This window comes from Scleropages formosus, chromosome 22, assembly GCF_900964775.1.
Source record: "Scleropages formosus chromosome 22, fSclFor1.1, whole genome shotgun sequence".
In the NCBI taxonomy this organism is placed as follows: domain Eukaryota; kingdom Metazoa; phylum Chordata; class Actinopteri; order Osteoglossiformes; family Osteoglossidae; genus Scleropages; species Scleropages formosus.
Genome location: NC_041827.1, coordinates 10,372,080 through 10,632,544, shown reverse-complemented (window position 1 = coordinate 10,632,544; position 260,465 = coordinate 10,372,080). Strand labels below are relative to the sequence as shown.

Genomic DNA, 260,465 nt, shown 5'->3' with positions numbered 1-260,465 from the left:
ACATGAAAAATTCAAGATGTAACTTTTTCATAATACTATCAAACTGTTTTTTTCAGTTGTATTTTACACATCTTTTATAAAGATTGTGTAAGTAAAAAAACAGTAATGATGGCGATTATACCAGGAGTGTCCTGTTTTCATATAATTTAAGTTCAAAATTGCTTTGAATTTTACTGTCATCCACATACCAGTACAACTGCTGCATGTTGAAAAGCCATTAATAAAATATGGGCCATTTCTATTTACAAAGATATCACCGTAAAATTCTGTCTGATTTTTTTTTCCTGTAGCAACAGCTGCAGTGAATTTTGCAATAGCTAATAAGAAATATGCTAATCTTTCATGAAAGACGGACGGAAAGGATGGGGACTTTCTTTCGTAATTAACCCCTCCCCCTTCTGATCTCTCTGCTTTTCATCTGTAGCCAACTGTTGCATAGCAACCTTGAGTTGTCCTATACAGTGCACATTCTGTAGTCTTATCACAATTCTTATTAAAGCTGCCCAGAGCTGTCACATGTGGCACGTGCACCAAGCGGCCTTATCAACCATCTGAACAAAACCTCCCGCTCAGTTAGTCCTTCCAGCTCGTCTGTGGAATGTAAAAATCACAGGCAATGAGCTCCCAAAATAAACTACACCATATGTTTATGATATTGTTTCAAATGGTTCCCTTATTTGTACAGGAATGTGCTCAGCATGTAGGATGGTGCTATGTGTTTACATCGAAAAGAAGTAATGTTACATACAGTGAGCTGTGGATTCCAACAGGGAGAGTATCAAGGCAGTTTGGTGCCGTTGACCACAGATGTACGTTTCTATGTCCTATGTTAGTCTTTACTCGGCACAGTCTGACTGTGGCCTCTGGGTGGCTGGCCAGCCTACTGGTTGCCTTGATATCTGCTTGAAGAGTGCCGTGCAGGACAACATGAGCTGTACCAAATGGCATTGCAGTTTGAACCTTCTGGGCAATGTACTGGGGGTTTGAACTTCCAATGGTCAAGTCGATGCTCAAGCCTACCAGGTGTCATGGTCCATATCTAGGATACTGGGTAGAAGATGAGATCCCTGTTTGTAGAGTGATCATGTTGGCCTTGGGAAAGCAAGAGTTTAAATACCCTAGTCACTGTGGTCCTCAACATTCTACCCGTGATCTTCTTGTGCAAACATGTCCCACAGATGTGTGCAGTACTGCAAATTCCCTAAAAGAATGGGAGGAATGGACCTTGAGGCAATGGACTGCAGCATCCATGTGTGACTGCCTCATGTTCTCCAGGTCTCCAGGGTGGATTTAAGCCATCAGTGTCAAACTTCAGGCTTTCTTCAACCAGTCATATAACAGTGCTTTTTGAGACCACCTGACATACTAAGAGTGCTTTGGGTGGCATTTAGAAAGCAAGGCTTATATGCTGTCAATGTGTATTGTCTGTTGGCTCACATACTGAAAAGACATGTGTAGTTAAAAGCTTATTTTTCAAGATCAAATCTGAGGGTAAAGGATTGTAATAATGAGGTATTACTAATCACAGAACTGAAACAGAGGTTTTTAGTTGCTTACTCAGCCTCCCTGGAGCTGACTTTCTGTAAAGGCACTTACACAAATTGTAGAGGAGGATATAGACAAGGCAATAAGATTTATCTGGATGTGTAGAGAAAGCAGCCAAACAAGAGTGAGAGTTAAGGGTGAGTCTGGATAAAGTCCCACTTCCTCAAGGTCCAGCAGATATTCTCCTGGAGCCAACAGGCTGCCTGGCACACTCTCTGTTGAGGTGTTTCATCTTGCACAGGAATGAAGAAAAAAAATACCCTAAAGCGAGAGAGCAGAAGAAAGCCCTTCTTTCTGACATGCAGTGTAATTCTGACTAATTTCCAATTACTGCTCATCAGTTCAGCCTAATTATTCTCCAGCTCTCACCATTCAACACTTAATTCATATTGGCTGATGCTATGACTAATTAACTGTTGATTCATTCCAACAGAAGTGTCAATTTATCAAACCCAGCAAACCATGTTTGTAGGAGGAATGTCGGTCGTTGGAGATAAGATTTTACCAGAAATGACCTTGAGCTGACCTCGCTGAGAGCATGATGTTGCCTGAATTATGTTGTACGTGCCATCGAGAACTTTTTTCAGCCCTTTTTGGAGTACACTTATGTGGTGTCTTGACAAAGAAAAGTTTACTCTTCAACCACTTTCCCTTCTCAGAGCCATTGAATTTGCAGCTGCGTGTATGAAAGGGAGTAATGTTGTTATTATTAATTAATTTAGCTGGCACTTTCTCTGATGCATCTTACAATGTTAAGCTGCTTACAATGATTCACCCATTTATACAGCTGGGTAATTTTTACTGGCGCATTTCTGGCTAAGCACCTTGCTCAAGGGTACTTCTGCAGGAAGGGGATTCAAACCCCTGTGTGTTTAGTGCACGATGGCAACTCTAAGCACTACACTAGTTGTGTACCTCTGCCACCTGCTGCCCCTGTTTTCCAGGATACCCCACAGGACATGTAACCATATGCACTTATAACCGAGTGAGTGCTCTGTACTTGTACCGCCTCTCTACTTGTTTGTGCTCTACAAAATTTACCGCAGATTGCCATCATTCTGCAAGTCATTTTTTTCTTCTCTGCCTGATCCAAAAGCCAGTCAGGAGTGCTGCAGTCAGTCTTGTTTTTTTCACCCTTTACATAAAACATTGGTTATTCATTATAACAGTAGATCCACAGACAAGAGCCCATCAGGAGTGGAGCAGTCACACCCAAGACTGGAACCCAGCTTACCATGTACCCTGGTTTCAAAAAAAGCACTGAGCACTAGATGCACCTCTCAGTAGCATAAAACCTGCTCAGTTAAACATAAAATCAGTTCTTTGAAAGGGAAGCAGTCTTGGTTTCTCGTACGTTACTGCAGGTTGTGCGGCTGAGAAGAGTGACACACACGGCTCATAAAGGGGGAACTGTGAATACACATGGTACGAGGGCTTTACCAGACCTTGGGTGAAAGGTTGTTACCGGGGTAGTTACAGGTAAGGTAAACAGTGAAACATGGTGTGACGTGTGTGCTTGTCTTAGGTGTCTGTAAATATTGGAGGCTGGACTCCTTAGCAGCTTGGGAAAAAACATTTTTATTGCACTTAACTGACACATCTAGTACCACCTTAAGTAAAAAGTACACGAGGTTAGAACTTTGATCATCTCGATGATTCACTGCTGCGTGTAGGTCTGTCTGATCAGTGATGAAAATTGTACGGTTACAGATCAGCCCACTGAGACGAGCGGTTTTTCTTTGGCAACACATCAGTGCAGAAATGAAGCTGTGTAGAAACCAAAGAAATGCTCAGATTGTCAGATGGAAATTTCTGTAATTTTCAAGGGTCATGAGAGCACTACAATTCTATGGTATAAAAAAGAGACCGTTGACATTATAGAGAGAGTGCAGACGAAGGAGTTTGTTGGCAATGTACGATGTTCTCGGTGTTCTTGGTGTGTGCGCTTGGCTTCTGTGTGAGAAGAGCCCTCAGAGCTCCACCAGCGACCGGATTCCTGCTGAACCTCCACGGCCGCAGGGACACGGGGAATTGTATTTCATTACATCAGCATCCAAGGGCCATCCTCATGGTGAAGAACCTTTATATTCTAAGAGCTGTTACAAATAATCGATATTAAACTCATTTCCTCGTATAAATCTTCATTCCAAAAAAGGGGGTTGAGATTAAAAATCGATGGGATTCTACAGCGAGGGTTTCGGCGTGGACAGCAGCAGTGCTGCGTGCGACCAACAGATGGCAGTGTCGTACCCATATTCCGCCTGTGCCAAAGCGCTGCTTTCCCATGCGCTCTCGGTCCGTAACCTGCTCGTCCTTCTCTGCATTCTTAAAGCTCTTCTGCTCGTCCCATAATTTGATTACGTAATTAATGTATTTAATTTTGAATATCCAAAATGTATCAGTTTTACGCCCGTCATCCACATTGTGAAAATATAACAATAATTTTGTCTAAGTGCAATATTGGATTATTCATGCGCACTTGTAAGAGGAAAATATACATATTTATAGAATTTTTGATTAGATAGTCAACCTCCTGCTCTACAAGCTTTGCTTTGCAAGACTTTTGCTTAACATTTAATTACAAATTCCGTATTATTAAACATATCTTTCTCTTTAATTACACAGCTCCTGGTGTTGTTCTCTGTTCTGTGGTTATCGAACTTCCGTGAAATTTCAGTGCAGCTTTGATTTTCAGGAGTCTGGAATTTTCTCACCTGCGTTTCACCATATGAATTACAGCATCTACTTGTCCATGTTGTTAAATCCATGTTATTTCATGTCTGCCCTGATTTTCAGCACAGCACAAGGATGCAGTTCTGTGACAGTTTAATAGACGGGTGACAGAGGCAACAAGCTCTATGACATCCTTCTTTTTACAGCTGATCAATGTATAAGATGCCTGCAAGAGAGCAATTCTTTGCTCGCGAGGTGAAGAGAGCAAGTAAGATAATTACATTTACATTTATTCCTTTAGCAGACACTTTCCTCTAAAATGATGTACAACTCAGAGTAAAGTGCATTTTATCAACAGACAAAGAGATAGCAGGTGCAGACATGTAAGTTTTGAAGCAGGTCAATTTGTCCAATTCCATCTTTTCTTCTGGTACACAAGTCCATGCAAAGGTATCTGTGACAGACAATATAGTGCAAGTTTATGAACCAGATAAGAGAACAAAAGTAAATGGGTCTGAAAGGTACCTTTATTGAATGTAGAGGGATTCAGCAGTTCTGAGGGAGAGAAGGAGATCATTCCACCATGTCAGCGACAAAACCAAGAACTTTCAGGCCTTTAATTCTGGATATGTTGTGTGTGACCATAAGCCACCAGCGGTGGTGGAGAGTAGCAGTCTGGGCAGAGGTTTAGCCACATAATTCCACATAAAGCAAGCTAGACCAACAGCACGCTCCTAAATTCCTAGAACCACTTTAACACCGCCTTTGGGACTGAGGGCTCATTTTTCAGGGTGGTTTGCCACAACTGGTTGCCTTTCTTCACCAGTTTCAGACGTTCAGCATCCTTACATTTGGTCTCAAAACAAAGCAATTCCCGAGATATCGGTGCAATTATGGATTTAATTTCCACCGCACAAACTGCCATAGTCAAATGGGTCTTGCTTTCCACTGGAGCTGATGTTTTTAGGGGCAGCAATAATAGTCTTTGCCATACCTTGACACACCTCTCTGAGCATGTGGAGACCGCGCACGCTTCACTGACTTGCGGCCGGCAACACTTGTTAGCCAGACTTGTTAGTGACACTTGTTGGATTGCTACTAAAGCTAAGCCACAACAAAGCAAGATCCTTTTTTCCTCACTCAATATGTGTCAGGGGCCAGACAGAGTAATGTGACTTCAAGTGGCTTAATCTATCAGACTGTCAGAAGGTTTCTCTGCAGATGTGGACTCCAAGCTTGATTTTTCTAAGCCCCGAATTGAAAACGGCCGTTAGAAAAGATCTTCACGCTCCGGTTCTTTACAGTTGGCTTATCCCACTGATTCATTCTCTGGAATTCCTTTGTTAATAAGCTTATGGGGCAGCGAGCGTGATGCCCCGACCAATTTATGTCTACGGAAGCCAACAGCCATGGCTACTTCCTAGCAGTAATCCTTTTAAACAGAAACCCTATCAGGACAATGGCTTTATTACAGCTTCGGAGCTTGCGCAAACACCAAGAATACACACACACACAGACGTGCTCATAAATATTTATATTAATATGAATTAATATGTGATAGGCGACCCTATTAACCGGCCCTATTAATGGCTTTCAGTTTGCTGTGTAACTGATGGGCGCGCATGCATAATGAATGCGTTAAACACACAATGAATGTAGCTTGGCAGCCTCGGCAAGTTGTGCATCGTTCCTTCCGTGTCCATTCCACTTGGGGGGATGCGCAGATACTGTGCGGCGTGGGGAAGGACCTTTTTGGCCCAACAGGTCGCGGGGTCGGCTACGCTCACACATTCACTGGAATGCTTTACATGGAGGTTTGGAGTGGATGGGCAGCCTCATCTCGTACTGGCACCCTTTGGCCATGCAGCCCTTTCTAGCCAGAGAGCATAGGGGGCAGCAGACTCTGGGGGCCCGTGACATATTTAGACAATTTGTTGCTGCAGTGTTTGGCGCTATTGCCTTGCAAGCTGAAGAGTCCTGGTTCAAGTCCCTCCTTTTCAAAATACTTGCTCCGATTCAGTAAAAAATACTCTGATACCTTGCTGAATAAATGAGTTTTCTGTTGTAATTAACTTGTTGCTATACAAGCCTAACATTGTAAGTGGCCTTGAACAAAGGACACTGCTAATAACTCAAACATAAGCAGAGATTTGGAGAGATAGCCACTGTGGTCCATGTTCTTCTGCTTCACAGAGCCACCTCACCCTTGTGACAGCTGCAGGTAACAGCACCAGGACCACATGGTTTGGACCCAGTTCCCCTTGTGGTTCAGTAAGATGTGCTGCTCTCTGACTAGGCTGCCCTTTGCTTACTATCTGGCCTGTCAAGGGCTGAGGTGGCCAGCTGCTATTAATAGTGCACCCCCCATTTGGTTAAAAGGCACGGCTCTGCGGTGGTTTGCGACAGGACCGATTTGTGATATTCAGCCCTCACTGCGGTCTCTCCATTAGAGACCACTGCCATCTCCATCACTCCATCATCGTCATGGAAATGACCTGCATAGGACATCCAGGGTCTGGCTGCCCCGTTTTCAGCTCTCAGCCAAATTTTGCTTAGAGTTTGGAAGACCTCCATGGGGTGGTGCTCCATGTTTGGCAACAGTGCGGCTGTTCTCCTGCCAGAGACCTACCTTGCTGCAGCTGTGGAGCAGTGTCCTTCTGGAACAGTGTCTCGTCAGAGCTTGAGCATCTTCCGCTTACATCTCAAAGGCACAGGATGGTCAGTACCGGCGGAGACCGCGCGGACAGGGCCGCACTCTGCAGAGAGGATGCACAGGAGAGGTCCTGCTCTATTCTGGGAGTCTGTGAATCCACAGTGGCTCAAAACTCACTGCCGTCTCTTTTTTGGGAGTCATCAGTATGCGTGTTATGCAGCTGAAAAACCTGACACTTAATGAATGATCGTGTAGCATGTCAATGTCTGTCTTATTCAGTCATAATCCGTGTATGGTCTATATTAAGTTAAAGTGGTTTGCTTTAATTGTAGGCTTTGAGATGGTTTCTTTGTGATGTAATAATGCTGAGCACTCAAATCATTAATTGAAGACACATAATTGAAGACATTTAGCTGTAGGGTATGTAAAAGAAAATTCCACCGCACCTCGTTACAGTACCTTCTTGTCAGATCCTTTTGATCAACAGTTCATAAATAAATTTGCTATTTTTCGTGCCGAGGTACCAAGGGAGGGCCTGGGGACAGTCTGAGAACGCACGCTCTCCACACCTGAAGGCTGTGTCCGCTGCCATCACGTCACACCGTGTCTTCTGTGGAGACCGTGCCGGCAGGCTGGGCCTGCCACCCGTCGCTCTGCGTCAGTGTCCGTGTTCCTCCATCGCGTCGGCGTGACGTGGCGGCGCAGCTACAGCGGGGAGCAGTTCGGCATCCTGGGAGCTCACGGGGGAAAATACGTCCTCTTTAGTGGGAACGGTCCTCTGCAGCGGAACCAGGGCCTCCCATTCCGCGGCTAAGCTCCTCTCCGGTCACGGAGCGTGGGCAGCGGGCAGCCCTCGTTTGCCATGGCTGAGTGGCGTCATTGTCTCTCCTGGCATTGTGATTCTTCTCACTCCTTTTCCCTAAGTAAACTGTAGAGACCCCCTCCCCCAGTGCAGCCACGACCGCGGGGAGCGCGGTTCTCGTACCGTGAAGCGCCCCCTCTTCCGCTCTTCGCTGGGCTTTGTCTTCTTTTGTGCAACAAGCGACTTTGTGTGTACCTATGCACTTCACTATACTAGTTCAAACGCTGTGGAGTGTGCTGAATGTCATGTGCGAGCACGATGTTGCACGTGAGGTGTGCGAATGGTTGCGTTCCTCTCGGCATCTGTGCGAACGCGTGTACGTATGCGGTGGCTCACTGTGGCGACTCGGACCACCCTCCTGCCCCAGCGTCTGCCCCAGTGCCTCGGCGCACTCCTGGACCCCCTACCTGACCCGCTGTCAGCTATAAATAGTCTGAGTGAAAAGGCAGAGTTGCATGAAGGCAGTGACACCGAGATAAATAATTCATCCCTTTGGTTTCATACACATGTCATGACAGACTTGCTCTGCAGGTGATTCATGCAAGTTCAGCGATGTAGGGATTTGGACTGCAGGACAGCAGATGTCTGTGTGTCCATGCTGTTGGTTGTGAGCCAGAATGGGGCAGGGTAGTGACGCTTCCCAGTCCTCTGGATGCCTCGCCGCTACCCCTGAGATGAGTGATGGGTCCTCCTGTTCACCCTGGGGATGTTTCTGTCCTTTCTGTACCAAACTGGCCATGTGACTTGAAGCAGATCTAAAGATGCCTCTGGTCTCACAAGGTCACCAAGATTATATGGAGTTTGTATAATAATGTTCTTTGGGACAATGGGCCGCTGGCAAGATGGTGGATGAGTTGCGCGAGGGCGTGCTAGTCATGTGCTAATCAGTATCATTCAGACAGCAGTCAATGTCCACTGTTCCCTGTCATGCATGTCAGATGACTGTGTTTGAAACGGAGGGAGGCTGCCGTGTATGTCCTTAAGTAAGCCGCAAGCATGCTGTCTGTGTAATGTAAATGCGGTCGGGACCACGGTTTAGGGATGGTACGGCACCTTTCTTGAATCACCTGAGCGCCGTGTGATTTTCTCCTTGTTTCCGGGAGACGGGTGGCTGCCGCTCCCCGCACCACCGGCCAGGCCCCCGGGTGCTTCGCATCCACTCATGCTGAAAGAAGGCTCTGGCAGTTTCCTGGAAACTCGAGCTGAAAACACAGACCTTTGTCTGCTGCCCGCGGCTTGGCGGGGGGACGACTTCTGCTGTGCCGCACGAGGAGCAGCGCTGGGTCTCGGAACAGAGTCTCCGCGCCCCTCGGCGCACCGTCCGTTTCCGAGCCTGCGCTCTCTCCGTCCACAGGCTCGTATGGAGCACCGTTCGTCGGAACAAAAATATTAGTAAGGAAACCATAATTGGCCCAATTATGTGGAAGTCAGCACATTATGAATCACGACTGCAGCGGTTCTGATTAAACTTGTTTGTGTGAATTCAGGATGCAAGCGCTACGCAACAATTATGTCATAAAAGGACATGTCATGAGACCGAAATTTGGCGTGGTGCTGTTTCGAGGGCGCATGCACACTCATGTAGGTAATTTATGAATCTCCATGCTCTCAGCCAGTTGGCTAAGCAGTGCAAAAGTTTGCTGTGGGGCTCAAGGAGAAGAGGCCTGGAGTGGCCACTCAGGAGAGCTGGACCCCCCGTGCTGCCTTTGGCTGCCTACACGAGACAGACAGGCCACAGAAGGAATCGCAGCGTTCTTTCCTTCTCGCTCGGTGGGTGTTTTCCAGATCCGATTCCCCTTCAAGTACCTGACAGTCTTCCTTAATCCTACAGGCTCTCAGACAAATGGCAAGTTCACAGTAAAAACGCACTGTTTCGCATTAGGGTTGCAGTGCGGCCGAATCAGATTATGTAAGACCCCCGCGGAACGTTATTACAAAGCTTTGCGCTGCCATGCCACCCTCCTCGCCACCCGCTGCTTCAGTAGCGACAGGACCAAAGCGTGAATCATCATTTGTGATTTACCCCCATGTGACCTGCCGCGCTGTGGAGCGCTGGCTCGGCTCTCTGTGAGTCAGCGGACGGCTGGAAAGCTTCAGACAACAGAGATGTTGGGTATGAGGCTTTGGCAGGAGTCTTGGGTGCGAACGCCGTCGTGCTGCAATCCCATCTGCCCATCCGCAGCCTGGCTCTGGGACACACTGCTGATGTCTCTCTGTCTCTCTCTCTCTCTCTCTCTCTATCTCTATCCCTCTGTCTTCTTCCCTCCCTCTGACCCTCTCTCCTCTGGCTGTCCAGCTTGGCGCTGTCCTGGATGATGGGTTTACACACAGGTGGAACTGTGAGTTAATTAAACATCAGCTGCCCTAATGGGTCTGATCTGTTATTCCAGGTAAGCCTTGGCTGTGTCAGATGTTTAAAGGTTTAACATATTGTGACATATTTCGATCACTCCCGCCATCCCCACTATCTCAGGTCCCCGTGATGTAAAACTTCATTCTTTTCACGAGTTCTCGATGGGGGAGAGGTGTCTTTAGAGCTCCTCCCTCGCCGAGCCCCAAAGACGAGCTCATTTTCCCTGAGAACTAGAGGTGTCACCTGTTAGCTCTGCCGCAGATGGTGCTGCTCCAGCCAGGTGGGCTGGGACCTCTGCGCATTGCCCACTCGAGCAGCCAGTGATGACAGAGCTGCTCTCGATCTAATCGCACAGCCTCCCAAGCATTGTAAACTATCATAGCATTAGCCAGGTTTCTCTCTCAGCCGCTGCGTCCCGAGTTTTGCAAATCAATTAGAGCCCTGGCAAAAGTTCAATCAGGTGCCACGCTTTCTCTACTTTCCTAACGAATTCTCTCTTACAAGTGAGAATAAGACATGAGAGCAGTAGACTTCGCTAAAGTCCGGTGCTGGCTAACAGATGCGTTGCTTAAGCAGGACCCTTATTAGCCATCCGAGTGAGAAAGAGCTCCTCTCCAGAGCTCTGCTCCACTTTATCTTGGGATTGCATTTCCATTCTGGCACCGTCTAACTAAAATTCCTCCTTCTCAGGTCTGCCTTTTTGGCCATTTGCTGCTTCTCCCAGCCTTTTCTGAGCAGCAGTGCTGGGTCCTGTTTAATCATGTACATTTTTACTTGCGCCCGCCTTCTGCGGGACTCTGAGCCAAAGGGCAAGACGACAAGCTGCTTATCGATATTCCGTGAGGTAAGTAAAAGTTATTGTGTTACATGAGCGTATTGTTACTGAGATCCCTGCTTCACGGTGGAGGCTTAGTGAGAATGATGAATGTGGCCCATAACAAGGCTGCAAATGTCTTTAAAACATTTCCACGACTGCCTGACATTAGGGCGAGTGCGATTCATCTCGCGGTGACTAGTCATGACTGTATTATCGCCCATTTTCCCCTCGTTCCACAGCCGACAGGACACGTGAATCAATCATATCTTTGCTTTACAGCACGGCCAAGCGACTGCGGTATTCTTTATCTGCGCACAGTGGTGGCCTTCTGCAGCCCAAGGGCAAAGTCCTTTGCCCTAGGCCTATGCACGCAAGAGTTAGGGTTTTGCAATAAGGGTCCGGAGGCCGTAAAATCCCTCTACTTGGCACTTCTAGGATTCTGCTGCCTTTGTTGCTTGTCTCGGTTGAGGATACGATTACAGCCCCGAGGCCTGATCTGAATCTCGCCAGACACCATTCTTCTCCCAATCGGGACACCTGATGTAATGACCATCTCGGGGAAGTAATTATGGGAATAATTCATTCCTGCCACACGGGCTCCTTGGCTGAGTACAGGAGGAGGAGTTAGTGTGATCATGATCCCTTGAGGTCTCTCCATCTTGTTAAATCACAATAAAACTGTCCTCTTCAGAAGAAGGCTTCCTAAAACAGCCTGTTGGGATTCTGATTTGCTCTTCCTCGCATTATATGGAGGAGATCCATAAAAAAAAACTTCAAAGATATTGCTGAAGATGAATAGATTAATAAACCAGTCAAATCAAATTTCAGCTTATGCCTCAACCTCTGTCAAGAAACTGAAAATACATTTTGATCGCTGTGTAAAAAGCATGTCAAAGACTGACGGCATAAGGGTAATCCGAAAACTAATTTAAATTTAATTTTAATTTGACCTTTGACAACTTAACCTTAGCAGGAAGGGCCCGTGGGACAAATCTGCAGCACGGAACCATCCGTTTCTGGCTGAATCCCTCCTAAAGCTGAAATATGTGTCACAATGACACATGATTATGCCCTTTTTTGGCTATTTTTGCTGGTGATGGTAGTCCCTGTGTCCAATTTTGCATTTAAACTTTTTGTGTGGAAGGACGCGTGCGTGAAGTTTATCGGCTCAGTTGACACCGTTGGTATTTTCGGACTGGGTCCGAGGCCAGCAGAAAGAGGTGAGTTGCAATCAGAAGGTGTAGGTAGTCCTCTCCTAAATTCAGTGTTATACCATGACAGTTGTACATTCAGGTACCCTTTCCAAGAAAGGTAAAATAGCAACTGGAAAATACAGCAAATGACTGTAGAAAAATTCATACATATACATATTTCAGCAACCCTCGGTTCATGCAATCTCAGTCGTCTTATTTCGACTCAGCATTCTGTCCGTCACTCCTGTCAAACTTGTGTTTTTCATCCTCTGCTCCTTTCATGCTCTCCCTAAATCTCTGACAGGCAGCGGAGGTGAGTTCAATAAGCAACCTTTTGCAAGGTGCTTATGGGAGATGAAGCCCAGGGCTGTTTTGGAAGCCATCCGCTATCTCTGCCTCTGGACTTCCCATCAGCACTGTTGCGGAAAATCTCAGACGAACAAGCGGTGGCTGCTAGTTTTTGCCTGAATCTATTGCATTCGCTCTCAGCGGCGTCTGTCGAAAGATCCATTCTGGTGATACAGTGAGAGGATTCGTACGAGTGTGTGGCTTATTTGTGACATGACTAGCGAGCGATGTGGTCAGCAAGGCTTGCTTGCTTAACCAGCCAGCAAGGAAAGCCATGGTCTGCCAGCATGGTGCGGAGAGCGTCCGCAAGTCCTTTCGGTGGCTTCTCCCATCTCCATTTCTCCGTTAACCTCCATTTCTGATCCTCATTCTCTTTATTCTGCTTCCACTCTCTCCTTGAAGCCACGTTCAAACATTTTTTTTATTCACAGAAAAAGAAAAGTTTTGCTGCGAAGGCTGGAGAAAAAATATTACACGCAAGGAATAGTCTTGACACTTTAAAAAGCACCAAAAAACAAAGAGAAAAACTGGATCAGTAAGAGGAGGAAACATCTCTACGTACTTTTAGCATACAGCACTCACTTATGTTTCTGTGCTGCTTTTAAATATCAAACATGGACTCCTGCCGTCTCTCTGCCTCTACATCAGCTGCTCTTCCTCTTTCCTGCTCCCTCCGCACCCATCTTCCCCCCTCTATCCTCTCTGTCTTTTTCACTCTTTCCCCGCTCTGTATTCCTCCATCCTCTCTACGTTCTCCCTCCTTTCCGTATTGCTTTCCTTCACTCACCCCTCACTCTCTACTCCTCTCCCTCTGTCCTTTATTTATGCTCTCTTCTCCTTCAGTTTGTCTGCTCTCTCACAATTTCTCTCCCTCTCCACATTCTCTCCTCTCCTTGCTCTCCCTCACTCTCGCTTCTCTGTATGTCTCTCCTTCACTGTCTCCTCTCTCTGTATTCTTCTTCTCTCTGTGTTCCACTCCATTCCTCTCTCTCTCCGCTCCCCCCCTGTCCTGGCTGCCTGCAGCAGCAGCAGCGGCAGAGACTCACCCCGCAGAGAGCCCCAGTCTGACATGCTCTGGCCTTGACAGGGCCCCACATCAACAACGGCAGAGAATGAATAATAAATACACAAGTGGAGCTTTTTGGGAGTCTGTCACGGCTTGTTTAACGCTCCTCTCCATTTGGAAAGGGCAGTCTTGTCAGAAGAGTTTAAAGCTGTTCTTTTCTGAACAGTACACGATCTTTAGCTGGGGGTGCGACGGGATGGCTTAATTATGGCTATTTTTTGCTGTACGAATACCTTTGTATCGAGGCGTCACGTTGTTTTCCGTAAACTTTTGAGACGGAAACATGGGCTTCTCGACTTTTAAGTATAAACTGTTGTTTTCTTCTTTGAAGTTGTTCAGAGATGATGCAGAGAAGAGGCATACGCTGTATTTAAATCACCGCAACCCTGATTTTGGACTGAGAATTTCTCATTACGGATGTGGCCACAAATAAGCCTTCGGTGGAGGTGCCTTGAAATCCTTAAATAAGTTATTTTGGAATGAAAACACATCTTGAACTGCAAGGCATGTCACTATATGAAGGAATTCCTGCGCGATACATTATAATTTATAATAGATCCCCCTTTAAGTAGACATTTAAGTGGCAGCCCTATTCAGAGGCGGTAGACAACCGCCTGTCTTCCTATGAGTGAGTCGATGCCCCGCAGTTCGGGAAACCCTCCACAGAAGCCATCCCTTCACCCCCCAGTCCGGAGCAGGTTAGGTCTGCGCTGTGCGATAGTGGGCTTTAATAATAACACTGTTTCAGGATTGGAATTGAATTTCATACTTGGGTGACTCAACACTACATGCTCTTTCTGAATTAAAGAGCTGAAGCAGCCACCTGAAGACTTCTACCTCTGTCGGGGTGTGTCCTGTCGCACCACCACTCCTGACATCTTGCCAGAATACACAGCCAACAGCTCTGATGAGTTAATCCCAATATGACCTTCTTCCTTCCATTTTCCTTGGCCCGGGTGTAGAAGAAGGAAAGCAAGAATTGCATGCCTCTCTTGCGCTGTAGCAGCATGCTTCTTTCTTCAGCTTCGCTTCATCTCTTTGGTGGTTTCTCTTGGGAGATGAAAAGTTACACTGGATTTTTTAAAAGTCCTCAGAGGGAAAGAGGAGAGGGCAGCCGCTGAGGTTTGGGGTGGCAGCATGTTTGACATGGAGGAGTAAACCAAGCCCTCCCAAACAATCAAGCTGTAGACAAAACATCAAGTTGGGATGGTGGTCACACAGCTGCCTTCTGACCCCTTTAGATGCCTTTTTCCTGCAACTTCCCCGAGCACAGCTGCGCTGACATATACGAGTTTACAAACTTTTCTTTCTTGGCATGAGCGCCAACTTACGATAAGTTCCCTCGGAAAGGTCGTGAACACTCATATAAAGGCATGTTCCCCTGGAAATATGGTAAACACTAATATAGAGGTACGTTCCTCTGGGAATGTGGTAAACACTAAAATAAAGGGATGGGTTTGTCCATGGCGCAGAGCAATCTCTGTCTTCAGGATCAGCACTGTTTGAATAACTCTTTGGCTCTCCAGAGAGGGAGGGGTAGTTTTTGTCACTTTGCAGTACTGCGCATCGTGAATTCCGTAAATCTTGACTTTAAACATGTAATATTGCTCAAGTTGCAAAAGCGATAGAGGTTGGGTGGGATTATTTAACAGCAAAGGAGAGGGAAAAGTTCAGCCAGCGTGTGTAAGGAACTCTTTGTATTTTCGAATATTTCCGTAACATAGCTGAGGCTGAAATATACAGGAAAAAATATTTGGTTCTACTCTTCTCTTATTACAAAATGAAAAAAACCTTGCAGACACTGGTTTGGTGCCAGAATTTTAAGAAAACCTAGGTTCTTTGGAATAGTGGTTCAGGGGCGTTCTGTCCAGTAAACTCAGATTTGTCCATGCAACAGAAGGCCCAGCTGGACGGCCGAAGGACACACGCTGGCGATAACATCTCACCTCCCCAGGACGTGTGCCGGAGACACTCTGCCCCCGCGGCCTGGCGGACCGCGCCGCACTTCCAGCAGCAGGGTTCAGGCTCGCTCCCCGGCTGCCGGCGGGCCGGTCAGCTCCCGCTGCCGCCCCACGCCGCGCGTATTCTCATCGGCGCGGCTCCCGTGTCGGCACAAATCTGTCACAACGCTCGCATTTAAAAGCGTTCGAATGACCGAAATGATGCCACGCTCCCTTTTCCGTTGTTAATTAGCGCACGCTAAGGGGAAGAAAGATGCTCGCTGTTGTCTTTTTAAGAATATCACAAACACGGTTAGTTATAAGTGCACTTAGCAATTTTAAAGGCGTGAAAAATGAAATAGGAGACAAAATATTTAGTTTTCAGTAAAATATTTTAATATTCTTAGTTCAGAAATGGTGTGCGGACAGTTTTTGCCTCGCTTGCTTCTTTTCTCAGCTTTCCAAAATTGTAACCGCGTTACCAGGCGTTTGTGGTTTTGTTCTAACGCGAACGGAATTATAACTCACCTCGCAACGGTTTAGCCGAAATGGAGCATTTCTGAATTCGCGGTTCTCAGCCGAGGACCGTAAAGGATGAGCACGTGACTGATGAAACGGCGCAGATGTACGGTCTCTCCGCACTCGGGTTTTGCAACCTGTGGGTGGTTGCGTTAAACAAGAACGCCGTGAGATGTGCCATCCTAGCGGAAGCTTTGTTGACGCGGCCTCGGCCTCGTGCGTCGCCTCTTTTTTTATAGACTCTGCGTGAAGAAATACTAAGAGAGGAGGAACAAGGAAGCACGCGGAGGACAGGTGAGCTGCGGAAATCAATACGGAACCAAAGGATGAATTAGGAGACACGCAGGCCTGAGTCAGTGGGCGCAGGTGCGAGAGGGGGAGAGGGGGAGAGGCAAAGGCAGTAGGAAAGGAATGTGAATCATACAGAAGGTGGTGTATCTGGCAGGTCGCTGGGGAAACTCTGCATCGGGGAGCAATGGAAAGAAAGCTGGTGACGGCAGGTAGCGTCGCGGTTAGGGCCGTCGCCCTGCAGTCGGAAGGGATCTGTTCAATATCTTTCTCTGATACAGTTAGAATACCCTGCTGGAATAAATGGGTAATCACTGCAAATCCTGGTAAATTTACTACTTCTACTACTACTACTAATAATAATAATAATAATAAGGCTGGTGAAGCTGAGCTGCGGGGAAAGGTAAAGATGCGGGGGGTTTCGGGCTCAGAGGAGAGCAAATGCCATGCTGAGTTGTGAAGACGGTTAGTGCTGCGCCAAAGCACAGGGACACTAGGACAGCCAACAGTCTGCTCAAGCACAGAGAGCTGTGGGAATGCTGCCCCAAGGCACTTGGACCATATGCATATCTCGGTGTTGGACCAGCTTTGGCTTACGCTTGGAATTCCAAACAATGTTATATCTACAGCAGCAGAAGGACGGGAGGCAGCGCCGCGGTTAAAGCAAACGCGGTCCGAACGTTGCCGGTTCGGATCCCGAAAGGAGGGTAACCGCTGCCGTACCCTTAGGCAGCGCGCGTCGTCCGGATCGCTCCGGTAAAGCGCCTCATCGATGGGAGCGCTGGAGAAGCAACAAAATAATAATGTGGCTTTTTCATCTGAGTGGCTTTTTAAGACATTTTAACATTCTAATGACTGACCTGTATTTCAGTTGAAAAACTACGTAGTGCGTATTCGTATACGTTTAAGGGAGTTTTTACATAAGTTTATATGACTCTATGTATAAATTTCAGATTAAGAGCAGACTCGCCCATAGCATAGTGGTTACAGCTGCTGTCTTTCAGTCCGAAGGTTATAGGTTCCAATTTCGCCCCCTGCTGTAGTATCCTTAAGCGAAGTACCCCCCCTAAATTGCTATGGTAAAATTACCCAGCTGGGTAAATAACTGTAAGTATCTTAATATTATAATTCGCTTTGGAGAGGAGTGTCAGCTGAATGGATAAATGTAAAATAAATGTATGCGGAGAGGATGGCGTTAACGTGACACGTTACCCTGTAATACCGTTGCCGGCTCTCGATCCTCGGAAACCCGATACCTCAACGAAACACATAAACATCATCCAATTAAGGTAAGTGTCAGGGAGATGTTCTCCAGGGTGGGTCCTCAGCTAGGCCCAGCTCGATTGCGGATTCAGAACAGTTCTTCCGCTGAGATTAAACAATACGATTTGACGGAGGGGGAAATCGATGCCCTAAATGTGATTTCTTAAGCCGAAACATAGTCGGACATGTTTGCCTATTAAGGAGTCAAAAGGAGACATCTTTGCTCGACAAGAAACCTCGCGACCCCTTAACTAATAGCGTGGCCGATCTATAGCAATAACCCACCCCTGCGCGTTTATTGAGGCTTCATTTACGGGAAGGGTAAAGCGCCGCCAGATTGAGATACCTGTGACATTGTCTCGTTCCCGAGCCCTCGGCTGGGATTTCAGTGCCGGAGACGTTTTTTTTTCCTCCTCTGCTAATTTGGAATGGGAAACAAATGCTGACAGCATAAGCTTCTTAAAGTGACCACCCGGAATGAAATGTTACCGTCAGACACATCTCGCGGACGCCGTGCGGATGCCGGCAATGAAAATGTAAATGGACAGAACGTGCGGTTTGCACGCACAGTATCTGTTTTAATACAAGCTACTGTTCCGTGACACTGTCTAGCAGGCTGCTTCGGTGGCAGCAGGTCGAAATGTCGAAATGTCGAAATGTTATTCTCATCACCTCGTCCTCCTCGTCTCCGTCGCACCGCACAACGGGGATCTGATGGAGGAGGAGCGGCGGTATCTCCGCTCCGACAAGTGCTTACCCACATATTTGTCTCCCTTCGTCGGTCCCGCTCGACCTCACGTCTGTAATTTCGAGGAGGGGCGGATCTTGGCGGGCCCGGCGAGCGTTCGTTCGGGCCGTCCCCGGCGCCATTACCGCATCGCTTTGCATTTAGATAACTGCCGTTGCTCGCGGTAAATTGGCCCGCGTGGCGAACCGCAGGGATTGCCACACCTGACTGCTCCCCGTGTGAGCGCTGCAGCCATAGATTATAAATAACTAGATTGCTTGCATCACTCTGCCTGATGTTAGTTAACGTAGATATCGATGCCCGATATTTAGGTAAACGCGCACACAGGAAATACATAGACTCACATACATGGAGAGAATAGCGATGCTTCTCGGAACAGCAGCGTCTTCCGTAAAAGATGGACAGGCCAGGCCTGTAGAGAATTCGTAGTACGGCGAAACCCCAAGATACGCTCGTTGGAATCGTAAGATTTGGACTTTATGGCGAGTTTCCCTTAATAGCCCTGCATCAGCTTACGACGCGTGTCTTTGCGTTCACGAGAAACGAAATTGAATTTCAACGCGCCTCTCTGCAGCTGACGTTTATTTGTTTAGACGCTTTCCTCAAAAGTCACGTAGAATTATTATCGTGTACGGTATTTAGCTACAGCCTTTTGTCCAAGGTGACATACTGTGCTTGATACATGACAGTAAACTGCCTACGGTCTTTCACCCGTACGGGAAGAAACCCACACAAACGTGGGGGGAACAGGAGCACTCCACACAGACTGAGCAGGGATCAAATCCGTCGATCGTACAACCCAGGCGCTGTGAGACACCTGTGCTACCTGTTGCGCCATTATGTGGCCAGACCTGAGAGCAGCGTCACCATCCCATCTCATTTAGGGTGAAATTGTGGGCACGGTGGCACGGCAAGTAGTGCTTTGTCTCACAACACATGGGTGGTGCGAGAGGACGTGGGTTCGATCCCCGCTCAGTCTGTGCGAAGTTTACGTGTTCTCCCTGTGTCTGTGTGGGTTTCTTCTGGGTGCTCTGGTTTCCTCCCACAGTCCAAAGACATACTATTCAGGTTCACCCATAGTGTGTGAGTGTCACAGAGAGAGTGTGTGTTCCACTGATGTATGGATGAGTGACGCAGTGTAAGTCACTGTGGTGAATAAGGTGTGTGGGCTGGTAACACTATACGGTATCTATGGGAAGCTGCTTTGGAGAAAAGCGTCCGCTAAATGAAGTAACATAAATGTAAATTTAGGCTCGTACTGCTTTATGTTCTCAGCCTCCGTTACTCCTTGTTTGCTTATTTCACCTGTTCTAATCCCAGCCACCATGGCCCCCATAGAACTACCCTTACCATGTCAGCTTGTTGGGTGGGTGTAAATTCATTTGTATTGTTTTCATTCATTTCTTTTGTCTTTACTGCTCTGCTTGCATTACAGGATGAATTAACACATAAACATTGCGTGTCATACTGCATGTGTTTATGTTTTGATTGTGAGTGTTTCTTGGTAGGTAAAATCTATGAAAATGATGAATGAGCACATGTAGACAGCCAGACTATTACAGAGTAATTAAGGAAGGGAATCAGTCTTGTTATGTTCTCTTATGGTAACTAATGTTAACTATTGAAGTACTTGTGCCCGTTTTACTCCGATGAGCTGATACCGTATGTTCCATCCTAAATGGATGTCAGTTCTGGAGCTTGGGAGGACACAAAAAAGTTTTACAATCGAAACTAATAGTAACACACACACAGAGTCTGAAACCGCTTTTCCCGAGCAGGGTCACGGTGAGCCGGAGCCTAACCCGGCAACGCAGGGCGCAAGACCGGAGGGGGAGGGGACGCACCCAGGACGGGACGCCAGTCCGTCGCAAGGCACCCCAAGCGGGACTCGAACCCCAGTCCTGCCAGAGAGCGGGACTCGACCGCTAGAGGAAGACCGTCTTGCTAAAACTGTAATTAATCCCGAACCACTTGCATCCCCTTTCGCACACAGTTACGCGACGGCGTCATTGGGACTGATCAGGTACAGTACGTGTACAAGAGAACGGACGCAGAGCGACACTGCGTGAGGAGAGTGCTATCTTACCTTAACTATGGCCACTGTAATGAGGCGGGAAGAAAAGCTGAGTTAAAGTGGGGGGGGGGACACAACTCCATATGAAATTCTCATCCACGCAGCTATGTAAATACTGTGTTTTCCCGGCTCTCCGTTCACCAAAATGACGTGAGGTTTGTTACTTTACGGAGACCTCTTGGCTTTGTCATATGTGGTTGTGCCCAGACTGCGATACCCACTGGGAATAGTGGGAGGAGGAAGAAAATGTTGACTGCCTTTCCTGGCGATGTGTCTTTTTCGCTGCTGCCCTTGGCAGACTCTCTCCTCCTCAATACGTGTTGCATATTCAAGAACGAACCATTCCAAAAAAGGTACGTGTTCGGAGGCATTTTAGCTAGTTAGTGGCGCATTTCTACGGAAGTGGATTATTTTAACAAAATAATGGGAACCTATTTAATTCATTTCACACCAGGAATACCGTATTATTTGACGGAGACCTCAATTGTTTAATCCTATAGTATAGTTTACCGATGCATTTTCGCGCGTTCCGTCTATAATAACAGCAACATTCTCCGGTTTCTTTAGAAGCTCAGAGCTGTTACTTGAAGGGAGTCTCTCACTGGTGCTGAGATGCGTGTCAATCATCAATGCTAACGTTTTGTACTCTCAATAATCAGCGGCACTTACTGAGGATCGGACGAGTATTTCCGAGTTACATGTTTTTCCATTTTTCCAAATTCATATACAGCATGTCGCTTTGGAGATAAACGTCTGCCGTGTGAATGAATGTAAATGTAAACCGGAAAACAAAGATCCGGTTTTCAACACGGCTAAGTTAACAAAGCTTTTGTCACACCTGCTGCTCACGTTGCCTTTCTTTAAGCCACTCAAGTACACTGCTGTGTTCTGAAGCTAAAGTAAATTTGTGCTGCATTATTAGCTGCACAGTCAAGGGTTTTTATTAGCATCAGATTATTGCCCGTAGGTCATCGGCTCATTTTGCGATCCACCCTTGCTTGAGCCGAAGGTTCCCCCGTCTTGTCGTCCCGTTTATTGTTAGATCGCACGTAAAAGCCGCCGCAGAACGGCATCGTTCGCTTCCGTTAAGTTCGGCCGTGGTTCTTGAAAGAGGGTGCGATGTCGATGCCCGCTGCCATAGTTATGGGGACAGACAATGCGTTGAAGTCACGCGGAAGCTCGGAAACAGGCGCTGCGTGGCGCGTGTGCTCCGTTACCTACGAAGGTGCATCTGTAGCCATGGTGATGGGTTCGCGAGCCACAAACGGCAGCGTCGAGCTACCGCTGAAAGGGCATTATGCAGTGCTTCTGCAGCAGAAACGCCGGCTACATCAAGGCCCCGGTCACACTAAAAATGGCCTTACGTTCATTCGTACCGCTGCACGAAGAACGGAAGTGATTTATTGTCCTTTAGCGTGCGTCTGCGCTGGAAAATGCATTTCACCTTCGTTTTAGGAAACGAAACCCTGCGGAAGGCAGAGATTTCTTTGGAAAGATTATCGGTCCACCCCGTTGGGTCTTTATTCAGACCCTCTCGCCCACATTATTATTGTCCGATAACAACCTGTTGGTTGAGAGCGGGACTTTTGGAATTGAAGGAAAGTCGAAAGTTAGGGTTTTGATATTTCACAGCTGATGACCACAACCACGGTCTCATTGTTCACATAAAACAACCTTCACTGTAAATTCCTCCACTGCCCGACGTCGACAGCCCAAGAAAAAATGGCATCCATATTAGCTTCTCTTCCCACCATCTGGTGTTTCCCACATGTACTTTAAATATGATATAATTGGAGTTATTTGTGTATCCGGCTATGATAATCGTATGAGTAACAATCTTTAACCCCTTGCTGTAATTTGCTAAGGCCTGCTCCGGGGCAGCTATGCAGGACAGGTCAGTGAATACATTAAAAAATATAATAATAATAAAAGGAAGATGATGATGATGATGATGATGAAGAAGAAGAAGAAATAAACTGCTCAGACTGAGTTCATTGTTGGACCCAACCGGGAGACACCATACACGCAAGCGCTACCGCAACAAGGGTAACGCGACCCGCTGCGTGAGGCGGGAGGGCCCAGAACTTACCGGAAGGGGAGTGAACGCATGAGCACTTTGTGACACGTACCTGTCAGGATTAACCCTGAGACGCCGCTCATTATGCAAAGCGGCTCAGCGTTATTGTCGGCTAAGTGATATCATTATTGCGATACATAATTCTCATTTGGCAGCCTTCAGAAAGTTGCCTTCATTTCAGATTTCGTACTTTGAACCTTTTTTCCCTAATCCTGTCTTTGTTCTTCTCTTCAGAGGGACATAGATGAAAACAAAACAAAAAAAAAACACTTTGCAGGAAGATGACAACAACAAAATCTCTTCTTAACACCTGCGCCACAGAGCAAACTTCTCCGTTTCTCCTTCTGTCTCCCTCATTGAGCGACGCGCCGAACGAACGCGGAAGGCTCGACGCATTTTAAGAAGCAAATCTCTGATGTTGATCACGACGACGGGCGCCGAAGTAAACACGGAGTAGCGGGTTCCGGCCTCAGGTAGACGAGCACCTCCAGGCTGGAACTTGAGAGAGTTTGGGAAGGCCGCGCGCTTCTTCGCAGTCGCGCCGGAGAACCGCGACTAGACCTTTCTGTCACTAATTAGTTTCTCTGCGCCTCCCTCAGATTTTAATTATGATTTGATGCTTAAGTGCGGATGAAGCCGTTTCCCTCATCGGCGCGATCTAAGCGTTACCGCAAACCGACGTGCCTTCGGTTTCCTCGGGATCCCGGCGTGCGGAATTAAACCGATTGCGCCACAGAACGGGGGGACCGAGCGCAGGTACGAGGTTACGTAATACTTCTCGTGCGATACCCTGTGACGTGATATGATGCGTCAGGCCAACGTGAACGTTCGCCGATTCCTTCTGGCTTGTTTTCATAATTTGAGTCGTGTCAATCAAACGTTTTTTGCTCTCGATTTCTTTTCGGTTACTTCTTCGCCGTACGTAACGCCGTGCATCACGCTTTATGACAAAAAACGAGGCGTGGCAAGTAGCACGTCGCTCGGGTAAGATGCGGTTACCGTGGATCTGCCGGCGAGACGTTCCGTTTTGTAGCGCCTTGGACGCTTCATCCGTAGCCGAAGACATCGTTTCTGATACGGGGTTTGTGTGTGCGTAGCTGTGTGACTGGTGAAGAAAACTGCAGCAGATGGACGTGTTGGTGGGGGGCACGGTTAACATATCTGTACATAAACATTGCAAAGTAGGGGAATAAATGCATAGAAAGGAAGGCGTTGCGATGGGCTGTAGATCTGTGAAGATTTAAGAATATTTAATCTTGTAGGTAATTATGCTGTCTGAGTAACTCATCAAGTAATGAATTAATCAGCATATTCATTCATCACTGCATGACATAATTATTTATCTATTTAGCTGTAGCAGTTCTAGCAGTGAAAAGTTCAGTCATCGCTTCTGTGATTCAGCGGCGCCGTAGACCCGCTGTCCTCCGCAAACTAACGCACTAACGCCTTTCCGTCCTATTTACAGCATATACCCTGGTATCCTAATGTCCTTCTTCTTTTGCTTACTTCCGCTCATCCCTCTCAGGCAGCGACAGCCAAAATGCCCGATTGTCTGACGCACGTTTCAACAGCGGTACCACGGTAGCAGGGGCACAAGCAGTAAATCTGGAGGTCTCTCATTCAAGGCTTATGAGAGGCCCTTGTGCAGTACTCTGGAGCACGGTACTTCACCTAAACGGCTTCGGGAAATGTACTACATTACTTTTGATAAAAACAGAAAAGTAACTTTTCTTCTTATACATAATACTTTGTGATTATTTCAAACCCAGCCAGTGAACTCCTCCTTTTCTTTAACATTTTACTCTCTCTCTCTCTCTGTCTCTCCCTAGCGCACATTCTGTGTGTGTGTGTGTGTGTGTGTGTCTTCCTCTCCTCAAAGCAGTAACACTAGTCAATAAAACAAGCACACACACACACACTGGCTGAGACCACTTGTCCCAAGCGGGGTCGCGGGGAGCCGGAGCCTAACCCGGCAACACAGGGCATAAGGCCGGAGAGGGAGGGGACACACCCAGGACGGGACGGCAGTCTATCGCAAGGCACCCCAAGTGGGACTCGAACCCCAGACCCGCCGGAGAGCAGGACCCGACCAAACAGCAGCACATCTCCAATGGAGATGGATGAGGATCTCGATGAGGAACACGACCTGCACGACCTGCGTCTCCAACATTCCTGTATATGGGAGCTGCTCTGGTCACCGACTGTCCGCTTGTGGCTCGAATGTGTTGGTTATGTGTGTGCTGCTTTTGCTAAAAAGATACAGTGGAGTAACTTGCACTGTATCGAGTGCCACGTTACCATTTTATTACTTGTACAAGTACCTATAACATCTGCATTTATTCACTGAGCAGATGCTTTTCCCCAAAGTGACGTACATCTCATAGAAAACGAGAATGAGTGCATTACATCTACAGAAGGGGAGATTTGGATGCAGACATGTGATTCTAGAGTACAGTCAGTTTCTCACATTCCACCATATGAACCAGTGTCCATCGCACAAGTAGCTGCATAAAGGTTTCCCCACTATTCGACAAATTGTTTAAAAAATTCTTGAACGTAACAGACACACGTTTATGGAGCGCTTACAAGACCAGAGGAGGTGTGAGTCTGAAAGAGGTGAGTTTTGTGAGCAAATAAATGTTAAACATTTTAGAGCTGGACCAGAAGGCTTAAAATTGTTCGCATCTATATGAGCCACGTGAGCCTTGTCGTAACGGAAGCGGTTCTGGAACATTCTCATCAGCTGAGAAGGTATGAATGTACGTCAGTCCGTGTACCGCAGCCCTGCCAACTGTGTGGCTGCCCCAGAATGGTGTAAGAGGGCGACGCCGTTAGGAATAAACATGCTGTAGATGCAATCCACTATTTTATTAATTAATATTTAAATTTGTAACAACCAATTACCTCAGGCAGCAAGTAGTGTCATGTTTAGAGCCTGTCTCTTGCGGTAAAAGGACATGGGTTTGAACGCTTGCTTCCGCTGCAGTACTGTTGAGCGAGGCAGTTACCTTCATTTGCTTCGGTAAAAATGACCCAGCTGTATAAATGGGTAATCAAGGAAATGTTCAGGCGGCATGGTGGCACAGCGAGTAGCGCTGCTGTCTCACAGCGCCTGGGTGGTGCGAGAGAACGTGGGTTTGATCCCCGCACAGTCTGTGTGGAGTTTGCATCTTCTCCCTGTGTCTGTGTGGGTTTCCTCGGGGTGCTCTGGTTTCCTCCCAAAGATGTGCTGTTCAGGTTCCCCCATAGTGTGTGAGTGTCACGGAGAGAGTGTGTTCTGCTGATGTATGGATGAATGACCCATTGTAAGTAGTGTATCCAGCAGTGTAAGTCACCACGGTGAATAAGGTGTGCGGCCTGGTAACACTACATAGAGTTCATTGGAAGTTGCTTTGGAGAAAAGCATCTGCTAAGTGAATAAATGTAACAGTGTACAAACCTAACAGTGTAAGTTGTTTTGATGAAAATAATCTGGAAAATGAATCAGTTATAATAAATGGCACGTCACATTTTCCACGGAAGTCGGAGCGACCGACCCTTCCGTTACGATCGAGTTCTTCATCAAAGACCCCCGACCCTGGTTCTCCGGGAGACGCGGGGGCTGCCCCCTATGGTCTCATCTTGCCCTCTTCAAGACGCCGGCGGCCCACTGCCTGCTGACACCAGGCTGAACCGGTGCCGCTCAGGATGATCCGCAGCGGAGGCTCAGCTACGAGATGAGGGCTCTGCTGGGGTTCGGATAAAGACAGCAGAGAAGCGTCGTACTGTTTCTACACACTTTGCTGGAGTTCACATTGAGCGTTTTTCTTAACCAACCCCGTGTGCGCAAGTGGTGAACCGAGCTGCCTTGTACCAGAACGTCTCCGTATTGTACTGCTCTGTCTGCGTCGTCTCTGACTCTATTACTGTACCGGCGCACAGCTACACATTGTCCCTGCGTACTGTTGTCCCGTTAGTGTTCTGCCGGTGCTCTTTTAATAACGACTTAAACGATTTGAACCCTTTGCGTATGTTCTTAGTTAAGGCACGGGTGTATTCTCTCGCAACTACTTGTCTAAGACTAAGAGGGAACGACTGCCGAACACGCGCACGGTTCAGCTGGGTGTCGAAAAAGTGCAGAACTTTTAAAACTGCAAAAAGGAGTTGAAATTTAAGTTATCCCTTTGAAACAGTTTGTCCTGCGGTGACCTGCAGGGAGCTTCTCTCAGATCACGGTAACACCACGGCAGCACAGGCACTACTGGTGCGAGTGGACCGGTGTACGTGGCATTAACAGACCAGCAGGGGGCATCTTTGCTCAGGTGGGCGAAGGGGGATTCTAGTTACAGGTGCTACTACTCACTGTTATACTGCGCACACAGGTAGCTGTGTGTATTTAACACATTTGCTCACATACTTCTGTTGTCCCTTTGTGTCATTCATTTTGTAGCAGAAAAAAATAAGAATAAAGTCAGAAATATAAAATAACATTGTAAGATGTATTCAGTGAGTGGGGGGCACGGTGGCACAGTGGGTTGGACTGGGTCCTGCTCTCTGGTGGGTCTGGGGTTCGAGTCTTGCTTGGGGTGCCTTGCGACGGACTGGCGTCCCGTCCTGGGTGCGTCCCCTCCCCCTTCGGCCTTATGCCCTGTGTTGCCGGGTAGGCTCCGCGACCCCGTACGGGACAAGCGGTTCAGCAAATGTGTGTGTGATGTATTCAGTTATGGAATAACACACACACACACACACACACACACATTTTCAGAACCGCTTGTCCCTTACGGGGTCACGGGGAACCGGAGCCTACCCGGCAACACAGGGCGTAAGGCCGGAGGGGGAGGGGACACACCCAGGACGGGACGCCAGTCCGTCGCAAGGCACCCCAAGTGGGACTCGAACCCCAGACCCACCGGACAGCAGGACTGCGGTCCAACCCACTGCGCCACCGCACCCCCACTCTTATGGAATAACATTCCTGATTAAACTGTTATGTTCTATTGGGATTTTTTTTAAAAAATAATAAGCACTGTGTTACCTGTTAGCTTGTAACTGAGCAATCTCTGAGTTTAAGACTGAGGTACACGTGTGTTCATTCGCAACTGGAAAGCGCAGATTTCATTTAGTGGCTAAACAGGAGGACATGTTACCAGAGGAGGTGTTAAGATTGTGGCGCTGAGAGACGAAGCCCACCGAAGCACTCGGCTCAATACAGCCGAGCTCAGATGCACCTCACGTCACTGCAGTCTGTACCGGGGCCATTATTCTGAAACATGCAAAATGATCTCCGCGGTTAAGGTGCGTCGGCGAGTCCCCGCACCGGGGCACAGAGCACACGGGGCCACCGTGGGCCCCGAGACCCGGCGTGCGCGCAGCTGCTGCCCCGTCGGCTCATTTTCCCGAACTTCTTCTTTTCCGCGTGTCGCTGGTCCGAAGCCCAAGTGCATCCGCTGTGATTCAGCAGAAAACCATTTTGTTTAAATATTTACTACGCTCGCTGTCACTGGGACCGAGCCCCCCGTCTGCATATGCAGCAGAAGCAGGCAGCAGTCGGTGCACATGAGCGAACTGCCCCGGGTTTAAAGCTCCCCAGTCCCCCCCCCCCCCCCGCCCCCAGCCTGCTGCGTTCGCTGCAGAAAGGCGCTTCAGTCATGCTCACTCCAGCATGGCCGCAGAAGAAATTCGTTCAGCTGTAGATCACACAGGTTCGCTTCAGTAGGTGACTTCTTTTAATCTCGCTTTCTTTGTCACAAGGCTAACGTCTCGGCACGATCATGAATATGCATGACAGCAAATGTCTTCCTTATTATCCATTAGTGATTTTCTCAGATTCACTTATCAAGAGTGACATTGCAGAGCAGGATGCAATTTCCCGGGAGAGTATAAAACGTGACAGAGAACACACACACACACAGACACACACACACACGTGTGCATTTTGGCCCCTCGCTCGGGGCTGTGTGTGCAGCGTGGGAGCAGCGTGAGGGCAGCGTGAGGGCGCCGGCCTGCAGCTGCGCTCGGCCCTGGCCCTGCGCTGCGGAATGTGCCGGAACCAACGTGCTCCTTTCATCGCTCACCCTGAAGGCCTGGACACGCCACTCCGCACTTATTCAGCAAGGTGACCTCACTAGTAAAAATAACTCGGACACTTCCAACGGTTCTTAATGAACAGGACACGGACCCGTGTCGTGGAATTTTTTTTAAAAACAGATTTTAAATAATGTCGGCTCTTTCATCCTAACCTCACCACTTTGTCTCCGACGCCACTTTCAGCCCCAGTTCGCACATCGGAGTCCTCATTCTTTCTAAATGGCCTTTGGTGCGAGTCGTACGTGTCTGACCGTACATGGCGTTTATTCAGTTTATTCAGATACAGTTTTTCAAGATTGCAGCTGTGACAGCCAACATGCGAAGAGCCCTGGGGCAGAAGGTGTACCATGGTGACTTTTTTAAGTGAAATGTGACTGTAGAGTCACCTCAACTGGGGCATTTTGCTCCAGCTCTGTAAAGTTCTTTTACTCTTCCGCATTCACTTCATGTTCTAAGCAACACAAAGAACTTCCTTAGCCAACAAATCATTTTACGCTCATGTTTTTTAATACGAAAATCATTATCAGTCAGAAGAAAGAAAATTATTTTAATTGTTATCAGCAGAAACACTACGAGTGACTCGACGACTCGGTATCGCTGAAAGTTTCAGTGAAACTGTTAACACACGTCCTGAGTGAGGTTGTCTGAAAATTAAGATAAGACGTTTGGATAAAGTAAGTAGAATATCAAGTTAAAATTTCGCCCCTATATATGCTGTGTACTAATACATTCAGACGGGACTGATAATAAATAAATAAAAAAAAAAGAAAGAAAGAAAGAAAAACCCACGCATAATGCGCGCGCAACACTTCTTCTCCCGCGCGTGTCGGACCACGCGGCGTTGCCCTTTTAAGAAGAAGAAAAAAAAGCGCGTGCTCTGCGCCGAGGGCGATTTTGAGCGGCGCCGCCTACCGGCCGTGTTGGCGCACTGCAGCGGCGCTGCGCAGTCCCACGCCGCTCACAACGAGGCTCGCGCTCGCAGCCAGGGACACATTCCTCCCCAGTCCTTCCCACCGCACTCCATTCACGCCGGAGAGCGGAGGAGAGCGGTGTAGCTGCGCGCGCGAGGGAGCCCACGGCGGCGTGGAAATGTCCGTAAGTTTGGGAATTTAACCGTGGCGAGGATGTCGGACATACGGATCACCTGAATCTGTAAGTAAGTGTCCCGATTTCTGACCCCTTCTTCTTCTTGTCAGTTATTTGTTGAAAGACTGTGGGGGGGGCGGGGGAAACTGCCGACCGGCGCAAGCGAGGGTTTCTCCTTTGCTCTCGCGCCCTTCCTCGCGCGGCGCTGGGGACCGATCAACGTTTCTGGATTTTTGAACGAGCTCTCGGGAAACTCTGCGTTCCAGGCGGACCGACCGCACAGCTGCCTTGCAACGCTGTGTTTCGCTGTGGCTCTCTCGAGTCTTTCTCTCTCTCTCTCACACACACAGCAGAGGCAGAGCCACGCTGTCCCGATCATACACAGTGTTACGTATAAGGCGTGGGTTCGCTGGACACCCCCGCGTGCCTTCCGACCTCCGCGAGACGAGACAGGCACTTAGTTGCGGAGATTCGGAGGCTGCGGGAGCAGAAGAGCCCCGCAGGATCTGCCGATCTTCCAGCAGCTGTTCTTTCACACACAGTGACTGTCCTGCCCTAAAACCCACTGCGATCGTGTGTGTTGTAGATGACCTGAAGGGTGTGTGTGTGAGTGTGTTCGCGCGCGCGCTGTCGTGTCGGGCTGGACTCCGCCGGGCAGGAGGCAAGTTTTGAACATGTTGCTGTGAGGAGGAGATGCGGGGATGACTGTACATGTCATGTGTCGCTTTCTGCCCGTCGGTGGCTTCTCTGTGGTTGGATTTTAAGCATTTCAGGAGAAACACTATGGTGTGTGTGTGTGTGTGTGTGTGAGAGAGAGAGGAGACGACAAGACCCCCGCAAGACGGTCCTCCGCCTTAGTGCATCGAAATAGCCTCCAACATAGATAGATAGATAGAGCACGATTCGGCTTGAAATGAAACATTTCTCCCGTGTGTGTGTGTGAGTGTGTCCGATCGCACGGGTGGGTGTGGGACATGCCCACGACCCACTGTGTTTAAATGGCCTGTGGGACTGTAGGTCTAGTAGGTGGGTTCGGGGACCTGTCGGTTCCGTCCTGCGTTTTAGGGATCGGTGCGGTTCTGGTGTCAACATGATGCTGCGGGGTACCGCTCTGTGTGTGTGTGTGTGTGTGTGTGTGTGTGAGTGAGAGAGAGCTCGCCGTCAGTCGCTCGTTCCGCCGCTGAATGACCCGTGGATCGGATCGGACCCCACATCCTCTCCGTTAGGTGCGACCGACGAGGACCGATCATCCCCCCCATCCCCCCCCCCGACACACACACTAACGTGACAGGTACCGTTGTTACTTACCACACTGATGTTCGGCCCGTTTCTCCGACTTCCCCCCAAATAGGTTTCAAGAGGCGCAGAGCGGGTCGCGTCCGCCCTTCTTTCTCCAGGTGTGAATGTGATCCATTTCCCCGCGCTGTCTCACGTGTTCTGGCGCTCGTGCGGAGGAGCCCTACAAGTTCATGTGCTACAGCTTACCTGGAGACCGAGGGCGGATGATGATGATCATCATGATATTGATACAGTGATATATCACGATATTTCTGGGGAAACGAAACAGGCAGAGTGTGAGGTGGAAACAGTGTGATTTACCCCTTTGCCAGCAGCCTGACACTTCCGCAGTCAGTGTTTGTGTCCTGCTTATTTATGATGGTTATGAATGATGTTCTGTATGATTGTGACACATGGTGATGATGCGGTGCCGAGTGCAGCTCCTCTCCTGCCCTCCGTGGGACACATCGGACCTCGTGGACCAGTATGTTATAGTGGGCGCTGAACGAAGGAGCTCTTCTCCATCCGGCTGCCCCCGGAGGACAGAACGGACCCAACGTCGACGTCCCCCGGGACTGCTTTCGGATGTCCGACCTGAGAGATGGCACCACGCTCGTGAAGTTATCCTGAAAGACGCTTTTAACCTCTTCGCTCCTGTGATTCCACCTATCAGGTTGTGGCATTTAGGGCAAAGGGGGATCTTATCGTTTTCTAGGAGTTGTCGTCTTATAATGAACCTTCCTTCGGCTGACATCTTGTTCCAATGTAGCTTATAATGTTAGATCATCAACTTCTTCAGCGATTTACCGCTTATATAGCTGGGTCTTCCTGCTGCATCTGTGTAAGGTTGCTATTATGATCAAGGATACTGCGGCGGGAGTGGGATTCGAACCGAGATCCTTCGGATGCAAAGTGACAGCTTGAAGCGATACGCTGGCGGTTGAGCGGTCGAACTGGATGCCTGGACTTTGTTTTCGTGGTTCTGTGCACCTTTACCTGTGAACGGAAGTGAAGTATCTCTACGAAACGCTCGGTGTACCGCTTTCGAGCTGCGCAGAAAAGTACGTTCGGTTTGCGAGCTGTTGCCTTATCCCAGATGAACACCGACATCCGTCATCTCAAAATTGAAAAGGCAATATGTTTTACCGTGTAATAAGTTCCATGTGTGCGGGTTTCGCTCAGCTATGCCGACAGGTGTGCGTGTGTGTGCATGTGTGTGTTTTTTGGGGGGGCAGCTGGTACTGTAGTGGTTAGAGCTGCTGCCTTTGGATCCAACGGTCACAGGTTTGAATCCCACCTCCGGCTCCAGTACCCTTAAGCGAGGTACTTACCCTAAAGTTGCTCTGTTAAAGCTGTGTAAATGGGTAAATACTTCTAACCTTAACTTTGTAAGTCGCTTTGGAGAGAAGTGTCAGCTGAGTTGATGTGGCGTTGCATGTCTGCAGCCACAGCGCTGCTCATAGAGGAAGTGTCGCCGTTGCCTACGTGACAGCCAGGTGAGGTAATGAAACGAAACAAAGCTGTCACCAGCCGTTACCGTAACGGCGGTCCTGTCGCCACCCCTGGGATGCCCCCGGCCCACGGAGGGGGAGAGCGCTGCCGTGATGCACGCGTGGAGCTGCGCGATGAAAGCTGACGGGGGCTCTCCGCACACCCCCCCGAGCCAGGCCGGGTTTCCCGCCTCCTCTCGGAAGCGCCGCCGCGGCCGAGGTCCGGTTCGGTGGGCGCGGAACCGGCCGGAACGAGTCGTTTAACGCTGCATTTTTGGGTGGCCCCGGTATGTTGGGTTGGACTTTGGCGCGGTTCTCTCACTCTGGCCCAGAACCGTTGAGAGGGGGACCAAAAGTTCCCGTACTTCCGCTTCTTTGCGGGAGTCGCCGCGAAGCCCTTCCCGAGCGCCAGGGCGACTCTCCTTCCCTACGGCGTTTACTGATCCGCCCGCCATCGGCCTCAGCTGTGCTTCGCTTGCTTCCGCAAAAAGACCAAGTGGCGTTTCCCGCAACGTCGCCGAGCTGGACATCGTGTACCTTGTGTGAGCGAAGGATGTCAAGTGTGTTTCGGTGCCGTCGGGAATGCCCGGTCGGGCCGATGCGTTTGCCGTCCTCGTTGGTAGGCTCCGTAAAGTGCTCCGATGCCTCTGTCCCTTGGCGTTTCGCGATTCCTCTCCGAGTCTTCCCACCCCCCCCCCCTTCGATGCTCGCGTCAGCGGGAAGCTTTTAATTGCTACATTTGAGGATATGTTTTTGGTGCTGTGGTCGGGCTCCTTTATAATTGTGGTTTTTCCCTCATTAGGGGCAGGTCCTTGGTATGTGGGGGTGGTTCCGGCTCTTATTACGTAACGCCCCCCCAGGCCAAGCGCCACTGCACGAGTGGACGGTGGCGGAAATGAGCACCGCCAGCGTTGCATTTGCCGCGCTTCCCCACCCACTTCACGCTTCCACTTTCACACCTTTAATTGTCCACTTTCTCTAGGAGGGGTTGCCCCACATCCCCCCCCCCCCCACCAACCCCACCATATCAGGAGCTGTAGAGTACTGGGGATTCTGAAACATTTATTTATTCTTTTACATTTATATTTATTCACTCAGCAGATGCTTTTCTCCAAAACGACTTCAAATGAACTCTATTAAGTGTTATCAGCCCACACACCTTATTATTCACCAAGGTGACTTTCACTGCTTGTTACACTACTTGCAATGGATCACTCATCCATACAGCAGTGGAACACACACACACACACACACTCTCTCTCGCTCTCTCTCTCACTCACACACTATAGGGGAACCTGAACAGCATATCTTTGGACTGTGAGAGGAAACCAGAGCACCCGGTTAACTGACACTTTTCTCCAAAACTACTTAGTTAGTTACCCCCTTAACTTACATAGCTGGGTAATTTTTCTTGGAGCAATTCAGGATAACTTCCTCCACTCAAGAGTACTAGGAGATGGGATTGGAAGGCAGCATCTGTAAATACTACGGTACCTGCTGCCCCACGCTAACGCTGCCTTCTGCAGCTTCGCCATGTTCCTACGCCTTATTTTGACCCGAAGCTGGCACGTTGACCAGTGCCGAGGGTTCGAGACGCGTGAGGTCGAGGGGAACGTCTCCGACTGTTCCGACGGCGCTTGTTCTCCGGCTTGGCCCGGGGGACGCGTGTGGTTTTACAGCGATCCGCAGGCCCTGACCTCGCTCCTTCCTCCAGGCGCGGTAATGAAGGGCGCAGCGTTGAGCCTCGGTGAGGTTTCAGGACGACTCCCAACTTTTCCAGCGATGGTAGGAACACGTTACGAAAGCCCTGGCAATTATAGTTAGTCTTCAGAAAAGGTTTTATTACAATAGACACGGTGGTTGTTTTGAAAAAGACGTTATTTCAGGACCGGGGCTCTGGAAACGTGGCTGAAGTTGTTTTAAGAGAGCTCTCTGTAATGTGTAATTCATTTTTAATTCCTGTTTTTTTTTTTTTTTTTTCTGTAGTTATTTTTATCGCCCTTCCTCAAAGTTTCCGCTGCTGTCTACGGGAGTGACGACCGCTTTCAAGCCTGCGACGTTTCGAAGGAGGCATCCAGATCCGTAAATTAGCCCTCCAAAAAAAAAAAAAAACCGTGCGAATTCAACAGAAAATTGAGCATCTAGACAATAACTGCGCTTTTTCCCGACAGGTTTTCCTCCGAGCAGCCGTTTTATCGCAGGCACATTATGGTTTTGTTGCTTATTTGTATTTACTTCGTTTTCAGCACACTCTTTTATGTATGAAAACCTTGTTGTCTTTTTCGAGCAAAAGAATGTAATTAATTTTCATTCAAGCTGTTGTGCACTAATAAATTGGACAAAGACACCGATGTAATTCTAGATCCTTTAGAGAGGAATAAGTGCGACTGGTTACTTCTGGCTGGTGCTACTGCAGTTTTTTTTTTTTTTTTTTAAAAAAAAAAAAAAAAAAAAACCTGATATTGCCCCCCACCGTTGCGGTGTGCCGATCAGCCCCCAGTTGTGATGTTCACACAGTCAGTGGCCCTTCCTTTTGTCTTGGGGGAGGGGCAGGAATGCGGCCCCTTCTCTAGAGCCGAACCCTTTCGAGAGCTGGCGTGGTGTCCGTTCCCCGTGGCGGCCTCGCGGAGCCCCCCCATCACCACCACCGGTGCCACGGCGGCCAGGCCGGCACGTATCTTACCGCGGTACCGTTTGTTCTGCTCCGCAGGGCCGCTCCGGTACCTCCACCTCGCCGTCTCTCCCTCCTTCTCGCGCACGCCGCTACCCAGTGTGTATTTTTAGCTCTGCGTCTGGGCCCTTTCCAGACTCCTCTGCCTGCACTGTTCCCCACGGAGTGTTGGGAGACAAAAGTGTCCCCTGTGCGCCTCTTTCTCTTGGCTGTGGAGCGCTAGGAGTTTGCTGATGCGATGACCTGTTACTTGCGGGGGACCGGGTCTCCACGGCGAGTCTCGGCGAGCGCCGCGATCCCGTTTCCGCCGCCGGCGCTACGAGGGACTCTTGCGTGTCTTCGCGATGTCGTGTTCCGCCGCCTTCGAGGAAATGTCATTACGCGCCAAGGGCGAAGGCACACTTGTTGCGGCACTCGCGCGCAACCTTCTCTTTGCCGGGAGAAGAACATCCGGAGGTGAGCGCGGGAGGACGCGTCACGCTCCGACCCCGAGCCGCAGCAGGTGACATTTCGACTCGTCAACGTCAAGTGTGTCTGACGACGGTGAGATCTGGGGACGTATCGACTCCTCTCCGCCGCAACTCACCTGCTTCTACGAGCTAAGGATCTTCAGGCCGCAGCTCGATATTCATCTAGCCGCGACCCCTGGGCGCGCTTCCTCGAGCTCTGATCCCGTCCTCTATCGAGCCGCGTCGCACGACAGATTGCAGGCAAATGTTGTTTTTCTCCAAACTCATTTGTAAGATTTTTGTTTGTTTACGGCTCTCGGCGGAGGCTGGCGGAGGCTGAGCCCCAGGCAGGCCGGCTTTGGTAATGAGCGCAACCGACGCGCCGCCGCTGCCGCCGCACAGCAGTGCTTTGAGACACGCGCCTTTGTACGTGGGACTCGCGCCTCGCACGCGCGTCGGCCCGGACGGGGGTTCGTTTATTCCGGGTCCTAAGCCTGCTGGAGCGCGGCGGGACGTGTGCGTTGTAATCGTCCCTCCTGTATGCGTTACTGCCATTTTTCTCCTCGTGGCCTTTACAGTTTTACTATTTTTCTCATTTTACCGAGGGGAATTTAAATAATGCAGGAGGCCGAGTCCCTGCTTGTAAATAAGAGTAATGGGGAGCGGGCCACGCTCGTTTAACAGGACCGCTTGCTTGGGGAAAGGGGTGTTTGTGAGGGGACCGGGGACCGGGAGCCCGTGCGCGACCGCAGACGAGTGGCGCTGTTGGCGGGAGGTTGGCCGTGTCCCGTTTCCCATGTTGTCCTGCGTTGTCCTGCGTTTCCTCCCGGGTAGGGCCGCGTTACCGTTCCGATCTGGTCCCCCTGGCTCCGGGGGTCTCTTCGGCGCTGGGAATGTGCGAGGGTTCCGGAATCGCCCTGTAGGGCACCGCTCGCTGTCGGCATTCCGCACTCATCGCTTCACCTTCACTTTATTACCGATGCTCTTATTGGCGCTTGATTGTTATTAGACTTTATTTTTCGGGACGGGTACGTTTCGGCGGGAAGGCCTTCTTCAGCTGCGCCCGAGCCCTTCGTTCCTTATTTTACTACTTTTACTACTTACGTAGCACCTTTTCTTCCAGTTTTTGACCCATTTATACAGCAGTTTACTTTTACTGGCTCGGTTGTTTAAGTACCCTATTCAAGGGTCCTGAGACACTACGCAAGAGCGGGGAGCAAACTGACTGCTTTCTGTGTTCATAAAGGAGTTCTGTGGGGCTGGAGGCCTGGCAGGTCCCGGGTACGAGGGCTCCCGGCTTCCCAGCTATCGCCTCCGTTTCTTCTCTGCGCTCTTGTTTCGTCTGAGAGAGCAAATGAGGAGTAAAGGGCTCATATGCACTCGAATAGTCACCTGTTTAAATGAATGAGTGCGCTGGTTGCTCATTGGGGGTGGGGGTGATGGCGATGGCTGTAGAGAATATAGGGCCCTGCCTCGTTGGAGAGACCTCATTTCTTTGCTTTGCTTCCCCTGTTCGGAGGTGACTTAAACACGTGTAAGACAGTCTCTCTGTGTACTCCACACACACTCCCTCATCTCTGCAGGTGCTGTGTGCGCGAGGCGCGTCGAGAGGCTCCGAACCCCAGGCTCCGCTCCGAAGGTCGGCGCCCTTTCGGCGCGACTCGTCCGTCGGGATTGTCGCGGAAGGCGGACCGTTGGCCCGCGCTGACCTCGTCGGCGGCGGAGCCTCGGCGACGGCCCCCGTCGTGTGGCCGAAAGGGTTAAAAAGCCACGAGCGATAGCTCCGCGAGCGTGCCTCTCGGTGGTGTGCGCGCTGGTACGTGGTGTGTCGCGCCACGTCGGTCATTCTTATGCGTAGCGGTTTCTTTTTCCGAGCAAGCGGGCCGTGTGAAGAGAGCGTAAACTGTCGGGGAGTTGCGCTGCGATGAAGATGGCGAAGCTCGTTTATGGATATCGATCACGTGCAGAATCCAGGGAGCGGAGCAGAGCAGGGGTTAGGGGTGCGCTGCCTCCTTACCCGACTTGTGTTCCCCATGAGCCGCAGAAGAGCCATGCGGCCCTCTTCTGTTGCTCTTCGACCAGCAGGGACTCCTGGACCAGGCTTTCAAGTGCCCCCCCAACCGCCCCCTTTTTTCCACCCGTCTCGGGGGGTTTAGCAGCAGTCCTGGGAATAATTCCTCTGCCAGACAATGCAGGGCAGTGGGGGGAGGGTGGGAGGCGGCAGGGGTCCTGAAGGTCATAGGGCGCTCTCTTCAAGCCCTGCCTTCGTGGATTGTGTCGGTGTGGTGCGGTGCGGTGTGGTGGGGTGGGGTAGGTGGGGGGCAGCTGCTGAGCCCTGCTTTAGTTGCTCTTCGCATCACTTCACTGCCTTCATAGCCTCCTTGCCGCTCCATGACCTCTGACCCCTTTTCTGCATTCCCAGTGGCGTCCCGGTCTGAGGTGGCAGACACGGGTGACGTGCTGCAAGTTATTTAGTGGAGCTGGGAAAGGGGGGGAGGGGTCGTGCCGCTACTGCTGCCGTATGCATAACCGGATTGGCGATGGTATTAGGAAGCTCACCTAAGCCAAGCAGAGTCGAAGGCCTGGCCCTTTGCTTGTTAATGTCGGGGTGCAGTCGAAGAAGCGCTTGTATTGTTTGGCCCCTATGTACACGCAGGAATGCTGCTCGGCTTGCTCTCGGTGGGGTGTGCAGCGGGAGCTGCTAGTTCCGTCATAGTTTCACCCTCGCTTCAACTTGAGCCCTCTTTCATGCCACCGTGGGCGGCACCGTGGCACAGTAAGCGGTGCTGCTGTCTCATAGCGCCTGGGTGGTGCGGGAGGATGTGGGTTCGATTCCTGTTGAGTCTGAGTGGAGTTTGCGTCTTCTCCCCGTGTCTGAGTGGGTTTTCTCTGAGTGCTCTGGTTTCCTCCCACAGTCCAAAGACATGCTGTTCAGGTTCCCCCGTAGTGTGTGAGTGACAGAGAAAGTGTGTGTGTTCCACTGATGTATCTAGCAGTGTAAGTCACTGCGGTGAATAAGGTGTGTGGGTTGATGACACTACATAGAGTTCATTGAAAGTTGCTTTGGAGAAAAACATCTGCTAAGTAAATAAATGTAAATGTCATACCAGCTCTGTGACTCCTGTGGTGATCAGCACCGTGTGGAATGCTGTCACTCCGCTCTACAGCTGGAACTCTCCCTTTGTGTGTCAGTGTGTGTGAGAGAGAATGCGACTGTCTGGAAATGTCTGTTGCTCCGTTCGTAGCGACAGACTTCTGTTCGCAAAACACGACTGCATTGCCTCCCCGAGTAGGGTAGTTGGGTTGAGTAGGTTAGGTGATGGGTGACCTCCTCTCACACCTCGTTTTCACCGTATTGGCAACCATGGTGTCCTAACTGAAACACGGTTGGGGTGACGGTAAAGACACGTGATGGACCGAAAGGGAGCATCCCCTTTTCCCCTCCCGAAAACGTGTCAGCCACGGTACAGGCAAACAGCAGCTTGCGTTCGACTTCCTCGCGGTGCGGGTTAAATCCTCTGTGAGTGGGACCCAACGCGGCGCAGCCGCCGACCGGCCCTCCGGCCTCCTACGGACCGGCACGTTTTGGGCGCCCCGTGAAGGTCGCGCCCCGGGATAAATCTGAGCTCCCGCTGCCTTGAAAGGAGTGTCAGGTGTTACGCACATCCAGGTAAACGGAAAGGGTGACAAATCGGCGTGGCGTGTGGGTTTCAACCGCATAACATAAGAGAAGACGAAGCCGAGAGCGAGTGTGATTGATGTCCTGCGCAGGTGGGGTAGTGGATAGAGCCGTCGTCACCTTGCAATACAAAGGAAAAATTAAAAACGCTGCTGGAATCCCACTCCTGGTCCACTACACTTCATGAAGGTACTTACTGGGTCAATTGAGGGTAAGTATTACCCAAATTTACATTTATCCATTTAGCTGACGCTTTTCTCCAAAGCAACTTACAATGCTAAGGTCACAGTTATTACATGCTTACAATCATTTACAAGATGGGGAATTTTATTGGAGCAATTTTAGGGTAAGTACCTTGCTCAAGGGCGCTATAGCCAGAGCGGGAGGTCGAACCTGCGACCTTTGGGTCCAAAGGCAGCAGCTCTAACCACTACGCTACCAGCTGGCCCATTATAGAATTATTAAATTATAGAAAGCAGCTTCATGTACAGGCCTAACATTACAAAACGCCTTGGACTGGGCATCCGCTAAATCAGTTTGAGTGGGAATTGTAGTGTAACAGGAATAGTCGTTCTCCGCAGCATTTCGTTGTTAGTTTTCTGCAGTTTTTCTATTCATAACCTCATGTAATGATTATGTAAGAATGGACAAGTTTGGTGTAAACCTAAAACAAAAAACAAAATCAGTTGATATTTGATGGCTTCACACCTTCAAATTCAGTGTCCTCTACAGTGTCCCACGCTCTGGAAACTTTATTAACATCCAAGCAGTGTTCTTGCGGCGTGGCCTTTATACGCACAATCGGGACGTTGTCTTGACCGGACCTTCACAGGAGCGACACGGCCGGGGCGGCGGTCCGCGCAACGTGCCGTGGGCTTCGTAACCGGGACGTCGAGACTCGTCCGTTTCCGCTGCCCGATGCAGCACATTTTTCCCCGCGTTAAATATCCAGAGCAGCGCGCAGTGGTGACCTGCGTTTGGGAAGCAGATTGCGTGTTGTGTTTTTTGCCACATTTTCCGTGTGCGTAAGCCAAGGAACAGGGAGGCTTGGCAGCAGCGTTGCTGCGTCGTCCTCTTCGCCGAGCGACCGCGGCGTCGGTGTCCAAGCAGAGCTCGTCCAGTACGTGACGGGAGCGGCTGGCGATGACCAAAACAAAGCGGGTTCCAAGTTTAATTAAACCCCCGTTGCTCCCGGCAGATGTTTGCCCGGGGAAGCTTGCCGCTGTTGCTTTCTCGGCTTTTGGTAGCTGGACAGATGCTTTTTTTTTTTCCGGCCCTTCGTTTCGATGCGCGGAAGTGTGAGTGGAAAACCCAAGATGATCCGGAGGAATTAAGGGTGTTTCGGTGGCGACCGCCTGCTCTGGAATGCCGAGAGGTTTATGGGGTACGCCCAGCTGGTCTAAAAAGAAACGTGTCGCTCCAGGGATTTTTGAAAGTGCTTTAAGCATTTTCAGAAGTCTTATCGAGCATGTGCCCTGCGTGGCTTCCCCCGGCGCAGGCGGTTGGACTCGTTCGGAGATGTGAGCGGAGCCCCTCGCGCAGGCGTCTCTCCTACAGGCTCAGTGGAATCAGAGTCACTCAAATCACTGAGATCACCCTGTGTGTTTTCCACACACAGCGGAAGACATGTGGGCGGCACAGTGGTGCAGCGGGAAGCCCCGGTTCATCGCAGCTCCCGCCCGGGTTATGGTTTTCAATCCAAGTTCGACTCCTGCTCAGCCTCTGTGGAATTTGCATGTTCTCCTTGTGTCTGAATAGGTTGCCTGCCATGGTCCATTGAGGTGTGTGAAAGAAGGCAGCAGTATAGCACTTCCATACCCTCCCCCAGCTACAAAACACACAAGTAGTTGCCGAGAGTTGAGTTGGACCCTGTGGCACTATCTGTTACCGTGCCCCTGGAGGAGATCGCCACTCCGTTCGGGTTTCTTACCTTACTTGGCACCTGAAGGGCGACGGTTCTGGGGATGGTGTGTGTGTGTGTGTGTGTGTGTGTGTGTGTGTGTGTGTGTGTGTGTGTGTGTGTGTGTGTGTGTGAGAGAGAGAGAAAAACTGCATAGAGACATGTACTGAGAGCTCCCTCACAACTACAGCGGGTTTTCTCGCTGTATGCTCTCGGCTCACAAAGCAAAAACAGAAATGTGGGTAATAAATACACAGATGTTAGTCGCTGAAAGCTTTATTTCCAGAACATAGCAGTTCTTAGGATGTGTGTGTCTGGATCACGCAGTTATTGGTTGACCACTGCTCTGTGTCCATCTGTCTCCTGTCAGGCTTCTGTGCTGTGTGTGTGTGTGTGTGTGTGTGTGTGTGTGTGTGTGTGTGTGTGTGTGTATATATATATATATATATTTTTTGCTGTTTGATCTTCTGCAAATGGCCTCCTGTGGCCCCATGGAACTGCGGAGCACTTGTAGACCCCCCCCCCCCCCCTCCATTGACTTGAAAATGTTTGACTGGAGCTGAGATTCGTCTAGAATCTTAAAAGTAGGAAGTGTTTAAGTGACATGTCCAGGAACACGACCCTGCCTTGATATTCCACAATGCCCTAATTTAGTGGGGTCTATGCTGCAGGGGGCGTTTGGGGCTCTGCCCCGGGGCACCGCTGTCGGGGACCCGAGCATCCTTCCTCCAGCGGAATTGTGCCGAACCTGGGAGAGGGATGGGGACGTGCGGATTGCTAACCTCTGACATGCTCTTCTTTGCTGCGTTGGAGAATCAGCAGTTCAACAGGAACTCCCTGCTCCTTGCTGTGTGGTGAACAGAGACCACACTATCGCCCTGGGGCTCTGCCTGGGCTCCAGCCAGACCCACCCCCCCAACGTTCACCCAGCGACCCTCGCGCCGCCCAGCAGCCCGGCCTCTGTCCCAGGGAAACTGCGCTCCCTGCGGCCTCGACCAGGCGCTCCCACGCTCCCCTGACCCCTGAACCCCTGTACGTGCCGGCGGCTCCCGGAGCTGGAAGAGGAGCCCATCGAGCTAATAGGCACTGCTGCCCCAGGAATGGGGAAGGAAGGCGGATTGCCTCCGTGGACGGCGGACCGCTCGGAAGCACAGCTGCAGGACTGAGGTCCGATTCCTTAGTTTTGCCGAACGTTTGTTTGTATGGGGTCCGAACGTGCGGATGAGCTCTCGCTGTAAGGACTTGCTGTACTTGGAAGGTGCTTTGGGCAGAGGTGTCTACCCAGTAATTAATTGCGAAGTGTCGACGTGATAATTTCTCGAAGAGGCACGGTGTTTCTGAGCAGAGCGGGTGTGAGTCAGCAGCAGCAGCAGCAGCAGCAGCAGCAGCGAGTGCTGAGCGAGATGGCGGAGATTGTCGCAATGCTCTGATTAGGCAGCGCCCCGGAGCCAGCGGGAGCCCATAGCCCCTGGTAACTGGCGGTTATCGCGCCGTCTGCCCACCAGCAGCACCTCCGCGTGCAGTGGGCCGGCTGGTGGAACAGGAAAGGCGGGTCCTGGCAAACAGGCTCAGCGATGACGGCCTCCCTCATTTAGACAATGGTGCGCGGCCTGTGCCCCGAGGGCGCGGTGTAGGCAGCGGTGCGGTGCAGTGCAGTGCCACGTCTCGCTCGCTCTCTCTCACTCCCTCACTTTCTCCCTTCCCCACAGACACCGCTGCTTTTCTTTGACTCTTCTCACTGTGTTGAAGTCATGGGTGGCTGCCATTCTCAGGGTTAGTCTTTAGAGATTACATGCACATTCATTCCTTCAGCTGACACTTTTCTCCAAAGCGACTTACAACTATTTACCTGTTTATACATCTGGCTAATTTTACTGGCGCAGTTTAGGGTAAGTTCGTTGCTCAAGGGTGCTACAGCTGGGGGCTGGAATCAGAACTGTGGCCTTTGGGTCCAAAGGCAGCGGCTCTAACCACTACGCTACCAGCTGTCCCCGGATAAGACGGCAACATAAATTCAACAGTTTATACAAGTTTAATAGACTCTAGTGCTGTTTGAAGAGCTTCTTTTCTTGATGTATAAAAAGGTACATGTAGTCTTGGGCAGGTTTCCCTCCACCATCCTGCACCTGGCGAGGACCCGGCGACCTCAGGAAGAAGGAAAGGTGCCTGCTGGCGATCTCATGCCCTTCAACATGGAAGGTCTGCTGCCCCGCAAGCCTTTTTCAAGCAGGCAGGAAAGTCTCGTCGCCGTCGGCGGGTTCCGCTTTCATTTCATTTCGTTCACCGGGAGGCCACGCTGACTTAATTCCCCCGTGGCTCTGAAAAAACATAGCTGGAATATCTGGCCTCTGCCCGGCTAATCAGGACCACATCGACAGCTGGCTCCGGTTTCGACGCAGCGCCTGCCGCCAGCGCGCACGCCCACGCGGCCCATGCTGCGCTACCCCCGCTTCCCCTGCTGCCGCCTTCCAGGAGGCACGCAGCAGCCAGGCCTCTGAGGATACGCTGCACAGCACCGCTCTCCCCACACGTGTCGGTCTCCATCGCCAACAACTGTCATGTGACATGTTTTGGCCAATCGGAGCAGAGCGCCATTTAATGAGGTACGATACTTTTTGCTAACCGCGGTAAGCTGGTATGCACTACTGCGAAGCTGCGGAAAGCTCCGGACGTCGGCTCCTTTTCCTTTTCGGAATTTGTGGGCCGTAGTTCAAATCAAAGGTGAACTGCACCCACTTGTTCCGTGCAGCTGTGGGCTCGCGTACACGCCTGCATGTTAATTAAGAATTTAATTTATATCAGACATGCAAATGTACCCTTTAAGGAATGTAAATGCTAAACGCAAGCGAATATTATGTTGGTCGGCTGTAATTGTGTTAGCGGCAGTGCAAACAGAAAGACTGAAATCTCCAGCTTTAAAGGTCACTGCAGCGCTGCTGGCATCCAGGAGTGCCGTACGCCCCCTAAAAGTTGTGTGCCCCTGGCGGGTTTACGCAAAAGCACCGTGATGCTTTTCGAAATTAGATGTGATTTTGATGAGCTTGGCTTGGCAGAAGCCAGTTCTTGGACCTCCTTCACGATGGCGCTCTGAAGGAGATCCAGGCCACACCGAGTGTCTGACCAGCGTGGGGCTGAGCTGATCCTCTCCTCCATCCAGGTTTAAGAGACTTTACTGCCGCAACCAGGTCCGAGTAGCGCTGCCAACGCGCCGCGTGGCGACCGGTGGGATGTAGACGTAAGAGGGGGAGGACTTCTGAGCGACGGCCCTAGGTTCGTCCCGCCCGTGGAGACCACAGTAAGGGAATGGTGCTGGGGGCGGGGGTCCTGGTGTGTGGTGGCCGCACACCTCCGGGATCGTTCCGCCTGTGATCCAGACGCTGTAATTACAGCCCACTTCAGGACCGAGTGCAGGAGGGATTTCTGATGGGAACCGGCATCTGGTAACGGGATTAAAGTGCAGACATAAAGGGGTCTGCTGCTTCCTCTCGCAGCTGTAAACCAGCTGCTGTTTTCTAGCCATAGGTGTTTCGGCGTTGGCCGTCTGTGACCGGCGCCTTCTATTCCAGGCCACTTAATTTGCTTGCCTGATATGTTTGATGGAACTGCCATCCTGCACTCTGCATGGGCAGAGGCTGCACAGAATAAGGCCTGGCTCTGATGTCCCCTGGCCAGGTCTTTGTCCTCCAGGCTGTGGGCCCCTGGGGGGGGTCTTTCCCTCCTTACTTCCAGCCTTCCCTAGTTCTTTCTTCCTCGTCTTTCACTTCTTTTTAACTGGCTTATTTCCCCTCCAAGTTTGCCTTTTATAAGCGGCTGTTTATTATTATCATTTTATATAATTCCAAGCTCGTCTTAATGGATTTAAGCTGTGCAGAGCAACTGACGTCTCATAGTTATTCTCTTTGGTGTGAAAGGTGCATTCCTATCAAAAACATGTGTTCTCCCAACAAGTTCTTAGTCCTCCTTCTGCACTCTGCTGGGTATGCGGACCCCTCGCTTCATCTAGATTCTGTCCTATAGTGGCCCTTTATCGTGTTATTGGTGTCAATCAAGAGCTCATTTAGAGGAAGGGCGTTTACTCTGCTTTTTTAATAGTATATACTTCAAGCACCTTTTGTGTTGATGAGCTCTGGAAGATTAATTGTTGAATGGGTCCATATTACGTTTCGGTTCCTTGGGAGCAGACTCATAGTGTAGAAGGGGTTGTAAATGTGTAGATGCTTAATTAGAATCTTCAGAATTTTGCGTTCACCCCCACTTGGATCCATCCATCCATCCATCCATCACTGGACGCGGTCAGCTTTCATGCTGTAGAAGTGGCTTACACATTTTGCGATGAATGGACCAACATGCATAGAGAGGTACCTTGTCATGACGTGACCACTGTGGCGTATTCGTAGACACCGTCTTGGGCTGCGTGCTTTCGGAATGCTTTTGGACTCAGGGAAAGAGCGTTGGTGCAGGAGGACAATAGACAGCGCGCTTAGCCGGAGAACGCTTTTCATGAGAAAATTTGGAGTTGTTCACCAGGGTTACTTTGTGTAGCGTAATGTCTCCGTTAGCTTGATAACTTAATCAGCCAATTCAGTTGGAATGTTCCTTCACTGCTCTCTTGTTGGACAGTCCAGGGTTTTGGCTTATCTTCAGTTATCAGTTTTCTGGCTTAAGAAAACCTGGCTTCGTGAAATAGCCCCAGCTGTGTATTATTTTGTTACGGCCTGCTCTGCAGCGCACGTGCACCACTTTATGAATAAACCAGCGGTTTTGCATTAGCCTTTTCGTCACCGGGAAACGTTTCAACAGTTCAATAGTGGAAAACAACATTTAGCTGTAGAACATTGTTTACAGTTGTTCTGAGAAGGTGTTGTCGGCAGCGTTTTCGGGCACAGGTTCTTCTCCCCGCTCTCCTTCGCCGGGGAGCTCCGAGTGGGAGGAGGCGCTCAGGCCTCAAAGGCTTCAGCCGACTCGGGTTCGGCCTTGACGGCGTGACAGCACATAGCGGCGGTCTGGGATCTGGCGTTTAACTGCAGGGCTGTGGCTTCGCATCCTGGGTGGGATACCACTAGGCAACCGGGGGAATGTTATTTGGGCATGTTACTGGGTTTGGGTATTGAGCTGCATCTGCGTGTGATGTGCACAAGTGTGATTTATGTACAGGGACATGAATGCGGGTGCTGGTGCGCACACAGAAAGGGAGAGCGCTCTCAAATTGTGTGTCAGTGCTGGAAGGGCTGCAGTCGTACTCTGTATGCATTAGCATTTCATTAGGCACCGGAACTCATTACATCATGTAAAGGAGAAAGTAATGAGAGGACAGCTGGTGGCGTACGGTTTGGAGCTGCTGCCTGCGGGCGCAAAGGTTGCAGGTTCGATTCCCACCTTCAGCTGTAATACCCCTGAGGAAGGTGTCACTCCAGTAAAACCACCCAGCTGTATAAATGGGTGTATAAGTACGTAGTTTAACATTGTAATTCATGTTGGAGAAAGTGTCAGCTAAATGAAGAGAAAAAAGTAGGGATGGGCAGTGTTTGCTTTCTGTCACGCAGCGTGTTATGTTTTTGTGTCGGTGTTACTCATTGCCCTCCGGCAAGTTTGGTGTGCTGCGTAGCTTATTAGAATTTCTTTGTCTTGCTAGGGGTTTAAGGAGCTGAAGTTTTCTGTTTTGGGGTGGTTGGCGACCGCTGCCTCTCCATCGCTGCCCAAGGTTCAGGGCCTCGGAAATGGCGCCCGCTTCGCTGCTGCCTCGTCAGGAGCGCGGCCGAGGGAGCTCAATTTCCCCCACAATGCACCTGTAACTAGTGATCGGCTCGTGCGCGTTGAACGGACGCACAGCCCCTCCCTGCCGTGGATAGTCAGAACTTTGCGCGCGCGCGTTTTTCCCCAACCGCTCAGCTCTGGTGAAGAGTGTCTCCCGTGTGTCAGAAATTTATATGGAGATGAATCCGCATTCTCTGAGAGCCATAAGAGGTGCTCTCCGTGTACAGCTGCAGCTCTGTAATTTCCATGCATATTAGCCAGTTCTCTCTCTCTATTTTATTTTATTTTATTTTTTTTAAGCGCCTGTCGTCGTGTCGCTGTCCTTGGATCTGATCTGTATCCATCAACTCGGGTTCGTCCAGCTCCGCTCGCGTCTCGGGAGCGATGTGACGATCCTCTGGCTAATCACGGGCTCCACCCAGCCCGCTTTTTAATCATTTTCAGGCTTCCCGTTTGCACACGTTCAACCCCCAACGCATTTTCTTGGTAAACAGGCTGCCAGCCAGGTAGGGTCTCAAGTTTGTGGGGAGGGACCGCAGTGTGTGTCCGCCAAACGTTCAGTGACTCCCGTGTTTTCTGCTTCTTCTTCTTTCTTCTGTTAGTTACACCGCTGCAGCTCACGACGTGGCTCTCGATGTACTTAACAGATATTTATGATGCCAGACAGTCTTCATTAAAACGTGTCATGTTATTTCCCGTCTTATTAACTGCGGGAGCCATAAAGAAAGTAGACTGTAAGGTCATACGGTTATTGATTCGCCACTGCCCCCCCCAGCCCCCACCGCGCGACCTTTTATTAATTGCCCACAGCGGGCACCGTGGTGCGTGTTTTGATCCCGAGGAGCAGGAGCTTGAGGGAAACAGAACTCATAGCGCAAACAAACCCAACGGTTGTTTAATCCCTCGACTCTTCTGTTGCGTTTTGTTTAAAAAGCAGATGTTTTTTTTAATGTCTAGAATAAGCAGTGAGTAACATTTATGGCTGCATAAAATGTGTTACTGAGTCTTTTTAACGGTGTTGCCCTTCAAGTGTCTATTCTTATATGAGGATTTATTGCGGCACCGTTGTCTTATTGAAGCTCCCACATTGGCGAGTTTTAGAACTCGCACGGTCGGTGGCTCGTCTGTGTATGAGGACGTGTGCGTGTGGGTGCGCGCGCCCGCCCCCAACACGTCCAGTCGGGACGCCTTCCTTATCTCCCGCTTTAATTGAATTATAGTACTTATAGAGTTATTCCAGAGAACAAAAGAGCTAATTATATTAATGATGTTAATAATGCAGAGGTTAAATCAGTGGTTATATTTACACATATTTGACACATTGTTATGCATGTGTGGACGTGCTGCAAAATGCAGATAGAAAAAATCCCTCCCGCTGCCGCCGAGTCGCCGGTTGTTGCGGCCGCCGCTAATTCCTCCTTTGTCGTTCGTCGGTCCCGCGCCGCAGCGCTTGCGCTCGTCCGTCTGGCGGTCCGGGCGGCTCTGCGTCGTGCCCGTCGTCGGCGGGCTCCTTTGTCGGGACGTAACCTAACCTGACAGTCACCTTGACGCGTCCTGTAAACGAATCCAGCCTATCAGGGGAGCGCAGGGATATTTTTGTCAACTTTTGTTGTTCGGCTGGAAGCGCGAGAGCGGGAGGGGGGAGGGAAGAGGGGGAGTTTGAGGGCCGTTGAGTTTTCTCGGCGGGGCACACGTGTTTCGCAAATGACAGTTTTTACACCCGTCACTTTTTTTTTTTTTTTTTTTTTTCTCTTTTTTTTTTTTTTAATAAACCGGTCACGGCAGCTCCCGAGGAACAGGAAGAGTGAGGGAAACAATGATCCCACAATTCATGCAGTGTGCTTTCTGGGAGGTGTTATGTATTTCTGCATCAGCCTTATGCATTTATCCATTTGGCAAAAGCTTTTTTTTCCCTAAAGACGCGTACAATTCACAGTACATAAAGGTGTGTTTAGCAGCAGACAAAGGGCTTTAGATATACATGTGCGCACACACAACTGTTGTCACAGTTGCACAGCGTTCCACATTACCAGTACACATTGCTAATGTTGCTGCTTGTAGAATCAGTGCAAATGTAGCAAACATGTAGGTAAAAGTCTAACTGATAAAGCCTTTATGAAGAGTGTATTTAGAAGCTATCACAGCTGTCCCAGCTGCAGCTATTTAACACAGGTTGTTGACAGTCAAGGACCATTCACACATGACCGTAGCTGCTCCTCATTTAAGGATCTGACCAGTAATATCACTTTCATCACAGTTAATATCAAAAGTGTACACTGCAAACCAGACTTTGAGTGTCCCATGTGTTACTGTTTGTGATGGATTGGTTCCATGTCCAGCGTGTACCCTGTAGTTCCTGGGTATGCTCCGGACCTCCGTGAGCCTGCACTGGACAAGTAGTTATTGATAGTTGATGGATGGATGGATAGAGGGAGAGGGTGTGGTAGTACAGCGGGCTTGGCCGATGCCTGCTGTGTGGTGGGTCCAGGGTTCGAGCCCTGTTTGGGGTGCCTTACGGTGGACTGGCATCCTGTCCTGGGTGTGTCACCGCCCCCTTCAGCCTTATGTCCTGTGTTTCCCGTATGGGCTCTGGCACGCTGTGACCCATGCTCTGGACGAGTGGCTGTTGAGATTGATTGGTTGGATGGGTGGCTGGATCTTTTGTGGTTTATTTTTATCTATAATTTCCCTCTCCCTTACATGGTCCAGTACTGTGTTCTGACACGTAAAGTTTGCATATGCAGTAACAAGACAGTGAGCAACGGGTGAGGGACATGACAATGTTTACTTGTTTTAGAGATTTCCGCTGGTTGGTGTTGATCTGGCTGGAAGGAATGGAAGGTACTGGATGTCCGCTGCTCTGGTCTTTGTGTTGCTGCTGATGGTGGGATGGTGCGCTTGGGAGCAATTCCTTCTGGCCAACTGCGCTTCATATTCGAAGCATTCAGGTTCAGATCTCACATCGTACTGTGTGTGTTCTGTGTGTGCTCATCACGCTGTTCGGAATTGCGCCATGAACCCGTGGCTAGAAGACTTCTAGCAGGAACGTTCCGGAAAGGTGCTGTTGACCACTGTGGTTCAGTCCGGTCACGAGATCATGCTGCTGAGACTCCGCTCTGCCTTTGTTTATATTATCCATTCCAGAACTTCTTCCTCTTTTGAATTTCACATCACACATTTCTTTTACTTTCTGTGCCACCACCATTACTTTCCACAATTTTAGCAGAAAGAGCCTTTTGTTAGTGTGGCCAATAAATCATACAAATCCTCTTGAAATCATGGTGTTTGTGTTTGTCATGTGTTAATGCACTCCTCTCACTCTCTATATTATACTGACAGAAATGATGTCATCCTGATTATTATTATTAATAGAGTTTTAATTTATTGCAACCGGCCTTGTCAGGACTGCATACTTCCTGCTGGCCTTTATTTTATTTCATTTATTTTTTTTAAACACTGTTTTGATGTTGCAGGCAGACAGGATGCAGTTCTGAGACTGACTGTAAAGGACAGTTAAAGGAGAATTCTGCTCCCACCATGCCGATCACACTTGCAAATGTCTCTTCTGGACCCTGAACACCTTGGACAACTAGACGTTGCTCCCAGCTGTCCGGCTCCAGCCCCCGGCGCACGCTTGTGTGTGTGTGTGTGTGTGTGTGTGTGTGTGGATGTGTGCATTCAGTGTGTTTTCCTCAGAGCCATTGCCAGGAGAGCGTGGCGCAGGCCATATGTGACCTACATGTTAAAAATGCGGAGTGTAGAAATCTGTGTGAGTGCCAGTGGCCTTTTTGCGGGGAGTGCCGTAATTGATATGCCACAAGCAATAAATCACGGTGGCACTGTGGTACTCTGGCTATTATCTGAGAAGACAGGTTTAGAGGCACCGTCGAGAAGCTGTGACTTTGCACTCCGTGTGCATTTAGATTTATTTATTTTCCCGTTTGGCTGGAGCGGACTGGCCTGGACAGACCAGCACTGCGAGTGCGGCAGCATTCCTGAATGCTTCTGTAGGCTCATCTTAGCTCATCGGCCTCCTCCTGTCTCTGTCTCCACCACTTCTGTTTGTCCGTTCTCTTAACTAATGATTGAGTGACACTTAGTCCTGATCTATGTATCTCCTTCAAGGCTTTTCTGGTAACAGCAGGTACTCTAGTGGTTCAGGCACAGAACCTGTGCACAGCAGACTTCCTGTCTCAGTGTAACAGGAGGGAAATGTTTAAAACAAAAAAAACGTTTATCTTAGTTTTCGCTAGAGTGACTTAGTGTCAGGTTTGTACACTAAGTTACTTACAGCGATTTACCCATTTATACCGCTGGGTCATTTTTACTTTGTCAGTTCAGGGTGAGAGCCATGCTCAAGGGTGCTACAGCAAGAGTGGGATTTGAACCCGTCTCTGATTGCAAGGTAACAGCTATAACCTACAGAAACCCATCTGTCACAGTTCTTCTTTTCGAAGCAGAAATATGACCCTGTTGTGTGAAAGGAAATATATGTCATCTGCAGTACCCATTTTTTTTGGTTGCCTGTTTATGAATAGAAAAAAGTAAAATACACAGATTTCTATAATTGCATACTAGCACTGTATGCACTATTGTAATTAGGAAAGCGTTATTACGACTATCTTTTCTAGCTTGGCAATAACCATTCTTCAGACCTCAGCAGGCGCAGGTCATGAACCGTGGTGTCACTTCCTTCCAAATTCCTGCTGTGTTGCAATCTTCAGCTTCTCCACAAGAACGAGATGCCCCGTTGCAGCAGTGACTGATGTTTATTCAAGGCGGATTTTCCATTTCCGTTAAACAGCTAGAATCTGCCAAAATTGATGCAAATCTCAATCAGATCCTGTTAGGCCTGTGAGACCGGTCGTGTTTAAAAACAGTTGTTTTTCTAAGCTGTTACTGGTCCAATGATGCACTGGATCCTTCAGCAAAATGAGCTCATTCTGACAGCCCACTCTTCAGTATGAGGACTGACAGCTTGGCTCCCCTAAAAAGGGAACAGCATTTCTCGCTCCTTATTTTCCACCAAAACTTCCTTCCTGTATAAATGTTTTTTCTTCTTCTTCCCCTCCCATTTTTGTTTTCACTTTAATTTCCCCCAAAGATTCCGTTTTCATTCGAGGAGAAATTGAATTGGGCTTGTGAGAACCGCTGTAAAATCTTGCTAGATCAGCATTAACTCCAACACGCGTTTGGGGGAGATCTGAAGCTTGACCCCAATGATGTAATTTTTTTTCAGAGGGGTGGAGTCTTTTACCGCGTTGTCTCGTGTTGGTCGAACCGTTTCGCTTAGTTTACCCCCTCTCAGATGAGAGCCCCATCAGAACTTTGCTTTCCTGTGCCGAAATGGGTTTCTCCATGACTAGCCAGCACAGGAGGTCTAAGGTGTAATGCATCGGGGCCCAGACGTATCGGTCCTCCCCCTTTTGGAGCTGTTTGCGGAACTCAAGAGCCTAGACAATTTACATTTTGTTCTGTTTGGATGGATAACAGAATTCGTATACCAGGTAATTAGCAATTTAGAGGTGGGGAGGGGAGCTTTGGCTGGAGTTGCGGTGCTTCACATTGAGAGGGAAAAACCAACTGCTGCAAATCCTTTGGCTTTGTGATTTTTTTTTTTTTTGGACTGCGAGGGCAATAAATCTTTCATTGTCTTGTTCTTGCAAGCGAAATGGGATTTCTGTATTTTCGCACCCAGGAACCGTACCTGTGCCGCATAAAATGACTGCAACGGAGGATGTTTTAAAAATATTTACCGTGTTTCTGAGCTTTTGTACCCACGTCAGCGTGCACTGTGGTGCCAGAAAGTCTCCCAGCTCCGAGAGGCAGCACTCCTTGCTCTGTCCACGTGCTTCTAATTAGAAGGAAGAAACGGTGGGTTTATTAATACAGGATCCACCAGCGCGGGTTCTTCTGCGAGGGAGCTTGCGGACCTGCCAGGGTGCGCGTGTTGCCCCCCTACCCCGCCCCCTGCTGCCTTCTCCGCCAGCTACTCTCCAGTACCTCAGCTAATGGGGGAGATGTGAAATATTTAAGGCTCCTCGCTGCCTGCGTAATGTTCTGTTATGAGTTTGTGTAAGTTTAATCTGCCAGCGTGGCTCGCTATCTATCCTGATAATTAAATGTTGTCAAGGATTCTCCCCTCAGGCCCTTTTGTCATTTTTATTATTTATTTAAGTTTTTTCCTTTGCCCCCTTCCCCCCGCCCTCCACAATTCTAAATTTGGCAAGGCTTCCTGGGCTTTTAAACCCCGGAGATGCATAATCGATAGGAAATGTTCCGTCGCAGCTCATAATGTGTTTTTTGCCTTGCAGGGCTCTCGGCTGCACCACTGCTGCTGATGTTATAGATGACAGCTCTGCTCGGAGAGGAAAGGACGTTGGATCAATAGGAGCTTTCTCTGGCTCCCCCCCACTCCTAACAAAAACAAATTCCAAGGTAGCGAGAAACGAGCAAGTAAGACGAGCAGAGCACCAGTCCACCCAGCCTTGACCTTCTGAAGCACCGCAAATATGCGAGTATGCCGGAGGTTGCCGGTCCCCGCCTTAATCCTGGGGCGACTGGTGATCCTGGCGGTGCTGGCAAGAACGGTGCAGAGCCGCGCCACTCCGGTGCCCTTCAAAACTTTCTCCCCACCCGAGCTAGGCCTGACGCACATGGCAATCCACAACAAGACGGGCGAGGTGTATGTGGGTGCGGTCAACTGGATCTTCAAGCTGTCCAGCAACCTGACCAAGCTGCGCAGCCACATGACGGGGCCCGTGGTGGACAACGAGAAGTGCTACCCACCACCCAGCGTGCAGTCTTGTCCTCACGAGCTGGCGCAGACCAACAACGTCAACAAGCTGCTGCTGGTGGACTACGCGCAGAACCGGCTCATTGCCTGTGGAAGCACCTCGCAGGGTATCTGCCAGTTCCTGCGCCTGGATGACCTCTTCAAGCTAGGCGAGCCGCATCACCGCAAGGAACACTACCTGTCCAGTGTCAGCGAGTCTGGCACCATGTCAGGCGTCATCATTGAAAGCGCCGGTGGCTTCAACAACAAGCTGTTCATCGGCACGCCGATCGATGGCAAGTCCGAGTATTTCCCCACGCTCTCGAGCCGCAAGCTGATGGCCAATGAGGAAAACGCTGACATGTTCAGCTTTGTCTACCAGGATGAATTTGTCTCCTCGCAGTTGAAGATCCCCTCTGACACACTGTCCAAGTTCCCAGCTTTCGACATCTACTACATCTATGGCTTCAGCAGTGAACAGTTTGTCTATTACCTGACCCTGCAGCTGGACACCCAGCTCACCTCACCTGATGCCAGCGGCGAGCAGTTCTTCACCTCCAAGATCGTGCGGTTGTGTGTGGATGACCCCAAGTTCTACTCCTATGTGGAGTTCCCCATCGGCTGCACCAAGGACGGCGTTGAGTACCGTCTCATCCAGGACGCGTATCTTGCCCGACCGGGCCGGCAGCTGGCCGCCTCCCTGGGCATCTCAGCAGAAGAGGAAGTCCTCTTCACCATCTTCTCCCAGGGCCAAAAGAACCGGGCCAAGCCGCCCAAAGAGTCGGCGCTCTGCCTCTTCACGCTACGCCGCATCAAACAGAAGATCAAAGAACGCATCCAGTCTTGTTACAAGGGTGATGGCAAGCTGTCCCTCCCGTGGCTGCTCAACAAGGAACTGGCGTGCATCAATTCGGTAAGTCTGTGTATGCCGTACTAAACAACCTGCTGATTGCACGCGCACACACACTCTTGTGCAGTTGTTGCTGTCCAATGTGTTATTAGCCTCGTCCTCCCGCTTGTCATGCACTCAATATGCAAACCATCCCTGGCACCTGGTGGTCAGGAGCTTCATGTGACCTGCTGCGTGGAGTCTGGGGAGCCAGGCCACAACTGCCGGGTCGTTGTTTTCTCTGCCAGCTCAGCACAGCTCTTCTCTTCTCTTCTCTTCTCTGTCCTGGATTAAAATGCTTTCACATCTACTCAGGGGGCTACATCATTAGCGAAGTCCCCGGGATTTGTAGAGTGTCACTCACTTTAGACCCATCTTCCCGCTGAATGCTAATTCGTTTATGTAGTCTTAGTGCTGTTGTGTTTCCGAGGCCCTCGGGGTTTGTGCTGGCCTCACTGCTCTTGCTGCAGTGCATTGAGATGCATGTGTTATTTAGGGCCAGACTGTGGCCATTAACACCAGTCTTCGTTCCTCTCCTAAATTTTACCTCGTTTTCTGATCAGTCGCAAGTGTTTAGTAGTTGTTCTGCATGGCAGCGAGGGCTGCAGGTAGCATAGTGTTTATAGGGCATATTGAAGGTTGGCAGACCAAGATGTTCTCTTCTTCTTTACCCTCCTTTTGTAGCCTTGTGCAAGGTACATAACCAGAATGCCCTCTATAGAAGACCTTGCTGTGTAAATGGGTGTAAAATGTTGTTTTGGATAAAAGCATCAGTTAAACTGCCAAATTGCAAGAAAGTGGTCTTGAACTTTGAGGTCACAAATCCTGGAGGTGTTTCAATATGAGCTGCTTCAGTAGATGTCCAACTGCGGAAATTGACAAAGTAAAATTGACCGCAATTATTTGTAGCATCGGTTAAGCAAGTTAAGAGCGATGAGAAGAGTTTCTGTGAAAATAGACCCTTCTCTGTCTTCTTGTCAGTCTGTCAAAGGCGCTGCCTTACAGTGCAATTTCTGATCCATCATTTTCACATCCCTGCTCTCAACGCCACATCTTATGCTCAAATCCCCACTGGGCTCTAGCATACTCGCTTTGAAGGTTAAACCCACTTCTCACGACACACTGTTATTAACAGAATGGTGTTTAACTCGTCCCAGAGAGCGGGCCGCGGCGGCCGGGAGTACCTGCGAGTGCTTCATTAGCACCGACGCAGGGGTGTGAGGAAACTGAAGGTCCCCATCAGGCTGCTCGGCTCCAGAGTTCAGATTGCCTTTGAGGCTGTCCACTGATGCCCCTCTTTTTGTCTGTCGCGCCTTTGTTTTCTGCATTTGCTGCTTTTAACCTGTTGGTAATCATCTCTGAATGCAAGCTGTCAAGGGCCCTCAAATGGATTTAACCACCAGGTTGAACAACACAATGGTTTCCAACTTTTTTGGGGTCTACCATTGTCTTTATATTGGGTCAGTGATTAGCTGACCAGGCTCAGCGTCAGTGGTGGTCTGATGTCCGGGGCATATACTTTCCTTTCGTTAAATTAAATTATATTGTAAACGGTCAGACAGGTAGAATTTTCTCTGATACCTGTCTCTTGGACACATGCACAGTAAATTAAGGTAAAATATTAAGAATCATCTGTAGTTTTTGTTTCAGAATAGTTTTTTTTTTTTCTCTAGAAAGCAGCCAAATTTGTTAAAAATGAGCAAAGTAGCCCCCTGTATCATGCTACACTGGGCAGTTTATTCTCAGCAAATGCTGCCAGTAGTACTGTATGATTGGTGGTATAATGCTTCATTTGAAATTCATATTCAGTGATTTTAAATTTGTTCTCACTGACCTACATGTCTTCATGTCTTTCTCAACCTACCCGTCATTCCCACAAACAGTTATTGCACAAAACCTCACTTTTTTTGCACTACCAGTTTAGAATCTGTTTACATTCCTGTTTATTGAGCCGACCACACCACTGCACTTTATCCCATAGTGTTTTTAGTTTGGTAGCTGGTTATTGTAAATTGTTGTATTACTAACAGTAAATGTTGTCCTCTGTGTCACAGTGTGGTCCAGGAGAAACGCTATTTCACTCCTGTGTAAGTTCTAAACATATTGTGGGAATGACAAACTTGACTTTGACTTTAAAATTTGTTTTTGGATTCGTGTTGTATTGCAGGTAAAAATGTAATCGGCAAACAAAAACAATACATTTTTTTTCACTTCCTGCCCATTAAAGAGTACTTTAACCCTCTTTTTCTCTTTCCAATGTATGTCGAACTTGGACATGTGCACCATTTGATATGACTGCTACGATGTAAAATGTACCAGTCCTGTGCACTACCAAACATAAAATGTTTAGCTTGTGATCACAAACATCACTCCAGGTGGATGTTTTTAATAGTAAATGAGGATCCATGCTTTTTGGGAAGGTATATGATGAAACGCTGTACCAATACCCAGGGTGTGCGCCGTCAGCTTTTCCCCCGAAGCAGCCTGCCTGTGTTGCCGGTTCTCTTGCATCCCGGTAAATGGGATCACAGCACTAAGAGCAGGATGACAATGTCGCTTTGCACACAGAATTATTTGCAAGGTTTTTTTAAAACCATACTTTGCCTGCATTTAAAAACTTCTTGTGCACCTTTATCCTAGAACTGTATCATTTGTAGCCTGTTTTATTGTCTTTTTTTTTTTTTTTCCTGAAATGGCATCGTATTGCGTACCAGGATTCATTGTATATGATACAGTATAATGGTTATTAAAGCTTCACATCCATAACCTTAGAATTGCTTCTCCAAGTCCCAGTAGAACCTTTTCTGTACTCATGAATATCGGACCAGTGTCTAAATGACTAAAGTAATGACTAAAATATCCAGCTGCGTAGACGGATAAAACTATAGCTTGCTTTGGTTCAAAGTGCCCCACTAATCATGGAAATAATTGGCTATATATGGTAAAGTACCCTGAAAATTACTTTTCACATCGCTTGAAGAGAATAAAATGACAAGGAAGTTAAATCCTGAAAAATGGTATTACTGGTATGTCAGTAAATCGGTCATGTTAATGACGAGGATGTACACACAGCTGCTCCACTCTCGGAGAAGGGGCATAAGCTCCATGGTAGAACATTGTAATGGCTCCAGAATGTTCCCGTCTCCTGCCACAAAGTCATTTCTTTACTTCCAGACCATTTTATTATCTACACATATCATTCATTCAGCCGTATCCCCCTTTCACATTTCTGGTGTCTGACTTAAAGAAGGGAAAATGAGGGGATTTTCAGTGTGTGTCGGTATGGAGGAGTGCTCTTCATCAGCCTGCTAGTTGACAGCGGTTCACTATCAAGAGTGCTGTGTGATGGAGCACACTTCTGGAACAACACCTGAGCCACCCTGGATCACTTGGGCACACACACACATCTTCAGAGCCACTTGTCCCATATGGGGTCACGGGGAACCGGAGCCTACCCGGCAACACAGGGCGTAAGGCCGGAGGGGGAGGGGACACACCCAGGACGGGACGCCAGTCCGTCGCAAGGTACCCCAAGCGGGACTCGAACCCCAGACCCACCGGACAGCAGGACTGTGGTCCAACCCACTGCGCCACCGCACCCCCTTCACTTGGGCACATTAGGTGTCAATGTGCTTGTGTTGGGGAGCCAAGTGCTGAACCCCTGAGCGCTTTATACTCGCTGAATTTGTGTTTTTGTGTCACGAAAAATGTGTGTATTTTTTTTAATCTGTGTTTGGGGGGAGGAAACAGTAAAGTGAACTCAGTTTGCTAAATAAAATAAATAAAATGAGATGTAATTGTTTGACCCGTGACCTTCCTCTCCAGCTGCACATGCCGAAGCCTCTGCGTTCAGTCTGTTTTGGCTCTGGTGACGAGATTCGCCGAGAGGTGCGACTACAACGAAACGGCACCATTTTCACTGCCATTATCATACCCTGCGAGTCCTGCCGCTTAATGTTTTTTGGAGATGTGTGTGAAACGGCGCACTGGCCTGGGTTCCCACGAGGCTCGTGAGTGAGTGCGGGTGTGAAGTGGATGGAGGCCTGGGGTAATCTTATTGACGGAGAGGGACTTGGGTGGCGCAAGGCTGGGAGAACACACCCCTGTGTGTGTGTGTGTGTGTGTGTGTGTGTGTGTGTGTGTGTGTGTGTGTGTGTGTGTGTGTGTGTGTGTGTGAGAGAACCCTTATTGCTCAACACCACTCAGGGGAGCTTGAAACAGAAAGACTTCAGATTATCCAAAAGGCAGCTTTGCATTAATCTTACACACTGAGAAGAATTATTTCCATATGCTTTGGAAAGTTGGTGTGAGCGGCTCCAATCTTAACTGATACCCTTTTGCTTGATGCTCTAGAGACTTAAATTTTTGTTTTTGCATCAAACTCCTCATGCCCGAAACAAGTTCTGCCGAGGGTTATTATTAAGCGTCACTCTTGGCGCTTGGTGTTCCATTTTTTCTTTTTTAACCACTTCTTTGTTCTAGTTCTACAGATGTGAAAGGTCAGTTGAATTTAGGAATGTGTGTGGGTTCCCACTTTCTTCTATTGTTATCCTCCTGGAGAGATATTTCAGAGCTATCACCTTTGGCACTGATGCTGTGCTGTAAATTATGTGAAATAATTTTCACGTTGACATCATTGACGGATAGGTGGGCGTTTTCTGGCTTTCTGTTGCATTGCCTGAAATCCAGATTGAATGTTGCTGCTGGGGCTCTGCTAAGCCATGCCTGTGCGTGTTGCTCTGTGGCCATTGTCTAGAACCTGTGCTGTTTCCGTGGGCCGTGTCTGTGTGTCAGAGTCATAGTGGCTTTATTATCATTTCAACCGTATACAGCTGGTACAGGATACAGTGAAATGAAACAACGTTCCTCCAGGACCATGGTACTACATCAAAACAACTCAGAGCTACCTACACAATAAACAAATATAAACTATATATATATTTACATATAAACATAATAAATATAAACAAGTATACAATAAATGCTGTAAATGTAAACATAACTAGTTAGGTTTTAGCAGAAATTTAAGAAAGAAGAGTGCAAGAAATAGCCAAGGGAGTAGTATGGTGTTCAGTTGAGTGTGTGTGTGTGTGTGTGTGTGTGTGTGTGTGTGTGTGTGTGTGTGTGGGTTAGTGTCAGTCCAGTCCCTGAGTATTGAGGAGTCTGATGGCTTGGGGGAAGAAACTGTTACACAGTCTGGCCTTGAGGGCCCGATGCTTCAGTACCTTTTGTCAGAGGGCAGAAGGATGAAAAGTTTGTGTGAGGGGTCCGTGGTGTCATCCACAATGCTGATGTGTGTGTGTGTGTGTGTGTTAAAATTAAGCTTTGCTTTCTTCCAGGCAAATCAGCACCTACGTCAGAGGCGACCTCTTGCCTCCTCTCCACCAAGCATTTAGTCTGGAAATCCTTAACGAGGCAGTTATGATATTAATGATGCTAATTGCCCTTATAATTATTTATTGATTCTAGCGTTGGCAGTGTGGGTAATGATCAAACAGGGCTTTGGTACACTGTTTTTAACCCCCCAGTCAGAGCTGCAGCTGTGTTTACAGTTTCTCGTAGAGCACAGCGAAGCGATCAGAGATCGTTAAGGGGATTTAATCTCTTTTATTTCCACCTTCCCCGAATGGCTCCTCACCTCGTCCCTGCAGGCCAGGGCAGCTTGTCTGTAATGGGGTGGGTTGGCTGAAGGATGGATGGACGACCGTTCATGATTTCCTCTTCGAGACTGTCCCAGAAATTTGGAACAATTTGACAAATAGCAACGGGAATTGGAATCGGTGTTGAAGTGGGAGGTATTGTTATGGTACTGAGACCCACGAGGGCAAACATACGGCGCACCGCTTTGTGTTTTCCCCTACCTAGAACTGTTTGCAACAAATGACAATGTGGACTTGTCGTCGTCCTCCCACTTGTAAACTTCAGCTTCCCCATTTCACGGATTACCACAGGGAGTCGACCGGTGCCTCTCATGACAGCCAAAGCAGGCCGGTCCATGAATTGTTTCAGGAGCCTGAGCTGAAAGCAGTTTGCTTTGTTTTTCCTGAGTCACTGTTTGACAGCTGTCACACTTGAGTACTGATTTCTTGGCCTCTGAGTGGATGAAGTTCCTGTAGTCTGTAAGTGCGCTGATGCCCTACAGGTCTGACGTTAATAGTTGGAGTAAAGGTTCTTACATGACGCATTCAAGCAAAGCGATTTAGTGGTACCCATTGCTACAGCTGGGCATTTTTTCCTTGCAATTCCATGCAAGGACCATGTTGGGTCTTGGATTGGGTCTGACCCAGCAACATTCTGTTTAATCAAGTCCCATGTCCTCAACCACAACTCAGGTGTCAAGGACGCACACGTAAAGAGTATTTTTCTGTAAACTATTCTGCTGACCCTTCCATCTTTGTTAAGTGTCTGTTTAAAAGATTACTTGGCAGCTGTGTGGACATGAGAGAATGGGGCGAAATGTATCAACTTCCTGGACAGTGTTGCTGTTGGACTGCTCACATGGTATCCTTTCCCAGCACTTTGTACAATCCAGAATTAGGTTAGGGCCAAATGCTTTATGGACAAATGCTTTCAAACATAAAAAAGAACAATTGATCCAAATGAAATAAAGTTTTGAGCGCAATTGATTTGCCCTCACTCAGCCTGGTAGGATTGCATGCTTTCTCGTTTATTTTGCATTTTGCCCGTGTATGCTGAACAGCTTGTTTTTCTGTTTGTGCGAAAGCCCTTTTTAATAAGGGGTTAATCGATTCGCATTTGAAACGCCTGCCTTTTCCCCCTTCCCCATCAATCCGTGATCATCTGATTTCGATCAGTTGCATGTTGCCTCTGGAAGTCAACCAGCCGAGAATATCGCAGCAACTCCTCTAGTACATATCGGTGTCAGATCCGTCTTCATCACACGTGTAATTTTTTGGTGGGACCGCCCCTCTGTGTTCTGCCCTTCGCAATCCCTGGCCACTAAATCATCATGGACCAGTGCAATGTGTCCTGCGGGTTCGAGTGCAGCCTCTGTCTTTGACTGGATTTCAAGGACTGCCGGTGGTGAGGTGGATTCGCAAACCGCTTGCACACTTGCTCTCTTAGTGCTCTGTTGCTATGGCGGCCTGGCACCCTGGGAGTTGTTAATGCTTTCCACTACTAATAAACAACAAGTGCTAAACACGCTCTTTTCATAGCCAAGTGTGCTTGTAATTGGCCATATTCAATAAAGCATTAGCTAAGCAGTGCACTGGGTTGAAAATGGACATGGTTTACAGAAATGTTGCTTGGTCCCAGCCTGTGTCACCCAGGTCTCAGCTGTGAAGATTCTGATGTTGGAGGTACAATTTGTTTTTTGATTTCTGTGGTGCATTTTTCATTATGGAAATCGAGGTTTGATTGACTATTGCTGTCAGTTTCAGTGCAGGTGCAAATGAGGTTCACGTGTAATGCCTGCAGCTGATGGTTGGGGACTGTCATGTCTGCTTTCTAGGAACTCACCACTTCATCAAGGGGCTAAAAGCTTTGCAAAACGTTTATTTCTATTGCTACCGTATTACTATCTCAGAGAACTGCCGAAATAATTTTAGTATTCCAAAAGCGTCTCAACCCTTTGTACCCATTTTGCTCCTGATCTCCCAGCAGGCTACTGTTAGCTACATGGAGCAACTCGTTCTCCGATAATCATGCGACTCCCTGTCTGTATCACGTGCCCCTTCATCTGTTGTTGGATTTAAGTACTTTTACATATATTGGGTTGCGTGCTACCTTTTCCCAAACTAATGCGTTGGGCGCAATCATTCTGCTCTAGATCCAATTAATGATGACAGACACTGCAGTTCATTATTTGAGGAATGCTCTATATTTATAAAAATGGCTATAAAGCCATTTTCAGTTATTTATTGTAGAGTGGTGATAACTAGAATTTGGCCTTGCGCAGTCTTGTCAAAGAACGTGCTGACTTACAGGACATGCTGTGGTCTACCTGTGTCAAAGGGTAATGTGATGTGACAAGAACATGCCTGCTTTATATCCGTGAGGAACTGATGCTGTTGTACACATCGTGAGTGCTGGAATCGGGCTACGTTATATCTGCACTTCTCTCGACAAGCAAGACGTAAAAGTCCGACCCCCAGAGGTCAGTACTCACGGAACCAGAATGTGCTCATTCCAATGAGACCGATGTCCTTGCAGCCACTGTGGAGAATCACAGTCTGGAAAGTAGGTCTTCAGTGATTGAGAACGGGTACATATTTAGTTCCGTACCCTTGCGCTTGGTGAGAATGCCTGGAACTGTCTGTATAGGGTACAGTACGCAAACACTGTCCGGTGTAGCACTACTAACAGTGACCGCTAACATTATGGTGGTTGTTTCGATGAATGAAGTTGCTTTCATTCCAGGAGGAGCTAAAATAGATATTCTGTTTCTCAGAGGTGAAGGTCAGAATGCACACTCTACAAACTGCAGCGTCATCGAGATTTCTCATGTCAGACTAGAATGGAGTGCGTGTTTTCTGTAACGATTTTGCTCGGAGTACATTCCTCTTTTTTGGCCTGTATGGGACATGAGGTGGGGACATGTGGCCGGGGCTGTGTGCTGGTGATGATCTGCTTAAGCGCTCTCAATTGGGTTAGGATGTGAACATCTTGACACTGACACTGAAGGCAGCGGCACCCTGCTGTCATTGGTAACGCCTTTTGGGTACGCAGAAACCACTGCACACAAACACGAGCCAGAAAGGTTCTCCATCGATACAGCACATACAGCTGAGAACAGACCTTCAGGAGTTTTGAAATGAAAGCTCCCCTGTTGTGTGTTCAGCTAATAGATGGAAACGATGACAGGCTGTGAGGAACACGCTGCTCGGGCTGTTCACGGTGGCGGAGAGTGGCGTGGCGTGGCGTTCACATCTGAGACTGTAGAGCTGACTCATTCAGGGGAATGTTTGGCGAAGTAGGGAGCTCGGATTAGTGGAGGGTTTGGGTTTCGTTGGAAGCCCCTTGAGGTGCTGCGCGAGGGGCAACTATCCCCTCAGTCTACTCATTAGTTGCTTGTTAAAGGTCACATCTCTTGTTTGGTTATTTGGATAATTGCCTCTGGCAGTGTTGTTCTGAAAGTGGCATTAAACCATTTGGATTAGGGTGCAGATCCCTGTTACTACAGCCCTCCTGCACATTTTGTATTTTCATGAAAGCCAACAGTAATAAAAAGTGGGGCTGTAGTGGAGAGGGGTGGAAAAGGCAGTAAAAGTGGGAAGGATGGAGCAGATTGGGGTTACATCAGCAACTGGGGGGGAGGGGGCGACGTGAGCCAGTGTCGACTTAACAAGGTGGCAGGTAATGAAGAACGTGAGCAGAAGTCGATAAATCGTCTGACAGTTTGACAGGCGCTCCGCCAGGTGACTCGCCGGCTCCCGTCAAAACCTACGGCGTCAGCATCCTGGCAACGTGCGGCAGGGCCTAGACTTGTGCCCTTGCCGTCCGCCCGAACCCGGTGTCAAGTTTGACCAGGCAGCTCCAGATGCGCACTTCCTGACGAACAGGAAGGTGGGGAGCACGTTGGAGCTCCAAAGGTTTGCTTGGAATGGTTTTCTCCAAAGGAGCGCTCGGAATGCGGGACCTCCGTGCACGACGACTGTTCCTTTTCCAAGTCCAGCCCAGGGCTCCACCTCAGCGGGGTGCGTCTGCGTATGGAGCCTGCAACTACCGCCATTGTAGTAACCTCAAATTACCGCTGCTGAAATCCAGAGTGGAAGTATTTATACAGTCTGCCTTTTGTGCAAGCGCCTCGGCGTGCTGTGGTTTTGCGTACCGCGGCAGACTGTGGTGTAACGTTGCACACATCAAGGGGATTGTGAGTCAAACAGAACCCAGAACTTCACTCAGGTTGACTGACTAGCATAAACATCCATCGAGAACAACACGATCAGCTGCCGGGGTTAAGTAACAGCGTTATCGTATCCGGTGGCACAGATCGATGCAGAAACTATGGCCAAAACACGGCACTTGAAGCGATTTGTATTCCGGTCCGTAGACCAGACTCTTCTTGGCTACCTGTGGAGCATTCCATGCTTCAGTTCTCACAGCAAAATTTAAGCCTCTTTTTTTTTTTTTTTTTTTTGTATTCCCTTCTTGTCTCCAGCTAGTTGTGCAAGCTTCATGAACGTGTCCTGAGGCAGCGGCGCTCTGCGGTCGGGCAGCGCACTTTCCAGCACGTTGTACCCCTGTGTTCATAATGCCTCCTCCCCAGAGCTCAAACCAAAGGGGCGTTTAAGCGTTCCAACAGCCTGGAAGATGAATTAACCCTGTGAGGGTCCCCACTGCGCCTCCGACTTAGTGTTTGTCACGTGACCGTGGCATTTCACTGACTGCTAGTGGTATGTGACCTGAGGTCTACGGCAGATTGATGGGCTCTCTTAACCTCCCTTCCCCCAAATCGCCCGCTGCGTTGCCGCGGCTCTACTGAACCGTCGCCTCTTTTTCACACCCGGGTCCCTGCAGCCCTGCAGCGGAATGTCCAGGAATGCGGAGCGCTCCTGGTGCCTTTGGTCAGAAAGTGCTGCTCGTTTTCATCTCTACATGTTGACTCAAGCAGTTGGATCCTAATCTTGCTGACAAAGAGAATGACCCTTAGAGTCCCTTTCCTCCTGGTGCAGTAGTAATGGGCACACCTGAAAAATGTTATTCTGCTTAGCTGATGATTTTATCCAAAACATCTTACATTTTCTGACCTGTTTTTACAGCTGCGTATGTTTTTTTTGGTTCAGTGCGGGTGCCTTGCTTAAGGGTGGAAAGAAAGAGTAGCACTTGCAGAGACTGGGTCCTGGACCAGCAACCCTCATGTTAAAAGTACCTGTATTTAGGCTTCGTGTCACCTGCTCCTTCCCTTGTACCGTGGTACAGGTTCCCTACATCAAGGTGACAAACACGACTCCTAGCCTCAGGGGGCGAGGACTTTAAGAGAACCAATATCAAGCTGCTCTCTCTCTCTCCCCCTCCCTCCATTTGGGTTTCTTTCTTCATGCTGTGAAAGTGAGACTGTAGTTCGACAAGGAGAACAGGTGGGGGGCAGAGAGGCGGAGAGCACAAGGAAGGGAGCCGTATTAACGTCTGCCACGAGCGCAGGTGGCGTAAGGACCAGAGAGTGGAGGGGAGAAGGAGAGGAGATGGGGAGAAAAGGGGAGTCTGGGAGGGATGGAGAGTGGGGGGGTGTGCAAGGGGATATCGCTTCCCTTGCCAGGATCAATCAGATGGCGTTGCGATAAGACGGCGGATTACACCACTGCTTACAGCAGAAGTGGAGTACTGGGATGCAAAGCTGTATGTGGCGGTAGAGGAATGACACACTGACACCAATTCGCTTTCAGCTCTCTCCCAGTGTATGACCCTTGTGGCTTTGGTACCCTGCGACAAACCTCGTGTCTCCCAGGGGGACTAACATATCATCTAGTGTGCAGCCATGTGTATGTTTTTCTCATCTTCATGAACAGCTGTCCTGGTTATTCTGTGCACTTTGTGCCTTTTAATAACAATTCTTATTAGTTTCACACCACTGAGCCCAATATCGACAAAACTGTAATTCAGGCTCATGAGAAGTGTTACTGTCAGTTATTAAGCAGTTTTATGGCACTGACTGATGCAAGTTGCACGATTTGATTTTGTCACATTTCTTGTTTTTTTTAGGCTTGTAGCCAAGCAGCCAAATTATTATTTTATTTATTTATTTATTTATTTTTTTTTTGCTGCTTTCGGTTGAATTGTTAAGCATGTGTATGCCTTCTTGACGTTTCGTGTGTGAGCAAATGTTTTTCTGCTTTATATAAACATCTTTTCAGTGTTTCTGTGGGGCTTCAGTAACAATGCTTTTTTATCCGTCAGTGCAATGACGGAATGGACAAAGGAAGATGAACAACGGAATATTAGAGGAAGCGGTGTGCAGGAGGAGGCCTCCCATGCCATGTGCAATCCTCTGCAGCGCGGAGTTGCATGCTCTGTGTGGCCCCCACGCAGATACCAGCCGTCTTGATAAGCATCATGTTCCCTAGGCTTTATCTGTGTCACCTCTGGGGAAGGGGGGAGATGCTGCAGGAGGAAACTAGCTGGCAGTTTCAGCAGAGCTCAGGGTGCTGTGCACAGCTCCTCTTACTCTGTTTACTCAGCTTTGACTGCTGGACGTTCACTTTCACCGCAGGGCTGGTGGAGACTGGACATGTTAAACAATGTTTCGTTGGCAAGAGGACAAAAGTACACAATCACAGCTAACCAAGGGCCCCCAAACCTCTTAAGGTCTTCAGTTTGGACCCCAAAGCTTGTGGCTATGGGTTTCTTTCCTGATGGTTAAGGTTCATAATGGGCAACGCTCCCTTTGAGTAATGTGACTGATGGGCAGCGCGTTTGGCAGGTATTGCTGACACTGCAGGTCTGCTCTGGTTGCTAGCTCCCCCCGCAATCTGGTATTTGTACCACTCCTGCACACGCTGTGCCTCAGATGCTGCTAAGGGAGGCAATGGGGGGTGTGGTGGCCACTGGCAGGGGGGGACACAGACTTCTGTGTTGAAAGAGATTGTATATTATATTGTTTCTTTTAAAAAGCTGTCCTGGTTCATGCAGGACTGTTCCTCCCAGTGTGGGACCCTAGGCAAGGCCTCAGCCTCTTGCTGGGTAAAGTATGAGGGGCACCGGCGGGCAGCGGGCAGAGGGCAGCGCACACGTGGGCCAGGGGGTTGCAGACGGCCTTGTCGCACTAATGAGGGCCGTCTGTCGGCCAGCATGCGCCAGGGCCCTGGGAGGAGGACACCTGGAAGTGCGGTCACCTTTCCTGGCAGGAGGAGAAGAAAGTGTCTTCCCAGCAGCTTTTTACTGCATTTGTATAAAGACCCTCTTCCCTGTGATCTGGAATAGTTAGGCACACTGATGGAGAACTTTCTGGAATCCATTTTCTGGTAGAGTTACTGCCTGGTTAATTTTCCTACTTTGGGACCAAAAACCCTTCCGGTATCCACTCTTGTCCTATAGGGTCTATCCGTGACTGGTACTGTTTTAGAGAAACAGTTGGGAAATGGGAGTGTGAAAAGTTGAAAATTGCACATTACATATTAAAAATAAGCACCAGAGATTGAAAGTTTGCAAAACTAATGAAAATCTAAAATATTTTAGAATAATGTATAATTTCTTATCATCCACGATGTCATCATGCAGATCGCACAGTAAACAACATTGTAATGTGTTTTTACTTCTTTAATTGCAAATAATGAATATTTATTCATAATTTATGATATGTCTGGAAGCAGTGCTCATTCACAAGCTGTGCCTCCTACTTAGAGGTGAATATTGTTGGTAGGTAAGATATGAGTTTTAAAGAAGACGTATTAATGAGCAAATTGAGTATTTGTGAACGTGCTCCAAAAAATAGGTGGTCAGAAAGGTGCATCGTCATCGACTCTGACATTTACCGTGCAGTGATTGTATTTAAACACTTCCATCTGAGTGTGTTTCTGTGTGTGAGATAGAATGTAACAGTATTCAGTGTTGTGCAAATGACCAGTGTTTTGCTGGGTTCATTAACACTTATCTCAGTGAAGCTCTAAATCATTTTTTACATATGTCTGTCTGTTTTAATCGATTGGTCAGAATGAACATTTTCTTTATTAATGAGTTAAGTCTTTTTCACCTTTAATTAGAGTTGTGTTTAAGGCTTGCTAAATGAGTGACAGTGGTAATGTCTCTGGGTTACGCACATCTCTGTATACGCAACACTCTCTACCTGGCATTTGCGCCCGCCCCAGATGCAGGGGTTCATGTCATTTTGTTGTGCCACCCAGTACTTTGCGTGTTTGTGTGTGTGTGAGTGAATGAGAGAGAGATCTACCAAACAGTTAAGCGTAAACCGTTTCTCTCCATCTGTTTCAGCCTTTGCAGATCAATGACAATTTCTGCGGGCAGGATTTTAACCAGCCGCTGGGCGGCACCAGCACCATCGAAGGGACGCCCCTGTTGGTGGACAAGGAGGATGGTATGACCTCAGTGGCCGCCTATGACTACAGGGGCAACACGGTGGTCTTCGCCGGCACCCGCAGCGGGAGGATGAGGAAGGTAGGAGACCCCCAGCCCACTTTGCCTCTGGTGAAGGTTGGCGCTTGTTTTACTGCCATCCCATCGTGGTTTGGGGGAGGGAAGAAGGGGAGGGTGAGCGAGATGGAAGGAAGGAGGGAGGGAGGGAGGGAGAGGTGGTGAGCTGACGAGCAGGCTATGGGTGCGTAATAACATTCACTCAGACACTGTGCTCGACAAGCTGACATCCATTGCACTGCTGTGGTAAATCACCCCTCAAAAGTAAGGCAGGCTTTTTGGACCTGAAAAGCTGCGTGCCGCTCATTCGAATCACAGTTGGTTAAGTGTAGACAAGACGAGCACCCTCTCTCTCACTTTCTTGCTCTCTCTCTCTCTCTCTCTCTCTCTCTTTCTCTCTTTCTCTCTCTCTTTCTCCCCATCTCCGGTTTGTGCTGAAGGAGCCTCCCCATGGGTGAAAGGCCCTTCGTTTAATAGCAAAGTATAGGAAGGAAATTAAATTCTGGAGAGGTGGTGAATAGACCCGTGTGAGGAAGAGAGTGCGGAAGTGAAGCAAGGTCTGCGGGAGAGCAAGGAGATGCATCCATTTAGGGCTCAGTGTGGGGAAGCTGAAATTTGGCTAAGGCTCGCCTTGCATGCGACGCACGCTGAAGTTCCAAAGGTTCCAATCGTTGAGCCCCTGGGTCGCCGGTCGCTTTGCACCGTGGTGCTGACTGCTGTTCTGTGGAGCGCTTTTTTAATCGTTGTCAGTGGCTATTGCTCTCTAGTGTGGCTTTTAGGAGCTTGGGGACCAGCATGTGATTAGATGTCCATTCCCTTCCGCAGTGTTATGTGGAGGTGGATGGAGGAGGTGCTGCGGACATGGTTCTTACACACAGCCAGATGTGCGCATGCGCACATACACACATTGTTGTTCAGCAGTTTGAACCAAGCTCTTTGTGAAATATGGTTTCTCACATGACTTTAAGGAAGCTGAGGTATGAAGGAGAAAAGTTGACGGGTGGGTGCCAAGTTTGTGTGAGAAGCTCAGTAAAAGGGCGTATCACCCTGTGAAAGTCTGTTTTTTCCAGGAAAACACACACACAAAGTCGTCCCCCCGTGACTTTGCTGGTGTGAAACCCAGTCCCTTAGTCCTTGAGGCTGAGCCTGGGGTGTTGTGGCGCTAAGCTTTGTGCCGACGCAGCAGGCGGGGAGGGTGTCTGCAGGGGGTGGAGGTGGCACAGAGGAGCCAGCAGCAGCAGCCCTGAAATGACATGCCGTGATTGGCATCGTGTTACTCCCAGCCTCCGTCGCTTCCTCTGCGGCAGCTCGCTGTCTCTGGCCGTGTTCCAGGGACCGAGGCCTGAGTCGTGGGGCCGAGCTCAGCTTCGTGCTCCATCCCTAGCAGCGCGCTGCTGTCATAGCTCCAGCACCGAGCATTCCCGTACACACCGTGCCGCAGCTTCAGTACCAATGCGAAGATACGCCTCTTATCCATTTCACCTGCTGTCACTGTCAGGGCTGGCACTATCAGGGTGTGTCTGTGTGTGTGTGTCAGTGCCACTGCTAGTGCTGGGGAGGCACAGGGCCACCAGGTAGCACCGCTAAGGACTGGTTCCAACCCCAGGAGAGCCTCCCGGTGTAGCAGACTTGAGATACTTGCTCAATAACCCGATTTAGTCTAGCAGAAAATATTATTATCAGAGCAGAGTGCAGACCAAGCGAGTAAAAGGGTATAAATCACTTGTCGTTTTGGATGTCAGCAAAGAAACAGAATAATAATAATGGTGATAAAGTCTCAACCTGGGAGGGGAGGGGCTTAAAGCTTGGATTTGCGAAGGAATGGGACTGTATTGAGTGCTATACTTCCTGCGTCACTCATCATGGTGTTTTTATTGCTGTTCCTTCAGTATTAAACTGCCTGCCACGTCTTAATGAAATGTTAAGCTCATGTCTATTGATGCGCGGCTTTCAGGGTAGATTGTGGCTGATTGTAATTCTCCGAGTCCTCTGCATGGCTGGAAGGCTGCTATCGATTCATTTTTATGAATATATGATGGCATGGTGTAAATCTGTCAGTGTGTGTCGGAGAGTGTGAATGCTTTGCCCGGTTCGAGTGGGGCGGAAATGACACGACCGAGCACACGCTGGGTCTTTCCTCCCGTTTCTCCTTTGTCCCCACTAACATGTGGCGTCATGCGGTTACAGGCTCGTACCCTGGGCTTTTCACAGATGTGTGTTCAGACCACCCACGTGATAAGCTCAGAGCCTAAATGAGATCAAAACTACAAACTGCTCCATAAAATCTTTAAACACAATTTCAAATGTTTCATAGATATATGGTCACGTTGGCGGTGGTAGAAACCTTAGGTGTCCCACTGTCTCCTGAATTCCATACTTATGTTTGTCTGTCCATAATGTGGGTTCTTCTTGGTCCCGCTGTGTGTGTGTGTGTGTGTGTGTGTGTGTGTGTGTGTGTGTGTGTGTGTGTGTGTGTGTTCTACCTGCCAGGGAACTAGTGGAACTAGCCAGGCTGTGTGTGGTGGGTCAGCCCCTTCCCCAGATATGGTCATGTGCAGGGGGGCCTCGCCTGGTGGCTGCCAGCTGGACAGGGAACTGCACCCCATGGAGCTCCTCAAGGTCACCCAGACCGCACACGGACAGCTTGTCTCCTTTCCACACCAATAAGAAAAACCCGCTGGATGGTGAATATCGTTCCAGTTCCTTTTGGAAATATGCAGGCTGGCCGTTGGTAGCGTAGTGGTTAGAGCTGCTGCCTTCGGACCGAGAGTCGAGGTTGCAGGTTCAAGTCCCACTTCCAGCTGTAGTACCCCTGAGCAAAATACTTACCCGAAGTTGCTCTAGGAAAAATTTCCCAGCTGCATAAATGGGTAAATAATTGTAGGTACCTTAACATTGTAAGTTGCTTTGGAGAAAAGCATTAGTAAATGTGAACTTGAGGACAAACAACTCCTACCCCGTGTCCCTGGATCGCCGAGGACATTAGAAGCTGGGAGGAAATGACTCTCCCAGTCCATGCAGAGCCCCCCCACCACTCATTCGATTATCAGTGATAAGGCATGGAACTCCTGTGGTTTTACACACATCTGCATGGATCTTCAGTTGCCAATCTGTGAACCTATGTCCCGCGCAGGTTGTAGTAGTGGGAAAATACGGTGACTTCCAATTAAAAGTAAATTGGTAACAAATCCAAGTGCAGGGTATCAGATCTGCAGTCATTTAACAGGCCAGATGGACTCCAGACTGAGAAGCTGCCAATTAAACCTGCCCGATAAGGCCAGCGGTAGAAATGCTACGTCAAGTGGAGGCCACAGATATCATCTCCAGTTGCCCGCTGTATCTCCAGCGGTCGTTCCTAATTAAGGTCTCCGTGATGCTAATCGCCGATGGTGAGCACGGTGTTGCCTCTTTCCCACTCCTGGCGCACACCGCAACTCCCCTCTTCCTTACTGTCACCTTAATTAAGATGCATGGTCGGATGTGAGGTAATTTGCTTTTTAAATCTTAATTAAAGATGCCATTTCTAAATTGTTTTGGCTAGGGGGTAGGGGGTTAGACCATTTATGAAAGTATTGTTATGATGGTATTGAGATTAGATGTGGAATGAAATATAGGTGGTCTAATTATACCTTTGGACATGTGATAGGAATGCCGGAGCAAAGGAGAAGCCGCTGAGAGAGGGATGCTGTGAGTGTTTGGATTACTACAGGCAGGGTTCAAGCCTTGGTGCTCTTCTCTCCCGGTTCAATATCTGCACTTTGGGTCACGGTGTAGGCCACTACATGCGTTTACTCACGTTTGCTTTGCTTTTAAGTGTCAGTCATTTTTACAAGATTCTATGGGCTGAGTGTGGAAAGGTGCAGCAGGTAGCGTTGGGGTTGGACTGGCTGCCTTGGGAATCAGTGTAGGTTCGACTCCCCCTGTGTTTGGGAAACGAACTTACCCCAGATTGCTCTAGCAAAAATTAGCCAGCTTTATAATTAGTTAAATATTTGTACATAACTTAATATTGCAAGTTGTTTTCAAGAAGAGCATCAGATAAATGAATGAATGTAATGTAATGAACAGAGTCAAAACTGAAGCTTTACAGCTTTGTTTGTTTATGGTTCTGCGATGATGGCTTCCTTTGTTCAGAAATGTTTATAGCAGTCATAATGTCGTCTGTGCCTTGCAGAACAGCACGCTTTCAGTGTTTGTCAGATCGTGAGACATGAAACAATACTTACCTTTATTACTGTACATGTACCTATTATCTCTTTTGCAGTCTTGCTTCAGTAGGTTTGAAGACTTATTATTAATAATAAAATAGCCGGCACCAAGTAGTGCACTGTTTAGAGCTATTGTCTAGCAATAGAAGGCCCCGTGTTTGAATTCCTCTCCTGCCATACGACCGTTAATCAAGGTACGTACCCTGAATTGATACGAATTCGTGTAAAATGTCTGCGCTCTGCAATGTTGTGCAGGACTCCTGGGGCTGGCTCTTTGTTTTCCCAGAAAATCACACCCCCGAGAGCAGATTGTTCACTTCTACAAGGGCTTCCTGAGAGGAGAAGGAAGAAGGTGGAATAAAAGGCAGCTGTTTTGTTTAATTTCTCTTATTTGTTTCTGTTCCGTTCTGTTCTCTCCTTGAACCCTTCTCTTTTGGGCGTCCAAAAGCATTGGTTGTCTTGGAGTCTCCCCAGCTCTAAGTACGGGCGTACACCCCACGCTTGTGCCAGGATGCGAATCGACCCATGTCTGCAACACGGGATCATTCATCCCTGGAGAAATTTGTTGTCGCCTACAGAGCTACATGAACCTCGCCCATAATTTTCATGGCTGCGTTTGAGCTCTAACAGGGTTAACTCAATGTTGTATCAGTTGCCCTGCAGTCATAGTTTAGTTAGGTGATGTAATTTTGTGCGCCCTGTAACATTTTCGTTCATTGTGTCAGGTCTGCTTTAACTTTGGAGTACACACATTTTCTTCTGGGGTGCTCCATTCTGGGTTTCACATGCAAAACCTGTCTCGTCTCTGGTTCTCTCACTATCTCAGCAACACCTTGAGTGCGTGTTGCCTCCCTTGGTCCTCTGGTCACGCAGAAACACGCAGACATGGCACAGTGGGAGCTGGCTCAGTGCCGACTTTATGAAGCCGTGCGGTGTAACTTGCGGTGCTTCGTTGCGTGTATGAGGTCAGCGTGTCGCTGTGTTTGGGCCATGTTTTTGCCTACGGGGAACAGCTGTTGATGGTATGCCAAGTGTCCTCCAGCAGAGATCACCGCCGACTTGACCCTCGCAGAACAAGTGCGACTATGAGCGTGTGAAAATAGAAGCTGGAGATAAGAGCTGTGCTATGGGATGGCTTGATGTCCCTCCCTGGAGTCGAGTGCAAGGTGTCAAAGAGGGGAGTCTTGTCGCCGCTCTGTCATTTCAGCACCCATATTATTTATAGAAAGATATTGTGCTGCAGTGTTGTGAAAATCTCATGGAATTTAAATTGTTCCATGATCTCTCGGGTCATTCTTTCTGCATGGCAGGTAAGCGTGCGTTCCCTTCCACTTTTGAGCGGTGCCTTAGCCGGGTTCGAGTCAGTGCGCATCTCCGGGAGATCCAGGCACAGGACTATTTCGGTGACATTTCTGGGGGTCCAAGGGTTCTTGTTTTTGAGGACCTCGTTCAACTTCAGCTGCCCTGACCGAACCCTTGTTTCTCAGCTCCTACTGGTGTAAGGACATCTGGAAGATCCTTAGGATTCCTGGGACCAAAAGTCTGTCCCAGTATATAGTGCACAACCCACAATGCTCTCATCACTGTTTGCAGCCTTGCAGTATCCACTACACTACACTACACGACACAGAATTATTCTCACAATTGTACACTACAGAAATAGATCACTCTTTCTCTCTCACACACACACACAGACACACACATGTGAAATTTAGAGTCGCAAGTCCCCCTGAAATATGTCTTTGGAATGTGGGAGGAAACTGAGGTACCCGGAAGAAACCAACACGGGGAGAACGTGGAAACTTGGACCAAGCTAGATTGGAACCTATGTCCATCTACGTGGACCAGGTGCTGTGAGGCACCGGCGCTACCCGCAGCACAGTCACAGCAGAGGTGTTGCAGCAGTCTGTCTGTATAGCCAGCCTGCGTTGCCCCAGATCCCATCAGCTGACTATCCATGTGACAGCCACTTCCTGTGCGCTGGGAAATGTTTGTTTTTATTTTATTTTATTTAAACTTCCTCTTTAGCCAACTTATTTGTTCTATCAGTGCCATCATTTTTTGTTTTGTCCACTTGATTTTTGCTCTCTGAGGGTTTCAGCAGACCCATGTGTAGGGGATGTTTTGCCAGTATGAAGCAGTGAGTGGCACGTCCTGTCAGAGAGAGAATGCTAACAATGTGACCAATTCATGGGAGCTGAGGCATTGTAAATGGGATTTTGGGTACTTTGGGGAAAACCACACAATTGTCTTTTCTTGGTGCTGTCTGACTACCTGCCACTTGCAAAACTTCCAGATATACCTGCATTTGGCGGTCAGTGCTGTTCGCTTCCCTTGGCGACCGCAGCCACCCACCGGTACAACAGCAGAGGCTGCGTGCCGGCTAGAATGACCCCGCGCCAGGGAACGGTGCGCATGCCGAGGAGTTCCGTGTTCATTCGCGTGGCGGAGGCGAACATGAGGAGCATGGGATTTCACTTAGCTGCCTTCCCACGTCGGCTGCTCCAGATATAGAAGGGCTCCGAGCACTCCGTGCGCCCTGAACAAATGGTTATCTGTTCCTTTATTTATTCATCTACTGCGAGCCACAGGCTTTTCTCTGCACTCTTCCTGGCACGGGTGTGTGAAATATAATGGCAGTGTACTGTTGCCATTGTTCTGCCGCCCTGCTCTCTTGCCACTACTAGTTGGTGATGTCTTCTGTGAGGGAAAGGCAGCTGGAGACATGCAGGGTACCTCCGCTGCCATCGTATCTGAACATCCTAGGTTCAAATCCCAGTCCTATGTTTTGGTATAAATGGAGAGAGCAGCTGGTGGAGGAGCAAGGTGGGTGGGAGGCAGAGGGATGTTGGGGCCGTAGACCCGGCGTTCTGCGCTGAGTGCCCTACAATCAGCCCCTGAGGGTCCTTGAGCTCAGGGCAAGTGGAAGTGATCGTGGTGAGCCTCCTCAGTGTGCCGTACCACAGCTCCGCTCACCCGGAGCCTCTCCGTCCCCGTGAGTCATGTTCCGCGGTCCCTAGGATGACACGGTCCTCCAGACACCTCCCTTCCACCAGCAGACTGTCAATGAGCTGTCGTCTTTCATCTCTCATGTTCACAATTACCGCCTTTGTGTCTTTTTGAAAGGCAAGTATAGGGTTGGTGTTTGAAGACGGAGCCTAGAGAAATTCAAAATGTATCATTAAAATGGTGCTACTTTGGCTCAAGCTTTTTTTAGGTTCCGTGAAAGAAAAATGCATTATGATGCTGGCCGAGTTAACGTTCTCTCCCGAGTGCTGAGGTGATATTGGAGGTGGTGTAATTTTCCCATCAGTCAGAGCGACGATGCCAGATCCCATTTTCCTTGGTTGTTCGTTGATCGTTGAACTCGATAACATCCCACCCAGCTCTATAGCAAAAAGCAAAAGCATGTTTTCCCCCAAGAATGGGCCGGAGTGCCAAATAATATCTGCACATAGTGTACAGTGCAATTATCATCCATTAAGACGCCACATCCAGGCTCCGCCTCTTGCCTCGGGTCCCACGAATCCTCTGGCCGGGTGGAAGTGGCGCCGGTGACCTGGAGATGGGAGACATGAGAGAGAGAGAGAGAAGACAGACAGAGAGACTGGGCATTAGTCAGGGCAGCTGCTTCCTCAGGCCTGCCGCCGGCACTGGGCACGTCCTGCTGTCCAACCCCCTGACAGATGGGCCCTCGATCCCAGTCCGGCTACCGTGGTGCACCCCCGTTCTCCCCGGCAAGCGGCAGACACAGATACCCCGGAAGGTGGCGGTTGCTCCAGACCCTCTTTTCATGGGCAGATCGGTTCTTCACAGATGTGCCTTTTTACATTAGATTCTTCATGACCTTTTTTTATTAATTTGTTCAGCAAATTAAATTCATATTACCTGAATTGTCATAATATTGCTAATATTGTTATAATAATAACGCCTAATAACTTGGCAATCAAAGGACCTGGGTTTGAATCACTACTCTTATCTTTGAGGTACTTGATGTGACTCAGTACAGTTAAAATGATTCTGTGGTAAAAATGGGTAAATCATTGTATGTGGATTATTGTACAAATGTCTCATCACAAGTTGCTTTTGGGTTGCAGTATGAGCCGAATGAATGACTAACAGATGGATGAAAACTTTTTATTAAAGATAAAATTTAAGGGACAGTGATTAGAGCTGCTGCTTTGGACCCAAAGGTCCTAGGTTCGATTCCCACCTCTGGCTGCAGTAACCCTGAGGTACTACCCTAAATTGCTGCAGTAAAAAGCTGTTTAAATGGGTAAACAGTTGTAAGTAGCTTCACACTGTAAGTTGATATGAATGAATGCAAAATTTGATTAATCCCAAAGGAAATTGCAGAAGGCTGCAGCAGAACACATACAACAGTGTAGTTACAGAATATTGCAGAATGCACTGTCGTAAGACGGGAAAGAATATAAATAACCGTAATAACATTACTGTGTCCTCTTCCGTTATCCTTTGAGGTGGTGTGAGTGTGTGTCTGTCTGTCTGTCTGTCTCTGCCAACGACATGTCTTCAAGTCCCAGAGAGGAAACAGAGCGGAAACGGACAAGGAGAAGTATGGAAACGTTGCACTTGCGTTGGGGGATTAGACATCGTTCTTTCTATTGTGGCGATTCGGTGTCGAGCACCCAAAACGGTAGGTTAACAAAGTGTTTGTGTGTCTGTGTGTGGGATTAGTTCACTGAAGCCTGTTGCCATTGTGCTGCCGTGTTTAAAGAAAGCGGATTGACGCTCCCCTGTCGACCATCTGAGCCCAGCACGGGTTGCATAGAGGGGCTATTGTGTGGACGGCCGATTTTGTGGCCGAGGTCAGGGGAGGGGCTGTCGGGGACATGTCCAGACACTTTGCAGAAAACATTTGTGTGCCTCGCTGCCCTCGGACGTCCTTCGGCAACCTTTACAACCTGTTATTTTCTATGCCTGCTTTGGATTTTAGTGCACGGGTGTGAAATGGAAGGGAAATGCAGGTGAAAGATTGCGTGCTTACCAAGCTTTCTCACAATTACACACCGGTCATACACACACACACACACACACACACACACACATTCCCACTTTCTCAGGCCATTGCCCTTTCGAAGTACTTTACTTTGTACACGCTAGTGGCATTTGCTGCAGATTTTCTTCCGTTTGTGTTTATTTTTTCTATTTCGATGACGCGCGGCGTACACACTGCAGCCGTTCCTATCCATCTTTGTTTGGAGTACAAATGAGTCTTTGCGTGAAATTTTTCTAAACAAATAGTCTCCCAACAGTTCCACATTGCCCCGCGTTCCCTCTGCAGCGCTCTGAAATAGTCCGGATTCCTTTCGAACACTCAAGCAGAGACCAGAATCGCTGAGGGTTAACCGCAGTGCATTCTGGGAGAATGTTTTGCAAGTCGGCGGTGAGGACTTTAGCCCCAGTGTCTGGATGTGAGTGAAAGCTGCTATTTTTGTGTGAGAGACAAGGAGAAACGTAATCATGAACAGCTGATTATACGGGCATAGCGGTGAGGTCAACCCTGCTATGGTTCGAATACCCGAGGACTGACGGTGAATGTAATGCCATGCGATATCTCAGTCTTGGTCCCGTGGAGTCGACTTTTTTTTAAAGTGCCTGTGGGCCCATGTGGTTTCAGTATGACCTCGGACTTCTAGGCTGTGGAGCAGGTTTGTGCCCTCAACTCAACCACCACCTTTCTTTGAAACCAAGTTGACAAGTTGGCCCCTGAGGCTGCACCGCGGTGGACCTTTGGTCCATGTGTCCATGGTCACACTCCGAGTGTGCAGGGCACCCACTGACACACACAGCTGCTGTACGCTGTCTAGGAGCTGCTACAGGTCTTAGCTCTGGTGAGGATCGGGAAGTGTGTCCTTCAGCTGTGGGTCAGAGTTCGTGGTTGTGGATACTAAAATAGCAGATAATCTCAAAATTCTGTGTTCTGAAGTGAGACCTTGTGTCGTTTGCTGAAACTACAAACCGAGATTTTTTTTTTTTTTTTAAGCTCAAGTACAAGTAAGGCATACGTCGCACTCTGTCTTGGCAGTTTGGATGAGAAGCCGTATTAAATGCCTTACTGTTGCAACACATCAGTCATCTGTGCTGCCGAAGCGTATCGTTTTAATGAGGAAGATCCAATCCCTGGAAATATGGCGTTTCCATATGTTAACGTGTCTATATTGTAATCCAAATGTGGCAGCACTGAGGATGTCAGTTCCCTGCACCCGAAAGGAGTGAACGCGACGCTGCGTGCACAAGGGCGCAGGCATGTCGATCCGGGGCTGCTTGGAATCCCAGACCGAAGACTCTCCCGCCGGGTGTGCTGGTGCTTCATCTGCACCTTTGTCCCTGGAGCTGGCTGAAATGTTTCTTCCGGACTTTGCGTCTTGCTCCTGCCATCGTTGCCGTTTTCCCCTTTTTTCTCTTCCCCAACCGCCTCCTATTTTTTGATCAGAGATTTCCCTTTTTGCAGCATTGCCGGTAATAGGCAGAGTAAAGAAGCAGGGGAAATCGTTGTCGATTCTCTTCCTTTTAATCATTTTGTCTCATTAAGGGAGGCCTGTTTGACACTGTGGCCCATTCGGGGGCGTGCTCCGAGGGGCCTCCAGCTCTAATGAAGGCACAGTTAACAGGATTTAGTGCGTAGCCAGGGCTGAGGGGTCCCGTGTAGACGGGCTGTTTGATTGGCTCGCGTGCTGCCTCACGGGGGCCGGGTCCGAGTCTGAGTCTGCGCTTGGGGTTGCTCATTACGCCAGCCTGGGCAAGGGCTGTGCAGCGACGTACGTGTGCTCTGCAGTCAGCGGGAATCTTCACCCCTGACCCCTTTGCCTCTCCTTTGTTGGAAAGAGCTGCCTCGGTTTGAAGGGACATCACTCAGATGGGTTTCTCCGGCACACTGAAGACTGCTGTGAGACCACAGAGCAATAAATAATGAATATGAATGCTGTTTTGCATCTTATGAAAGGGTGGTTGACTGTCTCCAAGGCCAGGATGGAATTGTGCATGACTTCCAAGAGCAATGTTGGCCACTTCTGGCCTTTTCCCACTCATACTTGTCTTTACTTCTGATACTTTCTAAATGAATGATAAAAGCAAGGAGAGTAACATAGGACACCCCCTCCCCTCTTCCCGATCATGGCATCAGTGATGATGTCTGAATTGTTACACCTGGCACTATCAGTGTTTGGTCTGCCGAGGCAGGGGGAGACCCTTCGGCCATCTGCCTTCCTGGGCATCACATCCTGAGAGGTGTTGTGGTGGGGAACCAGGCGGCTTGTGTGCATGCCAGGCTTCCTGCTCATACACACAGGCATACACTTTGGGTATCATTCATGAGAAAGGGCCTTTGGATGCTGGGAAGCGTCCCAGAGTTATAACATTGCCCCCATGGAGTAGATTGATTGTCTTTCCTTCCGCAAGAGCTTTGCCTGCACATACACACACGTCACCCACACAGATATACACACGCTGTGCTTGAAGACACACCCCTGCAGTTGAGCTCTAAACAGTTAGCCGGAGTTTGCCCAGCTGGCGGTCGGCCGGGTTCCCCTCTTATGATACCTGAACGATTTAACGATGACTCGAAATGAATGTGCACCAAAAATCATGTTCCGCACATTGTTATGCTCTATGTAGCTTTATTGCTTTGTGCTTTTGGGATTCACCTTTGCCCCTCACACTGGCAGTCCCTGTCCTAACTTTTTTACCGTAAAATAGCGCAGTACTTCGAGTCGCTGCCTTTGGACTCAAGGGACCTGGGTTCATATCTCACCTTCTGCTGTAGTACCCTTTAGCAAGGCACTTAACCTGAATTTATACAGTAAAAGCTACCGGCTATGCACATGGGTAAATCAATGTAAGTAGCTTAACCCTGAGTCGCTTTGGGGGGGAAGTGTCAGCTTGGTAATAGTACATGAATGTGAACGTAATGACTCAAAGATTGAGGTGTTATAAGGACAGACTTTGCTGAGAATTCACCATGAGGCAGACAGAGGGTACGGACAGAACGGGACAATGACAGTGCGTAGATCGTGATGTGTGTCGCACATACAGTATTTAGGGATGCTTTTCCATTGTATGGGTCTGTACAGAACTGGAGCGGACCAAACTCTGGAAGCCCTGTAACTGGAGATGCCATATTCCCATGATGCTTTAGCTTCCTGTGCTGTCAGTCCCTCCTTGTCTGCAGTGGCTTAGTCAGGCATTCACACCTCATCCCCTTCATCTCGATTACCTCCCTCCTAAGTCCTCTTGGCTTATGCTTTTGTCTTTCTGCCATGTAGACTAAACCCTGCTGATGACAACTTATTTTATTTGTTCCTCGGATCACGTGCATTGATCTGGTTATCTGGCATTTTGATCACACTCTGCCTTTTGTTAATGCAACTCCGTGTTAATGAATGTTAATACAGTGCTTTGATGGATGTGTATGAACACCCTGTGCTGCTCCTGCTAAACAGGTGAATCCTACTGCCTTGAGGGGGTCAAGAGGGGCAGGTGAGGGGTTAAGAGGAAATGGCCAAGGCTTGAGAACTCTCTACCCAGGATGCCCTGCGGTCCTGTTTTTGGGGGCCCGGGGCTGTTCTTATATGTGGGCCTGTTGAATGGAACTGGGACTGGAGTGTGACACTCTTGTTGAACCTTTGTAATGGGGGAGCCCAGCCCTGTGTTGAGGGGCCTCTCACTACCCCCCTCTCTTTACCCCCCTCTCGATTCCTCCCTCCCTCCCCTCTTCTCTCTCTCGGTCTCCAGCCCCCCTCCACCCCTCCCCAGATCACTACACTGACAGCTGCGCCTCTCGTCGTGGTTTGGTGTCGAATTAGCCCTGCTTCTTTAGATGCCAGTTTTTACAAATCTCTGCCTCGCCAGCCCCCAGTATTTTGTATTCTTTGCCTTATCCTCTCTTCTGCGAGCATCTGTGGCTTCACGCTCCCCCCACCACCTCCCCCATCCCCCAGCACCCCCCAGTCGTCCATACGGCCTGCTGTGTGGACAAACCATAACTGATCTGCAGTTGTCTGATGATGGATGGGCAGAGCAGAGCTAATAAAAGAGTAGCCTGTCCTAATTGGGCAAAAACAGCGTTGCGCGCCATTCCCTGTGTTGGCGACCGGTTCTTTGTATCACCATCGTCTTAGATGACAATAAAATTGAGAAGACTTTCCCTCTCTCCTGTTTATCCGTTTAAATGTTTATTCTATGTTTCTATTTGTTCTTGACCACCGTGTTCATTTTTGGTGCTCAATACCCCAATTTTGATTTTGTTTGGTTTTTGTATAAAATGGGGAGGCAGCAGTTCGCACAGTGAGCATTTGCCCCAGTTGATTAAGGTTTGAATTGTACTCCTCCAGCAGTACCCTTGACCATGGTACTTAACCTGAATTGGTATTGTACAAATTACTCAGCTGTGTAAATGAGTAAATAATTGTAAGCAACGTGGTGTTTAAACCTACCATCGTAATTTGTCAGCTAAGTGAATAAATAGTAGTGGTGGTGATGGTAATAATAAGAAGCCCTATGTGAGCATGGAAGAATGCGCTAGGATTATAACATTATAGATCCCTGATAACAGATCGGGCGTTATATCTTTTTTTGTTCTCTTTGTACAGATGATTAATGTTTATAGCGCTGCGGAATTACATTTCTCATTTGCCTAATAGAGTTGTGTAGACAGGAGAATTTGCAGTGTGTGGAAGCTGAGAGCTGCCCTCCTACATGGGTCTCCGTTCTCCTCTCCTGCTTTCCTTTCCCTCTCTGTGCAGTTCCTGCCCTGCAGGTGTGACGTGTTCTTGTCTTGCTCTGCTTTATTCCTGCATTTGTGCCATTGCAAAATTAGCTCGTTTCTCTGTTGAAAGAGCTGGATTGTGGGGAAGGCGCGGCACCAAGGTCCCATTGCGTGTGACACCTCCCGGGTGGCTCGGTTTTTACCGTTTCGTCAGAAACTCGCCATATTCTCATTATTGGACCTCAGATGTGCAGCTGTGGCACCCACTTCCTGTTGGCTGCACTCATCATTCACTGCATTCTAATCCATTTCCTGCATTCTCAACTTCTTGACACCTTTCCCTGAGTCACATCTGGAAATCCTCCTGGTCACCCACCCCTTAGCTCTGGAATTGGTCTTTTGGGCCCCCCCCCCCCCAACTTGCCGTAGTGTCTTTAACTAGGGTTGGCACCCGCCGCACCCACTCCATTCCATCCCTGTGGTCCCCCGTGTGACTTCCCCAGCTTTGTTCAGGAGTTATGCTTGTCAGGCTATAGCTGGAGTTAAATGCTTAATAACTCTCCAGTGGCACTGCTTAGCTACGGAGATTAGATCTTATCCAGGCCTGCAGCGTAGCCCAGTTCTGTGGGATAGGGAGAGTCCCCCTCCCCCCATCTCCTCTTGGGGGCCGTCATACTCGGGCGAATCCTTGGATGAAGAAGCCTTACACTGTCCCTGTGTGCGAGCGTCTGTCACATGGCGATCACACGTGGGTGTGGCGGATACGAAGGGTCGGACGCCCGTCTCACAAGGAGCCGTTCTTGTTCTGCCTTCCCCCTTAACGCCCCCAACCCCCTCCAAGCTGTGTCTGATGCCTTAGCCACGGGTTGGCCTGGTTGCTGTGTTTGTGAGGGAGTCGCACTATAGAGATCGTTAACAAAGTTTAACTCTGTTGTGGCGTGGGATGGGAGCTGTGTCAGGATCTGCTTTGTGGACATGATGAACTGTAAGAATTAGCAACGAGGAGTCACCCTCTGTTTTTGTAGTTTTATTTTTTAAATGTTGGGTAGCATGGTGGCACAGCGAGTAGGGGGAGGAGATGTAGGTTCGATTCCCGCTCATTCTGTGTGGAGTTTGCATGTTCTCCTCATGTCTGCCTGGGTTTCCTCCGAATGCTCTGGTTTCCTCACATAGTCCAAAGACATGCACAGAAATTGTGTTCCACTGATGTATGGATGAATGACCCATTGTAAGAGGTGTTTTCAGTACTAGCAGTGTCTTGTCACCGGTCACCTTGGCGAATAAGGTATGGACTGGTAAAACCACATAGTGTTCATTGGAAGTCACTCTAGAGAAAAGCGTCTAAGTGAAGTAATGTAGATGTAGTAACGTAAACATTATAGCCTTCACCTTTGTCTAATTCTTGTCCAATCCTCCTGCTGTAGCGCCCCTGGGCTGCGAGCGATCAGCTGGGCGCCTGCCAATGAGCCCAGGGCGTGCGGTGGGCTCCCTGGGGGGCCAGGCACACGGCGCACTGGAGTGAAACCGGTGCTGGTCTCCCAGTCTCCAGGGAATGCGTCCCTCGGGCTCTGATGAATTGGGCACCACATACAAGAGGCTGCGGTGTGTCTGCTGTACGTAGTTTTGTTTCTCGTGGCACTGTTGTGCTCGAATGCAGCTGTGAATCCATCGATTGTGGGGAGTGTTGAACGAGCGAGCAGATCTGTTCCCTGAACCCAGGAGCTGAACATCTGTGGGAGGCCCGAGATACCTAGCAGTACTTGTAGTCTGAGCGCCGAGCAGGGAAAGTTTTTTTTAAAAAAAACCTGTTTTTGGTGTTCTCCTCTCAGGAGGCTCCATGTCCCCTTCCCTCACCAAGAGGGGTAATGTTTACATGACCCGGTACACTGAGGACCCAGCTCCTGGGTACAGAAACCAACAGGGGCAGCTCCGTGTCACACTTCAGCCAATAAAACATAGCTCTCGGCTGAGTCGCTCTTTATCCATGGCAGTCCTCCCAACCTGAAGACACAGCGTGCGAACACACACACACACACACACACACACACACACACACACACACACACACACACACACACCCCCCTTCCTCTATCTTTGTCTTTGTGCCTCTCTCTCAAGAGGACAAGCACTGTGTGTTTATTTTATGACTCTCAATGTTTACCTTGTTTATAAAGCTGCTTACAATGATTTACCCATTTATACAACAGAGTGCTCTTACTGTATCAGTCCAAGTTACCTTGATCAAGGATCTTGCAGAGGGTGCTGGGATTTGAACCTGGTTCCTTTGAGCATGGTGCAGTGGTGCCAATGACCCTCTTACTGGCCTCTTTAGATGCATCTGTGTCGCTGCTGTTGCCCGTTACAGGTTCTCACTGGTTTTTACTGTTGGAAAGTGACTGTACCTCTGACATTTGAAAGGTTTCCTTGCCTTTTTCTTTTAGAGTATTTGTACCACAGACTCTTCTTCATTCTAACTGTGCAACCTTTTTTTTTTTAAAATGAATTAGTCAAGGGGGCTCAGTTGCGCAGCAGGCTTGGCTGTGTCTCGCTGTGTGGTGGGTCTGGGGTTCGAGTCCGGCTTGGGGTGCCTTGCGATGGACTGGCGTCCCGTCCTGGGTGTGTCCCCTCCAGCCTTCTGTCCCGTGTTGCCAGGTTAGGCTCTGGTTCGCCGCGACCCTTCTCGGGACAAGCGGTTTGAGTGTGTGTGTGTGTGTGTGTGTGTGTGTGTGTGTGTGTGAGAGATTAATTAGTCAAGTTGCTCTTTTTTCTGTGCTGGTCACGTTTCCACGTGTCACACCTTCTCACTCTTGTCACACTGCTTGTGTAGCACTACTCTAATTGCTTTCCTACTGTCAGTCACGTGTGCTAAACACATACAGTAATAGTGTCTCCCGTTGTGTAGGGTGTTCCTGTTTTACCAAAACTTTCCCTCTCTTCAGTCCTGCACGCAGATGTAACCTTCAGAGGTCCGACTCGAGTGTGGCGGAGGCACGCGGACCCTCGGTGCTGGCATCCTTTGGCTGGTGTTCTTATCGGTCCCTTCGGCAGCAGGGTTTGGTTTCCATAGAACCGGATGGGAGCAGAGCTGACAAAATGTCACGCCTATATGTCCTTTCGCAACGGAGCCAATGGCGAGACCCACCGTGGCGCCGAGACAGGAAGCCGGTTTGTTTTCCCAGCAGGCTGTTAGGTGTGGAGCGGAGCATTGGGCTAATTCGGGGCGCTGGGCAACAGAAGGTCTGCTGCTCTTATTCCCCGAGCCTCATCGGGGGTCCGGGCAGATTAAGCCAATTAGAGCCTGGCAAAGGGGCGCGACCAGACTGCGCCTACTGGAGGCACTGCGGGCACAGAGACATGCCCAGTGCCCTGCCAGACGAGCCCGGGTGCGAACGAACGAAGGAGCGAACAAACGAGCCGGCGTTGAGTTTCTGACGGCTGCTCTCTTGTTTGCTCACTGTTATCGTCTTATCTTGAGGACACTTTGTCTTGTATGATGCGCTATAAATCCCCAGGAGTCAGTGTCAGAGTTCATGGTTCATGTCGGTTGACTTTGGGAAGGATTAATGGGTGGGGAGCGGAGCACGTTTGTTTGCGTAGTTTGCTGCTTCCCTGTAGCGCCTGGCTCAGTGGTCAACCTCACCCCCCTTTGGTGGGGAGGGGAGGAAAGAGACTTATGCAGTGTGTCCCGGTGGGTGTGTTCCAACAGAAATGGAACTTATTAAAGTTTGTTGGGCAGCAGATTTTTATGACAACTTTGATAACAAAGCCTTATTTCTGTGATGCAACCGTTGCTTTCCCCTGCACTGTTGACACTGTTGCCAGCTATAATCCTTCAGCAATATCCCCCGCTTTTATGAGTTTGTGTGATTAGTTCCGAATTGCATTAACAATATGTCGCTTGGTCCCCGCTGGACTCGTAATATAAAGCACTCGTCTGCCAGTTTGTCATGATAAATTTATGATTGATGGTGGACTGATGGATACTTCTAGGTGTTGCCTTATCAAGCAAAGATAGGGGCAGTAACTGGGAAACGCAGAGGTTCTGCAGGACGCACAGGTTTGGGGGTTAGGGTTAAGGGTGAGAGGGCAGCGTACGGGGAGCTTTGTTTGAATCAGGGATGAGGCCCGGAGATGGACGCGTGCAAGGAGGCTTCCTCGCCGACGACTTGCTGCCCATGTTAATTGGCGAGGCAGGTCGGCAACTTCCCGCTTGTGTCCTTTCGCGTGCAGATGAGCTCGAGCTGCCCTCTCCGGGACCCCCCTTTGTGTGCTCCTCCACGGGGCTCAGCGCTGCTAATTCCCCCCATGTGTTGCACCCTTTCTGCCTCTCTGGGTCGCCCCCCTTTGTGCACTCCTCCACGGGGCTCAGCAGCACTAATTTCCCTCGTGTAGCGTCTTTTCTGGCCGTGTTTGCGTCTTTGTCTGCCTGCCTGCCTGGCTGGGGTGCTGCTCATGCGGTGATTTCCATGCTAATAACATTTCCCGAGAGGCGGCCCTCTATGGTGCTCTTGGCTGGGACAGTCAACACCGATGGAGGCCCGCAGTTTTATTCCGTCATTATGAAGTCTTGCTTTGGAATCAATAGAGGTGATGCCCTAGATAAACATCAAGACTTTGCAGTGTCTGCATTGCTAAGTGAATATTTCTGAGCAGTCGTTTCCAGGTGTTGCTGAAAGAGTGCCGGGGCGTTTCTCATATTTTGCCAGGGTGTAGGTGCTCACCGAGCTGAAACCCAAGAACAAAGAATGCTGTTTAGCCATATGAACTCTCGGCAGTTCTGCTAAACGAGACTTGGAAAGGTTTCACTGTGTGCTCACACGCTCACTTCCGCTGACATCAACCGGAATGTCCCACTCGGGGAAATATGCCTCCGATTCTACCCATAACGCAACCCCGGCATGTCCAGAGCAGGTTCGGCTTGGGAATGGCTGGGTCACCTGCCGGCGGCTGTGTACGTCGTGATAGGAACCATGATGGGAGCACCCTGATTTTGGGAGGGAACCCATCGCCTGTCAGGTAAGCACACGCGCACAGGTGGAGTAAAGCTTGAGCACCATCGATGGATAGGTTGCGAGCCCAGTAACGGAGAAAGGCTCAGATAAATGCGGGCAGTAATGGCATGGGGGAAAGTGCAATAGCAGCAAGCTTGTCTTTAGAGCGGAGCAGTTGTTTGCATCTGCTCTTTTGCTGCCGCTGGTGTTCATTGCGTGTGTCCCATGGGGCAGATAGAGAGCTGCAGTCAGGCTTGACTTTCCCCTACAAAGCGCTGATTACAATGACAGGCAATTTGTGTCCTAACCTCAGGGACTGCTGCGCTCCTGCAGGCTCGCTCTGCTAACTGCGCATACACACATGTACACACTGCACACACACTCGGCAGGCCTGCTCTTAAAGGCGCCTGCCCTAGCTTCACACAGTGTGTCGTATTCAAAGGTGTATATAGCGCGCTCACATAACAGAGTGTATGCAAGCAAAAGCAGAATGTAAAACAAGTGTCGCCTTTAGGATTTTCACTATTATATCTTTATCCAAGGTGACTACCATGAATGTCATGACTGGCACAATGCAGTTGTGCTTTTAAGTGTACGAGATGGCAATCGCATGATCACTATCTGTGATAAAGTACAATACTGCAGCTAACACAAGATGATAGATCTTTTTACCCAGGATGAGTCTATTAAATCAGCATAAAAGAGAAACCAAGAAACCTTAAGTGTGCTGGAATTTAGAGGGAAGACAAAAACAGTGGTGGAAAGAGTGTGTGTGCTCTCTGTTGTCAGCAGATGGAATAAGAGGTGCCAACTTACCAAAAAAAAAAAAAAAAACATAATGTTTGCATAATTAAACTCTTGTGGGAAGCTGTGTTCTTTCCAGTCGCTCTAGGGTCTCGTGTCACCTTTTGCAGGAAGTATCAACTCCCACTGGCTGGAAGTGAGGTCCAAGCGGACACGAAGTCCGCAGGGGGTTGGGAAAGCAAACAGCGAGGCAGCAGCGCTTTGGAAACGCTGCCGTCGAAGTGCGGAACCAGTGTGTGCTTGTCACAACAGTAGAGGAGAACAGAAGAGAACAGCAGTGTTTGAACAAAAGCTGCGAGAATACTTTCAGTAGATAGCAGCCTTTGCTCGAGGCTCTTAGCGTGTGTACACACACGCCGCTGTTTGTGTACGTACACTAAATGTATATGCATAGCATTGTCATTACTTGCTTCAAAGATGCGAGAAGAATGACGTTTATTGCTGCTGAGAACAATAATGGAATAAGACTAATCCCACTGACTGAACACTGTTTTTTGTTTTCACATGCAGGCTAATTATTCTGATTGGTATTGAGATTTTTATCTGGACCTAAAATGAGTAGGGAGGAAAATTGCCCTTTTCATTACAGTGCCTGCTTTGCAGTCTTTCAGGAATAATTGAAAGCCCTCATAGTTGGCTGGGAAAAAGAAATCAAATGTTATTTTAATCTAATTTGCTCCTGAACAATAGTCCTGGGACTGTGTTAAATTCATAAAAGTGGCTTAATGCAATGAACTTTAATGAGGTAATTTGTGATGTAGCGGATGGTAGATGTGTCCTGCTGTCATTTAACGTTTTTTTTTTTTTTTAAATTTTAAACTATGCAGCGCTGGCTCCTCATTGCAGTGAAAAAGACATTAAAGGAAAAGGAAGGTGCACAGAGAGAATCTCACATGTAGAGGTCAGAGGGCAATCCACATGTGTTTTACTGTAGATCAAAAAGAGAGAGATGTTGGAGCAATAAGCGTTGTGAAACTGGGTTCGTCTAGCAGCCTCCTTCATTTGTCTTGTATCCCTGTTGGTGACCGTCACGGCCAGCCCACCCATAAAGGCAGACGCGGTTCCCCAGGCTTGACCGAACGGGACACTCTAGTGGGCTTTCTGGCTGCGGTAAACTGAGTGGCCGCTGGCTCCGCGGTCAGTGCTCATCGTGAAGCCCTCACCTGCATTTACTGTTGCTGTTTCTCGCCCAGAAGAGATGGTCCCAACGATGGCCTTTCTGTGGAGATTTGCTATCGGGCTGACAATGACATCATCACATTTACAGCATCTGCGCCGGTGTCTCAGGATGGGGCGTTATGCACTTTGGTATTCTATTTGTAGCCTTACTTATGACTAATTAAAATCTTGGCTTTTGAATTGATTTACTGTGTGTTTAATTTCCCCTGCTTCTCCAGGACAGGCTGCATCCTTTTTTATATTCCCTATATTTCTCCCTGCTTCATCAGCCTCGGCCTGGAGACTGATCTAGGGATAGATTAACTGTATTGGGTTAGCGGGGAATGTTTCTGTCACTGACTGAATGCAAAATCCATAGTTTCATTAAAGGGCCAGTGATCACAGCTGCCACATAATAAAGATGGCCCCAGAATGCACTTCATCATGTGCCGGGAGCCAAATGCTGTGCCCAGGCTTAGATGATTGCTTTCAGACTTTGGCACTGACCAGGGTCGAAGGTCAAGGCCACGACAGCAGTAGAGTTGAGCGGGAAAGCTGGATGTAGAAATGGGAAGCAGGTGTGGGGGGGAGTGGCGGCGGACAGCGCGTTCCAGGAGTTTGGTGCCTTCAGTGGCCATGCCAACACTTCTTGGTCGTGAAGTAGTCCTGGTTCACTTTGTGAGTGAGCCCTGTGTTTCTCGTGACTGTCAGAATAGCTCGATATTTGGTCTCCGTAGAGCCCTAGTGCAACATGACTCCAGCAGACATCAGATGGAGGAGACGGGAGGGAGGGATGGGAGATGGGAAGCGGAAGAGTACTGGGATCACGGGGTGAAAGTGCCTGTCATTCTCCGCGGCGAGAGAACAGAGGTAAAGGTGACCGTGTTGCGTGGGCACCTGTGCTTGATCATTTATGCAGGAAACCAACTGATCTGAGAGGCTGGTAAATGCCACAGAATCACACTCACTAAGGACATTAATGAAGTTTGTTTACCACCGACAAAAATGAAACACTTGAGCTGCTGGTGTCTTGAGGTTGAAGAAGTGGGTAGACATTTTTCTTTTTCTTTTCTTTCGTTTTTTTTAAAGCAGACCTTAAGGTCATCTGTTTGTTTTGTGATTATTGGCTCAGTTTATAGCTATTTGCTTAAGAAATGTGTTTGAGGATAATCATAAATAGAAAATATGATGGGGGAGGGATAAGGTAAGTGAATGAGAGAGGAAACTCAACCTTTAATCCTGCTGATTGCTCCAGGTTTTTGCCCACCGTTGCATCATTCCCCTAATGTATTAGCTCTGTATCACGCCAAAGGGACTCGGGGGGGATTCCTGCTTTTCTGCTGATTGACAGGAGCTTCAGAGCCTTGATTTATTGCGCCAAAGGGCGTCTGGAGATCACTGGAGACCAGTCAGAGGGCCGTGGCGTGATTTTAAAGCTAATGAAAACGGTAAACTCTTCCACTGAGGCTCGTTGCTGTGTGGATTTGCACCACCGCTGGCATCCCCACATGCTACCCAAAAGACCAGGATCCTAATTAGAATTTTTTCCTAACTGCCTGGTAATGTCATGCTCTAAAAACCATCATCTGTTAATTAAGTGTGTGTGGTAATATTGTTTTTTTTCTTCTGCTTTTAATTGAACATTATATTTTGCACTGCGATGACTGACAGTTCCCAGTGTCACAGCTAGGTAGACGAAGGAAGCAGAAGAAAGTTACTTAATGTTTTTTCATTGTCATATGCTTCGCTACCTCTAAATTCATGACTAGAGATGTCCCCTGCATCCTTTCAGCCATCTCCCTGGTGTGCTCACGGTGGGAGATGATCACCTCCACCATGATGTGCTCCAAGACCTCCTCACTGAAGGAGAACCAGTCTCGGGGCATTCCTGTCTGGACATGATGCTGATGTCCACCAAGAGCTGGACAGTTTGCCTTCTGTCCCCAATTTTTGAAACAACTAAAAATTATTATTCAAGCATTGCTTAGCAAATGCTTTCCTAGAAACCAGCCCGTGTATCTCTCAGATCTTCAGTTTTTTTTTTTTTTTTTTTGAAAACAGCAGAAAGAACCTTGCTTGAGGGTGCAGTCTCCTGGGATACGCACCTCCAAGTGTCAGATCTAACTTGCTTTAGATGCCGTTTGAGTTTTTTTATTCCCTCCAAGTACTTTTCTGAAGCTGTATCCCTTTTATAATATTTAATTTCTTTACTTTTCATTTACGTGTTTTTAAATGCGGACATTGTTTTTCAGATTTGTTTTCAACATTTAGTATTTAGAATTTGAGTTTCTTCATCCAAAAACACAAAATTCACACTAAGAAATATGAACAAATGGAATGTGAGGCTTTTCTTGTAATTTCCAGCATTTTCCCACATTTGTTTCTTGAGGGGTTTCTAGAGAATCAGAAGAGAGTGAAACTGCATGACTGCCAAGTCTCCATCGATTACGCGTCACCGTGGGATAAAGGGCTGCAATCTGAGCAATTCAACTCCGAAATGTATTTAGTCTTCATTCCTTTTTCGTTTCTGGGGCAAATGGGCCGAGCCACTGGTGGCAATTACGAAGGCCGAAGGCTGAAGATGTGCTTCAGACGTTTGGCTCCACTGAGGCTGTCCGATGCTGAAGTGGTACCAGGTCTATATGTTCCCCCAGGCCATCTCGAATCTAACTTCCACGCTTCTGTCAGTGTGCATAGAATCAAAGGTCAGTGCACTGAAAAGGTTTTTTTTTTTTTTTTTTTTTTTTTTTTTTTTTATTATTTAAATTTAAATTTTATCTATTAAAAAAGAAAAAAAAAAGAAAGTAATCTTCACCAGCAGGGGTCTTGGAGGTTCAGTTAGTTAAGTAGCTGGATTTTTGCCACTGGGTTCAGCCATCATGGGGAATAATGAAACAGAGCTTCAGCACAAAAACATGGAAACTGAGCTGTTTTCTCAAGCACGTCATCGGGATTGTGTTGTAATTGTGAAATATTTCATTCTCAAAAAAGGGTATTCAAGACCCCTTGTCTCATAGCATTTCCTCTCTTTCATACATCATTTTTATGAGTGTTTCCTTAAGCATTCCTAACAAGCAGAGTCCTGCATTGTTGTAAATGTGGTTTAAACAGTTATGAGTCAGCACTCCTGTTAAGTTAACAAGCATGCGGAGCTCATATTGTCAAAAAAGAGAGAGGGAATATGACATGATGTCAAACTTCAGTTCCCCTACAGTTCACTTAAGCTATTAACTAGTCATGCCCGTACAATAACTTTCTCATTATTGATATGTCATGTCAGCCTCCTTTGAATTACTCCTATTTCCTCCCCATTTAGGGAATGGCCCTGGTTCCCCTTACTCGTTGAAAGCTGTCGAACCCCATCTCTTCCCTCTGTGCAGCTTTACTCTGCAGCTGCACGCGGTCACAGCGGACGGCGAGTGAACACATGGGGAAATGGAGGTTATTTGGTTTAGCGCAATTAACAGGGGTTACATGTCTGCCCTGAGCTTTTGTATGAGACAGTGGGCGGGAGTTCGGGGGTCCACGCTTGGCCATCTGCCCAAGGTTATTTTCCTCCTCCGTCATAGTATGTTTGGGCCATGTGGTTGTAGCTTCCCCATGGCTGACCCCTCGTGGACCCCATGCAGGTCAACAGCTTGTTCATCATGGTTCCCCCGTGTGAGGACAAGGGCAGCGTTCGCTTGCCCGGGGAGGATGGATGTGCTTCTTTTTGGACGGCGTGACCATCTTCTCTAGGGTTGAGAATGGTACCAGGTGACTTGCGGGAAATCTGAGAGACTGACAGCTTGTTTGAGGTGTTTGCCAGGCAACTGTCCTGCTGCTTTATATCTGCCATCACTCTGGAGGGTGCAGATTCAGGCAGCCAAGTTTGTTTTACTGGAGGGAGTGCCAGAATCCTCAGTCATTGCCTCTTCCATTTATTTATTGCTGTCAACAGAAACCCACAGTTTGCTTTAGGAGCGTGGAAGTGTATTATATGAGATATTCGAAAAATTTTTTACCTCCTGTGGTTTATCAGCAAAACCCAACTGGTGCTCCTCTTTTTTGGGGCAAAGATGTTTTGACATTTTTTTCCCATGAGATGTGGTCAATCCTGATTATTAGTTCTATTATCATTATTAGATGTGTATTTGTTTCAGCCCATTAATTTGTAAAACAATTCTTTTGAGAGCTGGAGAGGCACAAAGAGTTTACCTCAATGTGAGTTATTCCTAAGTTTAAGATGAGATTAACTTCGATGAGAGTTTATAATATCATGTATTAATGTATTTTTATTAACTTGATTTGGTTATTTTTATGTCTATTTCCATGCTATACTCTTTTGGAGAAAACAAGTCATCCAAGGCCATAACTGATTTTTTTTCTTTTGTTCTGTTTTTCTTTTGAGTAATTGTTTTTAATTTTTGATCGTATGCTAAATATGTGGACGTGAAATTCTGGAGACCAGTCGTCTTCCGGTCTGTTTTTGGCTGCTGACTTGGACTGCTCATCCTAATTGCTAGCTTTAATTAGCTAATTAAGACTTTTCTTTTTTGTGGCGAGTTTCTCCCCCCGGTTCTCAGCGGAGTTTTCTAAGCATTTTAGAAATCCCTGGGGACTTGTGTGTGTATGCGACAGTGTGGCAGATTTAAATGATGAAATTGTATGTTTTATGCCTCCTGCTGTGCAGCTGCAGAGTATATGTCCACCTCGTATTTTCTTAGTTTTTTTCCCACTGTTTCAATAAGACACGTGGAAAATGACCAAATTTTTGTCCTCCTTATTTATACTCGAGTAATTTTTTTGTCCAAAGCCTGAATTGTGTTGTTCACAGAATATTATAGATGGTATACCAAACATTGCTGATTCCCCTACTCTTGTATCAGTTAAATTAATAGATTAATAATGATTTTTGGTGACTGTCCTACTTGAGTTTTTTGGAAGGCTTTGCCCTAAACATTTCCAAAGTCATCTGCTGATTGTGGGTGAAATGTGGCACCGGTCTGAGATGTCTGACTTTTGCCGTTTTCCACACTGGCCGCATGGCCTTCTCAGCCCTCGTGGCTTGGTGTGTTTGCCCAGTCAGTTGCACACTGCTGCTTGGGACCACACACAGTGCTCCTTCCCCCAACACTCCCCACAACTCCGGATGTGGCTCTCTGTTTGGGTTCCGTTTCTCCTCGTTTTTTTTAGACAAGAGTAAAACAAACGATTGCGGCCGAGTCGCGGGTCTGGCATGCATTACAGTTGGATGGCCAGAGGGCAAGGTCAGCAGAGTCAAGTCTAGATCTCTGGGCTCTGAACGTCAGGGCTTTGGCAGCATTAATCCTGGAATGGACATTTACTTCCTAAGTGTACTCTTTAATCTGGAATCTGTAGTTAGTGTTTGGCTGTTTACACATTTTTCAGTGAGAAGTACAGTATAGGTCAAAAGTTTGAGTACACTTGCTGAAAACCAGTTTTTCTTCGGATGAAAGAAATTCGCTCAGGAAATGAGTCGACATGCCTTGCGCAGCTCTTCTGTAGCAGTTCCTGGAGCTGTAGGATGCTTTGCAACTTTGAAATCATAACTGTTGAATAAGTGATAAACTTTGATGCTGTAACTCATGTGATGTTTGCTGAAATAAAAAGTTGTGATTAGGAAATGTCAATTTCTTGGATAAACTTTTATACAGCTACTCGTGTGATGTACATTGGTGCATATGGTGGAAAGTAACAAACAAACTCTATTTCAGAGTCACGTGTCTGCATCCAGGTCTCTCTTTTTGTTGATGTAATGCACACATTTGTACTTTGTGAGATGTACGTTGCTTTGGAGAAAAGCCTCTGCTAAATGAATAAATGTAAATGTATGTAAATATGTGTTGCTTTGCTTTCATTTTTTTTTGTCTTTTTCACCCTATATAAATATTCTCCAGGTGGCCTAAGTGAACTCAAATCTTTCTCTAGTACTGCATGTCACTATTGTTGATCACCCTGTGAGATGGGAAAACAGTGCTCAGTGAGTCTTTTAAGGTAGGTGGTTGAGAGAGGTAGAGTTTTCCCTGTGTCATCTTCAGCTACATGTTGCATGACCTGTAGTTGAGGCTCCTCTGCATGGGCCTCTTGTTGGTGAACATACGGCCTATGGTTGGGCCCTGAATGCTTACAGTTGCTCTACTTTTGTTACTTGACTTCTGGCAGGTGAGACAGAATCTGTTGTGTAATATTCCTTTAAAAGAAGCTGTAGATATTTTGTAATTGAGCTTGACTTTCTTTATCATGGTCATGGCAGGCTTCCTCGGAGTTGTTTGTATGTAAACGGATGAAATGACCCAACTGATAGAACCAAAACAGTTTATACGCAGCTCCAAGGGACTGGCGCTGGAGGGGAAGACCGTTTAACTAATATTTTACATTTTATTTGGAGATTGTCAGAAATTAGAAATACAAATGGCTAACAGACCCAACCTTGTTGCTAGAGAGAGGAGACTACTTAGCTCAACTAGGCTGTGTAGCCACTGATATACTCCTAAATTTATTAAACCCCTTACAACTAGTTGTTGAGTTGTATCCTGTTGGTGAACCCTTACTTTACCTTCATTTATTTAGCTGATGCTTTTCTCCAAAGCCACTTGGTCTTGAGCTGCAATCAATGATCTACCCATTTATACAGTTGGATAATTTTTCCTGGAACAATTCAAGCTAAATACTGTACTCAAAGTAACAAAAGAATATGTATAAGGTGTATTACATTGGTGCTGACTGTACTTCATATATTTGCTCACAATTTTTTCTTTTAAATCACATAGTTTGTTTACATGTCAGTCTGTCATTTCTTTGTTTTTGGTTTTTCCTTTGTTTTATCTTATGCTTTCAGGACAGAGTGCTGTATAAGAATAAATTGTCCAATCACAACAACGCTGTACTGGTTATTGAGCAACAGCATTTCTGTTTCTCATTTCTATTCCTCTTACACCAAGTTTAGTGTGTCCTAAATGGGGCAGCGTTTTCCATTTTCAGCCCACTTTCCTGATTACTTGAATACAATAAGCTGTGAAGAATGTTAAACTAGCTTAATTAAGTTTACAATCAGCTACATATTGTCTCTTTTTTTTAATTTCCATAGCATCGTATCTGGGCACAACACAAGGACCGTTCCCTAGTGTACCTGCAGACCTGTTTCCTTCAAAATATTAATGTGAAATCTACAATATTACTCATGTTAAGTGGTGTGGTGTGTTTCCTTTTAGCCTGCCTTTCTTTCCATAAACTTATTTGGTTTGCTTTCAATTCATTCTCATAATTGATACTACATTTTGGGTATGCTAATAAATTATTTTTCACACCTCTATCTGAAGGACACCTAATGTGTTTTATATGATATTGGTATTAAGATTAAATCTGCTGTACCTGGTGTGTGTAATATGTGCACCATGCATTTGATTTCACATTAGCTGTGCACTGATTTCAGAAGTTGAGTTTGTGGATTACTATTTTGTGGGGGAACAGTAAACGGGCAAGAGGAGCTACAGAGATTGGAGCTGTCTAAGGGAATTCACATACCGCTTATGTTGGGAATGCTATCACCGTTGGGTATACCAGTGACCATACCCTCAGCATAGGGGATGCCGTTGACCACGCCATCACCATTGGGGATACCACTCACTCATTCACTACACCATCACTACTGATGATACCATCAGCAACAGCAGCTCCACTGAGGACACCATTGACTAAGCCATCACTGTTGAGGGTACCATTTTAGGAATGTGACAGGCATTGGTTCTATATGGAAATACTTGACAAGTACCCTACTGATCGCATATTCTACTCCAGGACAGTAATGTATCCTGTGATCACGGCCTGTTGGGGTATAGGATGAGGGTGGGGAGGGCACAGGCATGACTGGAGGAATGGCTCCATCTCCCCGTGTGTTTGTGTCTTTCAGGAAGACAGATGAATGCGCTGAGCGGAATGGCAGTGTCCTACACTCTCACACACTGATACCACTTCCAGTGCTCTTCACACACACTCATTTTGCTGCACATTACATGTGCTTTTGGACACACTCACATTCATCCACTTAATGCTTGCTCTGGAGCTTTGAGTGTTCCCATTTATACCATGCTGCTATTTTGGGGCTTTATTTCTTGACTGTAAAAATAAATGTAGGCCACTTCCTGCGAAATCTCTGCGTATGCCTCAGTTCCCTTCTCCAGTGTAATTTGAGAGCTGTTCTCTGCAACCGGTTTAATTGTGATGGACGAGAGTTTGTAATAGCGCTTACATGCACCATAATACAGTATATACGCTCTGAAGTAATAGTATGTTAGCTATCAGATGGAAAACTCGACCCTGAGGCCAGAGCAGTGACTCATCCCCCACTGCCCTCCCTCTGGTATTTGGGCTAGGTTAATGAAATGTCCGCTTCATGCTCCCCCCCCCCTTCCCTTTTTCCAAACATGCTTGTTTCCAGAGGTTTCAGCTTGTGCCTTCCTAACTGACCAGTGTTTCCAATTTTAAGACAGTTTTTTTTCTTTTTGCAATCTGAAATTTGAAGGGGGCCAAGCAATTGGTTACATTTAAAGCATTTCTTGGTTTTTGCCTGGTAAAAGGACAACAGTGCAGCAGTGTTCCTGCCCAGATGAATGGTGCATTATGGGTTTTTGTCTGATGATAGCATAAATCTTTCTTTGGTTTTCTTCTCCAACTTAAGTGAAAACAAGGTTGTTTCTCAATCAATCCCAGCAAGGTTGTTTCTCAGTTATGCTTTAGGGAGATGACACATCCAGTGTCTTGTGTGGATATGTCAACGTTGGCCTATGTATTTTAATCAGATCACTTAGTAAGAAAACAATGAAGACTTTTTACCTCTTTATGTAAATATGTAAGATTTTCATGTAATTGCTGTTCTTCATACTGGTGTCCATTTTTCATTTTTTTTGCTTAGCTGTATCTTTAGGAGTCACCTGTGTAGTTTTGTAGCTCTACTTTGTAGTGCTAGTGAAAAATACCAGTGAACATATTGTTTTTAACCTTTATTTAGCTGACACCTTTGTATAAGGTGCCTTACAATGTTAGTTGACCAACTTTACAATGATTTGCCAGTTATATAGTAGGGTAAGTACATTGAGCAAGAGTACAGTCAGGAGTTGTACACTCAACCCAAAGAGCACTTCCCATAGAGACTCTGGTCTCAAGCTTTGATAATTTCTGCTTCTTATTGGGTTATTAATGAATTAACGTATATGCTCGCCGCCTTGCAGCTCAATTATCGTGACATAGAGCTGTATGTAAGGACTGGTATGCTGTAGTGATGAGAATCGTGTAAAATTATTTTTATTGATAAATTCCAACATTTCACAATACCTTTTAGTATGTTTCAGTCGTTTTAAAAGGTGAGGACAGGTATCTCAGCAGGTGTGCGCCAGGTACTCTTTGTGACCGACAGCCAGAAAAGGGGGTGGGGGGTGTCCTGCGGTCTGGTAGCTGTGCTCCGTAGGGAGGAAATTCCCAGCATTCCTGGCATTTCCAAGCCTGTCACATGAGCCTGAAAGCGGCCAGGGAACACAGGCTGCTGTCAATGCTTACCGGGCCTCAGCAGTGGAGGGGTGAATGACAAATTTGCATGGACTTGCCAACCCCATCTAGACCTGCCCTCCTCCACAATGAGAAACACTTCCTTGCTTAAACGGTCAAATCGATGTATCATGTGATTTTAATTTGTACTTTCTTCACTGGTTTCGTATTACAGAAACCAACCATGGAATGTCTCCTAAATCAGTGTTTTGCAGTGCCATTTTACTTCCATTATCTTAGATATAGTTCAAATGAAATCCATTTATTATCATAATCAACTGGTATGAGTACACAGTACAGCTCTGGGTGTTTTTATTTGTCATGCTCATGTGCCCGTATCTTTAAAAGACATTTTTACCTCATCTGATTTCCATGTTAAGTCCTTGATTTAAGATTTTCACAGTCTGCTGGACCAGATACTAGTGATGATGTGAGTTGGTGTTGCAAGAATGTCACCACAGGTTTGGAGACAAAGCTTGTATATTTCTCACCAGACGCTCTCCAGGTGGAATTGAACCAGAATCTTTTGTGACTGAAGACCGTGTACTTACTGACCCTGGCTTTGATACAGTTCTGGGATGGGACACTGAAGGAGGTTTCAAGCAAACAAATAAAGCTTAGGGGGTAAACAAGCTGTGATCCAAAGTATGCCCTGCGTTGGCACCAGTTGCGAAAGCCACCGTAATCACAGGGATGGAAACACTCTCTGCGGCTCCCTGTCAGACTCTAACAGCTCCCAGAGAGCAATGGAAATGTAACCTTTCTATTATTTCACGTATTCAATAAGCTTTCAGGGGTCTTTTTCCAGTGAGGAAGAGTGATCTAAAAATAAAGTTTAGGCATATGTGTCGCAAGTGACCGTTTAGAAGGCCATTCTTCCTGGGTGTATTATCCTCAGGGGTGTAAAAACTTGTCAGGTGTTGAAGGGACCAGAAAAAGTTGGCGCTTGTGCTGAATGGAGCTACACACAAATACTGGAATGGGTTCTTCAGGCTTGTTTCAGTACTGGGGGGCACATGTCCCCCCGTCTATGGTCATTATGCCTGTGGTTAGCTTGTCGTGATAACTGGTTTGAGTGTCTCGTTCCCATGGGTATGTTCCGATGAGTACAAGGAGCAGCCAAAGTCGTCCCGCCTGACTTAATTAGGTTGTTTTCTGCATGTGTCGCTCAGTGAGAACTACAGAAATAAATGTCCTGTTTGCCCCACAAAGGCTCATTGTTCTTAAGCTGTGACAAATCAATGTGGCAAAAAAACGAAGGAATGGAGAAACTTGCATTCCACTTGCCTCCTGAACCACAAACTTGAAACGGTTATTGCCGGAGAAGCAGCTGGCTCTCGTTGGGCACGCTGACCCATAATTCCTGCTTTGTATACAAGAGGCTCGATTCATTCTGTCGTGACGTTCGCCAAGAAGTGACTGGGTCTAAGCCCTGTCTGGGCCCTGTAGGCCTGTGCTCCTAAGGGCAGCCCGGTCCATCCCCAGTAATTAGCCAAACCCTATTGTCTTCGTGGACAACTGGGTTCCGTCAGTCGTGGGGCTTCAGAGCCACTTGTGGTCACCCACTCCCAATATCTGCAAACTATTAATGTCAAAAACAATCATATTTGTTTGCAACGTGGAGGTTGTGGGCCAGGAAAAATCTGTTGAAAAAGGAAATTATCATGTCTGCATTTGCATAACATTTGATTTACATGACAATTATTAGAAATTTTGGAATGTCTGGAAACCCTTCTGGAAGTTACCAGGAAGTGCTTATGTGATCATACCTGTGATACATTATAATATTTGACCTTAAGTGCTTGCTCTGAATGTGGATATATCTGCAATTCTCTAAGTGCTCTCTTTGTTTGTTGCTATGACCCTTTGGTGTTCATTAGAAAAATCAAAATGTTAAAAATAAAATACAATGAATTATCCCACAGGGTTGCTGTTGACCACGATCACCCAGCATCAGGGGCCCCACTGTTGAGCCTGTGGTTTTGTGACTATTGTACCGCCAGCCTTGTGCATGACCGCGCTCCTCCTTTGACCCCCCTTTGTAAAGGCCTCATATTCTTCAAAAGCCTCCCGTCAAAATCTTCCCTTCTAAAATTTTCCATAGGTTAGTTCAAAAGCTGGAAGAGTGGAGGTTCTTTGTTGTCACTCGCTACGATAAATTATTGGTGTAATGTGGGTGTTGGTGGTTTTGCATGTGATTCTTTATGAAAAATGTTATTTCTGGGAGGTTTTTTAATTTGTTTTTTATAGATATTCTCACTGGTTTCCTTGCCAACTATTTTCCTGACTACTTTTTCCAGTTTTGTTTTCAGTAGTGGCAACGTTTGAAACATTGCAGCATTGGCTTGACTGCACAGCAATGGGGAAACCCTGCTGTCCATGCAGATATTTCCCTGGGTGGAGGTTTAAGGTGGATTTATACCCTGGGCACCTAAATTTCCTGGACATTGCTCTGTCGAGCCATAGCGGTCTGCTCTTTTTATTGCTTCTCGAGGTGCTTGCTCAAGGAAGCACGTCCTTGTGAGGAAATCTGCTGGCTTTTTCGCCAGATAGGAAGCTCCCAGACTGTTTACTAACACGCGTTTGCTTGGATTTTTATCGCAGATGTGTGTGAAAGACCCAGTGTGATCCTGGCCCCAGCCTTCTCCATCCACATGCCCTCTTTAAGCAGCCACATTTCGGTTTAGATGTGCTTTCCACAACCTCTCGCCTCAGATCAGGGGATTGGACCGTCTCCAAAGAGTTTGGCAAGGGCCTTTTGCGGAAACAATTGCTCGCTGACATCCAGGAGCCCATCCCATGGCCTCTCCAGATTGGTTCATTTGCACTTAGGCTCGGCGCCATTGGCTGGCAGACACTCATGAGGAGCGTGGGATGGGGTGCGCAGCTCCAGCTGGAAGAACAAGGCCTGTGGAACTGGTATCATTGTGTACCGAAGGGAGGTGGAATGTCGTGTTGGACAGATGTAGGACTGTGGGGATGGAAAGGAAGCGGACAGAGATCAACAGTGGAAGTGCATCTCAGTGGGTGCTGGACGAACAGATTTGTGAGCCGACTCGCTGGACGGCATCTTTTCGTGGTTATTGAGAATCTTGCGTTAATTGTTAACTTGTATATCTGACATGCAGCCACATTAACGTGTCACGAGTGTTTAAGCTGGTTATCCTGGGCTAGTGGGGAATTTAAATCGCCACCTACATAGTTGCACATTTTCCCCCACATTGGCAACTGTGCAAAACAAAACTGGACCCTGGCCTGTTTATGCAAGAATGAAAACAGGCTTCACCGGGAACGTTTATGCAGTTAAATCCTAAAAGCTGTGGGAGAGTCTGCAGTATCCCTGAGTGAGAGTCTTTGTGGTTTCCACAGGCTCTCCACTGTGGTCCCACAGCCTCACGCCTTCCCCGGGGAGCCGGCCAGCTTTCGTTCTCCAGTCTGGCCCGGCCTCTCTGCCAGAGTCCATTTGCATTTTTTAGCCCTGAGTGTTCTGGCCTGTTTGTTTCCTGGCTGAGGGCGCTCCCACCCCCGTCTCCTTTGGCCCACTGCAGCAAAAAGTTGACTTTTATTTGGTGGGCGGCTGCCACGGTCCGCGTTGGGGATTATCTGCGCGTGGGTGTCGACGAAGGACACTGATGTTTGTGTACAGGGTGGCCCGTGGAGAGCGCCTGGCTCTCCGTTGCTTTGGCACTGTTTCGGGAGCTGGCCTAAGTGGGCAGGATTTGGTGTCGCCCACCTCCCGAACCTTCCCTGATTGCTGTTCCAACTGTCTGTGGAGCTACAGCACGCATCACCCAAAGTCTAGAAGCAGGTCATTAGGAGATCACTGGTTGCAAGGCTGGATGATGGCCTCTGGCCACCTTACTGTACACTGCCTGCTCCTCCGTACCCAGGTGTGCCTCCATAATTTGCATATATGTCCGTCATCCATAATTATTTCACTGGTGCCTCTCAGCTCCTGGCCTCTGTTTTCAGATCTGGGTTTGAACTCAGTTAGCTCTGTCTTTTTCGCCATGTGTGTTTAGGTTTCTTCCCCTCAGTCCAAAAATGGGGAAATGAATGGCCTCCCCTACCTTGAAAACCAGTTTGACTGGATGCTCTCAACATTATTTCTTGGAGATCACATTCACACCTGTGACACTTTCTCGCCCTGAACTGTTGGTATAGCCTGAAATGTCTAAATCCAACCAGAAATCTTTGAGTAACGAAATGGATGCGTAAGGAAATAATGGCTGTTTTGAAGAGCAGCATGGTGGCGCAGCCGGTAGCACTGGTGCCTCACCTCTCCTGGGGTATACATTCACATGTGGGTTTGAATCTGGCTCAGTCTGCGTGGAGTTTGCGTGTTCTCCCTATGCTTGTGTGCGTTTCCTCCTACAGTCCAAAGACATGTTCCACCTGTAACGTGTGTGTGAATGCATCTGTGCCTAAGTGTAAGTATGATTGCCCTGCAGTGGTGTGGCATCCTAACCCAGGTGTACGCAGCCCCACGCCCTGCGGTTCTGAAATGGGCTCTGGACCACTTTGACGCTGCACTGGTCAAGCGACTCTTGACAATAAATGAATTGTTAATGCCGTTTCTAAATTCATTGTAAACAGCAAATGTGATCATTAACAAACATGGCTCTTTAATCACGAACCAAAATTTAATCTCTTTCGAGTCCGGTGTTGCCATTTCACAAATGGTAAGAAGAATTTGAGGTGAAATTGTTTATTAAAACTGCTGGTTTACATTAATCCGCCAAGTCCTTTTTGGTTGTTTTGTGCTATTAAAATGATTTTTTTTCAGTCACTGAGAAGGAAGGCTCATTATGGAATGCAGCAAATGGGCAGAGCGGAGGCAAAATGAAATTAAGTCGAAATAAACGCACCCAGTTCAAAACAACTTTCCCTCCTGCTATAGGCAGACGCTTGGCGAAGCGCTGAGAGGACAAATGAAATTTTCCTTCCTTGCCAGTCCATTCGAATGTGTTTAAGGTTATTCCCCAAAGTCATCTTGCCAAGATTAATGTTGGGCTCGCTTTCATTGCCGTGGACCGTTTCCCCTTGGGCTTTGTGCAGCAATTCATATCCATTTAGATCCTGGGGTGTCCAAGCCGTGCCTTGGACATGTCTTTCTGGGGGCTGCGATGCAACATTACCAGGTCAAAGACACACTTACTGTCTTTTCCTCTCTCTTTCACTCTTCTGTACACACACACACACTCTCTTGGATTACACAGATGAGTAACCCGAGCCCAGGAAGAGAGGAGCACATGGTTACTACCATGGTGGTGGGGTCACCTCCTGTAGTCCTAGGGTGCTTTTCTGTTTCTCTCTGTCTGTCTGTCTCTCTAATATAATCAGTTTGTGTGTGTGTGTCTGTGAGACAGCGCAGGAGTGAGGAAGGCCTGGCTGTCACCTGGGTTGGGCTGTTTGGAAGGAGGTGTTGACGGTAGAAAAATGGGACGACTGTGCCAGCAGGTGTAACCCACCGTTCATTACATAACTGCGATCTGGAAGCTGCAAATTGCTGGATTGGCTTTCACCAGCTCTTTAATTTTCATATCTGTTGCTAATTGAGCTGCATTTTTAAGCTTTCTTTATAATTACGAAGAAATGCAATAATAAATCGAAGTGGCTATAAATCAGGGAGCCATTTTATTAGCGCTCCTTTATGTTCGCCAAGCCCACAGAGGAGGAAAGGAGGAAGAGAACAGAAGACTCTGGTTACTTTTTCAATTACTGGCAGGGCCTGGATCATGTTACCACTAAGAGCAAATTGAAATTAATGCATGAGTGTGGGTTTTTTTTTTTTTTTTTTTTTTTTTGATTGATCAGATGTGTGTAACTGTATAGGGTGTACTTACTTTGTAAATGAATTGGCAGAGGAGTGGGGTTTGTCAGCAGGGGCTGGGTTATCGCCACGATGCCTGAGTGACAGCGCGGACCCCATGAGGCCAGGCTCATTATCAGAGGCCCCGGGGAGATGAGCTGTGTGTGGAAGGGAACGACTGGGACGTGAACTCTGTTCTTCCATCAGCCTCTTCGGAGCGTGTCTTCGGCCTGCTCTGACAAGGGTGTGTGTTCAGTGGACAGCAGCCCCCACTCAGGACTCATGTGCAGCACTGGTGTGTGTGGGATGTCTGGTGGTTTGTTTAGTTGTTTATATTAAATGGTTGTTCTCATTTTTCGTTTTCACTCCCATCACGGTCTCACCGCAGAGTGACTGACTTCTTTTTCTGGTGAACTCCTCCGTCCGCCCCCCAGCTCTCAGGGCTCTTCTCTCCACCGGATGTTTTTCCCTCTGCTTCTGCAGGCTGTTCTCTCCACCAGTTCTAGTTTTCCTTCTGGTTCTGTTTGCAGTTCTCTCCACTGACTCCCCTCCCTCTGCTTCTGCATGCTGTTCTCTCCACCAGCTCTAGTCTTCCCTGTGGTTCTGTCTGCTGTTCTCTTCACTGACTCTCCGCCCTCTGATGTATTTGCTGTTCTCTCCAATGACTGCCTTCCCGCTGGTTCTTTGCACTGTAGGCTGTTCTTTCCAGTGACTGCCATCCCTCTGGTTCTGTTTGCTATTCTCTGCACCAACTGTGCACTCCCTCTGCTTCCTTAGGCTGCAGGCTGTTGGCTCCACCGACCGCCCCCCTCTGGCTCTCTGTTTTCCTCGCTGACTCTGACCGTTCCTGCGGAGGAGCAGAGCCTTGGAAGATTTACGAATGCACAGAGAGGGCGACGGAGGTTGGGCCAAAAAAGGCCTCGATGAGGCCGTGACGGTCCGGTTTGGGGTTTGGAAGGGTGGGTGGGGGTAGCTGGCCTGTGAAAGATCTTAAAAACCCCGGTGAAAAACCAGCACATTCCTACAGCTTTCTCTAGCTTTCTCCGTGAGGAAAAACATCCGGTCGGACGCTATGAATTGCGAGCTTGTTTGTTATTGTCGCCATGGCTGTAAGACCAGTAATACTGTACATAATGATGCATGCACACTTTTGTGTGCGCACGCTGCTAGGGAGGGGCTCTGCTCACTGCACATTGGGAGGGAGGAAAAAGCAGCTAGAATCTGGCATTGTTTAATTATGTATGGCTTCCTTAAATAGCAATTTGAGGCATCAGTGGCTCTATAATCATCCTTGTGGTCCCAGTGGATGGGGTCTTATCATTTCCTTTGTAATTACAGAGCTGAATACTGTATGCAGACAGATGATTTAGTCTGATGCTTACAACAACCTCCACAATCCTGAGGCATGCTTTTAATTTTTTTTTTCTTAAAAAAAAATCTTCGGCTCAGATGTGAACACCACTGTATGTTGTGTGCAGCAAAGATGCATAATTATAGTTGTGTTCCAGTATGTCATATTTCTGCGAACACTGCAGCACCATTGTAATATTTATTTATATACACTGGACACTAAATATGACACTGGTGAATATGTCGTTTACTGGTAACGTTTCTAATCATACTTTTCACTTGGCTTTTATTGTAGGAACGCTTTCATTCGGATGGATTGAGCCGTGAGTGAAACGCACTGTGAATTTGGAGATGTATATCTCATCCATGAATAATGATGTACCAAGTCTCTAATGTTTAAGTAATGTTTACTTTCATTAACTCTCATTAACCAAGTCTTAAATTTTGATTTCAATTATGAGTTCATATTTTCAGAAGTTTACCATAGTGTCATGGGGCTCATTTAATAAATGAGTCTTTTGAGATTCATAGTCTTAACTCAGCGTGAGTTGGAATAGGAGGAATGTTGAGATGTGAGCGTTCAGTCCTGTCAGATGTGGGAGCCTCTGCTCCTGCGTGACGACTGCGTTCCTTCTCTGAGTCATCTAGGTTTTCTGCCAGTGTTCTTCTGGGAAATGCATTGGGGCGGGATGAGATCGAGCTCCTCCGGTCGCTTTGCATGTTGGTGTGGCTGTTTTCAACAGCTCTACGCTGTCTGGCCATTCCCCTCCACTCCACTCAATCCCCATGTCATGGTTAGAAATTAAGTCGCCCACTGGAGCACCCACCCCACCCCCAACAACTCGATCCATGGCCTGCTTGTAGGACATCTGAGATATCCAGAGTGTCTGTGGTGGTTTGCCTTGCTGTCCTAGTGGATGTTCACTTGCATTTTAAACCTCGTCACCGATTAAAGGTTAACAAAAGGTATATGTGTGTGTGGAGTCTGATGCTTTTCGCTGTCAGGATGTCTCTCTGTGTGAAAAGTTCTCCTTGTCTCTCGTTGCTCTTCGGCCACAGGAGGTCAGAGAGCTGTACATGGACGAACAGGTGACGTCATTGACGAAGAACTCTTCCATGTACAGTAGGGTACCACCATGACTGCTGTTTGTTGTTTGTTTAAAGCCTCGAAGGTGGAGGCCCGCACACTCCTCAGGTCTGTTACTGTGCTTGGCTCGCACCCTGTCAGAGGCCTCAGCCGACAGGGCCCGTGTCTTGACGGGTCAGCAGCTGCGGGGGGGCAAGGTGAGCCCCCGGCAGAGGTGTGGAGCTGTAGCTGGACAGCCAAAGCACAGGAGGTGGGTGGGCTCAGAGGGGGGCAGCAGGTGGCGCAGTCCTGGTGTAGGTGTTTACCCTGAATTGCTTCAATAAAACTTAGCCAGCTGTGTAAATTGGTAAATCACTCATCATAAATGTTCCCTTGGGATTTCCAGAGAGTAAATGATGTGTTGGTTTCGGTGTGAAGTTGTGCCCACATTGAGCCGCAGCTGCGAGCAGCATCTCCTCATTGGACAAAGATGATGTCCCTCCAATTGAATAAAAAACAATAATGTAACTGTAGCCACTAGGGTGAGTAAGATTTCTCTATCAAAAGTCTCACACACCAACACACACAAACTCACACCTTCTCTTTCCTTGTTTGTGGAAGCTCTGTGTTAATCAACCCAGCCCATGGGTCAGCGACTCTGGTCCACGAGGGTAGCAGAATGTGCTGTTTTTCTCAGACCTGCTCGGTCAGGCCACTCAGAACAAGGTCCTGCCACTCCTGACCCAGCCCCTGGGTAGTCCGTCACCACGGAGCCCTGCTGGAATGCCCTCGTCCTGCCCTCTTCCTGCCTTTTCTCTCTTAAAGAGCAAGGCGTAGGCACTGGTCCCGCAGCTCACATCATTGAGAGGGGCAGTAGGGCATATATCGTCCCCCTCCTCCGCCTTCCCGTGTTTGCATTTTCTTTCCCACATCTTGCCAAGAGAAACCTGATGGTGGATGAATTTTGTCAGCTACGATCTACCTGTAGCCCGTTGCTCTGTCCATATTCTCTGCGTTCCTTTTGCTCGGCCGCTATGGCGATACCATCTTGCTTTGTATCCTGCGATGTGATATGAGAGATGTGCACATCTTTTTTGCAGCTACCTTTTCATTACATACAGTGAAAAGTGAAAACATGTATCTATTACAAGTCCCAGCCAACAACACTTGCTTTTGTAGAAACCTTTTCTTGTGCCTCACAGTGTGGCTGCTTCCTGGCTGTCTTCCTCACCACGGTTAGCGCTGGAGTGGCTTTGGGCTGGAGAGCAGCCCTCATTTGCAGAGGAAGAGACTTCCACACGGTCGTGTCTCCACCGTCGCTGAGCCTTGCAGGGGTTAGGGCCGCAGGAGCGCCACAGTACCATTGCTGTCATTTGTGAAGGAAGTTGCCTTTAGCAGGCTGTCATCAGCCAGGGGCAGAGTTGGAGGATGGGGCTCAGTGCATTGAGCCTTTCCGAGGAGCTTCTCCAGGGGGGCCCTGTACACATTTCTTCTTTTTGCAGCCTTGGGAGTTGGGGTGTTGACTAGGTTGACTGACCCTGATGATGAAAGTAAGGCAGTACGGCCCCCGCTGGTCCAGCATCCCAGGACAGCTTCACAGGACTGGGGATTCTCTTCATGGTTGATGCCGCAGACAGGATATGTGGCGTACAGGAAATGGAAGCCAGAAGAAAGGCGGGAAACGCAGCTGCAGGACAGATCCAGCATTGCGGTGGTCCGTCTTCCACAAAGGAAGGGATGAGGGTGGGGGCTGGAACTCCGAGACTGAGAATTGCCTTCCAGAAACAAACCACGTGGATGACTTGTGTCTGCAGACATGCTTTCGTAAGAAAAAGCCATTGGTGTTGACAAAAGCGAAGCATGGTGCCCTGATTCGCATGTCTCTGCAATGCTGACCATAGTTACGATCGTGGAGCTTCAGCGAAGCAGAGAGCAGCTCTTCCACTGTGCCGTGCCGTTTGCGTACCTTGCGTAGAAGAGCACTTGGAGATGCTCTTCACACACAGAGTTACCAGAGTTGCTGTGCTCATTTGTGGTTGTGTGGGTTTGCGTGCACAGTCCACAGTAAATTAAGAATGACATGCTTCTCTTTATGCTGCTGTATCGAGGTATCGAGGAACTGACGTTCGCATCTCTCTGCCTATTTGAGTCTCTCCATGAGATGCAGAAGGACATCTAAATGGGCGGAAGGGCCATTTGCCAAGTGCCTATTAGGGAATTCTCACCCCCCGGCTCTGTGCTTTCTTATTTTAGGGCTTTTCATCTCTCACGCAGCTTTAATTAGCACTCTTCTCTCTTATGCGTCATCTTACCCAGCTTAGTCTTCATACACACTGTTATAACTATTGGCTGAAGAATACCTTCTGTGGTCTTCCCATGGAGCTTCTCGGAAATCCAGAAGGTAAATATGTATTTGCCTAGCCAGCTTTTAAGAAAAGTATTCATATTTATTATTTATTTATTATGTAATTTAGATTAAGTGTTTTCTGAAATGCCAGAGAGCACTCCATATCAACTAAATCAGTGTCAATTTAATGTACAAATTGGTCAACGCTTTCAATTTTGTGAGGCTAGAAAGGGGTGAAAACTGCTTAATGGAGAAGGGGAGGCAGTAGCAGACATAATAAAAAGGTGTTTGCAGTGAACATGTGCATTAAGAGCCATAATGTTGATGGATAGTTTTAATTTGTGTCTGGGAGGCGGTGTGGTGCGGTGCGGCGCGGTTCGACTCGGCTGGGTGCCGCGCTCTGCACTTTGCCTGGTTGCTCGTTTGCCCTCTACTGGACAGGCCGCTCACTGCAGCGCCCCTCCGATGTACAGTAATTGCCATCTCTGATTAATTGTTTCCGAAATGTTTTAGACAGACAATGATATTGTGGGCTACAAATTAATTTCGTGGAATAACTCTAATTTTTGCATAATTCTATTTTTTTTGGGCTGAATCCACAATGTAATATGGATTTATGTGATATCTTGACAGTTCTGAGTGAGATGTAATGAATATTTTGAATTAATGTCACATAATTCCGGTCCCTGACCTTTATGGCTCAAGATCCAGCATTTGGCGAATCACTGCATTAGTGCCCTTTTTGTCTACGTTGGAAAGGTCAGCGAGTACTTTAACGTTATTCCTGCACCGAAACTGGTCTATAAAACGTGTGCTGTGAGGACCGTGAGGACTGCCAGGATAGGTCCGCTGGGGAACTGTGTGACGCATGCATGACATCCTGGAAGTCTGCACACATGGGGCCAGAGAAGATGGCGCAGCTGCTTGGAACCTGTTATCTCTGACATACCTCTATGGATGAAAAAAGAAAAACAAGTAAGTATGGAGAAGGGGCCTTGGAGGGAAACAAACTACCAATAGGAAGAAGTGGAGCTTGCATTCCAGTCGGCTTGGGTGGTGTGTGAGACAGAAGGCAGCCAGCAGCTGACCCCCCTCCCCCACAAACCCAATTGCCCGCTGGTGTGGTGTGGAGCAGCTGTGCTCGACACATTCCAGTGCTGTGCAGATGCCACAGCTGCTCCAGCCCTGTCCCTCGAACCTCGAGGGAGCCTGTCGGGACCCTGTGCCCCTCCTGCTCTGCCACTGTGGCCTCCGCAGGAACCGTAGTGACTGTGCTGCACAGTCCCATGAAGTCACCATTGGCTGGCCTTACCTTTTTATGATTTTGACCTTTGTCTCAGCTGGGGGTCGGGGGGGTGGAGGTTAATAAAACTTTAATAGGTCTTAAGCTGCAGAGAGTAATGTGCTGCATTCTTTAGCATGGATGAGACTGACACACACACACACTGCACAGTCATTCCCTGGAGGGCAGATGGGGAGAATGCAGCAGACAGGAGCACACCTGATGTCTTTTGACCTGCCACGTCAGACGTTTTATTCCCGGGTTCAGATCCGAGTGGTAGGGAGTCGGAGCAGCGAGCGGGAGACCCCGTCCGAATCCTCTGCTCTCGGGGGCCGTGGGGTGTGATGTGGCCTCCCTCACATCGTTTCCAGCTGTAGCTGTACCTGCAGTAGGTAGCATTGCACACAGAGCACACCTAATGACATGGCTCTGGGTCCTCTCAATGGCATGGATAGCTGTGGCAGAACTTGTATTCCCTTATACCTCCATGGGTGATAAGAATGGTCAGTTGTTTGCGGGCACGCGGCACGTGTGCAACGAAATAGAGCGGTGGACCCGTATCGAGGTGCACAGTCACGTGTGAAAGACACAAAGCAGGAGTTGGGCCGTTCCGGTGTCTCCGGTATCCAAATGGTTAAGGGGGGGAACATGGGTCTAGCAGAGGGTGGGGACAGGATGGGGGGGACAAAGGGGTTAAGGTATGTAGGGGGAGACAGCCGGGTGTTTTTTGAAGATAAGTCTGCGGTCTTTGAAGTATCGCGGCTTCGCCGCAAACCTCGCTCTCAGCGCCTCCGCCAGACGCCCGGAATTAATCACCTCGCCGCGGAGATAAGGGTACAAAGTAACAACAGCCACGGCTCAGAAAGCCGGAGCCGGGTGGATAGTGAGCAGAATTTATTAGGTGCTAGCCGGACGACTCTTGTCCTGTCTCATTTGCGCCATCAGCTTGTGCTTTTAGACATGCGTCTCCTCCATTGTTTAGTCATTTATGTGTGACCCGCTGGGGCAAGACAGCATTTCTCTTACCCCTGGCATGCGTCAGTTTGGAGGCACGCTCCCAAGGTGGGCTCCCTGTCAGATGGCCCTGAGAGCCTTTCTTCCTCATCAGCTCTGCGAACGGTGACATTTGTGTGCATTGACGTATTCATTAAGCGATACACAAGTTGGCGTTGGGCATGTAGCACACTCCGCTTCCACGTTTAGCGCTAGGCCTCTTGGCAGCGTACTTTGTGTTGCAGCTTCCTTTTCGCCAAATGTTCTCCATCACTGGTGTCCGCTTGCTGCTCATCATTTCTAGTTGGGATTCTGCAGCGCAGGCTTTTTTTTTTTTTTTTTTTTTACCTCTTAAAAGACCCAGTGTAAGAGCGTAATGAGGAACAAATCTTCCTACTCTGCCAGAAGCTTTTGTCACAGATGCTGATTACTCTGAGACCTCCCTCTGTCTTCCAGTCATCCATTTCCCTTCTGTAGCAGCCTCACGGTGCCTGGCACGCTCCTGCCGAATACCAAATACGTACAAGTAGCGAGGTCGGGCCGGGCTGTGGTGTGGGGCCTGGTGTGGTTCGAATGGGCCCTCAGCCTGCTTGCCTCTTCATTATCAACTCAAGGAGGCTTCAAAGGGAGGCTTTGACTCTGCATGACCTAGTCCCTGCTGGCTTCTGCTTTACTTTTGCTGGCAGCATCTTTTTAAAAAAAAAAAAAAAAAAAAAAAAAAATTGTTCTACTCTTTTGTTGAAGTGGAAGCATCATTGGGGGTACATACCCCTACCCCCATCACCTGGACAGGCAGACACGCATTGAGATCTAGAGGATTAAAGTGGCCTCTAGGGCTGTTCCCTGTGATATGGGACATATTAGAGGTCCTTGACTCCAGCGTCGGCTCAGGGAAGCTGTTGAATGTTCTGATAAGATTTGATTTGTAGGCCCCAGGCATTGCTTTTTGTGTCTATTGCAGGGAGGACTTGATTCAGCGTTGCTGCTGCTGCCGCTGCCGTAACCACAGATTGCACCTCCTTGTTGGGACCCAGGTCATGTGATGAGTGGTATAACCTGTATGTCCTTTACATATCAGCCCAATTAGGCTCCTGCCCCGTTCCAGTTGCTAACACTGTTAGTAATGCTGGCATTTCCACCATCACTATTTACATCACAAGGACATCTTTACCTTAGCCACCTTGCACTGCATCTGAGCATCTTGCCTCTGCTTGCCTTAATCCCTGTGGCCCTGTCCACTTTATAGCCCAACTCATCCTCACTGTCTGTTAGTGACCAGCTTTGAGTTGTTTGGATTTGTATTTGCCCTCCCTGTCCAAGGGCTTAGCATACTTGGTCCCTGGGGTTGCTATGTTGTGGCAGCTCCAGCAAGGGCTCCACTTTGGGATTATTATGACAGCTCCGATTTCCTGGTGCCCCACATGGATTCTGGTCTCTTCAGGTTTGTCCCCAAGTGTGTCTGCATCTGTCAGCTACACCTCTCAGAGCTTCATGGCGGTAGTGATGGAGAATGGGAAACAAGCCCAGCTTCACCTCACTGCCATGTTCCTCCTCCACCACCTTTGACACTTGGTATTATGTCATTTATATCCAAGGCTCTTCTCCTCCCTCAGCATGTTCATGATGGCCTTAAACATACGTTTTTAAAACATCTTCATTTGTTGAATAACACTCTCTCATGTACCTATGGGAGTATTATTGTTATCCTTGACGGAGCTTTTTGTCATCCGAATGAGCAGGACACCCTTGTGTGGAATGTGAAAGAGGAAAGATGATGAGGTGGAACATAGCTGTAGAGGCTTCATAACCTGAAAAGGGCCAGAAAAGCTTGTTGGTCTCATGGGATGTTTGAACATCCTCTTTGTTTACTTGTCCACCCAGGCCTTGAGCCAGAACTGATATCTTTAGTCAGTTCCCAGAGTAGGAAAACTGGTTCTGCCTTCTTTTTTCCCCCTTGTAATACTGGTTCAGGACAGAAGAAGCATTCTGTTATGTGAGCCAGCTGACCTACATTTCCTGACCATGAGATCCCAGGGCTCCTAAGCGATAAGGAGGGTGGGCGGAGGCAATGGGGCCATTCATTGGTGGTATAGCATCTGCTGGTAGCCCATGTGTGCTTAGCGGTTTCAACTTGAACTCTGCATCAACACTGAACTCTGCATTCGATTTTGTTGATGTGATGTTGAGTCATAAATATAGAAAAAGTTAAACTTAGCAAACCCTAAAAACTGCTTTTAATTTTATGGGTGCATTTCTCACAGAGTGCAGGCTCCCTAGATGCCAAGCGCACGTGTACGGTGTGTTCCTTGCACATTCTGCCCCTGGGCTTCTCTAATTCCATTGGGCCCCCATACTGAGCCATGGTGGACACCCTGCTGGATGCCCAGAAGCTTGAAAACTCTCAGAACTGGATTCCCCCCCCCCCCCCAAAGAGCAGCAGTGATTGATACAATTCAGTGTAGCAGAAATACGGAAGTGACATTCTTGGTTGGCCTTAAATGTGGGCTGCATAAAGAAGTAACAGAAGGAGTTTTTTTCCTTCATTTTCCCCCCGTGATAGCTGTTGCTACTCAGACGAGGAAGAAGTCTCTGGGGCCTCTCAGCAACCGAGCTCTCCGAATCATGGATGAAGTCAGAGGCGAGAAATTAGCGTTATACCTGCCACACGCTCCCTCAGGTTCCTCCTGCTGAGAGAGAGAAATAAACAGACGGAGAGGATTTTGGGTATTAGCACATTTTGGACATCACTCAGACCCCTGCTGGCATGTTTCAGAGCCCTCTGGAAGTGTGGCTTGTGTGAAGGTCAGCGTGGTTATATAATGCTAGGAGGGGGGCATTACACATTTTGTGTTATCCCACAACATTAATGGAATGCTAATTGTGTCTTGTGTTTTTAGTTCAGCCTGGTCTTGCGATATGGCCTTTAAGGTCTGACTAACGGTATTCCCTTTGGCCTGTTTAAACATCTCCAGCGTTGTCTTGGCATTCAGCTGCACACCTAGTGAAGGGTTGGGCCAGTTTTTCTGTTTCGCCCACCCATTCTGCCTTTCACTGCAGTCTTTGTCAGTCCAATATGTTACATGATGGTGGGCAGAAGGCATCTGGGTGCAGTGGTGTGTAAGGCAGGGAACAGGAATGAGATAATGTGCTCATCCCCCGAGGACCTAGAGGTGCAGTTCTTGATCAGATGTGCCAGGGATATGAGGCACTGCGTGATTCCAAGCCTCATATAGTTGCTTTCATAACCCTGCTAATGTGACTGGGGTTGTAAAAACAAACCTGTTGCTCCCAGCAAGCCTTACACAGGTGTGCGAAGCCCCTCGCTGGGACTCTTAGTGCCATGATTAGGCCATATCGTGGTCCAGAGGGTAGCCCACAACTCCAGTGTGCCCCCAAACTGTACGTCCTCGTTTCTCTCTTCAGATGGACTATATGATCACCGAAGCGGTTTCTGCAACATGCTGGTTTTACTACACCAAACGGGCCATAGGCTTTAGGGTCTTAAGGGATGGTTTCTTTTTCATCCCTGTAGCCCTATTGTGTCATGTTTTTATGCCCTAAATCCACAGTTTTGCAGTCTGCAGAAGAAAGGAATCAATGGAGGGGAAGTGTTGTAGATTAAAGGAGCTTAAAAGCACATTTTGTCACGGGAGACACAAAATGAAGAGAGTGGAGGAAAACAAACACACAGCCGAGGAGGATGGCGTCAGGGTTTCCAGGATCTAAAGATCAACGAAATGGTTCTGGTCTGATGAGAGGGAGACTGCATCGGTGTGTCATATGGAGCGACTCTGGAGCATACCAGCACTGTGGCTGAACTTCACTCCTGAGCTTTGATGTCGAGGAGTCTTTGTCTTGTGCATGCCACATGTAAATGCATCGGTTTCATTTCAGCAGTCTGCTTGCCACGTGACTCTGCGACCGCATCGAATTAGGCTCATAGATATCAGTTTCCTTTGTTGTCAAATTAAGTGAAGCTTTCTCGCTTAAGTCTGTTTACGGCATGAGTCCTGGCACTGGGGATCTACTTGAAGAGGCAAAAATGAGGCAAACACTAATAAAGGCACTTGTTGCACCCTTCAGGGAATTTTAACCTAATTGTCGAGCTGTGATTATCCCAAGGCATCAGTTTAAAGGGGACTGATTTGTCTGCTTCTTTTTTTTTTATTATTTTTTATTTTCTTATTATTAAAAACCCTTTCCCTCATTGAACACATCCCCCCTTGTCTATTGTTCCGTTCCACGAATGTTTAGCGAAGGCCTCCTCACTACTTGCTAATTTGATCTCTTGTGATTTGTAGCATCAAACCCGGGTCTCGGACTTCTCGGCTGTACGTTCGCGGTGCAAGATGAAGGTCTGTGTAGGGGGTTCCTGTGCAGCGGGAGTGATCCGGCCCCTGCGGGAGAGCGGCGGCTGGTGGCTGCTGCGGACGGCCCCTCGGCTCTATTAATCATCAGCCCCCCGATTGTTCTAACACAGACGCCAATCTCCACTTCAATGGGCCGCACATCAAAGGCAGGAATCTGGCGTTTTCATTATGCATGGAGAGGCCTAGTTATGTCAAGTGCGTGAGAGTGCTGCGCTGTCGTACCAGCGGGCCAGGGGAGAAGGAGGTAGGTGGCGGCTGGGGCGATTCGGTTTTAAAAAATCCCTACCCATAAGGGCCCGGAAGATTAAAGGGTTCGAGCAGAGACGTCCCAGGCGGTCCCTGAAGTCGGGACTCGCTCTCACTCTGATGTGCCTACCGACTCACCGTGGGCGAACAGATGTAGCCGTGATCTCGTGGAACCCCATTAGACGTATGTTTATTCATATCTGTCACCTGTTTTAAAGCCAGCCTGTATCTGATTATCCTCGTAGTGGGAGATGTAGTGATGGTCGGCCTTGGGGTGCTGAGGACGCTGGATGCTGCTTCTTCTCGGTGCTTTAGGGAGGTCTTTGCTCTGTAGTCCAGCCAGCCGCAGTCATTTGTTCAGTTCATTGAAGGTCAATGAATGGCATTATTCAGTGTCCCTCAGGTTTTGCTAAACTGTGAAATGTATGAATGCACAAAGTCCCTAATCACTGTTACCTAGCATAGGTTGCATGTCTAATTATTATATGGCATCTGTCTGACTGTCCGTACATAAAGTCCATGTCGGAACCGAAGGCAAGGATTATTAGTTAGGACTCCTCGGGTTGGTAATACTGGGGAATGGAAGGATAATTAAGACTTTCAGAAACACGGGTTGGTTATGCATGAGAATGGAAGGTTAGTTAGCACTCATACAAGCCCGGGTTGTTGACATGTAAGACTGCACACTCAGTTAGACCTCCCATGACCATGAGTTGGTAATGCCTGGTGAAGGAAGGTTGGTCGGTTAGTGAGGATTCCCAGAAGCCGAGCTGGAAAATAAGTTGGACCGGGTGGTTAACTAGGGCTCGTACATGCACTAGTTGCTAACCTGTAGGATTGGGAGAGTTAAGACTTGCAGACGTGCGGGTTGGTAATGCATGTGATTGTAAGTTTAGTTAGGACTCCCAGAAGTGCAGATTGATGACGCATGGGAACGCCCCGCTGTGTCGTCCCCAGGCTTCTTCTTGTTCAGAGTTACAAGCCTCAGTGCCTGGAAAATGGTGTTCAGACAGCAGGCCCCAGAGTTTTGCCAGGCTTTCCTGCAGGGCTGTATGTATAATCTGGAGAGCGTTTCAGCGAATGAAATGAAGACGTTGGCATTTCCCTCTTGCTTCCCGTTTACTCCACTGTGCCGTACGCCAGAAGGATCGTTGCCTGAGACCATGTGTTCTCCAGTTGTTGAATTTTGAAGGAGAGGATCACTTTTGCCTTCCAAAAGCAATTTATATTTATTATAAATATATGTAGTATTTATATAAATTTATATGTATTATTTTTATTAAGCAATCTATATAATTAATAATGTCTCTGCAGTTCTTGGTGGCCATTTGTTTGTCATTTACATTTACTCTTATTTAGGTGATGTTCTTATCCAGAGTGAATTGATTTATGTTACAAATAGAGCAAATGTGTAAAGCATCCAGTGGAACACATACCGTGAAACACACATTCTTCTGTTTGAGTTTTTTTGACTCCTCATACATTTGTTTGTATGCATATTTACTGCTTTCTGCCAAACAGCAAGAAAGTACAATTTTGATGTCTGCACTGCACTTGAATGACTGAGGATGAAACCTCATAGAAATCGATCAAGGTTACATTGTCAGAGCAAAGCTCATTATTGCTTTTGTTTTCAGGCGACACATGAATAAATCAAATATGCCTATTCTGAAGTTAATAAATGATAATTGCCAGAAGAAAGGGGGGGTGGAAAAATATTGAGCATCCTGCAACTTCCCATGTTATTGATTTGGATCCCGCCTTTAGCTGTCATGTGTACGAAATGGACCGAAGTGCCACCATGTGTGAGTGTGCGCGTTCTTCCAAGCTGTGGCGGCCTAATTAAATTGGTTCATGTCTTGTCAGGAAAATACCCCGTTTGATTTAATTAGCCAAATGTTCCTATCCTCTCCCTCTCTGAATAAATTGATTTTCAAGCACCAGGATTTGATTGGATTGGACTTCATAGGCTCACCAGCACAAGGACACGGGTTCCCATAATAGAGAGGGTGCAGTGTTTTATTTATTTATTTATTTATTTGTCCATTTACGTATTTGTGCACTTTTCTATTTCCCTGATTTTTATTAATATCTTTTTTTTCCAATGTGCCGCAATCGGGTAGGAAACGAGGGGTCATCCCTCAAAGCCAGGACCTTATGGTGCAGTATAAGCAGCAGCTGTGGGAGGTATGCCTTTTGTTTCCTTTTCACTGTGTAATCCTCACTAAATGAAGGAAGCCCTTGTAATTGAAAGCAGCCATGGAGAAGCGCTCTTGGCCCGGTGTCCCCTCTGCTCCAGCTCTGATGCTCTCCCCAGAGCTGGCTGCTCCTGCTAGCTGGGCAACACAAACAAAAATTCAGTGAAATTAATTGATATCGCTACAATAAAGATGGCACCGTATACCCTTCTCTTCTATTTTGGTGTGCGGCTGAGGATGGATGTACTGCCAGCCGAAGAGATGGGATGGCTGGAAGCTCAGGTGTGGCCTCTCTGCACACATCAGCTTTGATAGCTTGTTTACCTCCATCGCTGTGCTCGTACTCCTTCAGATGTTACGAACATCTGCTGTGCGATGAGATCTAGCAGAGGAGCGTATGGTGATGTCACCCCTGAACGTGATGTTGCCCAGTATTCACTACAGGGAACATCGGCACTGCAGCCAGGCACGGCTCAGCGCCACGATACGCACAACTTGCCTGTTGGGAAATTGAATTTGTTTTTTGTTGCCTGGACTCACGGCTTCGGCTTTCTTGATCCGCTGTCCCCCAGGCCGTCGCTTTGGCCTGGAACGAAACTCTGCGGACCATGTGGGCCGGACGCCAAGAAGTGGATTGTGGATGATCTTTAAACAGATCTAATCCAGTACAGCTGAGGACCTCAGCAGGAGGAGTGTTTGGGATGTCTGCAGAAAAAAGATCTGACGGTGACATCTGAAAACAGACCTGGTGTTGAAGTATGTGTTTGTTTTTAGGCTTCTCTCTGCATAGTGCAGGACAAGGGGGCCTATTTCAGCACCAACCATTTCCTTTATAGGTCCATACGTTGCTTGTGCTATAGTGGTTAGAGCCACTTTCTTGCTCCAAAAGGAGATGGGTTTGAATCCCCCCTATTGCTGTTCTACCCTTGAGCAAGGTGCTTACCATGAATTGATACGGTAAGAATTACCCAGTGGGTAAATGATTGTAAGTAGCTTAGTATAGAAACCTATCATTGTGAATTGCTTAGGAGAAAAGGCTCTGCTAAATAAATGATCAGTAAACAGAATAAATAGGTCAGTATCTCTTCACTTATTGCTGGCTTGTTGGGCGAAAATGGTTAGTCTGAGCTGTACCTAATTCTGAGTAATGGAAGAAACACGCAGATTGATGGTGGAAAAGCAACGAGGATAAACACCTGCGTCTGTTTGTTGCAGTATTTTAGTGTAGTTTTTCTGCGAAGTGAGCGGCCCTGCTCCTTGCTGTAAACCATGCACAGTCCTCATTGACTCCTCTTCCAGCAGGTGATGCCGTGTCCTTGTTCGTATGTTCTGCTTGTGAAAGCTCAGCAATAAGCCATTTCCCTGGAGATATGGAAGACCTTGGCGAGCGTTGGCAGAACCCTTCTTCCCCATGCCTGCTTTCTCTCTGTTCATCGGTGTTCTGTGTGTTCTTGTCCCACTTGTGAAAGTGGGTCATCTCGGTGCCCCTTGGGGGTGTGCAGCTGAGCCACGGGGCTCCCGGAACGTGAGCCCCCCGTTTCCTCATTAGAGTAGGCAGTGTCAAGGGGGTCCAGGTGGAATCTCCTGTGGTTGAGTGTGTCCCAGGGCCCTGCGGTGAGAGAATCATCCATTAATCACCTTGCCCGCATGCATCGGTAGACCCTCTGAGGCAAGGGCAGCGTGGAGAGCTTCCATCCCTTGACCTTGCGTTGACGCCATTTCCACTGTCCGAAAGGCAACTGTTCTGGAGGGATGGCCATAACCGTCCTCTCCTCAGGTTAAGGGTATGACAGCAGCCGCATTAAGAGCCGCTTTTATTTCCTGACCCCCGGCTATGAGGCCGTGCTGACAGAGGAGTTTAGCTGGGGACAAACGACACTGTAGGCTGTACAGCGCTCCAGCGTGTTCAACGAGGAGATAAAAGCCGTTGAATAAGTTGTTTCCGTGATGCGTTGGGAGGCTGCGATAGTAAGCACTACACTTCACTGACTCTGCTCACAGAAGTTCTGCAGCTGTAATTTGACGATTAACACCCACTTCAAAGCAGATAGCACAGGATACTGGGTCTCCTTCCACCCGCCGAGTTAAACGTCGTAAATAATATCCCGAGGGTGCTGCCAGTACATGCTTTTTGTGTGTAATTTATGAATGTGTGTGTGTGTGTGTGTGTGTGTGTGTGTGTGCGTGCGAGTTATTGAATGTCACTCTTCTTGGTTGTCGCAATGAAAGATTAAGCAACATCAGCCTTTCTGTCCACTGCTCTGTGACACTCATCTGTTCACCTCTGATCAGCTCATCTTCAAGGGTGAATATTTTTTTTTTTAGGCGTGCATTATCTCAATGTGCAGGGATATTAAAGAACAAAGTTGGTCTCCCACCCCCAGCCCTCACACTGAAACCGATTGCACTGTTAGTTTTCAGCTCAGCCAACCGCTTTCGGAACCCCAGGCTTGTGGATCCGCAGTCCAGCCCCACCCACAATCTCACAATCTCACAAACCCAATCAGAGGCCGTCGGTTGATGAACAGACAGTACAGCAGAGCCGTAGCCTGCAGCCGTGAGATAGACATGGATGGACCGGTGCCCGGAAGCACGCGGGCGTATGAGCGCAGTCAGCTGCCCCGACTGCTCCGACAGCCCGCCTTGGCTGTGGGCTGCCCAAATAGAGAGAAAACAAACCAATCTGTCTGCCCCTCCTCGCTGCAGTTTGTCTTCATTCTCCAGTCGTGACGTCTACGTTTATCTTTGTGCACTATGGGATGTTTTTCTGTGGACAAATACAGATGGAAAGGAAAAGAAAGGATTATATTTGCCTTATTAGATGGCAAGTTTAATTTCTGAGGTTTTTGGGGCCTGCTGATGTGACGTGAGTATCTGTGTGTCACACAGATGCCAGAATGGCAGCAGTAACGTTAACACCCTTCTCTGTGTTTCAGATCCTGGTGAACTCCGTGACTCACCCAGCTCTCCTCTATGAGAACGTGCTGGTGAGCGAGGGTTTGCCCATCCTGAGGGACCTTCTTTTCAGCCCTGACCAGCAGTACATCTACACCCTCACTGACAAGCAGGTATGGGATGTGCTTGGACCACACCTTCAAAAACACCTAGTCTGTCATTTACTCCGTGCCCAGTTGTCTTTGGAAATACGATTTAAATCTATCGGTTCTGGAGTACCAGACAAAGTGGACTGTTAAGTTCGTAAAAGCTAGGGGTAGCTGGCAATGTAGTGGTTAGAGTTGTTGCCTTTGGATCCAAAGGTTGCAGTTTCGAATCCCCTCTCCAGCTGTAGTACCCTTGAGCAAGATACTTACCCTGAATTGCTCCAGCAAAATTACCCAACTGGATAAATGGGTAAATATTTGCTGTCACTTTGGAGAAAAGCATCTGCTAAATGAATAAATGTAACTGGTAACAAAGATGAAGTGCTCAGATAATTCTGGGCTTTAGGTTGCATAGTGGTTAAAGTTGCAGTCCAAGGGTGTATTTGGCCTAGGTTCGAATCTCTTGAGCAAGGTGCTTACCCTCAGTTGCTCCAGTGTAGATTATCCAGTTGTGTCAATAAGTAAAAACTTGTACATAGCTTAGTATGCAGTCTAACACTGTGGCCTTGGACAAAAGTGTCAGATTAATAATGTAATAACATAACCATTTTTTGTTTGTTTTTATTGATCCACTGCAGATGTGCTGCTGTGATTTCACAGTATTGGCTGTATGAGGCTGTATTTTTTTTCTATCTCTCTGTGACAAGAAGCCCACTCTGCTAAATAGGGTTCTTCCCTTCTCTGCTCAGTACTTTCTGGGATTGCAGCCTGCTGTAAACTACCTCACTAAAAGTGCAAACATAGATTGGTAACAACGATGGTTATATATATGGCCCAGGTGATGGCACGTCATTGCGTTTGTCTTGTTAGTGACTCTATAAATCCCTCACAGGTGTCAGAGAGGGGTTAATGGTACCTCATTACTGCACATCCACACACCTTCAATTATGTCTCTAACTTTCCCTCTATCCCTGGCCCTGCGGGCAGGTGCCCCCCAGCTCACAGTTGGACGCGGCAGTCATCGCACTCAAGAAAAGGTCAAACATAATTGATTTTCCATTCGAGCTGTTTGCAGCGCTACAACTGTACTAGCATATGTAAGCTTTGCTTCTGAGATTTGCTTCTAAAAAGAGCTTGGAGTTTGTGGGGGTGCAGGGGCCCAGTGCAGCATTGTGGATGGATTGACCGGTGTGAAAGCACATAACCTACCAGCTGCTGTTCAACACAGTCTCCTACAAACTGGAGGAAGGTGAGGTAAGGGCTGATGAAGGTGACTGTGATGATGGTGGTTGCTGTGAAGACTGAAGAGGACTGATCCTGGAGTCTGCTGTCATGCTGTGCTGACATCCATGCCTTAGAACCAAGTGTAGTGACTTCCGCTGTGTCATTTTAATTCCCCACCATATTTCTGTTTTCCTGTGGAAATGGCATAGAGTTGGTGAGCACAGAGCTGCTGGGCGAATTTCACAGCCAAGGCTCAGTTCTGGGTCTGACATGGGAGCGACAGGAGTGTTAACCCCCCTGCCCTTGAGGTGGACCCACACTGGAACATGTGGCCCCTCAGGGAACCAGAGACAGGCAGTTGAAGCACATTAAAGTGTCAGTGAGCATTTTCACTGACACATTACCGTGAACACTCCCTGTCCATTCATCTGAAAGCCAGCATCTCACCAGCAGCCATTCACAATCCTGGCCAAGAAGGGTAAATGGCACATATACTGTATGCCTCTGCTGATGGTTTTCCTTTTCCTTTGCATGGTCTGGCCAGCCATCGCCCTTATTGTGGCGCTTAATTACGAATCACAAAATGAGTGGTCTCTCGCTGTGTGACAGTAGGATGGAAAAAGACGGTGCCGCCTTAACGATCAGGCAGGATTTGCCGCGGATGCGTCACACAGCTCTAAATGCGACAAGTGATTGTAAAATATCAGGGGCTATTACCTCTTCAGTGATTCCAGCAGGGGAAAGCGGGTCAGTCAGGCATGACTCTCCTGGCCCTGGGAGGGACAATGGCAGGACGCATTTGTGACGTGAAGAAAACCTCGTCATTGCTCACTGTCGGTTGCCCCCGGTCCTCAGCGTGCTAATTGCTACCTTAAATATTTTATGGAATATGGATCACGGCACAATTTATTTTTCCGGATTTGTCTTTGGAGGAAAAAATTGAATTTGAATGAGTATGATTTTGTACAGCAATAACGCAGCAGGAAGCAGCGAGTAACGTGTCACTCATCCAACACACCCTTCTCGCTTTCCTCCTTCCCTGCAGTCTGTCATTTTTGCCCTTGTATTCATCTAAGGTCATGATCTCTGTGCAGTGGGGAGTGCCCTTCCTTGAAGCCTAGGCAGCTCAAACTCAGCATGAACACCCGTAAGTAAGCGTTGTTGCCAGTGTACAGTGTAAGTACGCGGACCAGATCGCTGCCTTATTGTTTACAGCTTCGAAGGCTCCTTGTTTGCAGACTCCTCTCCAGACCAGTTCCACAGACTGGCGGTTACTCTGCAGAGAGGCATCCTGTCTTGTCTCCTGCCAGACCGGTTCTGCAGCCTGGTGGTTATTGTTAAGAAGCTGCTACTGTGATTTCCCGACCGCGCTATGTTTTTGCGGCTCTGTGGCCTGACGAGGAGAGCGTTGAAAAGGTCCCCTTTCAGGCCAGCTGCCTGCTCATGCCGAACGCTTCCAGGGATCTGCTCAGTATTAACACACGTCTGCGGCCCTGTATTGGGCCAGGCACCAATTCCTGCGGTCAAGCTGGTGAATAAACGTCACGTCCCGTCATGACCATCAGATGTGAGTTTGGATCTCATGCACACCATAAAGTCCTTTTAAACAAACCAAACTGTGTTGCGCATTTGAATTCCTTTCATGTGAAGCCGGGAGGCTGGCTCAGTAATAAGATCCAACGTGCGCGATCCGTGTTTACCCAGTCCGTGTTCGCTCTTATCATAATTACTTCATCCTTTGATACTCCTAATCCGGGCATGCAGCACCAAGCTGACCGCACACGCAAAGTATCACCCTCTGCAGATTAGTCATAATCTCTCACAATCAATCAGAGGCTGTTAAAACTAAAGCCTCATTGATTTGAACTGATTGATTACAAATGCTGATAGGGCCGTTCTTGCTTCTCGTTCGCAGTTCCGATTTAATTAAACCCTAATTATTTTGCACGGTTGTTCTACGTACAGTTCTCATTACTCTGTGCAGCTAAGGCTAATTTAAGCTGTAAGTGAAGCAGTAATGGCATGATAGGTGGGTTTAGGGTCAGGTGCGATGCTCTTTGAAGGCAGTAAAATGCTGGTAGTTCCCAGTGACCCAGTGACTCTCCAGTGCTGTGTTTTGCTTCTCGAAGTTGGTTTTCTGAATCACTCCACATTGAGACAGGTTAACACCTTCAGACACACACAAACAATGGCCCGAGTCCTCAGTCAGGTCTTCTATTGTCATGTAAATTGTGCTGTGTTGTGGCTGGCAAAGCGAGAGGGGCGCAATAGCTCACACAGATGGTGGGGTGAGAGGACACCGGTGGAAGGCTTGGTGCTATCTGGCCCCTTTCAATTATATTTCCATTTATTTGCACTTAATTACGTTTTCAATATCCAATAAGCTAATTGCAATTGTTTTTGAATAAACTAAGAACCTTTCTAGATCTACTCTTTTGTATGCCTTTGCATAGCCTGGCTGGCTAACATCTCCTAAATTTGTGTGTGTCTATATGTGTTATTTTTCATATTTTGCTACATGTACCTGAGCATGTGTGTAGGGAGGGTGCCGGGGCAAACATTCTGCTTGGTGGATGAAGTGTGGTGCCGAAAAAGAGTTCTCTGGATGCTAGGACCGGACTGCGCAGGGCAACTGAGTTGTACCTCTCACACGTCAAGTGTTACCTGCGCTTCAGCTCCTGATCGGCTGGATAGGAAGGTTATTAATGCTACGGCCCTCCTTGGCCTCACCATCGTCCTTTTTTTTACCCTTTTTCTACCGGTGTTACTTCCCCCACAGCTGTTAAGTAGATACCAAAAGACACTGCACATGTCTTTGCGTGTGTATTTGCGTACTTACACACACTGAGTTGGGCTGAATGCTGATAATGCTGACAATACTGATGCTTTGCTGAAAAACCACAAATCTAAATTCTTTACGATATAAATCATCTTAAGTTAGAGGACAAAGGGTGATGATTTTGAATTATTTGAATAGATTTTTCTTGAAGAGCAAGCTGGTAGTGTAGTGGTTAGAGTTGCTGCCTTTGAACCCAGAGGGCACAGGTGCAAATCCCACCTCCAGCTGCAGTGTCCTTGAGCAAGGTACAATACTTATGCAGAAATTGCTCCTGTAAAAACTACCTAGCTGTATAAATGGGTAAATAATTGTAAGTAGCTTAACACCGTATGGAAAAAAAGTTTTAGCTAAATGAATAAATGTAAATGGGGAAAAAAAGAAATCCCTGTGTTGGTCATTTAAACTCGTTACCCAGTTTCCTCTACTGTGCTTTAGGCGAGGCGTCTCTCATGCCTAAGGACATGAGTTCCAGCAGCAGTAGTGAGGGAGATGCTGGGCTGCTGATCCTCTCATCCATGGATCAAACGTCCTCTCTGGCCCTGAGTGCTGGAAGTGTACGGTGTCAGGTCAGCCATTTCCATCACCCATGTTTGCCCCCGCCCTTGCCTCGGCCAGCCCCACCACTTCAGGCACTAGTAGGTAGCCCATGTCCTTGCATTTGTTTCCAGGATTTCGCCCCAGGAGCATGAAACCCATGTAGCTGTCACCGAAACACGATTTGGGCAAAGGCAGCGGAGATCCCGCATTTTTTTAAACTTAGCAGAGAGTTCAGCCTGGTTTTTATTACAATCTGCTCGGTCTGAAATGGAATGGAAATGAATTGCTTTGAAGTGATATGTTCCCTTCACCTCTTCTTTAAAACTCTTCTTCAGCACAGGAGTTAATGGGATATAATCCCCAGGTCATCCATTTTGAAATGGGAAGCTTTTTTTTTTTTTTTTTTTTTTTTACGTTGGAGAATGGAGCTGAGGTAGGAGGGAGTAAAAGATTGTAATCCCCTTTGAAAGTGACAGCTGCTGGAGGAGATACAGTCAGATGGGATAATTTGCCGGTGAGAATGGTTTCAACGTGCTGTCCTAATCTTCAAGATCGGCCAGCTATCTCTCTCCCTCCTGTCTCGGGCCTTACGCTTTTTTAGAGCGAAGGTTTTGTTGACGCCGATCCGTGAGGGGAAGCGTTGTTTTTTGCCGGGGAAAAAAACGAAAAAATCAATCAACATTTGATATTAACAGGTGATGTGTAAGGTGTGATGTGAAGATATATTTAATGCAGGTGAGACGCTCTGTTTTCCTCCGTTCGTTTTCTCCCTGTTCCTTCGGATAATGGAAATGCCGGCGTGGAGAGCCGTGTTTGTGCCCGAGACTTCAGAAACTCCATTTACAAAACTGACAGAGTAATTTACCATTCCCCATGTTCTCGACCATTTAATTAAAAGTTCCCGATAGCCCGCTGTACATCTCCCCGCCACGAACTGTAGGTCTTCGGAGGACATTAAAGCGAGTGTTTAACTGGGGAATAAAGATTTTGATTAGAGCCTGTCAGGTTTATGTAAAGCCAGGAAACGGCTCCTTCTGCTGTTGTTTTTATTATGAAAGATGTTGAAAGGAAAATGCACGCATCCAAAAAAAAAAAAAAAAAAATCCAAGAGCCATATAAACAAGTCAGGCAAAGCCACTCGGAGTTTGTAAACACTTAAATATATTTACCTGCACTGCAGAGTTGCCCTTGTCCAAGGTGAGTCGGTTGTACTTTCACATATATTCTACACATATTTCTTCATATTTATGCTGTTCTCGATATAATACCTAAAACTGTCATTCTCAAACATGCGTACGCAAATTCCACACTTAGTTTCCCCACTTCAGATCTGATGTTTAATTTTTATCTTCTATTCTCATGAGGAACATTTTCTTATGGCTAAATGTGTACCATCTCATGCTAGACAATGCAAGGTTGCCATATAGTAAAATCAGGGCAGCAGGTAGTGTAGTGTCCCAAGGGGCCCTGCCGTTGTAACCTTGAGCAGGTTATAGTCCATTAAAATGCCCAGCTCTGCAAAGGAGAAAAGTTGCTTGACATTTTCGGTAAAAGTATGGAGGACTGAAGGGTGAAATGGAGTCCCGTTGACTTATGGGTCAGGAGCAGTCTTTGGTGATTGTGATTCCCCAGGCTTCAGGTGCTGAATTAAAAGGAATGACATTTGTGTTGCGCCTCCTTCCAAAGCTTGTGGTAAAGTCTGCAGCGCGCTTAAGCCACAAGCCGCTCCCAAAAAAAGCACTAATAGTTCTTTCCGTCAGATACAGTAATTGAATATGCTGACGAACCAGAAGCACCTGGCTTTGTAGCGGCCAGAGCTGACAGCCCAGACGTCTGGATGATCCTTGCCATGCCGAGTTGGGTTATCATCAACCTTATTCACTTATACTGTATGTCGTATAGCTTCTCATTCTATTTATGTAACTCCACTGTATCGATTGGCCGCATTCTCTTAATTTAGGCATGGATTAAAGCCCTGATTGCAGGTGATAGGCATTTATTACAATCAGGGATGATTATGTGGTCATTGTTGCAGGATTAGATTTGATGAGAAGCTAATATCAACTTCCTGCTACGCTTGTTTGGTCTCTGATGCCGAATCGTTTGAACGGAATCTGTCTGCGGTCTTCAGGGAAAAAAAAAAAAAAACACTATTTCACCGGCTTTGACCGAAGGGTTCGTATTTCACAGAATTTCATTAGCAAACAATTTTGCCGTACAGGCGACTGTGTGCAGCTGCCTTCCGGAAGCCCTGCCGGTTGCACAGAGGAAGTCGCTTAACATGGGCTTTAATGGAGGGCCCGAAACTTTATAGCGGCAGATTTGTTTTCACACACGCTGCTCTTTTTTGACAGGTGGCTAACGGAACCGGGCTCAAAAAAGCGGCTTTGCTCTAGTTTACAAAAGAGGAGGTTTGGAAAGGCACCATGCGTGGTGCGGCCGCCTGCATACGCCACGTCGTCTCTTCACTCGGCCTCCTGCTTACACCGGTGCGTCTGCATCTGCGGAGCAAGGCGTTACGCGCCATGAAAGTGTCTTCCTCTGGGGAAAGAAGGAGTTTGGTGTGTTTTGAAGCACGTCCAATCCCATCTCATTTTGATACCCCCAAAATGAGTGTGAACGCGTCTCTTCCAAGCTGGGTGTAGCATATTTGGTTGAGGACTTCTGTGCCTCTCAAGGCCGTTTTCTACACTTCTCTGTGTGATGCATGGTGCGATGTTCCCCTCGTGGAGCCTGGAAAAATCCAGAACAGGAGATGAGGAGAAGACGTATCCTTCTCAAGGTGCTCTTGCTAAATTAAGCCTTGCTATGTTTTGAGGATACAGAGGAGCAGCCTATCTATCATGCTTTATATTGCGTTGCAGTGCACAGCTGGATCGTTTACGGAAAGCCGGTGGAAATCGATCTGGCTCACATTACCTGTTTATGAGACAAAATATTCAATTCCAGCATAACATTTGTCTGTCCTCCCCTTCCACCCCACCCCACCCCGACCTGCCCAAAGCCATGCTTTCTTACATACACACACTCTCCCATGACCCAAGTAAGACCCTTTGTAGCTGTTCTTACTTAAAATGATATATTTCCTCCAGTGCCTCTCCAAATGTAATAGTGCTTGTGAAAATTGTCTCAGGATTCTTAATAAGACCAAATAACTTTCCGTTATATCTCCTGTCATATCATGTTTTGCGTCGTTTTCCTCCTGCTCAGGGAAATGAGAAGTTGGTCCTTTGTTCTTACCCATGCTCTTTGTGTCAGGTTTTTTAAATTCTCATTTTTGTTCTTTTTAGTATTCCAGATGAGATTAAATATTATGATTGTATTCTGATTTTTTTCTCCCTCTCTAGAAAGACAAATGCCACCATTATCATGCGTATTGCTATTTTACCCACTTCTGATGCAGATTGTACGGCTAATGAGGATGATATCACCTACAGTAACTAGTTCCTGATAAAATGTTTTCACCTGAAGTGCTTGAGTACTTCACACCCTCACATACGTACATCCCAGCCAAATGATCACACATGCACATACACTGGCTTCCTATTGTGCTGTCACTCCATCTCCGTATCTTTTGTCTTTTCAGCCTTTCATTCCGTCCTTGTAAATCAAGGCGTTAGTCTATTTCCTTGGCGGGTTTCCAAGTGCCTTTTCCGACATCTCAGATGTTCTTCGAGGGGGTGACTGTGTGGCTGTGATGTAAAATACTTGGCTTTTTACTGTCTTACATAATTGCACACCTTGGAGGATGCAGCGTTCTTTGTACATCTCCATACGCTTAGCCATTAGTCAAAGAGACTGTTGTGCCTTGTAGATGTAGGACTGCTGCTTAAGTCTCCATGGACAGGAATTTCTGTACCAGTGGAGCTCCTGGGTACCAGCACAGGGTATCCCATCTTAGAGCACTTGACATAAAAGTATCGTCTTCATTTCTCCCATCAAGATGTCAAGCAGAGAAGCGGGACACTGTGTGCTCTCACATTCACTCTGTTCTGAAACAACCGAAAATCTAGTTAAGGAGTTTCCCCAGTGTGGCTCTTCTTTGTGTTCTGACTGCTGGGGTATTAAAATGGGTTACAGGCATGGAGAACCCTGTCTCAAGATACCGTTTGTCCGCAAGCCCGTAAAGATCTCTTAAATCACACATTGTGGTGAACGTGGTTTGTATGCGGTGGTCCAGTTGGATGGGAGCATCTCTGGTGACACGTATCCAGCGGGGATGCTGAAGCAGATCTGAGCCCCTCTAACCACTGTTCGCCTCTTACTCAGTGAGGAGAAGGATAAGAACAGGGAAACGTAGGAACCAGGCAAGTGAAAGTGAAATGGATGGAATCCAAACAGACCTCAGTCAAACAAGACCTGCCGGGTGATTTACATAAAGAACAGCAGCGTCAACATCGGGGTACCTCTGATGCTCGTTCTGTTGGTCATATGACTCGGCTGCACTTTCACTCATGTATTTATGTTCAAAATGACAATGTGCCGCTTGCTGCGCAGGTGAGCCGGGTGCCGGTGGAGAGCTGTGAACAGTACACCAGCTGCACGGAGTGCCTGGGCTCCAAGGACCCCCACTGTGGATGGTGTGTCCTGCACAACATGTGAGTAAACCCACTGTTGCTATTGTACACAGTGCTCAGCTCACCCAAGTGTCTGTGTGGCCTGGGAGTGGGGACTGGCAAGGTAATGTAAATTGTTGGGTGCAAGGCTGTCCTTGGCTCAGGACTGAAGTGACTGATCTGGCAGCCTCTGAGAGTGGGGAGATTTCCCAGAATGCCCTGCTAAAAAATGAAAAAGGTTTAATGCTGTTGGTGGGAGATGAGGGGGCGGGGCTTCTGCTAAATATCAGTATGGGGGGAAAATGCCATCGGTGGGCTGTTAATTAGCACTGCCAGAAAACATGTTACAGAATTACTCTGTTTTGGGAAGGAACATTTGCGTTCTTTTAATAGAGGGTTCGGAAAGGTACGAGCATAATCAAGATGAGGCAGTCTGGCTTCCTGTCACTCCAGTCTGACCTTTTCCGTCAGCAGTGTGTTCATTTTCAGCACAGTACGCTTCTGTTAAAAGCTGCTTTGAGGGTTGCACGTTTACACACGGTGATTACATTTTTGGCAGCACATAGTGTACAGGTTAGAGTTCCTTTCTGATTGAAGGACCTGGGTTTGAATCTCCTCTCCTGCTGTCATAAATTACATTACATTTATTTATTTAACTGATGGCTTTCTCAAAAATGAAATACAGTGTTAAGCAGCATACAATTACTTACTCATTTGTATATCTGGGTAATTTTTACTGGCGCAATTTAAGGTAAGCACCTCGCTCAACGGTACAACAGTTGCAGGTGGGATTCGAACCTGGATCCTTCTTGTGCAAGGTGGCAGCTCTAACCACTGTGCTACCTGCTTCTGCTCTTTGATCAAGGTACTTACTTTGAATTAATACACGATGAATTACTCAACTTTATAAATGGGTAAATAAGTGCAGGGAGCTAAGTAGGGGTTACTTATAATACCTGTGAACAGAGTAATTGAAACCAAAGCATTAGATTGCACATTTTGTCCTTGTATGGATGAAGCATATAACTGGTGTATTGCTTTGGAATTAGAAATCCTTTCTCCCTGCTCCAAAGCCCTGCCCCCAGGCCCCTGCCACCTGCATTTGACTAATGGCAATTGTCACCGCTTTTGCAGCAGCTCTCAAATTTACTGCTATAACAACAAATAAGAAAATAAAATCCCAGTTGAGTGGTTTGGAATGTGTTCTGCTGACTTGGGAAATTGGGAATGAGAAGCAGGAATGAGAAACAGCATTTTCCTTCCCCTGTTCTAAACCAGCAGTCCAAAAGTAGTGCACATTCAGCTGATTTTCATGACTCTGGAAGTATTTATTGTTGCTTTTTAGTAGGTGAAACGTCAGCTGTATGTGCCTCTTGTCATGTGTGGTTATACCGTTGGATTTTTGATGTGGTCTGCGTTGTGAATGTGCGCAGTCCGTGAGCTGGCATCAGAGCCCGTTGCCAGTTTGCCTTCTCTGTCTGGGCCCTTGCAGTTGTTCACGCAAAGACCGCTGCGAGCGAGCGAGCGAACCCCAGCGCTTTGCCTCCAGCCTGCTTCAGTGTGTGGAGCTCAGCGTCTGGCCCAGCAACATCTCTGTCACCATGTCCGAGGTCCAGGTGAGTCCCCGGCGTGTGCATCGTCTTATGCTGCTGCTGCCCCTGCACTGCCGCTAATGCTCCTACCTGCTCTGGCTCCTTCCAGCTGGTGCTGCATGCGCGCAATGTGCCCGACCTGTCCGCGGGGGTCGACTGCTCTTTGGAAGACTTCATTGAGAGTGAAGGCCGCATCGAAGGAGACCGCATCTACTGCCTTTCCCCCTCTGCCCGTGATGTCATCCCCATCACGCGTGGCCAAGGTCAGCCTGATGATCAGTCGCTGTCCAAACATACCCTACCATTAACACTCTGCAGATTCCACACTCCGTCTCTCTTTCGCGGTTGCCCACAATATCCTGTGGTCCACAAAGGTGATTAAGGCCAAGCTGTAAGATTTTGTATAGATCTCAATGACCTTGAGTGGCGTATTTGGGTAATATCATCAGAGGAAGCATTATTCATTAAAAGCCTTTCTCCTGTTCCACATATCCATTTATTGGATGGTTTGGCATAGCATGAATCCCCATTAGCCTCCCCCCTGCCCCCCATTTCCCTCAGGGGAGGGGGGGTGGGGCCGCTGTAGAACAGCATTGCTTATGGTTTGGAGATCCCGACTGGCTGAGGGCTGCTGTCCGCTGACTTGCTCCGACACAGGAGGACGAGGCTGGACAGCTGCAGGGCCGCCACTTGTCTCACTGCTGCGCTTAATTAGACCCCCGCAAAGCCCAGTGGGGGGCACCCATACCTGGCTGCTTATTTCCTTTAATCCCTGTGAAATCCCAAGCATATAATTCAGCAGGTTGGATGTATTTGAGGGCAGAGTACAGAGAGCTGCAGTGCCAAATCGGCATGGTGGCGCTCTTGTTTCAGAGTCTGTGATGTTACCCGGAAAGATGCAGTTGCCGGGGTTTGTGTTGTAATGATCTGCAGCAGTGGGCTTGGGTCCTAGCCCAGCCACTTCTGAATTTCAGCACCTCACCTGTTCAACTCAGCCCATCAATAAGCACAACCTTTGCTCTTTGTCTACAATGTATTCTCAGAGAATTGCCTAAGAGTGGCTGATATCCTTTACAATAATCAAAACTAAGAGCGATGATGATGAATTCCCTCTCCCTTCTGCAGGACACAAACGTGTGGTGAAGCTGTACCTCAAGTCCAAGGAGACAGGGAAGAAGTTTGCCAGTGTGGATTTTGTTTTCTACAACTGCAGTGTCCACCAGTCGTAAGTTGATGTGTTTCAGTGGGTAGCACTGGCGCCTTGGCTCCTGGGTCTCAGGTTTGCATGTGGGTTGGTGTGTGGCTCAGCTTGTGTGGCGCTTGCGTGTTCTCTTCATGTCTGTCTGTTCCTCTCAAAGTTACAGACATGTATTCCAGATATATTGGGAACTCTAAATTTCCTCTTTCTGCGTGTGTCTATGTGTGTGAACGAGTGTGTGCCTGATTGCTCTATTGCATGGATGGGCAAATAACTCGGTAACTTAGTTTAGTGTGTCAGTCATTGTCAGTTGCTTAGGAAAAATATGACTGCAAAATATGAGTTAATAACAATTGGTATTGCTGGCGGTGGGGAATGTTAGTGTGTGTGCTGTGTGTATGTACAGGTAAAGAAAGGTGGTGGATCATGTGTCAAGTGTCCTATAACTGGTCAGCAGATCCGCTGTGTTTCCTAGTAGTCCCCCTTCTGCCTCATGGGACAGTGTGGGGGGCAGTCATCCCAGCAGACACTCGATACTTGTCCCTAACCCCCACCACCTCCCTGTATCTCCTGCATGACTCATTCACCCCCCCCCCCCACTTCCTCCCTCAAAAATAACACCAATAATTGCGATGAGGGCGAAATGCGATGCAGGCTAACATTCGTATGACAGTGCTTCAAAAAGGCTTCCAGCTCAGCGGGTTTTTGTTCTGCCTGATGAGATCAACCTCTGAAAGTTGTTTTCCTAATGACCCCGCCCTCTCCACCCCCTGTGCGAGGAGCTTTGCCTTTCCCGGCCTTCCGGATGCGCAGTGTGCGTAGCTTGCCTTGCCAGGCGGGAGGAAGGCAGCCCGTCCATGAGAGCTCCTACGGGGCCAATCCGGCCAAATGTTCGACTCCCACCTCCTGCTGAACTCCCTCCCAGTTCCAGGGCTTCGCAGGCAGCAGCTGTAAATGCTCTTAAACTTGGGATCGCACTCCCTTTGCACCCTGTGCGAGATGAAGGCCGAGATGTGCTCAGAGCCCCTCTCTTCTCTTCCAGCACCACACATCCGGGCTCTTCTCACACACACACACACACACACACACACACACCCATATTTGTTCAACTTATTATGTCTTGCTCTGCGTTCCAAAGTGGCATAAATTTGCATAGCAGCATTAATCTAATTACAAATCAGAGTGTACCCTTTAAGGTGGGGGGGGAATGGGGAAATTGAAACAGAAAAATCACTCGGAGCTATGATTACTGCTTAATTAAATATTTCCATGCTCCCCCCCTCCTCGCATTTAATGATTTATCAGAATACACATCAGTTTTTGTGTGTGCGTCTGGATGGTCTCTAATGGACTGGTGTTTTATGTTTATATGTATTAGAAATTAGGCACTGTTTTGTTAGCATTGTAAATATAATTAAGAGCGGCTTTGTCTGATTCTGGCGTTGATAAGGGTGCAGGTTTCACATGTTTAGTTTGAGCAGTGACTGGATTAATAAGTGTGAAGGAAAACACATACATTTGTGATTAATAACAAACCTCCAACTGCCAGCACCTGTGCAGGGAGAATAACAAGAGAGCTGATTGAAAGGCAGGAAGAGGGACGATCGCAGGAGGAGTGCAGGTAGTTTCCAGGTTGGAAGGCAAAGCGGTGGAATGTGCGACAGGCCGTCATGAAATGCCTCGTGTGTGTGTGTGTGTGTGTGTGTGTGTGTGTGTGTGTGTGTGTGTGTGTGTGTGTGTGTGTGTGTGTGTGTGTGGGGGTATGTGTGTGTTTGCGATTGTGCAGCTGCGGCTTTTATAGATCACCTGAAAAAGTCAGCAGGTGACCTCCTTGCTGGGTGAACAAGGGCCTCCGTGCAAGTAACACATTGTCCAGGGGTGGCTGCTTCACCTCTGACTCTTTGAAACCCCCCCCATGACCCCAGTGTGGCCCACCCCCTGTGCTAAACATGTAGAAGATATATATATATATATATACACACACACACACACACACACACAAGTGGTCCCTTTTTTACGATGGTTCGACTTTACAATGGTGAGCTGGCGATAGACATTCAGTAGAAACCGTACTTCGAATGTTGAATTTTGATTTTTTTCCCTGTCAAGCGATAGGCGGTGCGATACTCTCTTGCAATGCTGGGCAGTGGCAGCGATCCGCATCTCCCAGTCTGTCACACAGAGGTGTGTATTAGGTGTATTGAATGCATTTTCGACTCACGATATTTTTGACTTCCGATGGGTTTAGTGGAACGTAACCCCATCGTAAATCAGGGACCACCTGTATGTTTGTTTTTGTAAATTTTAAAAAATTTTAATTTCATTTTTATTTTCCCTGTGATGCTTTCAAGTTTGAAATTCAGCTGCTCATTATTTCATGCATAATAGCCATGTGGGCTGTAAATGAAAAAGTCCCTGGGTGCTATTTCTCTAAGCTTGTTCAGATGTTGAATGGCTTTTTAATGGGAGATCTGAAGACATTTCAGAGAAGCGGGGAAAAATACTTTGGTATTTCAGTAAGTTATTGTGTGACTTCGGGGCTGAGGTGAGCATTTCAGCTGTTTGCGTGAGCCTGCGTGTGTGTCTTCATTATGTGTCATTTCAGCCATAACTGGAACCAAACAGCAAGAGCCCGTTACAGCATTCTGTCAGCACCGTGAGATGAAGCTCTTCTCTGACTCTATTCACCGCATCCCAGCCCTTCCCGGACTAACTGTACACCTCTTGACTATTTGGGCATATTAATGAATGCTACAGAAATTGTAAAAACCACAGTGTAAATGAGTGCTGTTTTATTATCTCTGAGGAGGAAAGACATTTCCTGCTCCTCTTGTGCCTCTGATAGTCTCTGGGAGATGAACATTTTCTTACTATTGTATTTACATTTATTCATTGAGCAGACTTTTCTCTCCAAAGAGATGCACATCTCATAGAAAATACAATGTGTGCATTACAGTAGCAGAAAGAGACTTAGATGGAGATGTGTGATTCTGAAGCACTTTGTCACATTCCACCATATGAACCAATGTACATCACACAAGTAGCTGCTTAAAGGTTTATCATTATTCAGTAGTTATAGTCACATAATTATTGAACGTAAACATTTACACGTTTGTCATGCATGAGATCATGGGAGATGCAAGTTTGGCAGAGGAGAGTTTTAAGACCCTTTTTAATTAAATGTAGAGATTCAGCAGTTCTGAGTGGGGGTCATTCCACCACATCAGAGCCAGAACCCGAAAACCTTTGTGCTTTTGATTTCATCAGATTGCCAGGAAACGTAGAGTGACACTGAAAAGTTTGAGTTCAGTTGCCTGAAACTAGGTTGTTTCCAAACTAGGAATTTAGTTAACAAGCGTGAACAGGAAGCGAGTTGACACGTCTTCCCAGCTGTCCTGCAGCAGTCCCAGAGATGTAGGACACTTGTGAGTTGCTTTGCTTTCACTCATCTGTCCAGTGGGTCCCATGCCAAGTGTTGCTCAGGTCGCCGCACTTCTCACCGCTACTGTAAATAAGAATTCAGTCTCAAATTAGATGTGCGCACTCAAGTTAGTGAGGATAAGTTAACATTTGTTTTTAAGATTATTTAGGATAACCTTAGTTGCTCTTTGTTATAAACTTTTCTCATTCGGCATAGCTGATTGAAGTGTGCACAGCGCAGCGAATGGGGAGACCATATCGGAGGTGGGTGGGCTCGGGGAGGCAAGGGGGAAGATCTCTGCCGTCACTTTGGGGATCAGTGGGTGCAGACAGCAGCCCGAGGCTATCCATCGGCAGGCAAACAATGTCACTGTCAGCTTAAAAACAGTCCCGCTCCCACCCGGTTAAAATGCAGGCAGATCAATGCAGCAGAAAGTGCGCCGAGTTGTGAGTTTGTTCCATGTCGGTGCAACCCACTGATTAATGTCCTTCATACGTGGAGAGAATACACGGGCCTTGCATACGTTCCCAGAGAGACTCATGCATGTTCTAATGTCAATGCCACACTCGCCAAACACGGACGCCTGATTGAATCCGTATCGTATCCCGTTTCTGTGGTACTCCATTATTCATTCATCGCTGGTAATATGAAGTCGGGAAAGAAAACGTTAGAAGCATGGCTTATCTTGCATGAGATCAGGCCGCCATTTTTACCGCAGTGCAACGGATTTCAGGCGATCGCCAGGGGAGAGGTGTCGCTGGTTATTTCCGCCCAAGTGAGAATAGCAGGTTTCAGCCCTCTGCCTGAGCTCGCGATGTCATTGTCGATGGGAAACATCCTGACAGCTGTTGGCTTCTCTTTTAGTTACGAGATTGAACTATGTGTGGCAGAAAGCAAAATGCATCCTGCCACATGTTGTATTGCAAAAGCATTGAGTTCATTTGAGCTCTTTCAAGAGCAGATGCGCTGCTTAAGCACACTAATTCTACAAGTTTAACCTCCCAACCTCAACAGTTAATCTCTTCTGGCATATAAGAGTAAATTGGTCAATTAAGAGGGTCATGTGTTTAATTAAGGGCTAAATGTTGTTCTAATGTTTGTTCTAAATTATTGCTGAATGACTTGGCTAAACAAATCAGCGGAACGACTGATTCAGACAAATCTGTTGTGTGGCTTTCAGAGACTGTGCGGTTTCATTTTAGGAAAAAAAAATATCGTCATTCCGCGTCTGTCAGCTTGATGTAGCTGAACAGGAACTCAAATGGTTTTGTTTTCATATGAATGTGCGTGTCATTTTCCAAGCCTGCCGGGAGGTTTTGGGTTTGTATGAGCTTGTGTAGCAGTGTTTCCTCATTTGTGTTTTGCACATGAATGGATCTGCGAATTATCTTTTGGCAGTTGGGTGCAAGGTGGGTGAGCAGTCCGTGTCTCTCGTCTGAGGCTTGGTCCTTCTTCCACCGTGAGCTCTGCTTCCCGCTTCTTTGTCCCCCACTGGCGTAAAACGGCAGTCGAATTGTGGACTTTCATCCTGTCCATTGAGGTTATCTCAATCCCAGTAGAACCAGCTGTCAGCTTCTCTCCCCAGTGAATGTTGATCCCTCCCACCCATGGTGCGATGTGCTTGTTTGACTCAGCTGGAGAGGACCTCTTCCTTGGTTGAAAAACAACACACTTCCCTTATGGCCCAGACTGCCAACCTCCCACTCCCTTGGGAACAGCCCTCCCATCCTGCGTGTTACCTATCTTTCTCTACACCTTTCCTTCTTTCCACTCCATCTGCATCTGAACGTAAAGAATGGAGATTTGTAACACTGTGGTGGAAGGTGGGGCGTGGGGTTGGCTGGACCGGTGGAGACAGGACACAGGTGAGAGTGAAGGTGATGGGTCTTGTGAACTGGTTTGGCGTGTGTGTGTGTGTGTGTGTGTGTGTGTGTGTGCGCATGTGCACGTTTCACACCTGTGCCCTTCTGCCTCCCTTTAGGTGCCTGTCATGTGTCAATGGATCTTTCCCCTGCCATTGGTGCAAGTACCGGCACATGTGCACACAGAACGCCAATGACTGCTCCTTCCAGGAGGGCCGCGTCAATGTGTCCGAGGTCAGTGCCCTGCCATTTCGACGTGCCACGTTTTCCTCTGTTACCTTACGTAACTTTATGGTTGATTGTTAATTTTTTTGGCATGCCATTTATTATTTATTGAAGCAATTTGCCCTTTCCGCAAAGCACCTGTCTACTTCGTTACCATGAGGCTACTGTTTGCTCATTGTGTTTCTACTCAGCTGCAAAACACCCTCAGTCAGGGTGTTTGGAGAGAGATCTCGTTGTCACAAGCCCATGCATAGGCACACGTACATGCATTGAGAAATGTATACAAGCTCATCCGAGCCCTGCTGTTGCCCCGTGTTTCCACTTGTGGTTCCATTGTGTTTGTGTCCTGGAATGGTGAACTGTGACGGATTTATGGCAATCTTTAACAAGGGAGGGGAGAATGCCTATGCAAATCGTATCTTGTTCTACATATCCAAATGCTACATTAGCATAAATACTAATATCAATCGCATCTTCTGCTTTCCCTAGGCCCTACAGGGGCATAGTAAGTGGGGACTGTGTCGGCGTGGCAGGGTGAAGTGTTTATAGGCTTCCTCTTTCCCATCATGAAACACGACTCTGTTAAAAACAATCTGTTTTTAAAGTTTCGGTTCAAATCAACAGCCGTGCAGAGTGACTCCCGGGCTTGTCGATACCGAGCCGTCTGGCTGATGTAAGCATTACAATAACGTCTACGACAATGGCTGCCTTTTCTCCCCCGTCCTTGCTCTGTTTGTTTGGCTTAAAGCTGCATCTGATCCCTTATCTTTTAAGCTTTGAAACACCTTTTAGAAGTTTGGCTTCCTCCTTTATTTATGTATGATATTAATTGGTCACGAGGTGACGTACCTCAATCCAATTACGAGCGGGCCCTTTTATCTCCTCGCCGAAGCTCAAGCCCCAGCCACGCTACACAAGCTTACTTCAGGCCTCAAAGAGCAAATTACATGGATTAACATTTTCAACTTTATAACGGAGCCCTCGCCGCCTGCAAATGTTTGGTTGAAGCGCCAGTAGCGTCTAATCGCTGGAAAAGCCATTTAGCGTGTCTTGGTGCTAAGGGGCACTGGGGGGTGTGGGGGGGTTGTGGCAGTGAGGGGTTTTTTTATTATTATTTTTAGACAAACTTTATGTGCGCACTCAGGGTTCCTGTGTGAAGTTCAGCTTGTCACACACGTACCGCGACTCCTCCTCCAGCCCGGTCAAAGGCTGGCATAGCGGTCTGAGCTTGTCTATCACCTTCTGCTCTCTTGGATTTCCAATTTTGTTGTAGACACAGTAATGAGAAGAGGTGTGCCCACACGCCACTGGTGTTCATTTAATGGCAGTTATTTTTTCGTAGGCTGTTTTTAATGTTTATTCATTTTACTCCAGTTGTCCAGCAGCATCTGTCAGTGTGTCCTGTGATTTTAGAATAAAATAGTGTATTTTTTCCTCCTTCCTTTCATGTGTCACGAGCTTCTCCTCTCATCCCGCGTTTGCCTTTGTGCCAGGGCTGTGGGAATGGGTTTGGCCCCATGACAGCAGTGCTCTGCTCTCTGCTACGGGGGGTGGATTGGTGTTTGATTGCCTGTTTTCCTTCGACGGTCACTCGCTGTCTGAATGCAAAGTGAGGCTCTGGCATACGCCGCTGCTGCACGAACCCCCAAATGCATTTGTGCTCCTCTTCTTCTTCTTCAATCTTATACCACTAAGTGTGAAGTAGCCAGCTGCCTAACCAGCACCGGTGTCTGACTCAAGCTGGAATGAAAGTAGTTCTTTATTACTGTTCTCACACTGAGTCCTCACATTGTACCATCTAATGCACCCCCATCTTTTGTTACCATAGCAACTCAACATGTCCTTTATCAACAAGGACCATAGCTTAAAGGTCTCTGTCATTACGATGCATTTTCATCTGGAAGATATTGGAAATTGTCATTTCAAAAAGAAACCTGGAGGTTGGATGTTGGCTGTATGAATCACTGACATAGATTTTATACATTTCAGAAGTAATGACACTTTCACAAAGCAGCTTTGGGTGTATTAATGACGTATAATAATAAATGCCATTTTTGTTCCTGAAAATATATAACTGCAGTGAATACGAGTGTCTGGATGGTACTAATGAGCAGCAAAGGTTCTTTCTTTTCTTACTATGCTTAAGGTTATGCAGACCCAACCAAGATTTTTGTGGGAAATACGTGGGGTCTGTAAATACTGTACGGAAACACAATTGGTTGTAGTTTGAACCCCTGTAAATCGTGGGATTGTGGCTTGATGAACCTACATTTTAACAATGTCACAAGTCTATTTTCATTTAACACTAATATGATGGGCCTGCTCAAACTGAGAATTTCAGCTTTTAAAGTGCAGATTGTTGACATATTCAAGTTAGAAATCAGGTTGAGCAAAGAATGTTAAATTTAATATTAGATATTTGATGTCAAGGATAGTTCATAGATTAATTTTGTTTACTGGTACAAGTAGCATATCATTTTAGGAAGTATATTTGATCTACTTCAAATAACAAAACAAGGATAGCTAACAGACAGTAGCATTAAGTCTGTGTTTAATGTAATTCATCTCAAAAAAGCGAGCACCAGACTAAGTCATCTGACACCAATGTTCATGGGACCTTGCAGTTATTTACCTCTGAATATTTACATGCATCAGCAAACAAATGTGAGTTACTAAATGTAATGAGGAACATTAACAAATCAAATATGTATAAATCAACACCCTGCTGGTGGTCAGTGTAAACAAACCTGAACATTAAATCTGACCAGGCATAAAATTGTTGGAGTAGACCTCACATCGGAGAACCCTCAGGAAAAATAAAATGGCATGTTTCAGGGGAGTATAGTATTGCAGTTAGAGCTGTTGCCTTACAGTCTGTAGGGGGCTGGCTGAAGTCTCAATCCTGCTGTAGTACTCTCGATCAAGGTACTTTATTAATACTATTTATTTATTTATCTGACACTTTTTTGTAAGTGTCTTACAATGTTAGGTTTGTAGATTAAGCTTCTGACAATCATTTACCCCTATATACAGCTGGGGAACTTTTTACAATAGTTCAGGGTACGTAATAGGGTACTTGCTCAAGGCTATTACAGTGGGAGTGTGGATTTGAACCCAGGCCCTTTGATAGCTTGGTGACTGTTCTAACTACTGTGCTGTTTGGTGTCTCACACTTATCCTGAATTATCCTGAAAATCTTGGTTGTATAAATGTGCAAATTATTGTATGTTGCTTGAGTAAAGACGTCAGTTAAATGATGATATTTCCATCGGCCTTTAGTCCATTTGTCCTGTGCCAGCGCTCCAGATTGGTTTGCTCATTGTTCCTTACTCTTCTGTACATGTGAGCTGTCTGGAACCTTTTGCTACCTTTTGTGACATCTTTTTGGATCTGTCCTGTCTGACTTCTCTGGCAGCAGGAAAGAGATGATTCCTTAATGGCCAGTTAATTCACGGCCTCGAGGCATCCGGTGTTTATGATAGATTCCCAGTGCGTCGGTTTCTCCTGGCCCACTAACTACTGGAATTTTTTTTTACAAACTCTACGGCTAGGAGGTACTTCCTCCCTCCTTAATTGATTAATTCGTAGAGTATTGTTGTCCGGTGGTTGAAAGGTCAGTCAGCTGTCTGTGTTGTAGGATCGAGGCTCTAACATAGAGGTGCATCCAGTTCAGCTTGGGGGGACAGCTGTAATGACCACTCCAGTGTCTGTGTGCGCAGTGACAGGCCAAGGTGCCAGAGTCTATTTAGTGTCTGGGAGCTGTCAGGATTTTTCAGCAGGGTCCTTTCAGCATCCTTCCAATCACACCCTTTGTGTAGACTGCAAAATTCCTTTATACACTGCACTCATACAGCTGTTTGTCACGCATTCATACCCTCAGTGGATTCCATGCATATTGAAATGAAATCTCCCTAAATGTCAAGTCTTCTAAAATGTACGGATCTGATTCTGTAGATTCATGATATTCCTTATGATGCATTACCCATGCATATTCCCAGTTTGAAGATCAAATGTTATCGTACTGGAGGAATCTGTATATTCCACATGACATTTCAACAAGTAGAGGGATGGAAGGAAATGTGTACCTTGCAAAACAAGAGTTTGTAGATATCTGATAGAGGTGGTTTTGCTGTTAAATGTAACTTGATTCCTTTGTGTTCACTAGTCAGTTCCCTGCCTCCACTAAGGAAAACTTTTGTGACATTATTCATTTTTCTCTTTTCTTTTTATAGATGATTGTGTGAAACAACCCTTCTACTCTTCCCTTCAATCTATGTTTTCCTAGACATGAAATTTATGAAGCGAAGGAACTAGTTTTTTTTTTTTTTTTTTTGCACTTGTGCTCACTGGTTTGCCAGGTATGTCCTGTAGGAGTGTGTGGGTAAATGTTTCTGGCAGGTTCTGTGTGTCAGTATGGTGTTTGGTGCCTTATCGAGAAGCAGCAGGACTGACACCGAAGGGTGACTTCCCTGCGGCCCACCCGTCTCTCTCCAGACATGCCTTATCGCGGTCATTCCTTCCAGCACAGCTGGGTGGGGTACAAAAAGCAAAGTCTTAACGTTTTCTCTCTAATTTATAACCATTAAAATTGCTTTTGTTTTAAAGATAATAAAACAACATTTTCCCGATAAAATTGATCTCTCAGGCCCTAATTAGACAATACATCAAAGAGGCGAGGGAAGCTGGGAGAGCCTTAGCGTCGCCTTCACTCCCAATAAGCCTGTCGTTGTGGCAGAGCGATGGCCAACGCCTTTCAATAAAATATGAATGCTATCAAGCTTTAGAGGAGGGATCCAGAACATTTCAAGGCTGGGCCCTCTCCCTTGCTTTCTCTAGGGGATCCCCATAACTCTGTTTTTTTTTTATTTTTTATTTTTTAAAGCCTTTGCTAAAGAACAAGCAGAAATGTGTTAGTATTAGTTTAATTGACTCCAGCTGAAGAAGGTTTAAGGCAGAGAAAACAGCTCCGGCAGGGACTTTCTCCAAGATGGCTTTTGCTGATGATGTCATTTGTTTTCCAATGATCCTCACAAGTTTGATCCTTATGAGAGGGGACAAGGGAGGAAATGACGATGAGGGTGAAGTCACCGGTGGCATGGCGATGAATTGCTCTCTGTTCAGCCGAGCTGGGCATTCCCACTTTCCTACTTAATAGGAACGGCCTTAAACACAGTGTCAAGAAGCCAAACAAAAGTCAAAATTCTCTGATCACAGTTTCCGTTTTTAATTTGCTTGCGTGGGCATGGGTTGGTTGAGCGGGTCTTTGGGGAATTTTGTTTGTGTTGCTGACTCACTTGGAATCTTTAGTAAGACTCAGAGACCCTTTAGTGAGCCAGCTACATCCTCACCTGGACTATATGTTCTGGACATGTATACCCACTCTTTATCCTCTGCAATTTTTTTTTTTTTTTTTTTTTTTTTGCACTGCCTCTTCACTTCGTGTGTCTGTCGGTTGTGACATTGTTCTGCTCTGAGATCAGAATACCTATGAAAGTGGTTTCTTATCTCTTTGTGCCTTTATCGAAATGGATTGCAACAAGTGAGCACTGGCAGAGTTGACTCTGCAGATGGATGAGTCTCCTAGTATGCTCATCAAAGAGGTGTTAAGGCCTGTCGTTGGCCCACAATCCCATGCTGGAATTCTTGGGAATCCTTCTCAGATAGATCTCTTCATTTCATAAAGTCTCTCATTAGCAACCCTCTCTCCACCTTCACAATCCATGGAGGGAGGAAGGCTGTACCTCTGTAGTTCACTGGTTCATTAAATAACCAGCCATCGATGGGGACCTTATGGTAGTCTCTCACCTTTGTGCGTTATGCATTTCAGGTCTACAAAGCAGGAGATTGAGTTCCATGTTGTCCCCCTTCTTTGGCCCATAGCATGGTATCACTCTAGAGATAAGAAGCTGCTGCTCATCTGTCGCTTTAATTATAAAAAGTGTATTAAACCTTAATTTCCAGATGTCTTCACATCTGTCTGCTTAATGGAAGCTGAAACTGCTTGACCAACCATTGTCACATGTGTCTTATCTGAGGCGTGCACTTTTTCTTCCCTGATGTCATTAAACACCTTTGTTGGGCCTGGTTCGACCTCCATTCATGTATAGCCATTCTTGATCGCTCTCATCTGCATGTCCAAGGTGAACCAGCTTCAAGAAAAAGTGTGGACCAGTTTGCGGAGCTTCATCCACAGATCACCTTTGCACCCTTTGCGGGTCTTAACTGAGGGGAAGATGGAGCTCATGGAAGTACAATTGCCACTCTTGCGTTGATATCTCCAGCCTTTAGAGGAAGATGCCTTCATGTCATCTGCATGCTTTTCCCTGGAATCGGTCTTCTACACTATTTCAGGCACAGGAGTGGGCGGACACATCAAATCCCTTTCATGGTTCAAAGTCCCTTTTATTTTGCACTGGGGCTCCTCTGGGTGTTGGTTGCTTATTGAGTTGTTTCTCCTCTCAAAAAAATTTAGCTCTTACCATTTGACAAGACTGGAACATTTAACAGGCGGGGGGTGGGGGACAAAACAAGTGGATTCAAGAGCTTTTAATTAATTTTTTCGAAATCCACTCCTTTATCATTACAATCGACGGGCCTGGCAGGTGTCTTTGATGTTTATTACTTGGCTTTCGTGAAGCTTATGAGAACTGGTGGATTCACAAAGGGAGCACTTAGTTTGGCTGTGCTTACAGTACATGCAAACTCTTTCCTCCAATTCCCTGTACATTTAGATCTTAATAGTTAGGTATGATTACTTCTGTTTGCATGTGAGTATTCCTGTAAAGTTAAAGGACTGTTTTCTAAAAAAGAATTCTGTGTCCTGTTTGTAACAGCATCATGTTTTAAATCTGCGCGCACCCCAAGGAGAGTGAAGCTGTGCGCATGCTTTGTATATGTGTGTTCTGGCCAGTGAAAATGTTTGTTCCTCAGTCACTGTGCTTTTTAACACACAGGAGATTGCTGGTAGATTTTCATTTGACTCAAAGCATGGTCAACACCAGCTGTCAGGGAAATTCGTCTCAGATGCAGCGCCTTCCTGCCAGTGATGCTGTCGGGGTGAGATCTGCATGCAGACTGTGCACACGGATGGTTCTAACTGCAGTGTCTCGGTGTCCCAAGTAAGTAGGTGGCAAGGACACCTGTGGCCTGTGGAGGCTGTGAATGGCCTGACAGATTCACAGCACTGCACCAGCAGAATCCTCGGGCTCTGCAAATCACCTCCTGCGAAAAGCGCCTTTGGCAGAAGAGGCTGGAACACAGCGCTCCCCAAACAGACTAGCTATCTGCTTGCTCAGGTCGGCTGAGCAGCAGGCGGTGAATCAGACATGGTTCCTCCCATCCCCGTCTCACCTCCGCGTCTTCCGTGTTCTGTGGGTGTTACGTACCCTCGATCCAGGATAATTAATGGAGCGCTCGGCAGTCTGAGCCCCACATGGTGTCGCCGCGCCAGTCAAATCTGCCCTATTCAAGCCAAGTAGGAATGAATAAATGGCGTCTGCATGGTGCTTCTGCTGGAGCTTCCTGGAATCTGCGTGGCGCCCTGCACCTTCCTCTCCTCTCTGAAAGCGGGAAGCGAATGCTAGCTTGAGCCCGCAGGCCCTCAGACAGAAGGACTTAATTTAGATAGGATATTATTGCGATTATTTTTGAAACCCACATGCCAGTTAATGCAAATTAATGTCCTCTATTGTTTCTTCCTCCTGGCCAGGCTCAAAGAAGGCTGTAAATGATTTCCCCCCCTTCTCTCTCAGGAGAACCAGTGAAAGCGCTTGGCTGCTTGCTAGTGGCCTCTCTCTCTTCTCCTCTTGCGCCTTCAAAGCGGCACCAGAATTTGCCTCACTTCTGTATGCCGTGTCATCTAGCAGCCAGTGCTTTATTCCTCTCTGTTGATTCGCTGCCTGGGCTCAATCTGGAGCTTAACTACTCGCATTCGTTCTTTTTGCCCCATAATAATCATTTCCCTTATTTAAATTCTGTTTATCAGTTGTTCAATTAATTTTTGATGGATTGGTCATAAAGCCTTGCTGCGTCCAGACTCTTAATTATATATTCATAATGCCATTTGCATTTGTTTCCCCCGAAGTCTCTCTCCCAGTTTCAATGTAAGATGCAGATGCACAAATTGTGTTTATATATTTGTGTCAATAGCCCAGGAGCCTACGCTTGTATGAATATTTATTGTTAATGCGTGCAACTGTCTCGTATCCAGAATCTGCTTGATTGTTTAATCTGGGTAGGGGAGAAATGTTATCCCAAAGTAGAGAAGAAATGCATGCCTGGTATTTTATCCGACTAAGTATGTTTGCCTCAATAAGAAAAACAATGCTACTGCATTCAGTCCTGCAGTCATAGTGACAAAAAGAGGTAGGACTTATGTTTTACTGTTCTGTAAAATGCTAGTGGATGACTTGACCAGTGAGGGATGAGGCAGGAGGTGGCAACAAGTGGTCTGATGGTTTTATGTGTAGCATGTCTTATGATAACCAGACCAGTGAAATGCAACTTAACATTATCCAAAAAAAGAAAAGAGTGGTCTGTTGACTCCATTACTAGAAATATACAGGAAAAAAATAAGGTACAACACAAAATACAGTTATATCACAAATATTATATATAAATATTATACATCGTCATCAAACTCTGTTCATCCTCTGCTGCTTGAGATGTTTGGGATTAGTTTTGAGTCCAACTCAGTCTGTGTGGAGGTTGCATGTTCTTCACATGTCTGTATGGGCTTCCTCCAAGTTCTCTGGTTTCCTCCCACAGGCCAAAGACATGCCTTTCAAGTGAATTGGCGATGTTTAATTGCTCATAGTGAGTGTGTTTGGATAGACTGGCATCTTGTTGCAGGTGTACTCCTTCTGTCCTATCTCCAAGTGGTTCTAGGATAGGTTCCAGACTGCCATGTTCCTGAGAAGGACAAGTAGCGTGACTCTGCGTGCGTGTGTGTGTTCATGTCTCCGTAACAAGGCCACCATAGGTTCGGCCATCATCCAGTACATGGTGTTTGACTGAGGCTGCTGTCTCCATGTTCATATTGGGACTCGTATGAAACCGACACAAACCAGTGTTCCCTGCAGACTCTGCCCTTTGTCGTAGGACACATATGTTAATATTTTTTTTAGCTGATACCTTTTTCAGAAGTGACTTACAATATTAGATTTCTGTCTGATGGTACTTTCAGTAACTTACCCATTTATACAGCAGAGCAATTTTCACTGAAGCAATGCTCAAGGGAGTTCAGTGTATTCACCATGGATTCAAACCTGCATCCTTTGATTTCAAGTCAATGACTCTTAACGGCTACGCCTCCTACTGCCCCGTGTATTACCGACACATCAGTCATTTTGCACCCAGATTTTCCCCTTATTGACTGGGAGAGCATTTTTTGGTTCCTTGGTTTACTGACGTAAAGTCAATAAGTGGTCTGACCGTCAGTGTCAATTCAGCATGGTGCCGCCCTGCTTGTCAGTCGGCATGAGCTGATCCATCATCCTCTGTTGTGCAGTGCTGTCCCCACTGCAGACACTGCATGTCTCATGCCCAAGAGCGTGTGCACCATGGCCGGTTCGCTCACTGTGTGCTACTTGTCACTCTTCTGTAATGAGTAAGAAGAGTACTGCCAGCGGAGGGTGTTTTCCCAACCCCTTGACTAGAGAGACAATATGTTTCAGCTGAAGATTTATGCTGGGCACCAGCACTGGTAACACTTGGTTAGTTTTGAAATTTAGGGTGATAGTCCTCTTTGTCATGGTGCAGAGACTCTTTAATGTATGTGGACCTCAAATTCCAGCGCACCTCTCTCTCTCCTCATCTGGGAAGCGTGGCAGCAGCCTTCAGAAGTGGCCTGGCCCCATCGGGCACAACGCAAAGAGAACATGATCAGAATGAGCAAGACGGGACTGCTAACTGAAACTATGCTTGTTTTTTATCCTCTTGTAGGCTATCTGGTTATATCTATTCTCTTCATCTTATTTGTGTCAGAATAAAGCTGTAGGAATCTTGTCAGTGTGTTGATTTCCCCCAAGGAAATGATGTTGTACTCATTTAATTACTGCAAAACATTTCCCTTTAGCTTGACAAGAGAAAATGTTTTGGCCTGTTTTTTTTCCCCCCTGGTTTTTAATTTTCTGTGTGGTAAAGACCGCTTATGTTATAGATGTTTTGTTTATTCATTTTATGAACTCTCAAGGGGTTTTTGAGTAAAAAAAAAAAGATGTACTAAAAGGAGCTTTACCTCTGGCTTTTTGTTAAATTCATACTGATAATGAAAACCCTGTGTGACCTTGACCTTGTAATAGTGGCAGTAGCTGACTTGCATGCAGCCTGAGAATTCCACATCAAATAATCTGCCTGTACTTAGTTTTTTCCTTTCCACACATTATAAAAGAAAGAGGCATAAGGGAAAACTTCAAAAGAATCCCCCTGGCAAAGTGTTTCTTTGCTGTTTGCAGTCGAAATCTAAACTTTGGATGGTTTTGACACCCGTCAGACTGGTTGATGAAATACCTTCTCCCCTCGGTTTGTTTTATCACCCATGTCATTGTTGTCTTTGTCTCACTGGTCTCTTCTCCAGCTCAGAAGTTGTGTTGCAGTAATTTTTCAGCAGTCAGTCTGGGTCTCGGGTGTGATGGATCTGGGATGCAAGAAACCAACACCTGTACCCGGTGGACTGGCCGTGTCAGTCTCCCCGATGAGTTATACTAGTGTAGGGACTGTAAAATAGCACACGGTGGTTAGAGCCATCAACTTGCATTCAAAAGTCCAGACTTTAGAGCTCTGCTCCCACTATAGTTCCTTTGAGTAAGGTCCTTACCCTGGATTGATACCGTAAAATTATCTTCAGGTGTAAATGGTAACATAATTGTAAGTATCTTAGTATACGGACCGAGCATTTTAATTCAAATTGAACAAAGGCATCAGCTAAATAATAATAATTGCCTGTTTGTATTAGAGCTGCTGAATAGAATTTTCCTTTTACATTCAGATAAATGTGCTCCATCCAAGCAGTGAGATTATCCAGGCTGCAGAACAATACAAGAAACACAAGAAGAACTAAATGTACTCGGTGTATTCGAAGTGTGTGGTAATTTCATTGTGTCTGAATTGTCTGCTGGTGTAAAGTACTGGAGCTTTAGTGTTGCCTCCGCCCTCAGGTTTCTTCAGCCAGTGCCTCCTGTCCAACTCTAATAAAGAAACCATCTTACTCCCCAGGATTGCCCCCAGATCCTGCCCTCCACACAGATCTACATTCCGGTGGGGGTGACCAAACCTATCACGCTTTCGGCCCGGAACCTACCACAGCCCCAGTCAGGCCAGCGCAACTACGAGTGCATCTTCCACATCCAGGGAGTGATGCACAGTGTCACTGCCCTGCGCTTCAACAGCACCAGCATACAGTGCCAGAAGACCACGGTGAGTAACCTAGTCTGCCACTCTGCTGTATGACATGGGCATCGTCTCACATCGGTTTCAGTGCTCGCTGGTACTGCCTTTGTTCGGATGCAGAACCCTGCAACATTCATCTCTCAGCTACAAATGGGTTGCTTTTTTGAGATGGAAAACAAAATTAAATATATTGTGTTTCTACATTTTCTTTCTTCTTCCAAATTAGTTTGCAGAAATGTAAATGTTTGGTAGACTAATCGGTTCTTATCATGGCTGAAAACAGCTTGCCCGTCCTGTATTGCCAAGGTGTCCTGTTTCACCAACCATCTGTAACCTGGAGAACAAGAGAAAGAATCTGTTGTTCTTTTAATTCATTGTGATCGTGACATTTCGGACCGTGTTCTTCTAGTCCTTTCAGCACCTTAGCCTCCTTTTCTGTACTGGGAAGGTAGTTGTGCTATCTATCCAGGCTTGTGTCAGTTGCATGTTAGTTCCAGCATCCTTCAGCCCCCGGTCTCCCAGTCTCCTGCTGCTTCCACCCACACATCCGCCCCCAACATGCCCAGAGGTGCAGCGTAGAGGAGGAGTGTGTAGGGACCTCATGTGGTGGGAGGTGGGGGCCTGAAGGGCACAGAAAATACGAGGAGGAAGCCATCCAGCTTCGCACCACTGCGAGGAGAGGCCGAGGGTGTCCGTGATGGGTTTGGTGTCCTTTATGGAGTGGGAAGAGGGTAGAGAGGACATTTGTGTGTCACTACATGTGATACACAGTCTCCTTGACAACTATGGATTTGATTCCATTTTTTTCCTCGTAGTACTTGTTTCATTGCTGCTTTTATTCCCACTCTCTCATTTGTTTGCATCCTACTTCTTCACCCACTGCCCCTCCCCACCTCCATTACTGTTCTTTGATTCCTTGAGACACTGCTGACATGTTCACAGTGGGGACTGTGAGTTGATGGCAAACCTATTACTATTTGGTCTGTGGCTTTTATACCTTTTTTCCTTTTCTGTTCAAACATGATTTTTTGTGAGTGTGTCAGTCACGACTGTAAGATCAGCCATTTGTCAAGCAGAAAAATTGCAATTGCAGCCTGACTCAAAAGGCTCATTTTCTGAAATTCTTTGTCAAGGCCCAGTGTCTGAATATGCTACAGAGGTGACTAAAGGCAGAGAAGAATTATTCATCCTTGGTAAAACAGGTGTTTGTGTAGCATGTTTGGCTGGCCCACAACTCAGCTTACATTACGGACGGTTGGTAACACTGCAGACACCTGAAAAGAAGCCAGTTTCACAGTGGTAGGGTAATCCCACCATAGAGGCTTTCATTGATGGTCGCTGTAGAGTTCCCTCAGAACAAACTGCTTTGTGATTTGGCAAGTGTCTGTTTGTGTAAGCCATAACAGTGATATAGAACATATTTTCAAATAAACCTCATTGCTAATTTGAAAAAAATAAATAGTGACACTAAAAAGCTTTAAATTAAATATTGCCTCAAAGGTATACACTGGCTTTTCACATTACAAAGACAATTGAAATCAGAAGTCTGTTTTGTTTGAAAACAGTAGTGCTGCTAGTAGTAGTAATAATAAATTATTTTATATGGCACATTTTAAAGCAGTTTTACAGTAAAGCATACAAAAAGATAATGTCCAATGAAAACAGCATTCATGAAATATTAAAATTATATATTAGTTGTATATACAACTATAAAAAATTGATTTTAAAAATGTGTATAATTTTCATCCATCCATCCATCCATCCATCTTCCTCCGCTTTATCCGGGGCCGGGTCGCGGGGGCAGCAGTCCGAGCAGAGTACTCCAGACTTCCCTCTCCCCGCACACCTCCTCCAGTTCCTCTGGGGGAACCCCAAGGCGTTCCCAGGCCAGCCGGGAGACATAGTCTCTCCAACGTGTCCTGGGTCTGCCCCGAGGTCTCCTCCCAGTGGGACAAGCCCAGAACACCTCCCCAGGGAGGCGTCCAGGAGGCATCCGGAACAGATGCCCGAGCCACCTCAACTGGCTCCTCTCGATGCGGAGGAGCAGCGGCTCTACTCCGAGCTCCTCCCGGGTGACTGAGCTCCTCACCCTATCCCTAAGGGTGCGCCCAGCCACTCTGCGGAGGAAACTCATTTCTGCCGCTTGTATCCGCGATCTCATTCTTTCGGTCATGATCCAGAGTTCATGACCATAGGTGAGGGTAGGAACGTAGATCGACCGGTAAATTGAGAGCTTCGCCTTACGACTCAGCTCCCTCTTCACCACAACAGACCGGTACAATGACCGCATTACTGCGGACGCCGCACCGATCCGCCTGTCAACCTGCCGCTCCATTTTTCCCTCACTCGTGAACAAGACCCCGAGATACTTAAACTCCTCCACTTGAGGGAGCAACTCCCCCCTAACCCGGAGGGAGCAATCCACCTTTTTCCGACTGAGAACCATGGCCTCGGATTTGGAGGTGCTGATTCTCATCCCCGCCGCTTCGCACTCGGCTGCAAACCTCCCCAGTGCACGCTGCAAGTCTTGACTTGATGAAGCCAACAGGACCACATCGTCCGCAAAAAGCAGAGACGAGATCTCGCGGCCACCAAAGCAGACACCCTCCGTTCCCTGACTGCGCCTAGAAATTCTGTCCATAAAGATAATGAACAGAATCGGTGACAAAGGGCAGCCCTGGCGGAGTCCAACATGCACCGGGAAAAGGTCTGACTTACTGCCGGCAATGCGAACCAAGCTCCTGCTCCGGTCATACAGGGAACGAACAGCCCGTAGCAACGAGCCCCGAACCCCATAATCCCGAAGTACCCCCCACAGGATGCCACGAGGGACACGGTCGAATGCCTTCTCCAGGTCCACAAAACACATATGGACTGGTTGGGCAAACTCCCACGAACCCTCCAGCACCCTAGTGAGGGTATAGAGCTGGTCCAGTGTTCCACGGCCAGGGCGAAAACCGCATTGCTCCTCCTGGATCCGAGGTTCGACTATCGGTCGGATTCTCCTTTCCAGTACCCTGGCATAGACTTTCCCAGGGAGGCTAAGGAGTGTGATCCCCCTGTAGTTGGAACACAATCTCCGGTCCCCCTTCTTAAAAAGAGGGACCACCACCCCGGTCTGCCAGTCCAGAGGCACCGTTCCCGAACTCCACGCGATGCTGCAGAGGCGTGTCAGCCAAGACAGCCCCACAACATCCAGAGACTTGAGAAACTCTGGGCGGATCTCATCCACCCCCGGAGCCTTGCCACCGAGGAGTTTTTTGACTACCTCAGCAACTTCAGCCAGGGTAATGCACGAGCCCCCCCCCGAGTCCCCAGCCTCAGCTTCCTCTACGGAAGGCGTGTCGGAGGGATTGAGGAGATCCTCAAAGTACTCCTTCCACCGCCCGAGAACATCCTCAGCTGAGGTCAGCAGCGCACCACTTCCACTGTAAACAGTGTTCGTGGAACACCGCTTCCCCCCTCTGAGTCGCCGGACGGTTTGCCAGAATCTCTTTGAGGCCGACCGAAAGTCTTCCTCCATGGCCTCACCGAACTCCTCCCAAGCCCGAGTTTTTGCCGCGGCGACTGCCAGAGCCGCGCTCCGTTTGGCCCGTCGGTACCTGTCAGCTGCTTCAGGAGTCCCATGAGCCAACCAGGCCCGATAGAACTCCTTCTTCAGCTTGACGGCATCCCTTACTTCCGGTGTCCACCACCGTGTTCGGGGATTGCCGCCGCGACAGGCGCCGGAGACCTTATGGCCGCAGCCCGCCGCACCGACAATGGAGGAGCGGAACATAGTCCATTCGGACTCAATGTCCCCCACCTCCCTCGGGACCTGGTTGAAGCTCTGTCGGAGGTGGGAGTTGAAGACCTCTCTGACAGGGGCCTCCGCCAAACGTTCCCAACAGACCCTCACTATGCGTTTGGGCCTGCCAGGTCTATCCAGCTTTTTCCCCCGCCATCGAATCCAACTCACCACCAGGTGGTGATCAGTTGACAGCTCAGCCCCTCTCTTCACCCGAGTGTCCAAGACATATGGCCGAAGGTCAGAAGAAACGACTACAAAGTCGATCATCGACCTCCAACCTAGGGTGTCCTGGTGCCAAGTGCACTGGTGGACACCCTTATGCATGAACATGGTGTTCGTTATGGATAAACCGCGACTAGCACAGAAATCCAATAACAACTCACCACTCGGGTTCAGATCAGGGAGGCCGTTCCTCCCAATCACGCCCCTCCAGGTATCACTGTCGCTGCCCACGTGGGCGTTAAAGTCCCCCAGTAGAACGACAGAGTCCCCAGTGGGAGCGCTTTCCAGCACGCCCCCCAAGGACTCTAAAAAGGCCGGGTACTCTACACTGCCGCTAGGCGCATAAGCACAAACGACAGTGAGAGACCGTTCCCTGACCCGAAGGCGTAGGGAGATGACCCTCTCATTCACCGGGGTAGACTCCAACACATGGCGGCTGAACTGGGGGGCTATTAATAAGCCCACACCAGCCCGCCGCCTCTCACCTTGGGCAACGCCAGAATAGTGGAGAATCCACCCTCGATCGAGTAGAGTGGTTCCAGAGCCCAAGCTGTGAGTGGAAGTGAGCCCGACTATATCTAGACGGTATCTCTCAACTTCCCGCACCAGCTCAGGCTCCTTCCCCGCCAGTGAGGTGACATTCCAAGTCCCAAAAACCAGAGTTGGCGCCCGAGGTTTGGGTCGGCCGGGCACTCGGCCCCGACCACCGCCCAACTCACAATGCACCGGCCCCTTACGGTTTCTCCGGCAGGTGGTGAGCCCACCGAAGAGCGGCTCCACGTTATGGCTTCGGGCTGAGCCCGGCCAGGCCCCGTGGGCATAGACCTGGCCACCAGGCGCTCGCATGCGAGCCCCCCCCCCAGGCCTGGCTCCAGGGTGGGGCCCCGGTGACCCCATACCGGGCGGGGTAAACGGACGCCTTGCTTTTTCCTTCATAAGGGGTTTTTGAACCGCGCTTTGTCTCGTCTGTCATCCAGGACCTGTCTGCCATGGGAGACCCTACCAGGGGCATGTAGCCCCAGACAACATAGCTCCTGGACTCATTCAGGCACTCAAACCCCTCCACCACGATAAGGTGGCGGTTCACGGAGGAGAGGTGGCGGTTCACGGAGGAGATAATTTTCAACATATCAAAAAATAAACTCAAAAGCATAACATGATGAGAGAGGAAAAAAGGAACATTTAAGTGAGATGTTTGAGGATAGTTCTAAATATCTAAGCCTGAATTTAAAGGTTTTCAGAGTAGGAAAGTCTTTGATGATCTTTAGAATTTAGAGTTTAGAATTTGTCAGGAAAAAGCCCTGTCTCCCATGGAATATAGCTGATCATGAGGGAGACCAGAGACAGATAGCAAAGTGTGGAACAGACTGATAGATGTCAGAGAGGTAGGGATGCCATTTCTACCACAATGTCACAGTCAATAAATGTTCTGTTTTTTTGGATTTACCTATGATAAAAATACTCGATAAAGCTTAGTATTTTAACTTCAAGCTATATTCAAAGTATTTTATTAAATAAAAAAAATTAAAAGCAGTTGGCAAATCATAGACATACATGTCCACTCCAGCTTGATCACCAGCACTCATGAACACCAGACACAAGCTGTAAATACTGTGGAAAAACTTCAGTGGAACAGATCCTGCAGTCCTATTTTGTTTGAGTGACTTTACTGCTAACTATTGGCTGTGAGCAGAAATGCAGATTGCTTTTGCTTTGTGAGAATGAAAGTTTACAAAATATATTTGTAAAGAAAATAGACATTAATTAGAAAATGTTCCCATATTTGAACTTTAGTAACTGAACAGTTCTAAATCACAGATCTATAGGATGTATAGTCAAACCCTTCCTTTCTGAGACATCCTCTGGAAGTCGAACTACAGAGCATTCACAAGACATATGGAATAACTTTTTGTTGCCGTTGTTTCTTGACCACTAGTTTCCTTTAATAACTCCTCCCTTTTCTGTATAAGGTACAAGTCTGCTCATCACTGAGGCATCAGACAAGGTTAGGATTACTGCTCCATCAATAACTGCCCATGAGAAAGCATGGCCAAGGTTCAGCTTCTGTTCAATATGTCAAGTCAGTTTAGTCATGCATTTCCAAATGAAGTATTCTTTTTACCATTTTGAAGTGTTGTTTATATATTGACGGAAGGGGATTATAGAATTAATGAATAATTTTGTTGCTGTGGCCACTGAGGGGTTACTTGTTGGCTTTTTCATGAGGGGGAAAAAAAAGAACAGTGTTGGCATTTGTGGGAGTGAGAGTGTGGTATGTCTTATCGACTAAATAAACAAGAGTGTTAATCCCGTACTTAGCCCGTGTGAACTCCAGCGTGCAGCCTGTGTATTGTTCAGTGTATTAGCTCACCATGCCTGCTCAATAGGAGCAGAAACGGGCTGAATTCATCAGGTTGCCTATCTGTTTACATTGCAGAGAAAGACTGAGTGGACTCCTTCACTGTTTACTGTGTGCTCAGTTCAGTCGCAGGTGTGTAGGGTGTCTGCGCTGCCCCAGAACAGGGACTGAGCCAGTGTGTGGATGCAGAAGACATCCATCTTTGTGTACACAGATTGTTTTGCAAACTTTAACTAACTACCTTGTGTGATCTGGGATATTTACTGAGTACTCAAGTAGTGTGTCAAATAAGATGAACTACTACAGGATAACAACAGGTTTCCTTGATAGCATACTCATGTCAAAACTGTGTATTTCTTTAATGAAAAGTCCATTAAAACCTCAGTTTTTTGGCATCTGAGTATTGCTGAAAATGCAAACTGCTGTGTCTCATAGCTGTAATTTTGATAACGGTCCGTACTGCCGCTGATGCTCCGAGACATTTATTTACATTTATTTAATCATTTAACTTGTGCTTTCTGCTGACTTACAGTTTTAGGCTACTTAAAATCTTTTTTTTTTTTTTGTTTTTTTTTTTTTTGTTTTTTTACTGGAGCAATTCAGGGCAAGTACCTTGCTGAAAGGTACTTCAGCAGGATGTGGGATTTGAACCTGGATCCTTCAAGTGGAAGACACCAGCTGTGACCACTGTGGTACCTGTATTGCCCAGAAAATTGCATTGCAAAACAGCTGCATTTTTGGACAACTCAAGCTGTAGTAGGCATGCCTTGGGATATTTACCAAGTCAATCAAATTTTTGGTTTGTTGGCTATAATGATTTCTTAATGAAACAAGTTACATATTGGCCATGCCGGTCAAACTCTATATTCCCACTTAACCTCCAAACCAGCTGTTGCTCCTTTTTATATAATCCAGAGCTGGTCCTCACTGATAATCTCTCATTATTTTCGTAGGTGGTAGCAGACTGGTATGGCCATCCAGGTCAAAGGCATTAGTTTTATGCAGCTGCAGAGGTTTTTGACAGTGGGGGCCAGTGATGGTCATGTATTGCACGGCACCGGTGGAAAGCAGGATTTAATTTGCCAGAAGCCATACAGTACTTGCAAGTGCCTGGCTCCTGAGGAAGGGAACGGAATGAGGAGGGACAGATAATATCACGGACGGCCTTACACCATTATCTTCACGCTGATAAATTGCTGGCCTCCTCCATCACCCATTTTCCTTCATTTCCAAAGGAAAAAAAGGAACAGAAAAAAAGAAATTGGGAGGCGGGGGCCGAGAAGGGGAACCTTGTTCGGAATCTTCTATATCTATCTTAGCAGCAGCTGTTTTTAAACAGAAAGGGAGAGTATCAGGAGAGTTTGATGGGATCCAATTAAAGGCAATGCAGATAAAATGATGATGAATTGCAGGCTGACTTGGAGACGACGGGCCAGTCACATCTCTGCCTGTCCCCGGCCCCCAGAAGAGAGAGGGAAGAGAGGCGGAGAACGAGGGATAGGGAAAAGTCGAGGTCATCAAATAAGAGGAGAAAATGAGGACACAGATATTGACTGTGCCGTTTCCTCATGGGGGTGTGTGGAAAGGAAGAACTGAGGCTGCTGACACGGCGGGGTGAGGGCTGGGAGGGTGTGCTGAAGCAGAGACTGAGACCGTTGTTTTGTCTGCCGGGCTCCGCCTCCTACCTGCAGAACAGGTGTAAGGATGCTGAGCTTTCCTCTAGTACTGCTTCTTCCTGCTGAATGTGTGTGTGTGTTTCTGAACGGGAGCAGCGTTTATTGTACTTAGTTTCATTGAAATTGGTGGTACCTTCGCAGTAACCCATCAGCAGTTGCTCTCCAGGGCACGTCTTGTGAAAGTCACGAGTTAGTCGTCAGTGCAGCCGCTGCTGGAAGTGAAACAAGGCATACATGCGCCAGGTGGCCATTCCTGTCACCGAGCCCGGGTGGGAATAATCACCGGGCCCTGGGAGCTGCCCATCATTCCATGTCAACCCACAGATGTGCAATGGAGCAAGCAGGGCTTCGGCAGCAAAGCCATCAGAGCCTCGTCTGCCCAGAGGCCGGAGCAGCAGGAAGACATGCATCATTTCAGCAGGTTTTCCTCCGGCCTTCACGGTGTATACTGTACACATGACACAAAGGGCACAATAGTTTCATTCTGTTTGAGTTACAGCAAACTTGGTATTAATCCACCTGCGGTGCCAGATCTTTGAATATGTACTGCTGATAAAGTAGGGATAAAGTAAGGAAATAAAGTGGGGATTCAGTAGTGTTTTGCTGTGAATCAGTTCATGTAAATCAGTTTTTAATGGTGCTGTTTGGTCTAAACTGCCTACAGTTGAAAGCAGGATGCACCCCCCACCCCCAAAATAGTCTTCCTCAGTATGCAGACCAGCTTTGTGGTAAATCAGCCCCTTGGGTGGGGTGGGCTTCCAGCCCCATTGCCAGCAAAAGACCTTGCGGTACCCGGGGGAAGAACCCGACAGAGCAGCCCTGCTGACAGCGGCCCTAAAAGAGACAGTAACGAGGGCCGGGCCGCTGCCCATTAAGCCCAGGCGAGATAATGACGGCTCATTGTACAACCCGGCCACTGCTTCGGCTTCCCTCTCCTGCACCGCTTCAGCAGCGCACCCTTAATTAGCCATAAATATTTCACTTTTGAGGCAGGCTCAGCAAGGGGGTGTAACTTTTTTAAAATATGGTTTTTAGGAAGTTTTTAATTGGACTGGTTGATTTGAGTCGTACAGCGGGATACATGCCTCACTTCGGCCACAGCGATCCCTTTTCCCAGTCCATAGTGTGTGAGTACGGAAGGATCGGAATGAGAAGATTGTCGAGGGACAGGTAGGAGAGAGGGGGCAACTCCCCAATGAGGCTGGATCCCCCAGCTAGCCACATTCAGGCTTCAACCCCCTTCCTCTTCTCCTCCCTCCTTGCTACCAGCCAGCAGCCATTCCTCTCCCCGACTGACAGGCGGTGCGATGCTGCTCTGCTCTCGCTCCCTGTCCCCACTAAATAAGAATTAATTGCAGGCAGGCTATCAGCATATGGCAGCCTTGCTTCTAACTCCCCCACCCCACCTCTTCCCCCCGCCCGGATCGCTCACGAAAAAACACCTCTCGTCAGGTTTATGTAAATTTCCCCTGCGGTTCCCACTCTAATTAGCTGGATCATGCACAGAGTTAAAAGATGACAAGTTGTCAGAAGGAGTTAGGCGCGAAGAGAGCATCCCTGCACACCGCACTGTGGTCAAATTATCTTTCTTTCCCCCACCACAAATAATAGTCTGTAACGAGGAGTAGCAAATATGCAAAGTGCAGAGCAAGATAGCCGTTGTTTCCCTCCTCCTTCCTTAACCAATAGAAGGGTGCTTTTGTTAAATCCCTAACTTGCCTTCAGAGATGGATTCCTGCTGAAATCTGGTGTCATTCCCTGCGATAATGGAAAAATGTTGGGAACAAAACCCGCGGGACTGGGGGGTTAAGACATGCTTGTCGTTCCTGCTCACTTACAGCACTGTAATGTCTCACTACTAAATAACACCATCTGCTGCTTTGCACTCGCTGCTGCTCCATGGGGCTAGAAATGGGGACTTTGTGTTCAGCAGTAGGGGGGTTCGGTGGCGCAGTGGGTTGGACCACAGTCCTGCTCTCCGGTGGGTCTGGGGTTCGAGTCCCGCTTGGGGTGTCTTGCGACGGACTGGCGTCCCGTCCTGGGTGTGTCCCCTCCCCCTCCGGCCTTACGCCCTGTGTTACCGGGTAGGCTCCGGTTCCCCGCGACCCCGTATGGGACAAGCGGTTCTGAAAGTGTGTGTGTGTTCAGCAGTGTTTTACTGTGCCTTTTACTGTGTTTTGCTACACCCAGCACTCACCAGGTGTCTTCTGCTAAAAAAAAGTCCTGCTGTCTTTTTTGCGTGTGTCTTGTCAGTCAAAAATTCATGATCTCAGCACTGGTAGGCAGCACCAGCATCTGGCCCTAGTGTGCATTTGCTTCACTAATTACTCCATCAACAGAGTTTTAAAACAGTTTATGTGGGATTATGGCTGTTTAATGAGAAGGGTGTTGCTAAACAAGGAAGATAAAATAGGGTTCTTTCTCATAGTTAACTTGCTATACGTGTGCACAGAGCTCACTTTAATGAGGTACAACAAACAAATTGACACACTAGGCTCCGGTACAGTCTATATGAAGCGATAACGCGCTCAGCATGGTAGCGAATGTGTCTGCAGACTGATTTCAGCAGGGCAGCCGGTGTTGCGTAAGAAAAGCGTATGAAATTTTGCCCACAAACACATAAAAGTGCCATTTGTAAGGCGATATGGAAATGCTCGGGCCTGCGAGAGCGCAGTCTGATGCGTGCCGCTCCAGTGTGGCCGTCGCTGGCTGCGAGCGCCGATCCCACGTTGTGTTTGCATGGAACCTAGCCCTCAGCGAGGGTCTATTTTTAGCCATTCGCTCAGGTACGCCTTCAACATGACTAATTACAGTGGTGTGACCCCCACAGAAGGCATGTTTCTCCTGCATACCTGGCTCCCTGACACCCCACTTCTGTTATGCTTCCCTGTGGACCTTAGTTGCCTGCTTTTTGTTAACATCGGCACTTTTTGGCTGAGCGAATGTGCAATTTCGCATTACCTTTGCTCGTGTTTGCCCGGTTTTCCCACTTCTCCTTGAGCTATGGCTCTGTCCGCATGGGGGGTGCTGCAGATCGGGGTGCCTTCTCCTCACTTGGCCTCATTATTCACTCTCAGGTGTTCATTTCTTTACTCGCACAGCTGTTTCCATTGGAGGAGCTCATGTCTCCATTCATGGTATTAGTGACCTCTGGAAGATCACACTGAAGTAGGCTATAAATGCATTGTGTGTAGGTTAAAGTGGGCCCCGTGCCACAGATATATGACACGCAGCAGTCGACTTGGTCATCTCTAAAGTCCACCGATGTATTATTTTCATTGTTAGCCATCTGACACCATTATTAAGTAGTTGAGACCGTACTTGAAGGCAGTCTACAATGCCCTTCAATTGCAAGGTCACAACTATACTACCCCCTGACCCAAAGGTATCAGCAGATGTACTGGTTTACAGCACGTCTGCAAAAAACGCTCTGGTTGTCTGCAAACAGCATAAGAAAGAATGAAGAATATACATGGGGCAGGTTCAAAGAATGGAGGGTTTCAGTTCACCATGTGCCTGAAATGGAGTGACAGAATGCAAGCGGTCTGTTGTGCAGTACTGACGCCATTGTAAAGCTTGTGCTATTACCAACAACTGGATTTCTGCCAAAAACTTTTTTTTGAAAAGGAAAGTTACTTCTTTTTTCAAATAACTTGTAGTAGATGTCCCATGTTTTTTAAATTGATTTGCTACAAAAGTTATTTAAAAAAAAAAAAAAGAAAAAAACAGACTCATGAATAAGGGGCAGGATTAGAATTTTTTGTGCAAAATAAGGGTGTTTTTTTTTTTTCCCCTTCCCATGATCTGAACAATGTATGTTTTGCAAAATAGAGTGGAAAACCAAAGTGGAATATGGTAAAGATGGAGTGTTCTTTCCAGCAAGGCAGAGTTTTATTCAGAGCCCTGTGTGTGTGTGTGTGTGTGTGTGTGTGTGTGTGTGTAAACAGCAGTTCATTATATGCAGCGTCTCTCCCAGACTGACAGTGAGTAACTTGCAGAAATGTTAGGTTGCGAATCCCTGTTCTTGCTTGGCAGGATTTCATTCTAAACAAAGCCTTAATCTTTAGTGCTCTCACTTGCCTCCACTTTTTTCTGTTTCGCCTTTTGTGGTAAAGTTCATGATTCTTCTTTATTTATTTACATTTTCTTGTTTCTGCTTTAGTTTTACCTTTATCTTCCCTTTGGTACATAAGATTCAGTGAAATTCCTGTATGATTTAAAAGCATGGTATTGCGAAAAATGTCAGGCAAATATATCTAGTACTTGACAAAGTACAGTGAATTCTTTTTCTCGATACTTTCACAGAGTTGATGGCGTGTTGTTCTTTTCATTGCTCTATATGCATTCAGCAGCAGAGGCACAGCAGCAAGTGTACAAGGAGCAGAGTCCAGTGTAAAAGAGATATCGCCCTGCATGGGGCAGGCGAACGGACTGTGTACTCCTCCCATCACCTGGAGTCATTGCCATATAACATTCGCATAGATTAATATTTAACATCGCTTTGTGTTGGCAACATGGGACTCCTCTACAAAGTTGGTATCGCTCTACAGGATGCTATGCCAGCCGTTTTAAAGTTTAAACAACCTTTCCTGCTGTGAGGTTGGTATGGAATGTGTGAGTCTTAAGGACAGAGAGTGTGTGTAAGGTGGCTAGGCTCCTGCTTTATTAAAAACGACTTGCATAGTCCATGACAAATGGAGATTTTGGAGGGTCAAAGCAAAAATAGCTGGGTGGCTCTCGCACTTCCATGACCACCGTGGCCTTGCGCCCTTAGGATTGCAGAGCAAGGTGATAGTTGGTGTAGCGCTGAGCAGCGTGCGCGATGGGAAGTGCCAGGGTGAAATCCAGCCCTGCCAATGACCCGGGATCAGACTGTGACTCCCATCACCTGGCCACACGCAGAACTATCGTTCTCAGGCGTGTTGGGTGGTCTGACCCCTGCGGGTGGGAGCAGAGCTGATTGATGGGAACCAGAGCTCTTTGGGGAGGTGGAGGGGGTGGGCGGTACTATGTGCTCAGTGCTGGAGAGCGGCATGGGCTTGTTTACAGCTGGAGATGGGGTGTTTGCGGGGTTTTGAAAAGTACGTGGAGGTGTGTTGGAGGTACGGAGATCCGGAAATGGAGCGCGGAGGAGAGGCTCTCCTGCTTGCCCTCACATGCCTGCGCGCCTCCCGGCTCATTGTTTGGATGGGTGTTGCCGGTGGCGAAGGAAGGCAGCTGGCTCCGGAGGCGCTGGCCACACTGCTAATGAATGCTAGGACAGCTCGGGCTGAGCGAGGAGGCGCGAGGGCCCAAATGAGACATGTCAGAGAACAAATTGAAAATGCCAATTTCACTTACCCTTTGGCGGCTCTCTTCACGCCCAAACTCTGCCACTTATTTCATGTGTAAATGAATGGCCTCCACTCGGTAATTTGGATTTGCCAGACGTCTCCTCCACTCCTCACCGTCCCTGTCTCCCCCTTGCCTGTTTCCTCACTCCTCCATTGGCCTGCTGGAAACACATATCACGAGAACGGGGTTTCATACTTTCTGAGTCTGAGAGAACACCACACACACACTCACTCACTCACTGACGCATTTTCTCTTCCCGGCTCCCTTCATTGTGACGCTGTTTTCCGTCCATATAAAATAAATTACCATGTATCTGTAAGCAGTTTTGTCCACTTGATAAAAAGTAGCTTTATGTAGATAAATTTTAGGCAAGTAGCATCAGCATATTATTGTAGAAAGTAAAAAATGTGCCAAAAAGAGATGATATGGTCATATTTTATGGCAAATATATTTGTTTTCCTTTAAAATGAAGAGCCAGTATTGGGTTTTGTTGAGATGCACCCTTCCATTGCATTAGCCCACAAATAAAGAACCTGTTAGTCAGAGTGGGTGTTCATTGATAGGTGTCCCGGGCCTGAGGGTTTGGTTCCTGCACTACCTGGACGATGTCACCGTTGTTCGGCGCAGGTTTGGAGACCACAGTCTGCTTTCTCCCCATGTCCAGCTTATTAGTGTTCCAGTCAGGCTCACAAGGAAACTCTTGCCCGCATTTTACATCCAGACACTTCTCTTAAGCATATCATTCTTTATCACAAATAACCTCTGTAATGCATTTATGACAGGATAAAAACCAAAGCATGCTTTTATTTAATTTTAGCTCAGAAGATAGATATGTCAGTGAAAAGTACTGTCATTAATGTAATACGCTCACAGGTTTCTTTGGCTTTTTGGCAGTGTGTACAGCAGAGGTTACTTGTTGTTTGGAAGGACTGTTACTCGTCTTTTTTTCATCCCTCTCAAGCATATTATTATTTATTAGTTGGCACTTTTGTCCAAGGTGACTTACAATTTCAGGGTTGTACAGTACATAAGTGCTTAAAAGTATACCGGTGGCAATCATGACGACAGTTTGAGTAGTAGTACAGTACAGCAGTTAGCACAAGATGAACACTAGAAGAGAAACAATTTCCAAGATCAAAATATAACAAAATCATACTATTGCAAAATATTGATCAAGCCCAGTTGGTTTGTTCTGAATACTGATTGTGGGGTGTGGAAGACATAAACAGGGATTGTGTTTTTAGTCTCATGAAAGCAGTCTACTCAGATCATGGAAGAGTTGGACTTCTGATTTCCAAGGACCTCCTGGGGCTGTTGGGAGTATGAAATGTGGTTTACTCTGAAGGGGGTGTCGACATAGCCATTTCCATCTCTTCGGAGACATTCAGAGAATTCATTTGAACATCAGAATAAATTTGTCAAAAGTGCAGCCAATGTTTTGATGACCAGATGGAAAGAATTCATCAGATTTCTTATAATGTCAGTTGAAAACGCAATGAACACATTCTGTTGAGTCTGATGGACCAGTAATAATCTTTGATAGCCACTAGTCTTTCTCGTGAAGACTGGGCTGGATGAATCGCATAAAAAAAGGTGCTCATTGACCATGTACTGCCAAATGATTTTGCTGTTCTAAGTTCTCAAAATCCACTTTACTTGTTCCAGTTGATTTCAGGCTCAGATGGTATACGCCTTCATTTGTTAAGTGAGGAAAAAAGAAACCGTGTGCCCTTCATTTGGTCCTGTTCTTTCCTCAACCTCAGGCAGTACCTGTGTTCAGAGTGCTCATCTTGCTTCGGGGGGCTGAGAACAGGATCACACCAAATGAAAGTGAAGAACAGTTGACTGTGCCATAAAGGACAGGGTGGACTGCACTGGCAGCCTGTCCCCCATGGAGCAGAGGTTACCCTGGGAGAATGAGATGCACAATGAAGCCTCGCATTGTGCTTATGTGCATTTAATTACCAGGGATGAGAAACTACCCATATTTCGGCCTGATTAGGTTTTAAAATAATTTTTTTTGTCCCCAGTATGACTACGAGGGCAACGATATAAGCGACCTGCCTGTGGACCTGTCAGTTGTGTGGAATGGGAACTTTGTCATCGACAACCCCTACAACATCCAAGGTAATCTTCGCCGTCACTCACACAAGAACACTCAATCTCTTGGGAACACCAGCAGATCCTATTCCTGTCACCCATTGTCTTCTACAGCAGGATTTGTGGTCTAAGGAAAGATATGTTGATATCAAGTTGCCTTGTGTGTCTGTTGCCAAAAGCCAGGTAACTTACATCTTTCAGAATCTGTGTTTTGTCTGCATGCAGAACTGACGTAAACGACTTTTGACCTTGACTTTGCAGACGATTGAGGACTCTTTAATGCATCGTTGCGCTTCCTACTCTGCTTGCCATGTTCAGTGATGCTCCTCACATTTACCTGGCTTCCCCATTCGAGCTGTACTCTGTGTGCAATTCAGTTTAACAAACACAGCAGAGGTCTTTAATCACAACTCGCCTTTAATCTTTTCTTTTCTCTCTTCTTCATTTCAATCAATTAATTGTTTATCGATTTCCTTTATCTGTGGTAGAAGCATTGGGGTTCTAAGCCCCAGGTTCCTGGCCCTGTTGCGTCTATGAGGCCCTTAGGTGAGCGAGGGTTTGGAGCGCTCTGGGGTCTGGGGTCAGCCTGTGGAACCGTGTCCCTCAGGCAGGCAGCTCAGGAGCTGTTAGATCTTCAGGAGAATTTTATCTCTGCCAGTCTGCTAATGAGAGACGAACCCCCCCCCCCCCCCCATTAACTCGGTTCAGTTTAATTAGCACCGGGTGACTTTTAAGCTCGACTGTGACAAAGCAGATTAGCGGTGGCCGACGGCTTCCGCTGAATTGTCACTCCGTGGAAATCACAGTTTTTGAGCACAGGATGCTGCTTTATCGCAGTTATGCTAAAACTGGGGAATTTTCTGCATTTGGTCTTTTTTTCCCAGGCATAAAGACTTGATATTTTGGATCTCCTTTTTTTTTTTTTTTTTAAACTAATAAGTGCTCTTGATGGAATCTCAGCAGAAGGGTGACATTCACAGAGTACACTCTTGCAGAGGAGTTACAGCATGGCCTTTTTTTCCTCCTGCCCTTACTCTGATGATCATGGACCGACTCCCTGGCTCTGTCTTGTGCCTGTCTTACCTGCACAGCTCATCTGTACAAGTGCTTCGCCCAGCGGGACAGCTGTGGAATGTGCCTGAAGGCTGACCCACGCTTCGAGTGTGGATGGTGCGTTCAGGAGAAGAAGTGCTCCCTGCGACAGGAATGTGCTCCTCTGGAGAGCAGCTGGATGCATGCCACAACCGGGAACACCCGCTGTGCCCATCCAAAAATCAACAAGGTAACTGAACAGTCACCCCCAAACTTAAGATCATCAAGGAAGAAGAATGGGAGGGTAGTGCCACCTGTTTCTAGTCTAATCTAAGTAAGCAGAGGAGGTTCATGTGGAGCAAAGAGAATAAAACCTCGTAAAGTTTGTGGCACAGATGGGAAGGGCGAAGATGTGTCACTGAGGAGGGGTGGGATGAACATAGCGGATGCAGAACTAGGTGACTTGATGGGAGGCGATGGACTCTCACACCAGGTGTGTCAGTCTGACAGGAGCCATAGAAGGAGCAGCAATGTGGCACGCTGCCCTGGCCCATCTGTTGCACACTGGAAAGATCTGGCCCTTGCTGTTGTCACTGTACAGTCATACACACATAAATACACACGAGTAAATTTGACTGCTCTTCCTGCACTGTCCCGTGCCCCCAACGTATGCACCCCATACAAGATCACACATATTCGCGCTTTGACGAAAAACACACATTCACACACTCATGTTGTTGGCAAAGTAACCGTTCCTGGAGCAGAAGTCATAAGTATTTATTGAATTTGTATTGTCTTATTACCTGATTCAAACAGGAATTGTCAGTTGATTGTTGCAGAAATTAAAGTAGTCTTGGCCCCTCTATTTGAAGTGGTGTTTAGCGATGAATCAGAGAGGCCGTGTAACTGTTTTGTTGGCAGAGAGAGACTAATCCCGTTACTCATGCTTGTTGTTTCCCTTCGGCTCTCCCTCTGTAATAAATGTAGCATAAGCATTCGGGGTGTGGCACAGAGACCGGGGTTACGTGGGGGAGGAGCCTGTTGGAAGCACGCACAAGACAAATTAGGTCAAAATCAGGCAATTTCATTTGCTTGTGTGTGAAACAGCATGTGTGGTTAGATTTGGTATAAGTTCTACTCAGAATGGTTGGCAGTGAGGTCCCAGCCTGAACTCAGGATGGAAGTGCTGGGAAAACTCCTCCTTTTAGCTGTCGATGAGGCAGCCTGAGTGGAAGAACCTCTTTTGCTTGAACACATAGATTTTATTGACTGCTGCTGTGTTTTTCCATACATTTAATAACTGCTAATACCGCTGTGTTATTCCATGTATGTGATATTATATTTATTTGATAACTTCCACTGTATACGTCTCATCGTAATTATTATTCCACACTGTATTATTTAATTCTCCTTTTGTGTGCAGTTGCTGCTTTGCGGAACTGTATATTACTGATTGGATTACCCAGTAATTTCATTTTGGAGTGGAGTATTTATCTAGGATATTACCACTCTTATTTAACTGTGAATGAAAAACCCTCTCGAGAGTCCTGGAGAATTTAATTCTTTTTTTTTTTTTTTTGTTATTGTTCCTCCATGCTATGAGTTATTTTTACCACCAATGAAAGGGTTAGTTCACTGTGTGAAATGGAGCAGCTGTTAGTCCCTCCTTATGGAACTAATGGGGTTACCACCATAGGATTTGGAGTTTAATACCCAGAGTCACAGTCACTAGCTAATGCCACACCCCGTCCCCCAGTAACACTATAATTTAATTCGGCTGACAGCAAGTCCATCCATTTCGTGTTTTGAAGTGAATAATCGTTTAGTTACCCATCTGCACCAGATACCTGCCATTCTTTTCTTGTTCATTTCTTTGTGGATGTGCTTCCTTTTAAGACAAATTGGAATGAGATTTAAATTATTCTAAAGCACTTGTTCCGCGTTTTACCGCTGTCTGCAAATGAGCTCCTTGTTCTGATTGATTCTTCTGTGCCATAACTGGCTCAGTCACAGCCGTCTGTGACATTGTTCTTGGCGGAAGCTGCTAAACAGGCCCTCTTACATTGTAAGGTTTCATGAAAGGTTATGAGAACAGAGATTACTAGATTATTGTGACTCCACCATACAGTCATATTTACTGTAGGTTTTGTGGGAGGTATGTGTATGGGTGGCTTTATGAAATGACAGGATGTGGCACAGTGGTTACAGCTGATTAAAAGTACCTTGTTTGAATCCCTGCTCCTGCTTTGCTATCCTTGATTAAGGTACTTACCTTGAGATGATGCAGGAACAATCACCCAGCAGTATAGATGGGTAAGAAATACCCTATTATATGAACCTAACATTGTATGCTGAACAGAAGAGGACTCATCACTTTATCATGAACTGCTTCGCTCTTTTTATTGGATTGATCCTGGTAGTATGACAGTGCAGCTATGACGATGGCCAGTGGGTCCTTGTGTGCTCCTGGGCTTCGTTATTGAAACCCCCAACCCTCCCACACTTTGTGATTTGTTTCCTGTCCACTTTCGCTCTGACCAGGGTCAGGTGCTGAGGAGCATTTCTGCCTCCTCCAGTGGAGCCAGCTCTCCAAATCTACCCTGTGGCATTGAGTACAATCCTGGAAAGCAGTCAAGTAAGAGGAACAGAGCAGAGTAGATTGGGAATAGGAATGCTCAATACACAGAAGTTGGAACTACTTGGTGAGAGGAGCCACAGTGGTGGTTGTTGTTGTTCTTCTTTTTCTTCTTCTTCTCTCCACAGTGCAAGAGACATATTGCACCTTCCTGCATACTCACCTCCTCCTGGCCTGGGCCCTTTCAGTCTGTTCTGCTTTGGTCTGTTCTGGTCCAGAGATGCACAGTGTGAAGGATCGAGCTGTCGCTGAATGTGGAGCCCACGCATATACGCTGCTCTGCCCCATTTCTCTGCAGGGAGGCAAAGTTTTGTTGGAGGCGACCCCTTTGAAACCAATTAGAGGCCGGCCTGTTGTTGCTTGTTCGCGTGGCTCATTGTGAAAGGAGACCGATACTGCTGCCAGGGCCCTCTCCCCCAAGTCTTGTTTAGCACTGGCTCTTATTCGCTAATGCCAAGCTCGTGTGTACACACACGGACACACACATTCACCCGTTTCAAAGCAGTTTTTTCTGCTATTGCCTTCCCCTTTACCCAGTCCTTTAATCATTTGGCAAGCGGCTCTTGGTTCCTCTGTGTGAGACACCCACTCGATTCTACTTGTGTATAATTCAGCACTACTAAAATAAGTGTAAAATGATAAAATCGCATTAAGAAACTGTGTATCAGAGCCAAATAATGATTAAAATGAAGGCCCTTCATAGGAAGCAGGGTAGGTTGTCAGTCCGCATCTCTCAGGCTGCCTTTTTCATCCCCCTCCTTCACCCCACTATTAGCAGGAGGTCCACTGGCCAACCTGGGGAAGGGCTGTCTATCAGGGGAGCCCTTTTGGACCCACTGAAAACTCATAACAAAAATAAACAAAGAACCAGGATGCGGCTGAGCGGCACCAGTTCCACTTGTACTCTTGCTGAGATGTACGTCGCTTTGGACAAAAGCGTCTGCTAAATGAATAAATGTAAATGTATCTCACCCGGGCTTTGGATGACGGTGGCGAGAGCGTGGGGCAGATGAAGGGAGTCTTGTGCCCAGTACATTCAGTGGGCGGGGAGGGGGGGAATCGACTCCACTGCTACAAAAGAGGGATGTTACAACACTGCTGCAGCTGCTACCATCGATCCACAGCACAATGGACTTTGACAGCTATCAGGGCGTAACCTAAATAGTCTGTTCGTCACAAAAGAAGGGGCTCTTCGGCTTCCGCGTCGTCCGGGCAGCAGAGAGAATTAATGACGCCTCGCGTCTCAATTTAACTAAGCCCTTGTCATTTTGACATAGCTATTGTGTGCGCTTCATCCTGTGGGCCTTATAAACATGTTGTTCGACAGCAGTACGCTGCACTGCCAGGAGACAGCTGTTAATTTGGATGACTGAAGGCATCTCTTTGAGCAGATAAGTAATCCATGGTTTTAACAGTGTCCTGTGTTCACCCAACACAACAAACAAGCTACTTTTCCACACTTGGAGCAGTGAAATAGCTGCGATTAGATTGCAGGATTTTGTTAATTTTGTGTCATGGGTCCCTTAATAACTGACTTATGTAGCATTGTGTTTGAAATGATATATCGTTAGCTTCAGATAAAACTGATTAAATTGACATTACTGCTGGCTGTAGCCAGTAACCGAGCTGATAGCGTTCTAAGTGACGTCTGAGTCCGATCACTTGGTTAGTCGGCACCAGTTCCACCTTAAAGAGGACAGCCACGCTCTTCTTGTGCTTAATACCAACACCCCATCATAATGGAGGGTGAACATGGCCTTCCAGTGTCATAAGAGACAGGTTGTTTTACATTACAATAGTGCTCATTACTTTCAGCTGACATTTCTTTAAAATGGATGCATATTTAAACGGTTTAGTCATCGTGCTAATGATAATTGAACAGAGGCCTTAAGGATAAAAGTATTTGTCATCATACAAGGCAGTGTCTGCTTGGCTCTCCTGCACTTGGTTTTTGATGCCTCTCTGCAGCAGCCCTGGCACACTCCCTGGCGGCTGGCACCTGCCGAAATACAGAGCAACCGACTCCATCAACGCACCCAGTTTGTATCCTAAACGTCCACACATGGAGTCAGCTGCTCCCCTTTCAGGCTTCTCTGGAACTGCAGCGTGGGCATCACACTGCTGAGGCAGCCCTGCTGGGCGTTAGGATGTTATTAAAAGCAGAGCAGTTGGACAACATCAGCTGAGGTTCGCTGCGGGATCCATGTAGTAAAAGGCAGCTGGGCGTCATTTTTCTTGGACGCTGCCGGTCCCTAGCCGGGCTATGAAATGACCTGCAATTATTTTATCATTGTGACTGCAACCCATCGGTCACAATATGAACGTTGTTGTGCCACACCTGTTGGCTTGATGATGAATAATTCCACAAAACCAATGCCATTATGCAGCCGGAGACAGTGTCGTCTGGCTGAGAAGGGTAACGCATTTAGAGTGTGGGAAGTGGCCTTTCAGCTGAACCAAGCAAAGCGATCCCCTTTCGCCTGCACTGGAGCGGTTTTTCCTTATCGAAATGGAAGAGAAGAGGTGTTGGCGCTGTATAGGGGGAGTGTTTTGCGTGTGCATCTCTGTGTGTGTGTGTGTGTGTGTGTGTGTGTGTGTGTGTGTGTGTGTGTGTGTGTGTGTGTGTGTGGTGGGTGAGAGGGGCTCTGTCTGTCGTGGAACTTTCTCCACAGGAGGGGTCTGTTAATAGCCATCTTGTTTGCATTGCTGTCCTGCAGAGCAGCATGGGCTCTGGCAAACAAACAAACAGCATGAGCACATGATGGAAGAATGTGATTTTCTTTGTATTTCTGAGAACAGTTTGCTGTTGGTCAGTTACTGTAATAAAGGCATTGTGAGCTACTGAGATACAACATGTAATGCTTGATTGCTCAAAATTATCTAGCTTATGTACAGTTATCTTTAAGGTAATTTTGTCTAATATTGTAATGTTTAGGAACTTTTTCTAACTCTCACATTTATTTAAAGCATCTGACCCATAGGGATTTTTACTGGATCACTTCAGGGTATGTGCTCAAGGGTACTGAGCAGGGCCCCTCCCAAGATTTGGACCAACAACCTGCAAATTACAAATCCAGGTCTTCAACCACTCTGCTACCTGCTGTTAAACCTTTGAACAGGTCGAACTGGAAAAGGGAGATTACTGATCATACACTTGCCACCTGATATTTGACTTTGGGCAACACTGGACTCGCTGAACACCTCTTTCTGTTGTTTTCACAGCATCTAATCGTTTTGTCTCTCTTCATTCCACTGGGCGGCAGCTGTTTCCAGAGACTGGCCCGAGGCAAGGTGGCACAAGGCTCACCATCATTGGGGAGAACCTCGGCTTGCAGTTCCGAGACATCCAGAATGGGGTCCGGCTCAGCAAGGTGCTCTGTCAGCCCATCGAGGAGGAGTACATCAGTGCCGAACAGTGAGCTTCCCTCTGTGGACCCCATTGACCTTCTTTGTCCCATCCACTCCCCTTAGCTTTTCCTCCAGCCTTCTTTCTGTGTTTTTAACCTTTCCACTGCTCTCCCCATAAAATCATCCTGTTGTGTCCTCCCTCATGCTCTGCTGTTCTCCTACAGCAGGCTTTTGTTTTTCTTAGCACATTTGCATCCATGAAACTTAAAGCCTCTGCCAACTATAGACACTATGAAAGAAAAAAGATTCAGGGAAGATTAAGCAAATGGATTGCTAGCTTTGCTGTATTAAGCATAAAGTTTATCTTCTGTCGCTGGAACTGAAGCAGCATGCTGGCATCTTACCTCGTGCCACATTGTACTTTCCAAATGAGTGCATCTTTAGTGTTAAGTAGCTGAGTAAACAGAAGACACCTCCCCTCACGGTTTAACCATCTCACATCCATTTGATCCGATACTTTGTGACAGTTAGCTCCTACGTTAAAGACTGAATTCTAATTAAACATAATAGGGCTTGGAGGAAACTGTTATACTGATTACCCCCCATCACTTTTGTGAAGCATCTCTGTTGCTCCAATGGAGCGTATTCCATGGCTCGATGTGAAAGGTCGATGTGTCGGAAGTGTGTCAAGTGTTGAACTGGAGGAAATGGGCGGGCACCAAAGCGAAGCCATCTGCTTCGTATACACCTCCTTTCACTGAGCTTTCTATAGGGACTTCACAGATAAAGACCTCAAGTGCAGAAGTTGATTGTATCTGGCTTGTGCAGTTATTGTTTTGCCTAGTTTCTGGACTAAGAATTTTCATCAATCCGTTTAAATCCACCTTCCTGTTTGTTGCCGTTCCGCCCCATAGCTGTCTAGGCGGACACCTGCTGCAGACAGAATAAACGAATGTGGGAGAGCGGTGATGTCACTATGCGAGAGTAGCTGTTAGCGAGGCCCCCCGCCATGAGGACAAAAACAGAGGAGTTAATAACTCGCTGCCGGAGGAGGGCAGGCCTTTGGTGTGATGAAAAGAATCCGAGCTCGTCCAATTAATAACGCGCTCTCACACAAAGCAGCCCCTCCCCCGCCCTCCTGGGCTAATTAACAGTCGGCGGCATGCTTCTGTGGGGTGAGGCGCCAGGTCGTGAGCCGAGCTAGAGAGAGCATCCCAGGAGACCGGCTGTCTTGACATTCACACTCTTCTTCAGTCATATTTGCAATTGTTTTATTTGCCACGCAGTCACTCCGGGCAACAACCCGTGTTTCCAATTTTAAATTTCCCATAATCGATTCCTGCAGCCAGAATATTTTCTGTTCTGAGACATCAAGTGGCACTTTCAAAGGAAAAGCTTAAATTCATCCTTCAGTCCAGCTCTCATCAAGAAGGATCTCACTTCTCCCCCCCCCAGGATTGTCTGTAAACTGGATGATGCCACAGGGCACCGTGTCCAGGAGGCGCAGGTGGAGGTATGCGTACGCGACTGCCAACCCGACTACAGGGCCGTCTCTGCGAAGACGTTCAGCTTTGTGGTAAGCATCAGGACAGGAAACGTGTAGGGTCGGGGCGTCCGGTCACTTCACATACTGGTAATACAGAAGTTACCTATTCAACGCTTACTTCATACGCATACTTTATTCCGCTATAGGATTCCTGGTGTTTAAATAATCGTTTTTGGCTGTTTTCCACTCATTGCTTGACCTGTGGAATTCTGTATTAATTATGCCAGATGAAATGTATTGCATTGAAGACTTGTGTATGGATCACTTCTCAGACAATTTCGATGCTTTCAATGCCTGTTTCCTCCAGACACCCTTCTTCACCCGGGTCCAGCCTTCACATGGCCCCCTGTCTGGAGGCACTCGAATCACCATAGAGGGAGAACATCTCAATGCCGGCAGTGCTGTGTCTGTCAAAATTGACTTGAACCCCTGTCGCTTTGAGAGGTATGTTTCTCTTTCCTCTCTCCCTGTCCACTGTCTGGGCATTCCAGTCCAAGTTCTTGCTTACATTTACATTTATTCATTTAACAGATGCCTTTCTCCAAAGCAACATTCATCTCATAGAAAATACAATCTGTGCATTACATTAGCAGAAAGAGAGGCTTAGATGCATATGACCATATGAACCAATGTACATCACACGAGTACCTGCATAAAACTTTTTCTGAATATAGGCGATTCCTAATCACATTCCTACTGTACATATATATTTTTTTATTTTTTAAAAAATAAACATTTACATAAGATTACAGGAGTAGCTGCATGGGCGGTAAAGGATCTCTGTTTTGGAGAGGTTCAGTTGTAGGTGGTGATCAGACATCCATGCAGAGATGTCCGACAGGCAGGCAGCAATGTGTGCGAAAATGTCTGATGCTCCAAGTGGGAATGAGAGGAAGGTTTGGGTATCGTCAGCATAGCAGTGGTAGTTGAATCCATGTGAGGTGATGGCAGGGCCAAGGGAAGATGTGTAGATTGAGAAGAGTAGAGGGCCCAGTACTGAGCCCTGTGGGACAGCAGTTGAGAGAGACAGAGGAGAAGAATGGGTGCCCCGCCAGACCACTTGGTAGGACCTGTCTGATACGTAGGACTCAAACCATTTTATTGCTGTTCCTATGATGCCAAGCTGTCCCAGAGGAGAGCAGAATCCAATGGTTGACAGTGTCGAATGCTGCAGACAGGTCGAAGAGGATGAGGACCAAGGTGAAGGAGGCTGCTCTAGCCAACTGGAGACCAAATGACACTGCTAGCAGCACTCTGTCAATGGAATGTCCAGCTTTGAATACAGATTGATATCCGTCAAGAAGATGGTTCTGGTAGTTGATGATAGGTCGCCTGCGTTTTTGTCAGAAAAGGGAGGAGAGAGTCTGGCCTGTAGTTTTAGACTGAATCAGGATCAAGAGACGGTTTCTTTACTAGAGGTGAAATGAGGGCAGTTTTGAAGGCAGATGAGAAGCAGCCAGAGGAGAGCAAGGAGCTGATGATCTTGGAGATAAAGGTGGAGAGATTGAGGTGGAGAGCCTGCTTAATATCTTTGCTTGTGAATTTAAGGGTCAGAATTCACCAGGCCCAACACCTATATGTAAGCTCAATGTATTTACAGTTTCTCACTGTTAGCAATAGGTGGCATACCTGTGTACCTGATAAATGTCACACCTAGTACCTATCTAAAAGACAGATGCATTTGTTGAGTCCAACCAGTACCAAGGGCTTGGTGCATTCTCTCCAATTGTGTATCTGAAATATCACTGCTCCTTGGCTGTTAAATCCAATAATCAGTGTTTGTTTTTGATTTGAAATTATTCCCAGTAGTGCATGTAGCTAAATTTCAGATAAGGATGATGATGAATATGTTGCTCAAGGTTTGTCACATTGTTATAAATGAACACTGAGGAATTAGGAGGAATTGGTTTTTCCATGAGGGGGCACAGTGGCGCAATGGGTTTGGCCAGATCCTACTCTCCGGTGGGTCTGGGGTTCGAGTCCCACTTGGGGTGCCTTTTGACGGACTGGCATCCCGTCCTGAGTGTCACCCCTCCCCCTCCAGCCTTACGGCCTGTGTTGCCAGGTTAGGTTCCGGCTCGCCGCGACCCCGTTTGGGACAGGCGGCTTCAGACCGTGTGTGTGTGGGGGTGTGTGTATTTGTGTGTGGTTTTTCCATATATTGTCTTTTTTGGTGGCAAATATTATTGTTGGACATCTATTCCAAATGTTGTGAATTCTGAACAGTGAAATTTGAAAGGTGGACACATCTTCAGAATCTTTAGTTTGTTTTTCTACATTCCTTTCTGATTAACTTTTAATATCGACCATGAGCCATGAGACTCGGTCCATTCCGATTCCGTTAAATCATTTAATAACCATACTGCTGTTAGGTTTCGCATGGTGTGGTATGTGCAGAATTCAGAGCCAGAATCATGATATTTATGGATTACTATAACCGTTATGAACAGAGTCCAGAGCTGGGATCATGGTGATGTTGATGGTTCTCCCTGCTATGACCGGAGTCACAGCTGAAATCATGATATTGTAGATGGCTCTCCGTTATGATTGGAATCCGCAGCCGGAATCGTGATAATGTCAGGAGTGCTTCCCTTGAGAGTGAGCTCTTTTCCTGTGTGCCAGTGGAGCCTGTGGTCCAGCAGGCTGGATTTCTCTCATATAAGCCTGGGCTGCAGGGCTGCAGAAACTGAACAGGTTGCTTGACAGTATGAAGATGAGAGAGCTTGTCATCCCACTCACTGACTGTTGCACAGCCTGCAGCTGGAGTGCACACCACTGGCTTGCTCTGCAATTTGGTGATTTCTGCTTTTTTTGTCCCTTTTTGTTTTCACTCAAGGGCAAAACATAGATTTGTGCCACAAGTGTGGCAAGTCTTTAACTTAATTTTTTTTTCTGCCTTCTGCTGTAAAAGCTGAGCATGAAGTATAGCATTTCACAACTGTGAAAAGTTTTCAGAGTAAAACAGTTTGAAAAACACAACCATAGTGGGTGTGGGCCTGGCAATAACATTTAATTTGATATACTTAAAATGGACACTTGATGTATTATTTTAATACATTTCTGTTATTTTTCTAAAGGAAGACAAATGTTTATATGGGGAATAATATTACTGTAGAGTGTTCTAAGATTGCTTACTGCTTAAAACAAGATATGATATTTTATTTTCCCGATCCCCTTACCTCTGTTCTTTCAAAAATGATCCTGGCTACCAATTGTATTGTTTTAATGTTTAAAAAAATGTATATATACAATTCAGTTGAGCTTATCGGCTTCTGCAAGCCTTTTTCCCCCTCACCTTTCTTCTCACTTTCCCTATTTTTTGTGTTTGTGACAAACACCTCTTGTCAAAATATGTACAGTCCTATGTGGGTTTCTCTTCTGAGTGTTGAGGAAGAGGTTCCCATGGCAACACTGCGAGTGGAGAATCAGTAAAAGCATTACATGCGCACTTTTCATTGGAGCCGGGAAGATAAAATTGTTCTTACAAGAAGGCTGAAGCATGAATGCAAAGCTGGAAATTTATTTCCCATTTATTTAGCTTTAGAAATGCCTTTTCCTAAACGAGCAAAGTGCACGGTTCTCGCAAAAGCACACAGTGGATCAAATTGATTTGTATGCAGTGTATATGTTGTCTGAAAAGAGGAAAGGATGGCTGCTTTGATATACCATGAACCTGCGTGATTTTCCAACAAGTGTCAGAAATCCAACAGAGGAGGTTCATGCTTGGAATTTGACAGAGCTGTGTCTCACGCACCGACGCAGGCACACAAATATGCCAAAGCTTTTGTAAGTTTAGTGACGTTGAGCACTGGACTGTGTGCGTTGAGAGTATGTACAGGGAAAGGTGTTGCATGCTTGATGTTACAATGCTGATGCTAACTATGATGCAAAGTACCGACGCTATCCTCTTTAGATTTTCTAAGCTCGGGTGTGAGAAACTGATGTTACGTCTGTGTTGAAATCATAGCGGGTTGATGTAAAAGTGGCTGTTCTGTTACAGGAGAAGATTCAAGGAGATAGTGTGCGTGACCCCAGCTGGCCAAAGTCCGGGGGTTGCGCCAGTTATGGTTGACATCAACTCGGCTGAGCTGAGGAACCCAGAAGTCAAGTTCAATTACACAGAGGACCCCACCATTCTGAAGATAGATCCAGACTGGAGCATTGCCAGGTAATGCTTTTTATCTTTATGGAGCAAGTCCTCTCCAAAAGACATTTACATGGATTTACATATAAAAAAGTCTTGCATGTGGCATAGTTACAAGGTGCTGAAAGACAAGGGTGTGTAACACACCAGAAGGATGTTGTAAACTGCTATATGCCATGTTCTTTTGTTTAACACAGTCTCAAATCCCAGGGCTTTTAAATGTCAAAAGTGGGGAACACATGCCATCAACAAAATTCCTCCATCAGTACCCATGTTTTTCTAATGCATTTTTCTCATAAATGTTGTGCTTTGCACAAGTTACTCCTCTTGGGGGCTATTTCCTGTAATGGACGAATCCAGGCCTGTAAAAGTGTTGCATCGCTAGAGGTCTGGGGCAGGCTGCAGAGAGCTCACAGACTCGACTAGCAAACACTTGGAATGAAACCAGGAATTCAGTGAGATGTCCAGTGGGGGTAGATTCAGGAAGGTGTGAAGAGGCACCAGGGATCATTTGGAACCAATGTGTGAGGAAACGAGATCTTAAACACTGGCAGCAGGGAATGGGATAGACACCAAAGCAAATCCAGTTAAATGCCTTGCTTAAGAGGTCAGTAGTGCCTCAAATGAGAAGTGAACCTGAAATCTTTGGTCACAGAACCAATTCCTTCACCAGCACAGTGGTTCTTGCTCTTTCAATTCAGTGCCACCAACCTTGATAATATAATAATAGTCTGGCAAATTGTAGTAAATGAGGCTGAAAAATGGGCGGAAAGCTTTTTAAGGGTCACAGTCAAAATGTCTGATTTTCTTTTACAACCAGCTTTCTTGAAAGAGTGATATCGTTAAAAAGAATCCAGTAACAGTGGATGTAGTTTACCTCCTTTCTTCTCCATTCTTCTCTGCTATCCCCTAGCCAGATGTTTTCATGATTAGGAAGGTAGAGCAGACTGATGTCTTGGCAGAAGTGTGATGGAAAGCACAAGTGAATTTACCAGAGCTCTGCATCCTGAGTTGAAGAGCAGCTATAGTTTCTCCTCCCTGGCTTAGTGCACCCTACTGGTTGTTGGTCAAGGCTCTCTGGCAAGCTCCAGCCAAGGCGGGCAATCTATTAGGAGCACTTTTATGGCCCATCGTTCCCTGGGCAAGTCCCACGTGTTGGGCTCAGATATCAGCTCCATCTGGCTGCCTGCGAACTCCAAATCCCTGGATGTTCTGTGGCAGGCCTCCCTGCCTCTGATGGTCTTACTCAAGCTCCATAATTCCTCCACAGCTGAAGCTTTTGTTAATTACTGGGTGCTGGCAGAGCAGATCGATGGCCCAAAGCCAGGATTGTGTATCCGTTGCTACCAGCAGTCTAGTGCTCTCTGAAAAAGACTGAAAAGCAGTCCAAAATCTTTGACAGCTTGTGTTATTGCAGGACCGAAAAGTATTTACCCTTGTTAGGATGTCCCAGTAGTCACGTAGGTGTTACTGTAACACGATGACATCCACCCCTGCCCAGTCTCCAGTCCACACGCGCTGGAGACATTGGCCTGACTATAGCCTCTACACCCTGTTACAAGTGTGTACATTTTACTGTGATTGTATCTATGAGTAGCTTCGAAGGTTCTCGGTGACAATGGTTTCTCAGTTAATATAATGGCAAGCTTTGACAGCGTTCTTACATTTTTAAATTTGGAAAGAGACAGTCTGCTTCGCTCGATGTGTATTGTCACCGTGATGTGCTCTTATTAAGCTGACAGGTGTCTGAAATTGCTACATTCCAACTTTAGCTTGCCATAACAGGATTCCACCATTGCTAGAGACTGCAAATGTCAGCCCTATCTCCTCTAGTTCTCATGTTCTGGATTTAATGGGCGTGGTTATTTTTATCTTTGAGTATACACTGTTCGCTATAGACATTCTACACCAAAGGAGGAGATGTTTGCTGCCCCTAGTTCTGTATGCTTCCATGTTTATGCCCCAAGACTCCCAGTTATTAGAATTTTTATAATACCTGCAAAAGGTTCTGCCTCATAAAGTCATGAGTTTGGAAGTACCTAGGACACTGAGTCCTTGAGGACCCTTGCTACTGACCATTGCCCTTCATAGTCCTATAAATAAAAAGAATACAGAAGGGCACTTTGAACCACACAGCCCTCTTCCCAGAGGGGCTAAGTTGATGCAATGCATGAGATCCTCAAGTATAGTTGCCTCTGTTTTATAGAAGAAAATCTATTTTGAAGATCCTGTTGGTTATTCCACAGTGTTTTGCCTGACTTAAAATGGACTCCTGGAGGTAGAAACTCAGCATAAATAGCATTAACCACTGTGAATCGCCGTGAAATGAAAGGCATCAGAAACTGCAGAGCTGCACGTACATGCAATGAAACACACTGAGGCAGCAAGGAATATAATTTTTTTTTTACTGGAATATACAATATTCCCAATATTTCTGCTCGAAAAGGTTCTCAGGGGGCTTTGCTGTTAAGTCCTTTGCAAATATGAGCTCGGGCTTGTATTATTGAAGAAAATGACTTTCATGAAACTGCACTGGAGATTTGAAAGTTTGCATAGTCATTAAGTGATTATTTTTCCTGTCTGTCTTGTTAGTGGTGGAACCCCATTGACCATCAGCGGCACAAATCTAGCCACGATCAGAGAGCCCAAGATCCAGGCCAAGTATGGCTCTGCAAAATCGGTCCATGTGAGTATAAGCGAAGCTCGGTCCATTGCCCAAACAAACACAGATGGATGGACACAGTGGCACAAACATGCGCTCTCTTGCCCACCAGTTGTCCAGCATAGGGGCCGTTTGCATTCACTGGTGCCATTGAACAATCCCTCTGGCAGTTTAACCTTTGAAATGTCAACCGGCAATAAACTCGAGCGGGTAAATCTCTCCCCACCTAGCACCACAGGGCCACGGTAACCTTTCTCAGAGTTCTACCTGAAGAAAAATGTTAGAGGTCAAGCTGGCAGTTCCTGTGTTTATTTTTCCTTAATTCCATTTTCTGTCCACTGTGATATTGTCACAGGCAAAGGCACCTTTTTGCTTCTTTGTTTACTCTAAACAAACTACATGGTTACGACTAACATCTCTGGCAGCTGATAACAATGTAACATGAAATATTTCATTAAGTTGTAGAAGTTAAGTTATAGGTTCACCTTGGATTAATGGCTTTGTTAGCTACACTACTTCAGTAATGCAAGAAAATAGTGGATACGGGGGTTGAGAATGTGTGGCTGTATCTTAAGTCTGCTGAGATGGACTCTCCCATCCTCCCTCAGAACTGTACTGTCTACAATAACACGGTGATGGTGTGCCTTGCCCCCTCGGTGGCCGACTCTGAGATGAGCTTTTCAGACCTGGGCAGCGGGCCGGATGAGATTGGGTTTATCATGGACAACGTGCAGTCAGTGCTGGTGGTCAACGAGACGTTCAGCTACTACCCAGACCCTGTCTTTGAGCCCCTGAGCCCTACGGGCATCCTGGAGTTGAAGCCCAGCTCTCCGCTTATCCTCAAGGTAAATTTCTTACAGTGGTTCCTCCTTAACACAGCCAGCCTTCACCTGCTCTGCTAACTCCCCAAGGTAGTTCACTGTTCTCTTGGTTTGCATCCCACGCTCCCATCCCTGTTCCTTGGCTAATGCTGCATTAGAGCCTCTTACACTTTTCTGGACCTCAGTATGTTGTATGTCCACTAAAACTGTACAGCTGTATTTTGGAATGCCAAAGTACCTGCCTACACCAATTAAAATTCCTCCATGTTTAGTACCAAATTTTCGTCTTTAATGGCATTTTGAGCCTTTGACACAATTGTTGCTTTTAATATTTCTTCTTATTAATTTTACCCCCCACTCCCATCCCCCCTAACTTCAAAGCTTCACTAAAAATCAGCATGGCATTTCATGAAAAAAATTAAGCCTTTTATTTCTTTGAGCAAATTGGGAAAGAGAAAAGCCTGACTCATTATTTCTCTGTTAAATGGGGAAAAAAATCAGTAATGAAACCTTTGAATTGCTCTGCTGGCAAAACCACTACATTAGTGAGGAATAAGACTAAGAAAGGGCAGTTCCATAAAATAATCAGGGATACATTAGGTGTGCATCGAATTTTTCATGCAATTATTTTTTCATCGCAAAATCTCCAGGGTAATGGAAAATGTAACCTACTTGAAATTAAGATGCATGTTTTAATGGTTATTCACCCATCTAATTGAATCCCTTGGTTCCTTGATGTATTGATGGCAAAACAAATCCACATTCAACATGTTGCAAACAGCAACTCAGAAAATTATTAAATGGATAATGAAAACCTGCTTGTAAATCCAGACAGCCCTCATTCAGTTATGTTGTGGCTGATGGCATTACTAACATATTAGACATATTAGTCTGTGGTCTTCTCCACTTGTCACAGAGATGTCCATTAGCATTTCCTTCTATTACATGCCTTCGGAAGCAAAGCGGCACATAATCCATGTTTCACAGTCTCGCGATCATCAGCTATTAAATAGTTTAAGTGGATTAACTCTATGTGAGAATGGACTTAACAAGAAAGTTGTTTATCATTATTAAGATGAGAAGTCAGTTTTAAATCCATGAGCCTTTCTGCTGTGGATCGAAAATGGCTAACAGACTGGAACACGCTACATGCACTTCTTTGGTCTCTTAGGGCCGGAACCTGATCCCGGCAGCGCCCGGGAACTCACGGCTGAACTACACAGTGCTCATCGGGGAGACACCCTGCGTGTTAACACTGTCTGAGACCCAGCTGCTGTGCGAGTGGCCCAACCTTACTGGGCAGCACAAAGTGACGGTATGTAGCTTCACCCCCCACTCCAGTTACTTAATTTTTCTCCTCCTCCTGACCCTATTTTCATCTTCTTAAACCATGGTTTGAATTTGCTTCCCTTTGACCACATGGATGGGTGGAAGTGTCGCTGAGTGAAGTCCGGTTCGTAGCGATCACTCACGTGGTTTCCGTTACCTTCAGCAGATATGTTAGGGTCGTTGCAAACACAGGGGCAAACGTAAAAACTTCACATACCCTGAGCTGGACTTGAACGGTGATACTTCTTTACCTGTAATTCTGTGTATTCTGTAGCTGTAGACCCTTTAAACTTGACATGGACACATATGTCCAGTGTTTACATCTCAGAACCATTACACAGTCACACGCTAACAGTTATTAAAATTTTATTTTCTAAGGAATATATTTAGAGAAAAACAATTAGGATTTACAAGAATGTTCTCATTTACAGTGAAATTTTAAAGCTCATATTGGCTCAGTTTTGCAAATGGGAACAATTTGATGTGTATAAGAGGGAAAAGTAATAAAAAAAACATCTCTTGTGCTTATTTCAGTCAGTTTATTAATCTGTCAGCCATATTAAAAATAGAAGCCTCCTCGCCGTTCCCAAGCCGTCTGTTCTGACTCTGCAAGGCAGTTGTGAGAGAGGGGCGCAGATGTTTGTGTTCCATGTATACCCTGACCTACATATGGCTAAATGGAGGGAGGTTGAGTTTTCCCAGCCCCCTGCCCCAAAAGGCTCTGCCTATCCTTCATGCGACTTCCCTTGGACGTCCAGCTGTACGCATTGCTCCCAGCTCCTTCTTTAGTTTCTGGGAAGGCTGCTCCGCCTCTGAACTGAGAGCCACCCATCAGCCATCTCTTTGCGTTGGCGGGCCGTTGGTTAAAGGGTGCTGGACATCTAGGGGGGCGTGCTCTGTGCTCAGGCTTAACGTGTGAGAAGCGGAGCTCGTCACGACTGGTTCGCGCCTCCCGGCCTGTGGTTCCTCCTAACCCCTACAAGCCCTTGTTAGAGCAGCAGGCCACCTGCGGTGGCATTACACAAATAATGAAACGGATTAGGAGCTTCAGGGAACCTGCCACTTGTTGTTTGTAAGAAACGAGGAGGACTGGGACGCTGTATGTGCATTTGCCTGTGCGGGAGGTGTTTATTCTCCCTGATTGCTACTCGTATCAGCCACATGCTGGGCAGAATTTGACTCTGAAACAACATATTGCACGCATTTATTTTTCAATAAATAAATAAATAAATACGGCTTCAAAGTAACAATAATGGAAAACAGTGGACCCCTGTGTGTGGCTGCAGGTCCGGGTGGGCGGGTTCGAGTACTCCCCCGGCACCCTGCAGATCTACTCGGACAGCCTGCTCACGCTGCCTGCCATCATCGGCATTGGGGGCGGCGGAGGCCTGCTGCTGCTCGTTATCATCGCTGTGCTTATCGCCTACAAGCGCAAGTCGCGCGATGCTGACCGAACACTCAAGCGCCTGCAGCTGCAGATGGACAACCTGGAATCCCGGGTGGCGCTGGAGTGCAAGGAAGGTGCGTCCGCCGCCGTCTTTTCCATCTCCGCTGGCCGAGGCCTCTCTTGCTTTCATCCCACTTGGAGTGCTGCTGTCTGCCTGGCTGCTTACAGACACCAGCTGCAGTCTTTTCAGTCTTTCGTTCCTTTTCCGATGCAGCTCCATTGCCCACCTTTTGCACCCCTCCTCTTATCCCGCTCTGCCTTTCATACGCTGAAGTGCTCTGCCACTTGCCTGTGGTTGGTCTCTATGTAGAGGAAAGTCTTTGATCGTGTTTTGCTTCTTTTCAGTTTTGGTTTTCAAGCAGATGCTAGTTCTTCCCATTAACCTGTTGCTTGGCTACAGTGGGTCGGGGGGTCTGCATTAGCAGAACATCCCTAAAAGCTTTTATTGAACGAGCCATTCACGTGCAATTACTGTTGCGGAGTGATGGCAGCATGATAGCTTACCTTATGTTTATCCCCAAAACACACTGGCAAGTGCTTAAAACCCAAAGCATCATAAAGCCTTATTCCAGCAGCCATACGTGCCCCCTGGGAGCCAAGGTTCATATGACCCGCATCCCTCGCAGTCTGGCGGTCCTGCGTACCGTGTTGGCGTGATGCCGTGTTGTCCGCCAGCAGTCAAGGGGACTCGGAGTAATTGGCCATTATCTCAGGCTGCCTGTCCAGGGGTTGTGACCTTGTCGGTCTCGCATTGCAGCAGAGTGTGTCGCTGAACTGAGCATGTGGACGGAGCAAGGATGGAGAGGTCACACAGAGACAGGCGAGATGAGAGCAAGCCCAGTGACTGGCTGCAAAAAACCTGGTGTTTTTTTTTCTTTTTTTTTTTTTTTAAATTTGTTTACCTGACTTCCCAAGCTCTTCACGTTCTTATCCTAAGGAATGAACTTATTGCCCGAGAAATACTGCATAAGTAGAAATATGTAAAGTGTCTGATTATTGTCCTTCACTAGCTGTGAAATACTTATGGATTTTACGTATTGGGTCCAAGCTGAGAAAAAAGAGGTTTAGTCCTCAAAATGTGGTCGTCTTGTGTTCCACCTCGGTTTAACATTGTAGGTGCCTAGTAGGGTAGTGGTTAGAGCTGCTGCCTTTTGACTCAAAGGTGCAGGTTCAAATCCCACCTGCAGTTGTTGTGTATCTAAGCAAGCTACTTACCCTAAATTGCTCCAGTAAAATTTCCAGCTCTATATATGGGTAAATAATTGTAAGTAGCTTAACGCTTTAAGTCACTTCGGAGAAAAGTGTCAGTTAAATGTAAGTGAGTGTATTTTACATTCACAAAATTAGGACAACACGGGCACATTTGTGTGTCTGTATGTGTCCTTTGAGCTGGTTATGAGCTGTCCACTGAGCTGAAGTCCAGACCCAGCAGCACCTCCCTCCCCTCAGCTCCCTGGGGACAATTGCTTCCATTTAACCTCCATCTCCTCAAAGCGAGAACACGTGGGCAGTTTGCCTATGTCTCCCTTTACTTACTGTCAATCAAGAAAACAGCTTCTGTGTTTGTGTTTTTCTTCCCTTAAGGATATTCCCAGTTCCACTTCAATGAATTCACTCTTTCTTGTTGTATTCTGTTCTTCCTACAATTCTGTTTGGCCTGTGTTTATTTTTTTGCCTGGGAGCACCCATCCTTTGCGGTGAGTCAAGGAAGCTATGTTTGCCACATGGCTGTGAGGCTGACCTCACACCTGCCTTCTACTCAGGTGCCCCTGAACTTCTTTTCTTTGGCCTACGCTAATTTTACAGTTTAATTTGGAGTTATGTGCTTCTTTGTCATTCAACTTAATAACCAATGCTGAATGCTTTAGCAGCTAGTGTAGTGTTTATTGCTGTCCCCTTGGAGTTGGGTAGTTAGGGTTTGATTCCCCGCTTCTTCTGTAGTACCTGTGATCAAGGTACTTACCCTTAATTGATACAAATTACCCAGCTGTATAAAAGGGAAAATAATTTTACGTACATCAGTATACTGAACTCTACTTTGGAGGTTGCCTTGGACTAAGCTGTCAGCTGAATAATTAAGTATAAATGTGTATACAGTATTCTCTGCCAGTAAGTGACAGAATCATTTGTATCCTTCTGTGCTGTCTCTTGAAGGGCTTTATCAAGTCTGAGTTTCATCAAATACTTTTCTCTTTCGTCCATTATGGCTTGTGTGCAGTGCTTGGCTCCTGTGGGATGAGTTGATGTTCTCGGTTCTGTATTTTGCAACCCAAACAGCATTCGCAGAACTTCAGACTGATATCCATGAGCTGACCCAGGAACTGGACGGCGCAGGCATTCCCTTCTTGGACTACAGGACCTATGCCATGAGAGTGCTCTTCCCTGGCATTGAGGACCACCCCGTGCTCAAGGAGATGGAGGTACGGGTCAGTACTTCAGCCCACCCCACTCCGCAGTTCTGCAGTGCTGCAAAGCTCCTTGACTAAGACTAATTGCAGCCTGCCACATCATTTTTTCTGGAGGTCAAAAACGTATTTTTCTTCCACTGCGGTGAGTTCACCTGGACAACCTGGGTAATACTGGCATGGGACAAACTGGACAAAAGAGTGAAAGCAAAGCAACCCATAAATGTCCTACATCTTTGGGAAATGCTGCAGAAGAGCCGGGAAACATGTTGGCTCATTTCCTGATCAAACTTGTTAACCAGTTTCCAGCAAGTGTGCTCAGTCTTTTCACTGCTACTGTATTTAGTAGATCAAGATTTGGGCCAATTATGTATCTATAGCTTATAAAAGCTGCAAATCATGATGTTTTAAAGTATTCTGCTGTGAGAGCGAGAAGGGAACCAATGTGCCTTCCAGACATTTGTGGGCACTTGGCAGGGAGTAGGTGGAATATTCCCCCATGAATCACCTTTCTTTTCACTGAGGAAACATCCATATCTTTTCTTTAATTGTCAGAAAGAAGCACGTTGCTGGGTTAGTATATATTATTACAACTGCTGTAATAAACAGATTTAACCAAACCATCTCTATAGTTTAACATCTTCTGAATTTGTTACTCATGCTGCCTGGCTTTTTATATATATATATATGTTCTTTGTAGAATTTTTAATGAGTATTTCTCTGGTTGTACTTACTTGTGTGGAAGAAGTTGGGACTAATAATGGTTTGTTTTGCTGGGTGAGAGGTGACAGGTGCCAGACAAAGAAATTCATTGGTGTATGTGGCTTTGTGCTGCTTTGTTTGCATCACTATTGATCTGTCTGCAGCTTTTTTGATTCCCTGTATAACCGCCCATCCTCCAACCCAGTAACCACCCCATACAAACACACACATCTCACACTTTGGTGTATTTTAAGATATGGTAGTTTGATAGTACTTTGTAGTACTAGTAATTTGAGTCTTACTAGCGCCATCCCCATGGCACTCCATACGTCAGTGTTTTGCTCTCTCCAGCCTAAGCACCGTACCTCTCTGTAGGTGCCAGCCAATGTGGAGAAGGCCCTCACCTTGTTTGGACAGCTCCTCAACAAGAAGCATTTCCTTCTAACCTTCATCCGTACCCTAGAAGGCCAGCGCTCCTTCTCCATGCGTGACCGCGGCAACGTGGCTTCGCTCATCATGACTGCCCTGCAGGGCGAGATGGAGTATGCCACAGGGGTCCTCAAGCAGCTGCTCTCTGACCTCATCGACAAGAACCTGGAGAGCAAGAATCACCCCAAGCTGCTACTGCGCCGGTGAGTGGCCCTCCATCCCCCTGCCTTGCCACCTCCTGTCACTGTCACAGAGGATTACACCCCTGAGAACACGTTCCCTCCCCACAGAGTGAGGGACTGAGAGAGAAGGGAGAGCAGTTAGTGGGAGCAGGAGTGAGATGCACACAGACAGGGAAGAGGGAGGAGTGGCATCTTGACTAGATGAAGTGACACTGACAATCATGATCAGGCTCCGATTGGTAGCACTAACACTATTTTTTTCACCTTACTGTTTCCGAATGCTCACATACACACAGGTGTGTTTTCAAATGGTCATACAGGTGCTCACTCAGACAGTACAACAGGTATGAATCCCAGCGCTGACTCAGACAGTGTAGTTGGAGTGTATCAAGAGTGCTTACACAGACAGGTGCGTTTCCGCCAGCTCCTGCCAGCAGGTGTTTCCCAGCTTCCTCTTTCACATTGTGGAGAAGAGTTGCCTTTCCTTGCACCTCCCTTTCTTTAGCATGGCATCACACAAAGTATAAACAGAAGGCAGGTGAAGTGACTCAGTGGGAGGAAGCAAAAACAAACTGCTTCCCAAGTCCCTGGAAGCAAGCGTCTCCCATGTGCTTGCTTCGAGCTGGTAAATCATTTCCAGTAATAAAGTACATTAATTACTTTGGCTCTTAATTACTTTTTTCTGCAGGACTTTTTCAGAGGTCACAATTTTTTTTTTTTTTTTTTGATAAATGAGAAGTTACCGTTTATGTTAATTGCCACATTTAATAAAGACTGGTGCTTTTTTTTCTTAAAAAATGGAATAATTTTGATTCTTGTATATATTTATATGTGCAGCAGGATGTCTTTGAAGGAATCCGTCTTTTGGTTCGTTCAAATTTTTACAAATTCTTTTAAAGGTGTCTAACTGTGCAGCTTATTACCTAATGCACCATATATTCATGCCCTGCACATTTTGTTATTTTCACATTCTGTAATGTAGTCCATGGAAGGTTTGGAGGAATGGTGTCCTCCATGTGTTCTGCTGGGCCGTGTTCACTGTGTGCACGATGTGACGGTGATGTTTGCATTTTGTCCTCGTACCACTCACAGAACGGAGTCCGTTGCTGAGAAGATGCTGACAAACTGGTTCACCTTCCTCCTGTACAAGTTTCTGAAGGTAAAGTCTCACCACTCCCACCTGGGGAAATCAGCTTTGGTGCACCGCTACCGCGAGCACCGGGGCGAGACACCAGCCAGCAGCCCCTCCATAAGCTCGAGCAGCAAGGAGCACCGCGCAGCCGCATCCCTCTCAGCGGTACACACAATGTGAACGAGGGCTGGGGATGAGGTTGCGGTGCAGAGCTGTCAGTGCGAGTGCTCTCAACATCGATCCTCATTGGTAGATACCTTCACGCACCCAGGCTTCTCGATCACTCTCTCGCGTCTCTCCACTGAAGCTAAACGCATTTGTTGCTCTGCCTTGCAGACAGGTGCTGCTTTTTTTTCTTTTTTCTTTTTTTTTTTTCAAACCAAAGCATCCTGAGTGATATTAGATATGGTCATACTTGATTTAAGGAAACGCTAAACCTCTTGACATTTACACTACATTGGTCCAAGGGAAACGGTGTATTTGCCTTGTGTAAAACACATGCGGAAGGTTTAAGAAGTACTTTAAGAAGCTGGCTGACTCCTATGTGGCAGTTTGTGTTGCTCAGGGCGCGGTGTGTGACTCTCAGCATCGCTCCGCAGTCAGTGCGCCCGCCCCTCTCGCAGTGTGTGTAACCAAGCTGGGGAGAAGCAGCCAGAGCTGGCTGCTCAATTAGCCTTTTCCTGTTGTGTTCCCCACTTGTTTTGGCTTAGTTCCCGTAGCCCTCTGGATATCAGTTTAGCGCTAATTAAGCCTGATTAGCTTTAGCTTTGTGCCACGCTCTGTAAGGCTTCTCTTTTCCCCCTCCTCACAGAAATCTGTGAAGAGTTGTGGTTCTGGGTTTGTGCTGAAGACGCTCTCCTGTCATTGCTCCAACTCGGTGAGAGAGGTTCATTCCCACAGACCTCCCGACTACCTCGAGTTGGACACCGAACGGCGGCAGAGCTAGGAGCTCATGCTGAATTGCAAGCTTAACTGGCAGCGTGCATGTAGCCATTGGCATCGCAGTGCCAGTAGCGTGAACGCATACAGCCTGTAAGCCAGACTGGTGACATGGGCCACTGTGGCGGTGGCAGGATTTCTGTTAGCTGTCAGGTAGCGTGCTGCAACCCCCGCGGTCATTAGCCTGTCCGTGGCGGCGCTGCAGGGGTGCCGTCTGGCCTGTCGGCCACTTAGCTCGCCACTCTCCTGTTAATGCATGTTTAAATGTGCCCCTAATGAAGCCCGAGCCCTGAATCAAAGGTAATTTCAAAGACAGGCGTGCTATCATAGGGTCTCGGGGATGATGTATGCCCGTTCCCGCTTGTTAGCAGCTGTCTGTTTAATTACTGCAGATGCTAACGAGACACGAGCAGCATATGGTGACAGTGGGAGAGGCCCCGCTGCACCAGGGATGCCAGGATTAGAGCCTCCGAGTGGAAGGAAGTCTCCCTCTGTCGTCTTCCCAGGCTGTGAGCTTACTGTGAAAAGTGGCCGTGTGCGCAAGTGTGCGTGGGTGTCCAGGCATGCACGCGAGTGTGTTTGCTTGCGCACACGTGACAGCAGTACAAATGTCTCCTGCAGTCGGGGCCCTGGTCTGCCCTTAACGGTCGCCTAGTTGACACGCCGGCACTTAACGCGCAGTAGAACCTCTCGAGCACCGCTCCTCAGAGTTTTTAACCTCATATTAACTCCTCCATAAGTTTTCAAAGTCGTTCTCCCCAAAGGCAAGAGGGCAGTGTGTTCATTCTAAACTGTTTGCCATTTCAAGAGTGATTTTTGAGGGCTCTGAGACCACCCGTCCTCAAAAGCCCAATTTCCACCATGTCTAAATATCCAGAGCTGCCACTGAGAAAAGGACTTGTGAAGAACACGCTAACTGAATGAAATTTTCTGTGCAGAATTTCTCTGTACACGTACCGAATTTATGGTGTGTGATCAACCTTCAGATGGTATTGATGGTGTTAATAGTACTTTTGGGATGCTATGATCATTATCCTTAAGCGACATTTCCCAGACAAGGTGTGCAGAGTAGAATTGTGGGACATTTTCTGTTAGTGTTTCCCAGACTAATGAACTATGAGAAACTCTTGCTCTCCACAACTCAAGGCTGTTTGTTTACTGGCTTCCTCAGGAGTGCGCTGGGGAACCGCTGTTCATGCTCTACTGCGCCATGAAGCAGCAGATGGAGAAAGGCCCCATCGACGCCATCACAGGCGAAGCCCGCTACTCCCTGAGTGAGGACAAGCTCATCCGCCAGCAGATCGACTACAAGACCCTGGTCAGTGCAGCTTTACAAGGCCTGATCACCTTTCTTTCGGCAAGACTTCACCGATCCACAGTCCCAGCTGACCTTTAGCGCGAGCCCACTGTGCGGCTGTTCTAAAAGGGCAGTGTAACGGCAGGAGAAATTAACATATCGGTATGAGTCCAGGGTATGTTTCTGAGCATGCTGCGTGAAAGCGACACAGGATGTATCCCTGTAAAGCCTTCTGGGAAGTGGTAGACAGATGGCAGACGCTGCACCCATCTACTGTCCAACCGCGATATCGCTGGCCTGACTTCTCCCTCTTCCGTCCCTGCAGACGTTGCACTGCGTGAACCCAGAGAATGAGAACGCCCCAGAAGTGATAGTCAAGTGCCTCAATTGCGACACCATCACCCAGGTGAAGGAGAAGCTTCTGGATGCTGTCTACAAAGGCAGTCCATACTCCCAAAGGCCGAAAGCCGGAGACATGGACCTCGGTAAGGGCACAGACACAGTGGGGCAGGAGGGCTCACCTGGCCTCATGTCACATGCACCCGTTTTCCACGCAGCAGAGGGCTGGTGGTGCATATATTATTTCAACTTTTAATGGGCACCAGATACTGTAGTACTTAGAGCAATAATAAAAATAATAAAAAGAATAAAGCCTTTGCTCTGCATGCCTAGAATTATTTTCTGCTGTGCTCTGCAACCTTGCCAGTCCAATGTCCTGTACATTGACTTTTAGATGTACAGTCATCAAATTGCTGTGTGAACATGTGACCTGCAGAGCATCGCTAATACAGGTTTAAGATTTAGCTGCAGCAATTTCAAGCTTCAGCAATGTAAAAAATAATAAAAAATAATGAAATCATTTTTTAAGAATTACATGTTTAGTTGAGCCCAATCTTTTGTCATAGACAAAATGTTTTATGCACAAATTAGATTCGTCATAGCATTAATTGTGACATCTTCAAATGTAACTATAGTATACATTTAAGTATAGTTGAATGCTTTATGTTATCTTTAAATGCTTGTAATAATCATACCATGGTGACAAAATTCAGGAAATACTGGTCAGCACGATTAAAAAAGAGGGCAGTATATAGTAAGTCTGGGAGCTTTTGATTTGTATTGCCCTGATGCCCTACAACTTTTCCTTAAACTTACAGTTAGCCACTTGGAAATCAATGACGTGAAACAGTTACACTCATCGGTGTATGAATCGATACAGCTGTCTCCTGCAAATAACTTTCCGTCTCTTTAGAATGGCGTCAGGGCAGAATGGCGCGAATCATCCTCCAAGATGAGGATGTCACCACCAAGATTGACAATGACTGGAAGCGCCTGAACACGCTAGCTCATTACCAGGTGAGCACTGATTGGGGTGACACTCCAGCTCTGACATCCAGGGCGTTTCATTTTGGGGGCTGAAATGCCCGTCAGTTTTGTGACCCCTGTGGGTGATGTTGCATTTTTCCACTCACAGGTGACCGATGGCTCAGTGATCGCCCTGGTGCCCAAGCAGAACTCCGCCTACAACATCTCCAACTCTTCCACGTTCACCAAATCTCTGAGCAGATATGGTGAGGGTGCCCTTTGTTAAGCTCCACCCCCAGCAAGGTTTCACTCACTTTTTTTTGGGTGGCTTTGAGGTTGTGAGACTGGACTGGACAATGCGATAACCCCTAGTGTAAAATGTGATGTCATGAGCCATGTCTAGCCCTAGAACACCAGGTGATACATGGGTGTCCACAGTAAATCTTCACACATTACATGCATTTCACAGGTTAATTGTGGTAAAGATCAAGTAAGAAGTAGCTCAGGCCTCCTTCCTCCAAACACAAATAACTCATGACTGAACCTCATAACCAGGCGGTGGGCTTCGACCCCTTTCGTAGGGCTCACAGCAATAATCACACTTCTCTCCCCTTTCCAGGATTTCTCTGGTTTTGATACGTGTCAGAGACTTTTTGTGGAGTGAGAAAATTCTACAAATCCCAACGTGCTGCTTGCGCTACACCCACACGTTTCCTAAGCTACACTTCCTCCCCATGGTGTCTGAGAATGACAGGCATTAAATTCGGCACCTAATTTCTCCTCGTAGAGAATGTAAATCTTGCTGCGCCGTGGACAGGGAGTGGCGCGCCACTTTGAGAGCCAGCCCCAAGCTGTTGCTTCCTGGCAAGCACCATGTGTCAGACTGAGGTTTTTATTTGTGTGTTTGTTTTCCATCTTTATCTGTTTCCTCTGAGTGTGTTGCTGTGATTGATAAGTGGTTTCTATAGCAACCCTGACATTCTTTTTTCCCAGTGAAGACAGAACCTGTAGTGACAGACTGTCCTTATTAGAACTAAGTGAAGTCTCGTTCAAGTAATCGTGATCGTTATTTGTGTTCGTCGACATGACTACACAAGTGCTCCGCTACCTCGAGTCTAATGCGCTTTTAATGCACCAAGAATGTTTTTGTTTAAGCGTATTCTGTTTTAGAAATCGTGGGTTTTGGATGCATTCACATACAGAATCTGATTGAGAAGGAATTTATTTTTATTGCTGCCATTTCACAATATTTCCAGCTCAACTGGTTGTTTGCTTTTCTGTAAAGTACATTTTGAGTGCTTCGATAGAGCTGGAAATCCAGATTTGAGACTTAAGAGTAATTACTTTGTTTCTTCTGTGCTTTTTGTGACCAGATTCGGTTCTGGAGAAGAAATAAAGCCACCACATTAAACATTATTATTAATTTCTGAGGAAGGTGCTCTTGACAAAGCTTGTAGCACCTGTCTCTGTCTTTTCCCTTTCTCTCTCTTTTTTCTCTTTTCACTCTCTTGTTTCTCTCTGTGTTTCTCTCACTCTCCCCCGAGTCCCCCTGTGTTCACTCCTATCTTACACAGAAACCTTCTGCCTGCTGCCGTTGTGTCGATAAGGAGAACTCAGCAGATACTCATCTCTTTGGCCTCGCAGAATAAAACTTGACATTCATGCCGTTAGTAATGAACTCGTGCGTTTAAGTGCCCAGGAACGAGCGCTGGCCTGACAATACCGATATCGCCTGGCGTGCACCACATTGTGCCCATTGTTAGTATTACGGTCGATACTGAGCATATGTATATGACGCTGAGAATCAATATGTGCACTATCCCTGTCGTTTTATTAAAAAGGGAACAAAATGGCAAGAAAATCACTGTTCTCTTCTGCCAGTTGGAAAATTATAGTAAAAGAGAATGTGTTGCAAGATTTCTTCTTTTACAAGATTGAGTTTCTCCCTGAAATGGCATCTAATGAAATCCTTTTATTTTCTTATTAAAAACTTTTTTTCAAGGTTTTAATTATCCTGGTTGCCCGACTTTCCTTTTTTTGCAGCAGCCTGCAGATGGCGCTGTACTGTACTTCTGGGTTCCTTTTACACTCTCTCACAGAGGCTGTTGAACAGCTCTCCGGAAACAATGAAACTGTCCTGCTTTGAATTATCCTGGTGAAATCTCTCTCCCTCTATCTTGCTGTCACTTTGACCCCAGAGAGCATGTTGCGGACAGCCAGCAGCCCCGACAGCCTGCGCTCACGTACACCCATGATCACCCCTGACCTGGAGAGCGGCACCAAGCTGTGGCACCTGGTCAAGAACCATGATCACTCGGACCAGCGTGAAGGCGACCGCGGCAGCAAGATGGTGTCTGAGATTTACCTGACTCGCTTGTTGGCCACCAAGGTAGCTGAACATCCCTCCCGACCAACATCTGGTATAGTTTCACTGTAGAACCCTCAATGAAAAGGATGGATCTGACTGGTGCGGGACCCCTTCTTGTGGATATTGTTGTGCGTATGGTTGATGGTCTACGAGCTCATGACCACACTGACCAGAAAGGGCGACTTAGAAGATCAGTTACGTGTTTTTCTACAGAGAAGAGATTCCCGAGCTCCTGGGTGTGTGGGGGTGCTGTAGCTCTGAAGCCAGCAGGCACTATGGTTCTGGGTGTAGAGCTAATGTCCATATTGCTTGATCACCCCTCCATGGCTCATTTGTGTTATTGGCCTCCATTAGGTTGTTTGGACCTGCTAACGACCCAGCAGTTCTACTTGCCGTTGCATTTTTCTAAGCATTCTCCTATGGCAGTTCTCTCGGTTGAGTTGCTCCATTAGTCCGTAGGGTGCGCAAGCCCCTGTAAAGACTTTGGGTTTTTACTGATAATTGTATTCATTGTAATTGTAATTAAATTAAGGGAGGCTTAGAATAAACATTTAGGTATTCATGGAATTTGGCAGAAAAATGGTGTTTAATTTATAGTCCAGAACACTGCCTATTAGTGACTTCACAGTTGTTCCTTTTAGTTTTTAAAACATTATTCAAACAAGAAAATGGAGGGTAGAGGAAGAAAAGAAATAAAGATTATGGATTAGTTCCAAGTTCACTTCACCAAAAGGATCAAGAAGAATTGGCCTGAAACGAAGCCCCGCATGGTGATGATTTTTACACCTCTGTCTCCCTCAGGGAACGTTACAGAAGTTTGTGGATGACCTGTTTGAGACCATCTTCAGCACGGCCCACCGCGGTAGTGCCCTGCCACTCGCCATCAAGTACATGTTTGACTTTCTGGATGAGCAGGCTGACAAGCACCAGATCTCCGACCCTGACGTGCGTCACACCTGGAAGAGCAACTGGTAGGTTGAGTTCAGAGTTCACAGACACTCGCAACCAGACCTCCAATCGCAGACTCGGAACTCAAAAAAATCAATGTGCTTTTCAGTCCGGTTGCTTAGAGTCAAAGAGTCAAACTGACTGTCTGTCCCACTTGACCTTTTCGCAGTCCAGTGTGCTTTCTCGCATCAATAGCTACGTTTTCCACGATTAACGCAGTAGTTTTTGGCAACACTGCTTTTTCGCACCATGATTTTGTGTTCTTAGGCTCTATCAATTTGATACTCAGTTTAATATCAGCTCGTTCTAAAGTTAAATATGTATACAGTATAGTATATATTTTTCCATTGTCCATTGTAAATGCAATTCTACATTGTCATTGAGTTTTCTTGCCCCCATCTATCTGCATTTTTGATAGTCAGCTGCTCTAACCAGTATTTGGAGGAAAAAGATTGCTCATTAAGTACCAAGGTGCTGCCTTTGTCTGGAGGCACTGAAAAATTACATTAGAAAAATGTAAAAATCCTGGTTCTGCTCTTTCCATAAAGGAGTTGCTTTGCTTCTGGGGAACTGTTGATTCTTTATGTCAAATTCTGATTGAAATAATTCAGAGTTTTGTCCTAGTTCTGTGTATGTGTATGCATGAGGTGGCCTTATTTCTCACTGCGCTGAAAATTTATGAATGTCATTATAAAATGCAGAATTGATCTCTAAACTGTGCTGTCTTGTTGCTGCTGTATTAATGACATGCATTTTTTTCATGCCTGCCCCCCCACCCCCCATTAAAATGAAAATGTTCACACGTGTCGTCGTTCTGTTGTCCAGCTTGCCCTTGCGCTTCTGGGTGAACGTGATCAAAAACCCACAGTTCGTCTTTGACATCCACAAGAACAGTATCACGGACGCCTGCCTGTCGGTGGTGGCCCAGACTTTCATGGACTCCTGCTCTACTTCGGAGCACAAGCTGGGCAAGGACTCACCCTCCAACAAGCTGCTCTATGCCAAGGATATCCCCAACTATAAGAACTGGGTAGAGAGGTACTGGAGAACTTCCTATGGTTCCTGCACTTCAGGGGTCTTAATCTTTGTTCATGAAACTTCTTATTTAGCCAAATAATCCACTCACTGGAGCAGTTAAGGCAGGTGCTGATCACAAACAGGCATGTACACGGGCTTTCTGTGAGCTGAGCTGCCAAGACCCGTGATCTGACTGAGTATAGCCTTATACCAGGAAGCTGGATTGTGAGTTAGTTTGCTTGTAGAAAAGGGCACCGGTCTGATGTCAGCCTCAGCAACCATGTGCACTAGTCTTCAGCAGATGGTTGTCGATTCTACAAACCACGAGTCAAGTTGAACACCTCTTATTCTCCCTGTTTTCTTCTTCCCTGTCACACAGGTATTACTCAGACATCTCGCGGATGCCGGCGATCAGCGACCAGGACATGAGTGCCTACTTGGCAGAGCAGTCGCGGCTACACCTGAACCAGTTCAACAGCATGAGTGCTCTGCATGAGATCTACTCTTACATCGTCAAGTACAAGGATGAGGTGAGGGAGTCTGGCTGGGCTGTTTCGCACGTTCCTTATATGCAGGGCTCATGTGAGCCTCTGACATGTTACACAAACGTTGGATACGCTACATTTATTATGCCATGAAAACCTGAAACCAGGAAAAGTTTGCTGAAAATTACTTGGAATTTGTAGGCTTTTTCCCCATTACTTTGTGTATGTACATTGTCGTGTCCATTTTTATCAGTGGAATATACCTAAATGCTGTCATATTCACATAACTGATGGCAGTAGAGATTGCTGGTTTATCAGAGAGTGATAGATGCATGACTCATGTAGATAAAGTGGAATAAACAGGATGTTAATGGAGTGCCACTGGAAAGCCATTTAGCCAGCACTTTAAAGGATCCCCGCCGTGAGCGCCTGTTGAACAGTTTTGTTAAAACAAAACAAGGGAACCGATTTGAAATGTGAGTTAGCTGCCCAGAGAATGCAACCCCAAAACCATGGTAAAAAGTGACATGTCTAGATGTGCAGAGATATTCCAGGTGTTGATGACAAAGGCTTTTTTTCTCCTTTGGTTTTGGTGTTCTGAATCATTTCCAGCTTTTGTCTCTGAAGTCTACAAACTGAGGGCACTATTGGAAGAGTGGTAGGGAGTACCCTGTTTCACTCTGAACTCAACAAGATCCAACCATCACCCTTGTTGTTAATGCATTGCAGCTACATCCATTCAGCGCACCCTCCCCCCAAGTAGTTATTCAAGACTACCAAGATAAGATATGAGTAGTCGTCGAAATCGGCCACACCCATACAGAATTTGGAAGCAGAATTGAAGGAGGAATTATTATTCCATTACTCAGTCGCATCTCACAGCATTCCACAATTTATGCACTCAGGCATGACACTTTATATTTTTTGTGTCACATGGGTGTGTTTGTGAGGTACACAAGTGACCAAGTCTAAGAGAACAGCCATCGCTGTGCTGTCAAAGGCAATGTGCAAAACGAAACAAGGCAGGTGACACTTGTAGGTGACTAGCTTAAGTCCTAGAGGGACCTGCAGTAGTACCATTGAGCAAGATGCCTTTGGATAAAAGCAGCAACAAAGCAGTGAAGTGGTGATGGTGGTGGTGATGATGAAAATAATGTTCAGTGTTCTTCTGTTTGTGGGTGCAGAATTTGAAATTGTTAGGTCTGTTAAGGTGCTCCTGTTGCTCTCCTACACAGATCCTGTCTGCACTGGAGAAGGATGAACAGGCCAGGAGACAGAGACTGCGCAGCAAGTTGGAGCAGGTCATCGACACTATGGCCCTGGCCAGCTGAGAGCCGAGCCGCAGGCTCGAGGAACCCGACCGATGGACTGCAAGGACAAATGCAGTGTATTCGAGATTGCGCAGAGCTGGGTGCGAGCAGTCTGTCCTAGCTGCTGCACAAATCACATTGTTGAACACATTCGGTTACTGTTGTTATAATTCAGTTTTTTGTTTCTGTACGTGAGTGTGTGTTATAACCATGTCCTACACAGATAGGATAAATAATCTTGGTTGACGAACCAAGGAGCATCCAAACCAGTGTGCTTTCTGAAAGGAAAGGATCCACTGGTGACGTGACCATCTGCCGTGCGACAGAGCCTGAATAGGGACTGACCGTGTCAAGTTCAACAATTTCTTTTAATTTTTTTTTTCATTTTTAAGAAAAACTTTTTCTTTGCTTGTTTTTTTTTTTCAGTAGCTGTTTTTCGACTGCCCGCTCTCTGAGCTCCTGCCCTTGTGTTACTGCTGAATTTGCACACTTTACAGGAGTTCAGACAAAAAGATAGACACCTACAAATACATTTTTTAAAGAAACAAGCAAAAATAAGGGTATAGTTGTTTGCTTCATTTTAAGTTATAGGAACCGATTCAATTAAAAATAGCTTTGATATTTCAGACAAAACTGAGCAAAGAAAAACAAAGAAAAAACTTGTCCTGTGCCATGTTTTATTTGAATGTTGTTTAGTGAAAAAAAAGAAAAATTCTGTTAGATAAAATGTGCTATAATTTAAATATTAACATGCCTAGTGTCTGGAAAGAGTAAATCAATAAAAAAAAAAAAAAAAAAGGAAATGCACAAAAGCGTTGTAGACAGGGAGAACAAAATATTGTACTGTGGGGTCTTTATGATATTTGTTAAAATGGTTCAGTGAATTTTTTTCCTTCCTCTTTGCAGTTGTGTTTGAACACGAGAACACCATATCATCTCTGCTAAAGACAAGGAGTCCGACTCCCTCTCAAGTTGAACACCACATAAACTCGTCGCCACTAGAAATAGAGAGTAACGCCTTCGGGTAGCGAGTGTTTCGGCGAGGCCCCTTTACGTTAATCAGCATGGCAGAACTCCTCCACAGAATCCCGTCCATGGTGATGTTACATGAAGTACATTTCATTACTTGAAGGAATACTTGCCGCTCGGTTCCCCCCTTCAGCTGGTTATGGTTTCCGGAGTTAGGTGTGATGTGCCGACCAGTTTGCGGGGGGTGCGTTCAGCTGCAGATCAGCTAATCCATCTACATAATTCGCCATTCTCTCGAAGCACTTGAGCAAATCCCTTCATCTGATGGCCGATGGAGCTTTCCCCAACTCTAATGTGCGTCAAGGTTTTTCCTCCTGAAGAATGTAGAATTGAATTTGCTTTCCTTTTTATGTTCCTTATCTAGTTGCCTGGGCTCGCCAGCGGAATTGTGAGACACACTGTCTAGTGCGACTCGGTGCTTCTCTATACAAAGCGCTCTAATGAGGTCGGCGAGGCCAGTGGGCTTTGGCAGAACAAAGGAAGGAGCAGGAGGCCTCATCTCCATGTTCCGTGCGGATGTGAGCAACGGCCGCAGTGTCACAGATACTGCATCCGTAAATGGAATGATCTGAGCAAGAGCATTGCATTGTGGGTGGGCGGGATGGTGTTTGGCTCATTAAAGACACAATGCTAAATAATGATCCTCGTACGTAGAGAACTCTGCAAGCATCATCCTGCCGGCTGTGTGCTTCAAGAGTCTTGTGTATTATGACCACAGTGGGAGTTTGACCATCGAGGGGGCTAGCTGTTTACAGTCTTGGCTTGCCAAATTGGTTAAGTAACAGATTTTATATTTTGTTGTTTTTTCATGTGTTCTTCCAGAAGTGAAGCTCAGTGAAATAAAGCTCTTTTTGTTGTGTGCGTGCTATTTTTCATGGTTTCTTGGTGGCAGGTTGGAGATATGTTACTCGAAGGTCCTCCAATATTATTTGGTACCTACCGTTGTTGGCAGACGGAACGATCGGCAGGTGTGTGTTGTTGTCGCTGTTTTCACGATCAGTCGTGAGGTGCAGATAAAATTTATATTAAGTTAGATATGTGTATTTGTACTTGTGACAGCACAGTAAATTTGCTGCTTTATTATGTCTTTCAGTGAATTTATGGATTTTTATTTTTATTTTTTTGTTATGACCTGATATGTTTGTGAAAATGTGTTGTGTGGTTAACCACTTCTTGTCTGTGTGGTTCCTTGAAAACAAGTGAGGATCCTTACCCCACCTTTCAGTTTTGGAGTGCTTATGTTGGATCTTAAAATATATCTGGTTAAAACTGGATACTTCATATTTTACCTTTTAGGTGTCTTCTCCGTAGAAGACACATGACAATCATCTTGACAAAGTTTCATTGCAACAGTGAAGTGTAGGACAAGATAAGAACTTTTATAACAACACCTTTCTCATTATGTGGTATTATTTTTCACAAGGAGAAACACCCATAAGAATATCTCGTATGGTTTATTTGGTTATTATAGGTCATCTCTAACATGTAATGAGTTATTCAGTTTGAAGATGACATCAGTTTCGCAAAATTTTGAGTGTTTCAGCTCTTAATTTTTCCTTGCAAAATAACTGACTGTGATGAAGAATCATTTGTATTTTAAGCAATTCTCTCTCTCTTGTGCTTTCTCTGTCCCCATAAATGTTTGGGAGCAGGTCTCCATAACAGAGTAAAGAGAAACCTCTTGTTCAGCTTTACATTAGTAGTATTATGGCTGTTCACGTGGTCTTCAGCTGTTACATTGCCTTGGGCGGATGGGGGGGCAAGAAACACACCCATAATGGTGCCCACTTTGTCCTCTTAAATGAACTTACCTTTATGTCTGCCTTCTCCAGGGTAGTGGCAGGCACTACAGGGTTACCCACTTTTCGAATCCCTCAGGTTCCTTATGGAAATCGCTTTTGGCATTTTGTTTCCTTGGTATTTGGCCGGTTTTGCTTTTTGAACGGTACGCTACAAAGCCAAAAAGCCACTGGCTTTCACGGAGCAAGCAAACCCGTGTCACCGTACGAGAGGCTTTGAACCGATCCTCTCGCAAGTGCTCGGCTTCGAATGGGATTACCTGTAGACGGTCTTGTAACAGGCGAAGCGTGTTCCACAACCTGCGGGTGATGGGCAGAGGCACGCATCAAGTGTCATTTCATGTCACCTTCCAATGAACAGCTTTAGAACTCTTATCCATGAGTACTGACGAATGTATTTTTCAGTTCCACGCTGCATTTTTACACTTGGTGGAGATCTCTGTGTGGTTTGCCCCTTGCTGTGCAGGTTTCCTTTTTAGGATTTGAATTGTGGTTGTTTGCATTATGTAGTCTCAGGATTTTTTTCGTCTTGCTTGAATGTTTTGTCATTCTTTTGTGTATGTTGTTTAGGGGCTGAGAAATAGGGAAGGGTATTTTTTTTCCACTGGGCTACTGCAGGGGATTGAGGGTTGGCCTGTGTACTCTTTGCATGACTGCTCTAAAGTTTGTAGATTAAGTTACTTTTTTGGAGATTCGTGCTCCTCGTTCTTGCCACTTGTATTGAAGTAAGAAGTGACTTAACTGTACAGCTCATTTCATTGAAATGGTACGATGTTTTGCCCACTCCCGTGCGTAGGGGCAGCGGTTCACCATCAACTCAGACATCAGCTGACGGGAAGCACGGCAGACGGATATCGAGGTGCTGTTATGGAGTTCAGAGCTCTCCCCCAGCACAGTGTGCCTTGCCACATCCTGTCCATCCCATTAACCCCCATCCACCTCTCTGCCTCTTCTCCTAAAGAGCACAGCTCACGGCTGCCCATAGTGTGTTCTGGAACTGCCGACACCCAGGTCTACCATCACTGTCTTTCCCATCCGGTCTTCTACCTTTCCTCGCTCAGTCTGCAAGATACTTGCATTTTCTGTTCTTTTTCCTTCTCATTTTTTTCTTGTGGCAAATTAAAAAGTGTCATTTTTAAATGGAAAAAAAAAAAAATAGAATAAAATCAGTAAATAAATTTACGACATCAAAGCAATTTTATTACTATAGTACTTCTGATACATTTGTAAGTTTCAGACTTGAAGCAACTGTGACAGGTTGGCTGTTAAACGCTCATTGTGTAAATATTCTGCTATTTCCTATTTTGCAGATTTATTACTTGTAAATAAACACGCATCAAGGAGAGATTAAACATTTTTTTGCTAAATAACACTGTCTTATTTTTTCTTTGTCATTCTGATTGTTGGTGTACTCTTCATTGCATTTTAAAATCAATGTTAAATGGGGCTTAAATTTAGATGGAAATTAACTTTTTCATATTCAGGTGCTGCGGTCCTTCTGTGGAGCAGAGATAATAAGAAAAGTACTACATGACCAATGCAAGAATAAACTTATGTATACTGTACATCCTCTAAGGCATAATGCAGGGAAAATAAACATGCATTACAATGACAAACATAAATAACTAATGTAATTTGTTATTAGGGCATACAATGTTTACTTAAGCAAGGACTGCTTTGTACCATCTTATCAAGTGTGAAGTTTATCGTGTGATTAAAATTTCCCATCTAGTCACAGGTATGTTTATAAATAATGCAAAAATATTAAAGATCATGCAGTGTATAACAATGTACAGGTTAGTATCTCCTTCTGTAACGACAGAGTTTGGTGAGGTGGTTCAAATCCCAGCTGTGCCACAATAGCATTTTATAAAGCGGGCACCCAGGGATTACAACTTGCCCACGTTCCCCGGGAGGGATGAAATGACTTGGGTTCAAACGCAGCCACCTGCAGCTCAGAGCAATGTGTATGGTAAAGCGAGGTGCAGCTAGCTGAAAAATGTGCTCCTCCAAGTGGGATGTGTTGCGTGGGAAATCCTGCAGACCACAGAGTGAAAATAAACCCCAGAACTGGCGTGTCTCTATGAGTCCCTCTGTACCCTCCTCTTGAGTTGGCTTGGCCGTCATGCTTTCAGTAGAGACATACTAAGGATTTGGACAGTATGAGAGGGGAAAAAAAATGAATTAATCTAAATTAATCACAAATCTGACACAATGAGAAAATGTTCTTTGAACATTAGCGCACACAGGTAATGAAAAGGGGAGTGCTGCACTGAGCTCCGGTGATGACCGTTAAGTGACCGTTACCATGTGTGTTCATGTAGGAATTGCTTGTTCTGCTCTTTTGACTTACTGTAGCCTGTCGACTCAGTGACAAGCTGGATGGAGTCACGTGAGACTCCGGTGTCTGATACCGTGGCTTTTTTTTTTTTTTTTTTTTTTTTTTGCGCACTTACGATTCATTTGTTAATGTTCCTATTTCCAGTGTTAAACCCACAACGATGAAATGTGCCGTAGCAGCCTTGCGAGTGTGATGTAAAGACTGTGCCAATCTGCACTCTTCCCCTAACTAACAATTCAGACTGAATTATGGATATGTTTTTTTTTTTTTTTTTTTTTTTTTTTTTTTTTTTAACCAAGCATAATCATGCAAGCTAATTCAATTAAAGTTCCATTGGAGGAAATCTGAATCTGCATAATGATCCCAAGAGCAGTGAATCTGTAAATGGCACAAATGTTCATTTTGCACAAATGTTATGAATGGGTGGGGGGTGTAGGACGTCCATTTGTCCCTTACAGCATGATGGTTCTACAGCTAATAAAGCCAAAAAAATTTAATGTTGTGATTAAGAGCCCCTAATTTATTTTAAACATGTTACAAGGACACAACTCTTCTTCAGTGCTGGATTAGAAGAGTCTACATCAAGTTTTTGTTTCAGATCCCAAATATTTGTGCTAGAAGTCCTCTTGGAACAAACTTTATCAGTTTTCTATGTTAGTGCCATAAATGTATAGAGCAAGGCCAATGAGTCAAGGCTTTCTGCTAAACACAGAAAACACCTTATATCTATGTGATTTTCAAAAAGAGAAGGACCCTTTTAACTCATCCAGGTCCAGTGCTAACCCTGCAGTTCCTCAGGGGTACCATACTATCTGGAGAGACTTCGTTAACATTACATTTGTTCTTTTATTTTATTTAAAGATTGTTAAGAAATTAGAAAGAAAACTTATTCAAAGCACAACAGAAAAATTCTTTTCATAGTGAATGCATTTCTGTTTAATAAACACATTATGAGAACTTCTGTTGACTCCCTTCCTCTGTACAAAGCTCTTTGTTGGCCTTCTCTCTAAGAGACTATCGGAAAGACTTTGGCGTGGTGACTTTAGCCAGAGCGGTGACAACTTAGAGGGAGATGTGGCAGGGATAAGGCTCTTTTGTTGTAATATGTTATTAAAGGATTATAGGCTGGCCTCGCTAGAGCGTATGATTAATGAACTCTCTGCTAAATCATTGCAGGGTTTGCATCACATGTCTCTTTATGAGGGATGATAACACAAATCAGTGTGGAAAATAACATAACGGCAAGTAGATCATACTGGAGAGCCTGTGTTAAACTTGCATCTCCCTCAGTATGAATTCACTAAAAAGCTAAATGGTTCTCAGTTGCTTGAAGGACTTGAGGGGCAAAAAAAACTTACCTTTTGCTCAGTCATCCATGTGAAGCTCTACTGCGAGTTTGATAAGGCAATCAGTTAATACCAAGTGCATATCATGTACAAATTTCAACTGAGATTGAGAGCGCCAACTCTATCAATTGATCAGCAGTGTCACGGTTAATGTCCTTTGTTCAGTATTTCAGCAGGTTATTTTTCTCCTTACCTTCTGAGGTGGACAAACTAAAGAGAGGAATGGAAAAAAGGCCTGCACAAATATTTGCATTTCTGATCTGCAAACCTCTCATACTTTTGTAACCACCACTCAGCTTCAAGGGTCACCATTCTGTTTTGCCGGTCCAGTGGAACTGTATCTTCACTGCTTCACATTGTGTGCTTTACGACATTGTGAGCTCCACTTACAAAGGATCTCCTCACTGTTGTTGATGATGATCGTGTCAAGACCCTCATATAGCACGTATTGTACAACGTAGGTCTATTGAGCAAGCAGTCAGTCTTCCTGCAGAAGTCCACCAAGGGAGGCCACCAGTAGTCTGTGAGTATGGCCCTCCGTATTGTGTTCCATCTTATTTAATGGTGCAAAAAATTCTGACCCTGTGCTTGTACTGGGTGACTGGACCATGTGGACCAAGTTCACAGCCATCACGTAGGCAAACGTTTCTGCTGCAACAGCAAACAGCTACACTGTCTTCCTGCAGCTACTCCATCCTGTTCTCCTGTTTTAATCTCTCCATGGACAACTGGAACTGCCAGTCTGCTATGAATAAGGCTGACTTTATCTGGACCTATGTCTCCTAGCACTTACATGACTTTGAGTCCCTCACCAGAACATGGACAATTTCTGAAAATATAGCCATACCTGCTGCCCTCTCCATCTTCTATTCCTTCCCTCACAGTCTCCCGTCTACACATCATTCCTCTGGCAGAGTTGGAGGCCTCTTCATCTCTCCCCCGTGGGAATATTTGGTTTTTTTCTCTGCCTTTCTGATCTGTCCTTTGAATTCCATGTTGTCTCTATTGCTGCCTCAGCCACACTCTTAGTGCTTGCTCTCTATCACCCTCCTGGCTCCCCTGGCTGCTTTCTGGATGAACTTGAAATGTTGTTCAGTTCAACACTCCACTGATCCTCCTGGGTGACTTCAACTTACATGTAGAGGATGCTCATGCAACCCTCTTTTTGCGACTTTTATATTTGTTTAACCCTTCTCTGTCTCAGTGCTCCGCTGTTCATGAGGCGGGCCACCGTCTCAACATTCTTCAACAAATATTGCTTTCCAGCCCTTTCTGTCACTCTACTTCATGTCTCTGATCATTTTCCATGTCCTTCCAGCCTTCTTCACCCTCCTCCCACTTCTTCACCTTCTCTCACATTCTACTCTAACTTAAAATCTCTTTTTCTGTCTTCTCTTTCCTCTGCTATACTAACTTTCCTTCCATACAATGCAAAATTTTTAGGTTTGTCCACAAATTATGCCACCAGTGTTTTCCTTCAACTCTTCCTTCTTTCCTCACTCTCTCTGTCCTGTAACTTCCAGGCCAACGCATGCCAGCTCCAGTCCATGTTCCCAGATTCACTCCATGCCAACAGAATCAAAGTCCCTGCTGCACAGATATGGCAGAAATGGAAAATTCCCACAGACTCAGCTGTTTATGAGGAGCTCCTTGCTTCTTTTCACTCTGCTGTTTCTTTGGTAAAACCTACTCTCTTCCACAAAAAAATTATATTCTGCAGCCAACAATCCACACAAACTTTTCACCACTGCTTCTACCCTGCTCTCTCCTCCATGTTCTCCTCCCTCCTCCCTCTTCCTTCACTGCATACATTTTTGCTCTGTTCTTTAGAGACAAAGTCAATTACGTCATGGACATGTTCTCAGCATCCACCTGCCCCGTTGTTGCCGGGACCTCCAGCAAAGCCCCATTTTCTGCATTTCAAGCCCTATCAGAAGGTGAAATCTCCAGCCTCCTGCTCTCACACAGACTGGCCACCTGTCCCTTGATCCCATCCCTTCACCTCTCCTACAGGTTATTTCCCTGCAACTTATTTCTTTTATCTCTCCTATCAGTAATTCCTCACTCTCTTCCGGTCTGCTACCCATCTGCCTTTAAAACTGCCTACATCTCACCGCTGTTAAAGGAGTTCTCTAGACCCAAACGCAGGCCAGTTTCTCTTCTCTCATTTCTCTCAAAAGCTGTATAATGTGCAGCCATAAACCTGTTATCTGTTTTTTTTTGTTGTTTGTTTTCCAAAAATGATCTTCTTAACAGGTATCAATCTCCACTGAGACTAAAGCAACCTCCCTTTCCTTGGTCCCCCTTGTACTTGACTTCTGCGGCATTGACACTGTAAACCACCCACTCCTGCTTTCCCTCTTGAACAGCTTGGAACCAAAGGAACTCAATGAAATAATTTGAATTCTACCTGTCAGATAGCCCTCTCCAGCTCTGGAGGAAAGCATCTGCTCAATAAATAAATGTTTATAACTTCAACAGCTGATTCTTACAGTTATATTACAAGTGCACTTTTTTGGGTGATGCTACTTTAATATCAGTATCTTGTATTTATAAAACTATCCATACTCACTAACTGAATATAAAATCATTCCTATGGCATATACTATTCCTGAATTAGTCGAATGTGTGCTTAGAGGAATTTGCAAACTGACAGCCTGTTTAAGGTCACTGTGGAGTGTTGTGTAAGAGATTGTTTTTATGATGTCTTTACAGCCTACACTCTTTTTCTAACTCAACAAAAGAGTTTGATTGTCTTTATAGGAAACATATGACTGGTCTTTACGTTGTGCGCCTAGAAAGGGCAAAACGATGTCTTTGAATCAATTGAAGGCACCACCATTTAAATCGGTGAGTACTGTAGTGCACCTGTAATATCTATTCCATTTCATCCATTATATATTTTTTTGGCTTTTTTATTAAAAATTTAACTAATGCCAATAAGCTTGCTGAATGGATGGTAAGATTAGAATGGAGGAACAATTTCCTGACTGCAAATATACATGTGTAAAGTAGCTAAACTTATTACCCAAATGACTAGTAGGTGAAGACTAGATGATCATTACCTTCTCTGCCGATGATGCTTAGCCACACATAGTAAACGGCAAGCGGCTCTACCACTGCGTAGTGCTGGCCGTGCATGGCATGGCTTAGAAAAAATAACTAACTAATGATGAGTGCATCATACCATTCCATTGCTATTTTCAGTTGTGCAGAGGATGATTATGATTATTTTGCAGTACTGAAAGGTAATTTAGTGACTATAATTTAAACCTCATACAATTGTATATTGATTACAGAAAGCATTTGATTGTTTGTGCTATTAAGCACGTCCTCCTAAATAAACAAGCAATCAAATCTGTCTTCATATGGGAAGACTGGAACAATTTACTCCACAGGACTCATTTGGACACAATACCTTGTCAAGACTTACTATATGAACAACAGAAAATTAAGAGTGATTCACATATCCTCTTTCTGCAGACAAAAGAATATCTATCACGTGCCTAATCTGACTTTCTGGCAATTATATGGTATGACACTGAGACTGAGCTTGTGAAAACATTTACATTGCCAGGCTCTACTGCTACAACTTACTCTTTTTGTGTCAGCCATGAAAAAAAAAAGCATAAAAAGGTTTTCATAGCCTTCATGGCCCTGAAGAACAGCACACTCCTCCAGATACACAGCAGACAAGAGGACAACGCAGTAGACCATTACTCTTCGGCCGTCCAATTATCATGCTGAAGCAAAGTGCCCTGCTTGTCAAAATTAATCAGGTAATGAATTAATTAGTTTTTAGCAGCCATCTCGGCTTGATCTGCTGTATCGTGAGTCCAAGATAAGACATGTACAAGAGTGGTTATGGAAGCAAAGCGTAGATTAAATTACCTAAATTAATTTTAAAAGGGATGGGAGGGGTCAAGAATTTTGAATACCTGGAGATGGTGCAGTGTTTCTCAACAGCAGAGAGCTGTCTTGTGAAGAGGAGATAAAGGACTTTTGAAGGAGTGGGGTGAGGTATTTAGTCAAGGTTCTCATTCATTGATAATGTTTTACTTGCAAAGTCCATTAAGCCTTGCCACAGTGCCACAGCTGCAATGTACTCCTTATTAACAGTAGAAAAATCAATGCAGCACTTATATCCTAACCACAGAGAATTACCAAGCACCTGAAACTGCTGAGTTTTGTTGGTTTTTTCCTGAAGGATTAAAAGAAGTAGCAAAAGTAGAAGGAAAACTTTATTAGCAAGGCAATCTGCATTGGATTCCTTCTTGGTGTTTGAAGATAAGGTACCTCTTAAAATATTGTTGCTCTAGGCTGAGGTGTAAACAGATAAGTGATTCCATGTTCTGCCAAGAGTACAGAAAATTATGGTGCAAAATATTTTAACTGGAGTATTAAGTAATATTCACATAGTTGCTTTTCTTGTGGTTTTGGGCACTGAGATGTAGATTTGATTTGTAAATTGTTGAAGAGGGATTTGTTGAAAGAGTAAATTGTTGAAAGGATCATTAATAGTAAATGTGCAAATATTTTACTTTATAGTTTTGTTGTATTTTTTTAGTGACTAAACAACCTATTTTAAATTTCCAACCTCAACCTTTCAATTTTTTTAATGTAAGTATTTCTGCACATATTGTTTGTCTACAGTGGTAAGTGAGATTTAATGTGAAGTTGTGTTAATGTACATTCAAGAAGTGTTGCTAAATGCTCAAATAACATTTGTTTATAAATCACATTTGGCAACAAGCTGAAAACCACATGAGGGTTAGAGTGAACACAGCAAAATCACATAATGCAGTGAACCACACTGCCGACTCCAGATGACACCCATAACAGTGTAACTACATTTACATTTAGTCATTTAGCAGATGGTTTTCTCCAATGTGATGTACAACGCCGAGTAAACAAAGTTACACCAGCACTGGGACTAAGAAATAATGCAGCTTCATACAATATACTCCTGTATTTCATTGCCATGTATGAGCGTCATTCTGGTTTCGGTGTAGTGAATTCTGCTTTTTCTATATAACTATTGACATGACAAGTAATTCTGGAAAAGAAGGACCTTCAAAGTATTTGTTTGTATGCCTTGTGGTGCTTTTAATTCTACTTACTAGCTGTTCATTGAAACATACGTGGCAAAGGGTCGCAAATGAAAGTGATGTGTCTCTCAGAGCGTTCAACCTGCACGGTGCGCCGTCCCCGGACTGGGAATGAATCGGGACGACTGCATTGCGATTAACGTCACACACTTTCTCTTACACTCCTCTCTGATTATAGCTCATTTCGTATTGTCGTTTTTCCTTCATTAATTTAACTATAAACTCCATTCAGTTTTAAATGGCAACATTTAAGGATAAGATAAAGATTAAAAAAAAACATAAGCAGACAGTAGTCAGTGGTGAAATATTACACATAAACACTATGGCAGCAGAGCGTGCCAGTAGTAGATGTTAATGTCAGCTGTCGAAGATTCCTCAGACTCACCCCCTTCCCCCCTCCATAGGTTAGAATAAAGTCTCAGGACTTTAATGAAGCAAGAGTGATGCTGCTAACTTGTTATAGATTTTTCATGAGAACCGCTGCATGTCCTGATTCTCCGGCAGCCCTTCACGGAATCGGACTGAGCCTCATCTTTGCTGAAATACGGTGACATTTCCGTTCCATGAGTGTAGGAAGGAGGCATATGAGCCTCACTGTGGTTGTACAAAGTGCTGTGCATTCTCCCTTGGTTCAGTGCCACTATCTGTGGTTACACTTTAGATAAGGAGGAAGCCAATAAAATGCGTGGTATCTCACTATTGCATGGTTCAGAGTTTGATTTCCTGTCTTGGAGAATAGCCATGTGTGTTAAACATGTTTTTTTCCTGTCTCCTCATATTTTGCCATCTCCAAAAGCTTCACAGCACGGTAGTGATAGATGAAATTTACCAAGAGCCGTAAACAGGTGTCATGTCCAGTAGGATCCTGTTTAGCAGATGTGCTTTGCTGCTGTGATTTCCTTGCAGCCGTTGAAGCGAACGCAGCCCGACTTTAAAAAAATGAAATCGTATGGCTGTAACTGTGCCCTTGGATGTAAGTGGAATTTCATAATATTATTATTTATTGTTATAATTGACTGGTCCTTATTTTAAATATATTAAGGGACTAAAAAAAGGCTGTGTTTCATTCTACATGACAGACACATTGATGTCTGAGCAGAACTGCAGAGTCACATGACAGCACAGCTTAGACTGACAGCCTGACCTGAATAAAACTGATCCCTTCTTCTCTGGGGTCGATTAAAACAATCAGAAATGGTTTATTGAACACCAGAAGGTAGGAAAGGAAACGTATAGTAGTTAGATATTAACCTCCATTATTTAATTAGTAATTCTTTCAACTCTATTGAACCTTTGACTGTTTCAGTAAATTTTCAGTTTTTTTCTGAGGAACTAACATGCATGGGATGAAGGCCAAAGGAGAAAGGTGATCACGACACAAAGAGAACAGGGCTGTCTGGGTGATGGGACCAGAAAGCTGGTATGCCTCTGGACTGGTCCCAGTGGTCCACTGTGTCACTTGCTACAGCTTCAGAGTGCAGAGACTACTGATTTACCACAAGTGTATCGAGTGATGCATCTTGTCTGGTTTTGTACATTTCCAGCTTTGATGTGTCAAGCACATCATAAGTGATTACTCAGAAAGGCCAGGCTGTATCTGTGGTCAAGTCATTTAAATTCTTGGAGACCACCATTACCAGCACCTTGAAGTGGGATAAGCACATCCACATCATCATCATCATCATCAGGAAAGCCCAGCTTAGAGTGTTCTTTTTAACAGCAGCTCAAGCAACTCAATATCTCACAGTGCAACCTGATGAACTTTTACACAACCATCATCAAGAGTGTTTTGACCACCTCAATCACCATCTGATTCCCCTCTGCCTCCACCCTCTCCAGGACCAGGCGAGTGGGTCTGCTCTGCTGAGAAGATCATTGGCTATCAGCTACCACCAACAAAACACCTGTTCACTGCCAGGGTGAAGAAGAGAGCAGGCAATATTGCTGGAGATTCCACCCATCTGTGCAGTCATGTCTTCAACAACTGTCATCTCAGCGGCGGTACAAGTCCATCACCTCTAGGACTTCACGTCTTCTCCAAGTTTCTTTCATGAAGTCATCCATCTCCTCAACATAATGAACTAGGTATACCCCCTGAACCAGTTGTGGCCATGTCCTGTGTCTTCTCAACTGCTTGTGTCTACAGTCCTGTTGTTGTTTATTCATTACTTGAAAATCATGAATGTTTTGTGTAATGTTGTTCTCCGTCTGTATGTTGTTATATTGCATTTCTTGTTTGGCACCCAACCAGAATTAATTCCAGTATGTTATATACTGGCAGTAAAGAGTTGGGTTCTGAGAGAGGGTTAGGCATTCTTAATGGGCTTATGCAATGTTTTCCACAGCATATGTTTAGAGTCCAGCAGATTCAGGTGGTTCACTGAAAGTCTGAGATCAAGATAACCACAGTGCTGTTGTGTAAAGGATTGCTTGATGTTTTGGTTGGAGTCTAGTGCTGGGGTACTTGGTGCCTAATAGAGTCATCTTACTTGACCATCATGGCAGCACTGTTATACCCCAGTTATAACATCATAAACTGGATAGAGAGGGGAAACCAGAACAGAGGTTGGAAACCATGATACTGATCTGAGCTGGATACTTATGCTTTTACAATAACCCTGTTTGACTGTGTTTTGCTGGTTGTGCAGCAGCTGTCGAAAATCCTCTCAAAGAAGACCGAAGTCTGAAAATCTTATAAAAGATTTCAAAAGGATGAATTTTTCAGAGGAAGTTCCCCTGTTTTTTTTTTTTTTTGCTAGATTTCAGATGAGGTAATATTAGTGTAGTGCAGCACATCTTGGGATCATAAACAGGAAATTATGAATATAAAATTATAGTAATGAAATAGATAATCTGCTTGAACAAATTACTTTTTTTTCTGAATTATTATTTATAAAGAAAAATAATTACTGAGCAATATTCAATATTTGCCCTCAGCAGTGGGTCCAATATAATAATCCTGTTATTGGACCTCATGTAATAACACAGGGCACAAATCAGACCAGAATAAAATTAATTACAGATCGTAACATTTAATTTAAAGTCTAAATGTATTAAAAGGACATAAAAGTTTCATTAACTAGCTCATATCTGGGGAAAAAAGTAGAACCAATAAACACTAAAAATGATGATACAATCTCCAGTGCAAAACTGATGATTTTTTTTTCTTATTCCTTCTTTAGCAGGCACCTTGACCACAGTGGCCTATGTAGATAACAGAAACAAAAAGCGGTCAAAGAAATTACACAGAATTCTGCTTTTTTTCTTTGGAAGTTGATTCCCTCCATAGTGTTCAATGCTAATGCAAGAAGAAAAGAAAAAAGTGCGTGTGTGTGTCTGTGTGTGTATAGGATTAGTTTCCATTGCATAAATAGATCACCCATTCTTTTCCTTCATACTCTTTTTGACTGCAGTATCAAATTAAGAGGAGTGGAGGGCATTTCAGGCTGACTGACTAAAAGAGGTGCAGGATTTAGGAAGGTCACAGCGGTGCAGCCAGACCCCGAGGGTGTGTCCCGAGCGGACACGAGGCCAGGCTATTGGACAGACCATCTGCGTTACTCACGGTCAATTTGCACAGTCTGGACTGAAATTCTGTCTGGGCCGGGGGACGCCAAACGAAGCCAGGCGCTAATTCACCATTAACGGGACATTCTGAATGAAGGGTCCGAGAGGCTCGTGTCAAATGGCCAGAATGCTCACCTTCCATGTCTTCTGCTTCATTCATCCATCCATTCATTCATATTCACATGCTACATATTACAGTGTTTTCCAAACTTTCCTTTCTCGGCACATTCCAAGGCGGGCGAGTCCTGTTGCATTACAACTTTTTTGTACGGAAGCTGTAATCTAAGTGCTTGAAAAGGCAATTATCCAAACCATAACAAAGCACGTGTTGGATTGGGAAACTTTTATGTAAAGGGGATCAGATGTAAAAGACTTCTCAATATATAAGTATTCACTACATTTACATGACATTTATTTATTTGGCTGATGCTTTTCTCAAAAATGACTTACAATGTTATGCTGCTTACAGTTACTTACCTATTTATACAGCTGGGTAATTTTTACTGGAGCAATTTAGGGTAAGTACCTTGCTCACGGGTACTACAGCCAGAGGTGAGATTCTCCGTGACCTTTAGGTCCAAAGGCAGCAGCTTTACCCACTAAAGCTGCACTACCAGCTGTCCCAGCATGTGTATATTCAGATACGTACGAGTCTTGTTTATTATGTCTATTACAGATAATAGGAGACAGGGGTCCACTCATGTCAAAGTATGTGGGATTATGACATGCGGATCATCTGAGAGATATTTTATCTTTTTAGTCCCTCTCTAGGTCTCATGATACAATACAAACATTCCCAGATGACTACAAACTAAGATAATATTAATTCCAAGGGCCCTGTCAGTATTTGTAACAGATTTGAAGTTGTGATGAATAATGAAAATAAGATCCAGTGGCTTTAGCAACCTGTGGTTTCAATCTATCTTGTTGTCAGGCAGGCCAGGACGCTCAGGGTGGCTTTTCCTTTTAATTAGTCCCAAGGCGGAGAAAAGAAGAGACGAGAGCGAGAGAAGATGCTGCGTGTGGACAGATGACGGGAGAGGAGCCACAGCTTGTGAAGCGTGAAAAGATGAGTCTGAGGTGTAGGGAGTATAGGGATGAGCAGGGAGGGAAAAGACTCCCGGCCTCATATGACAGCCGACGGAGTACTTGTTAGAGTAATGACTTGTAACATAAAGGTTGTCACTTTGAATCCAGCTCCGGCACTCCTGCAGCACGCCCGAGCAAGACACATGTGCTGAATTGCACCGGTACAAATACCCTCGTGGATAAAAGAGTAAATAGCTGTAAACAGTTGCTGTATAAAAGGGTCGAGTTGTGCGTCTCTTTGAATGGAGGCATCAGCCAGCTGACAAATTAATCGAAGACTGCTGTCTGTACTCGTTTATTTAGCGAACACCTTGTACTTTGCGCTGCCAACTGATTTCCAACAATGTTGCTCTGATTAAGAGCTGGGTTCTAAATTCTCATTAATCTGTTTTTCACGCGTCACATCTGCGACGAGGAGATATAAGACACGGCAATGAGGTTTGATGCGTCGGAACAGTTTCTGACTGAGCTGTGCGAGACACCGTTGATGTTTTTCCTTTTTTCCTTTTTTTGGAAAACGCTCCACTGTACAAATGATGTCCCCTGAAAGTTGACTCAAATCCTTAGCGTCACGTCGAAGTTCCGAAAGCGCTGCCGACATAGCTCTCGCCGGGAGGGCCCCGTGCTCCCTTCGTCCCAACCTTGTCATCGGGTTGCCCTGTGGTGGCAGGCCTGGGAAAGAGAGGTGGGCAGATGGATCGTTCCCTTAGCGCACCGCGTCGTAGCGATCGCTTTCGGCGGGGGGGACGAGCGCCGCTACGACCGCGGGACCTCGGTGCTGATGGAGCTCCGGTTTGGGTCATATTCAAGAGATCATCGCTGCCCTTCGTTTAATCTCGTTTTCATACCTGCAGAAGCAGTTCGAGGCCGGCGTGAAGCAACAGATTGGCCGCTTGGCTCGTACACCGACTGCAGGAGATTTGAGCCATATTGTAGTCATTTATCTTGATTTCAGACAGCAAAGCAATGTCATGAAATCTGCCATATACTAAAAGTAGCTGAGATTAAGCGTGCGCCACTTTCCTTAGATGAGCAGCAGGGAATTTGCGCTAAACAAACCTTATTATAGTCTCAACGAACCTCTTGGAGAGAATTCTCTGGGAGAAGGCTGCTCTTGCTCTGATGCAGTTACGCAAATCAGGTAGCCACTTTTCCAGTTCTTTTACATCCTTCTCTGATAAAAGCTGGCATATTAAACAAAGAGTCATAAAGGTAAGAGAGAAGAAGTTTGCCGATGTACTCATGCGGGTTGTGCAGGAAACGGCCGCGGATCCACGAGGGTTTTGCCGTCGCCGTTTATTTTCCCGCGCGCATAAACCGCATTCCCGCTTTAGGCCGCACATCGCGCTCTTTTCCCCTACTGCGCGCGGCGGTTATTTCATCGGCGCGAATTTACGGAGCGGGGCGGGTATCGCAAGGTCACGGTATAAAAATAGCGAGCAGATCTCCGAGAGTCCTCGGACGTGTTTATTCCCCTCCGTCACCTGATTCGCATTCCGAAAGAGAGCCCACGCGTTGAAAGAAACTTCAAGCAAGGCAGGGCAATTAACTGGCAGCGGAGAGATAATTCGCTGGAAAAGTTAGCACAGCTGCATCTCAGAAGGCAAATGATTACAAATTAAGGTAATATGTTGCTCGAATGGAAAACGCTCGCAAACAAAAACACGGGAAATGCGGTTCGCTTTAAAGGAAATTACTTTTCTGCCGAAGTTTGGGAAATGTGACGCGCGCTCGGGCGAGCTGCTTCTCTTTGTCCGGTTACTGTCAAGCGCCGCTGCGTCTGGATCCCCCCCGCGGTGCTCCTGCCATCCGATCGGCATCGGTCTTCGCAGCGCGCCGTCTCTCCGCGCCTTCTCTTTTCGGAAAGGACCGTGCCTCGGCGCCTCCGGTAGGCCCGCCAAACAGTGCACTTTTAACTTTTCTGCACGGTTTTGCCGAGGAGAAAGAAAAAAAAAAAAAAAGTTTTGCTTCCCACCTCTGAAGAACAGCGAAAGGGAAAACAGCAAACAACTCCGTGATGAATGGTGTGGCACAGGCAATTATTTGAGACGCGCCAGGTATCTTGCGCACGGCAAATGTCAGGCGCTGCTGGGGTGCGATAATTTCAGTTCCTTTCTCTCAGAATGAGGGGAAAACAGCACAGGCACGCGCTCTCACACACACGCACACACACACACTCGAGCACTCGCATGCACACACGGTAGCAAAGCGAGATGGCAAGGATGCGCTTTGTCTTTTTCAAGGTGTTACAGAATTAACATGGGGAACGAGCGTAATGTAAGAAGACAGATTGAGGTCAGTCGTTCCTTCTCTGAAACGCGTGCGTAAAGAGGGGAGCGAGAAGCTGCGGAGTCGTCGGCTCAGGCGCCGAAGGCAAAGGAGACTGGCGTCGGTGAGAGGAACTCGGCGGAGAGAAGGGAAAGGAGAAGGAGTGAGGGGAAGAGCAAGTCATGGGAGCAAAGAGGAAGAGGTGATCTTGTAGGAAGGCACGGATCTTCAACAGGTGCTCCCCCAACGCCGCCGGTAAACGGCCTGCTCGTGGAAAAGCCTCGTTGGAATTTTCAGCTACAGTTACAAATAAAGCGAACAAAGCTTTGTTCGCTTTATCAAATAAAGGTCCCCGGTTACTGTGGAAACGTGGAAAAAAACGGGATTGCTTGTGTTTTTCCGCCGCGCAATTCCCTTCATTTAGTTAATCATGTTTGCTATGACTGGGGCCAGGACAAATCTGTCTTTAGGCTTTTGCACCTGTGATCAAGTTTACATGCACATCAGTATTCTGATTTATGCACAATGCTCAGGTATTCCGGGTGCAGCGCCGCTCATGTAAACACCTTATTCTGAGAAGTATACCCCAGATAAGCCCTTATTCCGATTATGCAAAACCGGAGCAAGATCGCTTACACATGCCTCCAATAACCCAAAAATGGAAAGCATGTAAACACCTTATTCCACTTATAAGGTTTGAATGCGGTGCGCCCATGTACAGATTTGCAGCGTGCCCTGGGAGTTGAAGCGTATAGCTGATTCGCTTGGATGATGGTTATAAAATAATTTGATAATTGCCCATCGTAAAGCCCCTGCTTCTTGAGAGATCCCCGCCAGGATGTGCTTCGTTTTGGCCAGGAAGGACCGGGCATAATAACGTACGCGTGAAGATGGCAGAAGGCAACCTTTGAGCCGAGGTATCAGACGAGCGAGGTACAGGAAGAAGTCGCATGCGACATGGAAAAAAAGCTGTTTCGGAACCTGTCAATTTAACGGAGCATGAATAACATTTTTGGGAAATGATCTTACGTGGTACAAGAGACAGTATTTGGACTGTGATGTTCGCATAAATGTTGTCGATGACAGTAACGGTGATGTAACAGTTAGTGGCAGGCCCGTCTATCTCCTTTTCTCCTGTTCTGGAGCTCACGCTCGAACGCAATCTTCCGCTCGCACCCACCGTCCCGCGGTGGAGTGTAAATGAATCTCCCCGCGAGAAGCAGGCGTGTAGCCCGTGACTCAGGGCTGGTTGACGCACGCGTGGCGCCGGCATGTTTTTTCCCTCCTTTCATTTGCGCAGACGTCGCTGTGGGCAAAAGCGGTGGGACGCAAGCGAATACCGGGCACCCTGCCGCTACCCATGCGGAGGAACGGCTCTCCCGGGACGCCCGGCTGCTGGGAAGCAGACGCCTCCCGAGGCACCGACCCACATTGGCCCTCCGGACTGCGCCGCGACCGCGTCGCTGCACGGCGGGGTGTCGATCCCGCTCCGGGGGGCAGATCGCCCCGCAGAAGAGAAGAGGACACAGTGTCCTTGAGAGAAAAGTTTCCCACCCTAAGAGCAGCGATCTATCATTCCCCTGTTACAGGTGAGTGAGTGCAAGTGCATTATTGGTCAAGTAATGCCCAGAGCAAATGCATTGCGAACGACCACATGAAATTTTCGACTGTCGCTTTCGTCACGTCTCGGCGCAATTCTCAAGATGCTCCTTGGTCAATGCAATAAAGGGGGGCAAATCCACGTGCGAGGAGGGTGTGTGCGGAGTGACCAGTTTGCTACTCGTAATCTCATTAACAAGGTTCTCTGGAGGTTAATGACTTTGTTCGCGGAAAAGGCTGTGACAGTGCAGGATATTACAAGCCGGCTTCAATCATCCACGGCGACGCGACATCGTTCCGGGTCCTGTTGGCCCAGTACGGCCGACCGAGGATGCATATCAAATCGGCACAAGCCGGGCGCAAGAGAGATGACGCCCAGTTCTGACCTTTAATTATTTTCGCAAATGTACTCAGCTGTCACCCGTGCGAATTTTCATTCCGAAGACGCTGGCAGGACTTTGAAGCGTGGTCTCGGGCAGGTGATAGAGATCCAAAATGTCGGGTCCGTTTGGCATCTGGCCCCGGAGGGCCGGTTGCTAGGTGCTCGCCAGCATGGACGCGCGTTGTTTCGGAGCCACCGTGGCGATTCCAGCCCCGCAAATATTCCACCTGCAGAGATTGCGCACGCACCGCTTCCTCACGGAAGCTCCGCTGTGGCCAATATTACACCACCCTGCAGGGCAAAGTGCCATTTCATTGCCCTTTCTACTCACATCCGCATTGCGGTCATTTGCTCCGTGCCCCTGACTACTGCGCGTGGCCCCGAGGGAGGTCCCGCCGGTTTGGATCTCACGCTTAAGCCCTGCACTTTGGCCTTCTGTGATCTCAGCGAACAGTGACCTCTTGCCACTCTTCCCGTGCTTCTTCTCGTGATTAACTTTCCCTCTCCTTCCTTGCTTCGGTACCGAAGGCTGAAAAGAACGGGAACGGATTCCTTCATCCAAGCCGTCTTCATCGTTCCTCACGAAAACCGACCACTTCTGCACTAAACGCAGCTAAAACCAAAAATTCCCGTTTGCTTTTCCAAACACAGATTGTGCCCAGTCTTCCATTAAATTGTACTGTCTGCTCAAAATCAGATTTAAACCTCAACCTGCATTTGCATTAATCTGAACGTGGAAATCTGACAGTTTTTTTTTTTTTTGTGGTTTTTGACAGTTTCATTCTGCTTTTCCATAAATGTAAATGACAGCAGATCGGTGTTCAAACAGTGAATAGTAACAATCCAGATGACCAGCATTTTACATTTGCTAGTTAAATGGGTTTTGACTTTAATGAACTATTAACTTCTTTACTTAGACTTTCTTATACTCTTATAATTTATCTGGAAGACATCTAAAAGTGGTCCAGAGCGCCTAAACCAAAAAGCTAGTACGATATATCTGGGAGCGGTCCTGTTTACTGTGCTAATTGAGTACGGTGACAGTGAAGTGACAATTTAAGATGTTACACAGGAAATAACTGAACTGCTGAGATTTAAAACCGAACGACAACGAAACGCAGTGATAGCTCACAAGCTGTTTTGCGGAATCACGGTGATAAATTGGCATTTTGAAGGAGCTCCTTGTGCGAACGTGTACCCGTGTAGTTACTGGTGCAGTCAAGCAGGCGTTGAAGTACTGGGATGTTCATGTTGCCAGCAGCATAGTGGTTTGTTTCAGCTTTTGTCATGTGAGCCAAGCATCCCACATTATGGAACATCCAGACACTTCATCCAAAGCAGTTAAATCCACTGTGGTCCGAAACAACGCCTTCAGTCTTACAGTATGAAATGCACACAACTCGGCTGCTCTACACCATCTCCGTCCCTCGTTTGCTGCTCGTGATGTCCTAGCAGGTGGAGCATCAGCAACACTGTGGCAAACCCTCTAATGATCTCCACGGTAAATAAACCTTTTGCGAATACATTAACATGTACAATATCCACCGCGGCTAAATATGGCTGGGTAGGGTTGCTGTCAGTTTCTATGCGCCTTCTCGCCGACATGACTTGGTGACATGATAGGATGGAAAAAAAAAAAAGAATAGTTGAGGCATCTGGCAAAAAAAATAACAACAAAGAAGTTTTACCCCGGAAAGTGAAGTATCGCTCATCACGTGACTTTCACACCGCCTATATTCAGAGCTCCGCTGTAGCGCTATCTACATTTGATGCCAGAAAGGGAAGCGGGCAACAACGCCGATTAAAATGGAGAGGGGGGAAGAGAAAGCTTTGTGGCCGACAGCGCTGTCGAGGAGAACCGTGCTGCTCCGTGTAATCAATCCTGATGTTTGACTGAGCTTGACAAGGACTTTTGTTTGTTACCACGTTAAGGCTGTTCTTTCGAAACGCCGCTCTCTCGGTACTCAACTTGACGGTACTCATCCCAAGCACGTTAAGCTACATACTGCGGACTTACCGTACAGTGCATTTCGTACACAGGTACACGTGGTCAGTTCAGGAGCATCATACGCAGAATGAAGATGTTCAACTACTGTAAGATCTCGGATATAATGCGCAGTTTCTTTAAAAAGTCTAGGTGTGCGCCACACATATGATATGATTTCCCAAAGTTGTTCTCAGACTGCTGGGTGGCAAGAAGCAGGACCGAGGTGCTGACCACATGAACATCACGTTGCCCCAACGTGGTGGCAAGACGAAACAATGCAGCTTTCACCGTTACCTTTACAGCGTGATCGTTTATAAATAGAAACAATTTAAAGACATGCGTTTTTGGGCACAGCTGGAATATTTCCTTAATGTTAATGGATATAAGCATTCTCAGGGTTTCGAAAATGAGGAAGGGAGTTGGGGAGTTGTTTATTAACATATTACATATTACAATTACTTAAAGTATATCCAAAAATAAGTCTTTTATGTGTAATGAAACAGTTTCCAGAGTTGCTAGGCATCAAATTGATTCTGTAATGCTGACTGCAGAATTAGCTCATCTATTCCCATTTTCTGAAGCGTAGTTTATTACCTTTAATTTTTGGCTGCAGTGTATGCATGTCGAGTCTTCATGGTTTTGTAAAAAGTACGAAAATATTACTTTATCGAATTTAACTGACATCAGTAATCATCACAAAGCACTTTAAATATAATGCTTGTTATAGTGCTACTGAGCCAAATTTAGTGGAGAATGAACCTGAAGTGTAGGGGGGTGCGGTGGCGCAGTGGGTTGGACCGGGTCCTGTTCTCCGGTGGGTCTGGGGTTCGAGTCCCGCTTGGGGTGCCTTGCGACGGACTGGCGTCCCGTCCTGGGTGTGTCCCCTCCCGGGTGTGTCCCCTCCCCCTCCGGCCTTACACCCCGTGTTACCGGGTAGGCTCCGGTTCCCCCGTGACCCCGTATGGGACAAGCGGTTCTGAAAGTGTGTGAACCTGAAGTAAACCTGTGTGTTATACATAGAGTTGCTGCTCACATCTGTACTTTATTTCAAGGCTCCACATGACAGGTGTGGGCTACAGGCAAGATTTTCCGGTAATTTTTCCATATCTTCATCTAATGCGTCACACAGGTCATTTCTTGTAGGAAACAAGAAGAGTTTGAGAATTTTTCTCCTTAATGTTCGATAGCAAAAATGTGTTATCAAAAGTCGATTCCAAGAGGGCTGATGCGTTCCTTCCGTGACACCCTGGGCTTCGATGAGATGTTTGATTCAGTCTTGCCTTGGGGCCGACGGGGTCCCCTCGCTGCCCGTGTGTACGCGTGACCCTGTGACGACCGTCGCAGAGTGCTGATCACGATCACCGCGACCGCGTGCGCGCCGGCTCTGGGAGCGAAGGCCACACCTCGCATGGGGGGAGTGATGAATGGATGTGCCTGAGAAAGACTCTCTGTGTGAGGGGAAAAAATTGAGGTCATTATCTTTTCGCCAACTTGTTCTCTCACCCCCTTGCCCCCATGTCTGCCCCAAGTCCCTGTTTGAAGCCCACTGTCTGATTGGGATCTTGTTTCTGACAGTTTTTGGTCTAAAAATCCTGCTCCTGCCCCACCCCCTCCAAGAAGCATTGGAGTTACAAGGTGCCTGTAGACATTTCTTTTAGAAACTTTTTCGATTTTTCTATTCCGGCATAAACAATCCAATCTAATATAATACTTTCTATTTTCAAAATTTCAAACAAGTCACTTCTTTTCTACATTTTTCATTTTCCTACATCTGTCGTTTTCATTTTTTTAAATCTCTATGCCAGTATGGACACACTGTATATACAAACTCTGCTTAGCTTGTCATGTAGGGCAATCTATTAAACTATATGACCACATAATAAAGTATACATCCCTAGCCAGTGAATTCACAGATGGTTTGATGGCTACAAATGACTGGCACACATCCACCCTTCTGAGATGAATGACTATATCTTCGTGGCCCTCTCCTTCTCACGTTGACGAAATGGTCCTGCCACTTGCGGCAATTACCGAGTGGCCAAAAAGGGCAGCCTTGGCCCTCTGTGTCTCCGGTGGGCCTGGGGGCCCTAATCGTGGCTGGTTTGGTTACCCTGTTTCTCCATCTCCCTTTCCCGGCCATTTCTCCGTCTGAGCTGCCGGAGCAGAGAAATTGCCTGTTATCTGGGGGTCGATTTTTCATGTGCTTGTAAATTGCTTTGTATTGACACACTGTCAGAATGGGATCGTCATGTTAACCCGTCCGGATCGTCCGCGTCGGCTGCTGAGCCAGGCTTCTTCGACTTTGGGGTAGGGGGGTTGGAGTTTGGGGGATTGCTTTTCCTCTAAAATTGGGAAATGGGATTGTAGTTGGGGGTGTTGGTAAATGGATGCAAGGGGCGGGGGTGACTGTTTTCTCCTCGTGTTTAAATATTATACTTTATTCCACAGCTACGTTTATGTTTGACTGTAGTATTTAATTATATTTTTACACTTCTTTCCCACAGTCACAGTTTTACTTTTACACTTATTCATAGTTTCTGTTTGATTTTTCTGAGCTTCTCCTTGTCTTCCAGCGAAGTGAATAAATTGGGTTACTGCACTGTGGACCTCCATCCCACCCTGTGGTATTTCCATTTCTCCCTTCACCTTCGACTTCAAGGGGCTGGTAGAAGCCCTTCAGTAAATGGTCTATTAAAGTGTTTTCTTACCCTATAGGCCAGCATAATTGCTTGTTCCCATGTTGGAATGCTTCTGTTATTGCCTCCAGCATCAAAGTTCACAGTAAATCCTAAGTGTCAAGATATTGCTGGTGAAGTGTTCTGATTCAAATTCTCCTCCCCACGAAAGCCATCCTCCCCCGTTTCTGTCTCCTTTACCTTATTCAAACTCACACCGATACATCTTGTTATCTAAAAGTAATTCTCCACAACCAATCATGAAAAAATGATCGTTTTGTCCTCGATTAATACACACTCACGTAATTCTATAATAAACAAGTTTCAGCAAATGCTGCAATAGTAATTACTGTTAACACTGCTCCTTACTAATTGAAATAAAAGGTAAATCTTTAAGGACAAAAAGGGAATGTCTTCAATAATACATTAGGGATAAGAAAGGCCTATTATACCTCTTGATTTGGCACCAGCTGTGATCTTTCTCCTGGCATAGTGCAGTAGTGCAACAGTATTGCCTGGGATTTCTCTTGATCATTATGGAAATTATTAACAGTATTGCTCTTTTGTGGTGTCATACCAAGTAATCGATAGAAGAAAACTCACCTGCCAGCGCCATTACAGATGCAATTTGGTGAAAACATCAGCTACAGTATGTGATTTGTCATACGTAGGAAGATGAAAATGATGCATTATTGTGCTTCATACCGGTTCTTATTTCTAATAAACGGAACCCAAAACTGGTAATTTCAGGGAGAGCAGGATGTAAAACACTGCCACCTGGTGCTGGCAAATGATCCATTTCTGAAGACTATATACTGATAGAGATAGCGCTACAGATTAATCCATGTTAACTAGCTGTTAAAGAGAAAAATATCTGATCATCTTTGTTTCCATTCTAATTGGAGTTATTATCCAGCGTTGACGACTGGAGCTGGAGGTATTGAACAGACAAATGTTTTTCTGTACAGCTCTCAGAGACGCCACATTTGTGTTCACCATCACCAGTTCAGTCTCATCGGCGGTAGTGCTATGTTTCATAACAATGCTTTTTTCCGATAACCGCTGTTTAATACTAATAACTTTTTTTCTGATTAATTCAACGGTTTGGCCAATGCTCACCAAAAACAAGGGCATAACACACATTAGATAGTCATTTATATTTATTCATTTGGCTGACACTTTTCTCTTTACACAGCAGGGTGCTTTACTAGAGTAATAATTGTGCAAATTTACTACAGCAGCCGTGGCACTTAGGATTTGAACCAGAATCCCACAGGCACAAGTCGGTGTCCTCAATCGTTATTTTTCCCGCTGCAGTTGGACTCAGACTCGGGGAACGCAGCGGGCTGTACCTACCAGTGACTTTTTTCAGCATCAATACTCCAAGATCCAACACACGCAATGCTGTTCGTCGAAACACCGTTGTTTGTGAAAGTTTGTTTGACGAAGTATGAAGGATTATTAAAGCAACCTGCCACAAGCTTTGTCTCGGTGACGACGAGGGCGTCAGGAGCGGCTAAGGATGAAAGGGATCGCAAGATGTGCACATACAGTACGCTCCTTTGTGTTCTCCACATTCATTATGCGCAACAAAGAGCCACCGTTTCCTTTACTGTGCCAGTCTGCATTTGTCAGCCCCCTTGTGTCGCGGTGTGTGTAGGCCTTGCGGCACCAGGCCGTCCACCTCGCCCAGCCGCCCCGCACGCTGAGAGATGGGCAGGAGAGTTAGGGATCCACAAAGATGCTCACAACCGCACTCCTGGCCAGGCAGCCTTACATGGCCTGCTGCAGCGTTTCCTTCACTTCCTGTGCGCCGCTGCCGCAAAACACTCATTCATCAGCAAAAGTCTGCTGCTTGAATAAAATCCAGAAGGAAAACTGGGGTCCAAAGCAGGAAAAGACTTCAAGAGCACTTTTCGCGGAAAAGGAACTATTAATTGAGATATGCAAATACTTTCCATTCTCTAACGTAAATTACATTTAAAAATGTTAAAATATATTGTCATCATTTCTTAAGCGGAAAGTTAATTAAAAGAGTCACAAAAACATATTTTGCGATAAATCTGTTGGGTTATTGAATTGCCTATGCTACTTTGAAGTGAGATGTCGAGGAAGGAAATAGGACATTTGTGTCCCCCCCCCCCACAGAAGTAATTTAAAATATATCAGTGTCTTATTGTATAAAGATAAGGACTATTTTCATCTCGAAGAGGCTATAGTTTCTCTAGAGGTCAATATCTTTATCCTGAATTGGCTGTCTGCGCAGGAATGGTCGCAAGAAGAGCAGCTCATGAGGATGACCCATGAAAAGAAAGCCCTATGGTGCAGGCCTTGTCCAGCCACTCTATTTGCTGCCTGACAGTCATGTGTGAAAAGAAAGTCTCTCCACAGGGCTTTCAGCGATAAACATCCCAGCGACCGCCACAGCTGTCGTCAGACAAACGCTCCCAGACGGACTGACAGGCAAATGTGAGATTAAAGGGTGTGATATCATACTAATTCAGTGAATTTCTGACAATACCTGTGCCGTTCCCTCTGGAGTCGCTCGCATTTCAAACCTGTCGTTTGCTCGGAAGATGGCTGAGATGGGAGCCGAGAGCCCTTCTCTTAACTGCGGAAATTCAGGGAGGGGGAAAAATGGTTTCCAAAAGAGGATGCTTGGCCCACTTGTAGAAGCAGCTGGCTAGTAGGCTTCACGTTCATATAGCTAACACAAATGTTAGAGCGAGAAGAAGCCATGAAACTTTAATGAGCCTAAGCGGTGGCAGAACCAAGTTTTCTTGATAACTTACTCTGTGCTATGATACACCGCTTTGACTAACACAGCACTCTTTCAGTTGGAGTATGATGTGACATCGTTTTTATTTATTTACTTAGCCGAAACTTTTTTCAGAAGCGACAGACAGTTTTAGTTTTATACACTTATCTCCTTGAAACAATTTACCCATTTGTACTGCTCGAGCATTTCTACTGTATCAGTCCAAGCTAAGTACCTTGATCAAGGCTAGTGCAGCACAAATGGGTAAATTGTGATTCAAGTGCAAGACAGGCGATCTAACATTATGCTGCCCGAAAAATGACAAGAGTGAACACATTGTAGTGTCCCACACTACTGAAGGGCACCCCCTAGGAGCTAGAATGAGGAATGGACTTTAACAAGTCCGGCCGACAGGTAACGTAGATAGCCGTACAGCTGCAAAGGGGTCTGTGAGGACTGGAAGGCGGTAGGCGCCTATTGGTTGATGATACGGGTTTGAGGTGCAGGTCCCAGAGAACATGGGGTCCTTGGAGTGAGAGTGGTCTTTACTTTTCCAGTCAGCGATACTACTTACTGTCATTTAGTGTTGTAATATACGTTCACGAACCCCTCTCAGATGTTTTTATTCACCCCCTGAGAACCCAAAGTTGTGCTTGCTGTAATGTGCTTCAGTACGAAAAAAATGCTGGTCAAGGAATTTCTGCTGCTGTTTTTGCCTTATCCATGGATATGGAAATGCATGGCGGCACAAGACAGCATCCTCAGGTCCAGCATAGCCATCTGCCACCATGCTCCATGTCATCATATTACCTCTTGACATATAACTAGTAAGGTGATACAATCCACAAGCGTGACCACTGCACAGTTAAATTTACTGGGCACAACTTTGCCATAATTCTCAGAGTGAGGTTGTTTAGGATCTGTTTTGTTTCACAGATAAGCTGCTTTTTGGACCACGATGTTGCCGGCTTGACAATTTGTGCCCGAGGCCCTCTTTTTGTCATTCCGTGGATGCAAACCCATACTCACCGCCTGAGGCACAAGATCCAAAGTTAGTCCATGAACCTGAATCTTAGAATGGTTGAGACTGATTTAAGTTTAAGCTTAATCTGTCATAAGAAATGTTTTTGAATTTTTCTTAAAAAAAAATTTTAACTGTTTATTTCCACCATAAAGAATTCGTATATCAGCAGGAATTACCACATAGGCCTTCCTGGAAAATGTGAGTCTCTTTAAGTTGTTATTTAAATTACAATATATACATTAATGTTGATCAAATCTATACGTAATTACTGTGAAGACTATGGATGCAAATGACAGAAAACAAAAAAATATACTTGCTCACTGTCACAATTCATTGCTTGTTCACAATCAGATTTCATCTGGCGCAGATACACACATGCATTTCAACTCAACTTCTTTACACTGTGCAGACAACATTACATCATTGTGGAGCATCAGCACTGAATAAAGCTACAGTGCATCTCTTACTGTGACAAGGTGACAGACTAATATCCTGACACACCTGTAGGAATGTCATTGCTGATAGACGACAAGCTGAATCATGCGGTTGCTCTTTCCAAAAAATTAAAATTCACACAAAAGAGAAACTGTCAGGACATTTAAATTACTAACTGTACTTTTTCAAATGTGTTGGAACTTAAGCACATCTGTACTAATCTTTCAGTGTCAAAATATTTATATCGATGAAGGTGAGAGCACGCATGACAGTTCATGTTGTAAAACGCATATCGACAGTAGCAGCAGAGCCACAGAGCCACTGTTTGTGTTTGAATCAGCACAAACAGTTTATACAATTTATTCAATATCCATTATTTAGATTTTTTAACTTTCAGGCAATTCAATTTCAGTTACCTTGAAAGAGCACATGGCATGACACCTTAAATAGAACTTATAATGACATCAAATGGAATGACATCCGTATGTACATTTTTGAAGAGTTTTTTATTTATCCATTGTTTATTAATACCTAGAGACGCTGCAGAGGCAACATCTTGCAAAATCCCTCTGATGATGGGAGGAGAAAGGAGGAAAGGTTCATGACTTATTCATAGACTCCTGCTGGCCCTGGGCCCCTGGGATTTCAGCCAGCAGATGTATGCCAGCAAGATCTGTGTTTGCGTACAAGATCTTATTTACTCTGTGGTGGACGCAGTGACAGGTTCTTGGCAGCACCAAGCAGCCTACTGGGATGGACAGACATGAGATTTGGGGGGCTGAAAGGCTGCCCACCATCCACCTAATCCAGCCATCTATCTCCCGTGTTCAAGTTCGTTACCTCGATCACAAGGTGTTAGAGATCATGAAGCATCTGCCTTAAGACATTAAGTACGTTTCTGTCCAAACTGTAGCTTTATGACAACAGTTGCATCTAGAGATAATAAATTTGGCCCATGTTAGAACAGAACAAACAGCACAAGTTGTATAACCTGTATAGGTCTTTCAAAAAGTCTTGGTGATCATCAAACATCTACCTTAATGCTTGAAATAAATCTTTTTTTTTCAGAATGTATTCTCATGGGTGGCAAGGTGATGCAGCGGGTTTGACTGGGTCCTGCTCTCCAGTAGGTCTGGGGTTCAAGTCCCGCTTGGGGTGCCTTACGATGGCCTGGCGTCCTGTCCTGGGTGTGTACCCTTTCTCTCCAGCCTTGCACCCTGTGTTGCCAGGTTAGGCTCCGGCTCGTCGCGACTCCCCTTGGGACAAGCGTTTTCAGACTCTGTGTGTGTGAGAGATGTATTCTCATGAAAAAAAAGTTGCTGCTAGTGAAGTTGTTGAGTTTTGCCCATCTTTGAATTAAACAAGCAGGATCATCTCAATAGGCACACAGGATGGCATTTCACCTTGCCATTCCTTTTGTGTCAAGACCTCATATTTTGTGAAATTATGTAAGTTTTTTATTGTGGCTAACCTGATAAGAAATTGATTTTTGATTGATTTCAACTGAATATATCTTCCCCATTGTTGATTCATACTCTTCAACTGGTGGCACATTTGTCAGTCATAACAACTAAAATGAGAACTTGTTGAAAGTGTGCCGAGGACCTGTGAGGAAGAAAGTAGCTGCATTGTTCCTGTTCACTGTTCTGTTTAGCATTACCTTTAAGAGTTTTCACATGTTGTTTCACAAAATTCTGAGTCATTCACCATGTAGGAGCCCACAAAAGTTTTCACGATGGATCTGCCTTATTGCTCATTGGATGCCTTTATTTGAAATTAATGCTATCCATATTTAAGATGCAATGCAATCTGATGCAAACTTATAGTTGCTACTGTAAATATGATAATTAATTTTTGTAAGTAGAGCTATTATTTTCCCTGAGAAGTTTTAAATTAAGGCACTGGAGTTATGTTTTTTTGAATAATAATAAAAACAACTAAAAGTGTTCTGTGTCGATGATAACTAACGGCCAAAAAGGCTAGTTTTTAAATAGTTTGACATGATTATGTTATCATTTTATATGTTTTATTGAGATTTATGTTAGCTGTCTGTTATATTAGCTTTCTCTTCAGTCACATGAACACGTCCCCTCTCGTCTCCTATTAATTATAGATGCTGATTTCAAAAAGACATCATTAGACCTCCACTAATTTGGAATAGTTCCACCATTAGAAATACAATAGAGAAAATAATCCAGGATGTTGGCTGTTGGTGTACAATATGGCTATCTGCTAACTCCGAGATTGTTGTGTTTGTCCAGATACATGCAGGGTAATGACACCCTTTGCTATTCAGCTTCAGGCCCTGTCCGGTCTCTGTCTGAGTGTTTCTTTAATGTCTGCAGTTGGTCCTCTTGGTTCGTAACTTATGTTCATTTTATAGGGAAGCAAGGTCAACAAGGCCCTCAGATGGCTGTCATTTTGATTTGTAGGCTGGTGACTGTGCTGTAACAAGTAAGAAGTGAAGTGATTTTGATTGCACGTGGTAGTGATTCGCTACAGTTTGAAGCAGTTGGGACAAGTAATGTTGCCCTAGGCAGTGATGAGCGCTGGGCCTTACTACTGCTGCGTGCAGATTATAGCCGTGCAGCTGTTGAAGTATATAGCCCTAGGCTGCTTCTTAACATTTCCCTGGTTGGTCAAGTGCTGCTCTGGTGGAGCTACAGCAGCATTATATATGATGTTTCAGATGAAGATGCTCAGGCACAATATGTCTACCAAACCTTACGTATCACAGTATTACATTGATTGGATTGAACTGTACCGACAGGACCTTGGGCCTGGGCTTGTCTTGTCTACTGGGACAGCAGCCAAATTCGTTCTAGTAGAGCCAGATGGACTGAACTTATTTTTCAGAGATGTGCATCATTGCTAGAACTGTCATGGAATGAGCCTTGGGTCTGCTGATGCAGGATGGGTTTATTAAGCCATAGCCAGGGGGATGCCAATGGGACAAAGCTGAATCAGCCTGTTTTGAGGTGGGGTGGTGGGACAGTCAAAGGCACAAGAAGATCAGGACATCATGGGAAATTATGCTCTCTGAAACCCTGGCTGTAAATACAAACTCACTCTGCCAGAAGGTTCATCTCTGTGGTTTGCTTGCCTCTCACTGCAGAAACTTTGATGCGGAACCCTTGAATGGAGCAGGAATGCAGGCTAAGCTGTCTATCACCACGGTGATTGTGGCTGAGAGAAATCAATTTTTTATAGACAGCTGGTCCTCTCCTCCAGGAGGCTTCTGCACTAGTTATCAATAAAAGAGAGAAGCAAGGAAGGTAGAGGGAAGCAAAACAACATGTATGGAGAAGTATAAAGAGCACGAGCATCATATTTATAAAACAAATGCAAAGAATTTTAATACTTTCATTTTGGAAAGTATGACTTTTTCCCATTTCACAACATAGGCTCATGGTATTGTTCATTGGGTGCTTTGGTTCTTTTAATTGGCTTAATCCCATGCTTGTGTTTTCAAAGGCTTCTCAGGATTCTCTCAGGAGTCCTGAAGAATCACACTTAATGGTAAACTCAATACTAAATTAACCCATGTTGTGCTTAGACCATAATTTTTAGGCTGATGTTTTCCCAGTTACATCAATCACTCACTTTTGCTGCAATGCATGAGTCTCCTTACGTTTTGTAGATCTGCTGTACCTTGAATCCAAAAGTCTAACACATCCAGCCGAACTGTGTGCTAAATACTTCACTTGTAAAATGCCTTCCTGGGTTTCTCCTTCTGCATTTTCAATGATAAACTCATGGTTAATTTTTTTTTTTTTAGAAACTTGCCTTTTCATCTTGTTTTAACTGCAGGAAAAATAAATGCACTGTTTCTCAGAAAACTTCCACTGCATCATTTACAATTTTGCTGACTAAAAAAAAGGCCAATACAATACTTAAAAAAAACCTCAATCATAAAAATCAGTTGTGGCAAAGTCCAAATTGTTCTCAGCAGCATCAGACTGATGATCACAGCAGTTACAGTTCAAGTCTGTCACAGTAATGCTGCTTTGAAGGCAGCACATGACAAAAGCTTTTTCTGCCTTTTAAATTTAAATTTTGCTTGTTTTTCTATTTATTTAGGTCAGATAACTGGCTGCTTAATGTGATGAAAAACTATGAAAAATATCTTTAGAAAACTGTTGACGTAAATGGTAGCGTTCAATGTTTTTGAGGAGCTTGATACCTTAGTCTTATGTGGTAAGTACTTTATTGTATTTTTTAATGTTTTTCAGGTTCACAGTTCACCTCTCAACTGTGGATGCACAGTTCAGAAAACAGTTTCTTTAGTGTTTCAGCTGATAGGTACACCAGCCTTGCTCAGACCTGTGTACAATGACTGGCAGGCTAGTGCTAGTCCTAGCTGAGTTCCTTTTTAGCACGTAAGAGAATAATGGCTGTATCTGACAAACATTTACATTTATTCATTTAGCAGACGCTTTTGTCCAAAGCGACGTACATCTCAGCAAAAGTACAATTTATGCATTACATTGAGAGAAGGAGACATAGGTGCAGACATGAAAGCCTCAAGTAAACCTAGTTTGTTCCCTACCACTTGCTGCGCCGAGGTTCATCGTTCAAGTAGGTGCATAAGACACAGGATAGACAAATCCCAATACCCACACCAGTTTTTTTTTTTAAATTTTTTTTTTATTGAATATTATCGGATACACAAATAAGCAGTACAATACCAGAGTAATGGCTGAAATTAAGATTGTATCTGGGGATGCTTCTGGAGTTACAATGTGTGAACAGTTACACCACAGATAAGCTGGAGAGATCTTGGGGGAAGTGGATCTGGAAAAGGTGGGTTTTCAGACCCTTCTTGAAAACAAACAGAGTTTCTGCAGTTCTGAGTGACAGGGGAAGGTCATTCCACCGCAACGGACCTAGAACCGAGAACCTCCAAGCTTTGCCTTTCATACGTGGGACCACCAAGCGAGCAGAAGTAGATGAACGAAGGGGCCTGGCTAGGGTGTACCGGTTGATCAAGTCCTGTAAATGGCCGGGAGCAGTTCTATTGATGCATTTGTACACAGTAACCAGGGTTTTGAATTTGATACGGGCAGCTATAGGAAGCCAGTGCAGAGAGATGAGATGAGGAGATACATGGGAGCGCTTTGGCAAATCAAACAAGTCATGCAGCAGCATTCTGTAGAAGCTGCAGAGATTTGATGGCATTAGCAGGAAGGCCAGACAGAAGAGAGTTGCAGTAGTCCAGATGGGAAGTCACCATGGCCTGGACAAGTAGTTGGTTGGAGTCAGTAGTGAGGTAGGGACGGATCCTACAAATATTATGCAGGATGTATCTGCAGGACCGGGTTGTGGCTTCAATATGTTGAAATAATAACAGACTCGCATCGATTGTTACTCCCAGACTCTTAGCAAAGGAGCTAGGCGAAATGAGTGAGTTGTCCAGTTTGATCGAGAGGTAGTGACAGGAGGACAGGCCAGCTGGGAGGTAAAGAATCTCTGTTTTGGAGAGGTTGAATTGGAGGTGGTGATCATACATCCATGAAGAGATGTCCTACAGGCAGGCAGCAATGCATGCGGAGATGTCTGATGCACCAGGTGGAAAGGAAAGGAAGAGCTGGGTATCATCAGCATAGCAGTGGTATTTGAATCCATGGGAGGCTACGACCGGCCCGAGGGAGGAGGTGTAGATCGAAAAGAGAAGAGAACCCAGTACTGAGCCCTGCGGGACACCGGTTGAGAGAGACAGAGAAGAATGAGAGCTCCGCCAGACCACTTGATAGGATCTGTCAAAGAGGTAGGACTCAAACCATCTTAGTGCTGCACCTTTGATCCCAAGCTGGTTAAGAGAGGAGAGTAGAATTTAAACAGCGTAGAAGGATTTTAACAGCAATATGTGTCTGTAAGTTGTGGGTTGCTTTCACTTGCTGTTTCACTACATTTACATTTATTCAGTTAGCAGACACTTTTCTCCAAATCAACATACATCTGACAGAAAGTACAATGTGCATTATATCAGCAGAAAGAGAGACTTAGATGCAGACATGTGATTCTTAAGTACAGTTAGTTTGTTCCTTTCCACCATATAAACCAATGTACATCACACGAGTAGCTGCATAAAGGTTTATCCAAATAATTGACAATTCCTAATCACATTCCTATTTTTTTTTTTTATTAAACATTTACATTACAGGAGCAGCTGTATGAAAGTTTATCTGTTCTTCAACAGCTATGATCTCAAAGTTATAGCGCATGAACATTTACCCATTACGTGAACTTAAGAGATCATGGGAGAGGTGACTCTGGAAGAGGTGAACTTCACTAACACTTCATACTTGACGCTTGACCGTTGAAGGAGCGGCACTGGAATTCACACTATGCAGGTAAACCGCTGTATCAAACAGAGGATGGTGACCAGAGCAGACTGAATACCCAGCGAAGACTGACGTGTTGAACATTTTTAGCCACAGTCAGCTCTCTCAGGTTGCTTTCCCTGCAGCTATCCGCACCAGCTTACATGTTCATCTTGCATGGACTCCTGTGTAATTTCTTTAATCAGTCTTCATTTTTTTAATGCCTGATTGTGCCACATCAAGCAATGTGCAGATGTGCAGATGTCTGGTAATGTGCCAAAAGCAAGAGAGAAAAGAAATGAAGAGGAAAAGGCACTTGTGTATTTTTATCAGCTTATAAAGAGTGCTGCTTCTCGCTGTCCTTTTTAATTGGTCCATTGTAATGTACTCTTTCTTTTCATTCTAATGCCAGAGCCTGGAATAGTGGATCAGTGTCAGGATAAGGTTCTGTGTGCTAAACGTGTGCATTTTACAAAAGTAATTGCTCCGCAATAGCTTGAGGCTTACTGGCAAGGATTTTAAAAAAATCCACGAATTAAAGCCAACAACTAGACTAATGACTAAGATTTGTGTCATATTGCGATTATATATATGTGTGCATGGGTACTTGGGTTTCGTATCCAGGTCGTGTGGGCTCCACAGCCCCCAGGAAAATTAGACTAGTTGTTGGAACGCCTACCACAGTGCATTTACCCTTCAGATTTGGCTCTTTTACTGTTTTTCATCAAATAAGCATCCAAATAATCAAATAACAATGCTGATTTCCAGAGCAACAGGTAATTATGGTGTCTTTATTGTGTTCATAATGTGCTGATTGTGAAGGGTGAACTCTTTTGGCTGGTGCGTTTTTGTGGCAGTGTTTGCTGCAAATGATTTAAAAACAGCTCAGGAAACACTGGAAGAAGCAGACAATGCAGCGTTTTCGAGAAACACTGACGACGAAGACGAGCGGGAGGGAGGGAGAGGTGGCAAGGAAAGAGAAAGCCTTTGATCCACGGTCAAAATGAAGGACGTTTCTCCTGTCCTCTGTACTTCCCCCCTGGGGAAAAGTGTTAGCATGCACACTTGCACTTAGGCGGGAACCCGCTCCTTCCCACCACTGCCAGTGTGTCTCGTGTAGATAAGGCAAGGCTGGCTTTGGGTCGCCCGTGAGTGTACAGTGCGTCCGAGGGTGACATCTGTGCGCCATTGGAAAGCAAAGAGCGAGGAAAGCATAGGCAACACAGATTGGACTAGCCGTCCTCGTGCTGCGAAACCCTGCCCCTCCCCATCTGGCTTTGATCCTGTGGGCCGCCGCAGGGTGGACCCCTGTATGCTGTCTTCACGCATGGCGTATCTAATTAGGGATGTTGTCGGGCATGGGCCTGAAGAAGGGAAGGATTTTTTTTTTTTTTAAATATATCATTTTTGTAAATGCATGTTTGGGAGTGAATGCAAAACACGGGGGTGCGTCTGTGGGCCTTTCACGTTATCATGCCTTCAAAGCACAACACTGCTGTTTGGTCTTGTTGCCAGGCTTCAGTTTACCGAAGGTAGGGACAATCGCAGATGTAAATATTTTCCAGCTGGAAACAAGTTTCATGAATTCTTGCAAGGGAATCTTCTACCAAGGCTTTCCTAAGGTATCTGGCATAAAATTGGTTTCAGGAGTCAAAAGTACGTGCATCCGTGCAGCTGAACCCATTCACACTGTTCATGAAGGCTCATGACCCTGCAGCCGCGGTACTCTCAACCCCCAGTACTGTGTTTGTAAAGCCCGAAGCGGCAGTAGCTGTTGCATGAGATTTGTAAGTCTAGCTTCGTGTTTAGAGATTTGTAAATTAGATGTTGCATTTTGAGATTTGTGAATTAGGCTTTGTCAGAATTAATAGAACTCAAAATCAGTTGTGGTACGAACACAATTTAAATTACAAATTTCCCTTCAAATACATGGAATTATTTCATGTGCATTAATTTTACATTCTCAAAATCTTTTTGTCATGAACACAAATTGGAACGTATGGGTACAAATTATTTTGACAAATGCTGGTTTATGAATTCCGGTTGCAGTACATGGATATAAATAGTTTAGTTTCACTTCTGAAAACAAATAAAACCGTTAGTGTGAAACTAATTGAAAACTTCTTCTTGCTGTGTTGATGAACTCACAAGTTACACAAAGCTGCGACGGGTGAGCAGAATAAGGACACTTGACTGAGTTAGAGGGAAATTCTGTTCAAGGCGTCTGTCACTGTGAGCAGTTAGAGGATGACACTCGCTGAAGCCCATGTCTTGCACACATGAAAACGGTTTCATGGCCCATAACAATATAATGACAAATTTCGTAATACGCTGTCATTGCTCATTTCCTGCATTGTGAACATTTACCACTTTACAGAGGGTTATGTCTCTTGCCTGTGGATTGCGGCAGCTCACAGTTATGAACAATCTCAGAGCTCCGACCTCACACTTTGAGCATGGGCTTTATATCGATGAGCAGTTATTGTTCGCACTCCAAAAATATTTCCACATAAGTCGCTGGCTTGGAAATAATGTACTGGCTTAGTGATGAAATAGGGTTCCGTCCAGGATGCATACTTTGGACCTTTCCAATAAATAATGCACAACATATGAAACAGTTGCAATATGGAAGACCTCACCAGCCTTTTGCACTCTGCTAGGGAATGACTGACTATGCCTTGTTAAAAATGGAATGCTATTCAGCAAGTTTATAGTAGCTATTCTCTTAGGAGAATTGAAATATGCTCCTAATTCACTGAAATGTTCAAAGATCCTGATTGTAAGTCCACATATAAGCATTTCTGTAAAGAGCTGATGAGCTTAATTGAGCGCAGAAGACGATTTTATTTAAACCCCCTGTCCTTGCACAGAAATTAAACCATTAAAACCCAGATGAACTTTATTTGTTGCCCTAAATCTTGGCAAATTATTGTAATCCTATATGCCTGAATTTAGAATTAAAAGGGAAGTGTGCGTGTGCCCACTTTGAGAGAGGAGAGCAAAGGAATGGGTTTGAGGGGAACACAATATCCATCTTTTTTCCTGCATTCTTCGTGCCCCTGAAGAAGCACGTATGTTGACATCTGAAGCCCCCTCCACCGCGTCCTCCCCTTTTCCTTCACTGAGCTCTCCTGTGGCCGTTGTTTCCCCAGAGTCTGTATTTGAATTGGTCTAATTCAGGCATCCTGGGTAAGATTCAGTTTACCTCTTCAGCTGTCATGGCCTTCATTCTCTGACATGGAGAATGAGATGGAAGGAGCTCCTAAATTGATACAGATGTGTAAGGCATGATCTGAGTAGCTGACTTTCCTTTTTTTCCTTTCCTGCTTTGTCATCACATTCCCTTTAGGACATCTTTCTTTTCCTAATGTTTTTTCTCCTGCAGCTCGGTGTCTTAGTCCATGTTCTTTCACAACTTTATTTTTACACCTTAACAGGGCAGCTAATGACCTGTTCCACCTATCCGCTTGTCTGAACAGTGGTCTTGTAACCCTGTTGTGTTGGGTCGCTGCACCAGTCAGGGGATCCACTGGAAATTGCTGGTGCTTTTCAGGCACCTGACTGAGAGCGGGGATTCAAGCAAAGCTCTCTGTCGCCAAGAAAGCTGTAGCACCTGTGCGCTTCGGAGCCCTGTGGAGTCCAAGCTCCAGCGCAAGCAGGTGGAGATCTCAAACAAGCCTGGCAGGGGTGGGAAATATTTAACGTCTGGTCTAGGATGCCTGCTAATGCTGTATTGACAACATTTCGTAATTTCTCCTCCTTTGCCAAAGTGATCTAAGGTGCAGTCCCCTTGAGACTAAGGTTGTTTTCAGACCTGCTTTGTTTGCAAAGGATAAAATCAGATTTCATTTATGAAGCAGAATCTTCAGGTCATTTTTGCACTGCACATTAGTAGGTGCTCTATGAAATCGAGAAGATCTGTTGGCTTGGCTTTTGTCACTGTAACCCGCGGATGGTTTTGAGCTTCACCATGTTTACAACAGAAGGCCAGATGCCAATCAAAGAAGGCAGACACTGACAACGTGCACAGCTGCCTTTCTTTCTTAAACTGTGCCATAAATAAGGTGTTCATTTCTGGATGGTGCGGTGCACTCCTCACTTATAGCATTTCGCTTCTAAGGAAATACACCTCTCACTGCCCATTTTAATTTTCTTGGTGCACCTGTGGGAATGGCATCTGCTTTCATGAGGGATGAACAGTCTTAAATTCAGAGTGCCCTGACATTACATTCTGTTTTCTGTGTGGAAATGATGGTTTCACAATGGTTTATAAAAGCAGATTTTAGATGGATTTGTTGGAGTTGATCTTCACAATTAAATAACGTAACTGGAAATCTTTTGCAAGAAGCAAATTATGAGATTAAAACAATAATAATAATTTTACAGTATATCCTGCTGTATATTTTTAGCGTGTGCAGTTTGTCAATGAAAACCCATGCTGACTGTCTGTAAGTTTTGACATAATCATATTTTTAAAATTACTGTGCCTCCGGTCATGTTTCACACATTTTCCATATTTACCAAAAACACCCACTACACAAATGAAGTTCTCGACAGATGCTTGATAAACCAAGCTAGCATAAAGTCTTAATGAGACTAAATTTAATTCAAGTGGAATGCCAAATTAAAACAAAGTAAAACAGAAGGCAGAGTCTATGTGTGCAAGTTTTGTTTAAACCTACCTTGAGGATCGTGACACTGCAGCCTGAATGAATCCAGTGCAACCTGTAGTACAAAATGGAAAGTGTTCATGATCTGGCACATTAGCGCAACATTACTGTCATCCCACAGAAGATGTGGCCTTGTGAAATAATGTCATTAACAATCTTTTAATGAGATTCATAGACTCATTAGCCTAGTTTCTACGTACTGTAAGACACAGCGGATCAATTCCATCATTGCCTCCTCAGAGAAGTGCTTTTAATGAGCTGCTAGCGCAATGTTTGGGGGATGTGGTGGCACGGCAGGTTTGCCTGGTACCTCAGTGTTTAGCGGGTATGGGGTTTGAGTCCTGCTCTGGGTACGTGGCGGTTCCATGTTTCTCCCTGCATGTGCTTCCCCCAACATACAGCAGAAAGCTCAGGCAACACATTTCTGTTCCTCCCTTGGCATGAAAACCACACAGGTGGTCACTATGGGTCAAATTTGACTCAATGGCATCATTAACAAACAAGTGCAATGTTTACATTAATTCATTTAGCTGACACTTTTCTCCAAAGCGACTTACAATGTTACAATTATTTGCCCATTTATGCAGCAGGGTAATTTTACTGGAGCAATTCAGGGTAAGTACCTTGCTCAAGGGTACTACAGCCCAAGGTGAGGCTCAAACCTGTGGGTCCAAAGGCAGTTGTTCTAACCACTACACTACCAACTGTCCCTGACACCTGTTTATTGAATTTGCAGCTCTACTACTGGCCTGGCTGCTCAGAATGCAACTGTAAGACCTTTCTAATAGATTCTTGGTTTTTCCAGTATTTTGTGATAATGAATGGTTAAAAAATTATTTCTTGATTTTCAGCTTCAGCAACAGAGCATACAAAACTTTTATATGGGTATGGGATATGATAAATGTCAGGCTTGTATAGTTGTTCAACAGGTCCACATATCACAAATAAATTTGTCAGACAGTTTCTATTTGTGGGGGGGTGTGGTGGCGCAATGGGTTGGACCGGGTCCTGCTCTCTGGTGGGTCTGGGGTTTGAGTCCTGCACGGGGTGCCTTGTGCTGGACTGGCATCCTGTCCTGGGTGTGTGTCCTCCCCCTCCAGCCCTGTGCCCTGTGTTGCCAGGTTAGGCTCTGGCTCCCCGTGACCCTGTATGGGACAAGTGGTTCAGACTGTTTGTGTTTGTTTACATTTGTATTTTGCATTCAGCAGTCAGCGGTGGCTGAAAACAGAAAAAAAAAAATGCATAAAACTTTTGAAACGATGTAGGAAGTAAGCTAAAAGTAAATAAAGAAAATGGAAACCAACCTGCACAGAAATAAAAGGGTTAGGAATTCTGAATTATAAATACATGTCGAATCATAATCATAATGGCAGATGCTAATAAGGATGATGAAGTATCTTTTGACATCCTCATTCATTAAAGGTAATTGATTTCCATGAACTCATAAAGTATTTGATAATTTCCCAGTAACAATTTAGTTGCAGGTGTAAGTGCTGCATTGTAAGTGGCACTTCTCATGTGACGCTTTTACATTCAGTGTTAAATTACAACAGTCTAGTAACATACTGTGTATTTAAGAATTATTGCAGGCATGAATGGGGTTGGTTAAAAGAAAAATGTTGTGATGAAATGGCATACAAAGATCGGCAAATGTCCATAATTCCAGGAACGTCCTTTAAAAGATATTGAAAAGAAATGAACATTTCGATATTAAGGAAGAACTGTCCCCTTACACTGCAGTGTATGGAGGCACAGGATGGTGGGACACCACAGGACCCACGGCACAATGACAAACCTGAGCTGAGTTCACATTGTTCCGCACAGGACTAGCTTCCTGAGCCCAAGATGGGCAACCACTTGTCATGCTGATATTCCTTCTCTTTCACAATCACTCTACTATGAGGTATAGTGTAATATGTCCATATTTCATTAGAATAACAGAAAAAATTATGATTTTTTAAGATTACAAGGTGCAGAAAAATATAGGATACTTACTTTTCTAGGGAGGCTAAGCACTTCCTTTGGATTGAACCCCCTTAGTTGGAACATGACCAGAAGTCCTTTTGTTTACTTTACTTGGAAGATTGATCACCAGCCGCATTTGAGGGGCCCAGATGTCACTGGAGTGGCAATTATTCTTTCTGGCACAGTCACCTTGAGCAGGAGCAACATTGGGGGGGGGAGGTTGCAGAGCGGTGACAGGACCTGTACAGTCAAGCTATAGTGAGGGTAGAGGGCCCCCCCCCATCCTTGCGCTTCATTAAGAAGCTGGAGATGACAGGCTTGCCTAGGCCAGGATGGATGAGGTGCCAGCCTGGATTCGGTTGCTGAGCCAAGGATGCAGGACGGCCGCTTTGGAGCTCTGTCGCTCCGGTCGAACGCGCTGTCATTGTGAAGGGGGGTATGGGGTTCTCGAAGGGAATCACCAGGCTGTTGCCGCTCATCTGACCCCGACACACCACCGGGGTCCCCGTTGTTGGGATTGCTTATGAAATGCTGTATGGTTAAAGTGGGGTGGGAAACTCACTGAGCGGCATGGTAAGAAACAAGGGAAACATACAGTAAGTACAAAAAATCAGCAGTAATTTAATGGTGTTCAAAAGAGTGTGATAAAAGGTCTGCACTGCTCATAAACATGAATCATTGTTTATTCCCTTTCCTGAGCATGAGTTTCAACTATACAGTGCTGATAAATGAGTCTGGAATTGAGTTTAAATTTACCGAACTAAACGCAGAGCTAAAATAGGCACCGCTCTTGTAAAGACATGAAGCTGATCTTCAATGCTTCAATGCAATAGTTTCCACCTTCTTTCACACCTATTCAATTTTATTACCCACCATACAAACACTTTGTAATATTTAACCTGTTCTTAATACAGCTTACTTGTCAATGCTCCTCATTTCAGACTGTAAGAACACAGAGCAGAACAGCTATTGTGCACAGTTAAAGCTGAAGTTTAAAATGTCAGCACATTATAGTTGTCTGTTAACTAAGATATTTTTTTTTTCCACGGTAAAATCCGGTCTCCCTTGAATGAGCCAAAAAGTACACTCAATCAGATACATTTCTGTCCAGATTCAAAGGCTGTCGTGCTCATCACGTTCAGGGGTCATTCATAATCATCATTCCGATCAGAAATGTGACTTAAAGGTTGTTAACACTGCGCATTATGATGCTGTCTTTCCTTTCTCTGTACATCTGCTTCTCTTGCCCTTGACATTTGCCAGCTGTGTTTAGTATTATTGGTTGGTACCTTCATCATGCAAATCAGGATTTAAATAGACCTTAACAAATACAGACCGTTTGTGCTGAAATACCAGTCAAAAGAAGGCCACAGATTCATGCGCATAATTTCCTTTACGAATTACTATAGTAATTAAGCAAAATTATTCTCTGACAGCGTTATTATATAAAGTTCTCTGAGTACAACAGGCAATCTTCTCTTGGTAACAATGATAGTAATAGAGTTTTTTTTTTTTTTTTTTTTTACTTTCTTATTAATGATAATCATAACCATTATGGCCCTAACACTTTTTCTTTGCAAATTATGCTGTCGACATCAATGCATTTTATTACTAGTCTAATTAGTGTGAAAAATGTTTGTGAACATGAGCATGCCTAAATTCAGACACAACGTGTAGTATATAAAAAGGTCATGTTACTAAAAGTAGGCTTTGTTTTTCTTCTTATCATTATTATTACTACTGGTTTTAGTATGTGCAGTTTCCTGGAAAGGCAGAAAAAAATGGTAATTAAGCGATTGTTTAAGAACTCATCAGTCCTATTCCCGTCCAACAACATGGCAAGCAGCTTTAATAAGACGGTGTGATTTCAAACTCGAAAAGCGGTTTGAGGTTACCAATTTTTCTGAGAAGCGATAGTGCTGCTCTTGGGGCCCGAGCACTCATGGGGCAGATGGTACGATTGCAGCTGCTTGTGTTCCTCCTTCTGAAAAACAGACACAGTCAGTGAGCCTTTCCTCCTCTTTTTGGGCTCCTGGAGTGGTGACTGGCTTGCGCTTTCTCTCCCTCCACAGAGCCAGAGGCATAAGTGTCAACCTCCCACCCTCAAGCCCCATTGTGACCGTGTCTGTATCTGGGCTCGCAGACGGCCGCAGGACCGGCCCCCTCCTCGCGGCCAGGTGTGTGCTCACCGGGACAGAGCCGCACCGATACTGTGGAAAGCTGATTACGGAGTACACGTGGGAGGGGGCAGCGCTGCTGGTGTGTGATGCCTTTATGTGGAGATTTTTCACTATTGTGCATGTGCCTATTCTCTCAGAGCGCTCTAATGTGGGTCTAGGAGGAGAGAGTCGCACCAGTTTGCCCTGAGAGTATAGTAATTATCTCATTGTTCCTCCCTGCCTTCTACAGAGCTTTATTGATTCCCATTTTTAGTGATGCACTATACGCTGCAGAAAGCAGGGTGGCTCTTTGGGTACTGCCACCATCTCACAGCGGCCAGGGCTGTTGGTTTGAATGCAGCCGCGGTTCTGTCTGTGTGGAGTCTTTCAAATCTTTTTGTGTTCACGCGACTTCTTTCCAAGTGCACCTTTAGGTAAACTGGAGGTTTCAAACTAATGGACTGTGGTTTGAATGTCTGTGTGAAATTTGCATATTCCTGTGTTGCAGGGCTTTCCCCAGACGCTCAAGAGAGAGGCGTGGAAGAAGGCAGTGGTAAACCACTTCTGTACCCTCTCCTACCGTGAAAACCACGTGAGTGGTCAATTTCAACTCGAGGGCACTTATTCTTGGACTGCCTATACTTAGCGAATGTGTGCATACATCTGCTTGAAAATTAGCTCCCTAAATCAGCCTAATTTAAATAAAACAGCTGAACTCATGTAAGCTTAGACTATTATGAAAGCAAATAGTGATACATTATATACACACACAGAGGCTGAAACTGCTTGTCCCAAGAGGGGTCGTGGCAAGCCGGAGCCTAACCTGGCAACACGGGATGTAAGGCTGGAGGGGGAGGCGACACACCCAGAACAGGTTGCTAGTCCGTCGCAAGGCACCCTAAGTGGGACTCGAACCCTAGACCTGCCAGAGAGCAGGCCCCGGCCAAACCCGCTGAGCCGCTGCGCCACCGCGCCCCCCTTCATACATTATATGCATATATTAAATTTTTTTCATCTTGCTAAGGTAGGTTTTGTGGATCAGCAGTTTCGGATGTTCAGTTTATTTATATAAGTACTTTTGGATTTGCTCAGTTCTTTACAAAACACTTGAGTCATCACCATGCTCTTTCATTTTGAAGTGTTGTTTTCTACAGAGAGAACCAGCTCTACAACTACTGAAAAGATAAGTTTTGTTAATCTTTTTTAATGAGAACAATTCTCGCTTTTAACTGGCTGAGATTCGCGTTGACAGGGCTTACATTGTTCGCTGGTAAGGAGAACAAATGCAGGATGTAAATCGTGGCCAGAAACAAGTCCCACACCGTTCCCCAAGCTGCGGTGACTAAATGTGCCGTGTTCATTAATGCGGCGTGGTCTGCAGCTCCCGCCTGTGCCAGGGACATGTGGCGGAGGGGAGGAGAATGACCAGATCCCCTGAATGTGCCGCCAGTGCTGGCCTTCCAATTTGTGCTAATTATTCTTCACACCTTAACAAAACTGCCCCTGTCCTGATGGTCTGGAGGAATGTGTTACTGTACATCCAGGAACAATTAATAACTCCTCCTGTTCTCTTTTTCACAGCAAAATGGAACATAATAGGTTTTAGATCAGCTAATTGTTTGTTGAGCTGAGCTGGAAATAATGATGGTAATAGTTGCATTTGGAAGAAGAACTGGTGAGGAAAGGAAAGGAGTGATAATGGCATTACAAGAGGCAGGGTTGTGTAAACAGGGAGAGAACAATATTCATGCACTTCTCAAAATAATAACTAAGTTGACACTCCTCTCTTGGTTGCTTTGGGGTGGAAGAACTTCTCAGAAGTGCAGGGTCTGTGTGTAGAGGCAACTAAGGGAACGGCCCACTGGGAGATGTGTACAATGGACACGTACACACCAAGAAGAGCAGAAAAAGCAGTGCTTCGTGAAGTTAAAGCAGGCAGAGAAACTATACATTTATGTAAATTACTTTGCCTAGATTGAAACAATTCACATTTTCTGAAACTAAAAAGTAGATGAAGAAAAAGTATATTAAGATGATGGAATTTGCAATTGCTACTGGGCAACAAATCTAGTAAATTACATTTGCATGACATTATTTAATTAATTATTAAAATTAAGCAATTTTCTTTTACATCATTAGTTTTTCGCATTTTCAATAACCATTGGCGGCTTATTTCAGGGTCATGGTCGTCTATATCTCACCCCAGAAGTATGGGATAGGATGCAGGATACACTTTGAATGAGACACCAGTCCATCTCACATACACACACACACACACATTTTCAGAACCGCTTGTCCCTTACGGGGTCACGATGAACCGGAGCCTACCCGGCAACACAGGGCGTAAGGCCAGAGGGGGAAGGGGACACACCCAGGACGGGACGCCAGTCCGCCGCAAGGCACCCCAAGCGGGACTTGAACCCCAGACCCACCGGAGAGCAGGACTGCGGTCCAACCCACTGCACCACCGCACCCCCTTCACATACACACACTAAAGGCAATTTGGAGTCCCAGTTCCTTAAACATATGTCTTTGGAATATGGGCAGAAACCTGAGCACCTGTAGGAAACGCAAACATTGGAAGAACAAGCAAATGCCTCAAAGAGTTAAAAAGATTCATATTCATGTCTAAATGTACAAAATATGCAGAAACACAATTCAGTTTCATTATGCATTCAATACGTGTTGAATTGTTCATTGGTTTGACAGATGTTTTGTAACAGACGAAAATAAATTACGAGTATCTACTTTCCTGCACAGCTTCATTTTATTTTTTCACATTTTCCAAGGAGTAATTCTGGTGTAAGTAGAACAAAGCAGTAAAATAATAGCATCACTATTGTGGCCAAGTAATTAAGTTAACCCAAAGTTAGTGTGAATCCACTGAAGGTTGATCTTTTTTGTTTCTTTGTTTATTTTTTACATTTACATTTATTTATTTATTTAGCAGATGCTTTTATCCAAAGCGACTTCCAATGGATACTGTGTAGTGCCATCAGCACACGCACCTTTTTCATCAAGGTGACTTACACTTCTTCACTATTCAATGGGGTTCATCTTCAGCAATTCCATTCACCAGTTAAATTAATGCATACCAGTCTTTCATTTAAAGTACAACAGAACAGCAGCTCACTAACCTATTTTACAAGCACAGTATTTCTCATTTTCTTCAGTTTCTTTCAGATACCAGCATAAAACAAGAAGTCTGCTTTCACCGTCCATTTTCAAATGGACTCTTCCTTTCCTGTCAGTACTTAAAGAACTCCATTTCCCATAGTTCATCTTCTGCCATCTTGCTCATTGGCCTCCATTTTACCCAAGGTAAGCCATGTGTTTTTGTCTCCATGCAAACAACACATTGCCATTGACAATACTGTAGTAACAATAACAATATACACATTTTATAGCAAACAGCACTACTTACTTTCTCTAACATTTTCTATACTGTTGCGTATTCTTATAAACAAGATGACCCTTCATATATGAGTGGCGCAACAGCTCTATGACCGCTCTTCTTCTGATTTCATGGTTTGTTTTTTACTCATTTAAGTAATGTAATTTTTTAAATAAAAATGCTTATCCCTGAAAGGCTTGGTAGTAATTTGGAGGGATGAGGTCAATATGCCTGGTGGTAATTTGGCTGTATGAGGTCAATACAGTTGATCTGTCTTGTAATTAAGCCCCTCTCAGACACATGGCGACCCCTTTGTTCTTGAGAACTAATTTAGCAGCAGAGCAGAGCGAGGGAAATGTCAAGTGTGCCTGCTTGAATGGCAGTTGCTTTAAGGTTCACTACTACACGCAAGACCATGTAAATACCACGGTGAGACTGCCTACTCGGCCCTCCCTCCCACCAACTGGCGTTTCAGTGTCAAAGTGAACGGTCCATTGAATTGCTTTCCTTCACTGTGGCAGCATTGATCTGAAGACGCATTGCAGAATAAACAGCTCTACTTGGCTCTGTTGCAAAAATGTTGATCACTTTGAAAAATAGAGCCCTGATTAAACTGAACACGTACGCCCAGTTGAATGTCTCAACGTTAAATCAGTCGTTACTTAAAGGTCAAGAACAACTAGCATTTAAGGGTGAAATCCTTTGGTTTATTAAAGATGTTTGTTTTCTTAAACTTAATGATCGGCATAATAGCATCTTTAAGTCAATATTTTCTTCCTTGTTTTTGCAACCACCAAAATAATATAATATACAATAAATAATATATGCGGAAATATATTATAAATATATCACATGCACTGCTACATGTAAAATGACATCTGCAGATGCCAGCTCTTAGACTCTGCAAAAGTGATTTTGACAACACATACGGTATATAAATATCCTCTATCTATATGCACATCAAGATTAAGAGTCTTAAAAAGTAGCATGGTTTAAATACTTGGCACTATTTCTAAGTTGTTTTAATAAAACCCTATGAACAAATTAATCCCTATGGCCATGTAGCTCCAGACAATATTGCAGGGTTCTGTTAATTGTGAGATACTCATTAACACAGTGATAGTCCTGCTCTTAATTTATTATTGCAGCAGATGGCTACTAACTGATTTGCTTCATTTTGTGCAATTAGGTCCGAACAAATTGAAATAACCTTAATGACGTGTAAATAAGGAGAAAAAGGTAGGCCTCACAATTAATCCCCTAAAGAATTTTATTTCAGTTCCTGAAATATTGTCAGAAATATGGTTCTTCAGTTGATTTACAATTGCGCTGTGTTGACATGTTATTATAATAACTTTTTCCCTTTTAGCTGCTACTTTAATGCCCTGGAGGGAAGCTCAGCCAACTCTTAAGCATCAGTCTCAAGTATTTGGGTCACGACATAAATGTAACAGGCATGGAATTGACTAGGGGGCATCCTTTTAGCAAACACACAACCTCCCAACAAGATGCGATAAGCAATGTGAAGGCCAGACTTGGGTCCCCGGCTAAGGGAACTAATCGATCTTTTGCCTTGACTCCAGAAGGTGACATCATCATACAGATAAATAAACTTCTACAGATATGGATAAATGAGTAAGCTGTACTGCTCTGACACAACTGTACATTTCTAAAAATGCACTTCTCAGAGTGAACAGCCATGGGCAAAAAAGAGCATCCAGTTTTAAAATTCACAGTTTAAAATTCGAATCCTACCTTGAGCCCTTGCTCTGTGTACGTGGACGTATTGACAGTTTGTCAGTGTAATGTTTCTTCCTGTATGTTGTGACCCTATTGAAAAAACTGAATCCTGAACACAACATCTGTAATACACAGGAAGGCACACACAATATACTTTCTAAGTGAGTGAAATAGAGAATTCAATTTGGAGCCTTTACCCTAAACAGGCATATGGTAGACATCTCATGTTACCTTCGTCTAACCCTCCCCTTCAGTAAAAGAGGAACTCTCAATGCACTAGTCTAATTATGATGAAACAAGTGCTCTATGATCTGCAGTCTTGAAGGGTGGGATGAATTCTCGCCTTTTAAGTGCCTGCATTCACCCCTCTTGTCTTCCCTTCTTTTCATTCTGTGAGGAATTATGAAAAATGTTATGACAAAAGATATTCAGTGTAAAACTCTAAAACTCCATGTTGAGGAATACAAAAATAATAACCTTGATGTCTGCTGAATACCCACTGTGCAAGTAGTGTCTGTGTGCCCTGCTAACCAAGAGAATTTCCAGGTCTCTATGTGTCTTTTCGGCTAGTAACCATTACGGCTTGTTGAAAAACCTTGACGTCTTGGGTATTTTTAAGTGACAATTCTTAGTAGAACTTCTGAAATGTTGTTTTCTTCTGACAGATCATCAATTTTCTTTTACACAACACGACAAATCCATCTACTACTTTTCCAATTTTTGAACTCTGCGCTGATCAGAAATAATGTATGGCATGTCAGACTTGAGAAACTAATAGCATGCCTGTGGTATTTAAGTTTTTTTCCCACTCAGTTCTGAGGTCAATGATTTGCAGGTTAAAGACATCATTAACTAGTGTTTCCTGAACTGCTACTTGTTCCCTGTCAGAATAACTTATGACCCTGAGAAAGAATGGATTCTAAACATGTTCCATCGGTATGCCCTAAAACCTCATAAAGTCACTGGAAGGCAGTTTTTTTTCCCCCATTTAAAATCGACTTTATAGCAAGTACCCCCATCAGCAGCTTATGATTTTTTTGTGTTTGTCAGTATGGAATTTTTTAATGGGTTTTGTAGTTTTTTTTTAGTTAAAAGATGTTCAAGGTCTCTACATGGTACACAGTAATGTATAAAAGTCAGTGGGGGGTGTGAACCCAGTCTTTCTCAGGAAACATGCCACTTCCCTCAGGTTCAAATAAGTTGGAAGCAGTTGCTGTAGAAGAAATGCCTCTTAAGCCCCAGAAATGCTGTAATGGACTGAGGTCTCGTTGATCGGGATGCTCGCTGAAGATGAGTAAATTTGTCATTTGGACAAAGTGTGTGTTTGTCACGCTGGAATGTAAATGGCCGTTCAGGATGATAACATTCCGTCATGGTGGATTGCATTAACTGGGCACAGTGTATGACATTAACTCTACTGTTGGACTCTTTAAAAAAAAAAAAAAAAGGAATTGTTATGTGGTGCGCCTGGCCATGGGTCTACTATACATTTAATTTTCCATTTTAGTTTGCATATCCATTTTAAAAGATTTCACGGAACCTCAGTTTTGATAAGAAGGTATAAATAATATCATGCTAAAGTTCATGTCTTTAAGGGGGGAGATTAAATGTTGTTCATTGATGAACTGTATGGCTCTATGAGAGACTGAGAGAAGCTCATTGTTGTATACACAGTAATTGACCTTTAAGCTCTGTACTCTGGAGTAGAAACTGATTTCTGGGGCTCTGTAATTTGGAAGTAAATGGTATTGATGGTTGACTTACATTATCTGCTCCTTTGTCACAGTTAGTAATTTTGATTAGTTAATTTTCATATTTATTGCTCATCATTAGTTTTTTTTTTTTCTCTATGCTTGTCTGTTTTTCAGGTGAGCAGCTGTGTCTTCAAATGAGAGATCTTTATATGTATTTTGCATTGTAGATGCCAGTAACGGAAATATCACACTGTACATTCACCGTTTCACTGTGCCTGTTAACGCGATTTTTACAAGTACCTTGTTCAAGGACACATGAGAAGCAGATGGCTTTCTGTTGTATTTGTACCCTAGCAATTTCTAAAAACGAAGGTCATTTAATTTGTAAAGGGTGGCTTATCAAGGGCACAGTGGTGCAGCGGGTTTGGCCTGGGCCTGTGCTCTGCTGAGGCTGGGGTTCAAGTCCTGCTTGGGGTGCCTTGCGATGGACTGGCGTCTCATCCTGGGTGTGTCCTCTCTCCCTCCAGCCTTGCACCCTGTGTTGCCGGGTTAGGCTCCGGTTCGCCACGACCCTGCTTGGGACAAGCTGTTTCAAACTGTGTGTGTGTGTGTGTGTGTGTGTGTGTGTGTGTGTTTTGGTTTCTCATTTTGCTTTTTTCATTATTCTGTGGTCTGTCATTCTTTATGTGATGAATATCTTACCGTTTTAAGCAAGCTGTATTGCTACCCAGTTTTTGATGGGTCAAAAGTTTGTTAGTTTTTTTAGCATATTAGTGTAATTAATTAATTAACAAATTTAACAGAGCTACTGTAATTAATGCTAACTGTAATTTCTAATACAAATGACAGTCATAGCATACTACTACGTAGTTTTAGTACGAAAAGAAAATTCCATTAGCATGATTATACTTGTACCGAGCAGCGTAAAGCAATAATGGTAACTGCTATGTTGACCTGCTGGAACAGACTGAAGTGTGCTGGCATTGTGTGTTTTGCGAGCGGCAGCCATTGATTGTGAGTGCACTCTTTGTTGTGTGCTCTTAATTAATGCAGAGGCCACAGAGCCTGAAATGGCAGAGAGCAGAGGGAATGCTGCTGGGTTATTAAAGAGAGGGATGGACCGCGACTGTTCCTGGTTCTCCTGGGGCCTTCCCCTTTGTGAAGCTCAGTCGGACAGGCACCGTGGGATGGGGATCAGAGACTCAACCCACACGGCACGCACACCCACACCACAAATTTGAGGTTTATGCTTTAACTAATTGGCTGCAGGCGAGCCAGCACACCATGAATAGCTCTGGTCTTTAGGTGCGTTTCTTCTTTCATACTGATCTGAGTAATATGAAAGGTTTATTTTTTGTTCTCTTTTGTCTAATTGTTCATGCATGTTTTAAACACTGGCTGTCTTTGAGAATTTAGGACCTCGTTTAGGTCTGCCGGGTTGCAATTGTGCACGCTTTTTGGAGTTCTCCTCAAAAAGAGGGAGGGTGTGTGCTCATGGGTGCAGACCTGATTTCAGTGTATCGCTCCTACTGGCACGTCAGCCCCCTGACCAGGATTCTGTCCTTAGTGGGGCTTTGGCCAAGTTCAGTATGCGTGCCAGAGCATTCCCAGCCAAGGTGATAAGTAGGCCATTATGACATGTTTATTTGCTTTCTGATGTTGCCTCTCTCCATGACTACGGATACCCGTGTGTGTGTGTGTGTGTGTGTGTGTGTGTGTGTGTGTGTGTGTGTGTGTGTGTGTGTACATATGCAGGGATGCCCTATTGTGGACTGTCAACATTTTTCTATCTCTCTGAATTGGTACTTCGTCTGAAAGAGGGAAGGGGCGAAGTAAGGAAAATGAATAAATGAATCCTTTTCTCAGTGGCAGACAGGGATACATTCTCGTAGGAGACAGAGGAGCTGATGTGATGGTGTGTCGGTCGGTAATTGTGAGAGCCTGCTAGCAGTGCGGTTGAGATTAGCCCAGAAGCCAGAGAGACACAGCACTGCACACATGGGAGCACTGGGACCCTGCTTCCCTCACAGTGACTGACAGCTCACTGCAACTGCTCCATTATTCAACAGCCAGGCCAGGGGGAGGTGTGTGTATATACATATACTGTATATACTGTGTGTGTGTGTGTGTGTGTGTGTGTGTGTGTGTGCATGTGAGTGAGTGAGTGAGTGAGAGAGAGAGAGATATGGACTTGTGCACCCTTTTGAGACTCTGGGGATGTGAAGTGAATTTGCACACGATAATCCAGCGCTTAGTGAACGGCTATGCACTAAGTAATCATGCCTACAGCAAAGCTACCAGTGGTCTTCGTACATGATGTGTGTTCAAGTCATTATATCAGGTGATGGAAAGGTACATTCAAGGGAAAAGACATTCCCAGGAAAGGGAGTTTTCATGCAGTGCGATTCAGTGAATTCTCCACGTTGCATTTCCATCAAAGGATATTAATTCATCTTTGCGCCCAACTTCCCTTTCCATTCTGTGTGACTTCAGCCATGACATACTCTCTGTGGAGGTCTTCAGAGAACTTATCGTGTTTATCAGACTCATGAAATTTCAGGATTTGATGGAAGTCAGTGCATGTGCTGCTCACACCTCCTTTGTGCCATATAAAAGAAAAGACCACATATGAGTTTGAAAAAAAACTGCAAAAATAATGGTGAATAATGTTAATACACTTCTTAAACATGGTGACTTTATTTTGACTGCAGATTTGGAGAGCTTTCAAAAAGAGGAAATCCTGTATGTCGTATTTCCCTGTAATGTCTTTCCTACTTTGATTCCCTGCAACTTTAAATAAAGATAAGTATGGCATTTCTGTTGTGCTTAACATTGGATATTAGGAGAGAAATATTAAAAGCTAAACTTACTCTGCAATGTACAGTACAGTAGTAATTTGTCGCCAATTACAGAATGTTTAATTTTGAGAATCTCATATTTCCTAGGGACAGTGATTCACAAAAGCAACCTAGAATGTGATGCCAGATGGACCAGTTTTTTGGCATTCTCTACAGCGCTAAAATCTCTTTACCTTGATAAGACCCTTTAAGCAGCACTTGGATACAAAGCAGATATTTAATCCTCTCCCACTTTCCCCACACAGTGTATCTATTTCCTTGAACCTCAGCCAAAACAAAAAAGAGATGGAAAAAATAAGGCTATTTTTACTTTGTTTCTCCCTAATTAGCAAGTTAGATGGAACATGGGGGAAAGCCCCCACACTGAGCTTTGGTAAAACCATCTGCTGGCTTTTCCCAAGAGACACTGTGCTCTTCTCTGGGGGAGGTGGGTAGGACAGGTCTAGGGCCCACAGTGTGTTACCATGTTTGAACAAGACAGCACATAGCTATGGGGACAAGGCCTTGGCCCATTGGGGTTAAGTGAAATAATTAGCACTACCCAACAGCACTTTGATTTTGCGTGCACAAAACACACACAAAAGATATAGCTACATTCAAATAAAGTCCCTGCTTATCCCACGCTTATCTGTGCATTTTCAAGCACACAGACACTGAGTCAAGGGGAGAAACAGGATGTTATGTCAAAAGAAGTTTTTTGCCTAGCATTGATTAAACAGTAACATGCAACGGGATGGTAGCACGACTGTTTTGAGGGTCGACTGTGCTGGAAAGGCAAGTCGTATTTCCAAGGCACTTGGAACTGATCAAAGGCTGCGGAGCAAGGGGTAGGCTGGGCGCACTCAATATTTTGCCTCAACTGGCATGTGGGTCTGGGGAGAGATGGTGGGAAGCTTTGAATTATTTGGCATCAAAGCTCTTCTCACTGAGACTCAGGCATTTGCTGTGGTGAAGTGGAGCATGATGGGAACCTTACAACTAGATGTAGGCAGTAGGGTAAGTCTGTCGCAGCTGTAACTGGCCTGAGTACTACTGGGTGCGACAAAGACACTAATTGTCTAAATATCAATTCTACTGCATCTGAAGACCAGATCTATAGCTATAAATGCTGCGAGCATAAGGCATAAGTGTAATCCGAATGACATTCAGCTGCAATCGATCTAAGGATGAACGGCTTTGCTTGGGTGACTGTGACCTTTCGTCTTTACTGGTGGCTACAGTCTGCGATGATGAACTTTTTACTTCTGCGCTGGGGGAATGCGGGTCATAGTATTTAGGGACAGGTGTCCACGTGTATCCGATTGTTATCCTCACCAGCTCTGCCCATGTCCATCACTTTTTTGATGAAACGTATCTCAAGTGGTGCTTGGAGACAGAGATTACATTTGATTGGAGTACTTAACTCTAACGGAAGGGAGAATGTGCCTGAAATCTTAATGAAGGAGAAAAAGGCAAGGCCATCGTCTCCCATGAGAGCACCTTTCCCTCCAGGCGCTCTACCAAGTCACCCTGTGAAGGACTGCTGCTCTTCCTCCCTGATTCTGATATGTCCAAAATGGTCTTTCTGATGGGGAACATCCATCAGGAATATGACCTCTCCAGAGCAGTAAGTCTCACTTGCTTTCAGGATTCTACTCACTCTACGGTCTTGCAGAGAACTTTGTTGATGGGAAGTGAATGAATCATCTTTGCTTCATATACTGTACCTCTGTTCAGCCCCACTCCCCTCCATTTGAGTGCCGGTATACAGTTTGTTCATCCTTTCACCTCTCACTCTTCTGTCAGAACTGGCATACCTTTTCAGTTATCAGTGCCAGTTCGATCAATAAACTTAAACAGAAAAGCATGGAGAGAAAAGGCTTGAGAAGCACCATAACAGAATAATTTTAGACGAAAATCTATCATTATAATTACTTTCAGCAGTCGGATGAACTCAAACGTTTTCGGGGCTCCCCGAGGGAAATTGCTGTACCTCACAGTGCAATAATTTGCCTAAACTGGGAATAAACGAAAAAAAAGGCAAATAGATAAATGAAGAAACTATTACGGGAATGTCACGGTGGGATCATTGAATGAAACACGATATAAGCTGCAATATTTACGGCTGTCGTCACATAAGGATGAGCTATGTTGACATTTAATCAGTGCATGGATTTCAATTTCTCCAGTTTTGCTGCCAGATCTTTTCTGTCATTGCTGCTAATAAATAGCTACTTACTACCATGGGCCTAAAGCTCACTGTGGTGGAAACATCTAACCAAACCACGGAGAACAACAGAGAAGACACCAATAAAAATAGTCCAAACAAAAACAATAGCAATTGTTACAGCATACGAGTAAACAGCTGTTTCAACACTAAGTGCATTTTTATTTACTGAATGCAGTGACACTCAATGTAGAATGATCACTAGTAGCTAATAATAAAATGATAATGCTAATAATAATTTGACTAAATGCCAGCAGTGTGCAAATGTATATCATAATATAATACATAATGTTTTCACTATAGGGGGCGCGGTGGTGCAGTGGGTTGGACCGCAGTCCTGCTGTCCGGTGGGTCTGGGGTTCAAGTCCCACTTGGGGTGCCTTGCGGCGGACTGGCGTCCCGTCCTGGGTGTGTCCCCTTCCCCCTCTGGCCTTACGCCCTGTGTTGCCGGGTAGGCTCCGGTTCCCCGTGACCCCGTAAGGGACAAGCGGTTCTGAAAATGTGTGTGTGTGTGTGTGTTTTCACTATTTTTTTTTTGCATTTGTCTCCCATTTTGACTCCCTCCTGGTTGTTTGTTTATAAAGATCTGAGATAACTCAAGATGTTTGCTTGTAGTTTCAGTTTGTCCCAAAGCACATATGAAAGTTTCATTTTATTGTTTTTTTCCGCGGAAAGCCAAAGAAACCGTTACACATTTTGTATTTTTTATTGTAATGTGGAGGAAATTGTTGCTTGACCTTGGAACCAGAAGCTTTGTTTTTTGGGTACCCAGAAGTATTCATTACACAGGTTAAGGTAGTAGTGAGTGCAAGCTAAGGTGGTGACCAGCTGTCTGAAATGCTTTTGTTACTGTCTCTTTAGAAAGGTAGTAAAGGTTTTGAAGTTTTTTGTGCTTATTGAAAAGTTAAGATACAAACATTATTCTTTTTAATGGCATTATAATATGTTAATTTTCTCAAAAAGTGAGGTCCTTGACACTCTTCTTGCATTTATTCATTTCACTGATGCTTTTCTCTGAAAGTCGCTTGTAATTATTTACCAATTTATACAACTTGGTCATTTCACTGTGGTGCTGCAGTCAGAGGTGAGGCTTGAACCTGCACCCTCTGGGTTGAAAGGCAGCAGCACTAACTATTAACCTGTACTACCAGCAGGCCCTTATTTGTTCCCCCCATACAACCACAAAAGGATGCATTTTAATGTCCCTGGGAAGTTAGGTTTGTTACTCTCCAAGCTTGAGCTCATGACATTTAAATTAGTGCACATTCTAAATACACAGCTAATAGTATGTAAATAAGTTGTAATTAAAAATGACATAATTCTTTGCTGTGGAAATATTTTTTGCTAGGGTGACTTCATATCAGTTCAGGTGCAAAAGATTAAAATTTATTTTGTGACCTTTCAAGATAATCACTTGACTTTGTACGTAACGGTTGATTTTAGAGCAATGTGTAGTCCTGTGCAAATTAAGCATGATGATCAGGGGGTTCTGCAAAAACATTGTTGAAGTGGCAGAAAAGCAGAGATCAAGAGGCAGTTACTGGGATATTTCAGTGTCATTAAGTATCCCTGTAAATTAACTGTGAGAAGTAAAATGTGCAACATAACAATCAGACCCAGTTCTAAGGCTGCCTCTGAAACTGGGCAGCTGGTCAACTTGTGTCACTGCTGTATTGTACAGTATAGCCAGCAGTCTGAAGAAATCTACAACACAGTATTATTAGTCCACAGCAATGCTGGCCCTTATTTTGTCAAGGGGCAAAAGACTGTGATAAATTGATAAGGACTTTAATATTGAGAGTGCACGGCTTATGAAGCTGCATGATAAACTGTTCATGTAATAGGTGTTAGAAAATTAATGTTTGGTAAACAATACCCTTACAAAAAGGTATATCTTCAGTGATTTCCAAAATTCTGGGTGGTTACAATAAATCTTTTGATAATGATTGAATATATATACATATATATAGTAATATCCTCAACATTTTAAAAGAGAGTTTTCTAACCATAGGAACATATTCTAAATTGGGTGTCAATAGCATCAGTCACAGAGGCTTGTGATTCCAGCAGAGCAGGATGAAGATAATATCAGTGATAGTGTTTTAAAGGATTGTACCCTTCTACCCATTTCTCCAGCACCACACCAGTCACTTGTGTCATTCTATTTAATGACACTCTTGCGGACACCACCTATTTACACCAGTTCCATTCATCTCACTGCATGACAGTCACCTGCACCCTCTTGCTTGCTCAAAGTGGCCATTTCTAAGTATGTCTAGCCTGATTATGTTTCCTGTGTTATGTTATAATTACTAATATTGCATTGGTTGTCAAACACTTTCATCCAGGTTAGGCTACACACTTTCTATGTTTTTGTCTTTAACAAAAATCTACCCTGATATCCTACATGTACTGGACTGTTTTGAAGTTGATCTATATGTGCTGTCTGGTTAAAAAAAAAAAAAAAAATCTCATAAATCTGCACTTACCTCTCAGACTAATCATATTCATTTGATTTAATTTGACTCATTTAGCTTATTTGCGCCCAAGAAACTTAGTTACTTGCAGCAGCTCTGACTAGCATGATACCTGCTGCAATTTCTGATGCCTACTGTTCCGCAGAATGTTCTGTATTTCTGCATTTATTTAAACAAAGCTTACTGGTGTGCTGTAGTTCCAGTTGGCCAAAGCATCTATGTAATGTGGCTTTTTATACAGACACTCCTGATAATGAGTGCAGAGAGAAACTGAAGGGCATGGCATCCTGACCGCAGAACAGTAGAACCTATTTGACCATTGGATCCAACACACATGCGACGTGTTCCTTAACTGAGTGTCATGGCTTCATCCAACAAACAGACTTGTTTTTTTTGGGGGGGGGGGGGGTAACAATCACTATGTCATCTTATTTACAGCAGAAAAAGAAAAAAAAAAAAATTTATATTTCACTCAGTATTGTATTCCTCCCTTTTTGCTGCAGTGAGATTGTTTCTCTCTTTTCTGTTATTTGCCAACTCTGCGATGTTAATTATTTTTCTCGGTCTTATTCGAAAAAGCCTCTGCAGAATTTCTTAAATTGAAGAATCAGTTTTTCAGTAGAAAAGAAATTCAGCAGTATTGTGTCAGTAAATAAGATGGTTCAAATTGGTCAAAATTTTTGTTTCTTACGCAGAGCCTGTTGAAGGATAAAATGTTGTTGTCATGGCAGAATGTGTAAGGCAGATTGAAATGAGAAAGCGGTGGACACTGTGACGCAAGAAGTCGGATGCACACAAATTAAATGTCTCTTGCACATGTTACTCGTTTTTTTAGACTGTCAGGTTTTTTCTTTTCCAGAAGATTATCTGCTGTAATGAACATGAAAAAATCTTTAATGTACCTTGTTCCTCTTCATAAGAACAAGAAGTACAATGCCGCTATGGCAACTGTGAAGCCCAGACCGTCTCCATTCTAAAAGGATGCGGGCAGGATCCACATGTACACCTTCCATTTGTCATTTTACCTTTCTAGTCCTTCGGCTCTTTCTTGCGTTCACCCTGCCGGCAATTTGACTCTGGCTGCTGCATGCCTTATAAAACTTTTCAGCTTTGTCAAACAGCATATATATTCTGAACTTAAATCTTTACATTGAATGTTCTTCTTCAAACCAATGAACACGGTTGTTTTTTTATCCGTTATGTGTAGACGGACAGACCATGCTGAAACGAAGCTAGAAAAAAAAAATCGCTTGAAAAATAAGTATTTTTTTTCTTGCTGCAGATCTGCAAGTAATCCATGTAGTCATCCATCACAGCAGAAGAGAGCTGGTAAGTTAGTATTCATGTTTATTATCATTCCAGCAATAAGTTGTGGGTTAAACAAACCTGTCACTCATGATCACTGGTAATAAGTGCTGAGCAGGTCTATGTGTACATGTATAGATGAATATCACCAGTTTACATCTACATGACAGATGTTTATCTCCAAAGTGATACACAATGATGATTATACACAATTGCTGTGCACCATGATTAATGTACAATGAACACTGTGTATTATTATGTGTTTGGCTTCCACCTTTATTCACTGCTAGATACTGTACAATACATTTATCATGCAGAGGCACTGTTCATACAGTATTTCACCGCAAGGCAAATCTGCCAGTTTCCCCTCTGTTCTTATTGCAGAAGTGTTGGCGTGGTTGAGCACGGAAAGCAGAATAAACTAGACAACATTTCTGAAAATTCACGCTTTCCTTGATTAAACTATTGACTGTAACCGTGGATAAAAAATTAAATGTACCATGTTCAGCGAGAAGCCACAGGAGACTTTCATTTGAAGGAAACTTTAAGTATGATTTTTAGGGTGAATGTTTAGCGCTTACTCAACCGACCTTTAGTCACCCTCCATATTCCACCCACACCTTTGGGCGAGCGTGGATGACTCACTGACAGCCGGGATAAAATTATCTAAATTTATATAAAAAAACTGTCACTTATATTCAGCCTTCATGAATCACAGTTTCCTGGATAGTATGTTATCACCAGCTTTTATAGTCATTAAAAAAATCTGAATCATGTTTAAATGCTGTTCTATTGCCTTTGCATTGATCATCTGTTGACA

General features: G+C 46.0%; 1 protein-coding gene across 5 annotated transcripts; it reads left to right on the top strand.

The window, feature by feature from the left end:
- The first annotated feature begins 29,521 nt into the window (after window positions 1–29,521).
- LOC108918433 (plexin-A1-like) lies at window positions 29,522–200,251 on the top strand. Of its 5 annotated transcripts, none has more exons than XM_018725644.2 (32): window positions 29,522–29,637; window positions 53,107–54,480; window positions 68,347–68,529; window positions 121,537–121,668; window positions 130,739–130,839; window positions 132,290–132,413; window positions 132,499–132,652; window positions 133,515–133,614; window positions 138,990–139,104; window positions 150,310–150,510; window positions 165,895–165,991; window positions 167,056–167,246; window positions 172,895–173,046; window positions 174,435–174,555; window positions 174,833–174,969; window positions 178,526–178,693; window positions 181,262–181,355; window positions 181,940–182,176; window positions 183,324–183,467; window positions 184,768–185,002; window positions 187,206–187,348; window positions 188,411–188,667; window positions 189,739–189,805; window positions 191,889–192,035; window positions 192,340–192,499; window positions 193,267–193,370; window positions 193,489–193,585; window positions 195,518–195,708; window positions 196,489–196,658; window positions 197,461–197,673; window positions 198,032–198,182; window positions 199,373–200,251. In XM_018725644.2, exons 2-32 carry the CDS (start codon window positions 53,305–53,307, stop codon window positions 199,466–199,468), a joined length of 5,658 nt encoding a protein of 1,885 aa, XP_018581160.1. In that variant the 5' UTR covers window positions 29,522–29,637; window positions 53,107–53,304; the 3' UTR covers window positions 199,469–200,251. The 5 variants fall into 5 exon arrangements, with proteins under 5 accessions (XP_018581160.1, XP_018581159.1, XP_018581163.1 ...); XM_018725643.2 differs by having other exon boundaries at window positions 29,522–29,641; XM_018725647.2 differs by lacking the exon at window positions 29,522–29,637 and adding an exon at window positions 31,501–31,522.
- Window positions 200,252–260,465: the final 60,214 nt, after the last annotated feature.

Coding starts and splice junctions, on each gene's coding strand:
- LOC108918433 (XM_018725644.2), top strand. CDS start 53,305: ATGCGAGTATGCCGGAGGTTGCCGGTCCCCGCCTTAATCCTGGGGCGA. Junction 68,530..121,536: donor GCAGCGGGAGGATGAGGAAG/GTAGGAGACCCC, acceptor TCTGTGTTTCAG/ATCCTGGTGAACTCCGTGAC. Junction 192,500..193,266: donor AGCCGGAGACATGGACCTCG/GTAAGGGCACAG, acceptor CCGTCTCTTTAG/AATGGCGTCAGGGCAGAATG.